Source organism: Aulonocara stuartgranti (assembly GCF_965226115.1).
Source record: "Aulonocara stuartgranti genome assembly, chromosome: 9".
NCBI lineage: Eukaryota > Metazoa > Chordata > Actinopteri > Cichliformes > Cichlidae > Aulonocara > Aulonocara stuartgranti.
In genome coordinates, this window is record NC_138960.1 from 11,431,585 (window position 1) to 11,719,942 (window position 288,358).

At 40.7% G+C, this 288,358-nt stretch overlaps 2 protein-coding genes and 1 long non-coding RNA gene across 10 annotated transcripts; all 3 read right to left on the bottom strand.

Annotated features, from left to right (window-relative positions):
• Positions 1 to 26,928: 26,928 nt before the first annotated feature.
• On the bottom strand, positions 26,929 to 152,391 carry ntng1a (netrin g1a). 7 transcript variants are annotated; one of them, XM_082547006.1, is made up of 8 exons: positions 149,494 to 150,431; positions 137,560 to 138,231; positions 91,427 to 92,070; positions 62,207 to 62,379; positions 47,578 to 47,604; positions 43,291 to 43,335; positions 42,248 to 42,304; positions 26,929 to 28,741 (listed from the first exon to the last, which is right to left on the bottom strand). In XM_082547006.1, the coding sequence occupies exons 2-8, from the start codon at positions 137,809 to 137,811 to the stop codon at positions 28,485 to 28,487; spliced, it is 1,455 nt and encodes a 484-aa protein (XP_082403132.1). In that variant the 5' UTR covers positions 137,812 to 138,231; positions 149,494 to 150,431; the 3' UTR covers positions 26,929 to 28,484. The 7 variants fall into 7 exon arrangements, with proteins under 7 accessions (XP_082403132.1, XP_082403131.1, XP_082403130.1 ...); XM_082547005.1 differs by having other exon boundaries at positions 42,248 to 42,307; XM_082547004.1 differs by lacking the exons at positions 42,248 to 42,304; positions 43,291 to 43,335; positions 149,494 to 150,431 and adding exons at positions 40,491 to 40,658; positions 152,035 to 152,391.
• A 6,649-nt stretch (positions 152,392 to 159,040) lies between these two features.
• prmt6 (protein arginine methyltransferase 6) lies at positions 159,041 to 162,751 on the bottom strand. Its single transcript, XM_082546415.1, has one exon. It carries the CDS (start codon positions 162,676 to 162,678, stop codon positions 161,623 to 161,625), a length of 1,056 nt encoding a protein of 351 aa, XP_082402541.1. The 5' UTR covers positions 162,679 to 162,751; the 3' UTR covers positions 159,041 to 161,622.
• Positions 162,752 to 236,970: 74,219 nt separating this feature from the next.
• Positions 236,971 to 257,896, bottom strand: LOC309714973. Of its 2 annotated transcripts, none has more exons than XR_014279111.1 (4): positions 257,287 to 257,896; positions 240,549 to 240,645; positions 238,622 to 238,701; positions 236,971 to 237,933 (listed from the first exon to the last, which is right to left on the bottom strand). It is a non-coding gene; the product is annotated as an uncharacterized lncRNA (long non-coding RNA). The 2 variants fall into 2 exon arrangements; XR_014279112.1 differs by having other exon boundaries at positions 240,521 to 240,645.
• Positions 257,897 to 288,358: the final 30,462 nt, after the last annotated feature.

The window sequence follows — 288,358 nt, forward strand, 5'->3', positions numbered from 1 at the left end:
ATGAATAAACGAGGACATGAAACATCCTGTGAACTTCACTATGGTCAGTTTCATCTTTGTTAACTCAGTCAGCCTGGAAGTGACTTTTTTCTTGAAATTAGGAGCTTAAATTGCACAGCTCCCATGCTGTCACTGACGCATTCTGTTGCTGTTTCCTCCACAGGACTTAAATAACCTGCAGCCAGTGGGGTGCTGTTTCTCACCAGCGTATTGGCTAATAAGTGTGAATGAATGTGGGGATAAACAGTGGGTCTTGTTGCTGTGATCATGCTGATAATTATGAGCCGACTTCTAAAGTCTCTACTTCTAAAAATAGTAATAAATGAATACAAAAAAGGTAAACACTACCAGTACTGTGACTGTGCAAAAACACGCAGTGAATAGTTGTATTGGTGTCAAAAACAACAAAAAAAATGTGTACAAAAGTTGTGTGTACAAGCCACAGACCATATGCTTGCTGTGGCTTCTATGTAAAAGTGATCTGAATCAGGTCTTGTTTATTTGGTTGTGCATATGTGGGTGCCCGTGTGTGGGCGGTGGTCTCTTTGGCCATCTGGTGCCTGGTTACCTGCCACTGCTGCTCGGTCTCCAAATGGATCAATAGTGGCGGGCTGTAACAGCCAGTGCCCTTGGCACTGCAGGGGTGGAGAGTGAAGCTGTACTAAATGCCCACCAGGTGGGCTTCGCCTTGGCTGGGCCAGTCTGGATCACGCCGGTCCACTTCCAGCTGAGGTTTAGACCACCAGTGTGACAGATGGCTGCATGACGTCACCCTTCTTCGCCACTCTGAAAGAATGTTAGGCCCAACTCTTGGACTGCTGTAGTCGTGCTTGATATGAGATTTTAACGATGAGCAAATATTTGTTTTATGTGCTGCAGGAAACAGGGTGGACTCATTTCTGTCAAAGATAAGACCCAAAGATGCCTGCTCAGTGGAAGTCCATCTTATCCTTTAGAGAGAAATGTTACTTCTCATTTATAATATTAATCCTTTTTGCTGTGTTAGGTTAACACAATGAGGACCAGCCATTCAAAACTCTGCTCAACTACCTGAACTGGTTTCACTTTAGCACTGCAGCCATTTTTCTTTTCTTTTCTTTTTTCAAATCCTTCATAAGAGCTGCCGTGTTTTGACTTCTTCGACTGCACTCCACATATCCCGCTCTATTTCTCACTCTGCCTCGCTCATGCTTTCTCTGGGTTTATTGCTGTCTTTTGGGGCCATGAGGGAGCCATCATCATTGCCAGACGGTATGGCTGCTGTGTATAAATATCAAGCAGCACTCTTTCCCCAATGTTTTCCTGGAGACTATCAGCACTGCATAAACATTGAGGTGCTGTCTACAGAACACACTCAGACAGCTCATCACCATAAAACCACACATACACCTGTCCATTCAGAAAAAAACAGAGCCACACAAACACACGCACGCTTGCTGGTTGGAGCCAGTACATTATTGTAGCCTCTAGCTTATTTTCTTACAAATGTTATGTATGCAGTGTTTTTTAAGGAAACATATGTCTGCTGTAGCCCTGCTTGCATGTTAACATGGCTCGGCATTGCTCAGAAACAAAAGCGATTGCATTTATTCCATCTGACACCTGCACGAAATACACTCATGCATACTGTAGTGCACTTTTCAGAGCCTCACTTCTCAGTCTTCGCTGTTATTCACACATGCAATCACAAACAATCTATAGCGCGTGTCCCCCAACGCACACGGCGGTGACAGATGGTAGCGAAAAACTGCCTTCAATAATAACCGCCGTTACAAAACGGTTAAAAATGTATCCTTTCGTCAGCTCAGAGACTCCCTCCAAAATGTATTCGCCACATTACACTTGCTGCATTTAACAGGTTCAGCTCTTTTCTTCTCCGAGCCTCCTTAGAGTCGTAGAGGTGTTTGTCCTTCCAGATCCACGTTCAAGGTCAACCTGAAAGCTTCCCGCGTAGCCGGGAGTGTGGATGTAAATGTACTGAAACACAAATACGAACCTGATAATAAGAATCTTAAGCTGATGCATGCCGTTATATTCTAATACATGTGTCATCACACTCAAGTATTTACAGTGTGATGACGCCCTTTAGTTCGTCCTCCAACATTTCTTTTTCATTGCAAGAAAAACAAGATGAAAACAAGAAAAGCCTGGGATGATTGTGTGTTTGTGCACATGCATCACACCTGTGACCTATTCATGCTGTCTGGAGGTTGCTGTAATACAGAGGCAGAAGGTTATATATGATTATATATAGTCGCCTTGAGGTGACTGCTGTCATTGTTGGTCTTGTGCTGTATAAACAAACCTGAACTCAGCTGAATATTGGCCTTCTGTATTATTACAGTTAAAGTTATACTAACTCATTCCAGTGTGTTACCATGGCTACATGACAGCAAATTACCACAGAAAAGCACAATGCTTTTAAAAATATATAAATGAAAAATAAATAATACATGCATGCACTATGCATTTGTGTAAAATGTACTCGTGCACATTCTTGCAGAATACAATCGTTCTTGCCTCAGATCAGAGCAGATTCAGATACAGTCGTGAAAAAGTTTGGAGACTCTCAGCAACAGTACCCTGACTATTGTCAGTGGTCAGAATGTGTAGACACTTCCTGCAAAAAGAAGACATTGATGCCATTGACCGGCCCTTACATTCTCAGACCTGAATCCAATTGCGAACCTCTGGGACATTGCATATAACTGCATTTGACATCCCCTAATAGCACCACAGACTGTCCAGCAGCTCACTAATGATCTGATCTAGATCTGAGAGGAGATTCCTTCATCTACTTCCCTACTGTTTCATGCTATTAGTAGTAATAAGGACACTAGCAAAAAAAAAGCAAAACTCGAGAAAAATCGGTCTGGTGGGATAAGTAGAATTCAATTCAATGTATTTATATAGCACCAAATCACGACAACAGTTGCCTCAAGGCACTTGCTACTGTACAGTAAAGACCCTACAATAATACAGAGAAAACCCCAACGATCAAATGACCTGCTGTGAGGAAGCACTTGGCAATAAAGGGAAGAAAAAACTTCTTTTTAGCAGGAAGAAACATCCAGCAGAATCAGGCTCAGGGAGGGGCGGCAATCTGTCAGTCAGAAACTTTATTGTCATTGTCATGAGAACAACGAAATTAAGAATGGTCCCCGATCATTGCATCATCCCTAGCAATATCAAAATATAAATAAAACAATAAAATTCAATAAATAAAATAGATAGAATACTTAAAATACTAATAAGATATAACAGTAAAACATTCACATACATTCCCACACACATGCTTCAGACCGTGCATAGAATAACACAAGAGTGGCGTGATGGACATTTTTTTGTAGTATTCAGATGTGTTATTGCAGTTGGATAACAGCTGTGTTTGAGTCTATTAGTCCTTGCTCTGATTGCCCTGTACCGTCTGCCTGAGGGCAACAGTTCGAACAGGGAGTGGCCAGGATGTGAGGTGTCTTTTATGATGTTTTGGGCCTTTTTAAAACAGTGGGCGTTGTGTAGAACTTCCAGTGTGGGGAGAGGGCAGCCAGTGATCTTTTGGGCGGTGTTAATGATCCCTTGGAGTGCTTTCCTCTGAGCCCCTGTGCAGCTAGTGTACCAGATGCATATGCAGTAAGTTAGAACACTCTCAATGGTGGCTCTGTAGAAGGACACCAGCAGTCTCTGTGTGATGTTATTCCTCCTGAGAATTCTCAGGAAGTACAGTCTCTGTTGGGCCTTTTTCAGCAGCTCGGAGGTGTTCACACTCCAGGAAAGGTTCTCCTCTATATTGACTCCCAGGAAGCGGAAGCTTGCCACCCTTTCTACACAGTCCCCATTTATGAATAGTGGTTGGATCTCTGCCTTTTTCCTTCTGAAATCTATTATGAGTTCTTTGGTTTTTGAAGTGTTGAGGAGGAGGTTATTGGCCTTACACCATGACGTCAGCTGCTCCACCTCGTCTCTGTACGTAGACTCGTCTCCCTTGGAAATGAGCCCCACCACTGTGGTGTCATCTGCAAATTTCACAAAGATGTTGCTGTGGTGGCGAGGAGTGCAGTCGTGTGTGTAGAGAGAGTAGAGCAGTGGACTGAGCACACAGCCCTGGGGTGAGCCAGTGCTGAGACTCAGGGCTGAGGATGTGTGATGGCCAACTCTGACTCTCTGTCTACGGCCCGAGAGGAAGCTATTGATCCACATGCAGGTGCTGTATGGAAGCCCCAGGTCTTGTAGCTTGGCCACCAGTTTGTGTGGAAGGATGGTGTTAAAAGCTGAGCAGTAATCCACGAAGAGCATCCGCACATAGCTACCATGCTCTTCCAGGTGAGTTAATGCAGCATGGAGTGCTGTGGCTACAGCGTCTTCCGTGGATCGGTTTGCTCTGTAGGCAAACTGGTGTGGATCCAGGCTGCGGGGCAGGGCTGCTGTGATGTGTCTGCGGACCAGCTTCTCAAAGCATTTCATTACCACTGGGGTGAGTGCCACCGGTCTGTAGTCATTCAGGCCGGTGATGTGGGGCTTCTTAGGCAAGGGGACTATGGTGGAGGACTTCAGGCAGAGTGGGACAGTCGCCTGTGCGAGGGATTTGTTGAAAATCCTGGTGAAGATCCCAGCCAGCTGTCCTGCACAATCCCTCAATATTCGACCTGGCACACCATCAGGACCCGCCGCCTTCCTCGGGTTAACAGCCTGCAGCATGCGCCTCACCTCGTGCTCTTCCAGGGTGAGGGTGGTGCTGCTATGGGTGGCGTGTTGCTGCTGTGGCTCCAATACCTCCGGTACCCTGGTCTCAAAGCGGGCAAAGAAGATATTCAGCTCCTCTGCCAGCTCCAGGTCACCGTCCGCAGCTCCGAGATTGATCTTATAGTTGGTTAGGTGCTGGATGCCTTGCCACACCTGCCGGCTGGTATTACTCTTCAAATGGTCCTCGATCCTCCTCCTATAGTCCCCCTTTGCCTCTCTGATGCCTCTCTTCAGGTTGGATCGGGCTGTGGTGTAGTAATCCCTGTTGCCAGACCTGAACGCAATGTTCCTCTCCTTCAGCAGCTGCCTGACCTCCCGGGTCATCCAGGGCTTTTGGTTGGGATAAGCCCGGATCCGTTTGACTGCTGTAACAGTGTCTATGCAGTGTTTTATATAGCAGAGGACACCGTCTGTGAACATTTCCAAGTCCTGATGTTCAAAGATATCCCAGTTAGTCCTGTCAAAACAGTCCTGCAGCTGCTGAGAGGCACCCTCTGGCCATATGGTAATATTCTTTGTGATGGTAAGAGCAGTTTTCTTGAGAGGGGCATATGCAGGGATTAGAAACAGTGACAAGTGGTCAGACTGACCCAGATGTGGCAAAGGTCTGGCCCTGTAGCCCATTTTGATGTTGGAATAAACTTTGTCCAGAATCTTGTCACCCCTAGTGGCACACTTGAGGTGCTGGTGGAATTTGGGGATTGCTTTTTTTAAGTCTGCGTGATTGAAGTCCCCTGCTACGATATGTACAGCGTCAGGGTAAGTGCTCTGTTTATTATTGATAAACAGAGCACTGGCTGGGGCTGAGGGCAAGAAGAGGGGATGGTCTGTGGTCACCACCTGCAAAACCATTCAGTTATGAGGCTTTATGTGGCCTGCTGTCACTTTATTTAACGCTGAAGCCGATAATATAATTTCACAATGGTTTATGCTTCCTAACTGGACTGAATGATATCCCTGAAGTTTCACTGATTGTGCTAAACTGTGATGATCAAGTCATGTTTTAATGGGTTTTTTGAGCAGTGGATTACATTTTCCTCGAGGCGAGCACATCCTGGATGAGCTGTAACACAGAGGACGTCAAGAAGTACAGTTTGGTGTCTTAAGAAGAAATTAGCTATAGAGAAATTAAATGTTTTTATGCCACGGTGTAAACGTGTAAATTTCACTATCAGAAATGGGTATTTTAGCATCTTTAAGGGTTGACTCAATTTGGAGGAAGCCTCTAGTGGCCATTTGTGTCCCTGCAGTTTTTGGAAGCGCTTTGCAACCTGACATCATTTCTTTCAATCATATAGTGCAACCTAACGTGTATGCAGAAAAATTGAGAATAAAATTGTAGTTTGGGTGGATTATATTCATGAAATTCCATTTTAATTATATATTTACAGTGACTGACTCATTTTTATTTGTACGTGATTTTAGAATTTTCTCATGCGATCACCTTTTGACCTTAGCACTTTCACTTACAACAATATAAGATCCCCTAAAACCGAAAACTTTCATATAATTTAGATGAGTAAGAACTTTATTTAAACTTTTATTAGGCTTTCAAAAGTTTTCAAAAATATCAAATAAAAATGTGGATTAAAGGGCAAATATAATTCAGTGCCTCATGCAGTGGCACTGACATAAAAAAAAACATGGGTGTCTTAGATTGGAATATTTACCTCACTACAAATGTGCTATTGCTTCAAGGCACCGCTGGGACACGCAGATACAGAATATATATGTGATGTTAGTTAACAGGCTAGAAAGGGTTGAAGCCGCCTCAGGGCGAATATAAGAGAAATATTAGGAACATTAATTTTAAAGTGTGTAAATGAACTCCAAGTAGCCTTTTATTTTCACTCCAGCGGATTTAAATTTTAAATCAGTGTTTTGACTCATGCACAAGTGCAAGTTCATCACAGCAGAGGTCTCCGGGAGATCCTGGAATTCTTCCGTCCCCTGTGATTTGTACCGGGAGGCTGGAGCTCACAATGATCCACTCCAATTTGGCAGAGGAGATGAGGGAAGGTCTCACTCTGCGTGGTAAGCTACTGTCTCGGTTACATTTCATTTGCCCCTGTCTTCCAACTGCATTAGCCCATCACGCCTTGTAATATTGAAGTGGGACTGGAAGGATTTTCCGGCAGCGTATAACTTGAGTTACAGGATCCTCACCGCTGTAATGAACGCTGCAGACGGGCAGTATGACATGCCATTTGCCTGACATCAATTATCTACATGACTATCACATTTCTAATTTGACATGTTAACCACTTGATTGCATTTACTCCACCGAGATGTTTGGTTCTGAGCAAGTGTGCTGTTTTAATGTGGGGACATTATGGCAGTATCATGAATAAATGTTCAGTTTTTTCCCCCTCCCTATGATTTAGATGCTGCAGAGACACAATTTACTGCTACACTTAGCTAATACCTTAATTCTGTAATGTACTTCTTCAATTACAGGGAAGAAGAAAGAGGATGAATTCAGCTATTTATAGTTGTGTTGTTTTTTTTTAATATGAAAAGCACAGAGCCCTGGAGGCCAAAACACTGTTAAAAACATGCTGGTTAACACTTGACACACAAACGCAGCACAAAGCCATCTGTTTCAAGTCACAGATATTTCAATCAACGCTTAAGAATAAGACGATGGGGAAAAAAAGTGATATGGGAGCAAAAAAGAAGTTTTCTGTACTTGAGATCCTCATACTGCAGCCGGTGCACCCAGTTCGATCTCTGATAACAAGAAGTCCCTGTTAGGGCTTTACTTTAGCAACGTTTCACATCTGTGCTGCTGCAAATAATGAAAGGACTCAAAAGCCAGGGAAGAAGGAGAAAAATCGTTTATTGAAAACAAATGTGGCTAATCAGCTAACATTAGAGAGCCGCTTTACATCAATCCATCAGATCATCTTATAACATCATACCAATCAAAGCCTACTTCTAGTGTCCGTTTAAACAGGAGTCGCTGTTGAGAAGAAGGGATTGGCTGCTGGGCTTGCACATGCAGCTCTTTGCTTTGCTAGACGTTCATGAATGCAGCGTCAATACTGCTAATAAAATATTAAAAAGACATATAAGCCCTTATTAAAGTTTTTAATTTGGTAAAACAGAAAAAAAAAACCTTTAAATATGCATCTTAGTTTTGTTTACGTGTATTTTGGCTTATATGACACAGCAGATAGTGAATATATTATAGCATATCTCTCTCAGATTGACTTCTCTTTTTATTGGCTCACTGTTATATCCAGAATTGAATTTAAAATTCTTCTTCTCACATACCAGGGCTTGAGTAATCAGACCACATTTCTTCTTAAACACCTCATAGTCACAGTTCCTATGGTTTAAAAGTAGAATTGGAGGCCGAGTCTTCAGCTTTTAGGCCCCTTTTCTGAGAAACAAGCTCCCAGTTTAGATTTAGGAGACAGACTACTTTTCTACTCATAAGATTAGCTCTAAAACTTTCCTTTTTGATAAAGTCTGTCGCTGGGGCTGGATCAGGTGACTCTGAATCCTCCCTCAGTTATGCTGCAATAGCTTTCTGGGAGGTGCTGCGCCCCCGCTACCCGGCCCTGGATAAGCGGAAGAAGATGGATGTATGGTGTTTATACACCACTCTGCATTTCATCATTAGTTATTATTAATCTCTGGCTCTCTCTCCCACAGTGTATTTTGTCTTGTCTCCCTCCCTTCACCCCCAGCTGGTTGTGACAGATGGCCGCCCTGGAACAGGAAAAAGAAAAACTCCCTCTTCCTGTCAAAAGGGAGTTTTTCCTTCACATTGTCGCCAAGGGCTTGCTCAGAAGGAATGTTGAATTGAACTATAGCATAAAGAAACATGAAAGTCTGAGGATCCTTGATGTTAGATGTAACTTTTAAATGCTCTTTGAGAATCAGTGAGGATGCGTCTTGTCTGACACGCGACTGTGGTTCAGGGTTGTTGATATGATGCACTTACACTTGGTAAGTATATATGTATGCAGACCCCTACCCCCACCTCCCCCACCCCCAAGCCCGTGTGGCAGAGGGATGATGGAGATGTGAGAGGCAGCGCTTCTATTTTGGGGTCTTTGAGTCTAGCTCACGCTTCGCTCTGCCTCTCTCCTTCCCCCCAAACCTCAACTGGCAATTGTGCCATTCACAGCGCACCCATTCCCCAGTGTCCCCTGAAGCACCTCCAGTTGTATTCAGCTCCCATTTGTCATTCCTGGGAATGTGGTGGCGTCAGCAGTTATGCCCCAACCTCAACTGACGGTACCACACCAACAGAACGGGAAAATTTCAGCCCCTGCCTAAGGTCACCCTACTCCCTTATTACAGTTTTATATCTTCAGAGTGATGGATAATGATGATGTTGTTGCCCTATTTCGTCTGCTGTGGTAACCAAGCTCACGCGTGAATTGCTCATTCAGTTGCATTTCATTTATGCGCTGGCTCACTGCTCACAGATGTGTTAGCTCCAGCGGTGCATTTAAAAGCAGACCCAAACTCTGCTTCATACCAATGTGGTTCTGCTAATTGTATGCAAATGTCAGGGCTACCGTCCGTGCATAATTTAAGACGTTTTGTGCACTACAGAGTTTTTAGCAGAAGACTTCTGAGTTAAAAAATAGTACAGGTGTAATTAATAACAAGCTGTTTTAGTGAGGCAGCTAAATGGACACCCTACTCATTCAGTTTCTTTCTTCTTGAACTGAGACATGCATTCATTTGTTACTATAAAAATAAAAATGTTGATTAGATTAGGGGTAGACACATTGTAGTATATAATGTGCTTTGATATTGTATGTGTTTATTGTACAAGCTCTGATTGTAACAGGGGTGCAAGAACAGGAGGAAAAGCCAGTTAAGAAAAAATAAAAACAACAACTGCAGCAAAAAATGAGTCCAGACTAGAACAAAGAAAACAAAGTGGCTTTAGTTTAAATTAGAAAAACTATCTTCCTAATTACAAATATATAATAAGCAAAGCACTTAAAGAAAACACAGTTTAAAAGATCTGACAGCAGGCACTGCTTTGTGTACCAACACGGAGCCTCATGCGGCAAACTAAAGAGCTGTGGGAAAAAAAAGCTTAATATCTCAACATTTAGATATTGTTGTTGTAAGCAGGGAGCAGAAAATGGAAAAGCAGCTCAGATGGTCTGTGATAGGCTGCGCGATCCCAGATTCACCTGCCAACTGCATGAGGTAGGAGGATGACCTATAACTAGTGCCCACAGAGCCTGAGCAAGCACAGAGGAACAGAGCAGGGCGATGAAGTCATTTTGGCCTGTTGTAGCCACACATGGTATACGCCGTTTGCTCACCATTTTCTTTCTTTTTTTTCACCCCCTATTTTTTGCCAAGCATTTGCCTCACTACACTAAATCCTCTTAAACACAACAGTGGGCGAGCGTGCCATCATTCATAACGCCCAGCCCTGATTCAGAGCGTTTCGAGCCCAAGCTGCCACATTTAGTTGAACTGTACGAAAACAGCCTTGAAGCTCACAAGTTTGGCTGCAGATTTGGATGATAATTCTCTTGGTCCATCACAATGAGAGGCCCAAATTAGCATCTAATAAACAACAATCCTCCATCCATCTTTTCTATTTATCCAGGTCAGGGTCACAGGCGGGCTGGAGCCTGTCATATGGTGGTATAACCTGGACAGGTCACCAGTCTGTTGCAGGCTAAGATGGAAATGCAGACAATCATGCCTAACTCATTATGATTAAAGGAGGAACCCAGAGTTCCTGGAGAGAATTCAGTTACTTTTTATTGTCTCTATATTGTGCTAGATCACAGCAACAGTTGCCTCAATACTTTAAATATGGTAAGGTAAAGACTCTACAGCATTACAGAGAAAACACCAGCAATCAGACAGCACCCTATGAGCAAGCACTTGGCGACATGGAGGAGGAAAAACTCCCTTTTAACAGGAAGAACCCTCCAGCATCACAGATAGGTGTCCATCTTCTGTGATGGGTTGGGGGTGAGGGGAGGGAAGTAAGACCAAAGACACGATGTGGGGAAGAGCGAGAGATTAATAATAACAAATAATTAAAATGCACACAATATCTGCACAGGCTATTTAAACCCAGGTACTTCTTGCTGTGAGGCAGCGGCACTAATCGGCTCACCACCCTAAGCAACAACCAGATATGTTAAAAATTCACACACGAGAAGACGTTTTCCTTAACTGATTAGATTCTGCACACAAACAGTTAGACGTGAGGATCTCTGAATAATGGATCACGGTGGCTACAGAGACAAGATGTTGAGGCCTCCAGTAACTTGTTGAGCAGCTAACGGTGGCCCTCATTTAAAAGGTTGACAGCTCTGCTCTCATCCCTCGCAGCTACAGCGTTCACCTACAGAAACACAAAGGCCCAGCAGCAGCAGCACACACTGTCGACAATCTAATAAATTAAACTCAATTAATTACCGTATTTAGCATAACTCTGGAGTTTAACAAAGGTCTTTGTGGTAGATGTATACATTATAACAATTGTTCATTTTGATGAGCAGGGATTATAAATGAGGCAATTAACGTGCTGTCAGATCGGAGGGGAAAGGGCCTCGCTGCTCATTCTCTGAATCCTTCATTTTTTTTGCATGTAAACTTCAGCCTAGAGTGCAGCGGCGCCAGGCTGTCAGATGGGGGGGCAAGGTGGGGCGAGGGGTCAGCCGGGCGCTGGAGTGACCGGGACAGCAGTGGACGGTTGACCCCATCAGCTGAGATGCTTCGTCCTTCCATCTTCTCATGTTAACCTGATTTAACTGAACGACGCGCACACACTCGCACACACACTCACACACACACTCGCACACACACTCGCACACACACACACGCGCGCGCGCATGCAGCCTGCCAGCGAGTTAGGTCCCCAGGCGAGAACTGGGGCTGCAGAGAGGGGGAACACATTAGCCTAATAAGGGCCATCTGGTGGCCATTCATTAACTTGACCATCCTTGAAGTCCCCGACCCAAAATGTCATTTTTCACTTTGCAGAGAAATCCGTTAGGTGACAAGAAAGAACTTGGGCCAAATTACCGGAGATGGAAAACGGTAAGACAGAGAGCAGAAAAAGAGGTGGGACTGAGGAAGAGCGGCGGAGCCAGCCAGAGTTTGTGGGTAAAAAGAGAGTGACGGGGAGTGGGAGCTCAAGTGAGGCCAGAAAGGGAGGTTAATTAGCAGATACTGTGTACACTGTGGACTCATCCAAAGCATAGCATTAGTGGCACAGTGAAACACTTTCACACCATTAGCCGACTCTTTATTTTTATACATCCATTCAACCGTGCGGGTCTGAGCGGTCGACTTTTTTCTATACAAAAACACAGCGAAATGTACCAGTGAAAATAACACCATGTGAGATCCTGTGAAAAACAGCTTCTGGTGGAAATGTGTCTTTTTGTGGAAGGATTAATGTAAAGACACTGTGACAGATGACTTTGTAGTGTATCTCAGACCTTGACTGACACTCATTTGCTATGATAAGTGATTTTTAAATGAGTGTACGCTCGCACTCGCGAGACGCAACGCCCTCGTGCAACGGGGGGTCTGCGCGGGTTTAATCAAGCTGTCTGAGTCGATGCCTGCGCGGAGAAGCGCCATTCATTCTCAAAGCAAAACATTCTGCAAGGTCATATGCAAATGCTCTTATTATTTCTCACATCTTAAAATGTTTTCAAGTGGTAACGTGAGTCATCTGTATCTTTTTTTTCTTTCCTTTTTAATCCACGGCGTTAGGCGGTCATTTCTTTTCTCTGCATTTCCCAGAGCAGATGCGTGTATTTATGTTCAAGGTTGTTGTTGGTCCTGCAGGTAATATTATGTTTGTAGTGGGACAGTTTCATTAGAGCACACCGAGAGCCTTATCGGAGTAAATTGTTACACATCTCTTCTCTGAGACCTTCCCAGCATGCAAGGACACACAATCTGTCTGTTCAAAATGTCCTTACTGAATCATAATCTCAACACAACTGATGTTTACAGTAACAAATGGTGGGGAGGATAACATTACCCATCCCCGCTCAGCGCTGCTGTCAATACTCTATTATTACATTGTTGTGTACTTGAATGGTTGCTTGAGAGTCAGCTCTTTCTCTTGGCGATCATTATCTAACATTTCTTTAGTTCATGTTCTCAGTAACAGTCGAGCCTTCGCCCTTTTCCTCTGTGCATGTGTAGTGCACTTGTGGCTCCTGTATGCCACACATGTATGTATGAGTTTTGCCGAGGTCTGTATGGACTAGAGTTGCTACGGGCATCAATTAGCTTGTTAACAAGATCAGAACCACAACTTTCTTGACAATATAAAAGCAAATCAAGAAAGTTATCACAATGTGTCAGTAAGGAGGCATCAATGTGTGGTATTGCCAAATACAAAGACAGTGGGAAAGTATGTAAAATTAATTTAAAGGTCTGCGACAGCCTGGCAGCCCATCCAGCCCGCCTCTCGCCCTGTGACAGCTGGGATACGCTGCAGCCCTCTGCACTGGATAAACAGAATAAAATGAATGCATAGTTTAAAGTTTTGGAAACTCCAGGACAGTGCGTTGTCAGAAACAAAGTAACACATTACTGTAATCACATTACATTTTCCAGTGATGTGGTAATGTAACACATTACTGTAATCACATTACATTTTCCAGTGATGTGGTAATGTAACACATTACTGTACTGAATTCAGTAACAGTGTCCAACAAACATGTTTTTCCCCACACGTCACACACTGATAATCAGCTGATTTCAGTTCCAGTTTGGGAGGAGGAAAATGGTGGAGCGATACAGATTTAGAGGAGGGACATATGGACGTTACTTTTATTTTATTTATTTTTTTATTTTTACTACACAAAAGGACAAGAGCACAATCAGGACAGAAACAGTTGCATTTCTCTGCTAACACAACTTCAGGTCTTTGAAAGCATCTGCACAGACAGCATGCTAACATAGTGAATTACTTTTAGGAAAAGTAATTTCTCTGTGAATTTCATATTCCCGTGGCAGCATGCTAGGTGCTTGCTCAGATTTGAAGTTTAATTTTTGACTATAGAAACAAGTTTTCGTCCCACACAGAGTGTTCAGCGTATGCTAATGTTTTTGTCACTTTTTAGGGACTCAAAGTCAAAGTAATGTCAGTACTTCCAAGCTTTAAACCAGGGGTGGGGAACTCCAGGCCTCAAGGGCCGGTGTCCTGCAAGGTTTTAGATCTCACTCTGGGTCAACACACCTGATTCAAATGCTTAGTTGGTTGCCAGGCCTCTGGAGAACTTCAAGACATTTTGAGACGGTAATTTAGGCATTTAAATCAGCTGTGTTGGATCAAGGACACATCTAAAACCTGCAGCACACCGGCCCTTGAGCCATGGAGTTCCCCCACCCCCGCTTTAAACGCTGCACGGTCGCACTCTCTCCCTCACTCCATATTATCCATTGTTGATCAACACACGTCTGTTGCTACCACGGACATCACATGCTTGTACGTCATTGTCATGAGACACTCTCACAACCAAAATCGCATTTAGTAACGTAGCAAGATAGCGTACTAACAGGAAAGGAACAGTAATCTAATTACATTTTTTGCAACAGTAATCCCTTACTTTACTTGTTACCAGAGATGGGCAGTAACACGTGACTTGTAACGTGATACTGCCCATCTCTGGTAATGTCCCCAGCACTAAATATGATAAACACAGCTAGTATGTTAGCAGTTTAAAGGTCTAGCAACCCATCCAGGGTGCAGCCCGTCTTGTGCCATATGACGACATGACATTGGTACCTGATTGGTGAGTAGTCGGGGTTAGTTGATTATATAGTAATAAGTAGGGGTGCAACGATACACAAAATTCACGGTTCGGTTCGGTTCGATACTTTGGTGTCACGGTTCGATATTTTTTCGATACAAAACAAAAATGTTCATGCCTTTTTAATTTGTCATTTATTAAAATTATAAATATATATTTTGACTCAAAAGTACAGTTTTTAAATTTAATGTTGCTGAAACAACAAACTAATAAAAATAAATAAATCTATCTGATCGAGAAATCACTCATCTTTGGAAAAGAGAGTTTATTACAGAGAAATGGCTCTTTCCAAAATAAAAGCTATACTATCCGCTTCTTCTGGGCTATATTCTCAGCAGCATATTAAACATATCAGGTCCCCATGAGGAGAATCATGTGCTAACGGCTGTCTAAATGACTCGGGTAAAGTTTGTAGCATGCGTGCTTGTTGTTTTTGTCTGCTTCCACTTGTCTTTGCACTAGGATGATGTCGGCGTAAATGTGCAGTCATATTCGTTGTGTTCCCACTAGTGCTTTCAGGTTAATCTCGTTGAAATGACGTTAACGCCACAACACGGCAAATCTCCGTTAATGAGCTACTGCGGATCGCCCCGTGCGTAGGGCTGGACGGCATCAACACATTAACGAGCTAACTGCGCTAATGCACTAGTTCCCACCAATGTAATTGAGCATTGAGTGGGACATCCGACATACTATTTTACTTTAGTCCATGACGCGCTTACCTTCAGGGTCATACGTCACATGAAAACCAAAATAGTTCCAAACGCCAGATCTCAATGAGGGTGGGGGAGGTTCAATTTGCAATTTGTTGCAAAGAGAGCTTAACTTCTGTCTCGCTAGCTTGCCCTGCGCTCAGTGAATCTGCGTTCGACTGCTCCGCCTAGGCTGCACTGTCGAGCGCAGATCCACTGAGCGCTCAACACAGACAGCATCGTCAGAAGGAAAGTTGATCAAATTAATTAAAAATTTTGTATTGTTCGATACATATGCGTACCAAACCGAAAGCACTGTATCGAACGGTTCAATATCGATACGAGTATCGTTGCACCCCTAGTAATAAGGTATAGTTTGACTAGTCAAACTATACCCATATATATATACAGAGATGGGCAGTAACGCGTTACTTGTAACGCGTTACTGTAATCCGATTACTTTTTTCAAGTAACGAGTAAAGTAAGGGATTACTATTGCAAAAACGGTAATTAGATTACCGTTACTTTCCCGTAGGAACGCTGCGTTACTGCGTTACTAAAACCGTGATTTTTTTGCGAGAATGTCTCACGACAGTGACGTAAGTGAGTGCGCTGTTAGTGACAACAGCTGTCTGCAGATCAACAATGGATCACATATCGATTGTGGGAGAGAGTATGAGCGTGCAGTGTTTAAAGCGTGGAAGTACTGACCTTACTTTAAGTTTGATTCCATAAAAAGTGACAAAAACATTAGTGTCCATTGTGCGTGGGAAGAAAACTTCTTTTTACAGCGAAAAAAAACCCCTAAACTTCCAACAAGCACCGAGTGCGCAACGACGTAATGGGAAACTCACAGAGAAAGTCGCGGATTCTTCAACTGACCGCGGCACACCTGCACCAGGGTAAACCTCCGCCTACCCCCAGTCCTGCTTTACAGGTGAAAATAGAGCAACAGGACCGTTGAGTCTTTGACTTTATTTATTTTCTGCTGTGTTTTACTTGCATCTATTTGAAAGAGTGAGTGTAAACACAAAAAATATTTTATTTTATGTGCTGGAATGTGCAGAAATTAAACTTTTGCTTGATGCATAAAGTTAAAAGATTAAAACTGATAAAACAAGTTAAAAAAAGAGACTTTTCCATTTGATTACATTTTGTATGATGGAGTATGTAGAAAAAAGTAGAATTGGGCTGAAAGATCTATCGCTTTATCACCTATTCAGATTGTAAATCGTGTTTTTAAAAAGTAACTAAGTAACTAAGTAATTAATTGCTTTTGAAAATAAGTAATCAGTAAAGCCCTCGGTATTTCTCGAGCTTCTTGTGTTCCTGATGTTGCTGTCATTCCGAACCGCTACATCGATCACTACGGCCGTCTTCCTCTGTTTGTCTACCACCAGTATGTCCGGTTGGTTAGCCACCACCATTTTGTCTGTATCTGGAAGTCCCACAGGATCTTAGCACCACCACCCTTGGGGGCAGCTTTTGGGCATGTTTTGTTTTTCAGCAGGGCACTAATGTCATACCAAACAGGGAAGACTTCAGTGCAAACTTGCCATGTGTGCCATTATTTCACTCATATGTTTGTGTCCTTGGGGATAGAAAACAGGAAAAAGGTATGTTCTGTTGCTTGCTAATGAAGCTCTTCCTAGGCAACAATCTCAGTTACTGAGTGCATTTGCTCATCAGTGAAACTTGACAAAGGAAAGATTCTCAGCTGGCTGGACACAACTTTTAGGTAACTGCAAGAAAAGGAAGCAAGTAAGATATTTTCCATGAACTTTAAATGAATTTTAAAGATCACAGTGTCCCTCTTATTCATGCTTCTCTGTCACCCGCCTAAACCTTTCAGTTTTCACCACCTACAACCTGCATTCATGGAAACATTTATCTCATATTTTTGCAGAAGTGTCCTGACTTTATTTTGAGCTGCACAGCCTAGTCCGTCATGTGAACACAGAGCAGATCCACTAAGGTTAGTGGGTTGCTCAAGGGCACTTTAATTCCAGTGGATGTGAAGCAGAGAGGGATGTTTTCATTTACTTTCCCTGGTTGTAGCAGCTGAGCTGCCAAATAACACACTGTACTATCCAAACCCTGGAGGTTGCCCAGCAGTCCAGTTGCCAGGCCAAGGGACCTTTAGCTATGTTTGTGTCTTTACCATCCAATAACCTGATTTTGTTTGTTTCATTGCCAGAACCTTTGCACGGATACTCCCGTCTGTAATGCTGGACCACAATACAGATGATTATGCCATCCTTATTAAAGCTGCAGGGATGCCGACGGTGGAGCAAACTGTATTTACAGCCTCAGAGATGCTATTTTGCTCTCCCAGTAAAAAGAGGATACAGAAATGTTGCCTAATGATGGCACAGATGACCATCTTGGCCCTTATTTATGGTTATCAAGCTCCATGAGGCAACAATCTCTCCCTCAGATCGTTACCTTTTTACTCCCATCTTCCACTACATGGTGTACCTGCAGGAACATCAAAGATAGCTGGAATTAGCCCGCCTCTTTGAAGGCGAACAATACTACAGTCATGTTAATTCTCCTACCCCTGTCTCTTCTCTTTAAAGTGAAAGAAACTTCAGATAGAAATATCAGGATCTGTCAAGCATGGCCTCATTTTTCTCAGGTGCCAGAGAGGAGATAACTGAGCAAGCATGAACTTACATAAGGCATGAAAACATCAAGCCATGGCTGACAATTTCATTCACAAATTGAAACAAACTAAGAAGCAAACAAACAACCCCCCCCACAAAAACAAATAGCCGGTTCCGACACTTCTTTCTTTTCCCCAGCCAATTTTCTCTTTCCCACTGTGGGATGTTAAAGCCAAAGCTGTGAGTCTCACATGTCTCAAAGTGTCTGCACATCAGGTGTCTTGCCATGAGCATGGCGCCGAATCAGTTCTATTTCTGATGAGACAGATGTCTCTGATCTTATTAGTGTGACACAGACAACACAGAACTCTGACATAACTGGCTTTAAGAGAAGACATGTGAATAATGCCGGTTGCACTGACAAATTACTGTCAAAACAAACCCACACTGAGTGACAGTAATATGACAAATGGCTTTTCACTTACATCTCTGATTCATTTACTTAGTTAGCTATTACACCCAACGATTCTTCTTCGTACGTATCGAGACAAAGATAAAAAAAATACAAACCGGCATGTGGGCTTTGTGACTTTCTGTTTGACCCCGCATTTGTTCAGTCTATCAGTATACATATATAGTGTTGATGCACTTGCGACCACTTGTTTATCCACGGCACACACTACATCTGTGGAAAACAGCCAGTGTGTACTCAGGTTGATACTATACACACTGCAGGGAAGAGCATGACACAGAAAACAAACACAATCTGTTACGTCAAATCTCCGCACTTCTGTATTCAGTCATGTGCTTTATTTTTGACTTTGACACGAGGATACAGCTTAGTGAAGTGGGATGTGAGACTTTGCGCTCAAAAGACCTTATGTAAGTATTTGTAGGGGAGTTGTACGACTCCTAAAAACATACAGTGATAATGACGCGTGCTTCTCTCAGTATGGCTGAAGAAATGTAATGTTTTTCAAAAAACATTCACAGGACAAACGTCTGTTTTATTTTATTTTTTTCTTTTATTGCAGTGGGTTGGGACAGTATTCACAGTGGTCACAACTGAAGAAAGAGTCAAGCTAAGAATCTAGGTGAAAAATAATAAAAATAACTGGGAATATCAAACTAACCTTCATATTTGCGGAAACATCGCTGCACTGGGCTATACCCTATTTTAGTTTGGCCCCTGGCAATACAGCTAGCTTAGCCTGCGTTTCATTGTGTTGCCCAAAACACAGTGAAACTTCAAAAGAGCTGCAGCTGCTGCCCAGAGTCAGTTGCTCCTTACACTACAGGAAACAACAATTAAGCACTAAAGTGATTTACAGCAATCCATAGTATTTTACTCCAAAGACAACGATAACAACAGAAAAGACAGTGAACTTGATCTCAAACAGTTTACAATCAGCACACTCTCCAAACATCAGAAAAAAGTCCCCATCCTTCATACCACACTTGGTACATCCCCCCAGGAACTGAGCTATAAAAGGAGTCCAAAATGGCCTGGACTGGTCTGGCACTTCCTGTGTCCAAACCAAAAAAAGGCTGTGGGTCCAACTGAAAAGCCGCTGTTTCCCAAGCTTCCTTTAACTTGACATGAATGGAAAATGTATTTAATTTAAGGAAATTTGTGAAAGAGATTTTTACAAGGTGAATTGTGACTGTGGGTATTTGCTGTATCGAAAACTCCATACCCCTGGATGCAGAAACGATACCAATAAATACTAAAACTACCATGACAGACATAATGATTGCAAGCTGAATCATGGTCAACTTTGATCGTTAAATCTTTTTTTTAAGTTTTTACAAAACCCAACACCTTAACAAGAAGCAGATTTTATCACAGCAGCCTAACCTTCACTGCTCAGCTGAGGATTTACTCTAACAAAGCCTGTTGTTGAAGATTCAAAGCATATCAGCAGGTTGTGTCATCAAATGAGACACTCATTAATGAATATTCACATGCGCTTTGTTGATTGTTTTCAATGACGCCTGGATATAATAGTTCTTTCCTCGTCTCTTCTCCTTTGATAAAGGATGGTCTTATTACAGCTGTCTCACTGATACACTATATGAAGAAAGATGCAAATATTCGTGACAGAATGGGTCGCTCTGAAGAGTTCCACGAGTTCCAGCACCAGGCTGTAACCGACTGTAATTGCTGCTTCAAGTCATTGTACTGAAAAGTGGAAGCGATCATTTAAAGTTAGAAAGCAAATTCACAGAGTGCAAAAAAAGTCACCAGTGACTCAAAATGTGCAGAGCAAACCTCCTCTGGCATTAACATCAGGACAGCACTGTGTGCCAGGAGCGTCATGGCACTGTTTTTAATGGCTGAGCACCTCCTGTAGTTGTAATGTGTAGTGGCCCAGTACTTTTGTCTGTATCCACGTACTTCTGAGTCACTTCACTTAGTTGTGAACCATCCTAAACAAGTGTGACTGTTCGACCGCACCCTAAGAGCAGTCACTACATCTCTACTAAGAGATAACAAGCACAGACAATGTATAGGTGTCTGCAGCACTGCCTACTCTACCTTTATTTCCATTCATGCCCAAGGTGCCGAAATGACATAAACAGCCTCAGTGTGCATAAAATAAAGTCCTTCTTGTGTCTTTTTTAATGTACAACTAATATGCAGAAAAAATTACACATTACTGTGATTTGGATTTTTGTGTCTCCTCTCATCATAATGTGTACGTGTACTTTAGAATTATTGGTTTCTAGAAATTGAACCGCATTTACCATAATACTCCAGTCTTCATTAATATTCATTTAAAATGAGCCCCAGGCATTCTGTGTTGCCCTCTGATTTTTTTTTAAATTTTTTTTTTTGCCTGTCCCGTTTGGCTCTTTTGCCATCAGAATTGTTGTCTAAAGGCAAAGAAAGATGCCCAACGGATTTACTTTACCAAACTGACCATCCCAGCCTTGCCGTAATGGTCCATTTGATTCACCTTTTATTGTTTATTTTATTTTCACTTACTGAATACGGGACAGACTTGACTGGGGGAAAGAAGGGGAGAAAGAAAGAGGGAAAGAGAAACAGCTGAGAAGAGGGACGGGGGAGAAGGGCAAAAAACAAAAACCAACAGAATGAGCAGAAAAAAAAAAGAAATAAAAAATGCATATATCGATCACCTGGATCACCTGCTGAAAAAGAAAAAAGAAAACAAGCAGAAGAGAACAAGAGTAATAGAATAAACAGCATCACAATGATATATGGGAATATAACAGTAAATACTAAATATTAAACATTATTGTGCAGCACATAAGATCAACAGAACACAGTGTGCTTTGAGGTAGGAGCCAAAAAGGGTGTAGTTTGTGGGTGTGATCACCCGTGTGTACACCTGTGAGCATGGACGCGCTTGTTTTTTTAAAAGGTTCCTTCATGTAATGATCTGCTAGAGGGTGTGGGGGGGCCACAGCCCCGTCCTCCAGGGCATGAAGCAGGTATGGAGGAGATCAAAACTCCAGACATCCAGAGGCCCCCAGAACACAAGAGACCAAGGAAGACCAACAGAGGGGCAGCTGCGCCACTGTCCCAGAAAGAGCTGAGGAGAGTCCCAGATGAGGGCTCACTCAGCAGCCGCGGAGCAGAAGCCAGGGGGAGTTGCAGTGACGTGCCCGTGAGCTCCGCCGGCAGCCAGCTGTGCCTGAGTGACCGAGCCCCAGGCCGAGAGGCCGGGGGCACCCCACCTCCGAAGTGGCCCGAGCGAGCCCCAGGCTCCAGGCCCCGATAAGCGGCCGCCAAGGAGTGAGCCGGTGTGCACCTGGACGCCCATCCCCGGACACAAAGAACCACCAACGCACCCTCTGATATTTGTATATGCACCCATAACATTAGCGAGGCATTTCCGGCAGATCCGGGTACATACAGACGATTATTCCTTAGGTGTATTGGAATTCCATTCATGGAATCCCAAGCTATATCTGGCTGTGGTTTCCATTTCCAGGTGCAACCATTCACAGTGCAGAAGAAGCCTGTCACTGCAACATCAAACCTGCTCTAACCATGTGATGGTGGCTTGTGTCACTTCCCCTTCACTCCAGACTCTCCCTGCCATTAGAGCCGTATTTGACATCCATCAACTGTGTTGAGCCACAATGGGAATTCACTCTTTACATTTCAAACACTTCCCCGCGAAAACACATCAGGGGTGTCAAGAATTTTAAAGTTGTGGGAAAAAGTATGAAAAAATAAAAAGTTCCAACCCCGATGGCTTTTCTCCATGCAAAATTCTCACTGCAAGTCGCAATCTCACTTCTCAGTGACTTTGTGTAACATGTGCTGTGTCCCTTTCACAATGAGGGGCCCAAACTAAATTAACTGAGTGGACTGACTGCATATAATTCACAAGACAATGAAGTGAATAACTTTCTTTTTTAGAAGTGCAAAGTGACTTAGTTGTGTTCCTATTGTAGCAAGGGATAAAAACCAGTAAAGCACAATACCACAGATACTAAGACTATACTAATTCAAAACCAGGCTTTTGGTACTGCTGGTTGCACTGGTTCAAAAATATCACTGAATGTGTCGTTCCTCAATCTCTGGCACTCTTCCACAGTGTGTCTTTGACCTGTCTTCCCCCAACTGGTTGTGGCAGATGGCTTCCACTTCCTAAGCTTGGTTTGGTCAGAGGTTTTTCCTGTTAAAAGGGAGTTTTTCCTTCACTGTCACCAAGGCGCTTGCTCAAAGGGGTAAGTTGACTGTTGGGGTTTTGCCTGTTTGTATCTGGGTCTTCAGCTTGCAATATAAAGCACGTCGAGACAACTCTCGTTATGATTTGGTGATATATCAATAAAATTGAATTGAATGGAATTATGACAGTAAAACATTTCCCCGAAGAAAAAAATGGACACAACACTAATACACTGCAGCTATTAAAAATCCTAGATGTGTAACACTTAATCACCAGAAGGGAGACATATTGCTGTGGTAACATCACCGTGGAAACTCTCAGGTGCCCTGGCCTCCAAAGGCATCTGTAGCTTTGAAAAATGGAGCCTTGAAAGTATTCATTAGTCAGCCAAGCAGTGAGATTACCCTGCTAATGCCAGTGTGATTCAGAAATAAATTAAAAAAAAAGATGTGGGACAAAGAAAAAAAAGTTTTCAGCTGTTCAAAAGAATTATTTCTAAAGGAAAATATGGGTATGGAAGACTTTCAGTCCCGTTCTGCAAAGGCCTCCAGCTGAGTAGCAGCTTAGTATCCATTAATGGTCTCACTGTGGAGAAAACCGGGCAATAGAAAAAAAGCAGCGGCCACTCAGCACCCACACTGTAGAAAAAAGAAACACTGATCAATAAGTGCTGCGTGCGGTTCGATAAGTGCATTGATCATCGCGCAAACAAACACATCACAACCATAGCGGGAATAATAGTGCTGGGGCAAAGTAAATTCTTTTCAGCCCGACCTAATGTGAGTGTACTTAGGCTTGTGTTCACTCGCCCTCCAAGCATCAGTCAATGAACATTTGAAGTACAGACACTGATGCTAAAATACACTGAAAAGAAACCAGTTTGACATGTGTGATGTTTCTGTTGATGCCTGCAGGTACTATTCTTTTATCTTAAACAATGTCACGATGCAGTGTTTTTTCTTTTACTGTTAGAAGTCTGCTAGCTAGAGAAACATGCACAGTGCAGTAGTCTCTATGATTATTGTCTAAATATGAATGAATACAAGGTTCTCAGACCTGAGCAACACTTTTTGCTCATTGTCTTGGCTCGGCCTTCAGCTTTGGTTTTGTTCAGTCTTACTGCTCTGCAGTTTGCAGCTTTGCATTTCTAAAAACTGACTGTAGGCTGTACTGCTTATCCAACTCCAAACAGCAGAGAAGTTAACAACTAGCTTTAAAACATTGCAAAGCTTTTAGGATTTAATGCATTTTCCTGAAGAATTGGGCCAAAATCCAAAGGAAAACAGCATTTTTTTCTGGCCACATGCTACTTTATGAATGGATGTTCAAAGCTACAAGCTATGGCTTGCTGCAGCTCGGGAGGACGAGCGGGTTATCTGCTAATTTGGAGGCTGGCAGTTTGATTCTTCGTTACTCCAGTTGCATGCCAAAGGAACCCCCAAGTTGCTCCCCGATGCATCCAATGGAGGGTGAATATGTGCAAATGTTAGATAAAAAAGTGCATGGGTGAATCAGACATGTTGTATAAAGCGCATTGAGTGCTCCAGTAGTGTAGAAAAGTGCTGTATAAGAACCAGTAAATTTATAATGTTTGCTGTATTGTTTTAAAAGGAGTAGTATGGTTGTACAGGAAATACAGTTAAATGCATAATTATCTGGACAATTTTCAGAGGTTTTAAAGAAAAGACAACATAGGATTTGATTTTCAAACTGATATATATTATGATGTAATCAATGCAACGGTGTGGTGTTTACTAAAACTCTCGGATGAGTTTGAAGCTTTGTGATTTACACCTCAAGGTCAAGGTCAGAGGTCAGAAGTCAAGTTTTCTGAAAATCGTGTGAATGCAATAACTTGAGGATGAAGTCACCTAGGATTTTCAAGTTGATACCAAAATCTCAGATTAGTTTAAAAGTCTGTGACATTGACTGCAAGGCCAGAAGTCAGAGTTCAAGTTTTCTGAAAATACATTTTTTTCAGAGGATCAAAGGTACTTGGACACACTTTCTGTAATTTCAAATATATATATAAATCGTTTTTAATACATTAAAATCTTTTGTTAGTTAGCTATTGAGATGCTCGGCCTGGGCTTTACTTCTACCTTCAGGTGCTGCTTGTGTGGGGCTCTCTCTGCATTTGGTTTTACTTTACTGGGTTGAGATCAGAGACTAAGGCACTGAAGAATATCTGATTTCTTTGAGTCTGCCTTGTTGCACCGAGACACCTTGCAAAGTCCTTGAAGTTTTGATTTGACACTCACCTTTTTATCTTCGAAAATGTGACAAAAAGGCTCGTCCCCTCTGAGCGTCGGTGGCCTGTGAGTGACACCAGTGGATGTTATATGACAGGAGAATTCTACCTAATTACAGCACTTTCAAAGACATCTATTGCCGTTGCAGCTGAAATGCCTTCGCTGAGTCACAGATTCCCCATAGATAAATTCCACGCTGTTTTTGCTACAGGGCAGAAATAAAAAAAATAACACACCCGTGGCCCCTTTAAACACGTTTTACCAGTCGTTTCCACAAAGCACGTTACAGGGGGAGATAATCCAGTGGTGGTAGATGGCTCGCTTCGAGGTATTTCGGCGATGCTTCATGGTTGGGTCAGGCAACAGCTGCTGGAGGTGAGATATCTAGGATGAAGTCCTCTCCCCAAACGACATCAACTCTATTTTAATTCTCCACGCAGCATGGTGCATTGACACCTGGGCTGAACACATGGTTAAAATTAGGGCCGCTGTAGGAGACCTTGACAAACAAGTGACTTTGACTGAATTCATCAGGGCATCCCTGGAGTCACAAAAGTGTTTTAGGAAAGTTGTATTAGTTTTAATTGTCCATATGGCCTTATTTCAGTTTTTCAGATTTCCCTAAAATGGTCTTCCTCATTGTCACATATTGTGCCAGCGTATTTTATGGTAGCGTCATTGTCTCTAATGTGTTAAACTGAGCTAGATTTGTCTGTGTCTGGAAGGAGCTCAGTGTTTTTAAAAATTCATGCTTTGGAAAAGTAAAATATCACAGCTTAAATAGTGTCTTTTTTATTATATTTTCACAAAGAAATCCCAGCACCCGAACGTAAAAGTTAAAAAAGGCATAAAAGGCTTCACTTTTTCATTTCACTAGATAAAACCACGTTTCGCAGAATAAAAGGTTGTGAATGGAATTTATTCTTGGGATTTGGATGTGAGTTGGTGGCTGTGAGCAAAATCGGAATCAATTAATCGGGCATATACGAGCCAACTTGCCAGGAAGCAAGTATCTGTTGTTTTTGTTATTGATGCATTAGCAGAACAATCAGTGGCCCTAAGTTCTTTTCCTCCCTTTGAGTTAAACTTGGAAAAGAAAAGGAAAGCAAAAAAAAAAAAAAAAAGCCGGAGCAATGGCTTGAATATTTTAGGTTATGGATGAACTGTCGAGTGTCTGACAAGACCCACTATATAAACTTTGAACACAGGCTCTCCGGGACACATCGATAGTTGTAAATATTTAATTTGGTGCCTCCGACAATGCATGCCCACTGAAACAAATCTTTACCAGATTGAATTCAAGATAAATAGCACGGAAATATCGCAAAAGCTGATACACAGACTTTTATGCTATCATTTTGTCAGGTTTGCCTCTTTGGGGCTTTCGCTTCACGTATCGCATATTAATTTATTTGAAGTGTCAGCAATTTTAAGAAGTAACAGAAGCTGCGTGCCCCTTTATACTGCGTGTGCAGTTCTAATTAAGATGGGAATGCATTCATGGACATCATAAACACATATTTCTAGTGGTTAAGTTTGACTTTATTTGTATATTACAAAAAGGCAGATTAGTGCGAGACTGTGAATGCATGGATTATAAAAGCAGCCATTATAAAGTACATGAAAGCTTTAAGTGAAAGGCATGATCTATTGTCATGATATCTTTTTGGATTATAAGGCATTTGTGCATGAATAGGTTCTAATCGAACAGCTGCTTTTGTGAAAAAGCAGAACTACACAATATTACTATGTATGCTATATGTACACATCCACACAAACATGTCTCTGTGCAGATTATTATACAGTTATTCTATGCAGGCTGTGCTCTCTTGCAGTCTGGACTGAAATGACTTTACTGCATTTTATTGAAATGTTAATGTAGTCTCAGTATGATTTTTCCAGCTATAATAGAAATTGTGTTTTCTAAAGACCTTCTTTTTAATATATACAGACATCATTTATAGCGAAAAAATAAGAAAACATGCATATTCCATTTGTCACTTTGATAAAGTCATTAAAGCTAAAATTGTTGTGTTTGTTTGCCGATATTTCTACAATGTGGTTAATTGTCATTATTTCAATTTCCAAACAGCTACTAAATTTGAATGGATGATTTCTGCAGCGATGCTCTTATGATGTGGAAAAAAACAGCGATCGCATCTTTTCTTTCTTAGCATGAACAAAAGATCAACACGGGCTTAATTTTTTAACCTTTTATTCATTTAAATTCTCAAGTGTTAAAGCAAGAACAAAACATTTATAATGTCCTTTGGTGGGATTTTATTACACTTTATTAATACTGTATATGTAAACTGATATTCTTTGATGCCAGCACGTTGCCAATACAAAGGAAAATCAACTGCACAACGAAAAGTAATAAACAGAAAAGGTGAAAAAGGAAGTGAAAATAAAAGAGAAAGAGAGAGAAAAAACAACCCAACTGCTTCTGCATTTGAATGACTTAAATAGATACAGGTTGCCTTTTTTTCAATCACAGTTCGGCAAAGATACAAAAGGACTACATGACTCTCTTTTTTTGTTGTTTTTTTGTTGTTTTGTTTGATCTGTCGAGAAAAGAACTTGCAAATACACTGATGGTTTTCTATGCACTTCTCGTCTGCTCAGGTGAATACTATCCCCTGACCATGACAGTAGGGAGAGTGGTGGCTCTAAGATAGAAAAAGAATCAGACAGCTTCACTGGAGTATCTTTTCGGAAGAGAGGAAAGGGGGACGAGGGATGGGACGGGGGATTCTTACATGTGCATCACTAACATTGGACAAAAGAATCTTTCAACCAACAAGGGTTTTACAGAGTAACGTTCACGAAAGCACAGGTCAGTGGCGGCGTCTGGGGGTGGAACTAGGATCGGAGGGAAGGGAGGGGGATGAACGAGAGGATGAGGCCGAGCTCGAAGGAGAGACAGAAAGATAGAGACAGAGAGGGATCAACGTGGGCAAGGTTTTGTGTCACAATGTGGCAGTCCGGACAGATTTCCTTCTATCCACAATGCACTGACAGCAAAGAATGCGTCCTGGGGTTTTTCACCTCTTTCTGTTTGTTATCACGCTGAAGTGTAACGGGTTTGTTTCTGAGGCCAGTCTTTGCCATTCAGCGGGGACAAGTTTGCTTTTTTTTGTTGTTGTTGTTTGTTTTTTTTTCTTCGGCATCAGTCCAGCCAACATTAACAACGCACAGAAGCATCCCAAAGGGGTCGGCGGCCACCGTCGGCTTGTGCGAGAGCTGATTGGTCGCAGCTGTTGTTGCCGTGGCAATATGAGAAGAAGTGAACGAGTCTGTCATCTTTAGTTATCTCCTCTCAAAATCGAAGGGGGCTCGTGTACTGTACCTGGTATGGCTTTTGGGGGGAGGGAGAGAGGTAGGGTAGGGGTCGGGGTGGGACTCACCATTCTCTGCTCATTTTACTTTTGTTAGGCAAACCCTCAGTTACTCATATTTCTAATAATATCTGTATTTTTTTTTAGAAGTATAGTTTTTCTTTTTAATTATTTCTATATATTCTTTGAAATTAAATGAAAAGCTTCTGCACTCATTTGACTGGCACATTCCCTTTATTGTCAGTGCGAGTGTCCATTGAGTCTGGAGGCGGAGAAGCTCAGAACATTACAGTCCAGAAAGCTCATGGTTGTTCTTTTTTAAATGGTTGTTGATTATCTGAAAGGGGAGGGGGATGAGCTTGGGTTAAGGTGGAGAAGGTGGGAAGTGTGCGACTCCCACCAGGTAATGGGTCACTTTAGAGCACAGCGGGCCGGCAGGAGACCCCTCTCAGCAGAACCGAGCCTAGCAGCAGGAGCAGCAGCAGCCTGGAGGTGGATGGAGGTGTCAGGTGAGCCTGGCCTGAATCTGGGCCCCCACAGCCTCCCAGCTCTGACTCGCAGCGGCGCTTCTCACACAGCAAACCCATATAGCCCGTTGGACAGCTGCAGCGGACGTTGCTGATACACGTCCCACCATTTTGGCAGCGCAGGAGTTCGTTGTCACACACCCGGGCTGCGGTGGAAGCAATGTAAAGACAGGAAAGATGTGTGAGAATTTAACACACAAACACGTGTTTGGGTGACACTTTACTTGAAGTGTGTTCTGGTGCATGAAGGAGATTCTCTTCTCATTAGCTCCCATTATCAAACATCACAGCAGAAGCTTTAAAGATGGCCAATTATGGAATCAAAGACTGACAAAAAGTGTTCTTCAAGTAAAGCGTTGCCACATTTTATTCCATTTTTGATGTCTATGAAATCTTAAATTTGAAAATATGCTTATTTATGGTCTTGATAGTTACAGTACAGTAAATATGGAGACAAGGCTTAGCCCAAAGACTGGGAATTGGGTTATACTGTCCTAATTGTGTAGTCTATAATTTCATGGGTGGTTATTTGCCCATAATCTATACACCAACACATGCTGCCATTAAATTACAGTAAAGTAAATGTAGTTAGATTCGGTAGCCTAAAACCATTAATCTTCCATGTAGCTAGCATGATCTACAACAGTGTACCTATATGAAACTGCATTCCTCATGAGGGGCTTGGTCTTTATAGCCTCACATATCTAACCCACATTTAAGTTCTTGTTTTATACGGGAACGCTGCCGTATTAAGCATTTTGAGAACCATGCTAGCTGCTGTGCTGGTGGCTACTGCACGGCTAAAACTCATCACTGTTCTTGACAACAAAAACAAGTCTAAAAGCAACCTAACAGAATTTACAATCAGTACACTGCTGAATTAATCACTAACTCATCAACATCCCCTCAAGTCTTTGCATAAGAGAAACTACTGACAATCTGTGCAACCAAATAGTTTTTAAGCTAACTGCGTACTAAATGAAGTAGGGCAACATAACTTCCCTTAATGAATTGTGGGTCGACTCAAGCAAAAGAGTCAGATTTCTTCCACTATGGCCACTCAGACACTAAACATCTCTCACAATGGCCTCCATCTACATTTGCATGTACCAAATCCTGACACTACATGACCCCACACTGGCAAAGCGTGTAGTTTTAGGGAAATGGCTTTTATAACAACTGAAATGCATAATAATTTTAAGTTGTAACATCACCCCTTAATAAGTAAGTTTCATGGGTGCTGGTGGGCAATGCTCTTTGTCTTTGAAACCTTTGAGCACATTCAGATTAGCTGGCACAGCCTGGTTTTGATCTATTTAATGTGCAGAGGCTTAGATCTCTTAATAAACTCAAGAAATCAAATAAGCATATTTTCCAACATGTTCAAGTATTGCTTCAACATTTGGCACATTTTGGATTGTAAAATGCATGAAATATAGATTATATGTCATATCTAATAATTAAATCTAGTAAAATTATAAAATTAAATTAAAGTATTAAATGAAATTGACTATTTTATATAGGAAAATAATTAAATGTGATGTAAAATTTGAACAAAACACGTTTGTAAGACAGCGAAAATGTTGTGTAATGTTGTTGCTTCGAGCTGTGGTAAAGATGTACTGTACACAGAGGCTGAGATTAATCTTAGGCGCTATACAAGTGCTATTAAACTCTAATGAATATATACACATGTAATTAAAAGGTGGTGAACACTGGCTTTATCTTTTAATCACCTCTTAAAGAGTATAATGCCACTCGAAATTTATTTCACAGTCTTTTTTCATCATTATTACTTAAATGACATTTCATATATTCCCCATCAGTTTAACTTTACAGCCTCTAATCTTTAAATAACACCAAATTTCAGATTTCAGGACATTTTTTCAGCATCTAAAAAGACGCGTCTATTTGTTTAATACCAAAACCTTATTCAAGCCCCATCAAATCAGCTACGTTACAGCACAGAAATCCACACTTTCCTCAAAGCCTGCGAGGCTTTCCCCAAACACCACTGACTTTAGACAAACTGAACGTCAGGTGAAAATTGGTGTATATTTAGAGCTGGGACACCGAGGCCACTCTATTCCCAGCGGAGGCAAGCTGTCAAACAAGCTGGAGGCAAACAAAGCTGCGCTGCACAAACTAATAAACCAACAGAGACAAATAAACACTGATAAACACAGGGGCCACTTCTGCCCATTTCAGTCCTTTATAGGAGTGGAAAACAATGCGGTGAGCAATCTATGAACTCTATGGGACATAAATATCACAAACAAATATAAGACCTCTCTCCTAATAATCAGGATTGGATGCATGCTGTCTCACAGGAATAGCCAAATAGAGCTTTGATGGGAGCCTTGTTAAGAAACATTGACTGTGCGAATCCTATTTGTGTTTCGTGGGAGAAAAGAGAGCTGCTGTTTGGCTCAGTAAGTTTCGCTCCAGGCCACAGCTCACCAATTACCATGCACAACTACATCCAAATAAGACATCTGAACTCTATCTTTGTTCCCCCTGTTTTGTTTTTTTCATCTGACATATCAATTGCATGACCACCTCAACCACTCAGGAGAAACTACAGTAATGAGTCAATATGAGACTGCAAAACAGACTCTATGGAAAGCCTTTGTTCACTTTGATTGCTCTCTGTGATGAGGCAGCGGCTAAACTTGGTAATTAGATTGTCTCCTCGAGATGACAAGGAAGAGCGATCAAATGTATTAATTAAAGAATCATGAGGCCTTGATATGATCAGTACACAGGAGAGACTCCTTTAATTAGACAATAACCTTTCGTCTCGTCTATCTTATCCTTCCTTGCTGTCACAATAGAATGATAACGTGAATTTCTAAGAATATTCAGACTGGCTTTTATTCAGAATGTGCTCTAAATTGATTAGAAAAATAATTGGAAAAAAGACGTCGGACACGGTTGTGAATGCCCACTTTTTTGGACTAAAAATCTCAAACTATCCTAGTCTGATAAGATATGATCACGTCTTTAAAAAGGCACATCTTTAAGGCCAAATCAGACTTGCTATTTGATATAAGCAACGTCGGATTTAGTCTATGTTCAGGAAAGTAATCCATACTTACAGACAACCACTTCCTAACTTGTTGATTAAAGCTTGGAACATTTTGAAGGTGAGATTCGATTAATTTGTCTAAATTTGAGGTAAAAACTACATTTTCAGCAATTTGATTGGTTGTTGATAGGTTAGGCTTCAGTCACACTGGACTTTAGACTAGTCAGTGACCCCCATTGGAAAAATGTGTATCCCTGCTCCAATCAACATGTTTGAAAACATACAGCGTTTACTTACTAAGACAAATAGTCTCTGATTTCACTGTTTCAATTCAGTGTAATTCAGTTGTATTTTTATAGCTTCAAATCACAACAGCAGTTACCTCAAGGTGCTTTATATTGTAAGGAAAAGACCCTATCACCATATAGAGAAAGCCCCCAAAATCAGATGATCGCCCATGAGCAAGGTGACAGTGGGAAGGAAACATTCCCAGGCTCAAGGATGGGAAGTCATCTGCAGCTGCCAGCTGGGGGTGAATGGAAAGGAGGACAGCAGAAAGACTGCTTAGCAAGAAGCTGGCAAGTGTTTGCAGACACCTTTCTCACTCATGTGTTAATAGACCTCTCTGCATTGAATTGTACTTGTTATTAATCTCTGGCTCTCTTCCACAGCTTGTCTTTATCCTGTCTCATGTCTTCCTTCTCTCACCCCAACCGGTTGCGGCAGATGGCCCCACCCCTTCCTGAGCCTGGTTCTTCTGGAGGTTTCTTCCTGTTAAAAGGGAGTTTTTCCTTCCCACTGTCGCCAAAGTGCTTGCTCATAGGGGGTCATGTGATTGGATTGTTGTTTTTTTCTCTGGATGCATTATTGTAGATTCTACCTTACAATATAAAGCGCTTTGAGGCGACTGTTGTTGTGATTGAAAAATTGAATCCAAAACTGAAAATATCATATAGAAGTGCAGCACTGTATACCTCTTTGTGACTGATTTGCGACAGCCAGCAACCTCCCTCACCAACAGGCTGACAAATACATATTGTTGCCTAGCAACCAGCTGGGTACAGAGGGGGAGGCCTGCCTGAATGGGGTTTTTTACAGCAACTACCACCAACCTCCAGCAACCACAGATTTCTCCATAGTGACTGGTGGTTGCTAAGTGTTTTTTTTCTTATTTTCAGAATAATCCCATTAAAATAATTTTAAGAATCTTTCTGTTCAAAGGAAATTTTAGTTCATTCTAAAGGAAATTTTAGGTCATGGCTATTCCCTGGAAGCAGAGTGACTCATCAGCTGAAGGGACTATAAAGACAAATAGATAGTGATGACTTAAAAAAAAACAAAAAAAGGAAAAAAGATCAATAAAATCATCAAGATATAAAAAAAATAATGACAAACAAGAACGATCACGTTCAGTGTTGTAAGATTGAAAACACAGCAGAAGTAGGAACTTCTTGTCCCGCACCTTTATCTGATTTCATTTTCTCACATTAACCATTTTGCATTACTGCACATAAACAGAGCCGGCGCAGGCAGTAAAAGACAAGATTTGTTGTGTTTGCTTTTGATATGAGTGATAATATTTAGAGAAGGGGCCGCTGAACTAGGTGCGCCTGTCTGGGAAAGTGATGTGTTTGACGAGAGATTTAAGTTTTAATTGCATTTTTTCCCCCGCTCTGCATGCAGACAGCGTCTCGTCAACGCACAGAACTCCTGCAGCAGCAGCGGGGATGCAGAAGAAGGTCGAGTTTTCCCATTTCAGCCATAGAATCACTCAGTGGTTTTGGACTGACATTATTCTGGGGGTTTCTCGTTCTCTTTCCTACTTTAGAGGACATTTTGTGAAGTGAAAGCACTGCTATGGGTGCTTTTGTGGCTCATTTGTTGTTGGGGCGATGAATCAAACTCCAGTGAAAAACTTCACATTTGTGTTACTGCCAGAGCAGCAGAGCCTGGAATTTTTTTCAGTGACCAAACAAACAAACAAACAAACAAACAAACAAACAAACAAACAAACAAACAAACAAACAAACAAACAAACAAACAAACAAACAAACAAACAAACAAACAAAACAAACAAACAAAACAAACAACCCAAAAAAGAAGAAGAAGAAGAAGAAAAATCAATCTCTAGGGGAAAAAATCTGTAGTCAGGAATATAGCAATACTATGCTATTCTTTTTCTCGATATGAGCATACTAATACAGCCTCTATGACATTTACAGCTAAAAGATCCCCCTTCTTTGGATGTTGCATTCTTTGAAATGCCACCAATACTTTGATCAATGTAGAAAAGTCAGTGCACAAGCAGTAAATTACAACCTCAATACAAAGGAACCTCTTTGCCTTTTATTTGTAGGCAAAAGATATTAAAGCAATCAAAGTATGTTTGTGCTGAAAACATTGAGATATTTGACCTTTTCGGAGACTGTCTTCAAATTCATGTGATGAGAATGTCTCTGAGCTGTTGTTTGAGTGATGTAGGAGAAATTTTATACCAAGTAGTTAAATCTTAAAGACCAAAAAATATTTACATGTTAAGACATTCTGGATTTTTTTGTGTTACTATTTTAATCAGGGAGAAGGTGTAGATGTAATTGAACTTCTTTTCAGACCCACATTACTATGCAAATCCCAGTGTTATACCTTTCATCGTGTCTGGAGCGGATCTTTAACTTTAGCAGCTTTTTAAGTGAAGTATTACTCAGACCTCTTGGATATAGAGTTTGAAGTTTTGAGAGCATACAAACACTTCAAACAGTAATGTTTGTGGATTTTCTGATCACTGCTTCATCTGACAAATACAAACTGATCTGCTCCGTGCTCACTCCCGCTGTGTGTGGCTTCCCATCTGTTTACCTTGGCGCCGCCTCTCTACGAAAAACATTCTTTCGCCGTTTTAAACATTTTCACGTTAATTGCTTTTTTCTGCTTTTGTACCACTCAGCGTTCTCGGTACATCATTAGGTTCGGGTTGTGCGCCTCACGTTGCAGGTCATGCTAGGACGCCTGTCTCTCACCTTTTGTTTGAAGCAGATTTTTTCATGCTGACAGTGCCTTTGCGCTGTACACACAGAATATATTAGTACAGTCACAAAAAACAGCGAATTTTAATGAATGTCTTTCTGTGTCGAGAACTACTAAAAAAAGCAAGTGACTCATTTTACACTGAATTTAAATCACAATGCAGCAGACTTTAAAGCATTCGTTTTCTTAAGTTGGACGCTAACAAACACAGTATAAGCAGCGGGGATGTCGCTAATTCGCTGTATACTCAATGGGAAACGCTTCTATCTGCTCGTGTTGTATTGATACAGTTCGCATAATGAAATCGTGAAACTTAGTGCATCTCAGAAAGTCGTGACGAGTGCTGTAAGTGGCTCCTTCGGTGAAGCCCTTTACTTTAACCAATCTCATCTCCGTCCACAGCACCACAGATAAAACAGAACATACTGAGCGCACATTGCCTGCCTTGCATGTTGAGTTTGCTGTTGTGAAAAAAGTGATACTTTTCCTTATATGGAATCGATTTTTCTCTGTGCTGTTTCAGTTACTCTAACATTATTGTAGGGTCTTTACTTTACAATATGAAGCACCTTGAGGTAACTGTTGTTGTAATGTGAATATTAAGCCATGTGTTTTAAACATGTTCACAATGATATACCTTCTTTTGTTTTTTCACAAAGTTTACACTGTTTATTTATTGGGTGTTTCCCAATAAATTCACTAATTGATAACACGAGATTACACTCTACTTATGCCGATGATCACTTAATATCCACATGAAGAAGCACAGGAATCAGCTTCAGGTCATAAATGTTTTTTTTCCCTGCACTTTAATGTTTTAGAATGATATATATTCAGAGATTGACACTTAAACTTTCTAAAATAGTGAAACTATAGTTTCTTATATTTTTCTCTCCAGTCAGTAAAACTCAGACATCAGCCAATCCTAGTCCAAATATTTCGGATACACGAGAATGATGTTGAAACCTGAAGCAAACAGTGGCAATGTAATTCACAGAATTAATATCTAGCGATCAAACTTGTCTAAAAAAGAAAGCTAGAATAAATTACACTACCAAAAATTAATTCTTTAAATTAAAATTTTCCCTTTTTTTGGCTTTTCTGTAGGATGTAATAAAAGTGTGGAGTCGCTGTTTAATCTCAAAATCACGTCCTCGTACTCTATTGAAGTGCCTCGTTTAGGACGCCTTTGTTAGTCGGGACAGAGATTAATGTTGAGCTGCAGGAGGCGGGCAAATAGATGTCACTGTCGTGTTGAAAAGGCCTATTAATCTGAGGTAACTTGATACAAAGATGGGTCGCGGTGGGTGAGCGCCAATTAGAAGCAATTATCACCTGTTCTGACAAAAAAAATTGACGCGAGCCTTTTTAAACCAGCGCTCTACTAGTCAGATAGATCCAAAGAGGCCTAGTAATGCGTGCCTGGAGCATAAACAGTGTTAGCAATGATGTTTTCAGTCTTTAAAGTTCTTTGTCAGAGAGTTAAAATCCATCATCCTGAAGTGTTTACTCTATTTTGTCTACCTCTTGCAGGTTTGTCACTGAGATTTGACTTGAAGGAAACTATGAAAAATTGGTGACATTTGAAAAAAAAAAAAAAACATAGGGCATGCACTGCAAAATGAGCAGGGGAAATATAAAGTGTAGACAGTAATAAATGGGCTGGAACTCAAAATGAGAAAATGTTGATGTTGGATGACATTGTCCTGTTGTGGACTGTGAAGGGTTGATGGCTACTCAAACAGATCACAGGCAGCCTGTCAAGCAGTCAATATTGACTCAGCTGTTGTGTTGCTGGTGTGCGACACGCCTGAATAACTGAGTTACCGAGCAGCATGCATCCCGTCATTCCACTGCTTTCTCTCTATTTGAGCCATAAACGGCGCCTGCTGATTCGACGCTGGTAATGCAGCCACAGCGAGTGTGAAATGCAGGTACAGGCTATGAAAGGAATGGCTTTGTATATATCGGGTTAGGTGGTGTTATGTGTTAGCTCTGTGTTTGTCAAGGCAGCTGGGCAGTCTTGCACGTGTGCAGTGTTTTTTTTTTTGTTTCTTTTTCTTCCAGCCAAAGCTTCAGGAATCACGCAGAGAGAAAAGACATCAGAGAGAGAATAGAAGAGAAAGACACAGCTGAGGGGGAGAACAGTCAGGAGCTGCACGGGGAGGGTTACGGTTCTACTTACATTTGCAGCCATTGTCCCACAAATAGCCGGGCAGACACTCCTGACACTTAGGCCCTGTAGTGCCCTCCTTACATATACAAAATCCTGTGCCATTACAGCGATCATTGACTGAGCCATAGGGATTACAATTACATTCTGGAAAAACAAAACACACATACACACACAGGCTGGAGAAAAAAAGGGTAGTGCTTTGACTTCCCAGCACAAGTCTAGGATTTTCACAGCGTGGTCTGCGGTCCTCGAGCTCTAGCTTGAGAAGGTGCTTGATTATTATAACTGGTAAAAGAATGGGAATAGATTTAAAGACTCATACAGGGAAAAATGCTACCATTTCAACTGTAATGGAGACAGAATGAGTGAGAATGAAGCTGGCTCTAGATACATGAACATTTTCTATTCATTACAACATACTTGTAATTAATATAGCATTAATTTGGCTGTTTTAAAGAACACAGCGTGCAATGAGCAGATATGCAAAGCACTATCAGTAGCTTTGATTTTTTCTTTTTAGATGGACAAAGTGAGCCTATCTGAACATGCTCTTCCAAAATCTGAGTCATTCAAACAGGTAGAGGTAGCAAAAGATGGCAAGAGAAGACAGGAAATGTGATGAGAAGGTAGAGATGGATAATGATATGAAACAAAGATAAAGACTGAATGTTCCAGAGGAATGAGAGAGTACATTGAAATGGGCATTGTAGTAATATGTTCTTTAATTCCCTCTAATTTTTAAATGGCTCTGTAGACTTATTGTTATCCTTTGATAAGAATTTGGCTTCATCTTTAATTGCCTATTACAAACAGAAGACAGCGGTGCTCTGGCTGCAATTTGAACATAAAGCGCTTCATGAAAGCAACACGCCCAGTCTCTAGTGCCTCACACTCAACTGACCTTCCCACTTTTCAGAGCACCTGGAACACTCTGCAGTCAAAGTGACACTTATTTTGACAGTCCCTGACCATCACATTGCACCTTCTGTGTCTGTGCTGGCTGCACGCGGCTGCGCCTGAGTGACATCCAAGGGTCAGGCAAGAGGAGAGAGGTTACAGCAAGTGACAAAGTGGGGGGTCAGCGAGAGAGAGGCAGGGTGACGGCGAGTTTGGCACGCAGTAACGCCTCGGCGACTTTTAATGCCTTGTGACAGGTTTCAGCTGCTGCTCCTGAGGCCATTTCATGTATATGACATATGCACTTGTGTGGCACCTCTGACTGGCGGTGTGACTTCGCTGCAACATTTCCCTCAGAACTCTTGTTGCTTGTCAGAATCCCCCCTCAGGACTCACAAATGCACCTGGCACTGAGCGCTGTGAATTCACACTACATGTGCTAGCTAAAAAATTCAACGGGGAACCGAGATACTGCCCTAGGAACCGTAGGAAACGCAATTTTTACACATAGACAAAGTAGATAATGCATTTTATGAATGCCTGCGTAAAAGTCATGAACAAAATAACAGGAACACCAAGTGGAAATGGCCTTTTACCTCAGACATAACCATAAAGGTGGCATTTGCTTCACCAGCAAGTATTTTGGCAATACTGAATACATTTGCTTGTAAGTTCCACCACCAATTTTATGTAGCCTACAGTACTGTGCGAAAGTCACAAGTCACCTCCAAATTTTTTTAATATTTTGCTAGGAAAATGGAGAATAGGTGCAGTGATTATTCAAACATGTAATCATACATGGGAATGAGTATATGGTATAACCATCTTTATTCTTCAACACAGCCTGAACTCTGTTCAGCAATAGTTCTCCAGACTTCCTGAAGGAAATTCAAAGCTCTTCTTTGGAAGTTTGCTAACTTCTATTTCCTTCTCTGTCAAGATGATCCCACGCTGCTTCAATAATGTTGACGTCCGGGGAGGCCAATCCATGACTGATAGCCTCCCACTGCGTGCTTTTTCTATCCAGGCATGCTGTCAGTGTGTTTGGGATCATTGTCATGCTGGAAATTCTTTCTTTCCAGATGCTATTGCATGATGGATCAAAATCTGCTGGAACTTTTCTGCAATTTTTTCAAGATCCCAAACACCACTGGCTGAAATGCAGCTCCAAACCACGACAGAGCTTCTACCATGTTCACAGATGGCTGTAGACATTCAATTTTGTACCACACTCCTGGCCTCCTTCATTCATATTGATGATGTCCAAAATTTTTAATTTGGATTCAAGACTGCATCCAACCTGTAGCCACTGATTTTCCGTCCAGTTCTTGTATAATTTGGCAGAACCTCAGCTCCCCCCTTATTATTTACCTTGCTTGATAATGACTTGTTGACAGCCACTTTTCCACTAAGACAAGTTGCGGGTTTGGTCATCAGCAGATCAACTAAAGAGCCAAATCTATCTCTCAGGTCCTGTGTCAGGTGTTTGCTGGAATTGTTTCTTATTTCCTAAGGACATGACTTTCAGATACTGTTCATCTGCTGCAAATAGTTTTTTGTAAGTTCTGCCGCTTCTTATATTGTCCTGCTTTCCTAAGATTTTATAAGGGTACACATGATGCACAGACATGCCAAGCTTTTAGCTAATAGCTCTTTGAGAATCTACCTGTTGGTGCAAAAATACTATTTGATATCTGTTAAATTATGTTGTCCTTGGCATTTTATTTTATTTTTTTGTAGATTCCACAACTGGCATCTACTAAGAAAGTGCCTAAAACACAATTTAAATTTGGTTCTTTCCCATTTGTCTGTAATGTTGGACACAACAGTGATTCATCCCGTAGGTTAGGTGCCTTTGAGTGATTCACATGTGTTAAGTGGCTTAACAAAAAAACACTCCTGTGTTTTGCTCACTATTGCTCAAGACCACTTTAAACATAAGAAAATCTGACTCCTGGGAAGCAAAATATTAAAAAATGAGGGGTCACTCAACACTTTGTGGTCTATATGTCATGTCATACAAGGTTTCGAAGGTTACCTTTGGACAAAGCAAGACTAAATGTTATCCTTAATCTATAATGTCCTAAGCTAAGGCAACATGCTTCTGTCTGTACCTTAATAATAAACATAAAGACATAACAGTGCTCTCAGTTTTCTTATCTAACTCAGCTATATCCTAACATTTGAACTGTTTCTCCTTAATGACAGAATTTGTACAGAAAATTGTGACAAGGCACAAACCTGCTAACGTTTCAGATGTAGCTGTTGTGACCATTTCACACTAACCAGTTTCTAATCACCATGCAGCTATTCAGGAGGACATTTATTCCTCAAATTATAGTTTTCTCACCTCGCCCACATGCTAAACCTTGAGAATAGGATCATTTTGGCTTCAATATACACCTTTCAAATAAAACCTAGCTAGCAGCAAGAGATTACAATAAAACACAATATATGAGAGCTAGTAGGTAAAAATAAAGGTATATTTAATAAATGGTAAACTGCTAATTTTAATATGATGCTAAAGACTCCCTTAAGCATCACCTGCTAACACCCAGGCTAACAAGGAGATTTATGAGCAACAACCTTGTGTGAAAGCAGAAGAAGCAAAAGAGGAAGATGACTGGACATGGAAACAGGAGAGTGTATGAGTGATGACGTGTTGGGGATGAAACTGACAATTTCTCTAATGAGGAGTCAGAGACAGGAGGTGAGGTGAAGAGAGTGTGAAAGCGTGGTGGTGGTGAAGGGGCCCGGATGGGGGACTGACCTATGCACACATTTTCATCGTCCAGTTCTGCTGAGGCATTGCGGTAGTAGCCCAGCTTGCATAGCTGGCAGTGCTGGCCCCTAGTGTTGTGCTTACAGCTCACGCAAATGACGGTGTTTAGCAGCTCGATATAGCTGCATCGGTTGGAGTGGCCGAAGCATTCGCAGTCTTGCAAAGAGAGAGCAAGTGTGAAGTGAGGAGAGGGGAGGAGGAGAGAAAAGAAGGAGAAAGAGACGCGGGCGAGAGCGTTGGAATTGTTGCTTTTGCAGCGAGTGCTACGGCGGTGGGGTTAGCAAGTCTGATGGAGGCTCCGTGGCATGCGAGGTTAAAAATGGAGATGGTTTGAGGAGAAGATGTTGGGGGGAATGACAGGTAAGGTTGGTCGTGATTAGTCTCGCATGGGCATGGCCAGAGTTAGAAAAAAACAGAAGTTTCACATAAAACACCACGGCGTTAGTAGAGAGGTCACATCACTTCAAGCACACCACAGCACGAGGCGACAAAGGCTCTGAAATGACAGCACAGAGACACGATCACATCAGGAGCACCGCGCAGCATGAGGCAGGTCAAACCATGAATGAAATGGATGTCTCAGCCGCTGAGAATGGCGTGTGAGGGAATTTAGAGGTTTTTGTGTAAGTCTTAATGTCAGCGGTTATCTGGTCTGAAGAGAGGATGAGATGAAACCTTTGTGTTTTCTTTTAAAACCCTTTGCAATGACTGATGTATTACTTATCTTTAAAACCCTTAATTCATCCAACAAACATTTCTTTAGTTGTTTTTTAGTCCGACCCAACTGAGTTTTCAACAAGCAATCAGCGAGGCAAGTGAGTGTGTGGTGAATTGCAGCTGGGTGGGAAAGTGACATTGCCTACTATGCAGTCATGCTTAATTAGATAAAGCTATATTGAGTCGAAGCTGCTACAATCCATGATACTCACTGGCAGTCCTGCCCTAAGGCTTGCAGGATGGGGCGTGTCCGGCCCCAGCTCTGTTCCAGTGAGGATCAGCCCGTCACTCCGAGTGACCACTGACACCATGTGTCACAGCACAGACAGATGTGACCCTTAAGCCACACTGGCAGCTGCTTGGACAGAATGCCCACTCACAGCTCCACGATAAAGTGGTTAGTGCAGGAGGCTTTTGTCCAAGGGATTTTGTTTATTAAGAATCTGTATTGAGGTCAGTTCTCTCTGTCCAGACACTAATAAACTCGGCACGTCTCGGAAACGAAGGTACAGCAAGTCCAGTTCACACTACCTTTCACCTAAATCAGCAAGTCTTATCCAAATGTAAGCTAAGGTCCTCTACGTTAGATGCCTCCCTCTTGCAGGCATACTCTCAGAAGACAAATAATCTCTCCTTTCTAGAAATAGGCTAAGGTTATAAATCATGCACGGCGCGCACAGGGAATAAAAAGTCTCAGGTACATGTTCCCCCCCAAAATAGTTGTAGCCTCAAACACCCACTTTATTTTCAGTGAAAAAAGAAATGATTCCAAGGGACTTTTATAGTGTTTAGAATACGATTCCATAGATGAATGAGTCGTCCAGTGAAAGCCATCAGTCTAGCTCTGAGCTGGAGATACGGATACAGAGTGCTCTAGCACTGGGGTAGTGTCACAAGGGTTGGGGAGGGTTGGCGGGGGGGGGGGGGGTAGCTCACAGGTTAGCAGAAACATCAGTTCATACAGGAAGAAGGCTTTGGGTGTCATCTGGGATTGGGTGGGGACAATGTGGGAATTCCAGAGCTCCTACCTCGCTTGCTGTTTGCAACGTGGACAGAAGGGGCAGTGGACAATGCAACTTGAGGAGCTACTAGACAAATTAAAAGAAACAAACAAACAAACAAACAAAAAAAACCCATGATATTGCAATTCAACATAACACATGTAATGCCAGAGAATTAAGGATACCAAGCATCACGCCTAATAAAAATATAACAATAAAAAAAAAGAAAAGAAAGGAAACATACGCAATAAAGATGAATGATGGCGTTGAGAAATAAGGAGTGACATTGCCAAGTGAAGCTGGCTGCGTGTAGCAGCATCTGTTACAAATGCCTTCGATTCAACAATTCAAATATTATGGACCCTCTTTTACGCTTCATTTCATTAACAAGTGCTTAGTATAATTCAAAACTGTCTGTGTATGTTTCCCCAGACAGAAACTATACCCTGACAAACTACTCTCCACCTCGGTGGAGGCCAGCCAAGAATTTTCACACTATAAATTTGTGCACAGCTGCGTGGGTAAGGAAACTGGCTAGCAGTGAACACATCAATCCCTCCATTCTTTTACGGCTATAAAGCAAACAGTGGGGAAAAGGAAATAATGGGCCCGGCCTCTGCCATTGTACCAGGTGACATAAGCCCTTGCCACATACATTGTGAGCGCTTGGCTGCAGTCATGGAAACACAGAGCTGAGCGGTTGTGCGCTAGTTGTGAGGTGGCTGAACACGGCATCTACATGATGGATTAAGCTAAGTTGAGCCCAACACTTTCAAAAAAAGACAAAAGTGAAACCTCTCCTGCTTTTCTATCTAATGAGCTAACACGGTGCTGAGAGCTGAGCACCTAACTGAAACAGTGTTAATGTATAAATCAGAGCTGCAGCAACCTCTTGAGCCTCCAGGGTGCGACAGGCTGACTTATAATGTTTTTGGGCTTTTCAAGAAGCCAGGAAAAAGGGAAGGATAGTTTGGGCTACCAAAGAGTCATTTTTGACAACTATACAAACACCTGAAGTAAATGAATCTGCAAAACAAAAACATAATTGTTGCATAATCTTAGATGCCTACCTTCTTTTCGGTTAGCGACACCTAGGGATGACACATTCGGCCGAACTGCGTGCAATTGAGAGAAATCAGGAGTTAATGATGTGTCCTCGTGGGATGCACTTTACAGATCATCTAAAGAGGGGAGACTATGTGGTAGTGGACACAGACAACTGGAGATATGAACATGTCCAGCATGACTCAGATCTGTAAATCAGGAAACAGCACGATGGGGCAGGGCTGACATGGACGGGCAGAGAATGCATCCAAAGAGCCATTAAAAGGACGTCGGAGAGACGTTGTATGTAATTTGTGTGACGTCCATTACCTTGCTGTGCAACTGTATGTTTATGGCAATGGCAATGATGAGTGGGAAAAAAAACTGAAGACAAAAGATCAAGAAAAAAACCCAAACTCAGTTAAACTTAGTATTTAGCTCATGATTTATGCAAGGGACTCTATGTATAGCAAATGAAGACGTTAGGGGGCATTTTGTTTAATTCATCACATTGACTGAGTAATCAATATCTAATTACAGTGTATTTCTGGTGGAGGAATAACAATGAATAAATAATGGCAGGTGTTGGGACTTGGAATGACGGACTGCTGTGGGTAGCATAACCTCATAATTACATACAAGTCAGTATTTCCGTGTCAGGGAAATACTTTGCGGTTGGAAATGGAGAGGACTCAAGCAAAGGGAGGAATACGGATAAGTTTCCTCATCGTGCCCCTTCATCTCTTCACTTGATCTTTCTGTCCTTTCGCTATTGACTCCATGAATCATGCAATCTTGGGTAATTAACATCCAGCGGTGTCTTGGCAAGAAGCCACTTACTCTAACTATGTGTGAATAGAGAATATGACTGCTGTTCACCAAGTGCAATCTTTTAAATAATGACTTTTTTCCCTTGTGAAATAATGGTTTCGAATCTTTTTTCTTTTTTTTTGTAAGTGGGCTGGATTTCAATAAAACATTAGTTTTGAGGTTTGTATGTCTTTACAGAGTGACAGTCGCTTTAAATACCCTCAGTGCTGATTTCAAAACTGCTCGAACAAAAGAAGAATTTGATTCTTCGTGGGGATTCTGGCATCGGTGACGACTTTGACGTCTCCGCTGGGTCTGAGTCACACGAGTCACAGAATGAAATGCTGTTTGAAAATGAGATATTAACAAATAAAGAGCTTTTAAAAAAAAGCTCTTTTTTGAAATCTACTTTGAAATACTTTGTTCGTGTGATAATCACTTAGCAGTGAAACCGTTTGGTCAAAACAGCTGCAAAAAAAAGGCTCTGCCAGGAACATTTGGAGGGGAAAAAAGGTGAGAACGCTGCACTGTCTAGATCTGTCGAACAGCTGATCTAATTGCTAAAGTATGATGATATTTAATCACAACCTGTTTCCAAAAAAAGTTGTGGTGCTGTGTGAAATGTGTTTCAACATAAAGCACAATCCTTGTCAAATCGTTTACCTGAAAACGGCACAAAGACATTAAAAAAAAATCCAGGTTTGATCATTTTAAATTTGCTGCCAGCATCAAGTAAAGAAGGCTGAGTAAACAAAAGCCTGGAACCTGTGTAGCATCAAAAATAAAACAAAGTAAGACAAAAATATTAAACAACTGTTGAAACATCTCCTAACTAATTGGTTATATTAGCATAAGGTCAGTAACACGACCGATTATCAAAAAGAGCAAGAAAGCCTCTCAGAGGTAGCGATGGAGAGGCGTCTGCTCCTCTGTGTATTACTGGGTGTGCAAACAGTTCAACAACGATTCTCTGTGCTAAATTTGAAAGGGATTTAATAATACACGGTACATAATATCATCAGTAGATTCAGAGAATATTGAGACATCTCTTTACATAATGAACAAGGCTGCGATCTTCTTGGGCCTTCGAACGGCACATTTGGTTCTGGAAATCACTGCATGAGCTCAGGAACACTCAGCAAACACAGTTCAAAGCTGCAAATACAAAAGAGCCACGCTAAAGGAGAAGACAACAAGAAGTAAAGAAAACTGCCCTTTTCTGAACCTGAGCTCATTTAAGATGAGCTGAGGTCAGGCATTTAATGTTATCTGTGCACAGTCCAAAATCCAGCCTTCATGCTGGTAAATGGCTGCTTTGGTGTACACTGGGTACTTTGCAAATTTATAAAGTAATGCTATAAATGTTAAACAATACATATAGGTTCTTAAGCAACAATGCTGGCATTTTTTTTTCTTTAGAGAAGGTTTTGCTCATTTCGTGAAGGTAATACAGCTGCAGAAAGTCTCAATGTATTGTCTTTGTACCACTTTCAGTGAAATACAGTTTCAAATCATAACAATAATTTTATTTTCATTTTACACATTTCCCAAACTTGCATTCTTTTGGAAACAGGGTTTCTGTGTTGGCAACTGACGGGATGTAATGCACATCTAGGTTCCATTAATTATTTTGTTATGGGGAATATTCAGGAGTGAAATGAGTGGTGACGGATTTTAATCAATGCCATACTTATAATGAAATGCAATCTTGCAGAGCCAGAATTGTTTTTTAAAATATTAATTTCACTTTAATGGTCTGCATTAGGCAATTCTGCCTGGCTTAATAAACTTGAAATAGAATTGAGGAAAGTCAATAAGGAATTCAATTACCTTCAAAAAACAACATAAAAAGTGCAGGGCTTTGTTTTTTCTCCCCCAAACAGTAGCTTTGTTTCCAATCCTTAAAAAAACAAACCTCAAGGACATCATAACCTTTTCCCCCCTTAGCCTGTTCTTACTTTATTAATAATGCGACTTAACGTTGGTTTGTGTTTGCGCTGAAAATGGCCTCATCCTCTTCAGTGTGCTTAAAAAATAAGACAGTCAGCATGTTTCATTTTTTTGTGTTTTGTTGGTTCTGTGGAAGGCTGCTGCAACAAGACAGCCACTCGTGAGAAATCTAAATCCCCGTGGGCCAATCTGGATGAGAAACGAAGACTTTGGTTTTTCAGAGTGTCCTTTCTACATCGCCCATCCTCCCTCCCCAAAACACACACACGTACACACACACGCACTTATCAGCATGCACACCCGCCCTGTAAAGGATTTGAGGACAGCCGTTGGACATGGTCTGGCCTGGCATTTTGGAAGGGACGGAGAGGATGGATGTGCAGCAGTGAATATGTACGTGTACACAGCATGTATGAAGAGCATGCCCACACACACTAAGCACTAATAATGCCGTGCATGAAGACGAAGCACAATTCGGAGGCAAGCAGTGGAAGACTGTAGTTGGGTTAGGGGGGGGGTGAAATTGGTCGTCTTGGCCACATGTCCATTTCTGACTCATGACGTCATAGCATCAGACTTTATAACAAGTGTTCACTTACTGAGTAAGCTACCACACTAAAGCCTGATTAATAACCACCCGGGAACAATCCCTACGTCGCTCGCAGCACGTTTTAGGAAACTTGCCCAGAAGTCGTCTTAGCCTTTAAATGATAAAAACAAGACAAGCATGCATGTGTCCTTTGGGGAACCTTGGGTTGGCTTGAGCACACAATTGGATATTAAATGAAAACAATTTACTACTGAGCTTAAAAAGAGCTCACAAATAATTGGAAATATTGAAAAATGCTGTTGATCTTAATTTAACAGGTAACTTCATCAGGAGGAAGCAATTTATTAATCGATCCACTGCCCCGGGAATAGAGGATACTCATGAAGAACAGGGCGATGGGGAAAAAAAAGAAAAAAGATTAAGGCGAACTGAGCCAGGCTGTGAATGCACTTTGACTTGTTCAATACAGTCCTATGTTTCCTGCATCACACAGCCTTCCAGGCAGCGGTAACTTGAGACATGGCACCTCTCTTCCTCCTCCTCCTCCTCCTGAGGGGCTACTGTTTGACGAAGATAATACCAGCCGAGGCGCTTGCGGCTTATATTAAAATGACCTCCTGTGACATTACACTGTCAGAGAGGTCTTGGCACTTTAATAAAGTCTAGATGCCATTTATTTATAATGCATGGGAGAGAAGGAGGGGGGAAAAAAAACAAATGACATTTGCCATGCAGAGCCAGGCAAGTATTATCTGGTCGAGTTGAATCAGGATAAAGTAAATTAATATGCCCACATTATGACAATATAGCCCCCAGCTATGGCTTATCCCTCCCCCTAACCAAAAAAAAAAGGTTAGTCGACAATTGCTGAGTGATTTTTCATAAGATTGGAATCAGAAATGAACACCTGGCAATGGGTTTAGGGGTGTACGGTGAAGAGTGGGACAGTAGGCAAAGCAAAGCATCAAGCAGTCATATTGTTTACTTGTAACTGTTTACTTACTAACTGGACCAATGTTACTAGGAATACCTGCAAGAGAGGAAGAGAAAACAACAATGAATATTAAGGCACATAACACAGACATTAGAAAAAGTTACTTTTGCCATCCGTCCTCACGGGGGACTGACTTCCAGCAGCAACATCCGTGATTCATGCTGCTGAACTCTACCCCTGAAACCACGACATCTAAAGCAATGCCAGCAGTGTGCACCGTGATTTAACGGCATTGCCCGTACCCGTTTATCCTTACGTCTGCTTGGTGTCTCGTGGTTTTCCTCTGTTATTTGTCTTTTGATGTCTTCTGCTGTTGGCAGTGTCAGATAAGGTCACTGCTGCCCTCTCCCACAGCTAAAGGTGCACACCCCTAAATGTCACAAAAATCACTGGAAAACTCATGTCAGGCTCATGACAGTCATGGGATACTTTTGTGATTAGTGAACAGTGCCTGTTTTCATGAGAATTAAGTTGTCAGCACGTATTCCAACACACGCAAATATCAAATGGCATCAACTCAGTCTCTGACACCAAAGGAGGACATATCTTATCCTGTTGCCTAACCGCCCATCCCTCCGCCGTGCAATCTCTTGAGCCAGGCGGCCGCTGAGCAGATAATACAGTCTGTCTCATGCCCACGGTGACCAGATCTCTCCCACACCAGGACACTGGCTGGCTGTGGATCTGAGCACGCTAAGACGTTCACAGGCTTCTTCCACCGAACCAGCCGCTATCATCTTGGTTTGGGTTTTAATTAGGACCTCAGGACCGAGTGACGCACATTTGTGGCCGCATCAGACAGCACGAAGCAAAGATGATGTCAGACAAAGTGCCGAGGACTCTGCCACGTTTCTCAGTTTGCATCGGTATTCCTCAAAGGCACGTGAATGCACCGGCTGTGTATTTTTGGTCAGCGTTTGTCTTCAGAGGAATTTGCTCTCAACTCTACTTTTTCTAATCATCCCTTTAAGGCGAGGCCCTCCCTCCCATTCGCTCTACCCCCTGCCCTCATTAAGGCAGTCTACCCACCAAAACAAACAACCTGCTCGCCATGAAAAGAGAAGCATGCTGTGCAAGAGTACCCATACTTCTTCTAAACAGTAGAAACAGAAATGAAATAAGAAGAGATCTCACTCTCCCTCCAGCTCACATCTCTCCTATCATTCACTCGCTATCACACCTGCTGCTGAAGAAGCTGAGAAGGCACATGTGCAGGATTTTTGGTGGGGTCTTTCATCTAATGGAGCCGTCACGAAATATCTCCAAGTACTCAGGGGAAACGAGGGTTTCCCGAGTGTGTGTGTTTGTGTTCGTGCACTTTGATCAAACTGCTGTCATTCAATCACTCTTCCTCTGATCTCTGCCTGCCGGTTGTATTTAGGAGCCAAAGCTATGACCTGCTTGATAACCGTGAAGTACAAAAGTCTATGCTGACACATGGAGACAGAGTGTAATGGGTGTCAGACCTCAAGGGGGTGGACAGATGCTAACCCTGAGACAGGAAGGATGAGGCAGAAACCATCAGGATCCCAGTCATTTTCATTGTCACACTCGGATTTGGGAAGTTGGGCTGGATATAATCATTTGCAAATGAAAGCTGCCACCTCACAAAACACAGTGCAACAGAAAAAAATAGTTTTTTTTGTTTTTGTTTTTGTTTTTCCTAAATACAGGCCAACAAGTATGAAAAAATTGTTGGGAGACGGGCATGCCAGAGGCAGTGCTTCATTAGTCTTCTTTTCACACAGGTCCTGGTTGATCGCTAATCAAAGCCACAGAGAGCAACAGATATGCTGCACATATGTTCATGATACCTAATGTGCAGTGCATGAACAGAGAGCATCACAATGAAGTTATCATATTTTTTTGTACATAGAGATATCCATTAAAATCCACTGCCCCTGTGAAATAAATGTGCATGTAATGAAACCGGATATTCACGAAGAATTTTAGGTCCTTAACTGAACTGTAAAAAAAAAAAAAAAAGGGGGGGGGGGGGGGGGCTGGTTAAGTAGCTGACAGAGCAATAATACACAAACGTTATCTGCATCTAGTGTGAAAGATTAGCAGGGGGACCCACTATGTTTAATGGAAAAGGATATAAATAAAGAAGCAGAGCTGGTGTGTGTGTGTGTGTGTGTGTGTGTGTGTGTGTGTGTGTGTGTGTGTGTGTGTGTGTGTGTGTGTGTGTGTGTGTGTGTGAGAGAGAGAGAGAGAGAGATCACTAGGTCTTGTTATTACTGTACAGACTTTCATTAGAGTGCACCACAGAAAGTTTACAATTTAAGTAGAGATATTCTTCATAACAGAGAAAATATTCACTATGAGCTCCACTGTACCAGCTACACAAATGCCAAACAGATCACAGCGGTCTAAAAGCCATGTGTTCATTATGCAGCGTGGTCTGTCCTCCACCCATCCTCAGGTTAAATGTATCTATAAAAACTGTATAAATCATGTTTCGTACAAAGACGTGGTTCACAGTGATCACTCATTTGACAAATTACACTTTGCCACTTCACTGGGCTCAAGGCCATAGAACTTTTTCTCTCAGGTCATAATCTCAGACACCAGTGGCCCGTCATTACAATTATTCAGTGCTTTAGGCACAGCCTGTGGGGTCCTAGCAGATCCATGGATCTGAAGTCAGGTCACTGAAATGATTTTTAACCGCCATCGTTTCCAATTCCCCTTCACCTGCCCGGCCTCGCCATTATGGGCCACTGGCTCCAATCTAATTTTGTCTTATCGCACAGGAAGAGCATTAGGAGCCGCATTTGTTGACTCCATTGATTTTTATGTGTTGCGCAGAGATCGCAGTTCTGAGCTGCTAGGCTGGTGAACATGATCTCCTCGGGCCGTGTGATTCACCGCACATTTGGGGTCAGCACATATGACGCATGTGCAGATCGGTGCATTACAATACAGTGCAGGCCGACTCATGTGGGGCATCAACCGATTTGCAACAAATCTCACTTCACAGTGTGGTTAGAAGTCTCATTGCTTGATGTTTACTCTATCGGATGGTTTCCAGCTATGCTGTCAAGCATCCAAGATCTCACTAATGGATTATCAGAAACCCATAATAAAATGTTCTCCCATGGATATTCAGCCTTTAAATCTTTGGCATGCATTCTGTTGCATCACTGAACTGGCTCGTCTGTCATTTATTCAGTGTGTCTGCACATGTGCAGAAAGGGCACTCATCTTAGGAAAATTTCTGCATGCTTTCTAGATTTTACTGTCAAGAGCGTTCGTTAGCATGGGGCTCAGCTGGTGTGTGCTTGCGCGTGTATGACCGTGCGTGTCGCTGTGTTGTTTCTGTCTGTATCACTTCTGTTCTGACCTTCAATGTGTCTCACCTGTTTGCTTTGGCAATACCTGGACTTCCCTGGAAAGGCGCTTATCAGCTGAATTTCCACCGCAGGCAAAGTTGGTAATTACTTTCCGAGGCTGCCATCGTTTTATAGCAATCCATCATCATCTAGAGCTCTTTGGCTATATAGAGCTCAGTGGTGGTGACAGGCATTGCTAACTGGTTAGCAGCGGAAAGACTGCCAAAACACAAGCATACAGCATGCAAGCTGATTGAATTCTTCAGGAGCAAAATTACGTCTTGCTCGGCTTCCCTGCTACGTCTTAAAGCCTTGAAGTCCCCAAGAGCCAAGATGGACAAAGCACAGTTAAGATTTCAGGGATGGAACGAGGTGTGCATCAGTGGCAGCACGAAAAGTGAGAAGGAGGGGGGGAAATCTGGAGATGGAAGAAACAAATATTTGAAAGAAAGATTACCGTCACAGCTGCACAGAGCCGAGATGTGGAAAAGACAGAGTAAACAAGCTTGGTCTCTGGGGTGGTTGGGGGTGTTGTGGGGGAGAAAAAGAAAGAGAGGGAGAAAGACAGAGTGAGCATGAAACAAAAGAAAGAGATGGAGCGAGCACAGGCAGAGGCAAGAAGAAGAAGGAGGAGAGAAAAAGGTAGCGGGGAAGATGGGCAGCAGGAGAAGCAGAATGACAGGATGCAAAACAACAGCCAATAAGTTTTATAGAGAACAAAGAAGGAGAATGGGGGTAAAATGAAAATTCAAATGAGTGGGTGTTATACATGAGAGCAAAGCTCCTGAATGAATGTGTGTAGATGCATAAACATATGACACTAATTGAAATCACAGTAGAGCTCAGAGATGATGAAAAACCCACATTTAAAACATTTATTGGACCTCACTTAAATTCAAAAGGAAATGACAGACCTTCCTTTTTATCGAGCCACGAAGCTAAACAAAAGAAGAAAACACTAAGCGCTAATTTTCTTTAAATGATATCTTTAACAAATGTACTGTGTGGATTGGTTAGTAAAGCAAAGTCTTACTACTGCAGTTGGTAAAACATCACACAGGATTCATTTTAATGCTTTTTGCAAAAGAACCATTTTTTAAGACGGGTGTTTATATCTGCCCAAATCTGCCCAAGTACAGTAATTGTAAGAAAGAGTGAGCTTTATTCCACGGTGGCACCATCAGTTCCTGAGGGATTTGGTCTTGCTGCTGAAACACATAAATCTCACAAAAGGAGGAAGATTGATCAGGCAACCTAAATATGTGTGTGCGCGTGTGTGTGTTTGTTCACATTCCTATGATCAGCTCCCTCAAGTTGGCACTCATTATAGAAAAACCACACAAGGAAAAAATTAACATGCTATGTGTAAGTCCAATGAAATAATACTTGATATTGTCACTGCCGGCTCCAGATATCACAGCGCTTCTCATCATGCTAATGTGGAACGTGGGAGAGGCAAGGTGTTCTGCGTGAGTGGGATGCTGAGGGTTGGGGGTGGATCTTCTCTTCCAGCTGGGGGTGGGGAATGAATCCTGCTGGAGAAATCCACTGCATGTTCGCGCCTTTCACTGCTTTGATCAAAGGGGATCCATAAACTCCGAGGCTGGCTTTAGCTAAATCTGAACAAGTGCCTCTTAATCCTTCTCTGATAAGCCAATCTATTCATTTTATCAAGATGCAGAATGAACAAATCGGGACTTAATTAATCTGAACGTTAGGCGTCGTTGGATGAAAATGACATTCTCTGAGTGCAAGGAAGTTGCAAAAGTTTAAAAGAAAAGAAGAAAAACTATCTATCATTTCCTCCTTAATACGGCCATTAAAATGTCTAGACACTCGCACCAAAGACTTTCAATTAGCAGTGTCAGTCAAACACATCACACGATGAAAAACCTGCACGCCGGCCCCTCGATAAACCAAAGCATACATGTGTGCCGTGCAACAGTGTGATCGTCATAAAAAGGTAATAGCTACAGGTGACTGGTAGGATATGTTATTATGGCTGCCATAACAGCTATCATCAAACTCAATGACTGAACTTTTACAAGGCTGTCACAGTGCAGCAGAGCCATGCTCCCCTCATAACTTCACTGCTTACATCCCCGTGCTGACACTGGTCACAACCTTCAAAAGCCTTTCTCTTTCCTGTCCCACCAGCTTGTCTTTCACTGGTGATGTTCATCGTTTCTTCCATCTGCATTCGATGAAGACAGAATACACCTATACATGCATGAGTGCATATACTGTAAGGAGATATGAAAGCAATTTGAAATGGATTTGAAGGCAGTGTGAGTAGTGACGCACAAGTACAAAGCTGGTCTTATTTTAAATCTTAAGGAAATTCATATTTGTTTGTGCGACTTCACAGACTACCCGCTTCCTATTGTTCTACTTCCCCATGCTGTCTGCAACAGCTCATTCACTGCTGAACATGTAGCAGCTAAGGATGTATGCTTTTATTTTTAAAAGTGGTTTAGTAATATCCTAAAACAGGTCAGCACTGCAGCCTATCCCAGCTCGTATGTTGTTTCTCTCCAAGTTAAAACTGAGATTAAAACATCTCTTTTTCCAAGCGTGACCTGACCAAGAGAGCAGAAAATATTTTTTTACAGATACAGACACAAACAATATAAGGAGACAAATACAAAACTCACAGCTGCCAGAACTTCCTTCCTGTTAAAAGGGAGTTTTTCCTTCCCACATTCACCATGTGCTTGCTCATAGAGGGTCGTGTTACTGTTGGGGCTTTAACTTAGAATAGAAAATTTGGCGCTATATAAATAAAAATGAATTGAACTGATTTGGAGTATAAATGAGTGTTTAGGTGTTAGTTTAGCTACTGAGAAGAAAATATTGATCACTAAACATATTAACTCAGTTTCTCTTAACTTTCTTTTCACACATGCACAGCTTTGTTTTAATCTAACCACATATATGGATATGTGAGCTTCATGTTAGTTACTTTTAAAAAGTCAGGTCAACAAGCAGTCTTACTAGGTTGGACCTACAGCATGCAGAGTGCACCCAGCCCCATTAGGGTAGACAGAAGGTGACTACTGCACATTTCTCTCATGTGTCTTTGTGAGTTGCTTAGCTCACCGAAAGGGACGGATGTACTGAAGAAATTGCTCAATTATGCATTTTTGCAAATGAGATCGCTCCTTCTCTCCCACTTTGTGCCTATGTGTGATGGGTGGGGACAGCTGTCTTTCTCACCGTGCAGCACACTTGCACACAGAGAAGCCGTGCTCTTAGCGACATCGGTAGAGTGAACTAAATGTTCAAAAGTGCGATTACACTTCGCTAAAGCTGACGTGCAAGAAGTGCTTTACACATATGGTAAAAGTCACATGTGCACCATGGATCTCTCCATCACTGCTGTGGGTGCGTCTGAATGAAGTGCTGAGGAGCATTAACTGAAAAGTGAGTTACATCAGAATAACAGACTGCTGCCACTTTAACAGACTGATGAAGTCAGGAATGTTACCTACAGATGACCCTGAAACCCTGAAAGTATTTTTTAAACAGAGCAAGGTATTTTCAACATAGAAGTTCTAAACATGCCAATTTCCTTTAGAGATCATAAATCATATCATAAAATTCGCACACAATAACAGAATAATAAAAAAAATTGACCAGGTTCGATGTTATTAGCCTACTGAAAACAGATCTTTTTGTAGACCGATAGCACAAACCAGTGCTGTGAAAACATGTGTTTTAACTTTGTAATGCTTGAAGCTGGTAAAACTGAGGGTTATCTTCCCATTTACATACAGTACAAAAACTTAAGCAGGGGTTTGAGCTGACACTGTCACTGAGAAAGCATTATGCCAATAACTAAAGTTGGGAATTGTAGTCTCAAAGAAGACAGTCACTGGGACCCTGCACGGGAATGAACTGCGAGGTTGCAGACCAAGAAAAACTTCACCTCTGCAGAAAAGTTGCCTTCAAGCCAGACTCAAGCAAGCTAATGACAACCTGCAGACAGATTATGCATACTGAGATGAAACCGTTTGGAGAAAGAAGGGAGAGGCATACAACCCAAAGAACAACATACCCACAGTGAAGCATGGTGGTGGGAGTATTTTGCTGTGGGGATGCTTCAGTATATCTGGAACTGGGAATCATCAAGACCGAAGAAATTACAAAAAAGAATATGTAAAGATTTTGAAAGGAAACCTCAAGCACTCAACAGCAAAATGGTTCTGTCTCATCACTTCCAATGCGACAGCGACCCAAAACATAGATCGGTCCTGGCAAAGTACTACCTTCAGAAGACCAAAGCAAACATTATTGACTGGCCTCCCAAAACCCTGACTTGAATCACAATGAAAATCTTTGGGGTGAACTGTAGGCCAAGATCCAAGCCAGAAGACCATCAAATCTGAGGGAGATTAAGAGATTTGCCAGAGAAGAAAGGGCTGAGGTTGCTCAGGAGACGTGTGTGAGACTTACCGAAGTCTGCAACAATGACTGCAGGCTGCTATCCAGCAAACAGGATACACAGTTTACTATTAACATCAGGGAGGCTAATAATTCTATCCATCTGTATTCCATGTGTGAAAAGAAGTTATCAGGTTTATGTGTTTCTTTCAAAAAAAATTCGAAAAACTTGTATTTTTGACTTCTCAAGTTTATCTTAGATGCATGTACTTTCTCACTGTTTCCCAATATTGTACATACTCTGTATCATACGTTCTCTAAATCAAGAGATCCAGTCTGTAAAGTGACAACAAAATGTGAAGAGTTTTGAAGAAGATGATGCTTCATGAGCATAGAACCATATCACCCCATGAGAGCACTTCGCTCTCACATGCACTAAAGCATATAGTTAGGGCTGGATCAGGTGACCCTGAATCCTCCCTTAGTTATGCTGCAATAGGTGTAGGCTGCTGGGCGATTGCCATGATGCATTGAGTTTTTCCTTTTCAGTCACCTTTCTCACTCACTATGTGTTAATAGACCTCTGCACTGAATCACACGCTCTCTTCCACAGCATGTGTTTATCCTGTCTTCCTTCTCAAACCCCAGCCAGTCTTGGCAGATGGCCCCGTCCCTTCCTGATCCTGGTTCTGCCGGAGGTTTCTTCCTGTTTAAAGAGAGCTTTTCCTTCCCACTGTTGCCAAAGTGCTTCCTCATAGGGGGGTCATGTGATTGTTGGGTTTTTCTCTGTATGTATTATTGTAGGCTCTACCTTACAATATAAAGCGCTCTGAGGCAACTGTTGTTGTGATTTGGCGCTGTATCATTTTTTTTATTGAACCGAATTGAAATTGAATGAATGGATCTTTGCATACTGACATCATACACATGCAGTACTTGAACTAACTCATTTCTTTAGCACACAAACTGCACAGAGAAACATGGGTTCTCTAAATCAAGTCATCCATTTGAAGTGCATACACAGATTCTGGGTTTAATATAACACAGAGGATATATTTTTACAATCTGAATTCAACTTTTCAGAGGCCACCAGTTTTCTGCCCCCTCCACCGCCAGCTTCTATTTCCCTCAGTGTCCTCAGCCCTACAGTGAAATGAACTGCCATGGTTAATTCTCCAACTGATCTCTCTCCTTCTGTCTCCACAGAGGAAGGAAGCAAGAATGAGTGAGGATGAGAGAAGCATGGGTGGGGTGGCTGGGTGGGTGGGTGTGTGTGAGGGGCTGAGGGGGTGAGAGACGCAGATGAAAAGAGCGAGAAAGACAGAGCCACCCCAGAAGGCTGAGTTAGCTGTGACAGAGAGCGATGCCCACTTCCCCTCCTTCTATCCTTGCCATTCCTTTTTTCATCACTTTCTAAATCCCGCTCTTCTTCTGCGCTCTCAACACAGAGCCATTGTAAGACGACATATCAACGACCCCCCAACCCCACCACCCACACACACACTGCACCCCTCCCCACACCCAGACTCCACACCCTCTCTGAATGATGATTCATCGAGCTCCTTATCGCATCAGACTACTTGATGGGCATAGTAAAAAGAAATTAAATCTTAATTAAATTTTCATCTTTGACAAATTTGTCTCTGCAGAGCTGCCATATGCTCGCTGGGTTTGGGGGAAAACATTGAGAGGGAAGGAGACTTTTGGAATTGGTGTTGAATGGGCTTGAAAATTACAAAACAGCACAAGGTGCATTTTTCTGTCAGCCTTGAGCATTTTCTTTTCTATTCAGGAGGGATAACCTTGCATTCCTATAGATTTTTCACAGCGTTATTACATTATGGATTTTTCTTCCTCCAAGACAAAGTATAATAACGCACTTTATACTCGGACTGTTTTTCATCACTTGCAGGGCAAAGGGAGCATGTGTGCGTGAGTGTGTCCTTGTGTAGTTATGAATGTGTGTATGTTTGTGTGCATGCAGGCCTGGATGATCACCTGTGTGTGTGTGAGTGTCACCTTTTTTAATAATGTGCTGTCAATCTGGGCTCTGGGAATGGGCATTTCACTAACCCTCCCTAAGTCTCATAACGTGGATCCTCTGGGAGGTAGAATAAGTCATCAGTGGCCGGCGGCCGGGAGCCCTCGAGCGCCGCAGAGAAAGGCAGAAATCACAGCGGATGCAATAAGGAGACAGGGTGGAATAAAAGTTGGGCTTTCATATTAATGCCACGGCACTCAAAGTTATAGCCCTGCTGCTCATCACTCTTTCTGGAAATGATGTAAGGGAGTAGTAGTGGCTGCTCTGGAGCCTGTGTTCACGAGGGGCAGTTGATACTCACTGTTTTTGTGCTAATTGTTTTGTTAAATACACTTACAGATCCATCGCCTATTTACACACTGAAGTCTGCTAACAGCAGAAAGTCTAAAGGTGAGACGCAGTACCCGGATCATCTCCCAGCCCCTCATTTCAATGACACTAAACTGCTGTATGAACAGAGTACTTCCCATATTGTGTGTGTACCCCAGGAAGAACACACATTCCTGCCTTTCAGTTTAGGAACAAAATAAACAGCGAGCAGTAAAAGTCTGGGGGGAAAGAGGCCATGAAATGATAATATATTCCATATTTCTCAAGCTCATAGACTGCTGTATTTCTCCTTCTTGGCAAGGGAAGTTTTACTGTAAATTCCAATATTACAAACATTTGCCTTCATGCAGTTGTATACTTCTTTCCCTGAGGTTTGCTCAGGGCTGCAAGTGAGATTCAACAAACTTTCTTAAACTCACATTTTTAAAATCAATTAATTATGATTAATGTGATGAAGGTGATGATGATCATTTGGCTGCTGGGGGGCAGCGGGAGCAAGCTGAGAACAAAGCATTTTCATTTCATCACCTTACACAGCAAGGAGAGCTTTCAAATGAAGTCATGACTCTGGCCACCTGGTGAACCCAGGACTAATTTTCACTCCTCATTGTTATTTTGTTCCCTTGTCTGCACTGTGGTTTTTTACCAACTGCCGAGGTTTGATGTCAGTTCACTAGTTGGTTCATCCACAAAACTGCATTTGAAAAGCAAAACAAAAAGTATTCAAAAGTGTAAAACAAAGAATTCCTTGTTGTCCTTGCATTAAGTCAGATATAAAACATGGGTCCACACCAGCAAATGTTCTTCAGGCTCTGTGAGAAGAAGATGTGATGTGACGTCATGCCAACGCATTAGACAAAAGGAGGTTGGCCCACATACTTCAGCTCGAGCAGGAGTAATTGCCTCTGTTCTACATTAGCATCGCAGCTGCAGCTTAACAACATTATTTATTAACTGTAATCCGTGTTGTTTATTAGTGGAAAGCTCGAGCCCACTTCAAAATATAACAATATGAGATTATGCAGTCTGGATGCACAATTTCCCCATTGGCGACATTTGTTAGCATTCTACTTTTTAATTGTGACATTCCTTTGTGTTTCCGAAAACACCTCGGGATCAAAAGTAGAGAAGCCTTCTGCTAAATGCGCATTTCAAAATCGCAGAGAGCCGCCCCAACCTTCGTCCCCCTGACCAACGCCTCCAGCGCTTCCGGTGGATAGCGAGGTTTTCCCAACCCGTTTGAGAGTCACAGTCTCTCCAGCGTATCCTCAGTCTGCTCAAAACATCTCACCTTTGAGACGCCCAGGAGGCATCCCTAGCGAGACGCATTAAAAGTAGCCAGTGGCTACCCCATTGGCTACTTTTAATGCAGAGCAGCAGCGGCTTTACTCTGAGCTCCCCATGAATGACTAAGCTCCTCATCCAATCTCCAAAAATTCCTACCTTACAATGGTGAAGAGGTCTGTATGCCTGAGTGATCCCAGGAGCTGTGCTGTCAGGTCCAACTGGGCCCTACAGTCCTGGTTAAAGGGCCAAACTAATGCGGTCCTACTGACCACTATGAACTCCTTGCATCTTTTGAGCAGGACTGAACAACACAATGCAGCCAAGATGTAATTTTTCAAAAGCATGAAAAAGTAAAGGAGCACACGTGTGTGTTGGTTTGTATTTAGCCTAACGTTACATAACTTTGTAAGCAGCCTGTTCTATTGCAACTTCTCGAAATTCCTGTTTAGTAGAAATAAAAGTTTATAACTAATAAAGTTGTAATGCAGTTTAGAATTTTAAGCAAAATAATCATGTGGTTGCTGAACCTCCCACAGATTTATATAATCAAGAAAAATCAATTTTGCCTGAAGGATGGAAAGAAGTATGAAAAAGGGCACACACTGTTAACGGGAAAACTACAGGCCCGTAAGTCTGACATCTACAGAGGCGATGCAAAACCTCATCAGTACCTTTATTGTTGACAATGCGCCACGTAGAATTTCATCAGCGAGCAGGTGCATTTAGTTTCTTAGGTACACCTGTTTACCTGACAGTAAATCTCTAATTAGCCAATCACATGGTAGCGATTGAGTGCAAGCAGACATGGTCAAATATCAAACTGAGCGTTGGGAATATTGAAGAAAGGTGATTTAAGTGTCTCTGAAAGTGACAGGTTTTTTACTTACCGCCCTGGGCTGGTTGCTAGTTTAGTTTCGTTCTTAAATTAAAGCAAAAAAAGTGATAGAAAACGAGTTTACACAAGAGCTACTAAACTAATCCAAGTGTCAAAGGGCTGTCACCTGTGGACAGGTTAAGAAAGGTTCACAGATACCAGATGATACCACAGTTAAACCTGTGATCCTCTTTTGGAACAACATAGAAGATTTAACATCCTTTAAATAAATTCCACTAATATTGTCCAGTAGTACTTAATAATATGGCCCACGACTAAGAGTGCTGTAATTACATGAAATTTCAATGTATTTTATTGGAAATTACATTGTAATTAATTTACGCGTGGATAGTTAAAGGTAGGCACACTAGAATAAGGAGATAATAAGAAATAATTGCACTGTTAATATTTTATTAGTAATTTTAGGTAGTGCATGAGTAGTTTTAAGTACTGGAACTTCAAGTTTTTTGGGGGGGTTGTTTTTTTGTTTTGTTTTGTTTTTGTTTTTGTTTTTTACAAAAAAGGAGACACAAATTACTCTATAAGTAATTTTAAGTGCTGCATAATTTGTTTGGAGTGACTTAACTTTGCTTAAACTTCCAGGTATTTTACAGGAAAGCAGACAATACTTCCCTCAACACTGCTTTTCAAAGTTATGCTTGGACAGTGATGATAAAAGACAACAAAGTTGACTCCATCATTTAAAGATCACACAGTCCTGCAAAGTCTGTTTGTTGTTGCTTTCTTTTTCTTGTAAGTTAGTAAGGGAAAACGGCCCTTATCACATTTATGTGGTAAAATACAAGTTAAATAATAGAGCACCATCATGCATAATGAATATTATATAAAGATGTATACATATTCAAAAAACATACTTGTTAAGTGTTGAGTGTGCTTGCAATATAAGCTGGAGAAATACTGTTTGTTTCTCTGCAAAATTACCAAGAAACTACACAGTACTTCAATTTACTTAAGCAGTAGTTAAACAGTATTATTTGTGTCTCCTGTGAAGCTGGCAGAATTATTGGAACAAGTCTGCCAGAGATCAGTAATATCTTCCCCACTCGCTGTCTGAGGAGGGTGCACAGTATCCTGCGGGACCAACATCACCCTGCGCGCCACCTTTTCCATCTGCTGCCCTCAGGGAGAAGGTACAGGTCTATACAGGCCAGAACATCCAGACTGGCCAACAGCCTGTATCCACAGGCTGTGAGGCTCCTGAACTCTCTGCCCCCCTCTCACGGACAATAACCATATCCAACTTCTTAATAGCAATGAACTGGTCTGCATTGGTGCATCATATCTTTATTCTCTTCCCCCTCCTGCCCCCCCCCCTCTTTCTTAAATAGATAACTATCATATCTGATATCATATCTCACAGTACAATAATATTGAATGGGTTGCATTGTTGTATTTTGTCATGTTTCTCAGGTCTTTGTCTGAATTTCTACGAACATTATTGCTAAGGATTGTCTTATTGCATTGGAGTCACACTGGGTTAAATATGTACACTTGGGTTTTAAGGGGTATTTATTATTTTCTTCTTTTTTTTGGGTTGTATGGAAGCCCCAAACGCAATTTCATTGTTCTTGACAATGACAATAAATAAATAAATACTTAAATACTTAAATACTCCTTTCCTGTAAAATACCTAAAGTTACACACTACTTATATTTACCTACAGTATAATTATTTCTTTGTTTCCTGTAAAAACCTGACTTATTATTCCCTTGTTCTAATGTACCTAGCTTTAAATATCTGTAGGTAACTAAAATTACATTGTAATTTCAAGTGTTAATTACAGGGGACTTACACTAGTTTGCTAAAGTGCTACCCACGTTTCTCTAAAAAAAGGGAGAAAAATGATTCTTTTTTTGCACAGGCTGCATCAGCGTATAACGAGCTTCCAGAGGACGTAGTGCAGGTTCTTTCACTTCACTCTAATTAGAGTGGTCGAGAAAAGGACATTTTCTAGAATACAGAGCTGTAGAAGAGAGAACAACATCCTATTTACACTGTGGTCTTTTAACTAGACTGCACTCTGGTCTGGAAACATTTGCTTCAACATAACATCACTAATCATACACACATCTTTTTTGCATGCTGTTAATTGCTTCACTTTGCTTTGAAACGCCACAGCTCAGCATCTCTGAATGCAACGACCGTCTGAACTCTCTAAAAGGACACACAGGATACTGATAATTAGGACTGGACTTTTATCACTTGTCGCTGTAGATGCATTTTTTTAAAAAACTAATTCAACAAATTTTCCATTATTTTGTTGAGATCTATAAGACCTCCTGAAAGTCCTACACTGCCATGTCATCCATCTTTTTAATTAGCCAACACGTCAGAGGTGTGCTTGTGTTCGAGTGTGCGTGTACTCACAGATATTTGCGGTGCCCTTGGGTATGGGCAGGTATGAGCCAGCACTCCACGCTCGCCCCTGGTAGTTCCTCTTACAGCGGCCGCAGTCGGGCCCAGTGGTGTTGTGTTCACACTCACAGCTCAACTTCTCTTTGTCATACACGCAGCTGTTGGCGTGAAGATTGCACTTGCACCTGTCAAAGCAGAGGAGGGGCAGGGTTGAAAGAGGACAGGCACGTCAACATGAGTGAATTTTCCGGTGCTGAATAGAGAACAGACGGCTTTTATTTTGTTGGACAATGCTGCTGAAGGGCAGCGTGTCCTTGAATAGCAGTGGCACTGGAACACAGGCAGAGCTGCTAAAACAGTCGCCTTCTCAACTTCAAGAACTGCTAGTTCAAAGAAGGCAGGCGACTGCACGAATGAATCCGGCATCATTATTTCCTCCGCTTTTTTTCTCCCCCTCTCCACTCGGGAAGGTAGCTCGGTTTTAATTGTCCCACTGGAGGATGCGTAATTGTTGTAAGGTCACAGCTGATGGACACGAGAAGATCGAGAGGGAGAGGGGGACAAAGAGGTGCAGGGAGGGCCGAGGAAAACAAGCTAAGTTAAATTGCGAAACAAGCACTTGGAGATTGAAGACGTCGAAAGGCTCACAGCTCCGAAAGATGACGAATACCGAGGAGTTAGCCAGAGGGCGGCGTGGAGCAACAGTATGACTACCTTCTCCATGACAAATTAATATGAGATGAGATCTCAGAAGCACATTTTCAGTTTGGAAAGAGGGACTCCCTCAAGGTGCACTAAATCCTCACTCACATCCTGCTCACTAGAACATCCATTTAACAATAAACTCTGCAGATTCATTTTCTGCTGTGCCTAGATGAGTATGGGGGGGGGGGGGGGGGGGGGGGGGGGGGGTGTATCTGTTAATTTTATTTATGAGCTTCAGTCAAGCACTTTGAATTTTTAGACCTTTGCTGCAGACAACAACATGACTGAATGTTTCCACATTTCTCAGAGATGAGCTGTGAAAATTTGGTGACAATGCATTCTAACATAGTCTGATTTAAACATGAAGTAGGAGTAGGAGAATATTCCCTGCCCACAAGTAGATTAAAGGATTAAAAAAAATCTTTTATACTCAATGGCTGTCTACATTTCTACTTTCAGGTTCCGCCAGTGTTATGTCGGTTGTTTTGTTATTTTGTCCATTTTCTTTATAGAATCACTACTTTTATTTTGACAGCTAATGCTGAAAAAGGTGGCGCGACACACTCCCCAAAATCATCACCGTCAAGCATAACCGTGTTGTTTTTAAAGAGTACCTGCCATGATCCCGAGCCACTGCCTGCACTGGCTGAAACAGGCATGACTCACCATAGATTAATGGTGTTGTATTTGTTTAGTTTGAGAGAGGAGGAAAAATGCTGAGAGTCAGGTAAAATGCCACTGTTCAAGCCTGTCTCAATCATTTTAAAGTGCAGTTTCATTCAGCATACTGGGAGTGCCTTACAAATGTCTTTTCTTTCTTCTTAAATCAAAGGAAATGTACACAAAAAGAAAGAAAATTTGTGTTTGGTCGATTATTCCTTTGTTGTAAGAACGCTTCTTGGTAATCAATCTTTTACTGTTGGAAAGCCTATTTATTGCTGTGAATGACCACAGCAGACCCGGTGACATCAACATGCTTTGCAGCATTCTTTATTAGCACACACGGTTGCTGTTCACAATGCACACAGTGCTGCAGCTCTCCCGCTGCTCAACATTACCACAACAACCCCAACCACAGGAGACAGTACAATATTTAAGTCGACGGGGCGTGATTGCAGATGCCGTACAGGTGCGTCCGCCTTCCCTGCACGGTACCGCAGGCCCTGCCCGACACAATTGCCCTTTACATGTTATCACATTTGTAAGGAAAATGCATTTGTGGGTTGAGCAACAGAGTTGAGTCGATGAGTTGTACCCATGAAAAACTTGCAAAATCTTCTCTGTCAATGCCAAACAACTTATTCTGATGTAGATGCTTGTTTGGTGTCATTTATTGGATGTCTGGATGATTGAAAGCTGATGAAACAGAGTGGCAGTTTAACAGCTTACTCATTTAATAAAGAGGGGCCTCAGTAACATGTGGAAGAACCACTAAATGCCCACAACAGCCTGGCGCCTCCTCTGCATGCTGGTCACACATTGCTGTGCGGTGGCCAGTGTTGGGAAGGTTACATTTAAAATGTATTCCATTACAGATTACAGAATATATGCCCCAAAATGTATTCTGTAACGTATTCCGTTACGTTACTCAATGACAGTAACGTATTCTGAATACTTTGGATTACTTAATATATTATCATGCTTTTTACAACAACGTGAATGTACTGTAACGATGGTTAAGTGTTATTGTACATGTTGGTTATCTTTGCACACTGTTGTTGTTCTTTTAAGATTCATGTTTGGTTGTGCTGCAGGAAGTAGGGAGGGTGGTGTGGAGGAAGGGGAGGGGGGACCTGGGTTCTGTGTTGTGTGGGTGCCAGGCTGAAGAGAGGTGTAGCACGAGGGCGCTCTCCCCTGAGTTAGCAACCCGCTTGCTTGTGCCGAATAAACGGACAAACTGAGACCCAACCGTCTGGTTCTTGAGAACGTTACATTGGTGTCAGAAGTGAAGGAAGAAAAAAGAACCCCAGAACGCCCGACACCCTGTTGCTGGCGACGCTTGCCGTTACGAGACGAGGATGTTGCCGGGCAAGATTAAGAAGGAGACGGAGGAGAGGGAGGTTCGTCCGCGCTCGCCCGCCCATGGAGTGAGGGAAACGGCGCTGCGGCTGTCTGCCGAGGCTGGATTTTCTCCAGGTTTGATTAGGCTCGGGAACTGTTTGCACAGCGGCCGCGATTCCGGCGGGAAGGAGTCGACCTCGCTTGGCGCGCCGTCACGTGATGTAAACAAACATGGCGGCGCCCAGCAAGCTGCAGCGAATATAAAAATGCCTAAGTTCAGCGGCAAGACGCCATGGGAAGTGTTTATCGCACAGTTCGAGCTGTTAGCTGTTGCAGCTGGCTGGTCTGAGGAACATAAAGCTCTCCAGTTGGCTTTGTGCCTGTGTGAGGATGCAGCTGCATGCCTGCTGCTGCTAACCGGGGAGCAGAGGGGAGATTATAATGCTCTGGTCGGAGCACTTCAGAGGCGCTTCGGGCAGTATAACCAACCAGTGCTGCTGAGGTCGGAGTTCCACAACAGACGCAGATTGCCAGGTGAGCCCCTCCGCATTTTGGCCCATGAAGTCGAGTGCCTTTGCCGGAGGGCGTATGACAGCATGCCACCATCAGTGCAGGCGGAGTTAGCTCGGGACCAGTTCCTGCAGGCCCTGAGCCCTAAAGAGCTCCGTATGCAAACTCAGCTTGCTCGTCCGGCCACACTCAGTGCAGCCCTAGAGCTAGCGTTGGAGAGGGAGATGCTTGCGGGATCCTCTGGGGGCGCTGATGACGCACACGTGGTGAGGGCTGTGTCAGCACCTGTGGAACAGACGGAGACGCCAGCGGGCCTGTGCAGTTTGGTGCAGGCGGCTTCGCTGCAGTCGCCTTCCCCTCGGGCTGGCCCACACCGCCGACCGCAGAGCTGCTGGGGATGTGGACAAGTCGGACACCTCATCAGGCAGTGCCCCAAGCTTGCAGCGGTTCAGGGAAACGCCCATGGGCCCGTGTAGGCGGGAGTACACGGGCCTGGGAGAACGACATCCCCACTCCACCGCCACCCCCACCTGGTGCGGCCATCGCTGTGGGCTGGACCCAGGTTGGCGGCTTTTGCCATGTTCCAGTGACGATTGCGGGGGTGTCCTGTACGGCCCTGCTGGACACGGGGTCCAATGCAACGCTGGTCCGACCCGATGTTGTCCCACCCGGAGCTGCTGTGCAACCGACTAATGTGCAACTTAAGACTGTGACCGGTGATCTGGCCCCAATGAGAGGGAGGGGAGTGTTCCAGTTCAAGGTGGGGGACCTCGGTGTGTCTTATGCTGCCTGGGTGGCTGACGTGCAGGACGCCTGCATCCTTGGGCTGGATTTTTTACGAGCCATTGGTGGTGTACTGGACTTAGGCAAAGGCTTCCTCGCACTCCCTGATGGGAAGAAGGTGCCGCTTATTCCCCCCCCGGTCTGCACAGCATCTGCCGCGGCGTCCACCTCCACCGCAGAGACCCCTGCAGACCCGCCAGCAGAACAGCGAGCGGAGGAGGAGGAGAGGCTCTCAGCAGTGAGGAGTATCTGGTCAAAGAACTGTGAGGGGCTGACTCCACAGCAGCAAGAGAGTCTATGGCAGGTACTAAAAGAGTTTAGTGACATTTTTGCCCTGAAAGAAAGTGATGTTGGCTTGACACACTTGGTAGAGCACGTCATTGAGACCGGGGATGCCCAGCCTATTAAAGTGCGCCCCCTCCGCCTGCCCCTGGCTCATCAGGAGGCTGCAGACAGAGAGTTGTGTGAAATGATGAAGGCGGGCATCATAGAGCCATCTGATAGCCCGTGGGCCTCCGCGGTGGTGATGGTGCCTAAGAAAAAAAGTCCTAGGATGCGTTTCTGTGTGGACTACAGACCACTCAACAAAGTGACGAAGAAGGACTCTTACCCCCTTCCCAGGATTGATGAGTCTCTCGACTTAGTAGCCGGGTCCTCCTGGTTCTCCACCCTGGACCTGCGGAGTGGCTACTGGCAGGTGCCACTGTCCCCGGAATCCAGACCGAAGACAGCCTTCTGCACTAACAGGGGACTATGGCAGTTCAAAGTCCTGAGCTTTGGTCTTTGCAATGCTCCTGCGACCTTCGAGAGGCTTATGGACAGTGTGCTGGCTGGCGTCCCACGGCAACGGTGTCTGGTTTACCTGGATGACCTTCTAGTGCACGGGAGCTCCTTTGATGCTGCCCTGGATGCCCTGAGACAAGTGTTGGAGAGGGTGGCAGCTGCAGGCCTGAAGCTGCACCCCGACAAGTGCCACTTCATGAGGAGGGAGGTGGAGTTTCTGGGCCACAAGCTGGATCGTGAGGGCATCAGCACGTTGGAGGAAAAAATTCACACCATTACCGAGTGGCCCACACCAGCAGACCAGAAACAGCTCAAAAGCTTCCTAGGGCTGGCGTCTTATTACAGGAGGTTTGTGAAGGGCTTTTCCTCCATAGCCGCACCACTCTTCCACCTGCTGCAGAAGGACCGTGACTTCATCTGGACCCGGGACTGTCAGCAGGCGTTCGACACCCTCCGCAGATCGCTGACAGAGTCTCCAGTCCTTGCCCCCCCAGCAGTGCCAAGGTCGCTGAGGTCAGCTGTGCTGGAAGCCTGCCATGGGAGCACTGGCTCCGGCCACTTTGGGGTCTCCAAGACTCTCCGCCGCCTCCGCCAGGGCTATTACTGGGGTCAACAGCGGAGGGACGTGGAGGACTTTTGCCGCAGCTGTGATGCATGTTCCTCACACAAAGGGCCACAGGACCAGTCCCGGGCTCAGCTTCAGCAGCAACCAGCAGGAGCCCCAATGGAGCGAGTAGCTGTGGACGTCATGGGCCCATTTCCTCGCACAGACAGAGGAAACCGCTATGTTCTTGTGGCCATGGACTATTTTACCAAGTGGCCGGAAGCATACGCCATCCCAGATCAGGAGGCTGAGACGGTCGCTGATGTATTAGTGGAGGGGATGTTCAGCCGCTTTGGAACAGCAGAGACCCTCCACAGTGACCAGGGGCGTAACTTTGAGTCCAAGGTATTTGCTGCCATGTGTGAACGCCTTGGGACTAAGAAAACCCGCACCACCCCACTTCACCCCCAAAGCGATGGGCTGGTGGAAAGGTTTAACAGGACGCTGGCCCAGCAGCTAGCCATCCTTACCTCAGAACACCAACGGGACTGGGATTACCATCTTCCCCTTACCCTCATGGCCTACAGGTCGGCAGTACAGGACTCCACCCAATGTACGCCTGCCCTGCTCATGTTAGGGAGAGAGCTGAGAACTCCTGCAGAGTTGGCTTTTGGGAAGCCCCCGGACGCGCCAGAAGCACCACCAGGCCGGGACTACGCAAGGAAGCTGCAGGACCGGCTGGATTCTGCACATTCCTACGCCCGGGAGCAGCTGGCGAAGGCAGGCCTGCGCCAAAAGAGGAATTATGACATCACCACTAAGGGGAGGCACTTCCGTGCTGGGGAGCTGGTGTGGGTCTACAGCCCAAAGAGAAAGAAGGGACGGTGTCCTAAACTGGATAGCAGCTGGGTGGGGCCTTGCAGCGTCCTAGAGCGAGTGGGGGAGGTTGTTTACAGGGTGCAGTTGCCTCCTAGGGGGAGGATAGTAGCGCTGCACAGAGACCGGATGGCCCCCTACAGAGGGCAGTCCCTCCCCTCCTTTCCAGAGGGACGTGTACAGAGCGTCCATGACCCTGCTCAGAGGGACCCCCGACCGGGGCTGCGTTCCCCTCCCTCGGACTCTCCACCCCAAAGCCCCGAAGCTCCGCGTCCACCTCAGGGGCTCAGGAGGTCAAGGAGGGAACGTAGGCTACCACCCCGCCTCAGAGACTGTGTCGTTCCCTCGGGGACGAGGAACTTATTGCTGGGGGGGCAGTGTAACGATGGTTAAGTGTTATTGTACATGTTGGTTATCTTTGCACACTGTTGTTGTTCTTTTAAGATTCATGTTTGGTTGTGCTGCAGGAAGTAGGGAGGGTGGTGTGGAGGAAGGGGAGGGGGGACCTGGGTTCTGTGTTGTGTGGGTGCCAGGCTGAAGAGAGGTGTAGCACGAGGGCGCTCTCCCCTGAGTTAGCAACCCGCTTGCTTGTGCCGAATAAACGGACAAACTGAGACCCAACCGTCTGGTTCTTGAGAACGTTACAGTACTATTGCTGTGATTTATTACTATTACTGAAGGTCCGCGACTCCGAACTGTAGTAAAGGGACCTCTGACTAATACGGCGGGGTCCCTGTCGGCTCGTAGTCGAAAAATAGCTTTACTTTGTTGTGTGGGTCAACTTTTCTTGCGAGAGACAGAGAGAGGCGTTGAAAGGCTGCTCCAACGGAACTTATTGTTTTCGGAGGAAAACACGAACACGGTGTACAGTCGAGTCTTAATAGCTTACTTACAACTGGGCTCGTCAGGCACTCTTCTTGGCTGCAGTGGTTATTATTATATTTACATGCTTCCAGCTCCCGTTTTTCCTCGATGACAACTCGTACCTTTCCACTCCCCTTTTTCTCCCTCCTCGCGCTCACAGACCCATAACGTGTATGGCAGTCCATTCTCCCTGCAACACGGACTACACTGCCCATGATGCTACATTCTTTAGAGCTATGCTTGTAGCATTCTGCCTGTTAGCTTAGCACAACAACAACAACAACAACAACAACGAAAAGGCGCTCTCTCACCCAGGAAACACACAGTTGCAGAGAGAGAGAGTCGCCCTGTAACCATGGCAACCGTAACGCTGCCGCCTGGAACAACAGAACGTAGCTGTCAAACAAAACCCAAACAGTCCTGACCCGTGACAATATGAAACAGGAAAGTACCGCAGTGTAATCCATTTATTTCAACAAAGTAACTGTATTCTGAAGACCACCTTTTTAAATGGTAACTGTAACGGAATACAGAAATATTTTGTATTTTAAATACATAACGGCGGTACATGTATTCCGTTACTCCCCAACACTGGTGGTGGCATTACATTCTTCAACCAGCATTTGTTGCAAGTGATGTGGTTGTGTTGGTCACACAATAAGCTGTTTGGCATTGGCAGAGAAGATCTAGCATGTTTTTTAATGGGTACCACTCATCGACTCAACTCTGCTGCTCAACATACTAAAACATTTTCCTTACAAATGTGGCAAAATTTAAGGGGAAATAAACTGGCCTTTTATCTGTTAGTGAGAAACGTCAGTACCAGCTGGCCTCTCTCACCCTGCCCATCCTGTTTTGCCACATCATGACTCATAAATAAACACAATAACTCCTAAAAGTTTTAAATCACACACTGTCTCTGACTCTGGAAATACACCAACCTGCTGTTCACACCCCTAAATGAAATGCTGCAGAGCTAATGAAGGTATTTAAGACAAACTGCCAAGAACCCCGCGTTTCACTTATAAATGTCACCAGCTGCAAATTATATCATTTACAGCTAATTACCATGAAGTCTGTAAATAATAAGCCAGCATTGTTATTTGGCTATTTTGTTTTTTTGGGTTTTTTTTGTGGCTAGCTCGCTTCACTTTTTAACACCATTCCAAGAACACGAGGAGCACACTGTGTGCTTTTGTAATTTAGCAACACTAGCGTAGTCACATTCATTTCAAATATTCCATGCATATCGTATCATTTTAAATCACACAAAAGTTCTGATGTGGGACATCTGTTGTTTTGAGCAAGTGGCACAGAAACTAAAAGGTGTGAAAAAGCTTTCTCGATAAGTAATGCTACGGCTTTTATTTCTCGTGATGTCAGGCATATTTTTAATAAGCCGCTGCTACCTTATGCTGGTTGTCTCATTTTCAGGTTACACTGTAGCAAAAGGCTGTGCATAATAATTATGCTGACACCTACAACTTTAGTGTTTCTAAGACAACAAAAGCTTATTTCATGGATCTCCCTATACTTTTTTTTAAACTACAAATGTGAAAGCTCATCCAAAATGGATATGATTAACTGGAAGCATTCAGATCTGACATGCATTACAACCACGTGAAATGAGTCTATTTATTTCCGCCTGATAAATGGGTGCACAATACTATTAATGCTATTAACCCAGGAGTCACCCCTACTGGTGTGCCTAATATAAACCTTCTCGACTTTACTTTCAATCCAGAGGAGTGGTGGCTTCATTCTGACCTTTTCTGGAAAAACTAAGCTCCTCATCATGTCTCCAAAATCATGACCACACAATGATGGAGGTGAAAGGACTATCGAGTCAGGAAAAAGTAAATAAGATATCCAGCTAACTCACCACGAGCAGTGATACCAAACTCCTCAATGCATTTAGAGCCCCAGTGGGGGATAAGCTGCATGAGGAACAGTGGGGGTCTATTGCTTTGTGGACTGGGAAACAATGGCTTGGTGTTGGCACGCTTTTCTTAGTTTTTGTGATATTTTCCTGAATTTTTACTCATGCAATGCATCTGTCAGAAAGCTTTCTGTTGTCTCGGTTCTGTGTTACAGATTAAAAAAGCGTTAAAAAAGAAATAAGAGCAGAAACTCTGTCATTTCACAGTCACCATGTGAGGCCCGTCTAAGAGTCCACTTTGAGCTTTGAGCTTGACTGGGAAATTCTTTTGTTACACTGGCTTAAACGTATCACAGCGTTACCCGGTCGACACTGAGACGTAGCAAAATTGATTGAGAAAAAGTGCCTCGAGTTGAGTTGACGTGCACGCGCAGCTAAAAATCAAGACAAGATCAGAATCGGGTCTCACGGAGTGTCGCTCAGCGCAGCTGCTCCCCACTCTGTTATAAAAATCTGATTTTTACAGTGCGTGTATGTGGAGTGGATAGGCAATGTGGTGTGAAATGACTTCACACAGAGCCCTTTGCGGTTTAACCTTCAGCTTCTTTTAACATCTGCAACATTTGAATCAGCGTCCAGAAGTGATAGTGCCGTCGGCATAATGATGGAGGCTGCCAGTGAGGCCCTGCGGGCCTCATACCCGGCAGTGCTGTTGTGCTTCCAATCAAGATCGGCTCCTGAATGCGAACACCAGGGGACTCTCCCTCACTGCTGCACTAGCAACAACATCTTCAGAGAAAGAGCCAAGTAAAATTGTATTTAACAGCAATTTAATAGCAAATATCCTCCAGGGTTTCCCACGAGTTCGATGTTGTGTCTTCGTTTCCTGTTGGCCCCGCTTTACTTTGAAAGCTCTGTGGCATGTTTTCTCCTACCTTATCATTCTCCTCATTTCTCTCTCCTCCCTCCACCTATTAGTCTGTCATTTTTTTACTTAGCTCCAGTCTCCCCCAATAATAAATATTCATGGACCTAAGGCATCTTTGTTTTTGTGTGGTGCTCTCAAAGTGATATTGCTCAAGGCATTATTGAGTGTACCAGCCACCTGTGAGCTAAAGGTCCTGATATGTATTCACGAAATAACCCATGAGGCTGTGAGCTCAAATTGCTGGACTGGCAAAAAAGAAGAAGAAAAAAAAACAGGATGGAAAAAAACTTTGAAGTTTTGATTCCATTTTGTCCAAGAGAAAGGAGCGAGCATATTCTATCTGAGCAGGGTTTAAAGTTTTCCTTGAAATGTTGGAAATAGAAGATACTGTTGGGCACAAATGTATTTTTTCCCCTTTATTCCGGTGCAGCAGAGCAGCCCGCTGAGACTTAACTTACCTGCAGCAGCTTGTCCATGACCTCTGCAGTAATGGGATTCTGATTGACACTGGGGGTGCCGACGACATATTGGAGCCTTTCCATTGATGACAGCAGCAACAACAAACATAAACAAGGCAACACAAAGCTGTTGTTTTCAGGAAAAACACCCTTATCCCTTCCATTGGTTCAGCCACTATCCGCGTAATTCCTTTTAGCCGAGTTCATTCCCAGCCATCGCTCCATTTTGCTCGTTTCGGCATCAAAGCCAAAAGTATCAGCCACTAATTAATAGTAATTATCCACAATCCAAGCAACAACATCCCTGATGCACAAAGCTGCTGATCCCAACAAATTGAGCAGACTAAACTCAACACGGCCCTTAAGTGGGTTAACTAAGTGAAGCAATTAAATTTCAATCAAACGGCCAGGTGTTTTCATACTCAAGCCAACTGGGTCAAATGCTCGGTTAATAAATGCTTCTTTTAGCGCGTCTGCATTCAGTGTCTGCTGTACATGAGCGACAACACACCAGGGGTCGTAGGGGGGCAGGCGATAGGGTGAGGGGCAGCTGGATCAGAGAACAGTACAGCTTAATGATGTGTGATCAGAATGGAATTGAAAAACAGGAATGGCTGGGAGAAAAGGTCTTGGGGTGTGTGCTTAAGTGTGATTGGTAAATTGTACAATATATTTGTCCCGCATGATCTCATCCCACACACACACACACACACACACACACACACACACACACACACACACACACACACACACACACACACACACACACACGTGCATCTATCGTAATATCCTGCATTGACATGTAAGCTTGCAGCTGCTGTCTGTAGTAAGTTAAAATGGATCAGCCTGCCTGCTAACGTGTTACCTGCTAATTGCCTCTTCTACCTCTTGCCCCCCTGTTCCCGGCCTGCGGTGCATTGTGGGAAGTGGAAGAAGTGAGATTTCAGCAACAGCTCTCCTGGGATGGACCTCAGCCCCCAACCTCCCCCCTAATTATATCCGCCTTCCCCATCGCTCCCTCTCTTCTCACTAGAAAGCAGACGGTTAGAGAAAAGTGCAGGCTGTGAGAAAAATCACGGCAGATTCACCGAACTCCTCGCCTCTTTCGGGTTTAACTTGCACGAGAGAATACATTTACACAGCCGATGAACGAGCAGACCTTACAGATCTGTTAAGTGAATACGTTCGCAGTTTAACCTTACAGGAGCGATGCTGAACATAAAATGCCTTCACACGTCGATTTGAATTCCTCAACACAATACCCAGCTTTAAACAACCCGAGTGCTTGTGACCTCCACGTTTCGATTTGGTGGAAATCTTTTTATTCTTATTTTCTAACATATTAAACATTTATTTCTGTTACCTTCTAGTCTGCTTTTAATTTATTCGCACAGCTGGCAGCAGGAGAGAGCAGGAGACAAAATATCAGTTTCAGAAAATGATGTGAGGCCAGAACGGGCAGTGCAAGCTACAGTCATAACAGCGAGTTGCACTGGCTGGCTGCGCGCCTTACGATAATAAATACTGGACAAGTGATACGCTTAAGGAGGCAATTAAGTCTTGAAGTGGCACACACAGTGGGGAGCCTGTGAACTTAAAATTTGCAGGACTTTTAATTATTTCAGTGCTTGTTTTGGTGAGTGGATGAGCAACTCTTGCTTTCTGTTGCATAATACTCTCAACATTATTCACTCTAAATATGAAAAAACAACAAGATCTTGCCAGACTAACATAACCTTGACAATAAATACTTCTTTAAACCACTCAATCTATTACAATCCATATGACGCCTAGAAAACTTTACAGTATATTTTACAATTGCTGTGCAAACGTGGTTCTCCTTTTGTCTCATCCACTGAAAATGCAGAAAAGTGTAAATGCGGAGCCTGCCTGCATCAATCAGCCCGAGTCATCCATCTATCGAATCCTCAGCATTACTAATGTATGGGGTTGGACATGCTATCCAAGCAGGAGTCAATCAAGAGGTCTTTACTGCCTGTGACACGCCAGGCCAGTTCAATAGAATCGACATGCTGGGCCTCAGTGATACTGCGCTCAGCTAAAGACTACTGGCTGTGGACCCAGCGACAGCAAACGCACCGCAGAGGCATGAGAAAGCTCCATCATAGGGAAGACACACAGTTTGAGGTGAGGCCAGGTGGAGAAGCGACATTAGCTGATCCTATCATTTCATTGGAGACATTGAAGCCCTGGACAGAAGTAACTCCCTAAAGACGCTGCAGCATTGATCAGTTTGGGTCCGCAGACTGCGAGGGGTGACTGCTTTTGTTTGTGTGTGTGTGTGTGTCAGAGAGAGAGAAAGAGAGAGACAGAGAGGAAGCAAGCATTTGTAACGATGATTTGTAGTGATATAGAGTCAATCTGCAACCATACAACTAAAAAAAAAGCATCAAAAAATAATAAAACACCCCACTTTTCCTTGTTTAGTCTTATCTCACTGCTTCCTACTAACATCACTATCCATTAAACTTTGGCAACACTCTTCTTTGTTATTTAATCCCGGTGTCTGGAGCAGACACTTCACACGGCTACACCCACTAGGGGCCATAATCTGAAACCAGGGTAAGACCCAAAGAGCAGGTGTAATTACAGAAAATGTTGACAGTTTTCCAGAGGGGTTAAGTCTTAGTACACTTTGCTCCTTATCTGGGGTGAGGGTCATTAGTAGCTCAGGTGGTTACTATGTTCGCTTCTTAAAAAAGAAAATCCCCTGAAAGACCTGTAGCGCAATCATCTACAGTGAGCGAAATGAGGGATCGCAGGGCTTCCCGAATGAGCCGGAAGTATAAGAACAAAGTGGGTGTGAGGAGGAGATAATTTGAGCCATACATCAAAATATAACTATCTGACTGACTCTGCTTTGTGATTGCAAATCTACACACAAGGACACTGTATTAGAAGGTATTTCTAGATAAAACTAAAAAAGAAATGAAAGTAGAAAGGGACATTTTTACAAACAACAGCTGAACAACACAAGCAAAATGCTATTAGGATCACTTTATGGGAGCTGTCCGTTCAGCACCACAGACACACAACCAATGACAACATGAGCTGAAATCTGTAATCCCTCTTTGGTCAGTGGAAATCATGCCAAAGTCGGACTCGAAAAAAATACTCAGAATATTCACAAAAATCTTGCACAATATTATTGTTATAACTATTAGTATTTATTTATTTATTTAGGATTTTTTTTTCTGATAATAATTAATTTACATGGAAAAAATGTGCAGAAATGTATAAAATTAGATCCAAAAGTAAAAAAACAACAACACCTTTTTTTTTGTCATTTTGCCTCTGTACATTGCACTTGGAATTGTGAGCTGTTTCTCTCCTTCTCCATACTTTATTCTTTCCATCATTCCCATCAACCAGGTTCATCTAGGTTTCATATGTCCAAAGAATCTTTCTCAGAGCTGTGGAGGCTCTTTTAGGTGTCGAACCTTGAGTGTAACCACTGGTCTCCACCTTGTTGTAAACCATCTGTACAGTATTTACATTCATGAAGAAATCGCTTGATACACCTACCACATGAAGGACGTTGATTGCATTGGTGTGGTCTGACCTTCTTTTTTATTTGGGAGGCATGGTGTGGCTAGTACACCTTCCCACTGTGTGCTGTCCACACTTCCATGTGTGTGCGTGCAGAGTTGGAAGTGGGGAAAGCAGCCACAAACCCCAGCACGGAACAGATTCGGCACCAGTGACAATAGATAGGGCATCTATTAAGCCAGACATGATTGAAAAAGCTAGAATGGAAGTGGGTTGCAAAGTGGCTTGTAGATGTGTTGACACTGTGGGCAGTCTAATGTAGCTTAAACAGCTATTGGTTTGCCAATGGTGTACTTGCTGGTGTGGGCTGGCACTGATATAAGAGACCTGCTGGGACTTGGACTACTTGAACTATCTATTAACTACAGTAGCAATCTTGGTTTTCTTTAATTCTGTTATATTTGAAATCTATAAATGGTTTTCACATTCAGATATCCAATCAACCAGTTCTTAAACACACACAATAAATACAGTATATGTTTATAACTTTAAACAGCATATTGCAAAGTGTTAATTATTATTCATTTCCAAATTATCTCAACTGCTCTAAAAGCGAAATCATTTACCAGAGATAAAAGAATATTTATGCTGCCATGGTGGTAATCAGCTGAGAAATAAAATATAAAATATGCTTTGTCTCTAACCCCCATCACCTAACATCACAGTCACCTTCAATCACAGCTGTTAGCCCAAACCATCACTCAGTCATTACCTTGCAAAAAGTTACAGTACCTTCCTAAAGAACTGAAATCTGGAACTTTCCATATGACACTTTTTCTTTGTTTGAATGCATTCTCCTCCTCCTTTGTTAGTTGCAGCTCTATTGTGCATTCCCATTCTGCTTGAAGGCTAAAGCACCATCAGATGGCAATACATAATGAGCACCTACATTCACTGGCCTCCGCAAAAGATAACTCGCTCAGAATGGCTTTTCATGTTTCAATGATCCCATTATCAGGCAGTTTTTATTCATCACTCCCTGTCGTCTTCAGATCAGAATCAAATATCTTGCTCGGGGAGGTTTTGGATCTTACCACAGAAATGCACACGCCGCTGTTGCTGTGTGTATTTATTTGCGATCGAGGTGATTTTGACAAACAGAAACAGTATGACGACGCTGTCAACAGTTCTCCCTCTGTTAGAAATGCTGTATCTGCTCCAGCTTGTGAGGGGGAAATACAGCCATATGGTGTTTTCTTCACTGACGAGGCTCTCTTCTCATGTCGCCTATGCCGATATGGCTAGCTCGGTGGGAGGTCTGACTGATAAAATGAAGCAAAACTCTTTTTGCTATTTCAGATTATGTACCACTGTAGAACTAATCATCACATTCTTTCAATGAGGTCATAATGAGCGTCTCAGTCGCCTTTAAGTTCTTAGTTTATTAGCATGTTTGTTGCAAAGTCTCACATTTGCTATTTTCAAGTCAGAAAGTCATTATAACAATAACTCTGAGAGACTATTTGGGACTGTCATGTAGCTGTAAGTAGGCGCTGTCTTACAATGATGTGTGGATACTGTTTAAAAGTGCTGCTTTGTGAGCCAACCCTACCAGACAAAACAGTATCTTAGTCCATCCACTTACACCCTGAAAAAAATGTTTTTTGAAATACTTTATTTTTTTAATGTCTTCTGGAAGGATTTTAAAATTCAATACATGCTGCCACTGCATGCATGCGGCATCCCTGCTGCTTGGCCAATCACGCACTAAACAACTCAGGTAACGCATCGAGTCGATATGAATGTATTTCCTAGAGATATGGGGATAAACTGAGATGGGGACGGGGATAAATGGAAACAGGGTGAATTTAATTCAGTGCCAATGAAATTAATTTTTGCAGAGTCGCTTGCAGATAGTGGGAGGAATGGCATAAAAAATAACCTCTAACACATTCACGTTAAAGCAACACAGTGAGTGTTATGAAGCACAAACGGTCAAGGGCTGTGGTTTTAAGTTTTAGACTTGATGGCCCAGCACAGGCCTTTATAACACATAAAATCTGGTCACATCAAATCTAAATTAATTTTTTAAACCATCTAACACAACTACATTTTCTGCACATGCCTGCATGATGATTTACAGTTAAACACAGAAGTGTATTTAAACTTGCCCTTTATTTTTTTCCGAATGTTTTTCCTGATGCAAGTGTCAATAACTGCCCTGTCAATAGCTTCAAAGCGGTTACTGAATCATCAGTGTGGTGGAGGTGGCTGCGAGTGAACGAGAGGTCAATGAGCAGATTAGTCATGAAACCCCGACAGGAGGGCCGATTATGAGGACGACTGCAGCCGAAGAAGAAGGGGAGGAGACATGGTGAAAAAGGCTCTCTCCATTAATGAAATGGGTCACCGCATGAATGTTGAATGCGCTCGGTGGACGGTGTGGAAGAGAAAAATGTCTCTGATATGCCTGGTTTCTGCACTAAGATCCCTTTTCTAGGAAAAAAAACCTGGCTTGAGGATAAGATGGTTTTATGAGAAATCAGATTGAAAAATGTCTGACTGCACACTCAATGACAGTGTCGAGATTTTAATGTAACGCCCGTAAACCCTTTGAGTTTATCATCTGTATGGGAGTATTTATATTTATTCATCAGGCTGGGATTAAAAAATGACTGCATTATCTCTCTTGATATGTGTGCGTGTGTGTATGTGTGCGAATTAGGTAAAATTCCCATTGAACTAGATTTGGATTTACGCAGAACAATAACGGAGAGCTATTGCCTGGCACATTTGCTCACACAAATGCACACGCATATGTATGAAAGACACACCTGGTCTTAATAGTAGAAATCCTGCAAGTGCTGCAATATAAAGAGTACACTATTTGTAAAGACATATATTTTTCAGTCAAAAAAAATCCGTTTTATATATACGCACGGAAATTAACACACGATCCATTTTGTATGACGTGTTAATGTCATCTTTCAAAGTAAAAAAATGAATGTGGCTGCATCCCTGAGAACGAGAAAAGGATTTGTCGAGGCGAGGTGCCTCCTGTCCTCTGTTCTGCTGATATAATCTTTCATGTCACTTGTCGCTTTGCTCCTCATATCTGTGGACTTGGTTGATTTCTCTGGCCTGTGATAAAAAGAACGGATTGGCTCGTGCACCTTCTGTGGGTTCAGTGTCAGTGAAACGGTGGCTTAGCTCTTGATTTTTTTGTGCAAGAAGCTTTGAGTGTACTTCATCCTGTAGTTGGACAGAACTGTGCTCTGCTATTAAATCCGTTGTTTCTACAATTTGTTTTGGTATGCATATAGTAAATATGAGCATCAGCTGTTTTTAGTAAGAAAGAGAATATGTTGATATACACTCACGGGACAATTCATTAAGTGCACCATGCTAAAAGGGGATGGACCCCCTTTTGCTTCATGGCAAACAGATTGAACAAAGTCCTGGAAACAATGAGAGATTTTGGTCCATACTGACTGAAATGAGCACAGAGGTTGCACTGATCATGTCTACATGACTAAATGAACTGACTTGCTGCCATGTGATTGGCTGGTAAGAAATTCATATTAATGAGTGGTCGGACACGTGTACCTAATGAAGTGGTCATTGTGCATATGTTCTAATTCTGACCACTGTGGAAGCTAAATAAGCTAAAAGCTGACTTGACTAAAATGAAATATAATTATCATAAGAAACTGTTTTGCAAAAGTAATGCACTCCCCATGACTGTTCAGAGGTTTGAATGATGTCCTTTGTAGTTTGTTTAAAACCTGAATTACATTTTATGCTTGTGTATTTTATGTATGTCACTACCAGCTGACCCGGGAAAGATTTTTTCATTATAGCAATCCGCTTCAAACATCAGCAATAATTTGAAAGCACTATCTCAAAAGCAAAGATTGAATTTTTTAAATTCTGCTTAAGCTGCAACAACTTCAGATGGGGAACAACAGAAGGCAAACACTTTGCTGTTTGTGTTATTAAAAAAATAAAATAAAAAAGGGGTCTTATGAAAGTCCAGTACAATAGGTTTAAGCTGGATTGTCTTTGGAAAGGGGCTATTCAGCAAACAGAGACTAAGCAGTCAAAATCCATCCTTCTTTCATCCAGTTATTTGTATGTGCAAGTGGTAGGCACTGAAGGGAGAAGACAGAGGAGGTTTGAAAGGGAGTGAAAAGAAGCTGTACTTGGTAAAAGACACTTTACACGTGGAAATGTTGTGGTCCCACCTGTGCTCCTGATGTCCCAGTGTTTCTGCGGTTTTACCTTTCACTGTGTTTCTTCTCGGTCGCCCGTTTGTCCGCTCTCTCACGGCCCCCCATTTCTCTCCTGCTCCCGACTCACCTGCACACCTGTGACTCATCTACCAGTCAGGCTCCTGCAGTACATATATCACAACTCCACACTCTATTTTCCACCCCATTGTTCAATCGTCCACGTGTTCCTAATGGCCAAACTGTGACTTTTGTTCAGTCTCGCCTCAGATTGTTTAAGCTATGCTGTGCTTACATGTGCTGTATGCCCAGTCTCCCAGTGTTCCCCGTGTCCTGTCTCAACCTGTGAGCTCTAGGCTTCCCCATACCACCCTCCTTTCATTCACAAACAAAACTGTATTAAAGTGTTTTCAAATTTTGCCCGAATGCTGCTTTTAACCCCAAAAGTGTACATACACACAATAGATACAGTTTTTCCTTTTTTCACTTTTCAAGGTCTTTGTAACTGATGTGATTTTTCTGGACTAAGGGATCCAGCAAAAAAAAAAAAAAAAAAAATATATATATATATATATAGAAAGAAAACCAGTAACTGCTTCAGTAAGGTGATATGGTGGTATTCAGGGTGGGGCATCTTACTAGCATGGTTTAAAGGAATGACAGCTGTAAATCATTAGAAAGATCACCTTTTTGGAGGACGACAAAGCCCCTGTCCTCAGGGCACTGAATGGTTTGATGAGTATGAAAATTATATGGATATGGCCTTCATACTCACCATCGGTCCCTGGGTGGACAGCTCAAACACTTGGTGCCTGCATAATGTAAAACCTTACTGCTCGGTGTGTTTATCAGAGTGTGTGGAGCCTGTGCCAGTGTTGATCCTTTTTTAAATCTAGTGTTTCATTGGAGGACTGTATTCGTGATTTGATCTCTTTGTTACTCAAATAGTAAATCTGGTGATCTGTGTTGTTGTTGAGTTTTTCCTCCCTGTGTGCTTTGACATTGGTCTGCAGTCTAATCCTCAGTCTGTCCTCTCCTGAGGGGTGTAGCATGAGCTTTAGTGAGAGATACTGAGTCTAAGAGTGTGCAGTGTTATAAAGGTGCCCCCTCATTTTTAATTTGTAATTTTTAAGTTGGATGGAAGAGTCATCTTTTCACTTCGCTGTCATCTTTATTTACAGCCCACTTCAAGTTCACCATTTAGGAAATTTGTATGAACCAAATCTATATAAACATATCTAGGTTTATCTAGGTAACTTATTAAGCTGTACATCAGCTCTAAAATTACAACAGCATAAAATGCATGTAGTGCATTGTCACTGGAATTTGCACTCAGCTGATTGTGTAAGAAATGTAAAAATGTCATCTTGCTTATTTCTAATCTGCTTTAAATACTTTTTTTTCACACTGCTGGTATTGCAGCTACATGGACACAGATTAGAAAATTGATCAGCTACATTTCTCTGCTATTTATCACTGAGAATACCTCGTCAATCAATAAAATTAATTCCACTTTGATCTCGTGACAACCTAAAGCGATTCCCGCGCCTCCTTCGTTACTCTGTGGGGCAGTGTCTGAGCTGAACATTGTGTCTAACCTTTAACATATCAGGACAAGGATACAGGGCTGTGTGCACCTGTCATGTTAGAAATGCACTGAAATAAATCTGTGAATATGAGTTAGGGTATTTATTTTTCTCCTTTTGAAGGCAGACTCTCAAGATTCGGTGGTCAGTTGAATCATTTTGTGCTGAAAGAAAAGACTCAAAAGATGTCAAATTCCCCCTTTTGCGTAAGTGTGCAGTGATCCTGCAGCAGAAAGCCCGAGTTCACAGGAAGTCAATAACCACTGTTATCTCAGAATTGGGGGTTTCGGTGGTTTTAGGTTACATCCTAAACGTCTTAAATAGGTGAATATGAATGGAATGAGCATGTAATGCTAAAGGTTTTATTCATGGGAAAAATGACTGCTTTGGTAGAGACAAGGTGTTTCATTAAATGCTGCGCTATAGTTCAGATAACATGACATTACTCTCATTAGAAAAATGTATTTTTTAATAATTACATTTACCTTGTAACTGTTATATTGTTACACTTGTTACATTGTAACTGACGTCTTTATTGTAAAGGCAGCAGCTTCCTTTGTCGCCTCCAGAGTTCTGTGACTTGCAGTAATCATCCATCCTTGCTCTCACTAACAGTAACTACAGGTGTCAACAAATCAACCAGGAATGAATTCCTTAAAAAAAACTGAAAATAAGTTAAAATAAAAAAGAATAAAAATGAAAAATGTACCAAGTGCCTTTTATAGCAGTTAATTAAGGCAGCCTTGATTGACGGGGTACATTACTGCTCACAACACTTTGGTCTCACCATCCAAGAATAATCTCCATTTTTGTCCACTGTCACAGAGAACACAGATGTGGTGACACTTTGCCACTAGCTGTATACAGATGACTTCACACAGCTGTGGCCTCTAAATACGATGCACTATGCTCTGCTGTTGCTGCCGCGATATGTTTTCTTCCTGTGGCCTGTGCACTGCCGAATCCTTCAAACTTGCTCTTTCCCTTCTCTGTTTTACCTTCACGGTTCATATGTGTAGTGTTTGGGCAAGTTTTTGCATTTGGGAATATCAGATTAATTGGATGGGAGGTAACTTTCTATATTAATAGTGCTCACAGGGGAACACACCAACGACAGCTGGCTTCAGACTGGTACATGTTAGGTACTGGACCGTCAATACTAAATGCTCCACTCAAGTAGTATTGCTTTCATTACTGACGTTAACAAGAGGTTTAAAAATGGAGATGTCACAGCATGAGCTGCAAGAGAAGAAGACGAGGAATCTGTTGAGTTTTTAAATACTTTACAGGGACAGGTGGCACTAATAAATCATACCAGGATTTAGTTTGTGCAGGCGTATGTGAGTGTTTGCCTGCTTGCCTCCACCTCTCTGCAGCTGCAGGTTGGTACCAAAGACTCAGATGCTCTTGTCCAAACAACCTTACATCTAGTATGCACAATTTTCAAAGCTCTTACAGCCTTCTGAAGCAGATTCTTCCAGCACAGTAAAGTTTCTGCTCCAACTGATAAAAATTTCTTTTGAGCTCCTCAACCTGGCAATGTCAAGCTGGGAGGGTGTCAGCTAGAGATGAACTAAAGGAGGAGGATCAAAGACACGGAGGTAAAGAAATGGCTAAGACATGAAGTCTGGAGCAACAGGTGATTTGGTGTTGATGGACGGAGGAAGCGAGAGACATAAAGAGGCAACGGCGGCTGTGTGGTAGCTAGCTGAGGGAACACAGATGCGAGATAATAATGTGAGCGAAAGAGGCTTTCTGAGATAAATGAAGGCCCATCAAAAGCATAGCATTTCCTCATGGCTGTCAACCAAGATGTCAATATCTATTTTCCTTTAAGCTATGAAGTGGATCTCAGTCCTCACACCAGAAGTAAACTCGTTGTACTGTAGAGCCATTTAAAGCAGGCTAAAGCTGGGCCAAATAGAAAAAACAAAAACGTCTCCAGAGTGGTGACTATGAACTATCGAGAAGAGGTATGAGTTCATCTGAAAACTTGGGGTCAGTAGGTCAATATTTTACTAGTTACTTTTCAGATTATTTCGACCCCTTAACTCTGTTAAAATAAACCACCTCATAAGTCATTACTTTTTTGTGCTGTCTCCTCCCTTCACCCTCAGCCAGTTGCATCTGGTTTTGTCAGGGGTTTCTTCCTGGTAAAAGGGAGTTTTTTCCTTCCCACTGTCACCAAGTGCTTGCTTAAAGGTCATCTGATTGTTGGGGTTTTCTCCATATTATTGTACCGTCTCTAACTTACATATAAAGCACCTTGAGGTGACTGTTGTTGTGATATGTTGTTTGATAAATCAAACCTAATTTAACTGAATTCTATTGAACTTTTCCTATAATGTGTTTATTCATCATATAAGGAATTCTCCAGTGTGTGGGATAAAAAAATCTGTGGCATGCTTGGTTTCCTAGCAACATGTATCTGTTATACACATTTTTATTATGTAGTGTGCCACAGCTAGGGAGGTGCGATTGGTAGATGAATATATAGGAGACTGCAGTTAGATAAAAAAATGAATAATTACTGCAGGGCTGAGTGGGTCATGGATGGATGTTGTGGGTCAGGGTGGGTCAGTGTGTGATGGAAGGTGTGGAGAACTGGCGTGTTGCTGGCTGTGTTGTTGGCACAGGAAGTGTAGCTGAACTGAACACAGAGTCCAGAGTGTGGTGAACAAATAAAGAGTGAAATCTGAAGCAGAGTAGCCAGATTTTACAGTATTTCAGGCGTGAGGAGCAGAGGAGGTGGAGGGCTGGAGACTGAGGCAGGGCAGTGTGGACGGTGGATGAGAGAGACTGCAGGTCTTCTACAATAATTAAATTATTACAATGTGTTGTGCTCTCTTGTATCGTTCTACCCATTGTTTATTAGTGTATTTTAAAATATATTTTACCTTTACAATGAACAATGAAAATATCTAAGTTATTTGTAGGACTAATAAAACCACTAATGCCTCATCTTTAATGCTTACTTTGTTAAATCTTTCTTTCAAAATGCCCCCAACTATTAAAGTTTTTTTTTCTGATAAAAAAATATTTTTCTCTCATGCCTTGATGAAGGTCAATAGGACATGTTTGTTGTTAACATGGTTGCAATAAATTGATGAACCTGAGATGTGTCAATTTTTTCTGAATGTGTTTTTTGTGTGCTATTTATTTACTTTTGTGTATTTAACAATAAAAATGAGACTTCTTCCAAAAACTCTTCTTCTTTGTTTCCTTTATTCTGCTTCTTTTTTATTTCAGATTAAATCGAAACACCTCAAATGTATCTTGTGAGTACAACACTGTATATGAAACAGTTAAACTGAGCCGCATCCCAAGCTGCTGCAAGAGTCTGCATTAATATGCTGCAGAATAGTTGAAAATAAAAATAATCAATAGCTTGGAATGAATGAGATGGGCCTATATGTGGAAATAATTTAAATTTAGACACCACAGTATCTTGTAAATGTAACTGAATTGGGTCTATGATTACACTATTTTCTCAGCTCTGGCCTTTGAGTGACAGCCACATCATACTTCCTTTGTCTCTCTTTGATGAGTCTCCCTCCACCGTCATGGACAGAGACATACTCGTACACTAGATATTTTGTCTTACAGCCTCATTACCTCTTGAAATGGCTCACTTAACACATCGTTCTCAACCAACAAAAGGCCGTTGGGTCATTTGATTGCAGCCATCAAACTAACATGTGGTGTGATTTTTTAACAGATGGTGCAAAGTTATCTGGTCCAGTCTCTTGGCCTGTCCTACAAACATGGCATTCTCCCACACAGTGACTAATGTAGAATGCTGGTAAAAAAAAAAATGGATGAAATGCAGAGCACAGCTAGATGTAAATAGATGCTCATGGCGGCAGAGAGTGAGGAAAAGAGACAGAGAGAGACTAAAGAGGGTAGACAAGTGAAATGACTTATTCAAGGGGGAAGTGGGCAGTAAGAAACATGAAATTAGCACAAATAGATTATCTGTCGACTACAGGCAGGCCTAAGAGCAAGCCAAGCACTGTGGAGGGAGAAGGAGCGAGAGAGAGAGCGAAAAAAAAAAAAGCAGATCGACTTCTTGTTTATTCCTGCCTCAGGGGAGTTTCGATGGAGCCATCACTCACCAAATTGCTGATCTGTAGTTGGAACAGCTGTATCCATAGCACACACGGACTGAACTATACTGCAATTATAATGCAGCAATAGTGCGACCTATGGTCTGTAGGAGAGATGAAGTGTTTAATCCCTTACAGATGGTGTGTTTCTGCATTCCACAGATGAAAAGCTTTCCTTTCATTGCCATTTTTTTGTAGTATTGTGGATTTGAGCCAAAAAGATAATACAGTAATGACACCGCTATAGCAGCGACAACTCACTCTAAGTAATGTACAATTATTGCAAAACGTGCAGCAATGCAGATTTACAGTGGTTTCAAAGCAATTCATCAAACACAAACAATGCCAAAAACACACACATATTCCTTTGGGTGGGTGGGAATGAAGACTAAATTGTGAAGGCATGATGACGTGATTATATTCTGTGGGCAGTGAGAATGGGCACAGTAATACGATTGCTACAGATCAATTTCATGCCAGTTTTGTTAAAAAAAAATCAATTTTCAGATATGATTTAATATAAGATCAGAAATGATTATAATCCAAATTTTCTTTATTTGGAGTGGAGTGTATTCTTTGCTTATTAATGTAAACTTAAGAATGAACAACCTATTTTTTTAACCCAGGTAAATGAAATGAGAAAATAGCACAAGTGTAAAGGACACAGTATACATTAGCCTAATGACTCATACACAGAGCTGAAATGAGACTGTGCTGTTATTTTACAAAGTTTGGATCTGTAATTAATGTCGGCAGACACCCAAAACAATAATATCAATATTGTGTTGAAGCTAAAAGTTGGATCATTGCATCACAAGAAATAATCTTTATCAAAAATATCTTCAGTAGACTTAGTTTATGCAGTATTTGTTTTGAATAGCACTATGTAAATTAGTATACTCACTTACTTATTCACTGATTGTTTACTTGTTACCTTTATTACATGGTGACAGTGTAAGATGGCAGGTGAATTTCAAACTGCAGCATGTATTTGATGTGGTCATGTGGTTTGTTCATCAACAGTACCGCACGGCTATCAGTTTGCTCGTTGTAGTGATTTATTCAAATTGAATGACTCACTGCAGTAAAATCTAACTATTTCCCAAATGCTGCTTAATTTTGGAGAGAGAAGAGAGAGAAGGATCTACTCCGGCTTCCTCCCACAGTCCAAAGACATGCAGTTAGTGGGGATAGGGTAATTGGTTACTCTAAATTGCCCATAGGTGTGAATGTGAGTGTGAATGGTTGCCTGTCTCTATGTATTAGCCCTGCGGCAGACTGGCGACCTGTCCAGGGTGTACTCTGCCTAATCGCCCTAAGACAGCTGGGATAGGCTATAGCCCCCTCGCAACTCTGACAAGGATAAGTGGAAGAGAATGGATGGATGGATGTTTAATTTTGGACACCGAAACCAAATGTTGGTTGTCCAAACTATTGGTCCGTCCCCTGAGCAATCCCACCCAATTCTTCCCAGGTGAATCTCTCAAGGTCTTTCAGAGTTGATGATCTTCTGGCGTGAAATCCTGGTCCTCAGTTCACTTCACAGAATTTCATTGTGATTTAAGTGAGGGCTCCGTGCAGGTCAGTCATGTTTGGTCTTTTGGAGGTAGTTCTTCACCAGGAATGATGTGTGTTTTGGTTCGCTGTAGTGTTGGGAGACTCAGGATGACCTGGATCCAGTGTTGTTGCTGACTGCTTGAGGTTTACTTTTAATATCTTCCCATATCCTTCTTCCTTTGGTGATTCCTTCCATCTTGACGAGATTCCCAGTTCCAGACGTCATGAAGCATAATACTCCCACCACCATGTTTTACGAGGCGGTGTTTTCTGGGTTGTATGCCTCTCCTGTGTCTCTCCAAACAGCATCTCTGTGGCTATAGAGTTTTAGTTTAGTCTCATCTATTCTAAGGATGCACTTCCCTCACCATACCTCTTTATAATTCTTGATAATACTTCAGTCCTGTTGATGACACTGTGACATCTGAAAAGCTGTAATAAATTTATATATCCATGTCCTGCTTTATGAGCATCAAAACTGATTTCTTTAGTTTTTAGCTTGATCCCTTCTTAAGTGACAACTCAAAGCCTAAGCCAATTTATTTATAGTGTGTAAATTAGAAGATAAACCTCACTTTTGGTGCGATTTTACAAGCTTTGAACAAGTTAAAGCAGGTCATTGCACAGGAGTGGTTTGTGCTATGGGTCACTGAAAAATATCAGATTTTCAGTAAGCTAATAATATTGACCCCGCGTTTTTTTTTTCCTTAATTAATTCTGAATAATGAATGATTTGTAAAGAAAACTAAACTAATATGTTTAAAAATTCAAGGTTCTACTGTTAAAAAATCCTTTTGTCCTTATTTTAACTGAACATATTCATCAATAAGTGTACAATGAAAATGATTTTTAGGTAATTCATAGTTTAGGGTCATATGTTAAATGGTTTAAAAAGTAAAAACAAATATATTAAAAATGTAAAAAAATCCAATGATCCATGATATTTCCATTTCTGCACATATATGCTCTGGAAATTGAATCACAACTTCCAGGCAGAGGGATAAATTGTTAAAACAAACTTTCTCTTCACTTATCAAATCATTTGCTTAACACAAGCAGGTTGGAAACAGGCTGGAAAAGTAGTTCATGATGGTTCTTAAATGATATTTTATGCACTGACAGTGGGAAAAAGGTTTGTAACAATCTGTTGCCAGATTGGGAGGTTATTTAAATCTCTGGCCTAAAAGGATTGTCCTGGTAGATTTTGGCAATTAAAAACCGTGACGGTGATTAAAAAGAGAAGTGCCAGAAATCCCACCTACAGTTCTTCCTATTAGCTGTATTTTTCTTGATTTGATAGTGGGAAGTGCTTTTGTGGGTATGTGATTGGCACACACACACAAACACACACAAATATATATAAAACTGTTTGATGTATACAGGCCTGAAACAGAAAAACCGATAGCCAGAAAGAGATCTTTTAGTAGCCTGAATCTTCTCCAGCTTTAATTACACTATATTGATCAGAAGCAGGAGGAAGGAAAAGGAAGGGGAGATCGAGTGAAGAGAGGGAGACAGTTGGTGAAACTGTCTCTCTGGCTACGGCTGTAGTTACTGTAAAGCTTGTAAAAAAAGGAGGGGGGCAGGGTGTTTGAGCAATTACTCCAAAGTCATACAGTAGATAATTAGAAAATTCCCCCTAACCCACCACAGTGTCTCTCTGCATACATCCATTTAGCTTAGCTGATACAATGAAACAGTGAGGGTGTCAAATTCATTTAAGTCACCAGCCAAAATGCATTGTTCACATCCATCTCGCAGCTTCATGCTTGGTTTGATTTGAAATTCTCAGCATTGATTTTTCGGTCCCTTGTGCCTTTGGTCTGTTTCTTTCTTGTAATCAGCTATAATAGAATGGTCATGCATGACACTCCTGGCTTCCCTGTACCAACTTTAGCTATATGTTAAAGATGCAAAGAGGACTGCTTCTGCAAAACTGCGCTTCTTCTCTCATTTTTAGGTTGACCTACTTTGGCAAAGAGCTTAGGTTCCTTCCTTTGTTTCTCGCACTGTTGTGGCAAGGGCAGAAAATCTGCAAACTCTCCTACTGTATTTTCCTCCACACCCACTCCTGCTTCTGATCCAGGCGGATGGTAGATGAGTCCAGCACAGTAAAATATGCCAGATTCAACCTCACTGCCCCAGCGAAAACTTTCCTGGCGCGTCTCACAGAACTGTATTCTGGGGGTTAAGGAGCTTATGTCTAGTATACGGCGCATGGAGAAAGGAGCTGAGCAGTGATTCGCCATGGGGGGGCGAGCAGAGTGAAGCCTCTCTGTGTAGAGTGTATCTCATTATGGCTGAACTGTGTGTTACCTTTGGTAAACAGTGGGGAATATTTCTTAGTCGAGCGTCACTCTAAAAGCAGCAGGCTGGTAAACGACCACGGCCCAACGGTGCCGCAATGCCATTGCTCAAATATACAGCCCCATAGCGATGTATGAGTTCGGTCATGATTAGTCAGATAGAATAAATAATCTGCTCTTATGACAGCCCTCTTCATTTCACCGTGTGTTAAATGGATGCCACGTCCAACTCTTTTGTGTTAGTAAATTCCCTCCAGTTATTTTTGCTGAATGACCTTCTCAATCACGAGAAAAGTCAAAAATTCAATTTCTGAGAGAAGCATTCATTATCATAGCCTTTGTGCTGAAGGGTACCTGCCCATTTACTGTGCATTAGAGCGATCCATAGTATATTTGTAGGCAATTTCAATAGCATATTAAGCAAATCAACAAATTAGAGAATCATAAGGCATTTGGCAATATAACGTGAATACTATCAGAGCCACACAAACATGCAATGCCACGAGTATGATGAGAATGACGCCATTTCTAAATTCCTATCAAGTGTTGATGCTCATATTCAGAACTTTTGATTTACTTTTCCCCAACAACTACACTGGCTCAAACAATTATTTGATGAGACTGAACAGGACACTGCTGATGTTTATATTTCTAGTCCTCTTTCCAAGTCTGTCTTGAGGCTGAGAAAAGCTGCAACACACGCACTGCTGTGTGCCAGCCCGACTTCAACACTTCCACATATTTCCTCTAATTGTTGTGACGTTCTGCACACTGTGCTTCTGTACAGCTGAGTCTCTCACATGTGAAGAGCAAAACATGAGTAATTAAATCTTCATTCCTCCACCCACACTACCGCATTCACGTCTGTTAAATTGAAAAACTACACGGTGTAAAACAGATCCACTTAAGTCGACGCCTCACTGACTCTTGTAGTATAGCGTCACGAAGCGGGGGAAGCTTTCGTTAACCTTTGCGCTAACACTACAGCGGAGTCTTGTTTTGATGTTATATGACCCTCCAGAGACTTTGTAAATCAAACACTAATTACAGCGTACAGTGACCTGATGGCTGAAATGTTACATCTGATGTGCTCCGTGGGCTAAAAGACAGCTGAGTGAATTCTGGTCTAAAGTAGAGTGCTTCAGCAAACTGTAAGCTGCTTGGTTAATTAAGACATGCTGACAACTGGTGAACTCTGCACAACATTATAGATCCACTGCCTAATTGGAAAGAATGGACAACAGTCAACACATTTTCTTCACTTCTTGGCAGCTGCACTGTAGTTGTAATAATGAATATAGAAAATATAGAAAAAAAATGAAACAGTCGATTCTAAAAGGATCCTTACAATGAATGAGTCAACTCATTGATAGATTAACCTATATGGGCACCTTTTTTGTTACGCCCCTGCTGGCCGATAACTGATTCACTGCCAATTTATATGAAAATTTGAACTGACTCACTTATCAAAGTTAAGACAAACACTGGACCTAGCTTTTAAAGTCCCTTGCAGTCTGAGGCTCATGGGTTGGAACCCCCTTTTCGTTTTTGGTAATCCAGCCTTGAGTCCATCAAACAGTATTTGTACAGATTATTTTATGTCTTACCTGCCCTGAACTTTGATGTCAGAAATGGCATAGAAGTATCTGGACAGGTTGTTCTCGTCCACCATCGTTGCTCCTGTGGCAGGCCGGAGCAGGCGGATTCTCAGATCAGTAATGGTAAAGAAGTCCCTCAGCTTCTTGGTCGTGTCTAGCTGGCCGTAAAGTGAGGCCATGTTGTGGAGCCGGGGTCCAGCAAACAGTGCAAATCGGTCCTTGATCTCAAAGCGTACAGTTTTGTCGTTCTTCCACACGTACCCTCGTGAGTAGTCCTCGGTGCAGATAATGTCCAGCAGGGTATGCTGAGTTAGGTCTTGTACCGTCTTGGGCTCCATGGTGAAGGCGTCCAAGCAATCAGTGGCGTAGAACTGGTAGGGCTGCCAGGTTTTTCCATAATCTAGTGATTTTTCTAGGACCATCTGTTCGGGTCGGCCTGACTCAAAGGTGAGGACAATGTCTTCAGTCAGCTCAATGGTTTTGTTCCAAGATAGAGTGATGTTGACCAGTAGGGGTTTTGGGTACTTCTTCCAGGAGGTGGACTGCCAGAAGGTTGTGGGGTTGCGGCCCTCAGTGTCGAACATCAGCCCTGGGGGGTGGGCGAGCTCTTCAGTGGTGGCGTCACATTCATTGTTACACATGTAAGGGTTTTCCTACATAAGGGGAACAGAGGAAACAAAGAGCAGAAGAGAAAGCAATAAAAATGTTGCTCACAACAACAACTAACAAGAACAAATCAGGCCATTGTCAAAGTTGATTATTCAGAAAACTTTATATAATAGTTGAATTGTAAATGTCATGCAACACCAAGATATTTGGCGATTTTTGAAGACATGAGCTATTCATGAAAGGCAAGCAGGAAAAGAGTGAGGTTGTCTCAGTAGTGGGCATACAATTAGAAGCAGTCAAAGACACACTGATTTGTGTTGCACATTTATCATTTAAGAGTCTGCCAACAACCTATTGCCAGGTGGAACAAAGAGGTGGCCACTAAAATTTGATCACTTGGCAAACCAAATTGTGAAGCTTGTGTAAATAATTAGGTGCATCAAGTAACTACTATTTTTCTCACTGAACCCTTACTATGGCCATTGTTCCCACACAAATATTTAAACATTAAAAAAACACATCCCTTTAATGACATTATGGGCAAAAACAAAAACTATAGCAAGGATTCTAGACTATTTTCCTCAAATAAGGATTTAAGTCCCTGAAGCATGCTTATCAGGGGTTAAAGCAACCCGATATCATGCAAAGTGTATAACAGGCACGCTGGTCCACCGTGTCCATCACGCTATGCCTCTACAAAACGTGAAATGTCCCGCTTGCAGAAGTTGCAGTAAGGTGCAGTAACAGCAGAGGGAAATATTTTAATTCAAGCCAACACGAAAATAATCAAAGGAAAGCATTTAAACAGACATTACATGTATATATATGTATATATTAGGGGTGCAACGATATTCGTATCGATATTGAACCGTTCGATACAGTGCTTTCGGTTCGGTATGCATATGTATCGAACAATACAACATTTGTAATTTATTTTATCAACTTTCCTTCTGACGATGCTGTCTGTGTGGAGCGCTCAGTGAATCTGTGTTCGACTACTCCGCCTAGGCTGCACTGTCGAGCGCAGATCCACTGAGCGCTCAACACAGACAGCATATTCAGAAGGAAGAGCGCAGGGCAAGCTAGCGAGACAGAAGTTAAGCTCTCCTTGCAACAGGCAAATTGAACCTCCCCCACCCTCATTCAGATGTGGCGTTTGGAACTATTTTGGTTTTCATGTGACGTATGACCCTGAAGGTAAGCGCGTCATGGACAAAAGTAAAACAGTATGTTGGATGTGCCACGCAATGCTCAATTACATGGGTGGGAACTAGTGTGTTAGCGCAGTTAGATCGTTAACGTGTTGGCCGTCTAGTCCCATGCACGGGGCGATCAGGGGTAGCTCGTTAATGGAGATTTGCCGTGTTGTGGCGTTAAGGTCATTTCAACGAGATTAACCTGAAAGCACTAGTGGGAACACAACGAATATGACTGCACATTTACGCCGACATCATCCTAGTGCAAAGACAAGTGGAAGCAGACAAAAACGACAAGCATGCTACAAACTTTACCCGAGTCATTTAGACAGCCGTTAGCACATGATTCTCCTTATGGGGACCTGATATGTTTAATATGCTGCTGAGAATATAGCCCAGAAGAAGCATATAGTATAGCTTTTATTTGGAAAGAGACATTTCTCTGTAATAAACTCTCTTTTCCAAAGATGAGTGATTCCTCAATCAGATACAGGGCTCGCAATATCGCTAGCCCGACGTCCTGGGGATAGCGATTTTTCCAGTCGGGCTACCAAAATCTATCTCTGCCCTGCCCTTCGGGCTATTGTAGGAAGGAAAAATATATGTCAATGCTTTTGCATTCTTTCGGAAATGTAGCTGGGTAATTATGTAATTGGCATCGGTGAGCCACTGTCAATATGTGACATATTGAAATCGCGTTTGAATTTGCGCTTGTTTTTTGCTTTCACTTTGCAATCGTGCGAACTGTGTATAGAGAGCGACAGCACTGATTGGTGAGTGATGATAATTTGCGCACCAATTCCTCTGACATCGTCTTATCAATCGTTAGCTTACTATGCAAACATGACAAGTGAAATCTCCCGCAGCAAGCTTAAACATGTAAGAGGATGCAGAGAATTGCTGAGCGTTATGTGAGTGCGTGTGTAAAAGCAGCAGGATTTATATTTCATTTCTTCTGAGCCAAATAAGACAGGTCAGGGTGAAGAAGTGACAGCCAAAGAAAAGCTTACCACAAAACGGAAAAGTTATGACAAATCAGACTATAAGGCAAAAAGAAAGTGCAGCTTTATGGTTTCATGGACAAAAGAATTTCTGTGGCTGCAATATGATGAGCTAAATAACCAGGGCTGCACATAAGTGGTGCGCAGGTGCGCATTCGCTGTCAAAATAAAAAACACGCACAAGGGTTAGGGTTAAATTTAAAAACTGTACTTTTGAGTTAAAATATATATTTATAATTTTAATAAATCACAAATTAAAAATTTATGAACATTTTTTTTTGTATCGAAAAAATATCGAACCGTGACACCAAAGTACCGAATCGAACCGTGAATTTTGTGTATCGTTGCACCCCTAGTATATATATATATATATATAAAAAACACCCAGCACGCCTCTGCGGGCGGTTTATCCTTCAAGCTCGGGTCCTCTACCAGAGGCCTGGGAGCTTGAGGGTCCTGCGCAGTATCTTAGCTGTTCCCAGGACTGCGCTCTTCTGGACAGAGATCTCCGATGTTATTCCCGGGATCTGCTGGAGCCACTCGCCTAGCTTGGGAGTCACCGCACCTAGTGCTCCGATTACCACGGGGACCACCATTACCTTCACCCTCCACATCCTCTCGAGCTCTTCTCTGAGCCCTTGGTATTTCTCCAGCTTCTCGTGTTCCTTCTTCCTGATATTGCTGTCATTCGGAACCGCTACATCGATCACTACGGCCGTCTTCTTCTGTTTGTCTACCACCACTATGTCCGGTTGGTTAGCCACCACCATTTTGTCTGTCTGTATCTGGAAGTCCCACAGGATCTTAGCTCGGTCATTCTCCACCACCCTTGGGGGCATCTCCCACTTTGACCTCGGGACTTCCAGGTTATACTCGGCACAGATGTTCCTGTACACTATGCCGGCCACTTGGTTATGGCGTTCCATGTATGCCTTGCCTGCTAGCATCTTGCACCCTGCTGTTATGTGCTGGATTGTCTCTGGGGCATCTTTACACAGCCTGCACCTGGGGTCTTGCCTGGTGTGATAGACCCCAGCCTCTATGGATCTTGTACTCAGAGCTTGTTCTTGTGCTGCCATGATTAGTGTCTCTGTGCTGTCTTTCAGTCCAGCTTTGTCCAGCCACTGGTAGGATTTCTGGATATCAGCCACCTCCTCTATCTGCCGGTGGTACATACCGTGCAGGGGCCTGTCCTTCCATGATGGTTCCTCGTCTCCCTCCTCTTTCTTGGGTTTCTGCTGCCTGAGGTATTCACTGAGCACTCGGTCAGTTGGGGCCATCTTCCCAATGTATTCTTGGATGTTTGTTGTCTCATCCTGGACTGTGGTGCTGACACTCACCAGTCCCCGGCCCCCTTCCTTCCGCTTAGCGTACAGCCTCAGGGTGCTGGACTTGGGGTGAAACCCTCCATGCATGGTAAGGAGCTTTCTTGTCTTTATGTCAGTGGCTTCTATCTCCTCCTTTGGCCAGCCTATTACCCCAGCAGGGTACCTGATCACGGGCAGGGCGTACGTGTTGATGGCCCGGATCTTGTTCTATATATATATATATATATATATATATATATATATATATATATATATATATATATATGCCTAGCTTAATCGTTTCCAGCAATTAAGGACCCTGCAATGTATTTCATACATTTTCTGCACTTCAGCTTCTTGGCTTTAAATATATTATCTCCTTCTGCCGGTAATGCAACTTCTGCATGGGTGTACATTTCAAATTTTGAATAGCCAAATGGACAAGTGACATGAACACGGTGGACTGGCGTGTCTATACACATCTGTACACAGTATGTTGTGATACTGGGTTGGTTAATGTGGACCAGAATTATCCAGAACAGCACCTTTGATTAATTGGTAACAAAATTTCATTAAGCTAGCTAACCTAGCTTAATACATAGTACTGTAAAGAGAGTTCATTTTTTGAGTGCTGCTGTCTGGCATTGTTTCCAGTTGATGTCATGGAGATACTTGCATAGTACTAAGTATGACAACCCATGCTTTTCTTTTGTTTTTGTTTTTTTTGTCACTGTGATTTCATGATTTCATGTCAATAAAGTTGTACTTGTGGAACTTTGTCCTTTAGCTGAGGGCTTTGGCTAACACTAGATCAGCAAGCATATCTGAGAAACATTTAAATTGGCAGGTAACTATAAATTTTTCAAACAACTCAACAAATACTTCTAAACACCAAATGTTTCTGTGCAGTCTGGACCACAGTGTGTCTGCAAACACTGTATTTCCCAGGGAGAAAACAAAATAACAATGTGTGATCAGTTCAGTCTAAGAGATGGAGAAAGACGTCAGTAAGAGAGGACAGGAGAGGAAGAAGAGATTATTTTCAAAGATAAAAACAGCACAGTGACATTTGATAAGTCAGACAGCGTCTATGATGTTTTGCAGAAGTTATATTTTTTTACATTCTGAAAAAACTTGAAAGATAAATTGAAGGGTCCTTGAGTACTCCTTGATGGAGGCTAAATTAATTCGTTTGCAGTACTGTGTAAGGTTTACAATGCTGGGTTGGAGTGGTGCAGAGCAGGCTGTGGTGTTCATGGTCAATGTTATGTTATATTGAAAGCAGCAGACATTTAAGTTTGATCTGATTGGGCTGCTTATATATGTCAGTTAATTCAATTAAATCTACAAGAAGCAGGAGACTTTAGAGCAGCAGCATCCAAGGTCAGCTGATCACATCCTGTATGCAAAGAAAACAAATCTACTTGGAGTTCACTATGCAAATTTGCATTTTTATTCCCTATGTGATTCTTTTCCCTGTGCTGCACCACCACATGGCTATAGCAGATCTTAGGATTCTCCCTGGCAAATGCCACTTTAACCCCTGCTTATATATGGCAGCCATGCCTGGATAAGCTAATGATAAGCTGGGCCATGAAAAATTATTCTTCAGTCTGTAGTGATATGTGGGGAAAATGATCTTGTTCTGTTTTTAACATATAATAGTTTATGTAAAGATAACAAAATTATATGATAAAAGAAATATCTCCTAAAAAGTGACTTTCTTTTCAGTTTCCTTTGGCCTTCATATTTGTCTGACTTTATTTTTCATTTTCTTTAAAAGATTCATTAAAATCTTGTGGGCAGTTGAATCACTTTTATCAACTTCATTCAAAAAAAAAAAAAAAAATTATGTACACATAACATATAATTTTCACATCAGAAATTTCTCTTGAGGTTTCCAGAGTTTCTTCACATTCTTTAAATTCATCAAGCTCCTTGCTTGAAAGAGGTCTCTCCAAAAACATTTGTCCGATTTACCACAAATCATTACCAGGCAATGTTCTCTCTCCTTGCTCCCTGGGGGCTCGATCTAGCTGTCAGGGGGAGGAGGCACTCTTCCAAGAGGACCTTTCAAGTGTTACAAGCTCCAATTTATCAGGACAAGATAATCCACTACTTGATTAGGTGGGAGATGTCACCCTGTGTGTGTGAGTGCGTGTGGAAGTGAGTGTGGCGATGTGGTGAGGAAACAGGGACAGGAGCGGGTCTCTGATGTAAGACAGTCTAATGAAGCGGCGAGGCAGAGATCGAGTAAGTTAGAGTGAGAAACAGCTCTATTCACCTAATAAGCTTTGCAAGTTTTTCCTCGTCCTCCAAGGCAAGGTGACAATGAAACAGGGCTCTGTCAGGCCTTCTGACTTTTGGAGGGACCCATTAATATCCTGTCTGGGCTATCCCCTACAGGCTTCTCCCAGTACTGGACAGCGGTGACAGAGGAAGGCAGGCTGGCAGTGGAAAATTCCACTTGGGTTTTATTATACCGACTTAATGGCGGAAGGTTAGGTGTGGCATTAACTGCAGCATCTGGTGCACCGTGCAGCCACAGACAGATGTGTAATAAGTCACATGTGACAGTTATGCATGATTAGGGGGTGGGGGAAGTCTCTAAAAACATACTTGGCATGCAGAATAGTTGTGTTTCTATGGCTTGTTGGGAATGTGTATTTATTGAGAGAGACCTAAAACTGAGCTCATATAAGATTCAAGAAGGAAGAAAATTTGGATTTATTGTTGTAGATTTTCCCGCTGTTTCTAACATAGCAACTAAACTATTTATGCTATTTCCTATTAAATTATGTTTTTAGTTATAATGAATGCTGCTGTTGACATCATACTATGCATTCTTACACTGAATCATTATCTACTTGCTTTCCTGCAGAATTTAGTTTTGTAATTAGCTCATTGTAGTAAATAGACTCCATCAGACGTGAATGTCATTCTGAACCGAATTCACCACATCAGTCAAGTAAAGACATATTATCAGCAGGATTTTGTACTGAATCTCATCCACGCTACGTCACTTTTTAAACCTTTCACATTGACATTACCTTATAGCCAATCCTTTCTCCTTTTTTCTAAGTGCTCACATAAATAATAATGAATTAATTTGAATTGAATCTATGTAGATATGAGGGTGAAGTGTTCAGCACGGTGGATCTCCAGACACTATGGTGGTCTGGACACTAGAAAAGACCTGAGCATAGACTTCTTGGATGGTCTGTTAGCAAAATTAAGTATGAAGCAAGCCATCATGACTAATCAGTGACTCAAGTCAACTTAGATGAATTGTGTGGCTCATTGCGACCACCCAGTAACAATGGTTATATTTGAGTGTTAGTGGAGATCAAACAGCTATAGAGACCAAAAATGCTGGTTGGCTGTGAATTTGTTCATTTCTGGCATCTGCTCAGTAATGAACTCTGGCTTTGGCACTTTTACATTGGAGTTTGAGGTTTTTGGGGGTGTTTTTCAGCCCCAAAGCTGCCAGTTGATCTTCCCTAGTGTACCAAAATGGCTAGAGCAGGATTTGGCTTTAATACGTCTGAAGAAGCAAATTTCTCATGAATGCCCATCAGCTTATAGTATGCCATGCTATACAAAGTTGAAAGGCACTTGTTTTGGGGTCACATCTGTGACTTACTTGCTTAGGCCAGTGGCTGAAGTAAACAGTCTTAGGATGTCTCTGTGGGAGCAACTATATCATCTCTGAGGTCAACCCTATTTATTCCTTTAAGTCTAAATAATGCTGATCCAATGATCAGCTATTACTGTAACATCCAAACACACACACACCCAGGCTACTCACACAAAGTGCCGGTACATCACAGTAATCAGACAAAGATGTATCCCTATCGATCCCTGTGGCCGTGCAGCTGAAAATCTGCTGCATGTAGCACCTTGCAGCCCTGACCAGTGGTCCTGCGATCCCCTGAACACGCAGGTTAAAAACCTTTCATTACTGTCTCCTCCGCTTCTCGCCTAACGACAAAATACTGCCTTTATGAAGATCAATAACCACACTGGTCTGCCAGAGAAGAGCAAGGAGATAAAATGCTGAGTATACGCCTTTATGAAGATCAATACTAGATTTCTGTGTTTTACTGTGGGGTAGTGCTAAGGCCTTTACTAGTGAATTAATGGTTTGGCACGCGTTTAACCATCTGACAGGACCCGGCACGACAACAGCAGCATTTTTGTAATTACAAAAGATGTTTCTATTAATCCCAGTGTGATGATAAGTGGCCAAGATGGGGGGCAGCCAGCGGAGATTACAAAGCCAGCGCTGAGATAGCAAGAGCGGAAAGGTCATGCCAAATTGGCACTAATAGAGATGCAGTCAACCCACCCAAAACACACTGGATTATTAGCACTGTGATGCAGTGATATAGTGTGAGAGAGCAGTGGTGTGCATGTGAGTGTGTTTGTGTTTGCAGGTGGGTGTTCATATACCACCAAGTATGTGGTTGTGGGTGGATAATATCAGGAAGCTGCTCTAAATTCCTTTGGTGTTGTCCCCATTATAGTCAAACTGTTCAGGCTAATTTAACCAACCGGCTAGAGGAATAAAAATCAGCAGTGCTGCAACACAGTGGGTAATGAATTAGACTCATCTCATTCAGCTGCACTCAACAGACCAGCGTTATTTGTAGCGTTTAGGTCACAGGGAAGTGTTTGCCTATTTGTTTACAGGCTAAAGGCTTTTAGATATGTTTAAGCAATTTGCCTGTTGTACTCACAGAAGTAACACAAGACACCATTTTGGCTTCAAATTACAGATCCTGGATCTTTTATTGTGACTCGGTAACTGCTACGATTTAGTGAACAATCATCAGGAATTTAAGCAGCTGCAGTTAAAACGTCCTATTAAACTTAACAAAACCAATTATCCTAGAAAAAATAAATATATTCTTACTTTTATGCAAATTCTCCATGTGTATCTATGCTGTACTATAGTGGAAAAAACAGCATGCTGTTATGATCTCCTGTTAGCATTTTCTCATCACCTGTACAACAAAGGGTCGCATTAACCTTATTTCAAAGGGATCTTTGACCCAAACAGTTGGATACGGAGGCTTCAGCGGATGCATGATGAGCAGACGGGCGAATTCATACACAAAAGAAGAGAAGAGCAGATAAGTTACTGAGGTTTAAAATAAGATATGACCATGCTGGCTGACAGCCTTGGCCTGGCCACACAGTAACCACTGATGGAGGATGGGACCTGAGGGAATATAAATTTACTAACTGCAGACAAGCCATCTTGATAGATGGGCTCACACCAATCAAACCAATCCGCTTGTGTGACAGATGTCTTGGACGTGGAACCCAGATAGCAAATTGAATTCACACTTCATCGATTCGTCTTTCTAACTCGCTCCCTTTTTCTTTTGCTTCCTGTTCTTTGTTTCATGTTCTAAGAAATCTCATTTCAGAGTGGGATCAGTGTTTAAATATAAGAGAAATAAATCAATTTTAATATGTGGCCTGATCTTTTTTTTCTTACTCTTTTAAGAGGAACTTACTGGAGCAGGACCTGTACTACTTCATTAGAAGTAGTACAGAAAAATAAAGCATATTAAATCGATGGGGGGACTTTTCATCAGGTGATCACTGCATATCAGTGTTATTAATCAGTGAATATCTTACAGTTTAGGCGGTACACCTCCAGTGACCTTGCTGATGAAATCACTCCACTCTGAAACCATGCTCTGGTGTGGATACTGTGTCACAGACTTCACGCATCATATCAGTGTAATATCCATGTGTAATTTAGTGTTATAGATGATGGCAGATATGGCAGACATCTATCTAACCAAAACACACGAGCAATCCTTCCTTGCGGGTTCTTGTAACAAACAACAGAGACAAAGACAGATGATGAGTGGCTGCAGTTTATCACTAAGCACACATCAATACCACATCTTCAGAACGCCTGTTTATTTCACTGACCCGCCCTCCAGCCTCTGCAGATTTGATCAAAGGAACCAAAAATGATTTGAAACATTTCTGGACATTAACCATCCATCTGTGGTTTGTATTAGAAAACAGGATATTATATAGCAACGGGATAGTCAAAAACAGTATTGGTGTGGTTGTACTGCCATTTTTCAAGGAATCTAAACATTGTTCTTCTGCATATTCTGCAAAAAATCATGCGGAAATGGAAAAGATGCACCATCATTCTGTATGTGGCAATAAATCTACAATAAAACAAGTAGAGTGGGGCATCAGTTTTACATGAATCAAGAAGCTCCTGTGATTTCTGTGTTAAATGTCTCTAACTTTGTACCATTTGTGGAAATCTTTTTTTTTTTGTTGACAGTGTAGAATTCCTCCCACCTCCGCTGCAGAAATCTATAATCCCTTCCTTATATATATATAAATCTATTTCTCTTCCATGTTTGTACCTCTCTCTCCTCAGCCAGGTGTGTGTATAAGTGTGTATGTGCATGTGTGTAGGATGTGGGGGTTGGGGGTTAAAGCTATCTCTGCTGCATTAATGAGACCTTGTGTTCCACAATAGATTTCTTCACCCCAACCCAGTGGCTTGATTGAAGCATTGCTCTCTCAATTTCAGTCTCTTTCGCTCGCTCTCTCTCGCTTTCTCTCGCTCTCTCTAGTCATGCCAACACCTTCAGTGGATCCCTCCTCTCCCTCTCCCCGTCTCCCATGGTGATGGGTGGTGCAGACAGAAAGAGGAGCTTAACCTGGACGTGGAATGAATATTGGATGCCAGTGTGACAGATTACAGTGGTAATAGACACCCTGGTCAAATCCTCACAAGGATTACAATCATATTTTCAAATGGCTCAGGGTCGGCCGGAGGTCGTCCAGCCTGGACTGTGGTCAACAACCCAGAGGGAGCCCTAAAATCCCACACTTACACATGCTGAGACAGGTTCCTCTGCCAATTGTGTGTGTAAAGCATGGTTTTGCATATAATGTTAGCTCTGATGTTAATATAAACACTTTTTACTAAACCAGTGCAGCTACTGGTCATTAATCATGCAAAACAAGGAAGATGAAGGCCTTAAACTCTGGAACAATTAAGGAAAATAAAATAATACATCATAAAGTTTTAGAATAATATATCAAAGCAATAATAGTCAATACACTTCTCGCTTATTTGCTCTTTTTGCTGAGACACTTTTTGGAGTTGGAGCTAGCCGCCGGTTAGCTAAGTTGACCGTAAAGACTGTCAAAATGTGTCTATATGAACCACTAACCTGTATGTGACTATCATATACAACCATCATATACCAGCATACTGAGCTTAGACTCAGCATGAAATGTGCTGAAGCCCTACACAAGCACTGACTGCAGACCACCAGCTCAAAGGGTCCGATAGATGAAATGTGCTGTTTTGTAGCACCACTGGGGGAAATCCAATAGTGATCCAAAAGGCAGTGAGCTGCACCATTCAGCCACCTTAAGCACCACAGCATGGGCCGTCCAGTCGACTGTGGAGGGGTTATGAGGTGAGACGATGTGTAAATGTTCTCCTGTTTCATTCATCGTGATCACTGGCAGCGATTTAGAAGATTCATGAGCCTTAAAACAATAGCGGGGAAAGCCTTCAGCATGCGGCCTCTGCACATTCAGAGGATATAAAAACAATTTTATATTCCATTATCTTTTATATGGCAATGCGGGCCCTACAGGGTGCCACTGCGATATGGTTTGGAGGACAGGACAACACCTCCTGCTTAAAAGATGTTATATTTGTGAGAGCGAGGTAAGTACACCCATTGAGAGCAAGAGCCAAGGAGTGTTTGATGGCTGTAGGTGTACCTTTAACAGAGACAGGTTAATGGCCCGCTACAGTATATTGGCATTGTATTCTGGCACATTTAACACCAAATTAAGAAAATTTATTCATGCAGCACATGAATGTATAGTTCACTGCTTCCTTCCTGTACAGTGAACATGCATTTGAGGAAATTAAGAAGTTGTGCAACATGCAAAAACCAGTTTGCATGTTGCAAAGACAGTTTGTCTCCAGTGCACACGAGGTTACCCCAGGAGTAGCCAACAGTTGCTCCAGCAGGAAACCACTTATGTAGAAGACTTTTAGAATAATTACATATCTGTGAGGTCTTTTCAAAGAGGACCCAGTGGTAACGGCTGTGTGCTGAAATGTAAAAAGAAAAAAGTATGCATCATTTCAAAGCCTAAGCCTTTTCCCCCCAAGTCTATAAAGTGTAATGGAGCATTAATAATGCACAAGTAACTTAACCAAAAATAAGTTTCAAACTTTTTCTGTTTAACTTCTGTCTGGAGCTGGTTAGATTTTATAGATTATATATTATTCCTGGCATATCAAAGTGTGGCTCATGGAGGGAAAACTCTATACAGTGCTGTAGATTTGGTTCTTTTGTAGTAAAAAACTACTAAAAAAATGTTTTGGATGACTGCATTGCTGCCTGCACCAAATCGCAAATGGAGGAAGGTTATTTTTCACTGTCATTCTCGTCTCTTCTTTCATTAAGATGACATTTCTGCAGTGAACTAATACACGAGGGTATAATCGATCCGCTGGCTGCTGCAGTGCTACATCTCTCAATCAAACTGTCTTGTCAGATAAAACGAAGACTTTGGAATTTTTCACGACACATTAGGACCAGAAACCTGTAGACATGATCACCCCTTAACTTCTAGCTGTGAAATCCCTCACGGCTTGACAACACGAAGCTGAGGCTACATCAAAAGCTGTCTACCCCACTCCATCGCCTGTCGCCATTCTTTCTCTCTTGCCATCTCTCAATCTACTGGTATTTTTAGTGTTATAATAGTGCTACACATCCTACATGGAGGCCCTCCAGAGAGACATGGATCACTGTCACCTTGACCAAGCTAAGAGTCTAAAGCCCAGCACAGGGAGCTGCCCTGGCTTCCTCCCCGTGGACACGAACCCTGCCTGACTGCAACAATAAGCCTACCTTACAAATTAATTCCAGATCATTTGCCAAAGGCGAATGAGTGGAAAACACAAAGGAATATTTGAGCTATATAGAAAGGCACTGACGTCAGTTACTATTGGTATGGCAAAGAAAAGCATGGGAATTTAGTTTTTGCATCAGCAAATTGTATCACAATGTGTGCTTTAAGTGCATTATTTTAAAGTACACAGAGCTTTTACAGCCATGGAGAAAGTTTAGTAGGATGTGCTACGACGTGATAAGATGAAGTAATTCTTTCATCTTATCGATAAATTGTAGCAGAATTTAGACAACAAACAGAGCACATATAGGTAAAATCCACTCAGAACCAGGAGGTTAAAGAGACGTAAAGCCTCACATCAGGGCCTCGTGTGCACAGTGCGGCCAATTCAATTAACTGACGCGCCACGACAGGAAATAAAAACCTCACGCAAGCTCTGATCTTCCTCCACCACTGCTGCTGTGGCGCTCCTGCTCAGTCCCCGGTCGAGGTGTGTTGCGTGGGTTGCAGCTTAATGCTGTTGCTTTGTTTGCCCATCCAGATTGCAGACTTTTAAATACATTTCAGACCAATGCTTTCTGCCTGCTCCCCTGCTGCTCTGTTAATATGCCCTCAGAGGAAGCTTAAAGGTACAGAAGCTGGTGGGTGACATTGCTGTTTGAAGCAAGTTTCCTGCTGGAGATAATCACTGTGTAATTTCGGAACAGTCCCTGCCAAGCCAGAACACTCACACAAGATTGTGTGAGCGTTTGGGGCTCTCAAGGTATCCTCTTTACGAGAGTTGACTTAATATTGTTAGAAAAAAATGTGACAACCGTAGCCGGTCCTTTTATGGAAGAGATTTCCTTTGCTGCTTTGTTAGCCTGTCATTCAGTTTTCTCTCAGTTTTATTGTGCTACATAGTGTTTTTGTCGCTACTCCCACGTTACTCTTTGACACTAAGTTGGTTGTGTCTGTAATTCTTAATTACTGTGTAATTACTAACCGGGAGGTGCTATTTACACAATATCATTGTAATCTACTGTAGTTCTTGTTTTCAGTTCACTTTCAGTACAATTCTCGATGTTTTTCGTTCATATATTTTACTTCTGTCCTTTAAGTTTTTTTCATGTAGACAATTTATGGTTTCATTTCCCTTTTTTAACATCAAATTAAGTGAAGCGTTACGCTTGTTTGGTTTCTCTTGCCTGTGTTGGGGGAACCCTCCTGTGTGTTTTTGTGTGGTTGCTTGGTTGATTGTAAGACCTGCAAAACGACCTGGTCAAGCCCTTTTGCCAGCAAAGTCGCACAATTATTAGCAATAAAATGGAGCAGAAAAAAGGTTACCAGAGCAATACGATCACAGTTGTGGTCAGAAGTTTACATACACTCATCATGGAGATGAATGTCACTGTAATTTGGGTCTTTTAATTAAATCTTTGTTCTTTTGTAAGGTGGGATGATTGCACAGGATACATCTTTAACAGCTACTTCACAAGTTAATCTTTTAATAAGTAGTGCTTAAGGTTCTATAATGTGTTTTAAATTGACAAGACTCAACTTATGAACTTCTCAGTCATGATCATGATCAACTGGTACATATAGGATTTGTCTGATAGCACGCATTGGATTGATCAGTACTTAAAAATTGAAAAAGTGCAATATCGCTTTAAGCTTCTGGAATGACCTTCCTGACCTCAACCCTGTTGAGAACTTGTGGTCTATGTTTAAAAGGCCGGTTTGTGATAAGATAACAAGAAATTTAAATAAACTTTGTCTGTTTTGTCAAGAAAAGTGGTCAAATACAGTATCCACCCAGAATCATGCCAGAATCTTGTTGATGGATATCAAAATGTGTGGTCGAAGTGCAAATCTGCTAAAAGACATTTAAGAAAACAATAGTGGGGTGTATATATACATATCTGAGCCATTAGAGAAAATTAACCAAATTCTTGCTTTTTAAAGCCATTAAAGAAGTTTGCTGTACAGTCATTCTTCAATAAAAAAATTCAAAGAAATGATTAAAAGCCCAAAATCACGGTGACATCACGCTGATAACAAGGTATGAAAACTTCTGACCACAGCGTGTGCGTGTGCTTTTTTCTCCCATTGAGTATAAATGTTGTAGAACAAATGTTTACTGTTCTATCATGTGATTAAAAATGACCAGGCTATTGTGTTTATATCGCTATATTTATTTTACCTTTATAGTTCATTCATGCTATCACTGATTTCTACCACTTTAGTCCAGCATAAAATATTTCCACAACTCCTAAATGAAAGGTCACGACACTGTGGCCAGTTGTGACCTTCATATGATGATGGATGCCTAATGGCTATAGGCCGATCTCTGACTTTTGCATCCAGCATCACTATTTATTTTCTTTCACTTATCCAGTAAAAATATGTCCACCTCGACTAGACAGACTGCTACAAACATACATTTGCAGTTACTAGATTATGAATTTGGAGCAGCCCATGTTTTCCTCTGGTGACATTTGAGTCAATGACCTTTGGAAAATTTTGTACCGACACAGATGTGTATGTCAGGATAACCTTTTTGATCTCTGCTTTGAAAATTTGTGTTTACTGTTTCACCGTATTTGTGCAAGGAAATATTTAAGCATAACATATACATACCATAGCACATTGGTATATATTTGGTGAGAGTATTTCCTTGTATTTTTCTTGTCACGGCGTGTGACTTGCTTCCAGATGTGGCAAATGGAGAGGTAGAATTTTAACGTGAAGTGTTTACATGATGTTACATACACATGCTTCTTAATGTTTCTGAGCTGACTCAACCAGTAATACAGAGTCGTGTGAACCTTACAGTAAGCTAAGCTAATTTATTAAAGAGTTACTGAGAATAAGTCATTTGTTGTAACGACCTGCCCCTTGGCTGTACCGACTAATTAACGAGGCTTTAACAAGGTTAAAATCATGGCTATCTGATAGATCATGATTGTTTACACAAAAGCTACCAACATATTTTAGCAAATCATTGGGCAGTTCATAATCGTCTCTAATGGAATTAATAGCTCACTGTTTAATGAGTGCAGATAAACTCTGATCCAAACACTGAGTGACACAAATCAGTAACTTCTAATCAATTACTGATTACTTACCCTGTAGTTGCTTTCCCTTTAACTTTAGGATCACGTCACCATTCACTACTGCGTCTGTGTCCAATCAAGTAAAGTAAACCATCAAAACCGCTATTTGCTCAGTAGCTCCTTTTAAGCATATTGATACTTTGCTATTGCTTACCATTAATAATGTCCTGGATGAGTAATTATTAGTTTCTGATAAATGACTCATTAACTGTTCGGCTGCTTCTGATTTATTTTACATTAATTTTCTATTAGCCAAGCAAGTCCCTGTGTCTGTAAGTGTAAGGTATTGTAAAGTCACATTGGTTATGGATAGAAATAAGTTATGATAATGTAAATGATATGAGTTATTAACATGTTAGCATTGTTTTTAGTCTATTAAGAGGTTTGGAGTCTTGTGTGGCATACAGAGGTTTTTCACTGACACACCTCGTGACGTTGGGTTAAAAGACTGTAAGAAAATCAGGGTTTGGAGTGTTTTCAATTAATTGATATTTGATTCCCCTGCAAATGGCTGCTCTGACCCTCAGACCAAAAACGAGATATTGGCTCTTGGATATATGCCAGAGTCCCCCCCCCCCCAGTTCTGTTTTGGAAGTGTTGAAAAAAAACCATTTTCTCCTTATAAAGCTCAAAAACACGAGCGGTGATGAAAACGAACACTGTCAGGGGAAATAGCTTCGCGTCTGGCTTGCTGCCATCGAAGAATAAGCAGAGCAGCGTATTGTCCGTCACATGATTTTTGCTCTGAAAGCTCTTACAGTCGTATAAGTGCCATCACATTTCACTTCTAGTGGAGGCTTTTCAATCAAGCTTCACCCCTCATTAGTGGCTCTACAGACAGCCACGAGAACGTCAAGAATCTATTCCCCTTAATGAGCACTTCTGTGACTCGGTCAGCAGCGGCCAGAGCAGGAGGTAAATTTAGATCCTTATAATTATCTCAAAAGTGGTCTGAGAATGTTCGAGATGTCAAAAATATTTCAATCAGTCATCATCTTACGGATTCACAAGATCTCTTTTCCATTTCTTTCTTTTTTTGCTCAGGCCTTTAGGGTCTCCTATTTTATTTATTTCTTAAAAGTCTGAGCTTTTAAAAGGATGATTAAAATCAATAGCGTGGTAAAGCTCAGCATTCCCAGCGCGGATATTTAACTGTGCAGAGCAGAGCGTAGTTGGGATGCAGCTCCAGGCCTGTGTGTCAGATCACTGAAGGTCTATTTAGTCATTCTACGGGGATACTTTCTTCTTTTTCTTTTCCCCCTTTATTCTCCTTTCTCAGTCTCTTACCCTTCCCGCCATTTTTTTTCTTACCGCAGAATCTCAGAAAATGATTGGCAGATGACTCTTGGGAAAAAGAACTTGGGCCTTTTCCTCTCTCACGGCTCACAGGATCACGACACTCAAACGCACTGACAGGCAAAGTGCGTACACACACACACATGCGCGCGCACACACACAAACGCGCTCTTTTTGAAGGCAAGTCACACAGAACATTGCAGAAAAAAGTAGTGACACACATAAGCACACAGTGGAATTGACTTGGCACTATTCCTATGATCTTTGACAGCTTAGGATATTTGCAAATATGAAAGAAAGTCTTACACTAGACTAAGAATTAATATTTCTGGACAAATCATTTTTATCCTTAATCACAAATTAGTGTGAGCAGTTGTAACCACTAAAAATGTCCGTGCCCCTTTGTAGTCAGCACTTTCAACTTTTGCCATGGGGCTGTTTTTGTAGATGTGGTCTCAGTAGTATGCTATCATGACAAATTCCTCTTTCACAACTATAGAAAACAGCTGTGAACTGTCAACAATAAAAAAGACAGCCACCAGAAACCCCATAAATAACAAATCAAACACCAAAACATGTAGTTGTCCATCATCATACATCATTAAAACAAAATTAAAAGAACCCTTCAGTACTACAAGCAGCAGTGCACCCATGCAAAAGGATCAAGTCTCTAGAAACTTTGCCATACAGAAGTATGGCTCCCTCATCACCATATGAGCTAATAAAAGGCAGCAGTCCATAAAATAAATACATTTAAAAAGTTGAAGGAGAAATGTGAAGGCGTGCAGCCAGCAACAATGAAACACGAGTGTATCCACTTAATTCCACGACCGCAACTTCAAGCACCCATCGCCATTGTAATCACAACCATCAAAAAGGAGTCAAGGGTGCTCTGCCTGCTGATTGTCTCTGAGCTCCTGATGAGCTGCCATTATAAAAGATGAGAGAGACGCTGCAGTGGGTGGAGGGTAGCAGGGTAAGAAAAAAAATCAGAAAAGGAAATCAAAAACTTGAGGGAAATACTACACTAATCAACTCCACTCTGCTGAAATTATAGATGAATTAAGCTCTCTACTAGTGATTAATTAAACCAAGAGATTCAAACTAATGAGACCATACAGAGATATGGGTGTGCTGCATGCATGCTTGTGTGTCTGTAACTGGTGGTGGCTGGGTGAGGGGGGGGGGGGGGGGGGGGGGTGGCCTGTTAAATTTTCTTGTGTACATTTCTGGTACCAAACACTGCAGAAGCACACAGGTTTCAGGCTGCAACCCACTTTGAAGAGGGATTAGCTGCAGTGGCTGATCTTGTGATCGCTGCACACAGGGTGTGCTCATTAAGTAGCCAAAAAACAGGCTTAGAAATATCTGAGAGAAAGGGATATCTGCAAGTAGTGTTTGGGCTTCAGGGAGGAGAAACTCTTTGTTTACACTCAGAGGACATTAAAATGTAAATCTGCTGTATTTTAACAAAAGATTCCTCATAAACGCAAATATTTACTGTTCATGTTGTCCCTAAAAAAGGAATAAGATTTGATTGAAGAGTAAATTATGTGGTTAGCAGAAGGGGCAATTTCATTTTTTTATGTGAATTGATGGGAAAGCTTTTATATTGATGGCATTTCTTGCATTACATGATAAAAATGTTAAATACTAAACGCACATTTGGGGTGTAATGCAATCCTTCTAGTGGTTAAGTAAATTTAGCAATTATGCATAAACTTATGCGACAGTATCTAACTTCAGCTCATTAGTTTCTCATTTGCTGTCAAGTCCTAGATTAAGGGAGGATAAGTAAATGGAAAAAAAAAAACACCTTTGCAAAACAGCTCAGGCTTAAACCCCCGCTGCCCATCAAATCAATGATCCATAATGACCTCCACAAAAGTCTGAGTGTTAAATTTAATGGTTTTTTTCTGATCTCTCGTCTAAAAAAATGTAAAAATCGGAAAAAAACTTTACCATCTGTAGGTGTTGATGTCCAAATAACGTATTCGTATTCATTTAAATATCAAAAAGTTAAAACTGAACATTGACAGGCGTTTTGCTTCTGCTTCTTCTGAGGTGCTTTTTTAAACTTAGCACAAGTGGAGTATAAGCAGCTTCTCCGCTAATGAGCTGCTTCTCTGATTGGCAGCGCTCTGTGGCAGCCCTACAGGGGAAGAGTCACACTAAGTTAGAGCTGATTGGTAGACTTCAGACAAGTCTACTGTCTGACAGATGCTAGAACAAAGTCAAAGTATGTGTATTTATTTAGTACGTGTGTGTGTCTGTCTGTGTGTGCATGTGTTTTAATATAATCCCTAACTCTGTGGGAATTGTGTAACAAACACCATTCAGATTTTCACTAACTGTCCTGGGAATCTGTCACCATCAGCTTTTAGTCCATTTCTTTAGCTCTTTTAAATACAGTAACTGCTAAATTCTTACAGTGTACAATCTGATCTGGGACATAGAATAAAGTAATCTCCCCCAGCTCTACCATTCCTTGTTTGTAAAGGTGTTAGAAGCAGGTTTTTGTAGACTGGGGTTGTAATATGAAAGAACAGTGCTGACTGCAGGCTCCCATGCCCTATTTTGGTCCTTGACTATTTATGAAATCCTACAGAAATGTAAGCAATCAAAACTGCATTTGTGCAACCACAGACAGATTTCAACGTATATTTTTAAATTCTGAGGATGCCCATTAAAGAAGATGCCGAGGAAATATTTGTGCTGGAGGAATATTTCTTTACTTGGGTTAGAAACACATATGTTGATGTTAAGAAGTTGGATTCCTACATGCACAATATGGCATTTTACCCAAAGCACCACACGTGTGCATTTGCAAGTGACTCATAAATTACTAGGCACAGCCACAAAGAGGGTCATTAATTAATGAAATCAAGCGTATGTGAATGACAGCCTCGAACCTCACATATAATTCATGTGCGCAATTACTTCTAGCATGGGCTTTGATTTATACATTTCTCCTGTGCGTCACAGTGTGTGTACACCAACAAACCCTGGTGGTGCACAGGTGTAATCACAGGTAACACAGAACACCCCAAACCCTTTCTCTCCAAACAAAATAAGCCCTCGATTAACTGCATAACTGAACACCTGTAGCTACAAGTAAAAGATCAAGAGGATCTGTAAATGACTTTCAAATTCTAATAAAGGTTCATTGTATTGTTCTGTCGAGTTAAGTCACACACGAATATTTTGCTATGCTTAATTAAAAAGCTAATTTGTATTTTATGAGCTACACTTGACAGATTGTGTGCCCGGTGTCTATGACTTGACTGTCACTAGAATGAAATCCCAATACAGTGATGATCTCCAGGTCTCAGCTACTGACCATATATTACCATCTGTGGTGTTCTATGTGTAAATGAGGCTGTCTGTGTAGAATAACATGGATGGTGAGATGAACAGGTGAGGTTTATTTTGATAAATACTACAAAACTATCAAATATAGGCGTGCTTCAATGCTGAAATCCTCTTGCTCATCATGGGGAGAAGTAGATTTTCAGAATCAATGTTCTACTTCAGCCCACAGGCTCTATGCTTCCTTATTTTTCTCTGTTCTCCAAAGAAGCCAGGATGGAGACAAATATATGTGGTCTTTGTGGGAACCGACTGCAAGGCATTGGGGGATTTTTCTCCTTTTGAGCAATAAGGGCTAACAAAGTCCTTTTCCTCTGTTTTTGCTGTTTACCTGTTTTAACAATAACTGTGCATTTCCAGCACACAGACAGCAAACTTTTGTAACACACCTCAGTGGTCTGCTATTTTCATTCAGGACAGTATCTATAAACACCGTGGTTGTTTAATTCCCATGCACTTAACGCACAACCACCGTTTCCCTTCTCAGTGTGCTTTTCCTGTTTATTCTCACCCTTGGATTCCTGTTCAGGTATTCTGCACTTCCCTCCACGTCCACACACACCCGGGGCACAAGTAAGATTTTATTTTATTTTTTGCTTGTGACTGACAACAATAATAATACACAGTGAAACTGGGGTGCAGTGTTTTCATCGCCAGCATCTCCTCGCTAAGCAGAAAAATATCCTGCTCTGACTCCTCTATGTGCCTCCTCCCTTTCCCTCCTCCACCACCTCTTCTTTTACCTCTCTCCTCTCTGAAAGTTGATTTCATCTGACGTGACAGAGTTGTGGAAGCCATGGGTGGAGGTGTTACAAATGCTCTGTCACAACGCTAAACATGGCAGGAAGCGAACGCCTCGACAGCTCTCGGATGCAACTTGGGAAACAAGCGACGATGCTCTGCCTTGCCACCGCCTGTTTGACTTCAGCCTTTATCTCTCATTTCAACTACACCGGCAAACTGCTCTGTGCCTACTCTCTTCGGCTGGCCTAGTTTTGTTACTGGCGAGGGAGAACATGCTGGCAGGGAAGAGGTGGCAATGAAAAAGGCAATGGATGCCGAAGGGAAAAATTCCTAGTTCAAATGATGCATACAAGAAGTAAACATAGTTTACTATTAGGCTGAACAGACTATTTGAATGTTTGAAACAATGTTTGTACTAAAACACCATCGACAATTAAGACACATTATCGGATGCAGTGTGCAGAGCAAAGCAAATAACAGCAGATTTTTTATGAGAGAGGGGGGATTGACAGTGTCAACACCACTCAACCTGGCATTTCTTTCAACATAAACAAGGTGTCAGTGGTGCAGTGCAAAACAGAAGATAATGTATATCACGAAGGAAGATCAAACTTCAAGCTTTCCTCTGACTCAACAGTATTGATGGGAATGAGCGCTGGCTGTAATTCAGCCTTCCCTATGGATTTAATCTCTTGGGCGCTGTCATCCCACTGCCTGGATGTGTGGGTTTGTAGATTTGGTGTACTGTGTGTACTCACATCAATAATGAGTCAGATTTGGTGATACTGATGATGATATGTAAGTTCCTATTATATCACATTATCATCAGCTGGGGCTAGTGTAAAACCTTTACACACATTTGTATGTGGACATATGATGTTAATGTCCATATGGTCATATATATATATATATATGGAGAAATCTTTTGGCTGGATTTACTAAACAGGGCAAATTAGCATGTGGGTACAATCTTGCTGATTACAGGTGACTAACAAATATTTTGCTGTTTTTTAAACAAAGGTGCAGTCAGTTCATTTCAATGTCACGAGTCCAACCTGCCAACAGTTATGCAATTTTGAGCAAGGTCACAGAGTAAGCGGTGGTGCCTCCAGAATTTTTTCATATGGGTGGCCATATGGGAACTACTGAAAATATTGGGGTGACACACCAACAGAACAAAAACAGAATTTTTTCTTTTATTGTGCTGTTGTCAAATATAGATTACTTGAAAAATATGTCAAAAAGAAAGAGAGAAAAGAATTATATGTCTAAATAATTCCCTGCTAGTTAATATCACTGAAAATAGGTACATATGAAAACCAAATACATTTTGAAATCCATAATAATCTGTTTTAAGCAGGAATAAATATCAAGTTTGTGTTTCAACTCGATGCCTTCCACAGTCTTGTGCTCACATCTATTTGGATTATTTCCAACATAGGACAGTCTTGTTGGGGGGAGGGCCAGAGGGCCAGTGCCCCCTCTGGCCCTCCCCTTGGTGGAATATCAAAGATGATATTCAGCTGTTGTTTTTTTAAGGTATGCTAACAGGATAGGCACAGTGTGAATTATAATTAGAAAAGCATAAAAATGTAGGCCATAGATGTATATGTTAAATGTAGTCCTGTGGCAGTGACAGACAGAGTAGTTATAATGAAAACAGGCTTCAGTAATTAACAGCCTCTGATCTACGTCTGACTGTGAACCATGCAGAGTCTGTAGCAGTCTTGTATTAAGACAACTATAATCCCTTTAAGGGGAAAAAACAGAAACAAAACATACATGCCTGATTGACAAAAGTTTATTTCTACACTCTGCGGCTGGTGGTGTTAACAGTGTGTGTGTGTGTGTGTGTCTGTGTGTGTGTGTGTGTGTGTGTGTGTGATCTAACATACTGCATGCAGCTGAATATGTGTAGGTCCACCAGTTGAAACCTGTTATGTGCTACAGCACAACTCATGGCATCACAATGAAACCCACATGCTCTGTCCATGGTCCTGAAACTATAACAGTCTAATTAGTTCAATATTTCACAGTTAATTTGAGTGTAATAGAATGTTATGAAGGAAAAAAATATGCACTCAACTATAAGAAAGCCTTTTTTTTCTTCTTTCAACCAGACAGTGACACTCTGCTCAAAGTAAGGGCCACAAAGGCATTTCTCTCCAGTGGAGAATCATCTGGCAGAGTTAGGCCTAAAGGTCTGATCACATATCAGACCTTTAGGCCTATCACATGTGATGCTCTGTTCTGATCCGCACAACCCTGCATGCAAGCTGACAGGTTGCTGCTTTGCAGTAGGATAATGTGACATATTTTTGGACAGTGTGTTTCACTATTCCCACAGGCACGCTAATAAAATCTCCTCAGTCAAACATGAACAAAGGTAACCTGTGGCCTTCAAACCTACAGGGGCAAACTGAACACTCAGTGAAATAATAATAATAATACTAATAAAAATAAAAAATGTTTCATTTCAATTTTCTTAGGGAAGTTTACACACATCAAAATACTTTGAGCATTTGGTGACATTTACATAGAAGCTTCCAAAGCCAACACCCAGACCTTCTCATTTTAGGCACGTTATCATTGCCAACAGGTTTTCAGTATTATGTAAACTCAGTGACTGTGGAGCACAAAATCAAATTTGTCTTGTAGCATTTGGATGAAGATACAAAATAACAAAAAACAAATCACTGACAGCTAGCAGAAATCTTGGTGTTTTCATATATTACTTAATCCACAAAAAGAAGCCACAGCACACGAGGCTACTTGCACTGACACGCACACTGAAAGCTGTTTCGTTTCACTGGCTCTGCACTGTGTTTCAGTGTGTGTGTCTGCCTGCAGTTCCAGACTGAAACCCTTGGAGAGAGTCTGTTGGCAGCTAGAATGAACGGCCAAGCCAAACCTCCTCCCAAATTTAACTTCTTAATAGGAACGTGGCAGCCAATCTATGTGAATTAATAAATCTCCCAAATATCAAGAAAGTCTTGAAAATTAGCCGTGGCACGTGGAAAGAAATGAAAACTGAACTGTTCATGTTCTGGCAGGGGACGTCAACGCATACTGTAGGATCTCCAAGTGGGCAACACAGTTTTCCATAGATCCAACTTTCTCCCAACAATGAAACCCTTTATTTACACTGAATGACCAAAGAATTATCAAATAAAAACATACAAATTTCAAGTCTGATATTTTTGGATTGTAAACTTTCAAAAACTCAAACACTTGGTGACGTTTTTACACTTTACAGGTTCATGAATTGGATGTTTTAAGTGTAAGAGTTTATTCTGATGCTTAACAGACTAGAAGATGGAAAACTATGCTGAGCTGTGCAGAAGCATAGAAAGCAGGCATGCAAAGGATGCTCTATAGAAGTGGTGTGCAGTCCATATATAATACACAGTCGGTGCCATTTACAAAAAGCTTAATGTGCAGTCTCCACACAGATCTATGTGTATGCTAAGTGCTGCCTTTTTTGTTGGATTTTTGTGTATTTTCAGATTAGAAACAAGCTTTTTTTAATAAACCAAAATCAAAGACAATTGGGAAACACACTTTTTTCATTTGCAGGACGTGTAATACACATTTATTGCCACAAAAATAAATCTAAAATCTAATCCTAAAATATGATCAGTTTAATGACAAGACATACAGTTAGCAATGCAGACAATGCATATGACAATACAAAATGTTGATAATTTTGTTCTTTCTTTTTGTTTTCCTCAGTGATGCTGACACAAGCTGGAGAGACCGGACAGATGGCCTGATTCTTAACCCTCGCTCTCCTGCGAGGGATGCTGAGTTATTCATCCAGATATTCAGATGTGGAGTAAAAAAAGAAAGACTTGTGGCTTTATTTTGTGAATTCTGTTACTAAAGGTTTGCAGTTTGTACATCACAGCCTTGATTCAGACATATGTGAGGCTGCATTAAATGAGCTGGAAGCATAGACTCCATTGTAAATCAGGTAAGGAAGAGAAAAAAATGTTTTGTAAAGCAGATGTTTGCAAGAAAAAAGAAAAAGATTAAAATTGTGAATAAAATCAAAAGAGTCTAACAGCTTTATTAAGGAAAGACGAACCAGTGAACAAAAACGACACAGTGAAAGAGAGCGATGAAGAGGAGCGCTACAGAGAAATCCTGGTGTTTTTACCCAAACCTGTAGCTCCTCACAGCAGGATCTCTCTACCAGGGGAGTAGGAAGGGTGTGATCAGCAGCCAGGCTGGCTGTCAATAATTCAGGGTAGTCTGCTCCTCACCTCAGCGTACTTCACACGAGCCAACTCACATCCAGATCTCAGCTTTAGATCTCTACCTTCAAGAGACTCTGTGAAATTGAGTACATCTATTTAGCCCTCAGCACAGGACCTCTGCACACATCCAAAACACAAGGCACAGGTCACGAACACTGGTTCATCTCCTGCAGGTATGGTCTATGGCTAATGGGAGAGTCCAGTGTTTACAGGTTGGTCTGCCTCAGCCCTCCACGTCTTTCAGCAGAATAAAATATTACTGTTTGTCTGTTTCAGAACATTAGCTGATAACTCCACAGGCTCCACTTACGCTGCGTTTTATGGCCAACAATGAGCCTAAATCACTGCCGTAATGCTGGTGTGATTTAACATAATGATTCTTTTGCTATTTTGCATGCAGCTGAGGTCTACAAGCGTTTTGATGCTTAACAGAAATTGATATGACACCCAGCAGCTATGCTGACAGCTCAACTAAGTCCAAATTACTGCATAGTTGTCTTCGCCTTTTTTTAAACTCTGAATGCAAAACCACACCTGTTAGTCATTTAAATGACTGCAAAGCTACAAATCAAACTTTCCTTTGTTAGATATTTCACTGAGCTGTCAAACGGTTCAAAAATATAACTTTATCTGGAGTGTTTTTTCAAAGTTTTTGTCCCCTGTACTCATCTAGCTTGTCCTGACTACTAAGTGGGCAGTGCTTATGCGGGAGATCAAGGCTTCATCATTTCTATAATGAAGAAGATTAAAGCACATATGGTAGAAGACAGTTTGCACCATATACAGTACAAAAGAAAGAGATTAAGCACTGTTCATACGCAGCAAATCCAAACCGAAATACTCAGAACTTTGTTAATGGTGGCAGTAAACTGCTGCAAATGTCAAATCAAACTGCCTGTCAATTTTCAGCAACGCGAACACAACTCGCGCCATGCCTGGCTGCATTCCCTCAGGGTGTACTTTTTTCTTTTTCAGCAGAGGAAAAACAAAGACCATTGTGAGAATATCCACTCGCTAATTTAAAAAGCGAACTAAACAGTGAACATGGCTGACTTGATGACAGCTGTCAGCACGACAAGAGGTATTATCAGGTGGGATTTAAATTGTTGTGCTGGAGGCAGCCAGGCGGTGTCCAGAAGGGATTTGTTTGGGGTGTTTAGTAGCTGTCACTCAAACCTATATCATACTTCTACTAGCCCTTCAAGTAAAAGTTTCTCTTCTGAATATTCATAAAAAAATTATTTTATCATCCATCAAAACTGCTAAAGAAAACACAAAAACCATGCTACAACAAAGTCAACACTGGATTGGTGAAAACTAGCCAAAAATAGAGTAAAGTTTAGTTTTCATGTGTACTGTAATTCTTTCAGGTAGCATTCATGGTGGTCACAGAGGGTTAACTAGATTTGTTATGTTAGTTTAACATGTTAAAGTGTAAAGGCGACAACTGGGATCCTCTACCCATAGCACCAAAAAGTGTTGTTTTTAAGTGGAACTAGCAGTTAGAAAGGTGTGCTGTAGCAACATTTGGACAAAGTGATGAAAAATAAAAACCACTAAGGAGTATGTGAGTAGCTGCGGGGCTGCTGCACACTGCTGGAGTAGCTTCAGTGTGCTGGCAGTGAGTCTAAGGCTCTCCTGGTTGAGACATCATGCCGCCAAAACAACATTCCCTTATTTGGTGTTTTGATGATGGTTGTGAAGAGCTCTGGAAACCCCAGCATATGGGTTACATCATTTTCACACTTCATAATTCAGCGACTCCTCAAGTCTTAAATATACAACATAAGACAGTCCCACTGTAGGGGTCAAGGGCTCAGATTTTTCCTTTAATAGAAAAAAATAAAAACATTTATAAATTTTTTCCTTTACGTTGTCACTGTTCCATTTTTAATCAGCATGTTCTGTGTTGGCTTTCTTCACAAAGTTGCAGTAGTACATTCTCAACCATTGGCTGCTGCTTAAGCTTCCCAAATATAAAAGACACATAAAAGTTAGCAACTCGGATGCAAGCATGGAACAAAACTATTTTTTCTGGAATCTTTCATATCATATTTAAAACAAAGCGCTCTGTGTTTAAATGTGTTTTTAATGTTTTCTCTTTACCTTCTTTCACCCTGAGTAGGTCTTATCAGCAAATTATTGCTCATTCACACAACAGTAAGAAAACAAGGTGATTGCACAGTTCACCTGGTGGGAGGCAACCTGTCTGCAAACAATTGCAGCTGGACTTAGAGTGACTGCAATCACTCTCACACAGATGAGTGAAGTTTGTAAATAACTCCTGTCTAATTTATAAATGCAGACAGACTGCCAACATGGAGTCAGATGGAGTTGGTCTGTGCAGAAGAGCGAAATTCATTTATGATACGCTTCTTTGTAACAGGATACTTGACTCAAATGGTTTTCAATTGATTATATCCTGCCTATATTCCCACATAAAGGCAAGGTCATTTTGCACTTCAATCGCCGTCGTGTAGCAACACACTTCAAAGCGTGTCAAAATGAAGATAGCAGCTGATTGCAGGTGGTCACAGCACAGGTCCCCATCTAGGGCTGAACGATTATGGAAAATAATCTAATTGCGATTTTTTGCCCCAATATTGCGATTGCGATGCGATATGCGATTATTTTTTAAGGTATTTGTCTTCTGTATTATTAAACAAAGACAAGCAATACATCATATAGTATGGCCAATACTATATTACATTAATTTTAAACTGTTCTTTCCTGGAAGACAGACCTCTGTTATGATGACATGAGGTGATGCATGAATTGATGACTGACATTTTTATTTAACTTCTTCAATCACAACAGTATATTTGAACATACACAATAGTTTATTTTTAGCTTACAAACATCTGAGCATAAAGTGCTGACAAGGAACCCTGGTGTAAACATTAAAATGAAAGTCAGTACAATGTGCAGATTGCAGAAATATACATTAAAAAAATCAGTGGCTTTACCACACTCAGTTTTTCGACATCTGTGAACTACTAGACAGTCATTCAATTAAAAAATAATATTAAATAAATAAAACTAATAAATAAAAAATACACACATCTTACTGATCTCTGCAGTCAGTAACATTACACATAAAGTGCAAACATAATAGCAATTGTATAAACACACACACAAACACGCCTTTAAAGTTTAAAGGCGTGAAATTGGACGGTCTAGTTCTGATTAGCGTCACCGCTGTCTCGGTGGAGTTTAATAAACTCGGCCGTCTGCTTCTTGCTATCTAAAATATAACCAGACACTGGTGTAAATTCTCGACTGTCTCATACTTCTGTTTAATAAGTTTTCTGTTTGACGTTTAGTCAGCTGTGTGAAAACCAAGGAGGAACCCACCCGGGGGATTAATAAAGTTTTATTTTATCTAATCTAATAACTTTAATCTCAGCCAAACCGATTTACTCACGAACAAACAAAACACTGAAAAAAGCCCAACAATAACATTTTTAGGTTGTCTAAGTGACTTATATATTACGTTTAACCCGAGCAGCGAAACTCCGCGGTGATCTGAAAATGATGTGCCGGGAGTTGTGCCGTTCTCGGCCGCATCAGTAACCCTCGAGCTCCCGGCTAGCTGTCGAGCTGGTGGGTAGCAGACGCCTCTGAAAACGTCGAAGCACTTTTGCAAATATGGGATATCTTGATAAACCGAGCAGATATTTGATGTTTACACAACTACTTTCTCGCCTGAAAATATGTTAAAAGTTTATTTTGTGACCCAGAAAGATTAGTATGAGTAATTTAAAAACTTAGTAGCGGCCGCCATTGCTGGAAACTGGAGTTTGGCTGGGCCGCGCTATGAATTCTGGGATATGGTAGTAATTTGGACAGCCTTCGGCGCGTCGCTGTGACGTAATCGGTCTACAAATGCGGCCTCAGGAGGATGCAGCCCATGAATTGTATAATATAATCGCAGTATAATCGCAGCCTTTGCGGTTAGAAAATTGCACTTGATCATGTCGCGATATTATCGCAAATGCGATATATCGTTCAGCCCTATCCCCATCTTCTATAAAAGTGAAGACAACAAAATAAGGATTTTGAAAGCTAAGGCAGACACAACTTCCCTCTCCATAGCCAGTGAAATGTACACCTTCAAATGCACAAATGAAGAGTAAATAGGTCCACAAAAAGGTCAAGATTTAGCCTTGATTAAGAGTCTGATCTTGTAGCAGTGCAAAGGCAAAGACACCAAAACGCAGACAAGACTGCACTAAATCACATAAAGGCAACATTTCCTGTTAACCAATCACCCCTTTTCTTCAATTAGACAGCTCCTCCTTTTCTCCAGCTATATCCAGATACACCCATTAATCCAGCTGGTAACCCTTAATATAGAAGAAGTCTATATTTAGCAAATGAAAGATTAGTCTAAAAATATTGGAATTAATTGCTGGATAATTTTGGTAAATGACTGGCATGACACTGCGTGCTCACTGACCCTGCTGCCTAACAATATAAGAACCTGAAAATTATCTCAGTTCTGCACACACGAAACAAGCTAAAAAGGCGGCCTAACAAGGGTAAGCACTGGTGAGCACCATCAACCATATGCCAGCTTCCACCTCCACTTCCCAGCAGGCACTCCCCTCTTGTTGCCGACCCGTTTGCTGACTGCTGCCAACATTTCACTGGCAGAAATCTTCTGCAAGGCATGCATCCAGTCAGCACAACAGTCTAACACCTTTACTTCAGGAGCCAGTCTCCCCCTTTTTTCCCCTCTCTGCACTGATCTAAAATAACAGATTAAACAGTATCTATCACACGGCCGAGCTGGAATGAAATAAGGTGCTTAGGTTTAAAGTACTTTCATAATTAAAACAATTAGACCTACCTATTACACGCTAATATCCCAAACCGCCATGTGAAGCTGTCCTCGATGCACAATGATTTAACAACCCTACCATTTCTTGCCATGGCAGGATTTAACTGCTTTTTTAACTGCTCTCAAGTGCTTTGTCATTGATAATGTATTTCAAATAGCTTCTTGCGCTGAACATATACAGTACATAAAGTCAATATGGCACTCTGCAAGAACTGTCACATTAGAAATAGAGCAGCCCTACAACTTCCAACAAAGAAGATTCAGAGGTGAAATCCAGTAGGCTGGCGCAGCGAGCAGCTTACCCTGTGTTCTTATCTCTTGGCAGAGCAAAGCCGAGTCGCTCAGTGCCACATGGCACCCGGATACACAGTGAGACGCAGCCACACACATCAACAAACACACAAACACACGTTGGCTTTTATGATCTATTCCCCCAAAGCACTTCCGCAGGTTCAAAAGCATCGCTAGCAATAAATCAGGAGCTTGAGCCAGGTTTTGCTTAGTTATATCATTAACATGAGGAGAAAAGCTGTAAATATGGATGTCTTGGTTTTTTGTTTCACCATCAGTTGTGCTTCTTCTTTGTGAGGATCATTTTGATACTTCCTCAACTTAATCATTATTCTATTTCTAGCTCAGACTTAAGACAATGAAGTACTATGATGGATTTAATTTCTCACGACAGCTGCTAAAATTTGGCAACAATAATGTTGCAGAAGAATTCTTGGGCAAAGCTCAAAATACAGGAACCCATACTCACGGCCAATCTTCCATACACTGCCTGATACCGATCCTGATTATAAATCAAATGTTTGCTGTTTAGGAAATTTGGCATCTAAAATCTAAAATGTAAGCAATATTCTCCTAAGGGTTAACGGCTATTAATACCTTGTCTCCAATAATCAAGCAAAAACTGCTTGGTCTTAAACTGGTTTGGGTTAGACTACTTAAGGATGATAAAATACCAACAACAGAATGTAAAATCCTGTATGGTTATCATGTAATATTTGCTAGTTATTGATAAGCACAAAGTCTGGTGGAATTACATGTATTTGCATGTATTTTTCCAGAAACCAAAAATACTGATAAAGTTTTTTTTAAAACTAAAAGATCAATACACTCTTTCAGTTTTTCATTATGGACCTGAATAGATGCACCACATTATCCACAAATTAATATAGTAGTTATAGTATTAGTAGTATATAGAAGAGAATTAAGTCACAACCACAAACCTCCAAATCGCATGGTGGCACCAGATCACAGGTACGGCCTGCAGAACATGCATGCCAGAGGGGCGAGTTAGGCTGCCCACCGTTTGGCAGTGCAAAATGTGAAAAGTAATTATTATTACTAAATATAAAATATCTGGATACATTTTTATAATCATACAATGTAAGTTGTTTACTTATAAAAATGTTACATTTGCTGTTTGTCAAAATTGCAAGATATCTCATGCTGTTCATCATCTGGTTTGTAAACAGGTTAAATTAAATGCTACTTTTCACACAGTTTATTACACCATAGATTTACTGGTCCAGCCTGTCTGAGATCAATTTGAGCTGTACGTCTCCCATGAGCTATGAGTTTCACAACTCTGCACAACACAAGAAGTCAAAGGTTCACCAATATCACTTTCCTCTGCTGCAAACTATTGTGGTGCAGCTCTAACTCAAGGCAATCCATCAAGGCAAACTAAAGTCACACAGCATTTCTGCAAGTGCATATTTACTGTTCACAAACATAATATAATAATAAACGGTAAAACTATATCTCATTTTGTGAGGTAAAATAAGGTTATAAAGTTCTTATTGTGCTAAATACGAGTTTCAACAGCAACACTTTTACCTCTTGTAGTGGCTGAAACTCTTCATCAGGCAGACAGATTAGAGGTAGTGGCTGAATAGGTTCCAACCTCAATTGCACACCAGAGGGAGTATTTAGAGGAGTGTGTAGGGTGGGCGGGGGTACATTAGGGGAGCTAATTAGGATTATTAGCACGGACGTATTTTATTCAGCTGGGACTAAAACAAATTGCTCAGTCGTTGCAGAGCTAAATTGAAAATGACTTCAGAATTACTGACAGCCAAAGTGCACACTCAATTTTTAGAAAAAGAGGGGGGAAAAGCCACAGTGTGAGACACAATGTTGCTACACGCCTGACATGGTGGGAATCGGTGACACTAGCGATGCCATGTGTTAGTCAAAGTGACTGTTATGAAGTCTAGTCAGCAGCTCTAACATGAAAAACAATGATCTTCCAATGAATAAAACATTTTGTGGGACTCCACTAGTGTCGCCCTTATTTAACTTAAACTGACCTCACAATTCATCCACCATCTGAAATGAGCTGTTGTAACTCTTCTCCCTTTCCAAGTCCAGTTTCTACTGACCGGTTTCCAGTTTTTAAGCTAAGCTAAGCTAACCTATGTAGAGCTGTGGAAGTTAAGCATACAGATATGGGAGGTTTCATTCTTATCTATCATGAAATGTAGAGTTTAATCAAAGTTGTCATTTGGCTCAAGCAGTTTATGAAGACATTGTTCAATTAAAATTCTCTAGGATCAGAAAAGGCAAATATGCATGTATGCTAACTCAGTGACGCTAGAGTTAGCATACAGTCAGCAATGCAGTAACGTAAGAAGGAAAACAGATCTTGTAACTACATAGAAAAAAAATATTAATGTACTGAAAACTAATTTGTAATTGTCTACTTCTCAGTATCTTTTTACTCTCTAAAGTGACAATGGTGATGGCAAGCCAGAAAGCCAGCTAATAATACAGGTAGAAGAAAACCCTTGATGAAATCCAAGGGAATTCAGGCAAGGAGGGGTACTGCAGTCATATCAAACACCAATGCGCCCCGCCACTGTGTTTGCAGCTTGGCGTATTGCCCTCGTGTTTACGGTGGGGGAATAATCTGAAGCGGCGCTGACTGTCATTGAAAGAGAGCCTTCAATGTGACAACAATGTGTGTCCCAGAGTAACAGTTAATGGCTGGCACCTCTAACTGAATCATTTCATTTAGAGCCTCTGATGTGCAGACAGAGGGGATGTAAAATGCATTTCCATGCCAGCCACTCAATCGCTCACTATCCTTGTGAACATAATGAACAGATTACCGTTTGCACCCTTGTCACATCATGCCTCTGTGACAAGTGTCTGACACCTTGAGGGAGATGCTTTGAATGCATGTCCTCGCAATGCAGATGGCAAGGCCTGAAAAAAAAAAAAAGTCAGGAAACTAGTTTGGTAGCCACAGGAAATAAAACAACTTGCTAATTAGAGGAGCAATGGACTGAGGCAGACGGTATTGCCTGAGTTTGAGATGGCTTGGGAGATGGATAGGGTGAAATACCAAGTGTCTATATCCCAGCACCCTTAGGCCAAAGTCCTAGAGACAGCGCAAGTCTACACCCAATTTACCACTTGCTCTCTCTGTCCTGACTCGGGTTAATAAAATGCTAACCATCTCAATATCCGTGACGACATTTTGCTAACTACGTCCCCTCTAGTTAAATTCAGCCTCTCTTGTCCTTTTCTCTCCCACAGAAATATACTCCTGCCTGGGCTTAATCAGGAGGATTGCTTATTAAGGAAAAGCTCTCGGGTACTTCCTAAATTGGGGAGAGAACAGTCTCGCCAGTGCGATAACTGCAGATTTATGTCAGAATTAGGTGTAAATAGCTGCACTGGTTATTCCCCTTCTTTAATTAAGCAAGCACATTTTCCAGGTCTTTGTCTTGTGCGCTGACCACTCCAGTTCCCTCTGCGGGGCAGATGCTAGCTTACAAAGCAACTCGGTCATGTGTAGGAGAGTGCACAGACAAGCCATTATAATGTGCTCCCAAAAGTTCAAATGGCTAAAAACTCCATGACAGCTCATATAGTTTCTTTTTTGGTATTTTTTTTATCATTCTTATATATGTGCTTTTATGGGTCTGATAAGAGAGTTCATAGCCCAGTCGTCACTTCATGTTTCTTACTTTGTTCTCTGTCGTGGTTTCGAACTAGTACTCCAGCCTGATTGAAACTACCAACGGGTAGTTATCCAAAATGATACATGGCGGTAACTGTCAAATTACTTTTCGGAGTCAGATCAAGCTGAGTGCACAAGAAAATAAGGTGAGTGGAATAACACTTTAAAAGACTGCCGACTCTGTACTTTGAAAACAATTCCATCCATTGCTGCTCATCTCTCTGAGTTCTATCTTTATGCTCCACTCTTAATATATGTTCCAACAACCTTTACACTTTCTCTTAGCTGCGACTGTGCTCACATCTGCCAGGGAGAAATATAACTGAGACGAGCACTGGAAAAATGCTCTTATGCAGTTCATGAGGGGGTACTCATCGTTCAGATTCCGCATTCAATTTCCATCACTGATAGTGTTGCTATTGATCTAGAGTTTGCCCTGTGCTCAGTGCGGGCCAGACATAACAGATTTTATGGTTTGGGATCTGTCACTCAATGTAATCCAGGGGTCTTTTTCAAAGCCTGTCCAGGGTGAAGTGCACCGACTCACATTTCCCTCGAACAAGGAGAATGACACTGTTGGCCTAAAAGCTGTCTGAGAAGAGAGAAGTGTTTCATAGGGCGAGTCTAAACAAGCAAGTAGAACTTTGAAAGTGCATAAAATATATCCCCCTTCTTTTTTCTGAGTTAAACAATAACGAATTCTCTTTAATGCATTTTGACTAGATGATGTTATATCAGCCCCTTGTGTTAGCAGATGACTCGGCTTCAATATGCTTTACAACTCCTTATTGCATGTGTTTATACTACAGCTACACTTTGCATGGTTTCTATCCCCATCCATCCATCCATCCATCCATCCATCCATCCATCCATCCATCCATCCATCCATTTCCTTCTTGTATCATAAGGAAATTATTGAGAGTTAAGTTTTCAGAATGAATGAGTGACCTGTATTATTTCAGATGTGCATCTCTTATATTACATTTCCATTAAAATAAACCGTGACACCAAATACAGGACATTGCACCTCAATTTCATTTTTGTGTTAACACAGCGAGAAAACGTTAATCCCCATCTTTTCACCAGTCATTAGTCCAATTAAGAATGAAACAGTGTGGTTTACTAAGGTGTGGTGACAGTATGCCCTCCATCAACTCCATCCACCTCCAAATGACTCTGAGACATGTCCTAATACACAGTAGTGCATTATAGAAAAGACATTACAAGCCAATAAAGGTTAAATAAACACCTACATAACTGAGGATATAACTTTTAGATTGTGCAACTAAACTACAATCAGTGTTGCTATGATGATGCTAATGGTGTTAGTGCAATGGTAGCATAGGAATTTGGCTGAGGGACAAAATTATGTTGCATATAGGTGGAAATTAATCATTTCTGACATGTTGCAGACATGTTGTGCTGCTTTTTTAAAACACATATCACTTTGCATTAGTATAGTATACAGCAGCATACATCCCAAAATAGATAGAAAAGCCTTCTGAAATAGTACAATGTGAACTGCAGTTCAAAATTTAGCAAAGTGTGTCTGTACGTACAGACACAAATAGAAGCAAAGTGGCACACACACATACACTAGTCACACAACACAAGGTATTCATTGTGCTGATAAGGGATGGGAGGCCCTGCTGCTTTGAAATGCTGAGTAGAGGAGGGAGAGCGTCTGCCACAACTGTAGGAAGATCTGACCCCCCACGACGGGTAAAAATGAGGGATGGGATCACTGGGACTGCTCTATTCAGAACACACCCCCTTATCTGCTGCAATTAACATTAAAACCCCCCCGAACACAGCTAAATGAAAACATGAGTGCCTCAAAATATGAATGCTACCATATGCCATGCTCGGGGCTCTGTAAACTTCTCTCTATCGGCCTGTGCTCGTGAATGCCATTTGTTATTCAGTTCCCAAAGAGGGAAGGGGGATATTTAGAAAATCAGTGTTCAACCAAGTGAGCTCCGAGGGGAAAGCCACACTAGAGGGTCAAAGAGTCATTTAAAGTCAACGGATCTCTGCAGAAGCCAACCACTGTATCTCCATATATATTCTCCAAGGAGGAAGAACAGGGACGGCTATAGGACAGGAGGGGGTGTGTGGGTGTTCCAGACCATAATTTTCCTCAACTGATGAACTGTGAAATGCAACAAAAGCCCCCATTACCACAAGAGGGATTTTGAGTCCATGGAGCTATAGGAGAGAAAAGAGGGTTAAAAAAAATGCCTTTGTTAAATAAAATACACGGAGAAAGAAAAGAAAAACGTTCCCGTGTAGCAGAAATCAGACTGTGAGGGCCAACATGGTTGGTATATATTATTTGTGAGGTCTCCGGTCCCTAGAGTATGGTGACCACTTAACTGTGAGAAAACGTGATATTTCTGGGTGACTTGTAGTCAATAGCAAGAACTTTTAAAGATATTCAGAGGCTAAATCTGAGCTATGAGAGATCATCCCTTCCTTGACTTATATTCAATAGCAATTTTCTCGGAATATATCATTTCAGTATCTGGAAACCAAAGCTGAACGAGAGGGAAATATAATGTTTTTGCTTCCCGGGATGAAACGTTAGCCCTTTTCCTATTGACTTTGTTTTATACATGTAAGAGAATATGTTCTGATTTGCTCTTTCACAGTCCAACATGTGAGTTCACATTTAAACAAATTAACGATCCTTCAGCTTCTCCGAGGTTCCTCGCCATAGTTTATGGTGAAGGAGGAAATGTTCTGCTTCAAATTTAAAATAAAAAAATCTACAGAAAACCCTGTGGGAGGCTGGAGCCGAGGGGGCCACCCGTCATCCTGTGATGGCAGTGTAAATGGTGAAGCAACACCGAACGCCTTGATGGAGCCCAGATTTACAAGTCATACACTCACACAGCACAACATCACAGAGCAACACCTGATGTTTTCTGCATACCAACTTTTCGCTAACTTCACTTTGCCAAACTTTTTTCCCCCCTCTCTGGGAGTAGACATTTCCTCCTCTTCACACTTTCAAAAAGTCCTCCCATTTCATTCATGTACAACCAAAAGAAACAAAAACAAAAATAAACAATGACACATTGTAATGATAGGAGGTGGTGTAATATGCCATTGCTCACATTGATCACTAAACCACACCCCCTCAAGTGTTGCTACATCTGCAAAGTTTTCCATTTTCCCATGACACATGCTCAGTTTGTAATAATATTTGCAGCTCTGCTACTTAAAATTCTTGGTAAACAAAACAAAGTCTTTCATTTATTGCGGGTGGCCGTTGTTATGCCTGCTGAAAGTAAAAATATTTTCCGCATACCATGAGGTGGTTTACAACGCAGTATCCAGCGGACTCATTAAAAGGAAAAAAAAATCATTATTTTCTGTCACATGAATTATTCTGCAGTAGTAGACGCTCATAGTAAACATCGCAAAAGTTTTTGAGTAATGGGTGCGTGTACGTGCAATCCAAACGCTCTGGCTTCTGTTTGCTCTAAATACTCAGTTTCAAATAGCTTTTCTTTTATACTCTTGGCTTTGATGATGTCAACAAGAGCAGATCTCCCTATTATGGTCATGTCATGCTCACAGCTCTGGCTGTGAGCTCAGGAGCCTTGCCCACCTGCTGTCCCCACCTTCTGTTCGTTAGAGGCAGCCAATCAGAAAAATGTGGGCTTAGAGGGAGGAGGAAGAAGCTTATTTTAGATGGAGGATGAACTGAGCAGCTGCACTGAGGGCCAGGATTATTTTCAAGTGTGAATCATGCAAAGCTCCTCTAGCAGAGCTCCAGATCAAAAATATGTTAGTAGAAATGAGGATAATAGGTCCCATTTAATATTTCCAAGTGAATGACTGTGAAACAATTTGAGAGTCTGATCAAAGACTGTATCCATAATCAAACCTGGTGCACCTTCCATTGTGTTTTAGTGTCTGCTAGAAAGTACATGAAAATATTCACAATGAAAGAATATATAATAACTATAATAACTTAAAACTAGGTTTGAAAACTCCAAAGATGTTTTTCCATAGCAACTCTGAATTTCTGCTATCAACAGTATCTCCCATTTCAAACATGTCAACTCAGTTTGCAGAACGGCTGGAAATGCACCTCTTCAGGGAATTACAGCATAATAAAATCAACGCTAATCCAATTGATTTGGAAATATTACAGAAGGTACTGTTTGTGTTGTATGTGCGGTTTCACTTGGCAACAAACTCAAACAAATGCATAGCACAACAAAGTAAGTGAATTTAGGCTCTGTATCCAGTGTGAATACAAGGTTCGCACTGCGGTTAACTGGTTACATCAGAAAATTAGCTGTTCTTATTCTTTTGCTAGCCTGCTGTTTCTTGACTCTAGTAATTGCTACTTACATGAGAGGAAACACACTTTGCTGTTGTGTCTTTGTGTCTGGATCCTTGATCATAGCACAAAGATGATGTGGCAACCATACACTCAAAACTCCATGAATTCATATCAGAAACTGAAATTTAAAACAAAAGTACTGCTATACAAGGCTGAGCCACAACATGCCCATAACAGGAAGTGGGATTTTCTGCCAACACCTGTTTAATGGACTTCTCTTGAGCCTGGTCTGGGCTGGCTGACAAGCCCATGTTCATATTGGTGCTCGAAGGCTCGGGAGAAGGAGCGCTTGGAAATAAGAAAATGATAAAAATTCAGCCGGTGCCCGACGCTCATGCAAAGTTTATAGCACAGGATGTGTCGGACAGAATATGATGAGATCCTCCCCTCACTGCGGTATCTGTAACCTTCACACTGGTCAGCTACAGTGTGGGTGTCTAACAGTTATCTGCTGTCTTAGACAATATTAGATCTATTCTCGCCGTGCCGGCAGTTGAATTCATCAAGCTACAAAATTAAAGATTGAAAGGTTCATATTTGGAGAACACGGGGGAAAAGTGTGCAGGCTGTAGGTTTCAACTCATTAAATATGAATGTTAACACTACATGACTGACATTATAGAAACCCATCTGTTAGTCTGTATAATAACTAAACAGTTCTGTTTACTTAATATCACCCTTTGTAAATAAGGAAGCAGCCAAAAGCAGCTTCTTCATTAGTAAATCCAATTTGTATTTTTCATTATTTATTTATTTATTTTTTAATTATTGTTGCCAGAGAGTCTGGACCGTGCAGCGATTTTGCACTCTGGTCACAGTGGCGGCTCAAATCCTTAAAAAAGGAAAACAAAATAATTTTCTCACAAAAATAAAATACAGTAAAATTTAAAATTTCCTGATTTCTCTGCATAATTGGAGAAATTAGCAATTTTGTCTTTTTCTATGCTCAGACAATGTGAAATCACACAAAGCAGAGATGCTGACAGTCCAAAAGCTTTAAGAAGGGAACAAAAAGTAGGGAACTAAACAAACAAATGTATTTAACACAGTAGTAGCTTGATGGTTTGTTTGAGTTATTCTGGGTTTGACAGTTTCAATATACAATGTATGAAATTATATATTCAAATAAATATGTGTTTTGTTAAACACATGTCTGCCAAAGAGTAATCAAGCTGTGTCATTAAAGTTACAGTGTTAAACAGTAGCCCGGTGTTGTTAAAATCAGTGTGCATGACATTATGTTGCTGATAGAATAATTCAGTTTTTTTTAAATAATGAATGACCTCATGTTATGAGTGTAAAATATTTTTATAGTAACTTTTGGAAGCCTGGCCCACTTGTTATGGAGGATATATCGAGTACATACTTACATACATAAGTATTACTTTACCTACTGATTATATAGAGAATTTCATCTATTTTTTTAGTTGCAGATAAAACAAAAAACTAAATTGAAAAAATATCGAATCTGGTGATTTTCAGTTTGCAATGCATCAGTTCATCATATTTCATTAAAGCAATAAATCTAAGCATCAAAATTGATGCAAATGGACTAATTAAAGCACAGTGTATTTAGCAGGCATGTCTGTGGGAATGTGGCTTCAGCTTGTAGCTTGTTGAAACAATAAAGTAAATTTTATGGCTCTTATGTGATGAAAACCGCTCTGCCCATAAAGGAGAGTGTTTGAAGTGTGTCACGTTAAGAAAAAAAATGAATACGCACTATACTGAGTACAACCTTCGCCTCAACTTGTTTGCTGAGGGTTGATTAGGCTAATTAAATCACAGAAAAGAGACAGAATTCCCTTGAGCGCAGATTAAAATCAGCTGTGAAAAATTCTGCTTAAACATCGCCTGCTGGGTAATTATACAAAAATAATAACTCTTTGTTTGCCACTCCAGATAGCTATCAGTAATCAAACAATGAAACAAAAAGCTATGCTGAAAGAATCTGTGGATTATCCACAGATTTTTTTTTACTCCTATTAGCTTGTTTTGGCAAAAAATTCAAAAAATGCAATAAATGTTTGCCCCTGTTTGGCAAAGATGAAAGACAATACATAAAGTGGATCACACTGATTTAGTCCTCCAGTGTTAAACAGTTCTACTGAATAGAAAATGTTTTTTGTTGTAACAATGTTCCTGATATCTGACCTTTTTTATACCAATCAGTGCATCTGAAATTCCATCTTTGTGCTTGTTTTTGCAATCTCACCTCACAAAAAAATCCAATATAAACTGTTTATGAGACAGACACAGACAACACTGTAGCCCTGTGAAAAAGCAGCTGTCTCTTTTCTCTCGATATCATCCTCCTCTAACCCTTGCATTGAGCGTTGCAGTATGAAATGAGACATATTGCTGCTGACAGCGCACTCGTTTTCTCAAGGAAATGTCAACGTGGAGCCCGTTGGCGGAGTGGGATGGTTGAGGCATGGGAGAGTTAAAACGCTTTGGCTGTCTCAAACCTTTAATCGGGATCAGCTTAGGAAGAGGGGAGATTTGTATACCTCTGAGTAAATCTATGGGGGCTCACAACAACCTTGCCTCCCATTCACTGGTTAATACATCTAGAAAACCTCATCTAAAAGGATGACCAAGATGCAACATCGAATAGCAGGTTATAATGGGAAAAAAAGAGTCGTTGTTACAGAAAAATGAAAAAAGATTTAAAAACAAACATCAATCCTGGCAAGGTTCAAGGAAAACATCTTAAATCTGTAGTAAAATCAAGCAAGAGATGCACGGTTCATCTCAGCCAGAGGTTAACTGGAATGTACCATCTTGTCTGGTAAGCACAGGGGTGCAGGTGCTCACAGTCTGCACACTGAAAAATAAAAAGGAACACTATGTCTGTGTTAGGGAGTAACATACCTTAATGACCAAATAATGGAACTATTACCAGTGGAAAAAACACTTTAGTAAATTAAAGTTGCAAATGAAAATGTTGACAATTACAAACAAGGCTACATCTAGATATTATTTTCTGTATAAAGACGTTATGTAGTATATAACTCATATTATATTTCTCATGTTGTTGCTTCCTTCTCTACTTGTGCATTCCAAAGCCTTCCTAGTACTGGCTATAAGCACAAACAAATACTCCTAAGCAGGTTTTGTTCAAGATAACAAATCAATAAGTATAAAAGCACCAACTACTGACCAATCAATTCTCTTGGAAATTGGCAGCGCCATTTGTAGAAGATGTTGCAACGCTCGGTGTTCGGATCATGAGGGTCTCTTAGGAGGGCAAGAGTGTTCAGAGAAGGTCTAAACCCTCTGGCTTTCCCTGATGAGCATCAATAAGAGAGCTATAGATTCTCAGCAGAGGGAATTGTCTTTTCATTGTTCTGTAGGTCTTTGTATAGCAATATAATCCTACAACAGAGACTGATTAAAGTACTAGTAAAGTCTTGTATTTTATGTCCTTGAGAGTAAGCCTACTAACCGGGTTGAATTATGTGTTTATATATGCTCTTTTTTTTACTGGGATTTAAACATGTACACAATAAGTCAAACTTTGATTAAAAAAAATAAATATATATCTTGCATATTTGCAGCTTAAGGGGGAAAAAATAAAATACGACATGCTATAAAAAGCTTGATATGGGTATGTTTGCAGGCTTAGAAATGGCAATGGTTAACAAAGTTCACATTTTAAAGCCTATATCAGTTTCTAATGAATTATCCAAATTAGTTACAACGCCATGTGTGGTATACTGTCCTCTGACACAGCATTACAGTCCTTTGATTGAGGCTGAAATGGGGTAAAAAGGCACACACTGCACCACCTCCTAACAATCCCCATAGCTTCCTCATTTAGATGTGATTGGCTATGAAATGTACTGGCCTGCAGGACTCAGGTTTCAGCATTCATCAGCACTTCCTGGTTGTAAATTGATGGGACCGAGAGAAGCATCCAGTACTTGCACGGGAATGCAGAAGGACATCAATGCATGCAAGAGCATGGTTTCCAAACACAGTTTAATTTATATATCCACACCTACTGAGTAGACTCATTTATGTTTAATGCCACGTGCATCAAAGAAGAACAAAACTGTGCGTTACGCTGAACGATCATTTTATAGCCCAAAAAGCTCTGCGGCGAGGTAAATGAAACGCTGATAATTCCCTTGAGTGCTCTTGACTGTGATGCGGCGGCTAGACATAGAGGAAACGCAGCTACTTCTCGGTTTAATCAACCTGTACTGGGAAACAAAGACGTGTCTAAATGCAACATAATTACTTCCATTGGTTTTATAAATATGCAGCTTTTTTATGTTTTTAAGGTTTTCCAAATACACAATCATCAAAGTTAATTGTTTTGCACAAGAACTGGCTTTTTTGGAGATTGCACATTAATTTTGTATGAGCTCAAAGGTGCCCTCGTGAACGCTGCACAAACCCGACCATCAGGCTGAGGCTGTGGGAGCCGTCCAGGCTTTTAAAGGCCAGTCTGAGTCTAACTGGAGGGGACCGTGAAAACTCATATGATGGCAGATTCATGTGCCGGAGTTCAGTGAATGCCAGCTTATTGCTAAGGAAAAGGTCACTGGGCTAGAAGGAGAATTAAAAAGTCTTTACTGGGGAGGGTGGTGTGTGTGATGTTGTCTTCCCTTATCTGTGACCCTGGGATGAAGGCCGCAACCCGAGATAACCACGCTCATATAAGCAGCACGCCCTCAAGCTACTGCATCTCTTTCCGTCTCGGTCTCCTCTCGTCAGGCTTCGGTGTCTGTTACCTTCAGCACTCCAGGAAGCAGACACAACGCTTTAAAATACACCCGCCTCTACGAGCGCAAAATCAATTACCAGAGAGATGGAATTCTCCGATAATGCAGCATAATGATAATTGCCCTGGATCTGCCGTGATTTGACTTATGATACAAACCACTATTGGCATTGTAGCAGCGTATTGGCAGCCAGAGTAGCTGAAATATCAATGATAATTGTTCCAATGTTGATTCGGAGCCACGTTACTGCCTGGGGTAAACATAAACCAATTGCACAGAATTGGACTCCATGGTAAGCAGCAGGGGTCATATTTCATTGATGTTTGTGTGATTTGCGATCAGCACAGTGCAGCAAGAGAGAGGAAATGGTTATGTGGGAGCCAACCGCTGCCTGTTTAATTGAAGCACTCCTATCACATCGACTGCCGGAGACACGAGGGCGACAGCGCGGCACAAACTCGCGCTAATTCAATAAGCAATAATCACACTGTTGTTAAGAGGCTGGCATTAATAATCACAAACTCCTTCTCAGTGAGTCTAGAAATAGAACATAGATCAAAAACGGATGGCTGCTCGTCCAGGATTCAGCCAGTTTATCCACAGCATAGCCGCGGCAGGCCGCACAGATACTACGACGCGCTTCAGACTCAGATGTGGATCGCTCGGAGGTCAGGGAGTCACCCGGAGGGGAAAGAAAAGCAGAGGGTGGCTGCATTTTGACAATGACCTCGCAGATATGGAATCCCATGCCCTCTAACTCACTTTTCCTTCAACCAACCTTGGAGTCAGCCAATCACAGGAGTCAGCATTTTTCAAAAGTGCCTCAGAGATGTCGGGCTGAATAATGTGTCCTATGAATAAAACACATTAGCTACAAAACATGCTGAATTATTCACATTTCAGAGCCTCCTTGCCTCCCTACACTCGAGATATTAGTTCTTCAGTCATCATATGCTTCGCACACGGTCCTCGGAGTCTCTGTCTCCCTCACGTTCACTCCTTCTCACTTCTCCGTTGATCATTCTCACTGCCTTTGTCATCTGTGTTTTGTTAATCCCTCTCTGTTTCTCTGTCTCTCCCCTCAGCTGACGTTCTGCTGATGGCGAGTGTCTATTTATACTCCCAAAGTTACTACTTTTCCTGGAACATCTCACTATTTATCTAAAGAGCTCTTGAAGCCGTTGAGGAGTACATTTGTTCTGAGAGAATCTTTGATGATTTGGTAACACACGGTGGCCCAAAATGGATTCATCATTCAGCGCTAATCTGAGGCGACCAGCTGTGAGCTTCAGAGCTAAAAGGACCTGAATTAAGGAGGAGGGTGTTTTGCTAATTAAATACTTGACCTAATATGCATCTTTTGCTCATTTCACTTTCAGCTCCATCAGGAATTTGTCATTTTCATGATTGCGATATAATTTGCAGAATCAACACCATCGCTGACACTTGAAAGGGTAAACCAATCAACCAGTCGCTGCTTTGAATTTTGCTTTTTTAAATCAGTCTGATCCCGCAAAACATCCCCATCATTTGCTGGGTAGTTCCTTGTTGAATTTGTTGTGATATTAAATGCTCGTTGGATAATTTTCTAAAATGTGTTTAATTATTTTATTTATTCCAACTCCACTTTAAAGTGTTTTTTGATCATAAAACTGAAAATAAATACAGTAAGAAATCCTGCTGATGCGTACAGTTTGGCCCTGCAGGTCACAGCATTAAAATGTTTATATATGAGAAAACATTTTCCTCACAGAAGAACATCTAACATCTTTTTTCAGAGCTTCCCAAAAAAATAACAAAAGAATAATAAGGAATGCTGTGTGACTGATTAATATGTCTGAACACTGCATGGGTAAAAACATTGTGCATATACCATCATGCACCACACTGTTATATTTTTAGTCCACCTGTGCACTATTTCACCCACCCAGAAACTGTTTGAATTTTTAAGCCACTCACTCATCCACAAACATGGGTGCAACAGCAAAGCTGTGCTGGGACGTCTCTTTACTCTGAAAGCAGAACGACTGAGGAAGCTGTATTTCTATATGAGGCTTTTGTGTGTGCAGAGAAAGAGGTGAGCGCTTGTGTTTTCATTGAAAAGTCACATTATACTGTGTTTTCTGCCTTGTCAACAGCACATCAGACAGTGTTTGCAGTGCACACCAAGAAGCAGCTCTCTAAACAGCAGAACATGACGTCAATGGGCACAAGCCTCTATTTCTTCAGCCACAGTAAGGTATCTGAGTCACACAGGCTTTTGAAAGTGTCTGTCATGGCTGTGGGGTTGAACAAGCCGAGAAGCAACTTGATACACAGGAACAGATAAGAAAGACGCCTTAGGTTGTCTTTTTTTCCCCTACTAGGTGTACAACTTAAAAAAAAAAAGTTTCACTTTTCAGCGTACTCACCAGGGCACAGTACGTCTCTGGAGGGTCTCCACAAGTGATGTTGGGAGGATCTAGAGTCACCTTTAGGTACTGGGTCATATCTGCTGCCTCGGGTTGGCAGGCCATGTAGTCCCAGGTTAAGCCTTCATCTGAATAAACCTGGGACTTGCACACATCGTAATGTCCCCATGCTGCAGCAGGGTAGTGCTGCATGGCTGCCTGGCAAACACCAGTCCACAGTGCCTGCAGCGTCAGCGCAAAGTGGAAACGCATGACTGGCCCTTTCTCAGCTCCTTGTTAAGGAGCCGTATCTCCTTCTGAAGGGTGTACAAACAAGGGATCGCTCTTCGACTTCCACTTACTAAACTTCACTCAAGAAGAGTGAGGAGGCATGCCAAACTCCCTTTCGGTGGAGCACGGGTTGCTTTACAAGTGTTTTTCAGTACAATTTCTGTCTCTTTCAGGTTTTCGAGGGGCGGTGGATGATTTGAGGGATGGTGAGGCTACCAGCCCATTGAGAAGATAAGACAGGACTGAGGGAGGGAGGAGGATGGTGGAGGAGAGAAGGAAGAGGAAGAGGGGGGAGGCAAGACGGAGATAGCCCTCTGACACGCTGATAGGAAGATGAGTGACGGGTCTCCTCAGCTTGCCTGGCTGTCAATCATGGTACTCGTCCTGCGTGACGATCTGGCACTGCAGAGAAACAGGAGAAGGAGAAGAAGAGGCAGGGTGAATATATATTTGACAGTGAGAGAACATTAGCTGGGGCCACGTCATGAGTAAAAGGTGTACGTGTGAAAAGAAAGTTGGATGGGTGCGAGAAAAAGGTGCCGTGCTGGTGTTGGTTGTCGATCAAAACACAGAAAATCAGTAAGCGAGGCCACCGGGGTAAACTGGATCCTGCTGCTTTCACGCCAAACCCTCATCACACTCAGCGGTATTAAGCCTACAGTGTTACAGCTTTCCCACAACCACACTCACCTTACACCTCAGTCAACTCAAACACCATACAATGCATGGGAAAAAAGGACAAATAGCATGCAGAACATAACAAAATTTCATGTGTTGTTCATTCATGGAAACCATTCACCTCAGTGCTGCTTTAATCATAAATACTGGACAGTACTCTAAATGGCTGCTTAATGGTTTAAGCTAAATGCAAATTTCAGCTTCTCTTTTTGGTTAGCGCCACTTTGTATCAGTGCTTTATGGGATAATACAGCAAAAAATCAAGTTACAGCAGGGAAAATGTGCAAAAACCTCACATCTATAAAACACAGACATGCGTGTGCACTTTTGTATTGGTGCATATACATGTGCAAACACACCAAAGTTCATATGAAAACAAAAATACCAATAAGTACCAATCGGTTCAGTGTATTGATGCTAAATTTGATCTTACAGATAAAACATTTTGTCCGAGGTATCAAGGACTTGTACTGTGTCAGCTGCACAGGGGGATGGAAAAAATGATATTGTACAGTTGAAATCAATTGTGTAGTGAAAAACCCTGAAGTAGTTCAAAAATAAAAGTTGGCAACATCGGGAGTATTATGATACTTTAACAGCTATCATGAGCACTGGAGTCGATGATCCAACAGGGAGTCATGGGAGGCTTTTATGTCCGTGTTGTCATTAATAATATATAAATATTGTTTTTTTCCAGTTCAAGTTTAAGTTCTTGATTAAATGTACTCAAACAGAGATTGATTGATTTTTTTTTTCACTTGCAGGCAATGGTAAGACACATTTTGACTCCCTGATAAAGCTGATGTAACATTTGTAGAAACTGTGAAGGGTGTGAAGGACACAGAGAATAAAGAGGTAATATTATTTATTATCTACCTGATTAATGAAAATCCATTAAAGAAAAAACAAAGAGCCCCATCAAATGCTCCATTAAATGCTCCACTATCTTCACCTGGGAGAGCTCTCCTAGTTGTTACAATCGAGCATAGCATCCGGGGGTCCATAAAAAGCTAGCTCGTCCGGCCCACCATCCATCACTATTCAAAGGTTAGTGTAATGTGTGAAGTACGTGGGAACATTTTCTTGACAATAGCTGGCTGCACTGCACAAACGAATGAGAATTAAAAATCCACTGAAAAAAGGTAAAAGTGACCTTGACCTTGAGCACAATTTGGATGAAGACCCATTGTGTGTAACTTTGATTAAATTCTGATTGGAGCAGCAATTCTTTCAAATTATGGAGAGATGGGCAGACGACAGACATCTCACCACCCTGTAAGCTCATCTGACTGATGCAGCAGAGTTAGAGGTAAAACGGTACGCTTTCTAGCTAGTGCTAAGTCTAAGTATACAACTGTATATGTAAGACTTCTGGGTAATTTGTACGCAGAACATTGCACTCTCTGTTACTACGTTTTTTGTTTGTGGAAGTTTGTTAGCAGATATACCAACTTGTGACCGATCATTAGAAGCCTCCGCAATACAAAAACACTATAGGAAGTTAAAATGTTCTCAGTAAAGGTGCAGCCCCTGTGTGTGTGATCCAATAATTCCAAACATCCTATGGCAAGAATAAAGAGACAAAACTGTTTTCAACATTACAGGTTAGTAATTAATGATGACTGGATAATGAGTCATGGAGCTCCAAAATACTGTATTCATGACATATCACACTTAATCAAGACAACATCCTCAGCCAGGTAGTAGAGGCTTTGACCCAGAAACAGGGTTGCTAAATCTTTATGTAACAAGTGCACAGATGAAAAGATGAGATGAAGAGATACTCATGAGATTTGTGAGAATGAATCAAAGCAGTGAAATCAAGACAATGAGCGGAAAGACAGTGAAATACTCATGTGTACTCCAAATTCCTTTCTATGGGTTTGTCTATGCAACCAGAATATTACAAATAAATGTAACAGTTATCTGATCCATACTGATATAAACCAAGTGATTAAAGCTGCCTTAAATGAAGGACGGAGTGAACCGTACTCCACAAAAATGAAGTGGCCACTTTTGAGATTGTCCCACATTTCAGCATTACTAGTTCATGACTGTTCACAAGTTTTAAAGGAGTCTCGCAGATGGTGGATTGTCCATTGCAGGAGCCACAGTCCTATATCACATACAGTGATTTACTTCATAGCGTCTATAGGATCCATTTATAACTGCCAACCATTGTGGGCTATGGCCTCGTTTTTTCTTCTGTCTTCAGCCTTCTCTTATTTATTTTTTTCCACATACGCTTTTTATTCCAGTTTTTGTGAATTTAGGTTTCTTTTTTACTTATTTAAAACATCTTTGAAGTAAAGATGTCTCCGACCCACATTTATCTTTATATTTCAAAAAGCAAGCCAGATGACCAAGGTCGTAGGTTATGTGAACATTTCCTGCTTCCTGCCTTCAAGCAGCAGCCCAACTGAGAGTGATTGATGGAGAGCAGACTTGGAGACTGAAGGCTCCTTCTCTGGTCTCTGTTGTGCTGCTTTTTTGCAGTATGTGTGCAGCAACAAAACACAGTTTGTAGTCATGCCTGATCACTTTCACCTAACAGACACTAAATTAGGTCTAAGCGATCTCTGATGTTCACTGATGGTGTAGTATTGTTTTAATTGCTAACTTTAATTGCAATTAATTGCAATTAACACAGCCATGTTTAATAAACCCTAAGGGCAATACTATGGGTAAAATTGGATCATGTTATCATACTACAGACACACACACACACACACACATATAGATACACATATATATTTATTTATTTATTTAAGGAGAAGTTGAATAAAAACTAAAGCTCAGAATTATCAAAATGTGCTAAGAAGCAGCTGAGCACAAGCTGTGACAGGATTATAAAAGGAAGTGTAGTGTGAGAGTGTGAGAAAGTCAGTATGTGGAAAGAAATAATACACTTCTATAGAAGCTGAAGTCACATTTAATGGTCTACCTGAAGCCTAAAGATGTGTTCAAATGAGTAGATGAGCATAAGCATAATAGAGACGGAGATGAATGCCCAGATGAAGGGAGTCCACTAAGGACAATGTAAAGACATATTTAGTTCTATTTCACATGCAAATGTAGCAATAAGGCTATTTTTATTTGCCTCTTAAAATGTAAATTGGATGCATTGTACCAAAGTAGGGTAGATATGTGATGCTTCTGTGTTTCACACTGTGGCATTTGGAGTCATTTCAATCTGACTGAATGTAAATCATAATTTTTAGAAACAGTCAAGGTCAGGGGCAAAGACTCAGTAGCATATAAATACACTGTGCAAAGCAGCAGAGGCACAAAGTGGGAAAACATCCATTAATAATGTTGGAAGCCAGATGATATAAGCAGAAATGCAAGGTACCTAAAAACAGGGCAAGATAAGATGAAAAAAATAACTCCAATTGATCACTAAAGCACATATCCCGAGCTTTAGCATTCATTCTAAAAAAAAAAAAAAAAATCCATTCAAGAATCCAAGAATTAGTGGAAAGAATTTAATTTTGCAGGTAAAATAAGCGAGAAATACAATGTGAAATATAGAGTAAAGTATTGCAGGTCAGTGGGCAGAGGAGGGAGGAAGAGATTTGGGGGCAGGGGGGGGGGGCAGAACTGAAGCACCTTAAATGTAAAATGTAAGAATGTCAATGGGGGAGATGTCAGCAGGTGAGGAAGCAGCCAATTATCCAGACGAACTCTTGGCACAGAGCTCCCTGTTCCCATTAAGAGACATAATATTACCGTGTTAAGAAGGAGACTAAAGAGATGGCTGGAAAGTGTCCGTGTGTGTAATAGCGTGTGTGTAATAGCGTGTGTGTAATAGCGTGTGCGCACGCCTCACGTGCAACCTCTGGATAAAAAGTGGTTCGAGTCATGGGTAATGAGACAACAAGCACGGGCGAGGGCTTCGATAACAAGCAATAGAGATCACAAAAGCTGGGTCATTATTACTCCACTAGCCTGGACACAGCAGCCCCTTCCTCTCATTACTCCCTGCTTATAACCCTCTGTCGCTCCAAGCAGACGAGGTGAGAGCGAGAAAAGGAGAGCAGATGGAAGAAGTGTGGATGTGCATCTTAAGTGAGAAAATGGTTTATTTTAGGGCAGGCTGCTTCCTCCAACCATCGATCAAGGTCTAAGGACATCAGAGGAGGTGCGCTCTGAGGAAGCCTGAAAATTCTTCCACGTATAGGAATATATACTGCATCGTATGCACACGGCAAGTAACAGTGGGAGGTCGCTGAATATGAGAGAGGAGCGGACGTAGAAAAAAAAAGTATTATTTTAAAACTCTTTAAAAAATAGCTTTTCTCTTTCAACAGAACTGCATATTGCTCAATTGCCTAGTCATTCAGAAATATGGGATTTAACTACTTTTTAAAAATGTTATTACACTGATGTATTAAGTTGTAATGTACGTTAAAAAAACAATCAAGTCATTAGAAAAAGTTTAAATACGTCACAAGACCTGTCCCAGTTGATGAAAAAATATATTCAGTATGATAAAGAAAAGCCCCACAGCATTTCTTCTGTTAGACGTGGAAACACAAACAGATATGTTATAAATGAGGCTATAACTAATAAAAGTTTGGATCTCACATCTTTATCCTGTTAACAAATGTCTGAAACAATGATCATTTTTAAGGTTTTCAGTCATTAATCGTTACTTTTTATTTTCAGTCACAAAAAATACAGTCATGGAAATATAAATTCCTATGATCTCATATTGGGAAGAAAGAGTTGCTTTAATTTTTTATTGATTTAATTATGATATTTCTAATTATTAGAGTATTATAAAACCTTTAAATGCAGCTTCATGGAAAAATGGTAAGAACTACAGCTCCATGTCTGTGGGTGCCCCTCAGGTTGCTATGGTATTTATGGGTATGCCTATTTTTATATTATTATCTTTGACATGTATTTTATGTCTATTCTGTGTCATAAAAACAAATATCATATTTTCTATTCAAAAATGTCAAGTGGATGCTGATGTTTACCAAAATAAGATAAAAAAAATCTCCACAGTCTGCGATGGGAGTTTACAAACAAAAAATCAACTGAAAAGATAAAAAGGGAAAGATTACAACCAAAAAAATGGAATAACAGGCACTTCAGGTAAGTTTGGACAAGTACTGAAAATAAACCAGTGCACACTGGCTGTAGGGATACAAAGCTACCAACAGAGCACCTTCACACGCTGTAGATGTGCGACACCAAATATGTGCATCATGTTCTTTTCTAGGCTTGAGAGGCAATGCTGAATTCACAGAGTGAATTGGTTTTGGAGTTTTAAACATTTAAACAATCGCACTAATTAGCTTTACCTCCAGATCCTTGACTCTGGCATTGTTGTGACTGAAGGCAAATCGGATTTGTTTCTCAGATCAGGTCTTAAGGGCAGACTGCTGACTTTCGTATTTGCCAGTGATCGGATCAGATTTGCGTATCCAGACAGTACCAGAACCAATCTGCATGAGCTGCTGCGGTAACAACACAAGTGTCAGTAACTGCATTGCTCCACTTGTGACGCAGCTTTCTAAGAAGCCTTCCCTAACAAAGTAGCAGCATATAATTTGCTTTGGCATCTGTTATTCTCCATGTTGCTCTCTATAGCGCTCTGCAAGTGGCAGCATGAATTACACTCAAACTTACATTTCTCATAATTTTTTTTATTTTTTTCCACAATTCCTAAAATCAATCCAAATAAAATTAAATCTCGATATGGCGAGAAACAGATTTGGGCTGACAAGTCTGACAGTTACGTAGTTGCACATACTTGTATCGCACATTTCTTTTTTTCGTCTAGATTTGTGTCACATTATCATTTTAAACACATTATTAGCTGATCGGAATACAATTCTACGCAAACCCAAACTCCATCTACATCTCTCATTATTTCTTTCTGCTCTGGAAAACCTTTTTTTAGAATGTATTGTCCTTTCATCGTTCTGGTCATTAAGAGCATACATTTTTAAAACTTTAATCATAGGAAGCCATATTTCCACGAGTGCTTTTGCTTTTTTAAAGTTAAGAAACCCTGCCACTGTAGCCTCGCACTTTTCATCAGTGTGAAAGAATTGATCAAATTCCAGCATCAACATAAATGGGTTAAACCGAGTTGAAATGAGCATAAAGAAACTTTCAAAAGGTAAAAATATAAACAGCACACACACACACGCACGCACTGTGAAATATACTGAAGGCCAAACATCCTAGTAAAGCAGTGACAAATGGAGCACGTTTTGAATAGCAGTAAGCTTAAAAACATGAACATTAGATTGAGAAATTGAATTATTAAGATTTTTACACATACAGCCATACATTATTTTGCTTCTGCTCTGTTTTGTTAAGTTAAAATAACTGTTTCTTTGTTTCTTCAGCAGGGACGTTGTTTCGATATGACTGTATGTGCAAAAGACCTACTGTGTGGGTCGGAGTGGAGTTGCCATTTAGACTGAAGGTAGACTTTTTAGTGAACATGAGGGGTTTAGGGCAGACCGTGCAAAATAATAAGTCTCAAAAATCTTACATAAGGATTTAAAGAAGTTTTCATTTTCTGAAAAGCAGATTTGTACGGGAGAATGACGCAAAGACCCCAGTAGACTGGAGAGCACAAGTCTGGGAGCTGAACAGATCTTAATTTGCATGCTGAAGAAAAACCCTTTATGACTGTGCAGTTAGTCAAGAAGGTACTCCAGCATGTGTGTGCACAGGTTGCAGTGTCAACAATCAAGAGAAGACTTCTTGCAGATGCTCAGAGGACCTGCTGCAAGATGCAAAACCACGGTAAGCCTCAAAAGCAGAAAGGCCACCTGCAGCTCACATAAACATCCAAAAAGAAAGTTTTGGAGCACAAGCGTATGAAATGAGGGAGCAAGTTTTGTCTAAACGTAGAAAGAAGAAAGACAGGAAAACTAAAAAAATAAGCAGCTCCACCCAGAGCATCAAACATGGAAGTTGCAGCTATTTTGTCTTAAAATGCTTCCGGTGGAACTGATTGTTTCACACATGACACGATGCAGAGGTGCACAAATTCAACTGATGGGTTAAACCTAACTGGAAAATTTGTCATCATCCAGCAAGACTGTTTTCCTAAACAACCAAAGAACATTTTAGAGTAAAGACGAGGTATTTCCTCCACTGGCTGAGAGCAGACACCCCACAGAACCCACGAGCTCAAGGAGATTACAGTGAAGCCCGGAGAGAGCATCAAGCATCTGCTGCTATCTGCGAGACAAAGACTTCAGGCCATCATTTACTGCAAAAGTTTTCACCAAAATGTTATATGTGAGGATTTGCTTTGTCCAAATGAATCCCTGCGCTGTGTCTCCACTCAGTTGTTTCCATAATGACACAAACCCGATGAAATTAAACATATTTAAGGTGTTGGTGCTTTAATGCACAGTTACTATATGTCAACCTGAATGGGTTGAACACAGAGCCTGGAGAACAACAGATGCTTACTACCGGATTGTAAAGAAAAATTACTTCAAGACGTTAAAGCAGTGATTTTAAGGTGGGGCAGAGGAAATAAAAAGCAGCTTTAACTTCTATTAAAGGTCTTTACAGAAGTGTGAGTGTGATTAAAAAAAAATCTTAGAAACAAAAAGTGTTAGTCACTCCGGGGAAAATAGCAATGTATTCAAGAGCCTTGTTCAGGCAGTGTCATAAACCACATACAGTAGAGCAGTTCCTCACAGCCTGTCTGAAACATCAGGGGACTGTAGACATCAACCCGCCAGGCTGCAACCTGCAAGCTTTTATATTTAGACACATGAATCTTTCACAAGGCCCCGTAGAACTGGTATGGGGTTGTTCGGTTGGTGAGGTCACCACCCATCAAAAGCAGCCTTTTCACCCAACTGAACACCTCTCTCTGGGGCTGAGAAACGGCCCTCTGCGTCCTCTTCCATTTCATCCCAGAGGAGCACACGAGCACTGACTGTTTATCCTCATCACAAGGAAAAAGTTACGTGCATGTCCCCAGAGCTGCACTTCACTACTAGTGGGAGTAACTTGTAAACCATGCACATTGTCAAATAAACTAATGAAAGGACGACTCCTTATCAGTTTGTAGTTCTTCCTTTTTTCTCACTCTAGCCCTAAATGTGTACGTCTGAATCTAAATCCAGTGCTTTTGTCCCACTTTAATTCCCCATTCTTCCACTTTCTAATTTCTGTTTATATTGAAAATTCATTTCTGTTGACCAGTGGTTTGTGTGGGTTCAGCATTTTCTCCTGCGATTGACTGCCAACATTCTCCACTGCTTCGGACAGCATTTCTTTTATTTTTTTTAGTCCGCCTGTGAACAAAAGAGGCCATTTTGTCACCCAACCAAAAAGAACTATCAGGTCATAATCGCTTCCAAACCATCTACAATGGCCCACAGGGGGCAGTACTTACACACCTGCCACATTATAAAGCAATTTGATGAGTAATAATGTCCCAAAATGTAAAAAGTGTCCACTTTAGCTCTAAAGGGTGCACTCAGGACAAGGTGCGGTGGAAAAATTACGAGCTTACAGCTGATATTTGAGCTATTTTCCTGCCTTTCATTTTTAATTTCACACATTTTATGCACTTTCAAGGGCAATTTCTGACCCTGCTTCTGTCCTGTCGCTACCTGCTTTCATCTTTTCTGACTCCACCTGTTTCATATTCCCTACCAGTGCCTTACTATAAGAGAAACAAGAACGCAGGAGTGAGAAGGGGAGAAAGACAGGATGGCAGACAGTCGGAAACAGATGAAAGATAGATAAAGATAGAAGCTGGCTAGGCTTCAGGAAAGAAAAAACCCTCCTGCCTGCTCTCTGCGCGCCGCTCACCAGATTTCTCTGCCTGCTTTTTTTCAGAATCCCTAATCTTGCCTGTTAACAACCTGCCAATAGGGCCGCTGTCCTCATGAATAAACATACGGAGAGTGGAGCATGGCCCTGAAAACATGACAACCAGCGCTCATGTGAGCACGCCTATAATGCGAGTGAGCTTGCCTGCGACTCAGTCCATCACTTAGCACTTTTTTTCCACTTCTGAAAATGTCGCCACCTTCAATTGGCAGGCTTATGATCTTTTAATAATGATGACAGGTAGCAAATGGGTGGAGTGCTGAAAGCTATGAAGAGACTGTGTGGTGGAGATGAGTGGGCTGACTCACAAGAGCTCAGAGTTAAAGCTCCGCTGCGGGGTTAGACAAATAATTTGCCTGTTTTTGTTAACTGGGCTTGCACTGGCCCTTGTTTTCCTCTCCTGGTGTGATAAATGTCTGACGGAACCAGATGCAATAAAAGAACAGAGCCACGAGTTCTGTCAACCTGATGTTCATTCGTTAAGAATTTCAGTTGCTCTTCTCCGAGAAGCTTTCCCACCCTCAGGATAAAAAAAGTGAAAAATAGACAAGATAATAGGCAGTGAAAACTGGATAGTGCTGGCTATCAAAAAGCCATGCTGGAACTCTAAGGTAATCATTCCTTAAACAGGATGTGGCTGCAGTCTGTCTTTGAATCAAGCATCTACTGGAGCCAGACAGGTCAGGCCTCTGAAGGCGCACAAATCCCTGACGGCCAAAGAAGACGTGCTTCACTTGCCTCCACCAGCTGTATCCGCCACCGTCCTCCATCACTCCCTCTTTCCATCCACCCCCACCCCTTCCTCTGAGCTGCTCAAGCTGCCTTGTGTGCTCTGTGTGTGCGGGAGCAGCACTTTTGACAGGGTGACTGTGGCGATGCTGACCCAAGTCGAGCTGAACGCCCTCGGGCGTCAGTTACTCCAGCTGCACATATAGAGCAGCGCGTGGGGCACCCGATGAGACAGTGAGACAAGATCACTCCTACTTGCTCCCTCCCTCCCTCCTCCTTTTCTCTGCTTCCCCTCGCCACCGAGCATGCTTCTCTTTGCGACACAGGAACACCTTATGCATTATTAAAGACACTTTTCCTAAAAAGGCTGCTAGCACATTATTCTGCAACCACAGTGACATGTCTCGATGCTCAAAATGTCCACTTTAGCTCTGAAGAATGTGCTCACCCAGGTAGCTCTCTCAAGCTGACAGTATTGTGAAAAGGTTGGAATAGTCACACAGTTTAAAGCGACAGACGCTTGGAGCACACAAATGATGGCTCAGTGTTACCTACGAGTTTTTGATAGCATTAGATATAAATGACAAAGCACATAAAGCACAAAGTGACTTCAAATCTGATATCAGTCACTCATTTATGCCAAAAACAAGTGTAGCTGATGCTGTGTATGAAGTGTAAACTAAATCCAGAAACCCTCCAATGCACACTGTGATCCTCCAGTCAGAATTTGGATGGAGCCTGAACCAAAGAGCGCTCATGTTTAATGATAATGGTTAAAGGCATCTGCTTAAAACAGCAAGGGTTTTTTTTAGACTAATTCAAGGTGAAGCCATTCTAGTCTTGAAGATTATAACTATTATTTAAAAAAAAATAGCATAACTGTACTGCCACATACTGCTTTGTGACAGACCTGGTGTCACTCATTGGGCTAGGAAGCATCTTTAAATCACACCAGGAGCTACCAAATGTGCAAAAGTGACCAACACCTAAACCAAATATACCAAAAAAGCTTCTAAATGCAAGAGACAACACAAGGATGCATTAAAGGTGGAGTAACTGCTTGCAGCGTGACACTAATATAATTATACATGGCAGTGAAGCAAGGACGTTGTAATAAGTTCCACAAGGGGGCGCCTCTAAAAAATGACCTGAGGAAATTGTGTCATGTTTTTGGATGAATTCAAGGGCACCTTATTTCTACATGTTAACACGTCTTCTTTGCTTTAAACTTTGTCAAGCTGTCCAGAAACCAAAGCCCAACAGCTGCCTGCCCCATCCTTAGCTGTTTATTGCTGGAGATAAATGCATATAAACCAGACTCACCAACTTCCAGCAATGTTAGAATTTATTAACCGGAGTGTAAAAATTATTCCTCAACGCACAAAAGAAAAAGTAAACTTCACAAGCAAATGGAAAACTCACATTTCTTTGAGTGCCTCTCTGGGAGTCCCGCTGCTCTTTAACGCCGCTCAACAAGTTCAGAGCAGCAGAATGAACATGAACGAAGAATGAAGCTCTTTAAGACGCGCTCCTTAACGGGAACGTGATGAGTACGCACGTCAGTCTCCGAGGAATCGCTGCGCGCACCATCTCTCGCTCTTGTTTCAATCAAGAGGAGGATTTTCCTGCCACTTCAAAACAAATGACTGATCACCGTCCTGAGGGCTCGGTCAGCACCGCGCCTGCTGGAAACGCGGGGGATCTCTGAGCAAGACTCCGGTGCCAAAGTGTCCATCATCCTCTTTTCTGGTGTCATTCCATCACGGTGTCAAACCTGAAGCACAATGATGTCCACGGAAAAGGGAACCCCCCACCCCATCCCATACACACAAACGCACACACACGCAGTACCGCGAAAGAAACTTTGACCTGCTGGCGCGCTTTCCTCCTCTCTGTGATCTGCTTCCTATATTTCCAAAGACTGCTGAGAGCGGATCTCTGCGCGGATCCCGTCCCCACTCTCCCCTTTCTCTCCTTCTCCCTGGCTATGAATAGGTTTCAGCCACTCAACAGGGACATGAATCACAGACAATTAGTCTCGGCTGCTGAGAATATCCGCTCGCATCAACGCATCTTCTCCTGGCCGTTTCCCCAGCAAGGCGCAGCACCAACCGCACAGACGGAGATGACGGGGAAGATAATGCGTTCCGAGGCTCTATTAGATGAGACGCACACTCAGCGTGTTTCCCCCCCACACACACGCATACCTATGGTTTTTCTCCACACCCCTCCAGCCCTTCTCCACTTCGACATACTCCTCCACCCCCCACCCACACCCCTTCTTCACAGACATCAACACGCACAATCCTCTTTCGGGACCCGTTAGAAACTCAGAAGGGAGGGGGATTGTCTGTAGTTGAACCTTGTTTGGTTGAGTTCACACGAGTCGGCTGATCGAGTTAAATTATCCAACAAATGTGGGCGTGAATATAGTCTCAAAGGAATGATTGCATCCGGGCAAAATAGAGGGGGGATCATACTCTTGGTGATTACTACTTAACAGCCATCCGAGCATGTGAGAGGAAAAAAATAGAAGAAAAAAACAATATTTGTGCTTTTGATTTCACATGCAAAGCCATTGTGAAGTGTGAACGTGTTGAAATGCCAGGATCTTATTTATAATTAGATTTATTAGCTATAGTTCTAGTAAAGCGAATTTAATGTGTGTTGTAACTATTCAAAATGGTGCGTAATTGCTCCAAAATCCCTCTGACGCAAATAAAAACAGTGGTACCATACGTTCACTGGTCCCGCCTCGTTAAACGGGCTGTTTTAATTCCAAATACGTGTAAATTGGGACAGATTAGCATAATATAACCAAGACTGAAAAAAAAATGGAAATGAACAAATAAGGGCGAAGGCTCCACTGAAAGTGTCTATTTTAAAATTTTAAAACTCAGTTACTGTGGGTGAATACGTCCGTGGGATTACTTAGATATAAATAATACAAAAATCTGTTTATCAGAGTTTAACATTCGAAGTTTAACACCTGTGGGTGAAGAAGCAACGTTGTTTATATTAATTTAAGGATCTCATAACCTACTTTTTAAAAAAAATTATAATAATAATAATTATTATTTAGTTAGCGCCCAGTGTGTTCTGTATTATCACCCCTTAACACAAGGAGCAAGAGAAGACGGGATGTTAAGGAGTCAGGTCATGACAGGTCATGACGCAGGTTAACCTCACAGTAGCTTGACAGCCTTACAGTTGAACGAGTGTCTACAGTCTATCTAGTCTCTAAAGGCCAAGACAGGCCCCTACCCGAAACCAACCTGTGTTAAGGCTGGTGATGTTCAAGGATGTGGTTAAAAGGAAAGAACAGACACACAGACTTCATAGAAAACGTTCGTTGGGCTTTTTTCTTCTTTTTTAAAATATCGATCAAAGAGCCTGAGAGAAAAAAAAAAGTATTTGATGACAAGTGTCTGCCAAGCGTTATTGTAATTTTTAGTTTGACTTTAAAGTGGGAATATCGGCACGCAGCAGTGCTGATTCGTTTCGAGTTAGACGTGGAAATGCTTCCTGCTTTGGTTCTGTGCACCTACAGCGCATCCACGTGTCCTTTAAACAACGTATACAAGTGATTTGGAGCAAGATTTTAAGATAAATCTTTCTGTTCAAAGAAAGTGTGAAACAGCACTTTCTTAGTAGGACAGCGGCATTCAGGCTACACCTGATCTCATACTGGATGTACCACAGAAAAGGTACCGCTTTTTATTAGAGCATCTCTCCGCACGGGAGAGTGTGGTGCCGAATGAAAGCACAGCAAAGAGAACCTGAAAGGTAAAAAAAAAAAAAATAGCATGTGATCTCAAAATAGTCGCCTTACTTTCTCTTATCACGACGCACCTTTTGGTTGCCCACTTGGCGCGCGTCGTAGCGAAGCTTCAAAAGTTTATGCGCCCCTCCATCCAGCTGGACATCAATTAAAGAAATAAATCGGCTGCCTGAGCCTCTCACCTTGGGCTTCGGTGGTTCATTCCGTCGGTAGCAGCCGGTAATGTAGCCTGTTGCAGACAAATAAATCCGCTTTAAAACGGGACATCTTAGCACGGCGCGAGAACGGCACACTCCGCGACCCGCTTGTCTCTGCCGCTCCCGGGGAATGGAGAGGAGCTCCCTGCACCGACGCAACGTCACTTAGACCTGGACACACAGGTGGAGATTTTTCCAGGAGAAAATCCCACAAAGTAATTGTATCTTTAAATCGTTTGGTTATTAAAAAAAAGAAAAAGAAAGAAAGAAAGATTTAAAAAAAAAAAAAGGAGAGACACAGAGATACCTCGAGTGGCCCCTTAAAAAAAGAAAGAAAAAAAAAGAAGATCCTCGGAGACGGCAGAGTGGCCAGACCCACTGCTCTCAGACACAATGAGGTGGTGAGGCTTTGACAACTGGCTTTCACCTGAAGTTTAATTCTACTGAGTGCAACCATGAACAGAAATATACATATTCTTTAATTTTTAATTTTCTTTTTAATTTTTTTTTTTTTTTTTTACAATTATATGGCTTTAAGTAGGAAATGCACTGTCTAAATATGTGACAGCATTAAAACTTTGGAAACAGGAGCATCGCTACTGAGTGGGAAAAGAAAAAAGCTCTATGGAAAAACGGCTGGCAGTAATTCTGTTAGTCTTCATTTCGAGCAGCTGCTTCCAGAGAGGTGTTTTGTTTGCTTAAAGTCACGTTGTTAAAAGTCAAAGGTGTACCGTCTGAGTAGACAAACATGTAAAACTTATGCTGCTATGCAAAGAGCTGGAACAATGGATTATATAAGCTGTGAATGACAACATATTGCAACACTAGAGGGGTTAAGCAAGTCAATAAACTGATAAATCAAACAGAAGCATGCCGTGAAACAACTCTTGCCTGATTTGTTTTTTTTTACTTTTCATATTGGAGAATATTGCATTATTTGCTCACTTGTCTTGCATCTTTAGCAGTTACAGCTGAGGGAGTGGGCTTCCAAGGCAGCATATGAGTCAGAAACAGAGTTTTCAAGGCTAGAAATCTCAACAATAAGCCAGTTGAGTCACTAAGTTGAGGAAGGAAATTTAGGGAATCTCATTTTAATCACTATTATTCAAGTTTTAATCACCTTTTAGTGATGACAGGGAGTCATAGCTTGCGATGTAAAGCATCTATGTGTCTCTTTGGAGGTGAGACAGTGAGTAAGTGTCAGGACCAACACAGGGCTCACGTCACCAGGTGGGATGCGTTTGGAAAAGACTGAATCAGGTCAGCCTCACCACTATTATGCACCTGCTCCATTCGGACTTTGTGTCAAACGTTTATCGTGCTCCTTTCAGTCGGGCACTAACCCTCCGCTCCAATCTGCTGCCTGCAGACCTCTGCTGCTTATCCAATCCTGCACGGTGTCCTAAACCCATAACCCAACTCACCCAAATTGAAATATCATATTAAGTTATAAAACAATACCTGAGAAGAATTACAGAAAAGCATAATCCAAAAAGTGCATGATTGAAAACGGATTAGTGGGGAACAAGAGGGGGAGGAGGATGTGGCCACACAGTTTGGTGGATTTGTACTTTGCTCACAGGCAAAGAGCCGCCTGCCTCGGGCTGATTGTGAATCAGGGCCATCCCGTTCAGATTTACGTGCCCCTGCGAGTGATTTGGGATTTACTTTCTTAACAGGCGCCATCCAGATCTGTCCTTGTTGTGCGGTGTGTGTCCGTCCATGAAGTCATGCCTCAGTGCCTACAGCTGGATGCTTTTCTGATAGGCAGTCGCTTTCTCTGCTGAGATTTGCAGCTCAGGGGCAGAATAAATACTGTTTCTCATTTAAATAAGTCTACGGTTTTATTACTGTTGAGGAAAAAAATATGTGGACGTGGAACAGCACAGTTATTTTGGGGTTTAGCAGTAGGCACATGGGTCAACGACCCCAAAAAAATGTGGCAGGGGATCAATCACATTACCAACTACAGAAGCAATAACCAGGCAACATCTAGGACTGATGCCTCACTGGCTGAGGATCTAAACCGTTTCTTCGCCCGCTTTGAGACGACCAAGCCCTCAGCTGCCACACCACTTCCACCCGCCCCCAGCACTGGCACACTAACACTTAGGGAGCACCAAGTGAGGTGTGTTCTAAGGTCAGTGAATCCCAGGAAGGCGGCAGGTCCTGATGGAATACATGGAAAGGTTCTCAGAGCATGTGCTGACGAACTGACCGGAGTCTTCACTAAAATCTTCAACCTTTCCTTGTCATCAAACACCGTCCCGCCCTGCCTCAAAACCTCCACCATCATCCCCATCGCCAAGAAGACAGCTGTGGCCAGCCCAAATGACTACAGGCCTGTTGCACTTACGCCTGTAGTGATGAAGTGCTTTGAGAGACTGGTCTGTCAGCACATCAGGGCCGGTCTGCCAATTTGCCTACAGGACAAATCGTTCCACCGAGGACGCTATCACCATAGCGCTCCACACTGCGCTGAGTCACCTGGAGCACCGAGGAAGCTATGTGAGAATGCTCTTTCTGGACTTCAGCTCAGCATTCAATCATATCATCCCGGAGATCCTGGTCCAGAAACTGTCTCACCTGGGACTCTCCACCCCCATCTGCCTCTGGATCAAGGACTTCCTGACAAATAGACCACAGTCTGTCAGACTCGGCCCCCACCGGTCCAGCACCATCACACTCAGCACCGGGTCTCCACAAGGATGTGTTTTGAGTCCCCTCCTGTTTACGCTCTACACATCCGACTGCTCCCCTACCCATCTCTCAAACACCATCATAAAGTTCGCGGATGACACCACAGTGGTTGGACTCATCTCAAGGGGGGATGAGTCGGACTACAGAGATGAGGTCAACAGACTGACTGAGTGGTGTTCAGTTAACAACCTCCAACTGAACACCACGAAAACTAAAGAACTTATCTTGGACTTCAGGAAGTGCAGAGCAGACCCGGCCCCACTTTACATTCACGGGAGCTGTGTGGAGAGGGTACACTCCATGAGGTTTCTGGGCGTGCAGATATCTGATGACCTCTCCTGGACTGCAAATACTACAGCGGTGGTTAAAAAGGCCCAGCAGCGTCTCCACTTTCTGAGAGTGCTCAGGAGGAACAACCTGGAGGAGAGGCTGCTGGTGACATTTTACAGAGCCACCATAGAGAGCATCCTAACGTACGGCATAACAACATGGTATGCAGGGTGCTCAGCTGCAGACAGGAAAGTACTGCAGAGGGTCATCAACACAGCCCAGAAGATCACTGGCTGCTCTCTGCCCAGCCTGGAGGTCACTGCAAACTCTCGGTACCTCAGCAGAGCTGGCAATATCATCAAGGACCACTCTCACCCCAGCAACCAACTGTTTGAACTATTACCGTCAGGCCGACGGTACAGGTCACATAAAACCAGGACAAACAGATTCAGGGATAGCTTCTTTCCCAGAGCTATCACCGTAGTAAATAAGCACAAAAACAATTGAACCTATTCCATACCGTCACTGTCATTATATTATGCTGCTATTCATACTGTCATTATATTAATGCTGCTATCCTGTATATATTGTACATACTATTGTTTGAGTACTTACGATTGTTTTTTTTTGTACTTTTTATATTTTACATTTATATTTATTATTGAAACTTGCACCAAGGGAGTGGCACTCCAATTTCGTTGTACTCTGTACAATGACAATAAAGGCTATTCTATTCTATTCTATTCTATTCTATTCTATTCTATTCTATTCAGTTCCTGTTGCTAATGATAATGATGACAAATGGTCTGGCCTGCTGGGCCCCAGAGAAATGAAGTCCACCACTCTGAGGGCTCTTGCACCAAATTAGCTTTCGTCAATACCATGCTCCCAATTTGTCCTCACAGGATATGCTGACAGAAATATTGGTTACAGTAACCGACTGTGGGAATTGAATCCCATTGGCTTATTCACGGTGTCATTAGCATATCAGGATGAATGAGCAGCTACAATAAGATATCGTGTGCCACCAGAATCCAGCTCTGAAATACACAGTCAGTGATTTTCCACTTTTTATAGGATTAAATGTAGGATCCACGCTGAACTATAAAGAGTGTTTTGATATGCATGTTAATCTGATCATTAAAAACATCAACAGGGAAAAATTACTTTCTTCCAACACTGACAATTATCTCGAATCAAACCAGATTACTTTACGCAGATTTACATTTTTCTATTTAAGTTTCAAAATGCATAATTCATACTTGTTGATCTCTCAGAGTCGCAGTGAAATGTTGAATATGGAGGTGAGCTATTGCCTAGCTTAAGATCCATCACATTTCGAATAGTATTTTATAAAGTGTGAACTGGTTTTACAGATTTCCATTGCGGGTTCTGGTGAAAAGCCTTTTTTTATCAAAGTTATTCTGTACGGTTAGGTTAGGTTTCTTTCTTCAGCTGGATTGCTGTTAATACAGATGTCAAACAAAATATATTAATTTTCAGGGTAATAAGAGCATTGTAAACTGAGCTGAGTGGCTCAGATGTGAGGAACTGTACACTGTGTTCTTTCTACAGGCTGACAACTCAAGGACAAAGCCACCATATCACCATAATAACATGTAACATGAAAACCCGTTATATATAATGGGTTCATATATATATATATATATATATATATATATATATATATATAGCCTACTATGCTCTCTTCTACCTCTATATATTTTAAACTTACAATCTAGCAGGGTAGTTTTGCATGATTCACTGTTCAAAAATGTAATAATGCATCATGTGTTGGACCTTAGTGGAACCTCAGTTTATTGCCTCTCCCTTTAAGGTTACAGCTCCAAATAGGTCCATTTTTGTGCGATTGGCTGCCCCTCACAAACAGCTGGTCCGAGGGCCTGCTGAGCTCGCAACCACAACTCTGTACCTGAGGACCATCGTAAAGGATATCCTCTCTGTATGACATCAGAAAGAGGCAAAGATAGAAAAAAACAACAACTTTAGAACTTGAATTTTTAAAGCAGTCTGAAGCCTGAGATTTTGGCACTGTTAGACAGTAGAAAGGCATAATAGTTCCACTTATACAAGATGGTATACTGCATGAGTGCTCTGCATCATGAATCAATTCATGACATGTCCTCAACGGTAGTGGCTACTGGAGTCTATTAAAAAGTATTACTAGTTTAGAGGTGTTTAAATCATCAAATATTTCCAGAATTCCCTTTTTGATGATGCACTATATATGTTTTTAACTAATATCATACATTTGTTGCACTAATTACAGAGTATAAGTCTAATTGTACGTCCTTTCCCCGTCTCTTTCTACCCTCACCCCCAAACTATAGAGACATTTGAAAACTGTATATTCATAGTCTGTAGGAACACAGTTGGCTTTGACATTAATACACTGAGGGTTTCTTTGCAAACTGTAGACACAGTCAGGAAAGATTCAATAAAGGACCATTTGCTGACAACAGTCAGAGTTTGTTAAAAGGCAGATAGAGGAAACACAATTTTCATCTAATTTTATGGAGAGATGAAATCAAAAATAGACTTGCAAGTTTCAGTGTCGGCGGCATCATAGCACGACACAGGACAGCTCTTTGGCATGAACTGGGAGAGTTTTGGCAACAGAGGAAAGAAGGAACTGAAGCTGCTGGAGAATGCCAAAAAGCTCAGACTGGGTGTTAGAACACGACCTGGGGCATAGAGGCCGGCCAAATCAGCTTTGGAAAAGCTACAAAACAAGAATGAGGATATCTTGCTTGAATCATACAGAAAGATTAGCCGTGATAAATTGTTGTTGATCACAGATGTTTTCTGTCCAACTTAAAGAGGCTCGAGCCAATCCAATTGCAGGGTTGGGAGAAAATCCCAAAATTTCTAATCTGTGTGCCAAACTATTAAATTTGGCTTCTAATAGAGCCAGTGAGTTAATAAAATATATTTCTGGTCTTTTTTGAATCCATATGTAAAAGGCTGTGAGCGTTCTTACAGTTTTGTGTTGGGACATTTTGTTTAAAGCAGTACATTTCAATATTATGACCTCACTGTTTGAACTCTGCACAGTGATTCAACATGGTTTAAGTCTTTTAGATTAAAATAAAGACAGAATTTTTATACTGTGAAATTTTATTATTACAAGAAATAAATCTGTACTAGATTCCTGCATTTTCATTTGCTCATCTTTACAGTGAATAACTGTATCCTGCATTTTAGTAGTACTGATGATTTTGCTACAAAAGTAAACATTTTCATTTCAACACAAATAATTTTGAATACACAGTAATATAATGCTATACGCTAATAACATCACATTTATAGTTAGATAAAATTAAATCTAAAGATGGCTTCATGTTGTGATTCCAGTTCAGCAAGTCCCACTCTGTCCTGTCTCCGTCTCACTCGCCAGACCTCCAGTGAACAATGAGTCTTGAAATCTGTTAGATTAAGCACATTGTCTATTGATTGGCTCCTAAATTGCTGTGCGATGCAACCCAAATAATCCCATTTCGAGTTTCAACACTTGTTTCTAATGGTTTCCAAATCATTTCAGGCAGGAATGGATCACAATTAGTTTAGCATTTAGCAGCCGAGAGTGGCCGTGCATGCAAGAGTGCGATTCTGGGCTTAACGGCGGCTGCCTGCGCTGCATTTGACATTTCTATTCTCTGGACACCCTCCTTTGTTCTGCCTCAGGGCTTTTTTTTCAGCTACCTGTGGAAGTCAAGAAGAGAGTGAGTCTCTGTGGGTGTGCATTAGGACAGGTGCAAAAGAAGAATTAAATTTGTGTGGAAAGTGTATGGACACAAATGTAGTTTTTGTGCTGCAAAACGACTCACAAAGACCCACCCAGCTCGCTACCTGTGGTAGAACACAGCCCGTCACAGTGGAAACCCCATCTGACATTTGACTACAATGACCTGATGTGGTCATAACTAAGCCCGCATTTTCTGAAACCAATTTAAGTATAAAATATTACATTTTATACTTAAAATTCTATAAATTAACAGAATCAGATTAGGCTGAATTTTAATTTAAAGAGACTATACAAGACAACAAAGTGTACAAACTTGAGATAGTATCCATCCATCCATCTTCTTGAACAATTCTTTTAAAAATTGCACCACTGCCCATCGCATTTCACCGTGTTTTGTTTCTGATTGCAAACAACCCTTTTGTGACCCTTTTATAGCAGTAATATAAAAGTTTGCCAGTAAAGCAAATGACTGATAAAAGAGCTTAACCAGGTTTGGCCCAGCTCCTATCCACAGACATCAATTTACAACTACAGTATAAAAACTATTTCTTTTCCTGGTTCTGCTTGTAAAGCACATTTGGCAGTAAATACAAATATTAATTCTAATTCTGGATATCTATTTATTAAAGTGCCGTTGCACACTTCATCTTTAGACTTTAACTGACGCGGCTTGTTTTTATAAAGCTCGTACATCTAACTGACCATAAGCTCAGTATGTTACCTTAGTTACATTTCAAGCTGCTCATATCAGTAACTGGATATTATAAATGATGTTTCTGCATCTGCTTCTCCTTTTGTAAAACACACTAAGCAGTCGATTGGAGAAATGATTGAATGTCAGTAAGATGTCAGACAGAAGATTTTTCCATTGTTATAAAACTGCATATAAGTTTGGCCCAAAATGGGTTGCAAAGAAGAACTGCATATAGCAATATATACAAGATATTAAAATATAAATACAAAAGGACAGCAGGTATTTAGCTACAGCGATTCGGCCTTTTCACTTCTTTTTGAATTGATACACAATGGGATTGATTTGCAGACACTACAGCTCATGATTAATTTTACATACGCTCATTAGACAATGGGTAATGTTTGTATTGATGATGCAGAAACACATGAATGCCAGGTGATAATAGGGCCTGAAAGAACAATCATCAGTGAACACTGTCAGGAATCTGTATTTAACTGTTGCATCAGAGAGGCTGCATGCTCTTACTCCACAAGCTTTGGCTTTAAGTCTTTACAAAAGGTTTAATCAACACATTGTCTCTGATTCAAAGCACCTACAGAAACAGCAGCTCGCCTTTCCAATAATGAGTAGGTGTCATTCCTGCTCCTTGGGCACAGAACCTCTGCCTGTGTCCACTGGTGTCTGGCATGGAGCAGTCTGCATTCATTTGGGAACTTTGGGATATGGATGCAACATGTCCCAGCATCTCCTGTAGAGTTCTGATCGGATGGGGATACGGGAGGTTTAAAAGTCAAGCCAATGCTTTGGGGTCTTTGTCGTGTCTCGCGAGGAGGTATTTTTTCTCTTTAGCACAGCAGCGGGGCACTTTGTTCTGCTGAAGGGAGCTACCCCATTCTGGAGTGTCGTTGCTAAGAACTGCCGTTGTTCAGCAGTGTTAAGGTGAGTGGTGTGTGTCGTGATTGAATGCAATAAAGTTTAATAAAAAAGTGCAATAAAAAGGACTGAGACCCACAAATTAAGAACAAATGAATCTTTTCTCTAAATCTGATTCTGGCCCACTAATCAAAGTTTTGCATTATACCTGAAAACAAGCACTGCAAACTCCGACATAAACAGATGACTTTTTTCTTTCTTCAGTCAATAAATAAGTTACCTTTTGAAACTCCTGCCTGGTAAAGTTTATAAAACTATCATTTCAAACTGTTCAAAAACAGGTATACTGGCAAGATATCTTGTGCTTTTTTATGTAGAATGCTTTAGTAGAATTATAAGTTTTTATTAGGCTGGTGTTTTCTATCAACAGATGACAGTGCAGCCTAGTTTTAAACCAAAATAATGAGCCAATTTGGTACTTCATTAAAAAGTAACTGAACAGCAGCCAAAGTCATGTAGGATGCAGCCTCCTGCCTGACTGCAGCTAGTCCAAGTCAATATATTGGTCTGATGCTCATTTGAATGCAGAATTTTGATGAGATTCCACACAATATAAATGGCCGAGTTTATCAGAATATCAGATGCCTGCAGCATGGTGTTGAATTTAACATTTTATAAACCTGCCTCAGAGCGACTGATTACAAGCAGCTACAAATTCACCTCAAACTCTTCTTTTAGCCAGACTTTCTGAAGGTTTCTTCCTAGTACACACTGATGTATCAAAACTTTTAAATCATCTTAAACATATTGATAAACAACTAATTTTTGAAGGTGTTTTCTACTAAGACAAGAAAAACAAGACATTTGAAGATGTGGGCATAAACAGGCTGTTTTCCTTTTGTATTTCAGGGGCTATTTCATGAATGATTCAATCAATTAATGAATTGTAAAAGAACTAATCAAACATACAAAATTAAAACCCAAACACTAAATAAAGAAAATGTGCTTTTACTTTTTAGACATGCACATGCACAAAAAGGTTAAATTCCTTGGCCAATCTTTATTCTGTGTCTTAATCTGCAGCTGTCCATTCATTTGCTGGGGAGGCCTACTGTGATATTATATTTTTGCCAATATATTATAAAGTGACACCACTGCCTCATTTTCCCAGGAATTTTAAGATCCATGGATAACCATGACACAATAAGAGGACTCGGGCATACAGGTGTGACACATGGTGAATGAAGTGCATTTTGGTGTTGATGGCACGCTATGGCTGAGCCTCAGAGCTCCAATCAGGGATGGAAAAAGTCTTGGACTGTCGCTTCTGCTCTCCTATAGAGTAGTCCACGTGGATACATATATGCCTGGCGTTTTCCTCTGAGGGATACATTCTAACTTCTCCAGTAATCGGTGTGTCCTGCACCACTTCCACCGGAGCGTCCAGGTACAGCACCGCTTGCTTCCAGTGTGTCTCTGGTTTGCACGGAGACGTGGAGAGAACGAGGGGAGCCGTGCTATCCGGGCACGGGAAAGTCACCGTGAAATAAACACAGAATGCGTTCACTGCCGACGAGCCGAACGACTCGCACCTGAACTGGCCCTTCACGGACCGCAGCTCCTCCGGGGTGACCGAGTGCAGGTCGAGCTCGGCGAAGCGGGCCGGGTGGGAGAGTACATCCTCGCAGGTCACAGAGCTAACAGTGATGTCTGAGTTCATGATACATTTCCGGGCGAAGCCGGACATGCAGGACATGTCCACTCCATACTGGTCTTTGACTGTGTACCAGAAGTGCAGGCGGTCCTCCACCACCGGGTCAATAACAGGTGTGATGTAGAGTTCGGCTTTGCTCGGCAGAATGATGCCGCCCGGCTTCAGCCACTTGTCGCGTGCATAGAGGACCGAGTTGAGCATGGACTCGTGCAGAAGGGCATAACCCATCCACTCGCTCACTATCACGTCCACGGTCTCCGGCAGGTCCACCGTCTCCACTGTTCCTCGAATGACTTCAATTCTGTCCTCCATGTTGTTGTGTTTGACTGTTATCTGGGCTTGCTCCGCTATTGAGCAGGCCTCCACGGCGTACACCTTTTTAGCTCCAGCCTGAGCACAGAAGATGCTCAAAACGCCGGTTCCTGCCCCGACGTCCAGAACAACTTTACCCCGAACTGACTCACTGTTCTTCAGTATCGCCGTCCGGTACGTGTTGGTTCGGACGTGGTCTGCTATCATTTCCTCGTGGATAGTCACATCGGAATAGCTGTCAAAATAAAGCCTATCCTGTCGGATTTCGTCCAGTTTTCTCTTTTTAACAACACGCGACATCTTCTCTGCCGTGTTGTGCTGTAGCCTAGCCGTGTTTTGTCTCGCTATTTCCGCCTTAAACAATCTGGGACTTGTAGTTTCGCCTGGCACGTCACAACGAAGGGCTCAAGCAAATCAGACTACAATTCCCACAAGCAAACCTCGGCCATGCCGTGTTGCCTTCGCTGTCAGGTGAAAGGTGGTACACGTGAGCTTCTAAAAACTAAAGTGTCGGAGAGAGAAACAGCGCCTTCTGCACTGTCATATCTGCACGCGTTAGTGATATTTCCATGGCACTGACTAGTATAATAATTATGAGGGTTATCAACATTTTAACCATGTGCAACATACAATTAACTGCTTCATTTTGACTGTATGATTATTTCTGGAGAAAATGTTAGTTTTTCCTTTCTTATAAAGGACAAGATAAAGACATAAGGAATAACTCCAGTCCAGGTGATACCTGACAGTGGATACTTATATAGATGTTGCAGTTTTTTGATAAAACTATTTACTGTGTCAGTTAAAACGTTACTGTTTGGATTATGAAAATGCTTCGATACAGTAAAAGTAACAGTAGTATGACTGTAATACTACATTTCAAATGAAAAAAAAAATGCTGCTGATTTCAGTACAACTAATAGTTTAGTTAGATGTATTTGCAGGAGGAGGACGGAGCACTACTGGATGATTTTGTGGAGCGGTCTGGAAGAACTCCTCTGTTTCTTAAAACCAGAGAGATGTTGATCGAGTTGAGAAGGAAGAGGACGGCTACATGCTGAGCTAGGATGTTGATGTGGTGGTGGAGTACAAATACCTGGTTGTCTGCACAGCAGGCTGAACTGAGAGATCAACATACAAGAAGAGGATGGGCAGATTCTCTTTTTTACTAAAGAATATGGAATACTTCAGTGTGTTTGCAGTTAAATGTTAAACGTTTTCTAGTGGTCATTTGTGAGTGCAGTGTGCTTTGCTGGGTCTGCTGGGGGAGCAGCAGTGTGTTGTGACACCAACAGACTGAATAAAATGAAGGCTGGCTCTGTGATTGGCTGCAGACGGGACACATGTGAAGTTTTGGTGAAGAGAAAGTCACTGAACAAACTGTTAAGCATCATGAATAATCCTGACCACCCTCTATACCACTTACCGGACAGGTAGTGGAGCACCTTCTCAAAAAGACTGATTCAGCTCAGCTGTACAAGAACAGAAAGAGGAAATCTTTCATACCAAATACTATATTTTGCTAAACTATTATGTATCTAGTAGAAAGGCCTCTGCCACATATTATTATTATTATTTCATCATCATTTCAACAGCTGTGACAAAAGAGCCTCCTAAATATGGGATGATAAAGTATTTATCATCTCATCACCATCATCATCACATAAATCATGTGACAAATGACTAGCATTATTCAACACATCATTTGACCGTGCTGTATCAATCTGGACTCTCATGTTCCTGAAACAAAAGTGTAAAATTCTTATAATTTATTTTACACTTTGTCAAATTAAGGGTAGCTTTATTTTGGTACCATCATCATCATGGTGCCTCGGTCAGGATTACAGCAGATAAGTCCTCCTCAGTCTGTTCAGAAATCCTACAAAGGGGTTTGCTTGATGGCAAGCCCCCTTATGATACAGTGGTTTCAGTTAGTATAAGCCACCACATGTTTTCAGTCATAACATAGATGGTTGTTTGTAATTATTAATTACAAGCATTTCTGTTCAGGAAGCTGAAGTCATGTGAAGCCTAGCAATAACCTAATAATTTGGGCTTACCGATACACAAACTACTTTTATGTGTATCAGGCTGTGTAGCTTTAAGGTTAGAGAGACCATATAAACACAGTACGCCGCAAGACGTCTAAGAAGCATGATAACATTCTTTAGGTAGCTTCTTCTCGTCATATTGCCTTTGCAGGGTTTTACAATCAAAGCAATAAATTGCTGGCAGCATTTCACTGTTTATAATTAGTACAGAGCCTAATCTTCTATAGCACATCTACAGTGTCTGCAGAATACAGCGTGGCCATTACCACTTCAGAGCCTTCCCCAAAGTTATGGCAGGCAGAGTATACCTGCTTTTGGCTGAGCTCTTCTCTCTTCTAGACAGTCCTGTGGGACCCTCTCCACTCTGTTTCAGAGATCTTTGGCAAAAAGATGCTGGACAAATGAGCAGGAGCTGTATCCCATTTCACAAAGATGAAAAGCAAGAGAAGGAAGCTGTGGTTTGTGCACAGCAAGATGTCGGGTAGTTTGTTGTTTTCAAGACAGCACATTGTAATGCAGGAATGGGGAAATAATAGCATCGCAACATAAGAAAAAAATACATTATATGGGAATTTGTGTGTGCATGCGTGTGGGTAGATCGGTGGGTGTTTGTGCGTGCAGGCACATTTAAAAGCTTCTTCTAAATTTATATCCAGTGCTGTTTTTAAAGCACAGATGCTCATGGGGAAATGTGTGCATTTAATTATTCAATCTTTTCAAAAGTATATGAAGAATAAATCAAGGAAAGGATTCTACATTAAATTATATGTTTGCAGCTTATATCAAGGGGAAGTAAGACCCATCTTTGGAGTAAACACTGATTTTATATTCAGAGCTGCAGTTCGTCTTCGTGGGTGCCTTTATGATAAATCACAAACAAAATTAACACTAAATATTTACTTGTAGTGTAAGCCTTAACTAATCCAACTATAGAGGCTGGCCTCCCACATCTGACTGGTCAGATTCAAAGTTGGACGAGGCGCAAAGGAGGAATGGCAGTAAACAATAGGATAGATTACTGGACTGTGAAATACAGACTGAAGCATTCAGACTGTGATTCTACATACTTGGCAGGCAAGTTTGCATGCGTTGTCGCCGGTAGACAGAACAGACAGACAAGCAGCTGCTGGATGTGTTCTGCTCTCAAGCTTTAGGTAGAAGCACTGCCAGGTCCAGACACAGCCAACACCTAGCGCCCAAGGAAATGGCTACCGTGGTTTACCTTTATCCTTAAAGTAAGTGTCTATATTGTGCAGGATGTATTCAGGCCCACAGAAGTTTGTTGCCGTCTCAGTATTTGGGTCACAAATGGTAAGGTCGTACTGTGACTGTGTTAGAGCCACCTTGTAAGATCATACACTGTGAGAAACCACATTAATATGTCTTTTTTTTTCCCATCCACTTTCTGTATTAAGAATATATATGCTTTTTCCATTTCTTTTGCCTACTGCTCTGCTTACTAGTATGTATGTTTTGGGCCTGCAAAAGCATTTAGTTTTAATGAGAAAAAAATAAATACATTTTGATTTACATTTTTTAAACAATCAAATGACACCATATTAAGTAAAGGTAAATCTGGTTAGGAGTCATTTGTATCGGCCAACAAATTGTTTTAATTACAAGCAGGCTTGTTATGTCTTTCATCTATGGTGTGATCATATCCACGGAAGAAAAATCAAAAACTTGAACTGATTTAACTTCTTCCTCACCCTTTAAAGTTATCTCTGGACCTCTACACTGAGATGATTTTTAGATTCTTCCATGCAAGTCCCACTCCATCCCCTTGTGTTGGTGCCTTCTTGATGCATGCTAGATCACCTCCATTGTGTCAAAACAGGGAAAATTGAACGTGAATGTTGGGGAAGCAGACCAAGTTGGAAAAGACAAATCTGGGAAGTAGGGTGGGTGGTGAGCAACAATTATGTTGGTATGCCTGCTGCCTTTTGAATGTGCTGTGTGCAAGCATGCATTTGCACACTGGCATGAGCAGCAGTTTGGCTATTTCTGTTGAATGTTCTCCCTCAGATGCCACAGAGCATTACACTGTAAAACTGACAGTCTGAACTTTACATTCCCAGTGCAAAGACCTTGTGAATGTACAAAGAAATGACCAGCATGCTCCTGGTTGCTTGGTGACAATGTGTAATATAATGCCACCTCCATTATTATTAATACTAGCAAACACCAGGACTGTGGCGCTTTTTCAGCTTCTTTATCCTGTATTTAGTGGTGATATGATAAAAATTCCTTCACTGATACGAATTTTGGTGACTGCGAAGTTATGTACGCACAATGTGGGATGAGCATGACAAGTGAAATAAATACTAATGGAAAATGTAACATCGCATTCACAGGAAGATGAGAAATATGAAAATCAGAAGAATTCAGATTTATAATAAATCTTCTTTCAAAACAGATAAATGTTAATAATCATGGAGCCTTCAGCTCCACATACAACTGTGTATGGGGAGCAATAAAAGGAGATCCACTAAGACTGAGAGGAGGAGAGAAACTAGTATTACTGTAAAAAACATCAATATTCAACAACCTATGACTTTCATGCTGAACTGACAGGAATGAAGAGTTCAGATAATGTATAGGCTATATTAAGAAATACAAATTTGCAAACACATAGACATACACAGGCCAGTCCTACCAGTGGCTGGATGAAGCTGGAGTGGAGGGTGAAGGCAACAGTGTTCCCAGTGCTAATCAGAGCACTGGGGGAGTGGCTGCAGCCTAGGAATATCATCAGAGATCTCTGTCCAGAAGAGCACAGTCCTAGGAACAACAGAGATATTGTGCAGCACCCTCCCAGGCCTCTCTTGAAGGATAAAGATATTAGAGATTAGCCCAAGAACAGTGTGTCGAGAGCTTCATGGAATGGATTTCCACGGCCAAGCAGCTGCATCTGAGCCTTACATCACCAAGCACAATGCAAAGCATCAGAGGCAGTGGTTTAAAGTACTCTAGCTGAAGCTGTCACTCAAGTTCATATGAGTGTGAAGGTAGACGAGCAAATACTTATGGCAACATAGTGAATAAAGATGAAACTGACTGTTTCTGAATAACGTTTGATCTGATACAATTTCTGATAAAGTTATGAAGCACAATTACGGTATGCTGAGTTAAGCATTTTCAGTAGATCTTTATTTCAGAATTTTTCAAAATTTGAAATTTTCAAAGGCTAAAATACCTGGGGTAGCAGCTCAGGAAGTAAAACAGGTCTGTTAATTGGAAGGTTGGTGGTTCAATCCCTGGCTGACCCAGTCTGCATCACAAAGTATCCGTGGGCAAATGGGTGAATGAGACGTGTATAAAGCGCTTTTAATGGTCAAGTAGAATAGATGCGCTATATAAGATTCAGTTTATGTATTAATTTTATTTTTTTCATATTATAATGAAAAAGGTCCAGCAAAATGCATTATTACATGAGAACAGCAAAATAAATCCTTTGTAATGTCACTGATTTACATTTTGACAGTAGAATGAAAGTCATGATTTTACAAACCTTGGATTATGTCCACTGTAGACACCTTAAAAAAATATTGCTTCCCATTAAAGCAATTACAAATTAAATAGCCAAGATGCAACAGTCTGGGTTGATAAATGAAACCAAATAATTACAACAGCAGACCGTTCAGAAAGTCTGTGCATTTTACTCTTCATATATTAGCTAGCAAGCTGGATCACTCTATTACAAACCCTTCACTCTTACCTTAATTCAAACCCAAGTCAAATCTTCTAAATCAAGGCTATTTGTGTCTAACACTGGCAGTCAGTCAAGACGTCAGTCACTCTGTGCAATACAGCCAAACGGTCCATGAATGCAGCTTGATAACGAAGCTTGCTAGCATTAGCTGATGAATTAGCAATTTAGCTTTTCATGCAGAAATCTTAATGTCTGGCTCCAAAAACCTGATGCTTCAAAACAAAACCTCACCAATGTTGTATCTCTTCACTGGCTGTAATACACTGTTCATTTGCATTTGACCATTTATGAGTTATACACTTGAAAAACAACTCAAATATGGACACACACTTTCACAGATGCATGTAAACCTTATACTACTGATCAGTTTTAAACTCTAACTATAAAACCATTCTGCCTAGCATTCACTTCTTTTCTCAAATGAGTGCAGCATCCTAAAAACACACATATTTGCAGAGACATGCAACATTATCCTCTTAATTAAACTGGGCCAAGTCCTGTTTGCACACCTAGTCCCACATACAACTGACTGAGCAGGTGTAAGAAAAGGCAGAGCATTTATATTGTATGCACTCTTTGTGACTTAAACATTTTCAGAAAATCCAGGGAGGAGATGCTGGGAAAGACCGAGTTGGTCAAGCATGGTGGTGCCAATGGCAGATCACTTTGGACAATGAGGGGTGTCGTGGAAAAATCAATAACTGGCTTTCTGTCTCCCCTGTTCTTCTCCTTCCTCAGGCTTCAGCTGTGTGTTGTTGTGTGTGGAGAATCACAGAATTCATTGCATGTGTATGAGTGTGTGTCACTTCAGTTTATAGACAGAATGTTTTTACATCAAGAAAAAGCAAACTACCATTTTGCTTTTTAATGAAATTCAAATAAACAATTAGTAAAAGAGTAAGTGAACATATAAATAAAGAAGGATGGAGAGATAAAAGGCGAGGCTCAGTGTGGGCTCTTTGTACTGGAAGCTCATCAGCAGCTGTTCTTTTTCTCGACCAGCTGCTGTCAGCATGCACGGCCTCGTGGGAGTTGCCTGCATCCTGTCACTATTACAGGACCTGTCAGCTTCTGCAGTAAACACACACGTGCAATGAAACAACATGCCACATCCAGGTATGTACACACTCATACACAGAAAGCATAACAAAGCTGCTTTAAAACTATCCCACAGTAAACTTGTACACATGAACACTGAATATATACAAGCATCCACACACAGCCATCAGTTGTGGTGTCATGATCACAGATTTTAGAGGAAGGCAGACTGCTGAGCAACAAATACTAAGGTGCAATGGCTTCATATTGATTGTTCCCAGGAATCAATACCAAGCTACTTTGATATCTCACTCTCAGAGAAAGAGCCCCACCATCTGTAAATGCTGGTGTGTCATAACACATCTCTTCTTCAACTCTTTATTCACCCGTTTCTTACAGCAAACATAATTCATCTCACCCAAAAGACTGTTTCACGCATGAATCCTTCTGGATGCCTTTTCCAAGTGTGTGTTATCTAGTTCCATGCTTTGACATCTCCCTATACGGACACAGTGCGCCAGTACTTATCAGTGGAAAAGTTATAACAGTGGCTAGAGCAAAATTTCCACCCCAGGCATTTTCATTCCTCGTGTTTGTACAGTCCACAAATCATCACACGTACACACACGATTCCCCAGCTTGCCTCCTTTCTATACCTCCAACCAATCACTTTGCAGGACCTCGGCCTGTCAACACAGAACACCGGTAATCAACTCATTAATTACGTCCGTGTTTTGTGGAGACTCACTTCCTTTGTGCCACACTGGTATCAGTTACATTACACTGCAATTATATTGAATTACTAAGCACAATCTGCATGCGACAGCTGTTATGGCTAAATTATGCTGACTCCAAGACAAACCCTCTGTGCAATTTGGAAAATGGAAATATTGTCTGTTTGTTAATGGGGGTTATTTGATAAGAAAATGAGGAAGCACTGCATTAGTCCTGTTAGTACTCTTCAAAACATTCAGAGATTATACCACTTAAAAATATGATTTTTTTTTCAATAGTCTACATTAAAAAACTGTGCTGATAGTCAATAGTTCAAGAGTTTGACATTTAGGAAAATGCACTGAAACACTTTGGATGTGTTGGATGTATTATGACTATTAATATATGAAATATAACACAGATCACATGTATGTGTGTTGAATCTACACACACCGGGGGAAAAAGACAAAACTTAGACTAAATGTTACATTTTTATATACCAATAAGACTTACTGACATATCAGTGTCTGGCAAGATAACAGAAAGAACTAAACATCAACATAAAATGTTATGTTTGACAATAAATCAAGAAAATGAATACTTCTATGGATAAATTACAGTAAGAGAGTTAAAAGTCTTAATTTCCTTACATGGATACACAGAGTAGGTGGCTGATAATAATGTAAAAACAATGGAAACAGCCAAGTTAGATATATCACCTGCTTCCAGTCTTTATAATAATCTATCATTTGATAGCCAGCTTCACTTTTTCTTTTCAAATTTTTAATCATGTTCATTTTCTATTTTTTGTTTTTAATTTTCTGTAATTTTTTTCATTTAAATTTGTTTTTACATATTTATTCTTCTGTGCAGCTCATTGGTTCATTGTGGTTGTTTTTAAAGTGTTTTACACATTAGGCTGGTATGGTATGCTAACAGTATTACTTCCCAATCTGTGAGTAGATTGGGAGGTAATCTATAGTTTTATAGTCTAGTACTATAAATAGTGCTTGAAAAGCAATATCTTAGAAGCAATTGTGGAATTTTTCATGATTTATCTGCTTTTTCCAGGTTTTAAGACAACTACAGCAACTACCGTGATGCTGCAGTCACTCGTTATAATTGTAAAGATTCTCAATAACTCGTGCATTTAAACAAAGTACAGACAAAAATTTTCACCTGATGGTGTCACGAGAATTATCAGGGAAAATCTGTATGGTTCAGTCATGAAAGCCTGTCATGGCAATTATGCCTCCTTTAAGGACAATAATCAACTGAAGTAAGTTTATAAATTCAGTAGTAACAACAAAAATCTCTGCTCATACAAATCTCCTGAGTCATCACTTTTACAACTTTTTCATTTGAAGTGAATTATAATCCGATATGAGGCCAAAAATAGACAAATGAGACTCTGGTGGGACTAATGCATTCACACAGGTTTGTGGTTAAATGTGGGGCCATTGCTAAACTGCAACTAGTGTTCTGTGAACAGCAGGGTTACCCGATAACCTTGCCTTACACATGAGACGTGGAGTTTGATGTTATACTGCCACAGTAACATCAGGACCAGCACTATAAATCACCACTGATCCCAAACCATATACAAACCACGAAAAATCAATTCAGCCTTCACTCCTTTGCCAAGAAGCCTATAATTCACTTGTGATGCAAAACAAGCACGCGAGGCAAAGGGTAGAGGAAGAGTTGAGAATACTGTTAACTACATGCAAATGCATGCTGCGTTTGCCATGATAGGATCAACCCACTTGGGAAGAGCGGATGACATACTGCATAATGCTAGCTGCTTTCACATGATTACACATGATATGAAAAATTTCAAGTTGTAAAGGCCCTTTGTTGTCACAGTGGTGAGAGCAGATGAAAACACCCAATAGTGTCAAACTCCCAGGGGGATTAACAGTTATGGTTATTAAGAGATTTTTACCAGTAACTCCATTAGAGAAATAGTTTGACAAATTATGAACGCCTTCTTTTAGCTGCCTCACTGATTTTGATGAGACAATGTGAGTGCAGAAAACACAAAGCCTCCGTTAACAATTTGAAAGAGTGAGGTATATCAGCAAAGCCGAGCTCTGTGCAGTGACATCTTGGATTGTCGTTGCAGTGATAAAAGAACATTACATTACTTTTAAGTATATCCAGACCAGCTTTTCCCCCTTGATTGTGTTTATATGCTAAACTAAGCTGGCTGCTGCCTGCAGTACACACACCATACTGGTATCACGCATCTGCAAAAAAGCAACTAGGCATAGTTTACAAAACACCAACTATTACTTTTATGACCTACTCTAGATGTACTTTGCAACAAAGTACTGTAGAGTGTATCTCCAGTTTAGATTTATTTAATTCCTCCATCATTTACTATGTGTGTGGAAAAAAACCCATAACATGGATTTTGGGGATTCTACTCACGCACCACGAGCACATTAATAACTTGACTTACTGAAATGAAAGAATAAAGCTGATTGATAGTAATAAAGACGCATTTGGATGTGTCATGGGGGATTTCCAAAAAAAACCCAACCCAGCCCTGGAATGAGAGTGTTTGTGTTTGGAAAATGTGCCTTCTTCATTTAGTCTTTGATGGAGCCATACCTGCTGTGTTGTGCTGTCAGGTCTAGTTCTTCTCATGCATTTTGAGCCAGGTTTAAGTCATTCACTGGGAAAGAATTAATTTGAAAGCGCCGTCATCTGCAATGATTAGTCCCATTACTTGTTTTCTGCCTCCGAGGCTACGCATGTCTTGTCTTTTGCAGTTAAAGTATGATATCCCAAACACCCAAGAAAATGCTAAAGACACAGAGCAAGATCTGAAATGTTCCAACACTTCGAACTTTAAACACCTCAAAGTTGAAACATTGCTGTATTTGTACATGCAAGGTCAAAGTAAGTCAGCCAGCTGTGTTCTCAACTTCATTTGTGTGCATTTTCCCTTCAATAAATAGACCGAGAGGAAGGCCTGTACTTCTAAGGTGATAAGATCCTCCCAGCTTGTTCTTCACGCTGACCTTGGGTGCCGCAAAGTAAAAATCAATGCTTTTTTTTCCCAGAAGGACAGAAGGCAGTATTCACTTTCTGGTAAGGTACTGTGCATCTTCCATGCAAGACCAAACAGTGGACGAGAGAACCTGTTAGTCAGTGCAAGAGTGTGGAGTGTTTATTTAAACAGGCAGATGCACACACACATGTATGCACACACACACACGGTAGTATAGGTATTAAGCGATAAGGTAAGACTATAAGTCACCAATAGCGGCGTATTAGGTTTACATTATATCAAATCAGCCTCCAGAAGCCACTCACACATATGAAATTCCTTTCATAGCACACTTTTAAAGCTGCTAAAATTGATATTCTTATAATACTAATGATCATATGATCAAATATGCATGGTATTAAATTGACTAATGATTTTAATTAAATGATAAACATTTCTCTGCAAGCAGGAGTAAAAAAATGTGCTTTCATCTTTCTTTTTTATGCAGTATCATGACAGAAGGAGCTGTATCAACCGCACTGGAGAGCTACACAGATACTTCTAAAAGGAAACTTTCGTTGTGTTGTTATTCTTGTTGTGATTAATAATACAGTAACTGATAAATGCTGAATGTTCTGTTTTTGTCATGATCCTCTCAAAAGTTCTAGAAAAATGCATCACTTGACCTGCTATAGCCGTCCTAAATCAGGACGTGACACACCGTCTGTACGCTCACCGTAAATGACTCTGGTACCTCAAATATAATTCCGTTGACCATCTGTATGCTTTCAGGAAGCAAAGCATTAAACTATACTCCCATCCCAGCAGTGTATTTGTCTCTGTTGTGCCTTTTGTATTGTGCGGTAATCGGTAATCACAAAGTGGTACTGTTAGTGGACACAAGTGTGTTATATGCAGCTTGATGACTGACGCATGAACGATACAAAAAAGACTCGGGAACACTATTTGAGGAATTCAGCCTTCACTGCAAAAATAGTTTTTCCATTAAAATGCTGTGAAAAATGTAAAATCCACCTTTGCGTTTAGAGATACAATCATTTCTGGAGAGAGGTAAGAGGTACAGGTGCTTCACTCTTCTCTGACTGTATACTGTCAGGGGCATGCTGACTGGGGACAGATAGCCAAAGATTTAGCTGTACCGTATTGCTTTCCTCCAACCAAATCGGAAAATCCATTCAAGCACATTAGCACTACTGCTAATTGCTGGGCTGTGTGTGTCTAATTGCACACATTGATCTGTTCGCAACCTCCCTCAGTTGAAATGGAATTGTGAAATTAAAGACCTTAAGTGGACAGAAAGCACTGTGCGCCACATTCAGACATATGATTCAGATATTTTGGATAAAAGTGTTTGTTATGAGTATGTTTTGTGCATGTACAGTGGTGGATTGGAGCAGCTGCGTTCAGGCTTCTTTAGCTGAGAATGACACGTCTAAGACTTTATTATGCCCGCACAAAACACTGCACAGCAAACATAATAAGTAATGCAATATGTAAGTGGTATTTTGAACATCCTGTTCTGTAACCTTGCTGAAATAAAGTAGAAGCCACTGTCCACAAGCCCAAAATAACCTGGAACAAATCAGTTAATTCAGCATGACTGATCCCCTTTTTACATTTGCTTTTCAAATTCAGCACAAAGTGTTTGGAAATGTATGGTAAATGTTGCTATATCACTGCACTGCCTAAACAAGTCCAGTCAGCTCGGTGAATGTCCCGTCAGTGAGTGTGTCCAGTGACACCAAAACTACAAATTTAATCAGCATGTGAGAAGTCAGTCATCATATTTGATTTTAGCAGATAGTTTGACTACAGGACACATTTCAACCTCAAGCATGAAGCTGAAATAGAGAGTAAAAGCGTACATTTAAAAAACAAACCCCTTTAAAGGAATAAAAACTCAACAAAAATGAACAATACACAAGAAATACAATTTATGAATGAAAATGCAAAACCACCACAGCATCACTCTGCTGAATCAAACAGTATTATCAAATGAGAGTCAAATCATTTTGGAAGTTACACCAGCAGCATTGCTGCATTGCTGCACATTGGCACTCATAAGCTTTATCGTTAGACAAAGATGACCCACAGTAAAATGTACAGTCTTGCCTTAGGTTCTGTAGATGTCCCTTTTAAGCTAATCATGGCAACTGTGTAGGCCCCAAGGGAAACAATATATATATATATATATATATATATATATATATATATATATATATATATATATATATATAGGAGCAGTTGTCAGCCACCTCCTGTACATGGATGACATCAAGCTGTATGCCAAGAGTGAACGAGACATCGATTCACTGATCCACACTACCAGGCTATACAGCAATGACATTGGAATGTCGTTCGGACTGGAGAAGTGTAGTCGGATGGTAAAAAAGAGAGGGAAGGTAGTCAGAACTGAGGGGATTGAACTACCAGAAGGCAACATTGCAGACATAGAGGACAGTTACAAGTACCTGGGGATCCCGCAGGCAAATGGGAACCATGAAGAGGCCGCTAGAAAGGCTGCAACCACCAAGTACCTGCAGAGGGTCAGGCAAGTCCTGAGGAGTCAGCTGAATGGTAAGAACAAGATCCGGGCCATCAACACGTACCCGTGATCAGGTACCCTGCTGGGGTAATAGGCTGGCCAAAGGAGGAGATAGAAGCCACTGACATAAAGACAAGAAAGCTCCTTACCATGCATGGAGGGTTTCACCCCAAGTCCAGCACCCTGAGGCTGTACGCTAAGCGGAAGGAAGGGGGCCGGGGACTGGTGAGTGTCAGCACCACAGTCCAGGATGAGACAAGGAACATCCAAGAATACATTGGGAAGATGGCCCCAACTGACCGAGTGCTCAGTGAATACCTCAGGCAGCAGAAACCCAAGAAAGAGGAGGGAGACGAGGAACCATCATGGAAGGACAGGCCCCTGCACGGTATATTACCACCGGCAGATAGAGGAGGTGGCTGATGTCCAGAAATCCTACCAGTGGCTGGACAAAGCTGGACTGAAAGACAGCACAGAGGCACTAATCGTGGCAGCACAAGAACAAGCTCTGAGTACAAGATCCATAGAGGCTGGGGTCTATCACACCAGGCAAGACCCCAGGTGCAGGCTGTGTAAAGATGCCCCAGAGACAATCCAGCACATAACAGCAGGGTGCAAGATGCTAGCAGGCAAGGCATACATGGAACGCCATAACCAAGTGGCCGGCATAGTGTACAGGAACATCTGTGCCGAGTATAACCTGGAAGTCCCGAGGTCAAAATGGGAGATGCCCCCAAGGGTGGTGGAGAATGACCGAGCTAAGATCCTGTGGGACTTCCAGATACAGACGGACAAAATGGTGGTGGCTAACCAACCGGACATAGTGGTGGTAGACAAACAGAAGCAGACGGCCGTCGTGATCGATGTAGCGGTTCCGAATGACAGCAATATCAGGAAGAAGGAACACGAGAAGCTGGAGAAATACCAAGGGCTCAGAGAAGAGCTCGAGAGGATGTGGAGGGTGAAGGTAACGGTGGTCCCCGTGGTAATCGGAGCACTAGGTGCGGTGACTCCCAAGCTAGGCGAGTGGCTCCAGCAGATCCCGGGAATAACATCGGAGATCTCTGTCCAGAAGAGCGCAGTCCTGGGAACAGCTAAGATACTGCGCAGGACCCTCAAGCTCCCAGGCCTCTGGTAGAGGACCCGAGCTTGAAGGATAAACCGCCCGCAGGGGCGTGCTGGGTGTTTTTTATATACACATATATGTAGATATATATATATGTAGATATATATAGATATAGGTATTTGTTTTTACCTTGCACTTCCACTGAGCCATACCTCATCATTGTGGTCTGTGCTCATCCCCAAACAATGACATCATATATCTAAAGCAATGCTCTGTCCAAGTACCTCTATTCTCTATTCTGACCTCTAATTGGGGAGGTAGTATGTGCCAGAGGGAGCGTTCCACTGCATTCCTAAATGGCTACACTGGGCCACTGAACAGGACATTTAGTTAAAGTTGGTCATTCTCCATCCCTTGAGAGCCAGTAAAGAGTTTGCCACATTGCCTGGAAGAAAAGTGCAAAGACATACAATGTGCTGTAGATGACAGGTTTCTGCTGTGGGATCCCCAGATAGGAGTCAAGTTGGCAGGTCACACAGCATGGAACTAAGTAATGCCCCACTGTATCTGGCTAATAAGCTGTAAATAACCATCTGAGTCTCACTCTGCTCTTTTTTTTTTTATCTGTATTCTTTCTAATATAACAAGAACACATTCAGTTGGATCAAGCTTTTTTTAAAGGCACTGGGAAACGGTTCCCTCTGGAGTATCCCTTGTTTTCCAGCATTACCTTGGCAAAACATGGATGCAATTTACAGACAGGACTCGAACACACTCCCTATGAACCTTTGTTTTATGCAAGACATCAATGTGAACTCATGCTGGCATTTTCTTTTCAAAAACATTGTAATTGGATTTTTTTCCATCTTCCTGCCTTGCCTGTGATGCAAGTCCATATAGAATATTTTCATTCAATTATTTCATTCAATATGTGGGGAAAAAAAGAGGCTTTAATAACAGGGAACGCATTGTGTTTTCAATGTTATTGTCCTGAAACGGGTACAAGGAAAGCCAAACCAAAAAATATTAAGAATTAAAAGGGAAAAAAAAGTGTTAATCAGTGATAATGGCCTTCTTTGTCAGTCTCACTAGTATGGTAGAGGGACTGTAGCCTGTTATAAGTGCAAAGTGTTTGTTGAAAACAGAAATGTGAAGCATTTCCTAAATTAAACACCACAGGCTAAAGCTTTTGTTGTCTTCACTATGTTTTTAAGATAATTATTGTGCACTGTAGAGTGGGGATAGGAGCCAATGGTGTTTGATTTAAAATGCTCACACCATATGCAAACATCTACCGGCCTGGGTCATTAAAAGCAGTTTAGTAGCTGGTAACTTAACCCTAACTTTTCGGGACTCATGGCTAAAAAACTTTCTAGTTTTGATATTCATATTCAGCAGTTATGGATCTGGACAAACAAGCTGCATCATGATCACGCTAGACGGGGTTGTGTGAGTTGCAGAAGGTGTAGCTGCATTTATCTTATGGGAGTTATTCTGGGAATGAAATGTCACATACAGACATCACACAGTGGCTCCGGAAAAGGAAAGACTTTTATCCCTGTCAAAAATGGGACATTTATTTTCCTTTAGTTGAGAAGTTGATTCTCTTTGGGCTTCTCCTTTGAATATTCACCATAAAATGCCTTACCCTAGTGTATCACTGTAACCTTTGTGCTATTAATTCTTGTGTTATTCTCTTTACAGATGAAAAGGATAGCAAAAGTTAATAATTCTCATAAACACTTATTTGATTTCAGTGTCATTTGTCTTTTGTTTTCCAGTTTGCATGCTCTCACTGGGTGATTTTTTAGCATGCACAGGTTGAACGAAAGGCAGAGATATAGAAATAAAACAGTTTTTTAATTGTTTATTGTACTTTTTCTTCCTTACCACAACAGATTTCATCAAAGTTTACAACTGACATCGGCATGTGACTCCTGATTTTCCTGTTATCTTTGCTCTGCCGGACACTGGAACCACTGGTTGTGTTTGACTAATTGTGATACTATAACATTAAAGTAGCCTAATACTGTAATGCAGCCAAAAACCCAACTATGTTTTTCATAGGAGAACATGATGTGTCAATATGTCTATCCATTTAAACATGGTCAGATAAATACTGCTAGACCATTAAGGGAAACAGTGTCCAGTAGGGACTAAGACTCCATGCTCTTTGGTTTAAGTGTGCAACAAGAAGTGGACAAATCTCTGCACCAGCATCTAGAAGTTTTGGGGTGGACGCTAAGATTATGTGGTCACAAGTAGAACGAGTTTGTGTCATGGTCCGGAGTCTGCGACTCCGTGTTTATGTTTAGTCTATTAGTATTCTGTGGTTTTGGTTACCTTGGGTGTTTGTATTCTTCTGTTTGTGTTCCTATGTTCTGTGTCCCCCAGTCTGTGTTTAGTTGGTGTGTTATGTCATTGCGTGTATGTGTTTCCTGTTTTATTGTGAAGGTCTGCGTCTTATGTGAGTGTTTCAGTTTGCCTCCCTAGTCTCGTCACGATAATCACTCCCAGCTGTGTTCCCCACCTGCGTGTAATCTCCCTGTGTTCTCTGGGTGTATTTAAGTTGTGTCTTCTGTCATGGTAGTTGCTGGTTCGTCTGTGTTATTTCCCTTCCACCCTTCTGTGTTGATTCTCTGGTCATTCTCCCTGCATGTCACGTTCGTATTCCGGTTAGTGTTTTATTTCGTTTTCCCAGTTTAGAGTTTTCACCGTTCTGTTCCTCGCCACCCTGTCTGTTGTACCTTTTAGTTGCCAATAAACTCACCCTCCACTTCAGCAGCCTGCAGTTTGGATCCATTATTATTCACACGGCTTGCCCCGGCAAACCGTGACAGTTTGTGGCATTTAAAGATGCAAAATTATTTGATAATATTATCACAGCAGCCGCTTATTATGGGAAATTAGAAGAAAATAGTTCCCCCAAAATTGCAGTTTTCTTTCACTATATAGAGCATTTTGGGCTTCCTTTAGCACAGGGTTAACTTTACAGTCACCAATGTGATGGTTTCATTTGCTCACACTGTGCAGGATGACTTCAGTATGAATTCGAATAAAAAAAACAACAACTAGCTGATAAATGCAGAGGGCATTTAGCAATGATCATATATTTTGACATTTCCCTCTACAAATGGTAAAGGCTAAAAACAAAAATATGAAGGAGGTAAGAGTTCAAGAGATACAATTATAATATAGGAAAAACAGGAAAAGGGAAGGCAGCACCAGTGAATAATTGGTCCCAGCTAATTAACTCACAAAACAGTACACAGGGTGGAAACAGGGACCTTAGAAATCACAAGCTGGAGGGTGATCGCCTGCATTAGTGAGGAGGGAGGGCCTAAAGCTAAAGACTATGGAGCTCAGACCATAAACAAAAAACACAGAGGGTAAGCATAGTGGCTCATCATGATCCTGGAAGGAATAACAAGTGGAAGTTATCATTTGAATTCTTTTTAGGAAAAACAATTTCATGATTTGGGGCTGCTTTACTTCCACAACACATCTTTTTCAGACTAGTGGAAAGAAAATGTCATGTCAGTACACATTCAAGTGTTATTTATTTGATTAAATAACATCTATTATGGCATTTAATGAGATGTCACATCATTTGAATATTTACACATTTAAAAAACCTACAACAAAAAATAATTTGTTGTTGTTAAATGTTAATAACAAACATGCGCCATTTCATGGTCGTATTTATTTGTTAAAACCTTTATTTGTCTGTTTTCTGAGATTTTACAAAGAGGTTTGTACATAACTCAAAGCCTGCTTCATCCAAAACAGCCAAAAACTTTCACTCCAATATATCAACTGAATGAAACGAGAATTTTAGATCTGTTGTCATCCAATATTCAGAGCTGTATTCAAATTACAGATAATGACTCATTTCCATATTTAAAACTTGTAGCACAAAAATGATATTTATAATATAAGTCATCAACTGCAAATTTCATGATAATAATATCTTTAGATTTTTGTGATGGAATCCTCTCAGTTTTTAATGAGAAAAGCTCAAATTTTCACCTCAAATACACCAGAAAATACAAACAATGTTACATCCAAACCTCAACAAATACTTTATATCACATTAGTAAGTTGCATTATTGTAAAAACTTTACATTTTCAAAGAAAATCAATGTACAATTTTGAGGAACTCAATATTGTTAATAAATTTTAGTTCAAATTACAATTTTTCCATTCACAAAAAGACACTCTGTTTCCACAAGTTGCAGATAAAGATTTTTTTGCAGATTTTAGATCAGCTCTTTATTTATTATGTGTTATTTCAACCCCCCTGCAGTGTGCGACAAGTGCAAACACAATGGGCGCCTTCATCAGTAAAGCGTCCCTTGTTACCTGACATAATGAAACCTCACTAAAAACCGAATGAAGTGCTCATCTAATGAATCGTGAAACTGAAAAGACCCAGCGGCACCTACAATAGGAACAAATATACCAGACGTGACCTTTTCAACCCCTCACATATATATTTCCCCTCTGTATATTTTTTCTACAATACCATAGACAAGACCTTTAAGATGAGATTGCACAGGATTGTCTGCAAATTGAATGCTATCGCTATTAAAAGATGTTCAAAATGATCCAATCTCAAAAAGTGCCAGACTCATACTTTGCATTCTCTTCACTGTGTAGAAAGTATGAAGGATCACAGGCTCCGCAGAATTTCCTGCAGCGCTTGACAGTGATGTGTGAAATGGAACAAAAGAGTAGTTACATTTTCTTTAAGTTCCCCGCTGTTTTGTTGTCTACTTCTAAATGTAAACCAAAGCCTGTATTAATCATTTTAATCCTTTTTATTGTCATGGCCTAATTACACTTCTTAATTAGCAATTAAGCACCTCCTCCTCCTGTACTACACAACACATCTGTTCAAGGGTCTCTGCTTTTCTTCAAGGTGACTAATTTAATTTCCCTGATTTGACTGACCTTTGCCAGAGTTGTTTTGATGGAAATGATTTCCTGTCCCTTTGCTTCGGTTGCTGCAGCAAACAGAGCAAGTGTAACAGTCTGGTTTATGTTCCTGGCTCTCGGATTAAATGTGAAGTGAGCTGTAAAGAGATCCTTGTGTGGGACTGAGGGTCAATATGCAGAAACAAGTGAAGCTAAATAGCTTTTGAGACAATACATTAAACTGCCGCAAATTGCTTGTGTCAATGGGTTTGGTAATTGTGTGAAATTTTACAGAGATAATAAAAACTTTAAGAGATGTATTAAAAGGGTAATTCTTGATTTTGTTTGAAAAAAGTGTGACAGAAAAAATTAGAAACCAGCGTCAGGCACAACTAAAGTATATTTAAGAATTATGGATATCTAAATTCTTCAGTGTGTGGCTTCAAAATGAGAAGTCAAGCAATTACACACTGAAATAAAAATTAGACCGATGTCCTGCATGCATTGTGCACTTCATCTAACCTCATCTTACCTATACAGTCTGTCAGTACTGTTGAATGTAAGCAGTATACAGATAACCAGCACCACCCTTATTTCAGATTGTTAATGAAAAGGAGTTACGGAGTCAGAAAGCTATAACCAGTAACCAAGAAGTGGCTGCAAAGTAGTCCCATGGGGCAAATGTTGGGGTCAAAGTTTTTGCCACATACAAGCTAAAACAATTTTTCTTTTGATAATTTCTTGGGATCTTTGTTTAATGTTATCATACTCAGCTTCTGGGTGCACTGACATCAGGTCGACAAATAATTTTAGCCAAAGAGGAACTCCATTCTGTCTGCAGACACATTTGAAGTACTTCTTCTATTTTCTAGAAAAAAAAGCTCTGTGCTATCAGATTTCTTCCCACTTTTGACAGCCATAAATAGCTGCTATGGCATGCAGTCAGCATGGTCATTGCAAACACAATGGGCTACTGGGCACTGCACATGGACAGGAGTGCTTCCATCCATTCAGAGCACAATTAGCCACGACTTTATTGTGTCCCTGCTCCTTCACTTTGTGAAGTGAAGCGTGCCATTTGCCATTGTGTTGCCACAATTCAGAAACGCACGACAACAAACCGCTGGTTTTTTGATCTTTCAGGTAAACTTCCCGTACTCCATCGACTCCACTCCTCCCCAGACAGCTTTATTCAACTTTTCATTCATGTTTACACCGATGTTTTCCTGCAATAAACTCACTCCCAGCATGATTTCAGAGCCAAACCTCTCTTTGAGGGAGACTTCTGTTACATGTTAGACAACTCTATCTCTGCAGGGATCCTTTTCATGAAGCTATCAGACACTTATAATAATCTGAGCCCACGAGAGGCAAAAACAAGCACTTTTATGAAGATAATTTCCTTGTGGGATTACATTGCAGCCATTCCACAGTTGCTATTTGAAGATCAGCTTTTTTGGTATTTTGAGCCTTTATTTGATACATACCCTCATGGTATGCTCCCTAATCAGTTGGCTATTGAATCAACCAGGGGTTATGTGATCTCACTAAGTAGTAGGCCATTTCAAACCCTTTGTTCCCATTTTGTGTAACCTCATAATTATATAAAGCATACGATGATACTTCTGTAACTTGGTACTGGAGTAAGTGAGCAGTCACTCACAAAGGCAATATTAAATTCCTGAAAGCTGTTATTTATTTATTTTTCACAGGAATCTTGCGAATGCAAAAGAGGCTTATTAACAAAGAAAAATGGCAGCTTACAGTTCTTTGTTGCACTTTCCTTTGCATTCAGTAAGATTCCTTCGGGCCTTGTTTAAGTGTACTACCCAAGGGAAGGGGGTCTTTAACAAAAGGTCTGTTTGTGACAATGGTCTGCATGGCAAGCAAGCTTATTTTTTTGCATTCAGAAAGGATTGGGATTTTAATGTCTGACAGCCTTCATATAAAACTCTAAACTATATCCATATGTACTTCTATCTGCCTTTTTTACTGATCTGAATCCACAACAGATAATAGTGACAGATGTTACTATTTGCTGGGCTTTAGCTCATTGGTGCCAAGTTGCTTCAGTTTTATATTTTCCCTCATGCGCTGCATAGCATCATGAGTCTGTAAATGTAGTATGTCCCATATATTGTAATGGTACGTTGTCATTGACATCTTTAAGGATTTAAGACAGAATAATACAATCTGCTCCAAGTGAACCAACATTACTTTAACTAAAATGGAAATAGATGGAAGTAAAGACTGTTGACATAATGGAAACACTAGTATTAAATTGCAAATCCAGCAAATCCTCTGGAAGTATGATTGCAGAGTTTTAAATGGTACTTCTATGCATGTCAAAAGCTAAATTATCTTTCGCTGTGTATTACAGCTAATGGGCCATTTGTTTTGACAGTATAGTTTATTTGGATAATTATTTGGGCCAGTTATTTTGTGTATGATTTGTGCAGAGGAGAGGTAAGTTTTAAAACAGTTTGCATTTTTTTAATCTACACAAATGTAACTAATTACAGTTATTCACAACCAGCTTGGTTGAGCTGTCAAACTATTTAATTGGGGGAAAGCCATTGTTTACTGTCTGGAATATGACTTGGTCTAAATCCATGCCGGATGAGACAGTTATGTCTCATGGTAAAATGTTGGATGTCTCATTATTGTAATATGCACTGTCTCCTAATATTTTCTTCCAGTGTCGTATTCTTTTTAAGATCAGGTACTCCATCCCTGTAGGCTTTAAATGTAGGCGTAACAGTTATCTGCTGACGTGAATTTAGTCTCCATAAAGATTGAAACTTTAAACTTGAATCGTGTGAAAATTCAATGCGAAGAACAGAAGATTTGCTTTTTTACTATACCTGCAAAAAGCTGTAGGAATTTAAATAACTTTTATTTGTCTTGTTCAGTTTTGATCAGTTTTTTACACTGTCAACTCTCTGAACTTTCGCAGCTTAGTCAACTATAAATGCAAAATGGAAATACTCTAATTCTGAGTGACATTATGTAACTCTGAGCATAACTCCACCCAATGATGAGTTAATTACTTTGATCTAAATGTTTAGAGAAATTAAGAACATCAGTGAAAGTGATAGAATGAAAACTGAGCACCCGGACTACCTACCACAGGGACATGTGAGACATCCAAGTGTCTAGTCATGCATGGACATTGGAGTTCTTGATTGCATGGCTTTATCCGTAGTCCTAAGTGGAAAGTTCTAGTAAGATTTGTTGCCACACTAAATGCATAAATCCTTTACAAGGGAGAGGTTTACCACACAGGCCAGTGTTACAGCTGCACCTATAATATTAAAGCTTGTGTATCTATCTGCCTTTAAACTGCCAGTAGCATATTCTCTTAGCAGGACAAAACCTGTGAGTGACAGCTAAGTACATTATATTTTATGACCGGGCAGTGGAAACAGGGAGCGATAGGGCTCTAATCGGGGACAGGCAGTGGCATTCTTTTACATGGCGAGGAGCTGAGTCAATACAGGGATGCGCTGATAGCCATAATCTTTAATGGGGGGCATTTATTTCCAAGCTCCACTGGCCACAGCTGCAACAGTTGTTCATCTGGATAGTGATAAAGAGGCAGCAGCAAGGGGCGGTGAACCAATTTTAGAGGGTCGACACGGGTTAGGAAAGGCAAACTGAAAACAATATCTTTGCTCCTGTTATACAGGTCTGCAGACCATTAGGTCACTGTGCATGAAAGGACCAGCAAGTCTCAGGACACTACTTGCCTGGAGACTCAACATATCAGACTGCTTACCAGCATATTTAAAAATCTGATGCAGTTGCTGTTGCTTGTTTCATTGATGTACAGAAGAATACCTCCAGCGTTCTGGGGGGTGGCCTTTAGCAAAAGTAAAAAGTTTCCCAACAACACGAAATGGAAATGGGCCGTAAAAGTTGAGTGAATAGAAGCACAGTTGCTGATAAACCTGAATACTTCAAATGCTCTCTCCACACGGAGATATCTAATGTATCTAATGTGTCCCACTCATGAGATGCATAGCACCAGGTAATTTCCTTGCAGGATTTGCAGTCCTTGCTTCTACGCATCCAGCCTATCTCTGCATGCAATTAGGTGAGCTACCGCTTGATTTCTTCCATCTCCCTTAATGTTAGTTGCAGCGCCTTTAACAGTGCCGCTGCACTCTTATTGCCCTGACTCAAGTAATAAAGGGCTTTCTGATACTTTCAGCTGACTTAAATGTAGATTTACTATTTTATTTATCGCCCCCCATCACGAGATTGGTTTTGCTTGAGGCTATTATCACTGTGCGTGAACACCGATATAAAACGTTGAGGCTATCCTTCACTCAAATAAACTAGTTTAAGATTTACCACACAGCCTGATAATTTAAAGCGTAACAGAGCTGTTATTTGAAAGCCCGCATTTATTGTTTGTAGCTGCATATTACATTTCACAGAACACTGGCTCTCTTAACTCAGCTGTCATCTGCAGGAACTTTGACATCTAATTTAAAATCTTGTGATTTCACTTTAGCTGCGCTGTTTCTGCTGCTTTTTTCAGAACCACCTAGCACACCTACTTGTCAAGGTGAGTGAGGTTCTTCCCAAAGAGTTGCGCTCAAGTCCCTGGGAGTGTCAGTCGGCAGCTTATTAAAGCACTGTCAGACTGGAGGTTTCAGCCAGAGAGCTCATACCATTATGAGTTGCCCATGGCCCTGTGAATGGCTTAACCCAGTTGCCACAGAACGCCAGGTGATTTAATAAGACCTGAAGAAAGTGAGTGTTTATGGATAATCCTCCCTCGCTCACATGCATCAGTAGCTTCTCTGTATTTTTTTATGCTCTTAGCCTTCATTCGCTCAGCTGTTAGAGGGGTGGACTTCTGTTGGAAGAGTCAGTCTAGTGGCAACAGAAAAAGGGGCTTTAGTATGGATTTTTTCTCCTATCAGTGAGGCGTTGAAGCTAATATATTTATTTCATCAGTGGTTCTTGAGAAGCGAATACACTCAAAACACTTTAAATGGAAGGATATGTATGTGATGGCTTAGTGCTGTACACGGGAAAAAAATAAACATAAAATAAATACTGGATATCAGTCGGTGATCATCAAATATGACGAAGGTGAGTTTCTGATTTTCCTCAGCAGCTCCAGGGTTGTCAATAGTAAACATGTCCCTGTCTGTCCCCTGGGGGATTGCTGAGATAACAGGCCAAAGATTTCAGCCACAGCATGAACTGCAGCATCCCACTGGGCTGGGTCACATATGACCTCTCCGATGCTCTCCATCACAGTTCAAAAAACGTACATCTCTAAAATGTGACAGCATATTTATGCTCATGACCTGATAGCTGCAGTATGTGTTGTGATTTCCTCAGCAAGGTCTGGAACAATACTCTCTGCTTCAAGACTTCAAGATTTCAATGCTATGCTGTGAGGAGACAGATCATTGCAGGCACCTTTCATCCTCAACAAGGACTTTTAATTCTGTATAATATGATACAATAAAATTCCTTCACCTCTGGCATTTTTTAAAGTGTGGATTTTTTCTTCTTCTGCATTTATTGTACATTGCAGTGTAGAAATGAAATCGCCACAAAGAGCTAAAGCATCTTCACACTTGCAGAATGTACTTGGGAACAGTCAAGAAAGTAATCATTTTGTTTAAAAAAAAAAGTTTAAATCTTGGAAGCCAAGTGCCTCAGACGGGGAACATGAAGAATCAGCGTCCGAGGCACTTAAAGCTGCTATTATGATCTGATTCTGCTGGGTCCAGCAAGCCGGCGGGCTTTGGGACTCAGTCAGGCTTTTGGCCTATGATCAGAGTTTTCCCTTAAGGGGCAGAGGAAGATAGATTTTAGTACTGAAAATGGGTAGAACTGTCCATTAAGGAACAACCAAAGAAGAATTTAATTAGTTTCAGTGGAGAATTTGACTGTCACATCTTGGTCTACATGCTGTCTTAGAGGCTTTTTAAGAATGCCAAGAATAGAAATCAGGGAGGGAGAGTCCTTGAAAGCAACTGCCAGTTTTTTGGCTAACAAATAACAACTAACTGTTTTACAAAAGCTTCAGTTTAAAGAGTTTCTGGTGTTTGAACTCCAGTTTCCCTCATAAAGCTGTAACCACGTGCACAGATTGGTGATTGAACAGGGAATTCTACAAACATTAGAGAATGATGTGGAATTTAAGCCGAGGTGTAGCTTAACATGAGCACACTTCAAATATTGAAATCCCATGGGTGTAGTCGACGCATCCAAACAAAGTGACTTATAGTGAATTGTCAACAGAAACACTTGCAGTGATCAAAGCTCTGACCTCGTGGCTAAATGACAGCTTCGGTAAATGCAAGTTCACTTTGCCAACCAATTTGACTGAAATTATACAAAAAAGCCTGTGGGCCTGAGTGTGACTGTGAATATAAATCAAGAACATGCTTACATGAAGTCAGTCTCATGCTGCTGAATAGTAGCAGGCTGTTTATGTGTCCCTTATTAAATTGACATGGTGTGTGGACATAGGCAGGTGCTGCCAGCGGGACGAGCGTGTATAAATAGGGAAGAGAAGTCATTCAGAATGGCAAAAAGGTCTCAGGAACATGACTTGGCATCACATTAAATTCTCCTGTTAGGAATCTCCATCTAATAATACATTGCAAACCAGAAGTATCTTGAAGTGGGTTTGTGTCTGAATACTTATTTGTCTCGTTTCACTCCTCCTAACATCATCAGTACTTTTCCCACTTGTTTTGCAACTGATTTTGTAAAGGCATGTATATTACAGACAATATTGCCAGTACTCCTAAAAGCAAACTGCTTCCTTGATTTTAATTATATATAAAAAAAAAATATATATATATAAAACATGGACATTCTCAAATAACACAATATCAGATACAATTCTACTCGCACCCCAGTAAAAAAAAGTTAGATATACCACTTTAAAGATAGTGGGACTCTTTAAAATCAGCATGACCAGCCTCACTCCATCCTTCTTTACCCATGTATATATACAGTGTATGTACAACTTGCAGTCTTAATAATTAAAACGCTGTCTAAAATACATCTTAAGACTAATTGCAGCAGAGGAGTAAAAATTCAGGAACTTGCCAGTACCGGATGTTTCGCTGTCTTTCCCTTCAAACGATAATGGGTTTTCCTAAAAGCAGACCCTTTATCAGTCAGATGCAGACGGGGTGAACAGAGAGATGGCAAGGCACAAGGTGAAAAAGGCCAGAAACCTACACATTTTTGTTTTAGAACTGAACCTAAATAGGGCCGATATTCTGCTTAAACACCCTATGGTTCATTTTTTTTAAAACTAAACACTATTTACAAAATGTAATGTGGGTCTACTCGAGACACAATGTTTCAATATGCTAAAGGTGGCAATCCAGCTGCCTTGGCCTGAAAAGAATATAAGTTGAATTACATCTGGCCGGCTAGTTTAGTCATTTCCTCATTGTTTTTTCTTTGTATTTGTGTTGATAGTGCAAAAAGCGAAACGAATCCCTTTTGAATTACTATAAAGTCTGGTTTATGCTGTTAATTCACTCCTATTTTCTGTATATGTGATATGGATGACTCGGGAAGAGAAATTACAGAAAGGTTTTATTTTCATCAGCTGCTTGTTTTTCACACTTCATATTCAGAGCAGAGGGTTGTCAGCACAAATCTGCTCCTGTACAGTTTGTCAAAGGATATCAATCATAAGCCTGATCTTTAATATCTATAAATAAATTGTTTCAAATGTAGGAACTGTCACTGTTCCTGATCATGGCAACCCCGATTCCTCAGAGGACCCCCTACATTACAAATCCCAGCATATCGCCTGGATATAACCAAGATAAGACTATAACAAGGCAACAAGTGTGTATGTTAACATAAGCACTGACATACTAGGGCAGGAGTTTTAGACCTTTTCCACTGACAAGTAGTTTTACAAAATAAATGTCAGTAAGAGCAACCCAGTCTTTACATATTCTATCAAAAAGAAAAAGAAAAGAAAATTCAGAATCTAATTTACTGGTTCAACTCATGTTCATTCATATGATGTTAATGTCAGAAAAAGCTAGACCCAAACAGAGCACAGCGTTTGAGGGTGCTTCGATACTTTTCATCAAATTTCAGAAATTCTTATGAAGTTATGCATTTTAAATTTTGCCTGGGTATTGAATCTGCACATTGTTTCTGAGCATTATAAAGTTTACGTCCTCAGGAGTGTCACTGTCACCTGCTCTGACAATAATAATGGATTGCATTTATATAGCGCTTTTGAGACCCTCAAAGCGCTTTACAATTCCACTATTCATTCACACAGTGGCGGAGGCAAGCTACAGTTGTAGCCACAGCTGCCCTGGGGCAGACTGACAGAAGTGAGGCTGCCATATCGCACCATCGGCCCCTCTGGCCAACACCAGTAGGCGGCAGGTGAAGTGTCTTGCCCAAGGACACAACGACCGAGACTGTCCGAGCCGGGGCTCGAACCGGCAACCTTTCAATCATAAGACGAACTGCCAACTCTTGAGCAACGATCGCCTGCTCTGACAACTCTCTATTGTCGAATGCAGCGGGCAACATGGCATCCTAACAATACAACATAAAACTGTCACTACATGCTGTTCTTTCCAGAAACCACTTCTTCAGCTCTGATAGTTCCTGCTTTTTATTTGCTCACCTCTCATGTGTGGTCACTACAGTTCTGGGTGCAGGATCATCAATAAACTAGATTAACGTGCCGCAAACATCACTGCACTTCATCAGCACCGTGACTAAAGAAAATAAACTTGACAGCAGAGTAGCTCATTTTTCTGACACCTGATTGGCAAATAATGTTTAGGTGTTCGAGGTGGTTGAACTGTCCTTCTTGATTAGGCTGTAATCACAACAGACTGACAGAGTGAAGCTGTGTCGGTTTATGTTTGTATCATGTATGCACAGTTTGTAATCTTTGGACCTTAAAAACATGTGGTAAATTACTACTATGCCAATCCTTTGAAGAAATAAGATCACAGACTGTCCATTTATAGTATACCACTACTAACAGCAGCTGTTTCCCAGCAGGGAATGTAAATGAATATACACAGACACATTTGCCAATAAATTAAGGATAAACATGTCACTCGCCACCTCCACAGAGCAATCTCGTCTAAGGAAACATGCTGCTTCTGTAGTCATGTTTTCGAGGCTTTCCACGGCCTATATTTGACAGCTGTGACAGACCTGTCATATAAACAACTCTATATGATATAGTGGAACCAATGTGTTTTATAGCCAGTGGGTGATTACTTCAGTCTTATTAAGGACAGGTAAATGATTTCTTCTTTTCATTTCTCATAGAATGTGCAGTCAAGAAGCAGGAGGGCTTTAATCTGCACTAATTAGCTGTCATCCGCATTCATCTCAACAAGTCATTGTAGGGCTTAATATACTTAATAAGATTCAAGCTAAAGGTGAGTGAAATGTAAAGGAACTATGATCCTAGCAGAGTGAATTGAACATTGATTTGAGCACATTTAAAAGCATAAAGTGACCAGTTGCAATACTCCAACTTCTTCATGTGTCTCTAGTACATACTTTACAACGCATCTGCTCAGAGACACAGAGGAGTATCAAAGCTGTAAGGCGACAGGTTCAGAATGTTTTACAGTCACCTGTATGCCATTGAAAACACAGAATCAATCATAACAACTGAACTTATGAGCAAGGTTTCAAACAAAACAGCTGAATGCAACCTTTGCTACACATTGTCTTGTTTTTCCACGGATTAGAAAGCGCTCACAGTTAAGCACCCGATTCATTTTATGCTGAATTGTCAAAGTGAACCAAAGGGCAAAGGGAGCAACGGGAAACATGTTCATTTTGTAAAACCACATGTGAGCGCTGTGGGCACCAGCAGCCCCATTACAAGCTCATGTGAAGTATATTAAATCTGGTTAGAGGGTATTCTAAAGCAACTATAAAAGACACATAATTACTGTTCTGCTCTTGCAGACGTCCTCCAACAAATCTCATAAAACACTTTCCATTTAAACCATGTGATTTATGAACCTGTTGATTTTTCCCCTTTCTTTTCTGAAGCAAATTCATTGCAAATGTTTGAAGCTTTGTTATTTTGCTTTGCACTTCAGCACTGGCACTTCATGTTCTATTAATGAAAGCATGTCACCTCATGCTTTCATAGTTCCTGACTTGATGATGTTACATCCTCAAATGAAAAAAAAAAAAGTCTAGCATCCTTGGCAGCTGAGGTTTACAAGCAAAAGTAAAACTGGTCATGAACTGGTTGTGAACTGAATTCCTGTTGTGTCGGTCAACAACAAGTGGCAGAAAAATGAACATTTCTGAAGATAAAAAATGCAGACCTTTTCTCAATGCGGAGCCGCTTTCAAGTACAGGCTAAAAATGCAAGACTATAAAAAAGAAACGCTGCATTTTTAAAGGCAACACACTCAACAACTAAAGCTGTATGCTCTAAAGTGACATTTTTTTTCTATAGTATTTTCATGCCTGCAAGTAATCAAGTGCATTCCAACATGTAAGGAAAGAGCTTTGGCTCTGACTGCAAAGAAGGTCGTCGCTATCTCCCCTTTCTGTGTATAAGCCACATAAATCATGTATGCACACACCCAGTTGAGCCCTGGCTCACCTGCACTGCACCCTAACACCAACCCCCCATGCAGCGGCCGAGATAAACACAGGCACAGATGAACTCTCCAGGTTATCCTCCTGATTCCCTTGGGTACACGTCAAGGAGATTAAACCATCAATGAATATGCAAACAGGGTCCAGGGAAAAGCGACAGGAATGTAGGAATGTACAGATAGCGAAGACTCGGCTAATATTTCAGCCCATAATGATGTCATCCCCATTGTTGATCACTTAACAAGTAGTTGCTGTTTATCTTTCCATTGAGGTCACATGCAATGGAACAGAAAGTGCAACACTGTTTGAATGGATTGTGGGGGAAAAAATCAAGACAAAGGATAGAGCAACCACTTAGAATAACTAACAAGTGAGTCTTTTAACTCTTCATTTAAAAGCCTCACAACTGTGATTGGACTGGTGCGGGTTAGGAGAGCTGGCAGGATAGACTACACAAACGAGTGCAGTGACGCCTAAGTACACCACTTCCAGTCTATACAGAGCCAAGGCATTGATCAAGATCATGTCTGAATGAAGTGAAGGGAAGGCGACAGAGGTATCGCCTTTCTTCTCCAGAGTTAGACATAGACTCTAGACTCGTTGCTGTCTGTAGCTGCAAGGTCCTAACAGCAAGGGGGCTGGCTAATGGTAAAGATCCTACCCACAGTTCCCTTCATCTGCTGCATGAAAACACCAAACACCACATGCTTCAGCAGCTGAACTCTACTGTATACTTTAATAGTATCAGGAAATTCTGATGCAGTGACTTTATGCAGCTCTTAAGTGGCATTAAGAATTGTAAACAGTAAACACTAAGGCTGAAAAACACAGCTACATTTCTCGTGAAAAATAATGTTTGTTTGCCTTTAATACTCCAAACCTACAGAAGGACATCTGCTGAAGTGATCACAGTTTCTTTGGCCTTGTGTATTAACCCTCTACACCCTGCTAATGCCTACCAAACATATGTGACCTGTCGCTAAGATAGATTCCCTCCATGATTAATCTGCACCCCTTGTCTTCTGGATTAGGAATCCAAAGGCCGTAGCGCTAACCATTATCCCCGGGCCATGTTCTAATATTGGACACTGAAAAATAGTTTTACTCAAATATTCTGCCTTTCTGTCTATTTCCCTTTATCTCTTGTACATAGACATATGCATACATCTACTGCATCTCTGTAAGGATATTGAGACCTAATCATAACTGCAAACTAACTCAGAATATCTTATAGCAGTATTCTGGAAATCTAGTTATAATACTATACTGTACTGCTAGCAAATCTACTATAAAAATAAGTTTAAACCCTGATATTATTTGATTTTTACACTAGCCTTTTAAAGAGACAAGTTGATAGACGATAATGATGGAAAAGAAAAATATGCTCTTTAGTCATGGTGCTTAGTAATCTATTGTAGATATCCTGTATTATCAGAAGGGTATTCAATAAGATTTAACCACGTTTAGCTCAAAGATGTCTCAGATTAGTCTGACAAATATCAGTTTTGCTTCATAATTGGCATTTATTCATAGATATGTAAAATATGGAGGTTATTGAGAGGAAAATGGAGAATGCTGCCCTAATGCCTAATGCTTTTCTGATGCTTTTCTGTTCCATTGGGGATATTTAGAAAATCTATAAGGTTCAATAATTGTTGTGAGTTTTGCCATTTTTGTGTGAAGAACTGTGAAGAACTGTTGTGATGTGAACAGTTCTTCACCTATACTCCTGGTCAATGGTGAATGATGTTTTCAACTATGTTAGCAACTCTGAATTTAATGAACATCATATTAGCAAGCTAACGTGCTAGCAATGATAAGGCTAAAGCTGGTGTTTTGGCCAAGCAGCGATAGCACGTTTACTGTCCGCTCCAATCCAGGGATGGCCACAGCACTACACTCAGTCTGTGGACCACTGCTGCTTATACTGTTGTTGTTCAGTCAGCTGCAGAGAAAAGTGACATTCTAACACACCAAGAGCTGAAGTCAAACCGAGTGCTAAAACAATGAAAAATGTTCACTGCAATGACTCTCTGTGGTCTTCATGCCGTGTTTTTTTTTTGTTTTTTTTTTATCTCTGAAGTTTTTTTCGTGGTTCTTCTGTTCTGGTGAACTCCAACTGTCATTTGACAGTTGCTTAGATCATCCACTTCCACCCCAGACACACAGGTCCACAGTCCAAGCTTCTGACTGTGCATCGGTGTGTCTGGAGTGGGTGAATACCCCTCTCCGTCCTCTTAACGAACGGAATTCTGTACGTGGAAAGACACAATTGCAGGATTTTAAAACCAGCTTAACACGCTGATGTTTATAAAGTATATTGTTTTCTCTGTTAACTTGTATTTAGGTTAGCATATTAGCAGGCTAGACTTATTAAATAGGGGTATGCACAAGATCACTGAGGTGAAAGGGAATGTCATTATATTTTGGTTTTTGTCATAAACCAAAGCGATGGAGAATTTTTACCAAGGGCATTAGCAGTCATTAGAAATTACCTTCTAAAATATGTATGTTTGCACCATATTTAATCACCTTCCATTACATCTCGACATTTTATTCTACACCAATCAGTCAACCAGCTCGCGCTTGTGCAGGTTTAGTTGGGGCATCTACTCAGTTATAAAAATTTGTCATCTGGGAACCACAAATGTCTTTGTGTTAATATACCTCATGATAAACATTCCATATGGTCAGTATTATTTTGAAAACAGGAAAGTCATTAGGGTTTATTTATTCATAGGGTCATAAATGTTACACACATACAATTGTAAATATTAAAATTGCTGAGCTTTGCAAGTGCTAGAGCCACTGACCAATTCCATTATATTGTTGCAAAAGATGTGACAGTGATTACAATGTTTTTGTTATACATCAATTTAGCATTCTAGTCACAGTGGATATGACTTTACTGAAGTTGCAAAATACATTTTTATGCATTTGTTATTTTTTAGTTTCTTCTACTACTACTACTACTCAAGTGGCACACTGTAACTTTTGTAATCCTCTATGGTGTCTGCAAAAAATACTAGTTGTGGTTATTTGTTCGGCCTCTTGTCTTGCCTGAAAATGGAGACCCAGAAATGGAGAGAAAGTCAGAAGAGACTTCTGTCATTGTATCCGCTGGGTCCACCACCCTTCATCGACATTATATTGAAATATCAAAGGTGAGGCAGATCTGCACCGACATATTGTAAAGAGCACTGAAGTGAGTGGAGGAACGAGGGGAAGAGCAAGAGGAAGCAGAAAACTGTGGGGTATAGACAGACAAAGCAAAGGAGGCAAGGGACCTGATGCTAAAATAGAAGTGTGTGTAGGTGACTGAAAGGCAGTGGCTGGCAAAGTCATAGTACAACAGGCAATCATAATTTCTAAGCCACTAGTGAGAGAAGCTGGAGAGCAGGACAAGTGGAAGGAAATCTTATTGACACAGGGCTGAGGCAAAGAATGTTGGGAACATATGTGCTGAGAGAGGCTGCGAACTCAAGAAAGGATGTTAAAAACACCAGCAAACTATAAAGGCCCCAAACATGGTCAATAGTTACTTTGGGACTGGATACACCATTGACCACCACTGTCTTGATTCATGCTCAATCATCCACCTAAGGAAATCCAAAAAAGTTGATTCTGTTCATCTGGATGTAGTGTTTTCAGTGGGCGCCGACTCCTTGCAACTTCAAAAGATTTCCAATTTGGGGACTAATTGCAAGTGGTTGCAATAACTTGTTTTGATGGCAAGGTCACCTGGTGGGAGGCAACACATCCAAAGGGTCATGTGCTGACTGACTGCAAATACTCTCAGACACATTGGCGAAGATGTACCATCTAATTTATAAAACAAGACAGATTATTAGAACTTTGCGATGATTAGTGCAACTCATCTGTGATGCATCACTTTCGGAGACTTAACTCAGCTATATTCCTATATAAACCCAAGGCTGGTTAATGCCTTTAATTTGCAGTTAAATGGCCGTCGTGTGGTATCTTCAAATCTATAATTTCAAATCTGTGATGTCCTGGCTGGACACTGAATGTAACCCAGAATTAGTAAATTGGTATATTTAGTATGCAAACAGAAGTATAGATTATTTGTAATTGAGTTTCATAATATGTGCTACAGTCATTTAGTTTTACCGTGATACCTCCAAAATATAAACGTGATGTTTCCTGTCATCATAAGAATCCTTGTGATGAAGCATCCAAACTGAATATGACTGAGGTTGTTTGAACCAAGATTTAACCTCTTTACAGTTGTATTCAAAATCACCCCCAAAGCCAATTTTTTGCAAATAACCTATAAACTCTTCATAGCCATGTATATCCAAAGAAGACAAATGACAACGACACCTCCCTTGAATGATAAACACATTCATGATTAGGCAGATACATCTCTAATTTTGTGTCAATATAGTCACATAAGAAAACAACTTTGAGTTCTTTTATGTAACAACAGCTATTTCTACAGTTATTTATGGAAACTACAGTTTGTTTTAATTCAAATTATTTTAAGACTTTAGTTTTTTAATATAAATTAAATAACTTTAAATAGCTTTGAGTGACCGGTGTGTGGTTCTTTTGTCTTGTTAAAAGTGTTTGTCCAGAATAACACCCTAAGGACTCAGCTCTTCAGTCTTACAGGTGTGTATGTGTTATATTTTAAGCTTCTTTAAGTTAGCTAAATTTGTCATCCTATTTAACCTCCTAAGACCCGAACTCTTCCACGGCATGCATTTTTAATTTCTCTTTGATATTTGGGCTGATTGGGGCCCGATGAATGTAAAAACAAAGAATTACCAGATTTTTTTTTTACATTGTTTTTGTTTGTAAGACAAATAAGAGCCACATATGAGGATATTCGTTTAAAATTTTGATAGAACAGTAGCAGTATAATGTCCTCGTAAGTGGATATCAGGCCCTTGTAGAGCATAATTGAGTATTTTGGGCTAAATAACCCAAAACGTGATGTCCACATATGTGGACGCCAGGTCCTAGGAGGTTAATGACCTTTGCTAATCACACTAATCAGTCATTGTTGGGCTCAAGACAATCCAAATATAATGCTTTTTAAAAATACTTAAAATACTTTCTAAATGTGCCATAAACATATCTGGAGAAGCACACACTATCACATCTCAGCTGTTATGAAGGCATGAGGTCTCCTCTGCTACTATATTGCCCTTTAGAACTGTAACATTATTGCTTCTAATTGTGCTAACACCGCAGTGTTCTGACATTCAAGAGCAACATTATTACCCCATCGTCAGAATCTAGCTGCATCATGTTACATAAAAAATGAGGGTTTACAGATAAGTCAGCTTTAAATTTCCTGAGAATACAGTTTAGAATATACAGAGCTGATGATACATCTATGAAGCAGCTTTCAACAGATTCCAGTATTCTTTAAGACTGCTGTTGTACAAGAGGTTCATTTTGTCAGACTTCACATTCACCATAGCAGCTTTCCTCATATTACCAAGATTTGTGGTGTCGGATGTTTTGTAGTTTATTTTAAAAACTGCATCTGGTCATTACTATTAAAAGTAACTTAGTAAATATTTAATGATTTTCTAGTGCTATTGGCATAGTATATATAATATGGTTAAAGGTAGGGCAATGCCAGTCAGTTAGTTACACCGTCAAACTGAAATATTTCAACATTTGTTGGATAGATTATAACAAAAGGTAATCTCAGTATTCCAATCTATAATTACTGTGTACTTTTTATTAAGTGCTAAAAAGAAATTATTAGGGTTGTGGTAAATATTTTGTCAGTGCTGGCTTTTATTTCGAATGATCATTATAAAATGCTATCTTACATAGGCATTAAACAGAGGAAGAAATATGCCAGAGCATAGCAGCTATTAATGCTGTCATTTAATAGAAAAATTTAGAAACTTTGCAGAACTACATTTCTTCTATAATATGCTTAATAAAGTAGAAAAAAATGGAATACAATCTTAAAAATCTTAGGCCAATAAATCCTAAATAGGTTCAATAGAGTTTGTGACTATGTCACATTTAGACACTGAGCTCATGATAAATGTAAAGCAGAGCTGGTCAAACGGCTATTTGAGCACCTGAAGTTGGTCTTGATCTGTCCAGCAGCTTGGCTCATACAGTAGCATGCAAACTGTGGCCGCTCAGCATAATAAGCACAGTTAACAATGAATCTACAGAGTAGCTGAGGTGAATAATTGGAACGGAGGCTTTTTGTGTGTATATGTAGAACTGTATATATATCTGAAAGATGGTCCTTTTGAAATGTTCTTTTATTAAGAGCATGCAAAACTAATTTCAAGTATTCATATCTTAGTGCTTTAAGTTTCTTTTTTCTACAAATTTTTATAAACAAATAGAGCTAAAATGAAGCTGACTGAGCAGTTCAGAATGTAAGATGTGTGGTGTAACTCAAGCTTATGAGGTGTATTTAATTATACAAAAATATTACTGGATAATTATTGAGGCAGGCACAGATCATTCATAATTTAGAGAGTGCAAATGAACTTTTATTGATTATGGCTGTATACATGTCGGACGTATTAGTTAATCAATATCTTAATACTGTTGTGGATAGTAGTTTAAAATGTGGCTAATTAAGTTCATTAAATGTGACTAGCTAATTAGCTTTCTGAGAGAAGTTCAGGGTGGGTTTGAGAGAAATATCACTTCTTTTTGGTTTAATTGCTTTTTGAAAACTTGGGCTACCTGACCATGATGTAGTCACAAGTTAGCCCTTGAAATACTGTCAGTATTATTGAAGGTTTGTTTTTCCAGTGTTGCCATGGAAGAATTTGTCTCTGTGATGTGGCATAAACACTGAATGTTCCACCTTCAGTACTTGAATACACTAGAATGAATATATATATATATATATATATATATATATATATATATATATATATATATATATATATATATATATATATATATATATATATATATATATATATATATATATACTGGCTGAAGAAGCTGACTGCACTCCACGAGCGTCTGGCAGCACAAATGAACCAGCTGCTAGTTAACGAGAGACACCCGGAATGGCTAACTGAAGGCCGGACGGTCCTGATCCCCAAGGACCCCAAGAAGGGACCGGTCCCCTCCAACTACCGTCCAATAACCTGCCTCAGTACTACATGGAAGCTCCTGTCAGGCATCATATCGGCTAAGATGAACAGGCACATGGGTCAATACATGAGCGGGACACAGAAAGGAATTGGCAAGAATACCAGAGGCGCAAAACACCAGCTACTGGTAGACAGAACAATCAGCCGAGACTGCAAGACCAGACTGACCAACCTGTGCACTGCCTGGATTGATTACAAGAAGGCCTATGACTCAATGCCCCACAGCTGGATACTGGAATGCCTAGAATTGTACAAGATCAATGGGACCCTAAGAGCCTTCATCAGGAACTCAATGGGGATGTGGCGTACAACACTAGAGGCCAACTCCAAGCCCATAGCACAAGTCACCATCAAGTGCGGGATCTACCAAGGAGATGCTCTGTCCCCACTGCTGTTCTGCATAGGCCTGAACCCCCTCAGTGAGATCATTAACAAGACTGGCTACGGATACCGACTACGGAACGGAGCAGTTGTCAGCCACCTCCTGTACATGGATGACATCAAGCTGTATGCCAAGAGTGAACGAGACATCGATTCACTGATCCACACTACCAGGCTATACAGCAATGACATTGGAATGTTGTTCGGACTGCTGTAACCGTTTTTAATCAATATTTTATTTGAGTTTCCCAAGTTTAGATTATAAATTATTTTAGTATTGTAATTTAATAATTGTTTGTTCTTTAGATTCTTCTTCTAATCCTGCCCCTACTGCAACTGCCCTTCTTAACAAGGAGCGAGAGAAACGGACTTTTCTTAAGGAGGAACTGGAGCGCGACACCCTGATGGACCACTGGGACGCTTATTTAAGGACATACAAAAAATATTTCCAGTTTGAACCAGTCTGGCATGAACTTTTTTTGGAGTGGGTGACTGTTTGGTGTTTTAAAAAACACATTTAATGTTACATGTGTTACTCTTACAATACATTGCCATTTTTGACAGTAGTTAAATGTTATTTCAAGCACTGATTGTAATTTAGGTCTAAGTGTTATAAATGGTGACATTATACATTTAAGACTCACTTTTGGCAATTATAAATGTTTATTAGTGATTAATAAATGTTGACATGTTTTAAACTTTACGACAAAGCTATCTTTTGTCATTTATAAATGTTTATTAGTGATTAATAAATGGTGTTATGCTTTACACTTTACAATAAGGCTCCCATTTGGCATTTATAAATGTTTATTAGTCCTTAATAAATGTTGACATGTTTTAAACTTTACAACAAAACTCTCTTTTGTCATTTATAATGTTTAGTAGTCATTAATAAATGGTGTTATGCTTTACACTTTACAATAAGGCTCCCATTTGGCATTTATAAATGTTTATTAGTCCTTAATAAATGTTGACATGTTTTAAACTTTACAACAAAACTCTCTTTTGTCATTTATAATGTTTAGTAGTCATTAATAAATGGTGTTATGCTTTACACTTTACAATAAGGCTCCCATTTGGCATTTATAAATGTTTATTAGTCCTTAATAAATGTTGACATGTTTTAAACTTTACAACAAAACTCTCTTTTGTCATTTATGTTTAGTAGTCATTAATAAATGGTGTTATGCTTTACACTTTACAATAAGGCTCCCATTTGGCATTTATAAATATTTATTATTCATTAATAAATGGTTTTATGCTTTACACTTTACAACAAAGCTCCGATTGATAGTTGTGGATATTTATTATGCATTTCTGAAGTACAATTTTATATGATAAAAAATATGTTTACAAATGCTGATTGTGCTTACAGGATAGTAACTTAGTCTGAAATGTTTAATATAGCAACTCTAGATGAAATATATAGGTGAACACATTTGGCTCACTATTTGGCAAGAAACCGGTCAGTTTTTTTCCTCTTTCTCACCCTTAACTAATGCATAATAAACCATTAATAATGGTTTATAAAGCATTTACAAATTAATTAATAATATAGCTATAAACTATTTATTAGCATCTATAAGGGGAGCCTTATTGTAAAGTGGTACCTTTTTTTTTTTTTACTTTCCCCCTTTTCTTGCTGTTCCCCTTTGTTGGCACCTCAGAACAGCAGTAACATGGCTTTACTTCTGCAGCTTAAATAACACAAGCCAAATCATCATGGCTCAGACGGATTGTAAATAGTCGAGGGGGCGATAAATTTGTCACCGCTTGGACGGAGATAGGGCACATTACCTTCAGAGGAAGCATATTTCACCTTTCCCTGGGGCTGATGAAATGCGGAGCACAGGGGCAACACAGCATCTGTAAGTGAAGCTTTCTTTATGGCCTGATTAAGTCATCTGATGCTAGCTATATCCAGCTGTACAGCTTTATTTCACCTCCCACTGTGGCACTATTGTAATCATCCAGGAGGACTACAGAGGTAAAACACCATCGGAATAGCTCTTGTAATATGATGAGGACTCTCATTTCCCTTCTAGTTTTATGTCAGCTATTGTAATGTCTTATAAATTAATACTGCTTAGTAAGAGCATTTTCTCTGATTGTGTAAATGCTTAGCACTGCTGTGATTGCAGATTTGTAAATGTGTACAATGTTTAATTTATCTTTACTGGGGAACCATACAGTATCCTTAATTAAAAATGTGACATTGAAGTGGAATTATATGGATGATAAAATGCTGTGCTGCTTTTTTTCTTTTAAGCAGAACTGCAGAAATTCTGACCCACTCTGACACATGAATGAAGTTTCATCTTTTGGCAAAGCTTTTCTGGCAAACAAAAGTTATGTTAGTGCTTTTCAATGAACTGCAATTTTTTTTTCCCCTTGAGGCTTAATAAAAGTGTCAAGTGCATTTTCTGCCTTAGAAGTCGTGGGGAGCTTAATATTTTAGTATTTCAAAAACTGCATGCACTTGTTGATTTCACTAAAATATCTGCATTTGGATTAAAACCAGAATGGGGTGTTACTTATGGCAGACGTTCTGAAACCTGTTGCTTCTCCTCGTGCATGCGAACAAATTAAAATGCCAAAAAAATATGCATTTGCTGTTATTCATTCATACTTCCAAAGCTACATGTAGACCCTTAAATAAAACCCTTGAAATAATTACCTTTGAAGTTGTACGCTCAGAGTAAGCAGAAATTTAAATGATTACAGAGTTATCTGCAACCATTTATTATAGTGCTCAGATTAGCAGGCATCATATTACTATAATGCACCTTCCTTTTATGAAACGTTAAAAATCAATAGTTTTTGAATGATACTGTGAGAGATATCGGGTTCTCCCACTGTACTCTACACAGTGTATGTGACCAAATCCGAGTGCACTTTACGTGCCACAGGGTTTTGCGAAAGAAATGTCTCTTTTAGAGAGAGAAGGTGTGTATGTGTGTGTAGGTGTGCACACATGTGTGTCCAAGCAGCATTAGCCAGCCAGTAGCACTTTGGGCTTCAGTCTCTGTGTCCAGACTCACAGGCTCCGGACAAGAAGGGGCCAGAGGGTGTATGATGCAAAAATACCAGCAAAGTATTTAGAGAGCATGCACTGTTAACCCTTTACTCAATGGTAATAATACAGCATGTGAAACACAGAACTGTCAAGGTTTAAATAAAAATACAGCCTATGTATTCCCTGATTTAACTCTTAGGATAAAGTCGCTAGGAGCCAATGCAGTTGACGTTGCAATAAACATCACAGTCATCTATTTTCTCTCTCTATAGACATCCATAGCCAGTGTCCCTATTATACTAAGAATGTATGAAGAATGCAAGTTATTACAGTGACATACACTTAAAGCTTGCTGTCTACATCATCTATGACATGCTTTAATAATCTGTAACAGCTCTAGATAGCAGACCTGCAAAAAAAGCAGCACAGGCCATCACCACAAAACAGTTATTAAGCTATTTTGACTGTTTCTAAGGTGATGCTAACTGCTTAAGGGCTGGTTTTGCTAGTGGCTAGGTCCGCAGCACAGAGACTAGCCCAAAGTAGACATTGGGAAACAAAGCAATGCATTTTAAGGTATGGTCTTTAATATGTAAGAAAGGTTCAGGAACAGTGAGGGATTATTAAAACGAAGCCGTAGAAAATGATTCAAACTGGAGAACAGGACAAGTAGTTGTAAGACTGTTTTAAAGGGGGAATCACTTGACACAGACACCATAGCTTCTGATGCTAACATGTGCTATTTATACGTTCAGACACTCTTCCTGCTGTGTGACAATTATCTTTGCAACAGGTGATCGCTGTAACTTCAGCGCGTCTAAATCTTGCTCAGTTGTGATCTCATAGATGAAAAGCAAGTCTGTAATGAAGTGTGCAAACCTGGGATGACCCAACCATCATCTGGAGGTTTCAGTGGTAGTCACAGCTGGGTCAACAACTATAACCCAGAAACCAAACAGCAGTCTTTGCTGTGGAACAGCCAACAGTCTCAAAGTCCAAAGAAGGGAAATCATTTTTGGACTGTAATTATCTTTAACACCAAATTTTCCAAAGCGAATTAGACTTCCAAGCAGTTTTCCATGTGTTGGCAGTCTGCTATGCTATTAATTCCACTTTCAAAGAATATCTCTATTTCCTTTCTTTTCTTTTTTTGGCATTGTCAAAAATGGAAAATTGTACTTTATATTTATTGATGTAGTTAGTGTTTGTGTACCAGACTGACTTATATTTAAAAGCATTACCAAATATTGAATCTGTCTAGGGATGTTCAGATGGTAGGGTTATGTACTCATTTTAAGAACATAAACACTGCAACAATGTTTCCTAACTACATCACATCAAAAAGGGTTACACAGAAAAATATTGTTCAAATACATATTTTTTTTTCACACAATTGATTTTACTTGATGTGCCCGGACATGTTTGTTTCCACATGTGCAGCTACCACCAAACTTTCTAAGGCCAATAATATTTCTGGATCAGAAATCTATTTATGTTCAAAAAGGTGAAGCATCGCTTGTACATTTTGGCAGGAGAGAACAGATGGTGAGGCAGAGCCATCTGACAGACCTGTTTGTGTTTTTCAAATCAGGAAATTCTATATAGCATGTCCCTTAATCATTTTATAACCGCCCCCTCTCTGTTTTCATCTGTTTTTGTCTCTCTCTTTTTCTCTCTACATTCTCGCTCTCTCCCCTCACTTTCCAGCCTTGCTTATTATCATCTCAGTATGTGCCAGACTTTATCTAATCCTCGTGCCTCTCTTCTCTTTCCTTGTTTTAGCCCTCAATTAGCGGTGCTGTTTTCTCATGACACCTCAAATATGGAGGAAGAGAAGTTGGTTTTATATGCAATAACTGAGTGTATTTTACCCTGAACCACAACACGCTTTACGCCATTTTGTGGGGGTTTAACAGGGTAAGAGTCCAAGAGAATGTTTTAGAAAGATCCATCATGTTGCAGGCAAGTATTATCAGACGGTATCGTCGCTGTCCGGAAACACTATGTGTTTCGTATCCACGAGTTGAGAAATTTCTCCACACTGTTATGGTGGAGTCGATCCATAATCCTGCTTCTCGTGATTACTTTTATTCTTAAAAATATGAAGTGACAATGGACAGAAAAATCTCCTTAATCACCTCTCAATATTGGTGGGCTAATTGCTTTGCCAGTTTCCTGATTAGGTGAAGCAATTCTTGCCAGCAAATTTATCAGCTATTGCAATGAAGTGATAAAAGATATCAAAGACCGGTGCTATACTGTGTGTGATGGCAAATTAGTACCCTGCTGGTTGCCAATTTTCTGCTTTCAGGAACTTTTATAGTCGTGTGAATGTTATTAAACCACTGTTTGGTAGGTATTCTTGTAAAATTCCCAATAATAGAAGAATATTTGTCTTAAATGTTTCAGGTCTCCAGTAAATATTGTTTTGATGTACCACGTGAAAATACAATCTACTTTATTAAAAGTCATGTTACAAGCTTGATAAACAAAAATCAGAAAAACTGACAGAGACTGCAACGATAACATGAAGTCATGTGACTCAATATGATTCATATAGCAATTCAGAAATCATAATCTGAATTTCTTTTCTCAAATGTCCTTCATCTGCTGACAACAGCTTCTCCTGTACTTTCTCCAGACAATTTAACTTGACAAGAGGTAGAGAAATAGCAAGTTGAAGCATAATCAAACAGAAAAAGAAATGTAAGCATCATGTTTTCAAGCGACAATATTAGGAAAATAAGAATAATGCTCTCAAGGTGGTGTACGTTCAAAGTTGTGGAAGTTTCAACACACCAGAGGAATCTTTGATATGATGGATGTTAAATATTGTGCCTAGTAAATTCATGGCCAATAAAAAAGTGAAGGGATTAAAATAGCTTTATTGATTCTTAAGTTATTATTTTATATTGTAGCTATGCTCAAGATTTGCCTTTGGTAACTGTCAGTCCTGTTGATGATCTGAGTGCATGAAGTCACAAGTTTTTGTGAGTTTTGTCAGTTTAAGCACAACAAAACAAAACTGCATCTATTATGGACGTGACATCTGACAAAGCCAGCCAAATCATGTGGGGGGACAAATAACAGATGTGTGAAAAATATTGTTTTTTCTTAAATCACATTTTTCGTGAACTACCCTTTCAGAGGAAAGCAATAACAGAAGCACTAGGAGCTCCAGATTTGTATGCTTAGCAATGCTTATTTCTCGCAGATGCAATGCCGTATTAATGTCTTTGGCCTATGTTGCCATATCACAGTGAGCAGGAAATCTTTCCCTATTGCCTCTCCCCTGGTGGCCTGGTTGGCGGTTTAATTTTGTTGAAGTCTTGGCAGATTACCGCTACCTCGGTGCTGCTGTCATGGAGAATGCGGCCCAGGCAGGCAGTGAGCGGGAAGCCGGCACATTGATAAGGACAGCTGTTCTTGGGAGATTTCCCCGGGGAGAACAGTGAGACAGGGCCAGCAAAGACACGTTGGACGTCAGGTGAAAACACCAGGACCACCCTCATTGCAGCATACCGGCTGGTATTCAAGTCCTGCTTATTATCTGATAGGCAGCTTACAAGGTGGGAGACCATCAACTTTAGATGGTGGAATCAAGGGGCTTAAGGCTTGTATTCTGATTGGATTCACTGGCCCAGATGCAAAAAGATCAGAAAGCAGATTGATGAAAGAAAAAAAAGCACTTCCTCCACACAGTGGTTTTATTACAGGAACTATTTGAAGAAATTGTTCCCATTTCTCAGCAGCTTCTGAACTTCAAAAGGAAGGCAACAGGAACAACAGAACAAAAAGTTATTGACAACAATAAGCCTTTAGGATCAGCTTTACATGAGAAAACACATGTTTTAATGGGCTCATCAGGGAACGGTTTGTTCTTCAAATAAGGTGGTAAAAACTGCATATATTTCACCAGGTTTGCTATTGAAAAAACTCCCTGAGGCACAGTGAATAGCTCCCACCATTTATCTTAAATTCTCATTCCATCTAAGTCCCTTTTTGTTTATTCAGGACAAAGACCTTAAAACAAAATGGAATTTCAATAAAACAGTGAGAAAGCCACTGTCCAGATGTTTGGTTTTTACAGCCAGGCAGCAACACAAACTTTCATTTGAGAGCCCTGCCGTTACTTTCTCCCAGGATCCCAATAGGTTACCTTTAAAGAAGTGTAGCGAGGAGTGACTTTGATGAGAAATGCTTTCCTGTCTAGGTGGGTGCTCAGAGGCAGTAGAATCACAATTGAATGTTTGTGTGCATGCACATAGAATATGTCAGTCTGAGGATGCACATTTCTAAACAGGCTGTCATTGAAAGATCGGTTCTGTCGTGAATGCTAACCATCTGCTTCGTTTTCTGATGTTTGAATAGGAGTGCGTGGGAATGCTGATGAAAACCTTTCACTCATTATCACAGTATATGAAGGTTCACAGTACATGAATATGTACTGTGAACCTTCATATACTGTGATAATGACACGTGTGTGTTGTAACTGGTTGGTACTTAAAAAGAACAAATAGATAATTGCAGAGCAGCTGCTCTGTTTACTGGAGTAGTGACACACTCCTGAGCTTCCTCTCTGGCTTGGCTTGTCAAGCCCCCATTTAACTGACTGAAAAAAATGTTTGGTCCATGACTATTGCTCAGTAAATCTGCATTTGTGTGACATGAAGGAAAGTCACAAGACAGGTGTAATCAGTTTAAGCCGATTTGATTTGAGCTTTGTGTAACAAATAGGATACCTGCATTCTGCTAATGAAAGATCAGCATCCTTTATGAATGAGCCATTATCATCAGACCATTTTAGAATCATTTGCGATGATCTTATGATTCAGTTTTATATACCAGGGCCCAGGTAAACTTTACAATTCCATTTAAAATGGGTCTGTCAACCAATGTTACTAATACTGATTATAAAATGAAACATATAATAAAATTGTTACCAAGTGCAGAAATTAATCATTAATTCTAGAGAAGAAAAGCATGTCTGTTGTCTACCAAGTGGGACAGAATGCACAAGAAGTTGTTAGACACTAGAGAAAAGCTGCTAGAGGGGTTAATGGAGCATCACCTGCTAGAAGTCTCAAAGCACCCACTTGTGTCAAAGTCAGAACAGCTGTTTGACATAGGACTAGGTGCAGCGCTCTCTGCTTCAGACTTTATATATACTGCTGGCAGTGCAAGGAGAAAGAAAGAGAAGTTTACGATTTAGTCGACCATAACTGAAGAACATGTCATCAAGTATCAGCTCAGCAACTAAAGGCAAATATAGAGGAAATATTAGTTTATATTCCAATTTCCAATGGTTGGATTCTGCCTGGGTCTTTTTGAATGAATACTGGAACATTATATTTGCCCAGTTTTCACAACCCTAATATGAAATAGCAAGCAATCTCCTTTTAGTTTCCCCCTTTTCAGAATCAAAGTTGTTTTGTATGATCAACCCCTGATCTGTCTTTCAGCATTTTCACATAATAATACTGATTACCTGTGGTAATAAATAGGTTATAACAGACACTCTATATGTAGGAGGAAACAGAGACATTATCTGGATGAAGAACAGAAATGGCAAATAAAGAATCCCGAACTCACAATAGCAAAGATGGAGATAGAAAGTGCAATATCAAAAATTTGGTTGCCACCATGTTGCTTTTTTGAAGTCATTAATCACCTGGGTGGAGCGCTAATTTATTAAATGGCTAAGTTGGTTAACAAGCCTGATTGTTCATAAACTGTATAGCCGCAATGTAGAGCTATACATATCAGCTAATTAATGCTAAGAAACTAACAGTAAACTAGACTATAACTCCACAAAACTTAAGCAAAAACTTCTGGGATGTTCTGCCATAATACTGACCATATAATTCTTTAAAAAATACTCAAAAAGCCATGTCATATGCAAGCAGTGATTGGAACTACAATTTTGGCCACTTCCTGTTTGGGACAAGCTATATAGATATAAATAATTTTGTTTACAGAAACAATAAAAATCTTAACACCCTTTTGTAATTCAGTTCAGTTCAGTCCTTGGTAGGTGATTACATATTAACCCTGCCTCGGGATCCAAGCTCCTACTGTGTTAATTAAGGCTGTGGACTTTTTTAAGTGTTGTATTGGGTTTTATTTAATGTAAACAGCTCTCAAAATACTCTGGGGTTATTATCAGCCTTTGTAGCTTTTTATTAGCATTGTTAATGTGCAGGACATTGTTAAGCTTTAGGACGCATCAGAAATAAACCACTCTGAGGTTAACTAAGATTTTTTTGAGGAAAAAATGTAATACTCATCCTCCATCCTGCTGTGCCAGTGTTTTGTATTATCCTAGCCATAGCTCTGTAGCTAGCCACCAGGTACCACACCATTATATGCCATCTAGCCCAACTTCACTAACGTTACAAACACTGATGCTGTTTTCTGTCTTTATTTATGCCCAAAGTGATAGTAGAACTGTTCCAGCTTTTTAGAATTCCCTCAGTCAGAACATGGTGTATCATCTCTACATGGAAACTAGAAAGCTAACTTCATAAATCCTCTTTTTCATGAATGAATAGGTGTTAAATGTTATTGTAACACCTGGGAGAGCAGCCACACACACTGAGTTTGGAAACTGAAGAATAGCTTGACGTGGAAATGGCCAATGATGTCAGAGTTATCATTACAACAACTGTCGCCTCAAGGTGCTAGAACAAAGACCCCTATAATAATAAAGAGAAAACATCAACAATTAGATGAACCCTTATGATCAAGCACTTGGTAAAAGTGTGAAGAAAAACAGGAACAGGAAGAAACCTCTGAACCAAGCTCTGAAGGGGAAAGAGAAGAGAGCAGAGAGAAACTGGACAAAAGACACAGTTTAAAGAGTTTATGACCGAAGAAAAAGCACTGAGTGTGTATCATGGGAAGCTCCCACCAGTCTAGGGCTGAACTGAACTAAGCATTGTTTCAGGGTCACCTGATCCATCCCTGACTGGGGAAGTTGTAAGCCTAATCTTAAAAGTAGAGAGGGTTTCTGTTTCCAAAAGCCAAACTGGGAGCTGGTTCCACAGAAGATGGGACTGAAGGCTCTGCTTCCCATTCTACTCTTACAAGCTCTACAAACCTGTGGTAGCCAAACTGAACAAACCGTCTTCACAAACCCTTAACTTGAAGTACCATGACACCATATTTCTAAAATGTTTAAGGCCAGGAACAATTACCTCAATTCGTCTACATTTAGAAGCCTGAAATTAGAGGTCATCCAGGCCTTTGTGTCTTTAAGACACGCCTGTAGTTTAAGTAGTAGATTTGTGTCACCTGGCTTAGAACTGTAGTTCTGTTTTCATGAACAAATTAAAGTCTGTTAGAGAGATGTGATTCAAAGCACAGTTTCTTTATTACCTACATGTATGTTCTAATCTCTGTAGTGAAATATTGCGGTCAACAATAACAAGTGCTATACTGAGGTCTAAATAAAAGGCACATATTATCTTATCTTAGAAGGATACTTTAAATGATTAAAAAAACCCAAATAACTTCCCTGAAGTTAAAGACCAAATTGCTGGAGCTCGTGATTTAAATAGAGCCAATAAGAACAGAATTCAGCCCGTAACACCTGAGATTCATCCATAGCTCATGCTGATGAGCGGTCATCCACCAGCAGCAAACCAACTTGCAGGAATAATCATCCTGCTGGCTTTCTTACAGTGATGAATGACTGCTCATTAGTGTCAGCCACCCTCTGAAAGGTTGGGCTGACATGATGAGTCTTTTACATGCAGAAGAAGCTTTCTGACAGGCTGAACATTATATTTCTGGATCTTAGTTGATGGTCTTATCTAAAGCATTTATAAACTAGTTGAATGTGCTTCTCCTGTCATGTCATTTGCTCAGGGGTTCCCAAACTTTCACATATGACTGTATGTAAGTAGGTGAGGTTGTGCTCTATGTATCTTAATTGATATGGCTGTAATTTCTAATCCTGTAGCTTCTGAGGTCATTACAGCTGATTTGTGATGTTTTTATCCTTCCAGCCTTAAATCAGGCAAGCTTGTTTGGTATTCATGTAGGTATTCCATGGACAGTCTATTGAGTAATCAGATTTTATCATACTCTGTACTGTAAAAAGGAAATAACAGTGTGTTGTTTCCATTTTTCATGTTAGTTAGTATGTCTCCCCTTTAGGATTTGATTTTCACACTATTCTCCCTTGGGCTGACATGAAAGACCATTATCATAGCCTTATGTGACAGCATTTGCAAAATCCATTCAGCTGAGAGCCAAGTCTGTACTGTGGTCTGAATGGATCAAAACCCCAGGTTGTGTCTAGTGGTGCAAGTTTGATGTATTGCCAGCAGTGCAGAGTCCTTTTTATATCCCATGTCTAGTATTGGTGTGATGCATCACTATCACAGACTCAGTTCCTTTGGCAACTGCCCGCCGGTGTTTCGGCGCCCACACATCACAACAGCATGATCACTTCCATGGCAATACTGTGCAAACAGCTCAGCATGTTCTGTCATCTCCAGTAAACACGCCTTCATGTACACATTCTTTATGCCAAAACACCTTTGAAGGTCACAAAATAAAGCATGATATTGAGAGTGAAAGCACTGCCACACAATATTTTGTACTAGCACAGAATAAAGATGTAAAGGTGGTTCAAAATCAAGCTCGTGGCTATGTTTGACATACTTTGTCCTTGTACAATTAATGGTGGAGAATTGTATCCACATTGATAAAATATTTGACCTGCGTGCCAAAAAATTCTGTATGACTATCTGAATATCTATTACCGGTATCATATAAAGTGTAGTTACAGTGCAAGTAAGCTTGGCCTGCAGGTAACCAAAGAACACATTCGAAACATTGTTTGTCTAAAAGCCATTTGCTTTCCAACATTAGTAAATAAATATTGAATCATCTTTCAATGCTGGTATATTACACGCATGTTACAGAGGTTATTTTAGTCCTCCCCATTTGACACTGATCTGGGGCGTTTTTCCAAGAGCACAGGAGAGAATGGAGACATTAATGGGTGCTGTAATTGCACGGCAAGGCCAAAATAGAAAGTTGAGTGAAAAAAGATAAAATCAGAAAAAAAGTAAAGTGCTGCTGTAAAAGATACTTAAGGAGAACCTGAATACATTTCAGCACAAAATGTGGGATAAATTGCAGCCTTGACAATCTATCCATGGCAATTTATCCACAGCAGCATTTTGAGAAGAATAGTTCTGTGCTGTTGTTCGATTACACATCTGCAATTTTGCCATCACTTACTCCAATGTCTTTATGGTGACAATGAGCACTTCAGTTTTTTTCCCCTTTTTTTCTCTTTAAGCCAGGAGTAATATTAGCCCCAGAAGTGTTATGTACACTGATTGGTGATTAACAGGTTGGCTGTAGCTCAGGCGGTAGAGCAGGTCATCTACTGATCGGAAGGTTGGTGGTTCGATTCCTGGCTTCCCCTAGTCTGCATGCCAAATATCCTTGGGCAAGATATTGACCGATGCATTCATCGGAGTATGAATGTGTGTGAATGCTACTTAGAACAATGTGCACAAGTTGTGTAAAGCGCTTTGAGTGCTCAGAAGAGTATAAAAGCACTATATAAGAACCAGTCCATTTACCATAACCAAAGTCAAAGATCACAAACTTGCAAATCCTTCAGTTGTGTGTGAAGATCCAATAGCTTCAGAATCAGAGATGGGCAGTAACGCGTTACTGTAATCCGATTACTTTTTTTGAGTAAAGTAAGGGATTACTATTGCAAAAACGGTAATTAGATTACCGTTACTTTCCCGTAGGAACGCTGCATTACTGCGTTACTAAAATCGTGATTTTTTTGCGAGAATGTCTCATGACAGTGACGTAAGCGAGTGCGATGTTCGTGACAACAGCTGTCTGCAGATCAACAGTGGATCATATATCGAGTGCGGAGAGAGTATGAGCGTGCAGCGTTTAAAGCGTGGCAGTACTGACCTTACTTTAAGTTTGATTCCGTAAAAAGTGACAAAAACATTAGCGTCCATTAGCATTGTGCGTGGGAAGAAAACTTTTCTTTTACAGCAAAAAAACCCCCCTAAACTTCCAAGCAAGCACCGAGTGCGCTACGACGTAATGGGAAATTCACAGAGAAACTTGCGGATTCTTCCACTGACCGCAGCGGCACACCTGCACCAGGGAAAACCTCCGCCTACGCCACTCCTGTTTTACAGGTGAAACTAGAGCAAAAGGACCGCTAGTCTGACTTTATTTATTTTCTGCTGTGTTTTACTTGCATCTATTTGAAAGAGTGAGTGTAAACACAAAAAAAAATATTTTATGTGCTGGAATGTGTAGAAAATAGTTTTAAGTATTAAACAAATTTCTTCCAGTCAGAGAATGTTGCATATAATTAAATGTTTGCTTGATGCATAAAGTTAAAAGACTAAAACTAATAAAACAAGTTTTAAAAACAGACTTTTCCATTTGATTACATTTTGTATGATGGATTATGCAGAAAAAGTAGAATTGGGCTGAAAGAGCTATTTATCACCTATTCAGGTTGTAAATTGTGTTTTTAAAAAGTAACTAAGTAACTAAGTAATTAATTACTTTTGAAAATAAGTAATCAGTAAAGTAACGGGATTACTTTTTTGGGAAGTAATCAGTAATTAGTTACTGATTACTTTTTTCAAGTAACTTGACCAACACTGTTCAGAATACAACGAGGCAGTAAGCTACACTACACCATAATTGTGCATTTTTACTCATAAGTCTATGACAAAGAGAGTAAAACCATGACTGGTGACTATACCCTGACTTTTCATTATCTGCTGTAATAAGATGAGATGTTTTTGTTTTTATGAACATTTTTTTGTTTGTTTGTTTTGTTTTGGGCACTATGGGTATGCTAACTGTGTTTCCTAGTTGTTAGCAACAGCATACTGACCCAGTGGGACTGAATATTAAACATCATCATCTGCCAGCTCCCTACCACAAAGCTTGTGTGATAACAGATTGCATTGATGTGAGAATACTGCAGGTGTGAACTCACAGTGAGTGATGGGTTGTCCTGTGTCCTGCCTCCTGCGCGCTCTCCTAGACGCCGCCCGTGCCAAAATCAGACAGATCGTTTCCAGTAGCGAGGACGCCTTTGAAGGGGACCATCCCCTGCTCTGCACTTGTGAGAAAGGGCAGTTTAAGAAAATCTGATTCTCCTCAAGTCTTGTCAGTTATTTAACTTTGTCATGTAGTGAAAAGTAATTTTAACAAAATATCTTCCTTTCTTTTCTCTTGGATCTGTCTGTCAAAGAATTAAATGACCTTAGCCTGTTTACTGATGCAGTAAAGAGCAAAAGAGTTTTACATTTTGAAGACTTTTTTTTAAATGCCAATCAAAATACACAATCTTACTTTTTAACAGTATCCAGTGTTAAATAGTTATAGTTTCCCTTCAGCAATGAGTTGAAGGGAGAATATAAAGCTGCACTGCTTATGTTGACCTGTTAAGTAAAGATGGTAACATGTATCATATCAGTCAGTAAAGGCAAATGAGGTCTATTGGCGCTCCATTAACCTATTTAAAGTAGTTTGCTTTGGATTTTGTGGACATCAAAGAGACTGGCTTTGAGAGACAGCTTCAAAGCCATCGCCCCTCCATAATGGGCATGGTCATTGTCTGAGAAAAATCATGATGCTGGCTATCTTTCAGATGTTAGAATTAAATTAGATTAGTCAAATGCAAATGGTTAACTGGTGTAACACAGCCAACCGCTAACTACAGAGAGTGAAATTCTAATAATTTTGGTTCTCTCTCCAGAAATGTACACCTTCACTGTAAATTTGAATGTATGCAATGAAAACCGAAATAGAAAACTGCATAAGAGAGCCCAGAGCAGAGGTGTCCAACTCCACGCCTCAAGGGCCAGTGTCCTCCAGGTTTTAGATATCACCCTGGGTCAACACACCTGAATCAAATGATCAGTTCATCATCAGGCCTCTGGTGAACTTCAAGACATACTGAGGAGGTAATCTAGCCATTTAAATCAGCTGTGTTGGATCAAGGACACATCTAAAACCTGCAGGACACCAGCCCCTGAGGCCTGGAGTTGGACACCCCTGGCCCAGAGTAATATTTACTTACTTTGCTTATTTGCTTTCCTTACTGGATTCCTAACTATAGCCTGAGCCGATATGAATGAACAACAATTCAGTTCAACGGTTACATAGATTTTATATTTGGAGATATCTAATCAGTGAGGGGTGTCTAGCATATTGGCGTGGTACTGAAACACTCACATGTTGCAGTTACACCATGAAAGGCAGTAGAACAACATCGGGTTAACATTGTACAGGAACATTTCAGAGCCTATAAGTGATTTACAAGGAGTGGATCAGAAGAAGCAAAGCCCAACCATCAGATCAGAGGCACATCCCACCCGCAGATTGGACTGCTAATGATAATAATTTGAATGGCCCTCGGTGACAAATTATCTGCCCTTATTGGATGGGTAAGTCCTGATGCACCTTAAATATACACTGGCTCTTATCAAGAAAAAAATAATCTACTGTTGGTGTGAAGAGCTCATCTGCCCGCTTTTCTCCTCACTCACTTTTTTTTACAGTATTACTGTGGTTTCTTGTTATTTGTTTAAAAACATCTGTGAATAAGAGTGAAATTTTTTTTGTTATAATCTTGAAAATTCTATTTTCAAATAACAAATTCATATTTGTAACACTGTAATACTATCATGCTATTTTTTACCTATATTCATATTGCATGTGAAATTGGACAAAGAAAAACAGAGTTGAAAGCCACACATCAGAGCTGGTGCAGTGCAGTCGGTAACAAGCCTCATGACGATATTGTTAAATCACTCCAGCAGCTGAAAATAAATCAGTCTTATCCAGCTGTATGTAGTGAGTTGGTTCATTCACTGAGAAAACACCAGCTTGCTACTATTAATGTGCAACAAAGCTTACAAACGCTGCACACTCACAGATCTTGTCAGGTATAGAGCACAATGTAGAGGCCTCATTTTAACAATTCCCCTTGAATTAGATTTCACTCTTGACTTAATCTCTTTATTCGTGTGGAGAGGCTTTTTTTTGTCAAGGAGGTTGTGCATGATGTGGCTTAATCCTTCTGCCTGCATGGGCACAGACAGGCCTTTGATCAGCTCCTGTTTGATGAGAGATATCGACAGACCTCATCTGACACAGCGGACAGCAACCCTCCCTGCCCCCTCCTCCTGCACTTGTTGAGGTTGATGAGATTAAAAGGGGAGAAGATGGAAGCGTCAAATGTCGGGAAACATGGTAGTGGAAAAAAAAAATTGCGGTGGCACCAGCAACTGGCTGGACCTTGACTTGATTTATGAGCGTACTCTATTTCTTTTTATTTCTGTCTCTCCATCTCTCTCTCTTTCTGGGTGTTCCCCTTCACTCGCTTCCTATCTCATTGTGCATACACATGAGCAACACAAAATCAGAAATATGAGAGCACACATGCAAACAGGGAAAAATGCACACTCCACAGCCTGCCATCCTTTTGCAGAAGGTTAATAATGATCTCCTGTGTGACTTTCTGAGAGGTCACAATGGACTCTGAACAAAATAAGAGTTTGGCTTGTACATGAAGGCTTTTTCCCTATAGTTCAGTGTCCCCTTCGTGGCTGTGTGACATTTAGAAACACTAATAATGTGCTAATGATGCAGTATTTTCACAGAGCTGCCCCATGTCACCAGGTACTGCAGCTTTCTCTTGTTTGCCCTCTGAAAGAGTCAAACACTTAATTAATGTCTAATTTAACCTGAGACAAAAGGTGACAGAGGATGTGCTCATTTGATTTGATATACAGCGCGTTCCTCTTGTCACTATGGTGCCAAACGACTGACTGAAGAAGCAACTAAATGGTACATCCATTTTACTGAGAAATCCTGACTTCATTGCCAGTGAAAGATAATGATTATCATTCCGACTTTTACATGCTTGGGTTTTGAGTTAGCCTACTGAAAATGTTTACCCTATATATTTTATATTTAGATTCTCAGAAGAGTATGTATCTTCAAATTACAGACAGTTAAAAGGCAAATGAAGGAACACATGAGCAAATACTGAAAACCACACTGGAGTCAAAGCACCAGCTGCTGGTTTATAGAGCAATCCCACAACTATTTAAGACTAGACAGTACAACCTGTCCACTGTAGGAATTCACTAGAAGAAAGGCTATAATTCTGTGGCACATACACTATAGTACATGGTGGTGTACAAGGCCTCAAAAGAACGTTATACAGAAATCAACACTCAAAGTCAACAACAAGGCCACTGTGCATGTTACCGTTAAGCAACATATGCCAAAGTGATGGAGTATCCATCTGTTTGTTCTCTCTGTGTAAAGCTCATGCCTTTATGTTTTTCAGTCATTGTTCCTCACTTCCTGTTTCGGTTTGGTACTCATTTGTCTTTATTTATTTCAGCTGTGCTTCATGTCCGCCAGCTTTGTCCACTTCCCTTCATTATTTTGTGTGTGTGGGGGTATTTATAGACCCTCTTAGGCCTGTTAGCTTTGTTAGCTTATCTTGTGTGTTTCCAGCCTGTTTCTACAAACTCAGTGCATTTGATTTACTTTCCTTCTGATGGATTTGTGTTTTATATCAGCTTGAATTAAATGTATGTTAACTTAACTTTTACTCCTTTTTGGAGGCCTTGTATTTAGATTAGATTAGATAAAACTTTATTAATCCCTCGGGCAGGTTCCTCCGGGAAATTCTGTAAAGAAAAAAAGCTTCACATGCACTGCGAGCAGGGTTTGAACCTGCGCGGGGAAACCCTATTGGATTTCAAGCCCAACACCTTAACCACTCGGCCATCACAGCAGAGCACTGGCTTGTTACAAAATTTTAAAAAAAGCAGGAAATTGCCAGTTGCAGCCCTTTTATGACGTGTAATACAAGACAGAATCAGTCTGAGTGTGATGAACAACGACAGTACATTTAATTATAAATAAAAACTAAAAAAAGGATTTTTTGTGCCAAAAATTAATATTTTCACCGTGTGCCGTTGTAATCATTAGAAGTGCTTCTCTTTGAGTCTGATGCACAGAACACACATTGTGGCAAAAGTGAGAGAGGCTGATGTGTTGTCAGAGCAAAATGCCCTCTGCTGAGAAAATAACCCTGCTTGAACCTCTCCTCACACACAGGAATGAAAGTGTAGTTGAAAGCTATTTTTTCCCAATTTGCTTCTGTTTAAGCAGATTGTCAACTGCTGAATACCAAAGCCTGGCTGCCCCTGACATTATTCATAGAGCAGTGGACCAGACTCACAGACTGCAGGAATTAGAAAATACTGAAAGAAATTCTATACAAAGAGCACTTCAGCCACGATCTACAAGGGCTGAAGGCCCTGGCTGTTTTTTTTTGTCCTCTTTCTCTTTAAGCCAGGAGTAATATTATGGGTGCAATTTAATATCTGAGAGGAGGGAGGGATCTGGATTTTCATAATCTTATGATAAGGAAAGGGATTAAGAATAAAGAAGGGATTAATTCGCTTGATCTGCCAATATGGTGGACCAACAATTCCCCCCCGATCCCGCCCCAGGAAGTGATATGTTCTCCCCTTGTACAAACCTAAGTATAACCCAGTTACTATTCTCTGAAGAAACTTAATTTGGACACATCAGATTTTCATAACTGGACCTTGTAACCTGGTAATATTCCAATACAATATTCACATAAGATATACTGTGGTCATGTGATACAGAACAGTTTACAAAACACAAGTACAGTAAGTTAGTATTAATCAGTGAACTGAGTGACACACTATTTATGTGGATATGTAATTATGTGTAAGTACAACCCAGTGATCCATCACAGCAGTTAGTGATATGGGATTTTTACCATAACGGCAGAAAACCTGAATGCAAGATCATAAGTAAGCTGTGTGTAGAAGTGCAAACAGCCACATGTAATTATCTCGTTTTGAACATAAATTTTTATCTAATCAGCTAGGCACAGCTGGTCTTGTCATGTGTTTCTCTACCTGCAGGCCTCTCTTGGACTGAAGCTGTCATCACATGCAGATTTTATGGCATATTTCTTCTCCTCTGCAGCTTTTGTGAGGTTTCTGTGAATTTAGCAGAACATGAACCAGTCATCCTCCTGCGGCAGGTTCTGGTTGAAGTGCCTCTCAAGCTTACAGTAGATCTCCCAGAGAGCAGAGCAATAACTTTGGGAATAATTACAACTAATAATAGTGCCATTGATGGGACGAGAACGTCAGAGAAGAATATGAATGGCAACAAAGGCCGCTACAACAATAACAACCTGACTGGCTTATATTCATGCTCCTGCCAGTACAGCCCAGTTTCTCAGCAATTTGTGATATAGTCCCAAACTTCAATCTTTTGATTTGTGTTGCTGGATGCAATATTTCATCAGTCTACTCTCATATATAAGTTGCAGATTAAAAAGCATAGAAGTCGGCATAAGGGGATTGGAGAGGTAGCGAAAGAGTACTTTATTGACACAAACCCAAGTGTGAGTTATGTATGTCACAGTTTTTCACATATATGTTATTCATTATAAATATGTCGCTTGGTTAAATGTGCACATTAAAAACCAATGGGTGCATTACTTTCAATTCATGTTGATAAACAGGAAAAAATAAACTACATTATGAACCGCCATTAGACTGGGACTGAAAAGATGTAAGTGAGATAGGTAGATCGCTTACTACTGATCAGAGATGGCAGCTAATGTCGTGATGAATTATTAAATTGGCAAAATTGGCAATCAATCATAGATAACAAGTCAGAAATGACTAAATGACTTATTTTTAAGATGCAGAGTTTAGTGAAACTGCAAGATAGAACATGTAAGGATATTATTGCAGTGCAATATTCAATACTAACCAAAACTTCATGCTTTATTGTCATGGTCCTGGGTCTTTTGACCCAGCGTTTTAAGTTTGAGTTTATTTTGTTCATTAGGTTATCTAAGTTCATTTGGTTATTAGACTCCTTGTGTTTTCTTCCCCTGTATTTAAGCTTCCCCTCACCCTTCGTGTTTCATGCTGCGTGTCTTATGTTATCAAGTTTGTATTATTATGCCTAAGTGTTTCTAGTTATTATTTTCCCCTCGTGTTTCCAACCATGTTAAATCTCCCCTGCTCTTCATGCGTTTCATGACTGTGTCTTACGTTGTCAAGTTCGGGTTGTCATGTCTATGTCTCATTATGTTTCCTGTTTTATTGTGAAGAGGTCTGGTGTTCTGTGTTCATCATGTTCAGTTTTACTCTCCCACTGTGACGTCATTATGTTCATGTGTGCCAGCTGTTTCCTCATGTGTCTCCACTTCCCCTAATCACCTCCTGTGTATTTAAGTCCTCTGTTTTCAGTGTGTGATTGTCAGGTCGTCTGTTGTCCACGCCATGTTTCCTATGCCATGCTTCCAAGTTTCTTGTCTAGGTTTTTCTTATTGTTTGTTTAGATTTCCCAGTTTAGGTTTGTGTTAATTTTGCTTCAGTTTGCCTTGCCCTTTGTTTGTACCTTTTTACCAGCCATATTAAACGGCTCGCTTTTTGTTAACATTCAAGTTTTGTTCCCTGTTCCTTGGAGTCTGCATTTTGGGTCCTTTTTCAATTCATACAGTCTGCCCTCGCCAGACTGTGACATTTATAAGTTTGTTTGCAGAAGATGAGATGCCAAAACTATTTATTTGCACGTATCACAGAGACATGTCTCAGTGGCTCAGAATGCCTGACCGAGTCCCAGTCAGAAGGCCTGAACGCACGCTTCAAGTTGTTTATACTCACCATCATATTTTCAGAAAATGTCAGGGAACTTCAGGGAGCATCAATGCCTGTGAGAGTAAAGCGACAGTTGTTTGTGTTCATATGGATCACGCCCTCCTAATAACACCTCATTGTTTAGCTTCTCTGTGTAGGCCATTGTGCTGCTGATCTTCTCAGTGGTCAGTTTTGTGCCATCCAGCCTCTTCTACTCATTCTGATGACATCTTCTCCTGGCATCCACATAAATCAACAGTCCTATCTGCAACTATCACAACCACATTAGCCAAAAAATAAGACATGCTTTTTTTCAATTCAGTGCAATTTCCAGTAAACTGCATGTGCAAACCATAGTGAGCCAAGATTACATGATTCACGTCAGTTTTGCAGTGTTGCTACCATTACATTAAGGCCAGCCAGAAACATACCTGTGTCCATGCCTTTCAGTTATTACACTCACATTTTGCATCTTTAGTAAATGTCAACAGTAGTCTTTTTTAACCCCTAAAGATGCTTTAGTGCTGGCGCAGACAGTCAGGAAATCTGGTCCCAAGTCACAAAGCAGTGTTTTCTACAATATGTATAAACCATTCTGTACAGGGAGACAATCTTCTTAAAGCCTGGTACTTTATGAGCTTTATAATGGGCACTGATCTCGATCTGCAGTGGGGAGGGAAGATGAAGGTGATTAGAAGTTGATGCTCCCTCAGGCTTGGGATTATGGTAAATATACTGCCTGTCTTTGGGGATCATTAAAAAGAGCTTCCTCATCCCCTCCAAGTGACTGCTTATGTTACTGGACCCTTGGAGAAATAGCAAAACCAGTCACCACTGCTATCCAGTTTGAGGGAAATGGAGTGTATGGTGCATCAAAGTGCTGTTTTTAAATATCTATAAATGCTTGAGGCCGTATAAAATATGGGGAATTCATTGATATTTCATAGAAAAGCAGATATTTATTGTAAGGTTTATTTATCCAAATATTCCTTAAATAAAATAGATAAGTTATAATCCATCTGCAACTAAATATGGCTCGTTAAAAAATGAGTCATCATAAACCATTCCTACATGTGAAGAAGCTTGTGTTTACTTAGTCAGTCTGCTGGCAGAGAGACTTTAAGCCTCTCCGTTCAAAATCAACATGTTAAAGTCCTCTGAGATATACAGGGTCAATAAGCGGACTCCTGCACTTACTGCAGCGGCAGTGAAGCTCCGTCACCCAGCACCACGGTTTGCCCTTTGGGAGGTCCAGGCGGAGGCTGTGCCAGCCTTCAAGTTTTTACATACTTCTCACCTTCAAGAGAGAAACTGCTGGAAAGGGTCTGACATGAGACAAAAAAAAGAAATATATATATATATATGATGTGTCATCAGTAAACTCTTCTCACCAAGCCCTTTTGATGACATGCAGGAAGGTAAATATAAGACCAATTAAACTTTAATGAGCAGAAAACTCATATTCAGATGTCACTGATAAATATTCTGAAATATCTCATTGACAATTTGCTCCTTCAGTTGCTAATATCAAGCTTTTCATGGTGACATTTTTTGTGCAGCACAGAAGCTTGCTGGTTTTAAAAATTTAACTAAAAGACTGTTGTTGGCAAATTTTAACATTTGCTAGTTTCACTAACACCAGCTTTATACGGTGCTTAAAATTAAATTGATAATTATTCTGTATATAATAATAATAATTCTCCAATAAGAACATCTTACTTCTTGTTAGTTCTGAGGGTTAACTCAGTACTATGGTGCATCTGGAAGAAGACAAACGTCACCCTCGTCACCAAAATCCACCTGTACTGCACACTGGTATTGCCCATTCTTCTCTAAGGATCTGAGACCTGGGTCATCCTCAAGTACCACCTCAACAAGCTCGAGGTCTTCCAAATGCCCTTTTTGTGTCAGATTGTCCGAGTGTCCCTCTGTGACAGTCTCAGCAACGGCGTGATACCTTGTCAATGTTACCAGCAGCCCTCGATGAAAGAGCTGACTCAGAAGCTGCAATGGTTTGGCGACATCTGCCGCATGAGCAACCATCGCCTGCCATATTGCCTTCTGCTGCAGCACCCAAGAAGACTTTGATCAACCAAATTGAAGGTGATCTTAAACAACGATATCTAACCCTTGAGCAAGCAAAGGTCAAGGCAAAAGATCGCAAGGCCTGGAAATGCATTCTTATTCTCTTGTTCACCAAGATGGAAACCCCACGGCACCCACAGAGACGTATTGGCTTCGTGGACGACCTCCCCTGCCAACCGCCAGCTATGGAAAAAAGAAGAAGAAGAAAGAACTCAGTACTAAAGTAATGAAAGTAGTAAAGTAATGTGTGAGCTGTACTATTTAAATAGGGAACATCACATGGACTTCTGTGAAAAAATATTGGCCGCCTTGTTCTTGTTTTTTTTTTTTACATATTTGTCACACTTACGTGTTTTAGATCAACAAACTAATTTTGATATTGGACAAAGAGATCCACAGAAAATACAAAATGCAGTTTTTAATGGGGATTTTGTTTTTTAAAAGAAAAAAGCAATCCAAACCCATCTGACTCTAATGACAATTAGCACTGACAACTCATCCAGGAGGTCCAAAACAACATCTAAATAACTTTTGGGAAGGTTTAAGTCCCAATATACCTGCCATGAAGCTAACACAGCATTTCATGCAACAGTTAAACATGGTGGTGGCAGTGTAATGATCTGGGTCTACAGCAGGACCTGGACAACTTGCCGTAATCAATAGAACCTTGAACTTTGCACTGTGCCAGAAAATCCTAAAGGACAATGTCTGTCCATCAGCTGGTGCCCTGAAGCTCGAGCACACTTTGGTTATGAAACAGGAACATGATTCAAAGCACAGCAGCAAGTCCATCTCTGGATGGCTAAAAACAAAAGATAGTCTGGACTTGATATGACCTTAAACGGGTCATTCAGTCTCGAAAACCTTCTAGTATGGCTGAGTTAAAATAATACTATGAAGAAAAGTGGGCCAAAATTTCTTCCACAGCAATATGAAAGACTCCTTGGTAATTATTGCATCATCCTTGTTTGTATTTGATGATCTGAAACATGTGTGACAAATATACAAAAATAAATTAATTACTGTTTCAGTGTTTTCTCAAATACTAAATAAATTATTTATAATCTGTATAATGTTTATTTGTTCTTTAGTCATCACCTTGGATTGAACTCTTGATATTTATTTTTCACAGGAAAACCTTAGAAGTATTTTAGCTCGTCAGAAGCTTTAGAACCTGGACTTTCAGCTGGAACACTTTGTATCTTTGCGTTTATGCAAATGAGTCTATAAGAGTTTCGTAAAACCAAGGGTGCTTCTTTTTTCCATCCCATATAGAAGGGGTTACAGTGTTGTATCTAAGTTTTCTAGCTGAAACTTTTCAGCGCTGCTGCACCCATTTCTGTTCTGGCTTGGTACAGAACAAGGCAAAAATAATCTTGAGAACATATGGGAAGATTATGGGCAGATGCAGGTGTAAACAGAACAGATACGCCCAGTCGCAAAGCTTGCCTTACATAACAGCACCCGTACACTTGTGTATGTATGCCACGCTCTGCATGTCCTTCTCACAAACACAGAGAGAGCTGAAAGGAGAAGATGAGAGATCCATCTATCTTTTAACAGATGTGATGAATATCAGTGCATGACCCACGCTCCTTCCTTGATACATCACTGCAGTGTGCTTGTCATCTTTGTTTTTCGCTTATTATTCTCGGAGAGAGAATCCACAGATTTGCCTCAGGTGCATTTTTCATTCTCCATTTCATTATTTGCTCAGATTAATACGAGCAATGGTATCAGCGGTGGCGTGGTCGGCTAAGCTGTGTCTAATAGGCTAGAGTCTAGACATACCCATACCAATTATCCACTGTAAATAGAATCCACGCTTTGGCTCAAGGCTTTGTTTATTCAATTCTATTCACTTCATATCCGCATGATTATAATTAACCCTTGTGTGGTGTTCGTATTTTTGTTACTCAGCCAGTGTTCATGGGTCTGGTGGACCCGCTAGAGTTTTGGCTTTCCAAATTAACACTATCAAACAACTTTATGTTAAATTACTCAACAGATGTTTACTTCATCCCAATTACAAGACATATGAACAGCAAACATGGTTAATTTTTTCCCTTTACCTTTGTTAGATCACATTTATGAATTAATGTGCTTCTCGTTTTTCTTTTATATAAAATGTTATAAATAAATCAGTTATAATCAAGTGGAGTGAGTGGAAAGACACAACACATTTACACGTGAAAAAATAATTAATTGTTTAATTTTTCTTTTGAAAAAAACTGAACACGGGTCTCACAGACCCGAACACCATACAAGGGTTAAAGAAAATAAACACCTGCTTAGAAGGTAAAGGCTCAGAAATGTGCCGTCATTAGTGCAACCCCATGTAGGTGTGCACTAGTATATCAACTGTGGTAAATGTAAAGGTATACTTATGGAGCCATTATGTTGATATACAGTGAAAAGCAGCATCTTAATCACAAAAGTATGTTTAGTCATTTCAATACTGTATCCTTGGAAGTGCTCTGGTTTCATAAGCACATGTCTTAAGACGGATATTCAACAATAAAATCATTTTTATGCTTTTTGCAGGACATTATCTCTTAATGTCCTGCCAAAGATCTGGAGCATTGCTACACCTTTGGAACCACTGGCCTGATGCATGATCCAAATTAAACCAAGTTTTAACTGTCAGGGAGATGGAATTGGTTGACTGGTAAGTTAACCAAAATCATCACTGCGCCACCAATGTGCATGACAGTTGGTATGAGATGTTTACAGGATACAGTAAAATACAATTGTTACTGCTTTTTGTGGATTTAGACACAAATAGCTAATTTCCAACCCCCCTAGTACAAAAGACATAATTCAAAACTAACTAGTTTAGTTTGCTTTTCTTACATCTTTCTCACTGTTGCACATTGACTTTTTTTCTCTCCCTGGGAAATACAGAAACGGTATATTCCTCTTACAGACACATTTTGTGACAAACTGGACAGAAGTATTTTGCGTGTTTAGTGATTATTTGTTCAGCTTTTTTGAAAAGGTTCATTTGAAATGACCTACCACTTAAAAAATGTATGTATAAATATGTTTGCTCTTCTTCGACAGGTAGCTAGGTGCTGCAGTAATGCAACCACAACTTTCTGTCTGCACCATGAACACATCACAGGAATAAGAAAGAAATTGTTTAGGTGGCTGTGGGATGTCATTATTTCCTTATTACTGAGCAAATAACTCCGTGCCATCACTGGAAGCAGCACCAGGCTGCAGCATATGAAAAAATTGGCCTATTCAAAAGAAATAACCTGCCTATCAGATTTAATCACTCATTAACTGAAGGTGCTGGAAACCATTTGAGGTTTGTGTTGATATGCAGTTTGTTTTTTTTGCCAAACCTGGTGCTGTTTCCAGTGATGACATCAAGCTATTGGACAAACATCTCTGTTTTGGTCTTGTCTGCCCAAAGGACATGGTTGCAGAAGTCTTGTGGTTTGTTGCAAGATGCAACTTCACAAAACTAAACCAAGCTGTCATGTTCTTTTTATAGAGAAGAGGCCTTCTCCTGACAAACATTCCACACAAGCCATATTTGTTCAGTAATTTGTGTAATTGCCCTGTCATGAACTTTTAACATTTAACATGCTAAGCATGGCACGGCTGCTTTGTTCAGAAGACGAATTTGTTCAGAAGACGAATTTGTTCGGACATCCTTTTCTGGGAAGAACGTTGTATGGTGCTAACACACACCCAAATACTCTAAAACCGCAGAACCTGGCTGGTACTTACAATCCTAATTCCTCATAAACAGTAAGAGTGTAAAACAGTCCGGATTTACATGATTGTAGCTCTAGTATATGCATTTTATGTATTCTATAGTACAGGTTATGAAAAATGTAATTGGAAATCAATAAGATCTAGACACTGAAATAAGTCCAATACAGTATATTTTTTATTCATGATCAAAAATCATAGAATTAGAGTTCAACAACAAAATAACAACAAAAATGCTTCTTTGAGGGAATGTGTCACCTGTGAAATAAGTTTATCTTAACCCAGTCCATTCTCTTTTTAAGTAAAAGGTAATGAAAATACAACTCAAAGATAAAAGTAGCCAAATAAAATAGCCTTTTGTAGGATTTGAAGTTTAGTCTCTTGAGCTTTATTCTCTAAGTACCTGGATTAAACAGTCAGGTATTTATACCACTGCCAACCTTCTTCCCTCCTAATGAGAACTTTATTGCTCCATTAAACTGGAAGCACTGTAAAAACAACACAGGTCAATAGATACAATATTGTTACAATTTCACAAACTACTGTCAAACTGGGTAACAGGAGTTGTTCATATGAATGCACACACAGGTACCCACACACTCACATAACACGTATTCATGAAAACATGTCAGTGGATTATGTTTTCAGGCCAAACCGTGAGATAATTTTTGCAATAGTGCTCTGAGAGGTTATTTTTGCCTTTTAACGTTAAGTATGAGGAGGACATTTTTTCATCAAGCAGCTTTAGTGATCAAAAAAAGCTCTAAAATAGGATTTTTTGATGCTTTGTTTTAAGTTTCACTAGTAAAACACAATTAAAACAATACTTAATGTTAAAAAAGAACAAATAAATTAACCTTAATTTGATGTCCAGTCATTATCTTAGGTCAACCCTCTGGCAGTGCTGATTGTTTGATGAGAGGACTAGTTTTCTAATAGACTGATTTAAGAAAATTAATCATACCTTAGTCAGTTACAACTTAAGATCCCAAAATATTAATTATGAGACGGTACACAGCTGTCAGAATCCAAAAATTAGTTACAGACTTTTTAAGAAATGGGCTTACAAAGACAATGCAGCTGTGAGTGACAGACATACCTTCACCTTGTCATGTCGTCATGCTCGCCCACTGGTGTAACAAGACATTTGCTTACCACGCAAAAAAGAAAGAAGTCGGAAGTACTCAGCCACCAACTTGAAGTCATCACTGGCGCAGCGGTACATCGCAAGTGACACAAAGTCAGAACTTAAAATCTCAGTATAGACAGGGCTAAATCTTTCATGAATTTATCATGTCTTATTCATTACAACTCTCTATCTACCGTTTTTTTTAACGGATCTGCAACTGACGCGAGAGGTCCTTGGTGTGTGACCTTGTGGATGGAGGTAAAGTTTGAAAGTGCAGAGCTTACTCACCGGTGCTGTTGACTGGATTTTCCTACAACACGCCACACTAGCCTTCCATTAACACTTAAACCCCCACGGATCGCCATTTGGCGTTTTCTACCTTTAAAACCCGGAGAGCAGCCAAATGGCTTTTAGCTAGGCTTTAGCTTCAGCCAAGTGGAAGCTAAATTGGCTAGTCATTCATATGTAAATTGGGTCGTTATCTGGGAATTCTGGAGGGAGGGGAGTGGGGGTGTGTGATTGAGGGCGTGGGGGAGCTGCTAAAAGCTGTGCACTTCCTTTTGTGTTTCATCTTGATGCATTCTCAATCATCCAGGGAAATAAATCTCCAAAAGTCACCAACTTGGAGTGTTTCAGTTTGCCATCTTAGGGAGAAATCAACACACATGGGTGTATGTCCTTTGTTGCTGAGATTTATTGATAAAAACAGTACAAAAAACCAACCATTTGTACACATATTTACAAATGGCCTGCTGAGTGGTGCATGGAGCATGTTCATTGGTTCATGGACCTCCCTGAACTAATGGCATTTATTGCAATTGTCATCTTGCGGGGGATTAACAGGGTTCCATCTCTAAATGACTGCTGGTGGGCAAACCTGGGAAACCCACAGATAATTGGAACTATGGCACGAATCATGTTATAAAACACGGCGACTGGCCAGCGCCGTGTTCCTCTGCGGACAGTGTACTCCCGAACCATCTGGTCCATCACATCCACGCCACACTTTGTTTTGTTGTAAAGGGAGACAGTGTTTGGCTTCCTTTTGGTGGTGTTATCAGTCTGAACCACGCTGTGCATGCTGCTAAGAATATAGACTGTCTTCTTCCGTTTGGCCGCATACGCCGTCAGCGTGGCAGCAGAGGTTGAAAACACCTAAGAAATAAGATAAATTGTTATTTCCATAGCCCTTTTACACACAATGAAACACATAAACATATCCAGCGTGATCACAAAGGCACACGTGACTGTCACAGAACACTAAATATTTCTTCACCAGTGTTTTTCAGAATGCAAACAAATGCTTTAAATTCCTCCTTTGAAAACGTCTGAGTGAAGCACTGCCGCATTGAGAGCTGCACCCTGCGTGGGCCTTTCACTTATTCTCACTCTCTCTTTGCTACCCAGTCTTTCATTATCTATGTGAAAATGTCAAATCCCTCAGCTCTGCAGGAGGAATTTATGCCACACATGGCACCGGCTCATCAAGAATCATGACCCACGCTAAATTGTTAACCTAATTTTAGGTTCACGTTTCTGGCCATACAGGTCATTTCCACATTCTAAATAGGAAGATAAAGTAAACATTATAAACAGTGCTATCTTATTGTTATTTTGTTCTTCAGAGTTTTGCACCCTATTTCAGCTGCTGGAATCATAAACCAGGCAGGGGCAAACTTGACCTTTGGTTCTGAAATTGGAGAAGTTAGTCTATGACTACAAAGGGACCTAATTCCTCTTATTCCCTTTAATAGAGTCTGAGAGACAAAAAGTGACAAAGCCAGCTGAGCACAGACTAGAGCAAGACAAAGTTTTCTAAAGTACTGTCCTTTTCAAAGAGTCTGCTTTTACTAATATACATAAAACACATGTATTGTTAAAGAGAGCAGTATGAAAAAAAGAGACAGTGACAGTGTAATATGATGAAGACCTGTGTTATATGTCTAAATAAACTGTGGACTCAATTTAATAAACTATCAGCTCTGATCATTTTCTAATTGTGGATGTTGGTTTACGTGCCAGCAGTGCATGCACAATGCTTTTGACTTGCAGTAATTCACTTCTTCTAAGCAGTAGTTTCTTCTGTACTTAAAAATAAAATACATCACTCAGCTCAGTAAGAGTCAGTGTAATGTAGTTGTCATTTACAGTCGCACTGTCCTCGCCTCCTCAGCTCTCTGTTTCACCAATTCCTCTATTGTACGTCTATTCCAGAAATCCCACTGTGTGCACACCAGTGCTGGTCAAATTACTTGAAAAAAGTAATCAGTAACTAATTACTGATTACTTATTTTCAAAAGTAATTAATTACTTAGTTACATTTTAAAAACACAATTTACAACCTGAATAGGTGATAAATAGATCTTTCAGCCCAATTCTACTTTTTCTGCATAATCCATCATACAAAATGTAATCAAATGGAAAAGTCTCTTTTTAAAACTTGTTTTATTAGTTTTAATCTTTTAACTTTATGCATCAAGCAAACATTTAATTATATGCAACATTCTCTGACTGGAAGAAATTTGTTTAATATTTAAACCTATTTTCTACACATTCCAGCACATAAAATATTTTTTTTGTGTGTGTTTACACTCACTCTTTTAAAGATGCAAGTAAAACACAGCAGAAAATAAATAAAATCAAAGACTAGCGGTCCTTTTGCTCTATTTTCACCTGTAAAGCAGGAGTGGGGTAGGCGGAGGTTTTCCCTGGTGCAGGTGTGCCGCGGCGGTCAGTTGAAGAATCCACGATTTTCTCTGTGAATTTCCCATTGCGTGGTAGCGCACTCGGTGCTTGCTTCGAAGTTTAGGGGGTTTTTTTCGCTGTAAAAAGAAGTTTTCTTCCCACGCACAACGGACACTAATGCTTTTGTCACTTGTTATGGAATCAAGCTCAAAATAAGGTCAGTACTGCCACGCTTTAAACGCTGCACGCTCATACTCTCTCCGCACTCGATATATTATCCATTGTTGATCTGCAGACAGCTGTTGTCACGAACGTCGCACTTGCTTACGTCACTGTCATGAGACATTCTCGCAAAAAAATCACGGTTTCAGTAACGCAGTAACGCAGCGTTCCTACGGGAAAGTAACAGTAATCTAATTACCATTTTTGCAATAGTAATCCCTTACTTTACTCGTTACTTGAAAAAAGTAATCGGATTACAGTAACGCGTTACTGCCCATCTCTGGTGCACACACAGAGCAGAGTTAAAAAGAGAAAGGCAAAGTGAGCACTACTGACATTGTCGAGACCTAGTTACATTACTGTAATTACATCAAATTGGTCTTAATCTGTCCAAAGCCAAAGATGGATAGAGGTCTCCCCCAAACTTCTAACAGGTCAAAAGATCTGTGTTTTTAAATGTACCAAACCAGAGAAAGGACAACAGAGGAGACTGCCATTGTCTGTACCCTAGACTTTGCCACTGTGTCAAGCATCTCCCTGTATAATCAGAGTAAACAATGTGATGCAATACAACATCCTTGCAGCAACTCCTGACACTTAACTGCAATTTCGCTGCTCAGGGCAGTTCACTCGTGCATGTGACAGAAATACACTCGTTGAATCACTGAAGAGATTCGTTCTTCAGAGGTGTAGTGGTCAAATTGTCCCTGTCATTAACTGCAGACACAAAGACACTAAATACACATCCCAAAAGAAACTCTTCTTAATGTTTAGAAATGATTGGAAAAGAACTCAAACGGTTGTCTGTCTTTTGTCGTGGTTATTTTTGGCATGCTCCCAGGCTTTCTCCAGACCTCTCTCATTCCAGTGTGTTCATTCTGTTAAAGCTTCTGGCATATGGCATCATTTGATTTCAGTGTTGTAACACTATGATGTGTCATGGCAATAATGGCTTTTCAAGTTGTCACACCTGTAAACGATCACATGGTGTTACATATAAACTGCAACCTGCAGGGTATATTTTTCTTTTAATTCATAAATAGTATTTCATGGAACTGAACATCTTAAAAGCTCATTTATGATTTTTGACAGTATGTTTTTTGAGATATATATGCTAAAGTTCTAATGAGTAAGTGTGCACTTTGTTTGTGTTCTGTGCAGTAGTAGGTGGTAGTAAGTCCTTGTGTGGTTTCACATGCTTAAGATTTGTGGGACATAAACTCCATCCAAAATGTCTGGCACTAATTTGAGAAATTAGGGTTATATTCCTGAAGATCTCTTCAGTTCTTGGGGGAAACCAGGGCTGAATTTCAGGAATGTTTAGGAATACCTTTTCATATGGGTGCTGCTGGGAGCAATACTGCTTTGCTTTAATCAAATATTTTAAATACGCTACTCACCACACACCCAAGTAATGATTAGGTATAGCCTGTGGAATTTGCCTACACCTTCTCAGTGAGTCCAAAACACTGAAAGAAATCCAGTTCCATCAAAATAGTCCCTTGTCAGTTTCAGGAGCTTTCTGAGCCAACACATATGGAGCACACTGGAGACTGCTAGCAGGCATTACTGAAGCACTCTTCAGGTGCCTCTGATTGTATATAGTCCGACACATTACAGGTCATTAGGACGACCAGGAAGATGTTCAACAGGTGGCAGCTCAGAATTAGGCAACTTCTGACACTTACCATATGACACCTTTGAGCTTACTATGGTATCTTTATCAGTCTGGGAATCACGACTCACTACTTTGGTCAAGCAAAGACCTTTCAGCTTGGAGCGTGCTTGCTGCTTAAGTTTTAATTTCAATGCCTAGCAACAAGGTAGCAAGGTTGGTAGCAGAAGAAACAAAGTTTAGCCTTGGGTCTTGAACCCACGACACTCCCAACCTTCGTAACTGTTGCGCTGCTAGCTCTTCAAGGTAGAGTATGGTGAGAGGGGAGGTCATATTTTGCTGCATTTATGATGTAAGACCAGCATACTGAGTATAGCGAATCATACATTAAACAGTCTATACAAACTTACACCTATTCTTAACTACATAAAACATTACTGGCAGTTTTAGATTGCTAACAGATGCAGATACACTGCTTGGTCACGTTCTTTGGTGCTTTGGTACTCACTAGGAAATTAGTGAGTACCAAATCTCAGAAAAAGAAGTGTTCAATAACAGCTGATTCTCACATTTGTTTCTATTACTGGTTTCTTAGGTATTAATATTTTAGCAGTAAAGGACACTTTTGTTATTTCCAAAAACTGAAGAACCAACTTCACATTACTGGTCAGTAAACTAAAATTAACTAACTGGTTTGCTTCACATCATGCACTAATTTCTCATTGGTATTTCTCCTGATCCTTGTGGTCTCTTTATATTTTTGACATATTTAGAGTCTAAACTTCTGTTTGCATCTTTCTGAATGCTGATATTTTTAAACTTGTGCAAACTTTATTGCAAAAAAGACTTTTTTTTAAAATAAAAAAATTTGTTTTTGCTTCATTGCTTCAGTTTTATTGCTTCATTGTCATACGAGTTCTATCCTGCAAGCTGTAGCCAGCATCAATTTTATAATGTGAAGAGTTACTTAACCTGTTAAGCCCCCAGCGGTTTCTGAACTTCCTGCTCGAAAATGAAATGCCCAAAATAAATGGAGTATTTCTCGAGTATTTGTGTGCAATTACAAACTCTGTGTATAAATCTTGGTATTAAGATAAAGCTAACACTTGTGAGATTTCATCAGAGGTGTAAATAGTACTTTAAATGTTACTATGTCAAAGTTACTGTGACTCAAACATAGAAAAAATTAGAATTTTTATTTTCTTCGCCTAATTTTTAAAAGTATTTTATAGCATATAATGCCTTTGAAAATGCACACATTTAAATCCAGAAAACCATGTAACTGCTCTTTTAACTGTTTGATGTGTCTACTTTGTTTGGTGGTTGTAGAAATGGTTTATATGAGATTTTAGCTGAGATTCAGACGTTTCTCTGGATACTACACGTCAGGATTTATATTTCTGACCCCGTGTTATATTTAAACATGATTTCCTCCCTTTTGTGCCCATCTTTGGGTGTGTGGATGCTTAAGAGGTTGACCCTTCACATTAAGACAGATTTTTCTTTTTTAATTTAACCAAACCATAATTTTCCTTCTACTGCTCCTGACACAAAAGCAAACCACAGTCTCCTGGATCCCAGACTTTTGTTTTCATAAAAGAGGGCTGTTATCTTCCATGTCCAATATTGCAGTAGCACAAGTGTCAAAGCAGTGACACCTTGGTCACTTCGCTGAGACGCTAGCTGTATTGGACAGAACTAAAAAAATTGACACCCTCGGATAAAAACATGTTTGTTTTTTTTCCTGTGCGTGATCTTCTCCCTGGATGTAGTCTCTGCTTGTGATCCCACACGACCTGCAGCTGGCACACCTGTTGGTTATTATTTCGACATCTCTTGCGGTAAAACAACCCCAGGGTTTCCACCAGTCTTCTCCACATCATTCACTCACCTAAAGTGGTGGCTAGCAGCTTTCAGGACAATCTTCATATTAACTTGGTCTGAACCTGCTTGTGTTATTGTTTTGTTTTCTTTCTGCATCATGCGGTAGCCAGCTTGCTTCGTTCACCACACACCAACATGTTGAGCCACACATCATTCCAAGTACCTGCTTGCCCATTCTTCAACATCTTCTGATTCATTCACTCACAGCTCACTCATTATGAGCTGCTTCCCTCCTGTTCAAGCCTACTACAGTGGCACCACCTCCTACATCCACCTTGAGCCCATCCATCACTTCAAATGATGCTAGTTTTGCAATCAATCTTTTAAATTGTCCCCCATGTCAGCGTGCAGCGTAGACGTCCAGTCATTCTTGTGCAAAAAATGTAAAAATCTGGTGGAGAGAAGGAAAAATGTTGGGAACACAGTCAAATTACTTCTGGCTTTGATGTATGTATGTGCTAACATAACGTTATAATTAGAAGTTAATCAGTGTTTTAATAATAACATTATATTTTTCACTAAAAAGAGGCTAGCTGTTGATGTTTGACGATTGTTGTCTCTTTTTTAAGTTCAAAAGATTTTTTCAGCAGCGTGTCAAGGTGTCTAACAAGACACTGTTTACCTGCCTTAAACCATGTTGCCTCTTTACTGCCTATCACAGCTGACAGAATTAAGAAATTAGTCGTCTTAGTAAAAAGAAAAAAATCTTATAGTAACTCCTTTAAACCCTGATGAAATATATCTGCTATTGCTCAGTATGGAATCCTGGTTATAGACGATAAATTGGAAATTTTATTTTTCAACATCATTATTATGCTGTTTAGTTCACTGCACTTACGCCTTGTAGATAAAAGTGTTGTCATCCAGGAAGACATTGCAATTAGTGGAGAAATGTGTCATGGGAAGAAAGTGGTAACTCAGAAACATCATGATAATGATGATCAGAGTTATACCAGCATACTAAAGAGGAAGTGCATAGTCCCATGCCACATTTGTGGCAATAACATACTGACTCAATTAATTACCATAAATCATTCGCATTTGCTATGCTGTTTCTCTTTTCCTCCTGTCACAGTTAGTTATTGACTTTTTAATGTTTGTTTTTATGAAACAAATGGAAAGCTACTACAGTGTTTAGTGCTTGTCCATATCTCAAACTCTGAGCAAAGGCCACTGGCTCAATGGCTTGTGTCTTTTGTTTGGGCCTCTAATAGATGTCAACATTTTCAATAAAAACTATTTGGTGATGCTAATGACATATGCAAGAATAGAGACACTCAAATGCATCACACTGTCTGCATGCTGTGCTTGGCACCAAACTACTATATGGTTACATTATGTTGATGAAAGGAGGGAAACATGCTTATAATTCTCTGACTATACCATTCAGTAATTCAGCTAATGAGCCACAGAACAGTGTGCCCTTTAGTGAAGCTCCACATAAAAGAAAACTCCCGCAAAAAATGAATATGCACATGACCTTTATTATTATATTCTTTTAGATTTCGTCACGTAAAAAGTGAGGTGAATCTCAGTTCAGTTTAGCTATATTTGTAAAAAAAACGATTTGCCATGTGGACATTTGCGTATGTAATGTTCATAATTTTTCTCTGCCTTATCGTCAGTGGACCTATTCATGGATTAGTTGTTGCGTTGCACAGACCTCTTTTTCATGTTCACTTGTGTTGGTGTTTAAGAATATATATAATTTAGCAGTCATTTTCCCATATAGTTTGACCTTTATGAATTATGTTTCATGTAGACGATGGACATGGTCTTCCCATTAAGTTGGACTCCGGCCTAAGGCTGGACTGTAGCCTTGAATTTTCACACAGTCTAGTGACATTGTGCTGCTATCTACAGCACGTGTGTACCCTACGGCCTTCATGAGTGACATTCTATTGCATTTCACAAGAGTAAAATATGCCAATGTATTTGTCAGCATGTCTGTGTTTGGCCTTTTGAATAAGTCCCCTTTGTAGATACATATTTCCTAAGGATACGAGTGCTTTCATAGTCAATCAGCAATGCCCTCACTACAACAGTGTGATAGTATTCATATGGCCATGTCCACAGTTAGTAATGGAATCAAACTAAATTAAAGTCTCAGATGAAAACAGATTTAACTCCAGTTATTTTAGATATAGAATGAAATGTGTGTTTGTGTGTGTGTGTGTGTGTGTGTGTGTGTGTGTGTGTGTGTGTGTGTGAGAGAGAGAGAGAGAGAGAGAGAGAGAGAGAGAGAATAATATGGAAATATTTGTTTGTTTGGTTATGTTTTTTACTACATAATTATTATAATAGTTGGCAGTTTTGCATACAATATTTGGGAACTATTTGAAGGGCATCAGTGTGTGGGAACAGCAGCTCCAAAAAGACACTTTCTGAATTGAGAAACTCATATTTCTGTTGAATTTATGAATGCCAGAGTAATCTACTGCCCTCACAGATGGGCTGAGATTGCACAATACTTTAAGCTGAAAACACTACAGGCTGACGGTTCATCAACAAAGTAGGAAGTCCTCAAACTAAGTTTGCCACTCACGGTTCAGCTAGTGTCATGGTAATCAGTTTTGTATTCTGGTGAGTGAAATATGATGTATGAGCATCTGCTTTCCAAATGAGTTTACACTGAAGTCAGGGCCTGATATCTCTGGGCAAAGATAATTATTTCTTGTTCTGTCTTTTAAGCTGTGAGATGGAAGAAGGTGCAGCAGAGGTGGGAGAGCCAGATGGATATTACGCTGACTTTTGAGGAATGGAAGGCAAACAAAAGGGTAACTGGGGATGAAAGCAAACTCAATCTTCCATTCCCGAGCTCCCCCCCCCCCCCCCCTATATCTGCCATGGCTTTCCTGTGTACTGTCCTAAAGACAGCAGGCTGGTAAACTGAGAGGTGAAGAACAGACACTCCAGTGACATTTTTACTTACACGTGTAGTATGGCATCACGTGCAAGTTGCAAAATAGCCGTACAAAAGATGGGCAACGGATAAAGAGAGGGAGAGTCAGAAAAGTGACGTTTGTAGCACTGCTACTCTATTTATCCTTCCAAATATAGACAGCTTTGTCGAGGATGTTTGTCTGAGGCCATTCAAATGCCTGAATTGTTGTTATTCTTAAAATTGAGCTTTATTGATGTCAATTAACTCAAGTAGATGTGAGAGGGAGAAGATATACCATGTTAAAATGTCCAACTTTACAACAGAAACAAACGTGTTAACAGAACACATTTAATTTTCAAAGCCATTTCTTCCTTTAACATTTCTTTTATTAATCAGCCTTTATATAATTATACATTGATTAGATGTTTTTTTATTAAGTAATAGTTCTTTTGACTGAGCTAACTGTGATACATACACTCATTGGATAACAACTTGGTAACCACAAGTCATTTGGTGAGCCCAGGAGCATAGTGTGCCACATCGACAAAATCTTGCTCATCTTTTATTGAATATGACCAAAAATGAGTGACTGAGTCTATAAACTCACCAGGAAAGTGTTTAAGTCAAGTCAAGGGTCAAGTCAGAGAGACATTTTTCACAGATGTCTATAGGACCAGACTTTTTGCAGACATAGAAAAAGACTTTGTCTTATTTTTGTATATATTTCTCATGTTTGCTATTTATTCCTACTGTCTACTATTTATATTTTATTCTGGCACAGCTGGTGTGGAGCTCCTAGAATTTCGTTGTACATGTGCAATGACCATAAAGTGCAATTCTATTGTATTCTGTTTTATTCTATAACTATCAGCCATGGTTGTAATTAAAAATAACTGTTAAATGTTTAAGGCCCTTTAGGTGCCAGCTTCACTTTTCAGATTAAGAAATCACATCAATGTTTTATACTGTCTGTGCTGAAAACTCCACCCTCCCATCTAAACAAAACATAATGTTCTTATGTAAGCCATATATACTTTATGGCACAAGGTTGCTTTCCATGACTGGAATGGAGGCCAAGTGTAAATAGAAAGGTTATCAAAACTGTTTCACAAAGTTCATGTAAATGAAATAGCTTAGACATCATATACATGAACTCTTCACAGACAGAGAAGTAAGAAAACAGCATAAATCTAATGTACTTTTGTTTACCTGATAGGTTTTATAGGACTGAGCAAGGCACATTTTTGTGAAATGTTTGATGTTAAGAGACAGCAAGACTTTCAAAGTTGTCTGTCTGGTCAAACTCTGTAACCAGGCAACACGGGTCTTGTGAGGGAGGTAACCAAGAACTAAGAGTCTTGTTTCTCTGCAGAGATGAAAAAAGACTTTAACAAAAACAAGCATCAATGCAGAAATTCATCAATCAGGCCTTCATTGTTCTGTGAACAGATAAAAAAAAGAACATACATATGGCAGTTCTTTGGTCGTTTTGCTGTTGGAAGTAAAATATTGTTTCAGTGGCAGGGGCCTTGAAAAAAAGTCAAGTATAATTTTGTCTTAAATAAAAGAGTATTCCAAAGTACACCTTATCTCAGCTTTAACAAAAACAGTTAATTTAGTATTTTCGAAAGCATCGGACAAAAGTATTGCAGCCTCCAGAGTAAGTCTGCCACTATCTCATGCACAGCCCATGTTTTATTGATCATGTGGTGGTACGCTTTGTGACAAATGCCCTGTGTGAGTTCTCTGGATACAGAAAGACTTCAGTGCTCAGTTGACTGTTTAATATTGCATTGTGATCAACCGTTTTTCAGCCACCATGATTCAAGGGACCAGCCACAATTCTGGTTAAGTTGTGAATTAATCTATTCTGCTGCCCTCAGACATGAATGCAAAATCCCATCAGTATGTGAAGTCAACTTTGTATCCATTTTCCTATTGTGGTTGTGAGAGGTCCATATGTCAAAACAACACTGCTTTCTGAAATTGGTAACACATTACAATTTTCATCATTATTAAATTGCTAACTGAATTCAGCTTTAGCAGATAATTACATTACTGTTAGGAAACATCCATCCATCCATCTTCATCCGCTTTGTCCGGGGCCGGGTCGCGGGGGCAGCAGCCTAAGCAACTGTTAGGAAACAATGGAATGATAATGTTATTTACCAATGTTTAGTCATTTAGCTTTGTTGATACATTATAACAAATAGAACTCCTACCCACTGGGTAACCTTAAATTAGTAAGTTCTTCAGTGGCACGCAATGTCAAGTTAAGTCAAGTTAAGTTTATTTATATAACAGGTTTAAAACAACCTCCATTGACCAACATGCTGTACAAGTTATACAAAATATACACTATATAATATCCATCCATCGATTCGGGTCCGCTTATCCTTTTCAGGGTCGCTGGAGCCTATCCCAGCCGTCATAGAGCGAGAGATGGGGTACACCCTGGACAGGTCGCCAGTCTGTCGCAGGGCCAACACACAGAGACAGACAACCACTTACACTCACATTCACTCGCTCATTCACACCTATGGGCAATTTGGATTAACCAATTAACCTATCCCCACTAAGTGCATGTCTTTGGACAGTGGGAGGAAGCCGGAGTACCCGGAGACAACACGCAAACACGGGGAGAACATACAAACTCCACACAGAAAGACCCCGGCCTGATGTTGGAATTGAACTCAGGACCTTCTTGCTGTGCGGCAACAGTGCTAACCACCGTGCCACCGTGCTGCCCACTATATAATACAAAACTTAAATTAATAATAAATATACACTAAAAATTAAATAAAACAAGTAAATAGGACAGTGATTTCGTAATAAAAACACAGGGTATTCTGCTCAACTACACACGAAAACACACAAGAACAACTAGTTTTTGAAAACTGTTTTGAAATGATTGCAAAACTGGGCAGCTCCTATGTGAAAAGTTGCTCCAAAGATTAGAAGCTGCCACTGAAAAGGCTCTATCGACTGTGCTTTTAAACCTGGATATCAGAATCTCCATTATCAGCTGTTTCATAGATCTCTGAAAAAATGTTTTGTTAAGTAAGGTGACACCAAACCACTGAGACTGTTAAAAGCGGACAATAAAATTTTAAAGAGAATCCTGAAATGGACTAGAAGGCAGTGTAAGGAGGCCAGTTTACTTGTAATGTGATTGCACCATTTCTTTTGCGTCTAAAGGCGAGCTGCTGCATTTTGAATATCTTGCAGGTGATGAAGTAAGGACTGATCAGAGTCAGAGTTACAACAGTCTATATAAGTTGAAAACAAACACTATTGTGACGGTGATGTACACTGTTTTGCTGGTATATATGTATCGATCTATCAATCGTTTGTTGTAAGATTCAGTTAATTATTTTTTTAAAAGTGAGACATTTTAAATGAGAATAAGAAAGAAAAGTATTTCTTTGTGCCCCCCTTTACCTGTTAATGCCCTACCTGCCCCCCTGGCAAAACTTTGCTAGATCCGCCCCTGCACAGTTACCAGCTGTCAGCTACGTAGAAAAAGGATCCTGGTTTTATTTGTCTCTCAGAAACAGTTCATAACTTCCCTTCAACTCATTCATGTCACCTAAAAGGTAAACCTATTTCTCCATCACCTGTTCAGTTCTGATGATCCAGTAAGGACATCTCCTGGTTTCATCTTCATGTTTCCCTCTCACCAGATAACCAAACCATATCATGACCAGCAGCTTTTACAGCTGTGGCTCCAGCAAACATCAGCTGATACTAGAAAGTAATATTAAAAAAATTCTAACAACAGCTGATCAAGCTTGAACGTGCTGCTGCTGTTTAATGCGACATCCGCTGGTTTCCTCTTTCTGGCGCAAAGTAGGCGATAAATAAACAAGAGAGAAAAGCCGATCAGCTGATCATTGATCAGTTTCATGATTGAAGTAGAAACAGGAGAGGGAGGGGGAGAGAATTATTTATACCTTTTTTTCATCCAAATAAAAGTCTCACTTTTTGTTAGCATCCATCAGCTCTGTGCGTCTGCTTTTGGGTGCACACTCTCCTCACTCCCCGCCGTCTGCCTCTCTAGACGTGACAGAAGTATAACCTAAAAACAAACAAACAAACATTGTTATTGTAATGTGTAGGCAGTATTTTCATTGAGTCAAATGGCAATTGATAACAATGTAATTCAAGCAATTACTAATAAATTGCCTTCAAAATATACATTATTTGATTCTATTCAGAAACAGTTTTATCAATCCTGAAAAACTGTGTCGTGTCCTGTGATGAAATGGGGTTTGACTTAGGTGAGTTATGGTCATATTTCTTCTCTGCTAAGTTAATCTCTCTCGGCGGATGAGAGGATAGTCAGGGCAGAAACATTTTAATTTGGAGATGGTACAGTAGCAACATTGTTTTAATGTTTTCAGGGCTTTACAGGAAAATCTTCCTCTAAGCTTCAGCCACAAAACAAAGCTATTCCTTTGATTTTGAATTACAGTAAAAGCCTTCTTCCTGTATCCCACTTTGAAGACGATTACATTTTGTCATCCTGATCAGACATGTCACCCATTCACATTATTTAAAGGTACCTCGGACAACCCTGGAGGTCTTTCAAGGTCACATTTCACTTATTCTGTATGTATCTGAATATTTGGCATCAAAGGCCATAAGCTGTATATTTGGAACTATTTGACTGGTGACCTTTTTGTGTAATATTCGCACATCAAACTGATGTCAGTGAAGTCATGTCAAAGGGTTTGGGTTTTTTTCCAAAGCTACATACTATTAATACTACTTTTCTCTGACTTTTCTAGTAGCTCTCTCCTTATCCGACCTTCTATAATTAGATCAAGCCCTTATTGTGAACCATAGGTACACAGTGGCCCACATGTTACTCCGACCAATCAGCCCCAAACGTCCAATATAATCTTCCCACCTTTGATCATGATTTCCTCCTAATCCGGTTGAAGGTGTTAGGTGAAGACAGCCAGCGGCAATATGTCTGCTCAAGGTAGGATACCCGCATCTTCTTGTGAAGAAACAGCGTTAATTGCCTCTATTCATACACGAAAACTAACCTAAGTGACCAAAGTGAAAGTTACATCTCTCGTTGGATGAATCAGCACCACAGATGATCAAGTTCCTATTGATGTAGGCTGGGAGGCACAGCTGGAGAGGCGGTGGGAGGTCAGGCTGCATCATTTCTATTCAAACTTCATTATAACTGATTAAAGTGACTTTGCAACACTGCATCATCTGGCCACATTAGATGACTGGATTAGCAGAAGGGATATTTTTACTCATTAGAGTTTTACACAGACTGTGCTTATAATCCTCACAGCATCCATTTGACACATGAAAACACACAGACTTAAATGCACACACATCCAAACCACTGTCAACTGCCATCGCATACAAAGTTCTAACCATTTGTTCTCTATTGGTTAAACTAATAACAGTAACATAATAAAAACCAGCATTGGAGTTTTATTGTGAAGCACTTTGATGTACACTAGTCTTTTAAATGTGCTATGGAAATAAACGTTGACTTGACTTGACTAATGACAGTAACATGAGAAATCATTTAAAATACTTTGTGAAACTGTTACAAAACCTTAACCCTACAGGACTGATATGATCTCTAAGGATAAATGAGCAGATAAACAGATGGAAAAAAAAAATAAATAAATAAATAAATAAATATATATATATATATATATATATATATATATATATATATATATATATATATATATATATATATATATATATATATCTGCCCTCATGATTGTGTTATGTACTTGTACTTGTTCTATTTTTTCCTCTGATCCTGATCTTTTCCACTTGCTGTTCCACATGCTGTATGAGTGTAAAACATGTGCCCTCAAACTCCCTGCTGTCAGTTAGCCTTGTTTCTGGCTTCTTCTCAGCTGTTGCCTTTGAGACTCCACGCAAACAAGTTGGCCCCTACTAATACAACGTCTTACACAAGTATCAGTCCCAACCATATCTGACTTTTAGAGTAGCATATATTTTCAAAAACATCCAGTTTAAGAGCAAAATGGAGATAGAGATCAGCTCACAACTGTTGCCGTAAGTTTTACACACTTTAGAACACCTACTGACTCTGTTTTAAACACCCGTCTGTTCAAAAACCTCAGAAAAAAGTACGAACTGCTGACATGGCTGATTGTAGCAGGCTATTGAATTCTCCACGAAGCTAGAGAAGGTGTTCTACATGTCCACTATGTAAACCTTCGACTTGCATTGGCTGACATAAACTAGAAAGCAATGACTCTCACCTGGTGTCACAATCACATGCATGTAAGGCTAATTTTATTCAGGCTGCCCTATTAGAAAGAAATGGCAGTTTTGTGTGTGTGTGTCAAAGTTTGCTAATCTCTGAATAATAGATTGGATTTTATTTTATGGATACTAAATCAAGAAATCAATCTTCATAAGAATACTGAGGCTCAACATATCAAAACTAATAATGCACTAATAATGAACAGCTGTACTTTTAACATACTAATTGAAAACACTGAATTTAGTAAACCGTGAAAGTTTTGGAGGTAACATCCTCATATTATTCCTAAAGCCACTGAGGAGTCATTTTATACCATTCCCGTCTAAAAAACTCTTTAATACAGGGTTCTTGATTGATTAGCCCTCTTGTGGTTATCCCATAGCAACTAAACTCATTTTAGCTGACTAAAGACTGCAAGGTTTCCAGTCCCTGAGATAGCAAATAACCCGTAAACCATCATCCTCCCTCCACACACAGCTGAAATTATCTTTTGGAATTGGTGTGTGGTATCTTTTCTTTCCTTCAAATTGAGAATTTCTGTCATGGAGTTTCTGCTTGTACCTCATATGGCCATGGAATATTGGGAGAATATTTTGGTGAGATTAGTGAGTTTTTTTCATGGTATCATCAAGTTTTTATTCAATGCTTTTCTTAGAGTGGGCTCAAAAAAACAAACAAACAAAAGAAAAGAAAAACGAGGTTATCGAGCTCTGCAATTATATTACCATTCACCTTGAGCTCTTTTTCAGCTCTTTTAGTTCTGCACAATTTCTCCTATGGAGACGGCCAAAAGTAATGTATTATCCCCATTTTTGTTATCATGAACTAATGAATAGTCAGCTATGAATGACTAATAAATTACAGCTTGGGAAAGCTCTAGTCTAAAGCCTTCATAAAGGCCTTAAATGGGACCACACTGACCTCTGGTCTCCGAGGACATTTTAGCACTCTTTTTCCAGGTGAAAAGCTTTTTATACTACCGAATTTTACTCAGCTCATCAGGAAGAGACAGATTCTAGACTAGTCTAGTCTTGAATTTCAATATGCTGAATGACTATGTTTTATTATTTTTTGTATTTAGATATACCCTAAATTTACATGCAACAACTGACTTCAGTTCAGTAAGTTTTAGTAGCACAGAGGACATTTGCGTCTTCCAGCCTGAATTTTAAATGTTTATTCATTTACTCAATGCGTTCAATAAAGACTTGAAAAGTACAACTGTTTGTGTGTTTTCACTTTAATCAAATCGTGTTTGCTTGTAGTTGTGACTTCGATGGAGATCCGACATAATTCAATGAGTAGTCAGCACAGATTTCAGAGACTTCTTGTATCTGAATAATGTGAAATTTAGGAAGTTAGTGTTTCTCTGTCCACCTGCCTTTACTGCTTTTCAAAACGCCAGTGAGTCATTGTCAGAAATCAACATATATTATTGTCAGTTGCTCTCACGGCTAATGAGTAATTAACACTAATGATAGCAATCAGACTTAGCACAATTCTGGCATCAAGATCTCCATAATAATCACTTGTCTTGACCTTATTGCTATTTCTGGTGCAGCAAGCCACTGGCAACTTTTCCCCAAGAGCACAATATATGGTATAACATTTGATTAAAAAATACATTAAGAGTTTATTTAAGTCAATTTTTACACATATATTATCTCCCTGGGCTGCAAGGTAACTGGACAATATAACATATTCATAATTATGCCAATTATTTGTAATACTTTGATGCATAATGTTTGAAAATAATTGCTACTGTTTGAAAATTGTCTTACAAAGCAATCTGTTGCACTCAATGACCACCTGCAATCTAAAACCCATGGACACCAAATGCTGTATTTCCTCCCTTGAGATGCTCTGCTAGGTCTGTACTGTAGTGTTTGTGTTTGTTTGTGGGTCTCTCTGTCTTCAGTTTTGTGTTACAGTGAGTTAACTAAAAGCATGGTCTAAACTGAAAAGCAGGAGACTGATATTGCTAATATTCAGTTTCATTGTCTAGAGAAATTCTTTGGTTGCTCTTATATTATGCTTTATGTCAGTATCGATTTGCACTGTGTATCGCCATCTAATCTTTTTTGTAGTATTTGGCTTAATTTGAGAAGAGAGTGTAGTCCTGTACACTTCAGAATTCATTGTGCTATTTGTATTAGCAGTCACATCATCAATAAACACTAGTGCCCTGATCCCATTGGCAGCCGTGCATGCCAATGCCATAGCGCTGTCTCCATGTCTGGCAGATGATGCGGTATGCTTCAGATAATGAGCCGTTCCTTTCCTTTTCCATATTTTTCTCCTCCAGTCATTCTAGTACAAGTTAATCTTGGTTTGAACTGTCCAAGATTATGTATTTATTTATTTGGATGTCTTCTAACAAAGTCTAATCTGGCCTTGCTGCTCTTGAGTACAACCTGCATTTACAGTCAAGGCATCTCCTGAGACTTTGACAATGATAACGTCTTCAAGAGCAATGAGTAATGTTTGGGCGTGGTGAACCTGTGAGCAGTTTGGCAAGGAAATAGATGCCGCTTTATGGAGGGAATTGTGATGCTCTGGAACCCGAAGGCATGGATATGAAGCTGGAAACTGTTGCAATGTCGAATGACAAGAAGGGCAGGTTGGAGTTTTGATGCAATGAACAGAAGCTTGCTACGAGGCTATTTAAAATCGCTTCTTGGGAGATGCTGATAAGTTCTGCGATGCTGGGGTTTAGATCTCGAACGTCGTGGCTGAAAATGAAGGAAAGGGGTTTGGAGCTGCCTCTGCGTGGGGAACCAAGGCTCTGAATGTCTGGAGGGAGAGATGAGACAGGAAGTCGGCAATGGAATTGAAGTGGCCTGGAATGTGTTCCGCTCTGAATAGGAACTGATGGGTGACTGATACTGATGTTGATAATGTCGACTACAGCGAAGTTGTCGGACCAAATGAGGATAGATTTTTTTTGACCATTCGTGGCCCCACAGTAAGGCTGCGATGAGTACCGGGTAAATTTCGTAAACAGCTGATGAAGGCAGGAACTGATCGTGGATATATTTACGGAACTCGGGTGGCCAAGCTGAAGAGAACCACCCTCGGCCATAATAGCCCCCAAAGCCGGCAGAAGGGGCGGCATCTGTGAAGAGCTGAACACCATCGGGGTGGGACAGCCGATCATTGTAGAAGAAGGTGATGCCGTTCCAGTTGGCGAGCAGAAGTTGCCAGAGACGCAGTTCGGCCCTGGAAGAGCTGTCCAGCGTGATGGAGTCGAGGAGTGACGGTTTAGATGCAGCGAGTGAAAGCAAGTGAGAGATGAAGGAGCGGCCTTGAGGGATGATGCGTAGAGCGAAGTTTAAGTGTCCCAACAGGGAGAGCAGCTGTCATTTAGAGCAAGTGGGAGCAAGGAGAAAGCTTTGGAGGAGAAGGGTGATGTGATTGAGCTTTTCGGTGGGCAGGGAGGCCTGGAAACGTTCACTGTCGAGGGTTATCCCGAGGAACTCCAGGGATGTCGAAGGTCCCTCTGTTTTCTCTTCCGACAAAGGAAGGCCAAGTTCGGAGAAGACTAACCTCAGAGTGGATAACCCGTGAGCTGGTGGTGACGTGTGAGGGGAGATGAATAGGAAGTGTTCGAGGAGGTGAACCAAAAAAGGCAGCATATGGTTGTTAGAGAGGATCCAACATAGAGCTTCGGAGAGTGAATCAAACAGCTTGGGGCTGCTTTTGCAACCGAAGGTCAGTCTGACGGCGAAATAGTAGGTATCCCTCCACTTGACTCCGAACAGGTGCCAGAAGTCAGGGTGAATCGGCAAGACCTTGAAGGCCCTTGTGATGTCAGCTTTAGAGAGCCATGCGCCTCTGCCGGCGAGTTTAATGAGAGAGATGGCATGGTTCACTGTTGAGTACTTGAGAGAGTAGTCGTCGCTGGGAATGAGGCTATTTATGCTTGGAATCTGACTGCTATGGGAAGCAGAAAGATCGATGATTATGCGATTTTTTCCTGAATATTTCCTGGTGGCGATGCCCAGAGGGTTGATGCAAAAGAGAGGGAAGGGAGGTTCGGGGAAGGGTCCGATCATGAAACCCTCCCTGACTTCCTTGGCGAGCAGGCTGTCGACGGTTTCTGGGTCTTTGAGTGCTGACTGCAGGTTATTGCAAGTGCAAGAAACCAAAGGCTGGGCGATGATCCCTGGGTGGAAGCCCTCCGAGAAACCTTTTATTAAGAAGTTGACGAAGTCTGGGTTAGGGTGATTTTGTAAGGCGACTTTTAGTGCTGGAATGTGGATGGGTGTGGAGGCTGACGGAGCTAGCCATGGCTTGGTGGGGTTGTGGGGGCATGCGGGGCGGGAATGGTTACCGCCGCAAAAGGAGCAGCAGTGAAGAGAGCGGCGTTGAGACAAGGAACAGCTGGAGTCGTTGAAGTTATTGCAAATGGTACGGCCTCCAAGGTGCTTGATGGGCCTGCCCCGCCTGTCTGAATCGTGAGGCAAAGGCATGCTGGGGGTGAAGATTGTGGGTTTAGAAGGTTCTGGTACGGGATCTGGGGTCAAGCGGGAGGGAACGGAAGGACGGCACAAGGGCTGTGAATCTTTTGGGCTGGGACTATGCAGGCGGAAGCGGGATGTGGCGGGGCGCCGCACAACTTGCAGGAGATGGAAGAACGGGCAGTGAAGATGTGGCAGTAGATTTCCTGATCGAGACTGCCCCAGAAGGTGTCTTGGTTAAATTGCTGAAGGCGAGCAGCTGCCTGAGAAGCTCTCTGTATAACGAGAAGGCTAGAGCAATCTCGACCGGGGTGAGCTCTTTCAACTGAGAAGGGGCTGCACCATGTATAATAATGGGACCATCGTGGCCATCTAGCACCCTAGGAAGAGCAGGTTGCGTGGGAGGAGGAAGAATGAGCTGGCGAAGGTTAGCAGATACAGGAGAAGGCTTTGGGGCCAGTGGGTTGGGAGGAGGAATTGCTGTGGCCATCGAAAACTGGGTGGTGTTAGCTTGGAGAAATGGAGCCTGGGCGAAAAGGCTAGGCCAGGTGCAGCTCTGAACTTCACCGATGGGAGAAGGAAAAGCTGCTGGGTAGGAGGTAGGAGCAGTCGGACGGCTGGTTGTAGGAATGTTAGCTGAAATACAGTGGGAAGTAGCGGAGGTGAGAGGACCTGGCAACGCTGTGCAGGTGTTAGCTGTGGCATTTAAAAGAGGAGGAATGAGTGGCTGAGAACCCAGCATCCCGGTGCTGACGTTACTTGTGGTGTTTAGCAGAGGAGGAAAAGGTGGCTGAAAACTTGGCATCCCGGTGCCGAGGTTGGTGGCAGAGTTTAGCAATGGAGGAATGTGTGGCTGAGGGCCTGGCAACTCGGTGCTGAGAGGGTTTGTTGGGGCAAGCTGCGAAGGGGGGGATAGGGGCACGCAGAACTGGCAACCCTAGACGAGTGTCACGCTGAGTGGGAGGAGCAGCTGAGGAGGGAGCATGCAGAGTGGTGGCGAGCTGCGGCTGTAGCTGGCTGGGTGAGGCTGAAAGGAGCGAGGAAGCGTTGTTAATGGAAGCGCTAGCTTCGTTTGTGTCCGGAAGAGAATTAACTGCGTTCGGTGAATGACTATGAAGTTAAGAAGAAACTGAATAATGTAGCCTTGCTATCGGATCGACGAAAGTGAATGCCCCTCTCTTTCAGGGCTCGTTGGAGACGGGCGACAGTAAAGTCGGTGATATTCGTGGGCAAAGAAGCTTCGGGAGACCTCACCAGAGCGTGGGAACGGCGGCGCGACGGGGAATTCATGGTGATGAGCCGAAGGGTGAGTAGGAATCAAGCTCCTAGAATTTGTGAGGTGTCTGACGACGAGGAGTGTTCGCATGAAAATGAGAACAGCGGGTATTGGAGAAGGGGAGCTTTTATAGGCTGAGGCCAGAGGGGGCATGAAGGGGGAGTGGTCCCACTCCTGAAATTCAGATGATATCTCCACTTAACTGTTAATCATACATGTTGTGGCTGATTCCCCTGCTTATTTCATTAAAATATTTTTATCTCACTTTTAATTTAAGGAGTGATTTTGGATTAGGTTTTCTATGTGTTCCACCAAAATAGTTCTGGAATACTACATCAACCTTGTGTATGCTAACATTGCAGGTTATTTAATAAAAACATTTTAACTGTCATAAAACCAGAATCTGTGATAAAACTAACATTTGGCCACTGTAACAGTCCCATAAATATGGAACTGGTTTTGACCACTGGTAGGACCAGTTTTTGCATATTTAAATTTTGTCACTGGATTTAAATCATAGCTAAGGATTTAGATTAAGATATATCCCATAGAGGTAGTAATCTATTACCACATAACAGGCAAAAACCTCATTCTCAACTATTACCGCCACTTAAGCCAGACAGTCTGGGACAGCAACCTCAGCATGGCAAGCTTGAGAAGGGGATCATCACAGTGTGCACCATGTTTGTAATACTTTTCTCCCTTGCCATAAACATGGTGGTAAAGGCTGCTGAGGTTGAGTGTAGAGGATCCTTTACCAGGACCCAGTGGTGACAACAACATGTGTCCCAGGACGTAGGTGGATTCTGAAGGGCCTCAAGGAGCTAATTACCTGGGCCTGCATGAGCTTCAAACCATTAAAGTCAAGATTTCTGGTGCTAAAGAAAGGCAAAACCTCCCACAAGTTCTGCTTCACACTTGGTAGCGTGCATCCAATCATAGAAAAACTGGTAAAGAGCCACGGGAAGGTACTCAACTGCAATCTGAGGGACACATCATCCATCTGAGTCACTAACCAAGATCTGGAAACCTGGCTAACTCTATTCAATAAATCAGGCCTACCTAGTAGGTTTAAGGCCTGGCTGTACCAAAATGCTATCCTCCTGAGAATTCTATGGCCTCTTTTAGTCTACAAGATCTCTACAGTTGTGGGCTTCAAGAGAAGAGTGAGCAGGTTTCTGGGACTGCCATAGAGCCTAACTAACATTGCCTTGTATGGATAGTGCAACAAAGTGAAGCTTCCCCTCAGCAGCCCGAATGAAGAGTTCAGGATGGCCCTGACAAGGGAGGTACTAAAGTACCAGGAATCTTCTGACTAAAAACTGTTCCAGGCAGACATCAAAGTCAGGACAGGCTATATGTGGAAGGCAGCAGAGGCTGTGATGCTGCGGAGTCATGGCTGATGCACCAAATCTTAATGGGAGTGGTAGCTCAAGGAAGAGCAGGTATTGGCACAAGTACATCACCTTGCTACAACAAGACACAAGGGGGTTTCCAGGTGTGTGCACCAGTGGAAAATGAGCAAATCAGCAGGGCAGTTGCAATGCGAAAGCAGGGAGCCTGGGCAAGATGGGAGCAAGCAGTGGAAGACAAGGTCTCATAGACTGCACTGTGGAAGGCTGTGCCCCAGCGCATCAAATCCTTTATCCAGGCTGTCTACGATGTTCTACCAAGGCCATTCAATTTGTTCTGCTGGGGGAAAGTGGAGTCAGGAGCTTGCCAGCTGTGCTCAGAGACAGGGACTCTTGATCACATCCTCAGCTGCTGTTTGAAAGCCCCGGGTGTGGGATGCTACCACTGGCACCATGACCAATCTTGAAGGCGAACGCAAACACAATGTGTAGTGGCATTAGCCACTCCAATTGCCTCCACCCAGAGAAGAAGACCATTGCCTTTGTCAGGGCTGATGGAAAAACTTGGCAGCAGCATTCCTTCCAGCCTGCTAGCAATGGCACAAGACTGGTAACTGAAAGTTAACCTGAAGACCATTAGCAGAAAAACGTTAAGGCCAGACATGGTACTGAGTTCAGCATTTAGAACTCATGAACTCATTTAGAACTCAGTGATGAGTACTGTTAAGTACTGTTAAAGATGGGGATTTTGAAATTCATCATTAAACAAGGGAAAACAAGGGAAACACAAGCAGATTCATTACCATTAAGATGTAAAAAAAACAAAAATGAAATCACACGTAATTTAAAACTGAAGAATTTCAAAATGAAATATCCTGTCAGTTTAAAATATTTACATGAAATATTAGTACTACTTTTTATTAAAACCACTACGTTAGGTTATTTAATTGTTCTTAATTATTGCTAAATATACAATGTATTGTTCATTACCAAAAAAAGCATTACAATCCACAATCCAGTCAAGTTTAATTGTAATTAAAGTTCAACCTTTGGATAGACAAGACTGCAAGTCACATTAATGGCTCAAAAAAGTGTCTTGCTGTGTCTGCCTAGAGGTTGTCTTTGTCCTGGTCTCACTGCATCTCATTTCGACCTCTGTCAGAATGTTTTATCACTCTCTCATCATTCATCATGGCCACCTTTAAATTCTCTTCTCTCCTCATTATGTTTCACAAAGGACTATTAAAACACAGAAATAGTGATGCAACATTTCTACGATCTTTCTCAAGGACTTTTTACCAGTCCTTACTTCCTCCTTATTCCACTTCCCAGTGCCACAGAAGTACCACAGCCTTCTATCAAGGTACACACACACGCACACACAGACACACATGCACATCACTAGACAAAGCCCCACACATGGCTGCTTGAATAAAGTGTGAAACAATATTCAGAGCTTTCTCCATTACTTTATTTTAGGTGCACACTCCCAGAACAGTTCCACTGGTGCGCTGGGTCAACCTCTTTTACTCAGCTAGCCATCCTGTGACATTTCCCTGCCTTACTAATGAGACAGGCTTGGCGAGGAAGGCCTGTGCTGACACCAGCAACCTGGCAGAGTTTGGCCCCTGGGGCCTTTCACTGGGTCTTTATTCCCATTTATCCCTGTGAAATATTCTGCTGCTGTTTTATTACATAAAACTAAAAGTCCTCACTGCTCTCACTGCAGGTTACTGGAAGAATGATTAAAAATCAACACAAAAATCAGCAATAAAGATCTGTTGGAGACCTACAAAATGAATAATTTAGTAAAACCTTAGGTCTTTTTAAAAAAAATCAACATGTCTCTATTGATTTTATGTTAGTTGAAGACTGAATACATTTTACTAGTATAACGCCTCTTAGCTCTGAAAACTTAGTGAGTGTTAGCAGTTTTCATATTTCTAAATAGGAGTTGACTTTAGCAACTAAGACAATCTGTGGATGAGCTGAGAGTGTTGAGAGGGTTGTTATTGTGGTATAAAGACTTGGGTGTTTGATGTCGACTGTAGCTACACTTCACCTCCACGGGCATCACTAAACAACAAATGGACATACATTGATGAAATTTAAGATAATTTTGAATAATATATACTTCCTCTCTGTTCTGTTTGGTTACAATGCAAAATACTACCGAGTGGATGTATATCATGCAAGAATCTTTTCTCTGGTGATAATTAGACAGCTCAGAATGTCTTGACTCTTATATTGTGTGTGAAGTATAATTAGAAATCTTTGTGTGGTTCTGCCTTTCACCCACTGGATGGTGAAGACATTTTCTTTTATAATTTATATTTCTGGCACAACTCAGAAAATCTGTACTGAAGGAAATGCAGAGACCTTAAAAACATCTGCATTTGGTGCATTGTATCCTGACATGGAATAAAACCCTTGTAGCTCCATGCCCTCCTGGGTTTTAATTGCACCTTAGAACACATATGCATCAACACTACAATGAGCGGGTGGAGGGAGGTTTGGAGTCTTCTCCCACCCCCATTCTCTGCGGCCTGCTGGAGCGGGAGGGCTAGTAGGAGGAGTTGGCCGTCCGACTGCGGTCTGGGGTGTGGGGCCTCCCTGCTGCTGCGGAGTCGGGGTGGTCTGCCTCTCCCCACCGCAGGGAAAAGGGTAACACCACCTGGGTCTGGGTGCAATTCCCCCCTCCAGGGGCAAGGGTACCTAGACCCGGTTTGTAGAGTACGCTTGGGGAGTGTGATTGTGTGTACAGCGTCTCTTTATGTCTGTCTCCACGTTGGTTGAGTGTGGAGTGAGTGCATATGAGAGCATGAGGGTGGGAATGGATGTTTGTGTCTGTGTGTGCCTGTATGTCTGTGTCTATATGTCAGGTTGGGTATCAGACGCCACCTCTCTGGGGACACCTCAGGCCCTCCAAGGTTTGGAGGCCTATCTCCACCCACCACCACTTCCCCTGCCGGTGGCGGACTCCCTCAGGTGTCGGTGTGTTGGTGGTTCTTTGTATCTGGGGGTGGGCGTCCGGGTACACACCGGCTCACTCCTTGGCGGCCGCTTGTCGGGGCCTGGGGCCTGGGGCTCGCTCGGGCCCCTTTGGAGGTGGGGTGCCCCCGGCCTCTCGGCCTGGGGCTCGGTCACTCAGGCGCAGCTGGGGGCCGGCGGAGCTCACGGGCGCGTCACTGCAACTCCCCCTGACTTCTGCTCCGCGGCTGCTGGGCGAGCCCTCATCTGGGACTCTCCTCAGCTCTTACTGGAACAGTGGCGCGGCTGCCCCTCTGTTGGTCTTCCTTGGTCTCTTGTGTTCTGGGGGCCTCTGGATGTCTGGAGTTTTGATCTCCTCCATACCCGCTTCACACCCTGGAGGACAGGGCTGTGGCCCCCCCACACTCCCTAGCAGATCATTACATGGAGAAACCTTTGGAATGCAAGCATGCTGATCCACACAGGTATGCACACATGGGTATTCACAGACGCGGACTAAAGCTTTCTTGGCTGCTACCTCAAAGCACACTGTGCGCTGTCTATCTTGCGTGCTGCACAATATCGTTTATTATTTAGTAAATATTGATATCTATGGCTAGCTAGTTTATTGTGATGGTGCTTTGTTTTCTCTATTATTATGTTGCTCTTTGTTGTTTGCTGTCTCCTCTGTTTGTTTTTTTTGTTTGTTTGTTTTTTTTTTCTCCATACAGGTGACCCAGGAGTTCTTTTTTTTTTTTTTCTCTCTCTCTCTTCCCCCCCCTTCTCACCGTCTCTTCTCCCCTTTGGTTTTCTTTCTTTCTCTCCCCCTCTTTCTCTCATTCATTCCCCCTGTCCTATTTATTTAAAAAAAAAAAAAAAAAAAAATGACAAAGGATGAACTGAAGCTCTGCCATCACGTAATGTCGCATACTGCTGTTTCTGATGTCATTTAAAAAAGAAGGAAAAAAAAAAAAAAAAGGAATAAAACCCTTGTGTTAATAAACAGGATATTCACCATGACCTTGTTATCAGTATCTGAAACCAGGTTGGCATGTCTGCTCCTGATTCTTTGCTTTATTTAGGACATTTTGTGAAGTCTAAAAGCATTTCTGCACCTGGTGTTCTGACATTGCCTGCTCAGGGCAATACATTTTCCCTGGACACAGTGCAGCCACAGGGAGCCATTTAGAGATTTCTGGTCTCTCTCTTTCACCTACGTGTGCTGATAGCAACCTGTGTGACTAACATATTTTAACCCTCAATGTTCTCCTGTAACAGTGAGAGTTGCCAGACTTGTTGTGACTCTAATAGAAAGACCGGTAGGTAGGTTTTGACCTCTACCATGCAGTCAGGCCATTCTACCACTTCGGAGGGGGCATGTTCACCGAAAGAAAAGAAAACAGCCCATGGCACTCAAGCAGCAGGATACTTTGGAGTTGAAGCTGTGGATATAAAGGCCACAATTGATTTTTCTCCAGTCTTTCTGTAATTTTCAATTCTCATCTTACTTCATAGCTTTGTTGTGGATCTTTTTAAAGTGCAATGGCCCGTTCTCCTACCATTGTTAATATTTTCAGAAGCAGGTGTGTATGTGTTTAGTCAGTGGATGCAGGTGGTGATGGAGGGCTGGTAGTCTGGTTTCATAAGTGTTTCACCTGTAATTTATTTATTTTTTTATTTTATTTATTTTTTTATTTTTTTATTTTTTGCCTGTCCCGTTTGGCTCTTTTGCCATCAGAATTATTGTCTAAAGGCAAAGAAAAATGCCCAACGGATTTACTTTACCAAATTGACCATCCCACCCTTGCCGTAATGGTCATTTGATTCACCTTTTATTGTTTATTTTATTTTTTATTTTCACTTGCTAGATACGGGACAGACTTGAATGAGGAAAAGAAAAGGGAGAAAGAAAGAGGAAAAAAACTGCAGAGAAGGGCAAAAAACAAAAACCAACAAAATAAGCAGACAAAAATACATATATCAATCACCTGGATCACCTGTTGAGAAAGAAAAAAGAAAACAAGCATTTAACAAGGGATAAACAACATCATGATGATCTATGGGAATATAACAGTAAATACTAAGTGTTAAACATTATTGTGCAGCACGTAAGATCGACAGCGCACAGTGTGCTTTGAGGTAGGAGCCAAAAAGGGTGAAGTTTGTGTGTGTGAGCACCCGTGTGTGAGCATGAACGCGCTTATATTTAAAAGGTTCCTTCATGTAATGATCTGCTAGGTGTGAGGAGCCACAGCCCCGTCCTCCAGGGCATGAAGCGGGTATGGAGGAGATCAAAACTCCAGACATCCAGAGGCCCCCAGAACTCAAGAGACCAAGGAAGACCAACAGAGGGGCAGCCGCGCCACTGTCCCAGAAAGAGCTGAGGAGAGTCTCAGATGAAGGGTCACTCAGCAGCCGCGGAGCAGAAGCCGGGGGGGGGGGGTTGCAGTGTTGTGCCCGTGAGCTCAGCCGGCAGCCAGCTGTGCCAGAGTGACCGTAATTAATTCACCTGCAATTAAGACACTGCAGCTCAGAGAAAGTACACTGAGCTATCTTTGAATATTAATCACCATGGTATTTTTCCTCAGAAACGGTATTGCTTATCTGTGCATAGCTGATTGTGAGTCAGCGTATGATATCTACAAAAAAACCTTTCTTTTTAAAAACTTAATCTGTCCACCATCCAGGTTTTTGTTTGTGTAGGCAGATTGTTAAAAGCAGATTTTGAGGTTCTGGGAAAAAAAAAACTCTGGGAATTGGTCTTCGGCCCTACTCTCCTTCAATCTCTTATTGTTGTCTACCACTGGACTGCTTTCACCATTTGTAGTTGTTATTTTAAAGTCCATCATTGCAGGTCATGGACATCAAGCTTCTTGAAACCCAATGAGAGGATCACTGTTGTGAGAACTGGGTCGTCAGCTTGACCCATTAGACTCCATAGTTTCCAAGCCCAAAAATGGTTTTTAGGTTTTTTCTGTTAATATTCACAAGGTCTGAATTGTGAATCTTGGCACCATGTGCACGCACAGCAAACTGAAAACACCTGCCCTAGCAAGATTTACCACCCAGTGACTTTTCCCACTTCTACAAAATGAAATTTGAGGTGAAGAGCTATTGTTTTGACATAATGTTGGAAATTGAGCATGCACCTAGGCACAAGGACAATGGAGGCAGAAAAGGACTTGCAGATGTTAAAACTTCAAATTACAATTAAACTACATATCTTACAAAGTTCATTTATACCCAGTGCTAACATTATAATGCCGCATTTGCTTTGGACTTTGGATGTTTTTTCAGCTCGTTGTCTGTCGAGGCCTTGAACCTGACCGTTTGCAGATGATTAGCTTTTTTTTTTAATTAAGCCACGTAACTAAGAAAGACTCAAATGTAAAAACAGCACCTAAATAAAGGGATGGATGAGTGTTATGTGTACACATAACAGACACCTTAACAAAGACCTAATTTTAAATAGTCTTTAACCCTTTAAGACCTACCATAGAAGCAAGTCCGGCAGAGCTTACTTTATATTTTTACATGCTGTAGTGCCATTTTTGGGAGCATTTCAAGTTGCTATACATCAATACAACTGTTATAGCCCATATTTTAATAATATGTATGCATTAAGTCCATAGTAACTACATGAATTGCAAAAAAAGTGCAATAAACTACAAAAAAATTTAAAATTAAGATGTTTATCCCTCAAAACTTTAATACAAAAAAGTTCCAAAAAATAGTTTACAACAACAGGAAATTTAATTTGAGTGTCTTCATAGTTTTATTTTAGAGATACACCAATTTTTATATACTGCAGGAAAAACGAAAAACAATCCTATGATGCAAATTTGCAAAGACAACAGCACGTGCATCAAAAAAAACAATTTAAAGCAGTGCAATTCAAGTTCTAAGCATCCCAGAAACTATTCAGAAAAGCATAAAGGAGGAGGAATGGGAGGAATGCTGACCCACATCCACCCATCCACATTAAGGGGACGGCTGTGGAGCGTGTGAGCAGCTTCAAGTTCCTGGGAGTCCACATCTCCGAGGATCTCATCTGGACGACCAACTGCTCCAAGCTGGTCAAGAAGGCTCACCAGCGCCTCTTCTTCTTGAGGACTCTGAGGAAGAACCACCTGTCCTCAGACATCCTGGTGAACTTCTATCGCTGCACCATCGAGAGCATCCTGACCAACTGTATAACAGTCTGGTACAGGAACTGCTCTGCCTCGGACCGGAAGGCGTTGCAGAGGGTCGTGAAAACTGCCCAGCCTGACCTGACCTAAATTACTGGATCGGATATCGGAGAAAAATAAAAAATGTAATCCGATCCATTAAATATCACGAAAGCACCTCACAAAACTTGCAACACGCCGTAACTCACCTCAGAACGTTAGCACGTCGGAGCAGTATGCATCACGTGATAGAGCGGCTGTGGCATGCGGGACCTGTCGGTGGTCTGGATAGCATTTGGAGCTTCGCTAGCAACCTGGCATTTCATCTCCGACAAAGTTATCCCCGAGAGAAGTAAAGCAAGTGTGTAAGTCCATCTCTGAATGTTTGTAAAGCATTCCCACGTTAAGCTTAACAAGCGACTGCCTCTCGCTCTCCGCCTGCTACTTCAATCGTGAAACTGCTTAATGATCAGCTGATCGGCTTTTCTGTCGCGACTCCGTCTCTCTTCTTTGTTTTTGGCCCACTTTGCACCAGAAAGAGGAAACCAGCGGCTGAACAACAGCAGAACGTTTAAGCTTGATAAGCTGTTGTTAGAATTTATTTAATATTTTTTTCTACTCGAGGATCTTTTTCTACGTAGCTGACGGCTGGTAACTGTGCAGGGGCGGATCTAGCAAAGTTTAGCCAGGGGGGCCGATAGGGCATTAACAGGGAAAAGGGGGCACAAAGACATACTTTTCTTTCTTATTCTCATTTAAAATGTCTAGCTTTTAATAAATAATTATCTGACACCCAAAGTTTTAATTTGATGTAAAAGGAATAGAAGTCAATTACTGTATATAGTGACTATTAAGTCTAATATATATACCCTAGTAAGTATAACGCGGTTAAAGGACCAGGGCGCCTGACTGCAGCCTCATAGACAATGAGCTATCAGAATAAGATTCGACTATGGAGCCTGAGGGTGTGAATAAAACACAGGAAACAAAAGTAGAGCTCAAATATATATATATATTATGTTTGTTATGAGAAGTGTATAGACGGATGTACAAAAGAAATAAAAACATATGCATATATATCAAAAACAAAAATAATGTTGACAATACAAAAGGAGGTGGGATGAGGTGTAGTCCAGTATGTGATTTAGTTTAGTTCCATGGACCTGTGATAGGTCATGTGTCAACAATTTGTGATTCAGTCCATAGGTTCACAATTCCTACCGCAACGTAGCGGTGGTCGGGTGGCTCGCCATCTCGCGCTGATCAGGGCTGATCGCGGGAGAACAAAAAAAACCTGACCGTTGAGTCGAGTGTGAGGTAGTGTAAAGATGAATGAATCGGCCGGGTTATTGCACGCTGTCAACTGGCCTGTAGTGCAAAATTTGTCGATATCTGACAAGTACGCCAACCACAGGGACAACAGCAGCCAGAGGAGCAGGGACATGCAGCTGATTGACCCGGAACTTATACAGGATTCATTCCCGCCACAATAAAGGGACTGGCGGAAGTGTGGTCAGAAGTTACCGTGGTTACACTCTCCCCCCCTAATCTCATGGACGTCCTCGTACATGGACTAGGCTGGCAGCGAATGACTGGTTGGCTGAGGTGTGAAGGCATCGTCTCCTCTTCTTCATCATCTTGAAGAGCGAAGGAGAAGACAGAACTTAACCCATGCAGGAAGGTCTGAACGCTCTTTAACAGAGGCTTACCAGGCTTGATGTATTGCAGCCGATCAGGAGGATTCCTGGTGCGGGTTGAATGCCTCAAAGGTGGTTCTGCCTCAGGACTGAGAGGCTCTGATTCAGTAGGTGAGTGTTGTGACAAGTTACTTCTGGATGCTTCCGAATCAGAAGACAGACTTTCTTCATCGTGAGAAGTTTCGACAAGATCAACTGGCTCAAAGCCAGCTTCCACGGTTCCGCTAGCAATAACTTGTTCCTCTTCAGCAGGTACAGGTTCCTCTGAGAGGATAGCATTCTCTTCCTCTGTAGCCAATACTACAGGGACATCGGGCTGGTTGATAAGCGGCACAGGTTGCGGAGTATTGGGTAAGTCGATGGTTGTTGTGAAGGTGACAGGTTCAGCAGAGAAGGGAACAGGTAGGTATGAGATTAGTTCCTCTTCGTCATTGTTATCAGCATCATCAGCACGTACAGGAGACACGAGTAAGACAGGCATTTTCCTCTTCTGCTTAGTAAGCATTTCCTTTTCAGGTGGTAAATACCCACAGGGCAGTAGGAGGTCCCGATGTAAAGTTCTCAGGGGCTTGTCTTGGCCTTCGGGTCGAACTGTATACACAGGAAGAGTGCCGGCTTTCTTCACTACAATGTACACAGATGACTCCCATTTATCTGCAAGCTTGTGTTTGCCTCTTAGCCGCACGTTCCTCACAAGAACTCTGTCTCCAACATTCAGCTGTGATGCAGTGACATTTTTATCAAATCTGTTTTTGTTACGTTTCATCACCTTTTCTGAGTTTTCGATGGCCAGCTTGTAACTTTCTTCTAGGTGGGACTTTAGTTTGTCCACATATTGTGTGTGGGATGTTGATCCTTCTTTGGCAAGGGGTAGTCCAAAGGCCAAGTCCACCGGTAAGCGAGGTTGGCGGCCAAACATAAGCTCATATGGTGAAAAACCTGTAACATCGTTTCTTGTGCAATTGTATGCATGCACCAGGGGTTTTACAAAATCTTTCCAATGGGATTTCTGTTGAGCTGTGAGTGTTCCTAGCATATCCAGTAATGTTCGGTTAAACCGTTCAACAGGATTGCCTCTTGGATGGTATGGAGTGGTTCTTATTTTGTGGATCCCAGCCATTTCACAAAGCTCTCGGATGATTCTGGATTCAAAGTCAGGGCCTTGGTCACTGTGCAAATGTTCTGGGATACCATAATGCACAAGAAAGTTGTCCCATAAACATTTGGCAACAGTCCTGGCTTTCTGGTTTGGTGTTGGCACAGCAATGGCATATTTTGTGAAATGGTCAGTTATGACAAGTATGTCTTTGACTCCACGATCTGGTTCCACAGAGAGAAAATCCATGCACACCAGTTCCATGGGATGAGAGGTTTTGATATTGACCAGAGGTGCGGCTCGTTCAGATGGGGATTTGCGTCTCACGCATCTTTCGCACTGTCTTATTTTATTGACCACATCACTTGTCATCTTAGGCCAATAAAACCGGGAACGGACCAAGTCCAGCGTTCTGTCAATTCCCATGTGACCCATTTGATCATGTAGGTGGTTAAGTACAACTGGTCGATATTCCTCAGGTAGCACTAGCTGGTATGCGAAGTCACTTCCCACTTGTCTCTTCCTGACGAGAAGGGTGTTATGGAGCTCCAGTTTATTTACTTCTCGCAGTAATAGAGGTAGATCGGGAAGTTCTTCCCTCAGGAATGGCGGTGGTGACTCGCCTCGTTCAACCTGAGCTATGACATGCCGGATGACAGGGTCAAGGCGTTGTTTGGCTGCAAGGTCAGCTGTTGAGATTTGGGGGAGTACCATGGAGGTGAACTGGATGTCGTCCGTGAAACTGTCAGGCAGACTGTTGACATTGACAGACATGGATAACACCAGAGCAAGATCAGGATCCATGCTTGAACTGTACATCAGATGACGGTCACAAACTGCTTTGATGGTATGCTGGTCAATAGAGACATAATCTGGTTCATTGAGATGTTGCCATGCAAATCTCCAGATTCGCTCACGTTCTTTCTGTGACAGAGGATCATCAGACAGTTCACCATGAGGTCGGCGAGACAAACCATCAGCATCCGAGTTCTGCTTTCCTGCTCTGTAGATTAATTTGAAGGTGAAAGTGGACAAAGCTGAAAGCCATCTGTAACCGGTAGCGTCAAGTTTTGCTGATGATAAAAGGTATGTTAATGGGTTGCTGTCTGTCACAACTGTAAACTGAGCACCATAAAGGTAGTCGTGGAATTTTTCAGTCACCGCCCACTTCAAAGCAAGAAACTCCAATTTGTGGGCGGGATACTTTGACTCACTCCGGGAAAGACCTCTGCTGGCATATGCTACAGCTCTGTTTTTTCCATCCTGCTCTTGATACAGCACCGCACCAAGACCTGTGGCACTGGCATCAGTGTGGAGTGTGTATGGTTTCTGGGGATCAGCAAATGCCAGAACTGGGGCAGAAGTGAGTTTGTCAATAATGGACTCAAAAGCTTGTTGACACATTTGCGTCCATCGTCCTCCAAATGGCTCTTTGGGGTTGAGGTAATTCTCTGGCTTTACAGTTCGTCTCAGTTTCCTCTGGGAAGGTGGATAACCAGCAGTGAGTTCATGTAACAGCTTGACAATGGCCGAATATCCCTGGACAAAACGTCTGTAGTACCCAGCAAAACCAAGGAAAGATCTTAATTCCTTCAAGTTTTTTGGCACTGGCCAAGAAGTGAGTGTGGAAATCTTGTCCATATCAGTTTCAACACCAGCCTGGGACACTACATGGCCCAGATACTTCACCGATGTCTGGAAGAACATGCATTTCTCAAGTGAAAGCTTCAAGCCAAAATCTTTGAGTCTGGTGAGAACTTTCATCAGGCGAGCTTCATGTTCCTCAAGAGTTGGTGCAAAGACAATGAGATCGTCAATGAAAACCAAGACTTCTTTTAGATTTAATTCTCCCATGCATTTTTCCATCAGCCGTTGGAAAGTGCTTGGTGCGTTGGTAATCCCTTGTGGCATCCGATTAAATTCCCAAAATCCTACTGGGCAGACAAAGGCAGTCTTTGCCTTATCCTTCTCCTCCATTTCGATTTGGTAGTAACCCGACTTGAGGTCTAGCACCGTGAACCACTTTGATCCTGCAAGTGCGGAGAAGGTGTCTTCCAGTTTAGGCAGAGCATAAGCATCTTTGATTGTTTGCAGATTGAGTTTGCGGTAGTCAATACAAAGACGTATACTGCCGTTCTTTTTGCGTGCAACCACAATTGGAGAGGCAAATGGTGAGTCAGATTCTCTGATAACGCCAGAGTCAAGAAGTTCTTGCAGGTGCTTCCTGACAGCATCAAGATCTTGAGGGTGAATTGGTCGTGGTCTTTGCTTGAAAGGAGTTGGATCGGACAATTTGATTTGGTGTTTAACTTTGTTGGTCCTGCCGAAATCCAGATCGTGTTTGGCAAATACTTCAGGAATAGTGTTGAGTTTTTGAACAATGCGTTCTTTCCAGTCTGGAGTTAAGGGGGAATCTCCAAAGTTGTATGGTGGTTGAGATGGAGGTAACGACTCTATAGACTGTTCTGAATACTGGGTGGGTTGCTCTTTGGAAATGACCATCTTGAACTGTTCCAAAAGCGGAGTCAAGTACACTTAGTATGACTGAAGGCAATGTGTTGGGACTTAGACCTTTAACCAAATCAGCACCAGGTGACAACAGGCTCTCTATAATACGCCTGGCGACGTATAGAGCTGACAAACTGGGGTCGGCAAGCAGTAGATCAATTTGGGAACGCCATGATTCAAAATCTGCTTCACTACTTGGCTTAGGAATCCTTCCTGAAAAAGCACGGAGACGTAGTGAAGTTGTGGTGCTTATGTCTGGGTTTCGGACCACATGCTCAACAACAACCCTTTGTATTTGTGGTGGGTTGAGATCAGGGGCTGTGAGTGATACTCTTGGAGTTGGTCCAGTCTGGCTTTGACGAGGTCGTGCCCCCTGCTGGTCAGTGGAAACCTGTCTGGCAGGAGGTGAAGACAATTGCTGCCGCTCCAGTTCCCTTTCTTCTTCCTCTGCACCAATGTCCTCATCTACTCCATTTTCCTCATCATATTCAACTTTTCCATCATCACCTGCTCCTGCTTCATGCAAATGTTGACCAATCTGCCTCATTACTGTCTTCAAGACATCTTCAAACCGGTGCCCGCTGCGTTCAGCAATATGCTTGAGCTCTTTGAGGTAATTGGGAGGGGGACTGCTGCTGTCCTCCGTGGCGGCGTACTCACAGGCCAAAGCTGTGACGCGGAAAACAAGGTCGGCAACACTTTTAGAACAGTGGGTGTATGGCAGAAACGGCTCTAGAGTTGTAAAAGCAGTGGTATCTACAAACTCAGCGATCAGGTTTTTGAAGAAAGTACTTGCGGGATCATTTACGTAAAAATGACGGCTAAGATTTCCATAAGTACGCAAGTAGTCAAGAATTTCATTATCAGATTTTGTGTTAGACACACCGGAGATCATCACAGACTGTGATATATTTATGCCAGAAAGTGCAACTGAATCCATTTTTGATTTTATGTTCAGCAAAAGCGAAGTAATTAAGTAAAGAAAATTGTACGTAAGACCCCAAAATATTCACACACAAAGGCTCCTGGCTGGCTCGCCACTTATAACGCGGTTAAAGGACCAGGGCGCCTGACTGCAGCCTCATAGACAATGAGCTATCAGAATAAGATTCGACTATGGAGCCTGAGGGTGTGAATAAAACACAGGAAACAAAAAGTAGAGCTCAAATATATATATATATTATGTTTGTTATGAGAAGTGTATAGACGGATGTACAAAAGAAATAAAAACATATGCATATATATCAAAAACAAAAATAATGTTGACAATACAAAACAGCTTAGTAGGTTCCAAAAGGAGGTGGGATGAGGTGTAGTCCAGTATGTGATTTAGTTTAGTTCCATGGACCTGTGATAGGTCATGTGTCAACAATTTGTGATTCAGTCCATAGGTTCACAATTCCTACCGCAACGTAGCGGTGGTCGGGTGGCTCGCCATCTCGCGCTGATCAGGGCTGATCGCGGGAGAACAAAAAAAACCTGACCGTTGAGTCGAGTGTGAGGTAGTGTAAAGATGAATGAATCGGCCGGGTTATTGCACGCTGTCAACTGGCCTGTAGTGCAAAATTTGTCGATATCTGACAAGTACGCCAACCACAGGGACAACAGCAGCCAGAGGAGCAGGGACATGCAGCTGATTGACCCGGAACTTATACAGGATTCATTCCCGCCACAATAAAGGGACTGGCGGAAGTGGGGTCAGAAGTTACCGTGGTTACATAAGCTATAGTACTTTTTCCTTTGGGAAGGTACCATCTGTGCAGTCTGCAATTTTGTTGAAGAAAGATGTTGAATCTATTTAATATTTCTTGAAAAATAATTGATTTCTGTGCATTTTTTTTCACACTGCATCAAATTAAGGTTGATTACGTCGATTAAGCATCATGAGGTGGAGCGTGAGGGGTGGTTCCCTATTTTTTATTTATTTATTTTTGTTGTTGCTGGGAGTTGGAACCCTATTAGTTAGGTTGCTTAATATTTACGCTAAGTACTCTTTAAAATACCAGAATAGGGAGGATGGTGTAGGTTTAAGTTTATTAGATTGATCAGTATTGCTGAACTATAAAATATTTTTTTTGTATACAGGTATAACAGAATAGCTTTAGTGTAGTTGTTGTTTTAAACTTGAGTATGAACTTGCAGACTTGCAAAATGCAGCAAGATATTTTAAAAAACAGTTTTGTTGATTAAAAAACACTATATCGGATTCATATCGGTATCGGCAGATATCCAAATTTATGATATCGGTATCGGTATCGGACATAAAAAAGTGGTATCGTGCCATCTCTAATTATAACATACCATAATAGACCCATTTCTGTAATATACTCACATATCTATATTATTGCCAATATATATTGTAATATATCTATATCACTAAAGCACTTCTGGATGGATGCAAACTGCATTTCGTTGCCCTGTACCTGTGCATGTGCAATGACAATAAAGTTGAATTCTATTCTATTTTATTCTATTCTATAAAGTCAAACATGACTTATAAAAACACCAGTATAGGCTTTTAAGGCCTACAAGTAAAAGACTACATTTTCCGCGTCACTTCCGGTTTCAGGCAGGAAATGGCGGATATGCGATAGTTCGCGCTGACGTCTGTTTCAATGTGGGAAGTGTTACAAACAGCTGATCAGATCGGCAAAGCCTGTTTCTGGAATATTATGTTTTTGTTCCTGCAAGCACTTTTTATGCAATTTTTGGAAAGCTTTATGTGGAGGAAACTGTGACCTAGGACAAGCTGATGGTATAAGATGTAAGTACAACTCCTCCGGTTTCTTATGCAAAAAAAATTATTGCGCTAGCTTACGTGGTTCCGGTTCTACAGGGATTTAAAAATAGTTGCCCGCTCTGACCGGCTTTAAAGGGTTAAGCACTTTGTTACTATTAACCTGTTGGAAAATATAATTTGTTCCAATTCCTTGAATTTCATTCTGATAATTGAAGGACAAGAGGCCAATGGAGAGGCCTAAAATATCTATAGCATATAAACGATATCTCAAAAACATTTCTTAAAGAAATAAGAAAAATTCCAGCAAAGACCCATCACAGCATCTGCGAGACACATCTGGCCCTTCAGCTGATCCATCTACTGTTCAACAAAGCTTCATCAGAACTGTGTCAGTAGAAGGGTGGCCATCAAGAGCCATTCTTAATGATTTGAGACGTAGAGAAAAAGTGGAGGAATGCCAGATTTCACAAGAACCGGACTGAAAATGAGTGGCTGCAGGTGTTATGGAACGATGGAGCTACATTTTACATTTTTGATTCAAATAATCATTAATCTGTATGGAGGAGATCAAGAGAGAGGTAATATAGTACAACAGTGAGTGTCTACAGCCATTTGTAAAACACTCACATAGTTTGGAGCAGTGTTGCCAACTCCTCAGTAAGGAAAATCGCTATTGGTTGTCCTAAAAGTCGCTAGAAGTCGCTAAATGATGTCATTGCCTAATTTGCATAATTGGTCATGCTAATCTAATTGTAACCTACCTTGTTGGAGAGAGAAATAACATCGTGGAAGAGACATAAAGTGAGTAACAAACATCCTAAATGCATTTAGAGTTTATTTAGAACTACAAATTAAATTTATTTTAGCAATTATTGTTTTTTTTTAATGTCACAATTCCAACCCTGCTCCTTTACCCGGGCTTGGACCGGCAAAAGTGACCCGAAATAGGCACTCTGGTGGAGTTACTTTGTGTGTGTGTTTATAAGTAGTTTTAAACCTTGTGATCCACAAAACAGCATAAGAGTAAAAGAAGAACTGACAGCGTTACAGCGCTGTAACGCAGACATCCAACATTAAAGCTGTGTTGGACACGGACAGGGATGTCTAGCGAGACATATAAGGGGATGCTGTAAACATGATCAGCTTGAAACTAACTGGGGCAGAAGCGAAAAGAAGTGACAGAGTCAAAAGTGACACCAGATTATGTGCATACACAAAAGACTTAGATATGCTGTATCTTGCTTGTAAATAAACAAAAAACCCATAACTTGAAGTCATTGATTTTAGCAAGATCCCTTCCTATTTAATGCAGAAAATCTTTACTTATTGTTTTGCCTCTTGACATTGTTCCATCATCTGATCACGGGGTATAATGACACACAACTCTTCTCACTATCATTAAAAAAATCAGGCTTCAATAAGCAATGACAAAATGCGACAGAAGATTCATTTTATAACAGAACTGATGGCACTTTAACACCGTGTTATGTAACACAAGGTGATCCATTGTGCACCTTTTCAGTACAGCAGGGTTTATAAACACTTAATTGAGTAATACAGATTGAGTGTGCCCCAGCTTGTCCTCACCACCAAAATACACCTGTCATCACCAGAGGCACAGCCCGGTGTTATAAAGCTAACACACACTGATAAGTAAGCTTGCGCTTTAAAACTTTTCGGCTACACTGAAAAATTCAACACAGTTTTTTAAGATTGTCAGATGCTTCATGTCATGGCTGGAACTATTTCTGCATATAAATACAATAAAACCACAAACAATCTTACATACCATGTCTACCAAATATTTAAATTTTTTTCGGTTGATAGAATAGAAAATTACTATATTGTAATGTAATGTAATCTAATGTAAGCGTCCCGTTAATGTTGGTGGCGTCAGTTACACAATGGACCCGGAGCCAGCACAACAGAACCAGCAGCGCACGGGCAGGAATGCATTTCTTACTTGGAAATTCTGACACCACTTCACATTTAAAGAAGAAAGGGATGGGCGAAATCTGACCATGCAATGCAAACTTTGTTTGCCAGCAACCAAGCTGCTCTCAGCTTCAATAGACTCCACCTCCAACCTAAAGAAACATCTGGAAGTAAGTTCTTTTAAAAAAAAACTAATGTCAGCCTACTGCAACTACCTTGTTTTAGTTGTGGTAGCTACCTGGGTTATGTGCCACTTCAGTATCTTCGATGTACTATTACTGTGTGATTTGTGAGATTTATTACTTTTAATAAAGGCTACTCGTGACTGAGCTAACATTGTTAGCTGACGTTAGCTGAGGTTAGTTCATAGACTGCCGACTGTTAGACTTGATGATAGCATTAACAACCTGCTAGCTGCAAATAATCATGCACAGTCAAAAAGAAAACATATGGTTTTCTAAATGAGATAACTGCTAAAAGTGCAGCCTTACCTAATGTCCACCCTACTGTTACTCATTTTATATTAAGATTTTAAAATCTAGTTGGTATTGGTATGGCGAGTAACCTTCATTAATATTATTAAATCACACAGCAATAGTGCATTCATGTAGTTGTAAATGCATGGTAATACATTAAGTACATTTTGGGGCATGTATTCTGTAATCTGTAATGGAAAACATTTTAAAATGTAACCTTCCCAACACTGTACAGAGTGAATTAAAATTCTAATTTCTCCATGTCGTAGCTATGGCCAGAGCTGCTTTTTGGAGAAAATGACTCCAGCTGTCTGCACCAGTAAGAGGCTGACAAACAGATGTTCTTTATAATTTAAGAGCATCTTTCCAACAAACCCAATTATGAAATGCTCACTGATCGCTACCTGTTTTCTGTCTCTGCCTCTGGCTTCTATTAGCATTTAGACTCCTCCAAGTGGGGACACATGATGTGCATTAGAGTCCAGTATCCACATTCTGATTGTGGAGTATCCCACCTCTCTGCAATAATAAGAATATGTGAAATGGATACTGTTGCTCAACAAAAGTGTTCAAAAGGCTGCTTTTCCCAGTTCTTGTGTTTTGGCCAGTATATACTGTAATCTGTGATTGAGAATGATGCTAACAGCGGAAAAATCGACAGACAAGATGTAACCAATTCAGAGTCTTCCAATTACTCCATCTAAAAATATCCACAGCTATTTAAAAAAATCTAAAGAAATAACTTATTGGTTATATCAAACCTCCACCCGTGGCTCATTTTCTTTCTCCCCAGTCAGCTTTCTTTAATCATCTTCAATCATCTACATGCATGTATATGGCAGATGTTCAATTATTTAATAGCTTGTGGGAATGGATGACAATTTAGCCAATAAATTCTCTTTGATTAATACAAATGATGGTTATAAATGACTATTAACTGCAGGTTTCACTGAAGGAGGAACTACTCTAAATCTTACAGTAGTTTAAATGCCAATAACTATTGCATAAAACAATTATTTCTAAAATTACAACTGAACCATCACACCTGAACTTTTACATATTACTGTTGTATTAAACAGCCAGTATTACAATCTGTACATCCTTACTGTTAAACTATAAGTAGCACACACAGTGATCTCTGAATTTCTTTTGGTTGTTTTTTTGCTCTTTCAGTTTGTAAAAGCCTGACGTAAGTGTCACAGGCATCCTATCATCTATATTTCCACTAAATGAACAACAATGGGGATGAGTTGAGTTGGATAGTCATCGTGACAGTGTTCCGTTTGGATAAGAGTGACCCCGAGGCCAAATCATTTTCCACTATGAGGCCTGTGTTTTGCTTGCATGATAAATACTTCATGCACTATATCATGCAAAGTCTTCTCTACTCTGGCAGACAATGAGAGGAGGACCTTTCCGCGGCATGAAAGCTCCAGTCAGCAACGTCATAATTGCTTTTCTTACGGCAAATTTGCTTTTACTTTCTCTCAGTTAATGAAATTAAACCAGAACATTCCTCCCACAATCAGCAGTGCAGTAGACCTAAATGTCAGTGGCTGCTGGATTTCTTCATTCAATTTGAGCAAACACCCAGGAGAGAGAGGGTATATGGCATGAATTGATTGACAGAGTTCCATTACAAGGGCTTATCAGACCCCTGTCTGCAATTATCCAGGTTCAGTATGGTGGCGGAATTTGATTTGTGCCGGGATTATAGTCACAAAGATGTGCACAGAAAGGGGTACTGCTCCACATTGTGACTCTTCTATAATTTGCATTAGCATGTTCCCCCCTACTAACACTCGGCATTTACAGAGCCTTGAGGTGACTGTGCTATATAGCTTATTGTCTTATTGATTTTTCAGTTGGTGTTTTTGTTTGTTTTTGTGTTTTAAGTAGATTTTAATATTTAAATCTAATCATTTCATTGGCTGTAGCCTTTGACCAATGTTGTGCAAGGCAAAAACGGCAATAGCTACTTTATTAGCTGGTGACTTTTACACCAACGCTCTACGCTTGTACAACCCACTCTGTATCGTCACATGAACTGCTACTTGTTACTTTTGTAAAATCACCACTGACAGTTGATGGAATACCAAGAAGGGGGAAATATGGGGTTACATGTTGCAACACGGATATCCTTTTACCGTACCATGCTGGGATCCAGTGAGTAGACTGCACGTCTATGTGCTTGATTTTACACACCTATGATAATGGGCCTGAAAACACCTGAATTCAAAGATGAAGACGTGCAGCCCAATACCTCTCTATGTAATTAGATTTCTTTTTGATTTATTTATTTTTTTTAATAAAAGCAACATGTTGATGAATCAAATTGCAGTAAGATGAGCTACTGATGTTTGCCCATCTCTCTCTGGAATTTTAATATTCTTAATTAATAGAGTCAAAAGACTATTTTCTTGCACAGTGTAGTAAAATGAAGCAAACACATTGTGAAGTTCACACAGAAGAAGCAGAATAGAAGCTCTTTATTCCTTTTCCAACTTCACGTGTCTCGATGTGGTTTTCTTTTCTTTTTTTTCTCGCCCTGTTTTCTTGCAGCCTGTGCATTTTTCGGCAACATGTCCTGCGGTCAGCACAATTACAACAGACTGAGGCCAGTGGATGCTTGATAGGCTGGGGAAATAAATGCTTTCAGTCACAGATGCAACCAATTGTTGAAGGACAGCCGTTCCTCACAATTCACTCAGAGGGAGCAGCATGTGGTCAGATTGGTCCATTGTGAAAAAAAGGCGAAGAAATGCGGCATCATAAAGTTTTCAGCATAAATGTGATCTATAATTATCATTCCAAAATAAGAAGAGCTAGAAGAGCTTTGTTTGTTATTTTGTGTATGCTTTTTCTTCCCTCAGGCTTTGTTCCTTGAAGTTCTTTGTTTTTCTTTTGCATTTTCTAGGTTTTTCTGACTTTGGTCATTACATATTAACTAATGATATGTGATATGTGGCTGTTTTACTCAGGCAGTAAACAGTGATGCAAAGAGCTTTCAAATGTAACTAAAAAAACAAACAAGAAAATCCTAAAAGCTGAATTGAAATATTTTCTGTTGTCAGACTTGAATACTGATATATGAAATTGTATTGCTGACAGTAACAATCATGTGAAAATACTACAAAATCCTACAGTGGATGGATAGTAAAGGAGCCGAGGTGTCAGCTATCAGAAACTGAAAATCAGCCGCAACAGGTCTCATGAAGTGATCCATAGAGAGGTGGCTGTTGGTCTTGTCAAAACTGATGGAATTATGAATGCAGAAGTATCATCAGATTTTCATCAACACTGTCGGTCATGGATTGGCCTCCCCAGAGCCCGAACTTCAACATTACTGCTGCAGTGTGGGATCATCTTGACAGAGAGCAGAACAAAAAGAAATCAACGTCCAAAGAAGAGCTTTAAATGTCCTTCATGTCCTCCTAACTTCCCAGAACGATCAGTGTAACCAACCGTCAAAAATAAAAAAAAGAAACTGAGGAAATGTGAACTTTCTGCACTTTATTATTTCTATTATTTTGCTTTTGTGTCTCTTGGGTTATTCATTTATTTATTTGTCTTGAATTGTTTGCAAGTCCACATTTTTGGTGTATTTTTATTAACGGGAAAATGTAACCCTGTGGAGCAGGAAGAGGTGTGCTGAAATCGTTTGTTTAGGGCAGCGCAGGACACCAGAGCAGTACAAAATCTGACTCTTAACATAACACACTGCGTAAAAAATAAGTTATTTCGTTAAGTAAAAGAAAGAACTCACACAGCAATCTTAGTACAAACACCCAGATTCTCTGGACACGCACACCTGCAAATTCATACACAATGCTTTATTCAAGTGAAGGCGCTCCATTATATCTTTATTCATAAACGTGCATGCACAATCACATCACCACATTAAGACACACATTCACTGAAGCAAAACACTCAGCGGCTATGTACTTGCGCATGCAGTCCCAACATGCTGAGGAGATGATATAATGGCAACACGCTCATCGTAAGACACATAGACACCACGCGCACAGCACAAAGATCATCTCTAGAGGCCTCTAAACAGAGAGGAAGCAAGAAGGAATATAAAATGTAAATTTTCGCCTTGCTAGATAAAAATGCAGCCAGCACAGACAAAATGTATTTCCATAATGACTCTGGCTTGGCGTGCATATGGGGCGTTAGCTTCCCCTCGGCAGGCACTGCATGTGAAATGAGCTGCTGCTCCGGCTGCCTCTTTCATGAACTCTCGGGGGTTTGTCTGTCCACTAGCTCTTGCTGTTCTGACATTAAACCCAAAAGCTCCGAGCCAGACAGGTGGGCAACTTTATTCAACATTCGTGGCGCCTGTCTGTCCAGATTTCAAGTTGACTGGGTGAGGTGTGTCGTATGCTACACCTGTTTTACATGTAAAATATTTGTGGGTGGAATGAGAGCACATGATCCATTTATGTTAATAGTGATTTGATGCTATTTGAGTCTTCAGAAATATTTAAATGATGGTGACTAGCATGAAAAGTTTGTCCTCTTATTCTCTGGTTATAGAAAGTTTGGTTTTGGGAGAGTTTAGGGCTGATTTCAAATCAGATGTCTATTTTCTGTGATGCTTAATTTAGCAAATATGCTAAGATGTAGCGTAGTATTTCCTTACTTTAACAGAATTCTGTTTATTCTTAAGTGTCCATGCTCATCTTCTCTCTTGGCTCTATTATTATTATTTTACAGATACAACATGCAGTGTGAGCTCAATCCCCAAATAACCCTCATAGGTGTTCTCAGTGTTACGAGTGATGAAGGAAAGTTCTGCTGTTTGTTGCAGTAATTAGTAGTTTCAGTCGCAAATGTAAATAAATTAATTAGCATGCTTGATTTAAATATTCTCCTTCTTATATTTTGTGAAAACAAGGAGCTCCCAAAAATACACACACTTCAGGGTCAGTTGCAAAACTCTGACCTCTCACACACCATCATGTCAATGCTTGCTCTCTTTGTAAATACTTAGAGTTGTTTTTTTACCTGGGCACAATGCCTTCAAAAATCTAGCACTACATTTTCTAATCTATAGAGATTTTTTCTGACATTTCTCAGGCATCACATACACAGGTGTCACTATGCTTATGATGAATAGTTGGGTTTTTTTGCTTTTTTAAAAAGATCTTTGTATTCAGTGTTTTGTTTTTAACAACTTATAGCTGCATGAGTTCAAGGTTTATTCATTTTTATTTGTTTATTTTGATCTTTATTTACAGTGCAATATTAAAACTGGAGGTAAATTGAGATGGGGCGGATCTCATGACTACAAGAGAAATGCTGCTTTTTAATTCATGCTTTATTGGAAAAGTCAATAGTGTTGCTCTGCTCATCAATAAAGTCATTTCCACCAGGGCAGCAGCTTTCGTTACACAGAATGGTGAATAATTATATGAGGTTGATAATATTGACAAGACGGTTGTGCTGCAGATGATGCAGAAATGAGAAAAGTGAAAGGTATTGCTTAATAACTGACAAAAATAGTTTGGATTATCATTATGTTTTTAATATTCCCTTCAAAATGCAAATACATAGTATTATTATTGAATTGTCTTTATTTTTGAAATGCTAGTTTTGCATCTTTCTTTTTTGGCGTATCTTAATTGATTCTGAGTTTGTTGCCCCTTAAACATGTTGTGTGTTTTATGGCCTTTGCAGCGACTTAACCATTTGCGCTTTGCAGTGAAACACATGGGAAATAAACAGCTCAGCAGAGCTTAGCACGAAGGTGCAAAATTTGGCTTGGGAGATAGAAGATGGGGAAAAAAAGGCTTCTTCAAATAAACCCCGCTAATGAGCTGGTGAGAGATTTACATAGCCTGATGACTAAGGATCCTGGGTAATTACCCGTGTGCAACTTCAAGGTAGAAGCTGTGATGAGTGTAGGTCTGGTGACAATCCCAGCCAATCAATTGCTGCCTTGGGAGGTCAACAGGAACAGCACCTCCCCCGGTTTAACATCAGTTTATCTGTTGACTTTTGCAGTACAGCTCGAGCTCACCCGTGGCTTTATGAATAATTTCTTCATCTCTCAAGAGGACAGGAGCATTAATGCAGATGCAGACACACCTGAACTAATCCAGGATTTCAATGTGTTAAAAGCCTCAGAATGGGACATTTTTTCCCTACAAAGCGGTGGTGTATTGTTTATGACAACAGTGAAAACAAGTATTTCGTGGAAACCTTGGGTCTAAATAGAAAATGCAATCAAGCAGCAAGTTAAAGCTGAAGATGAGTTTGCATCTCAGCTAAACAATCTATTTTGTAAGATTTCTCTGAAAATAAAGGATGGGGGAAACAATGAAAATCAGCAACAATGAGAAATATGTAATGTTTCCTGAAAGCAGGATTTCACTTCAGGGGCTAAACATGCACTCAACTTCTAAACCTGCATGTTTTCCATGACATTACTAAAGCCATTCAAGGACTTGACTTCATTTTGAGTGAAAGCATGTCAGATTTGATTGATTGGAATGATATAATGCTTGCCTTGGGTACGACATGACCGTCATGGAAATAGGTTGACAGCTGGAGCAGATACTTTATCAGACTTATACAAACGGATTTATCTGTGGCGCCTTGCCCGCAATGGTATTAAAATACGTATCGAAGCTTTGAAAGAACCCAAGTGTCAGAGTGGAGGAATTTGCATTGTCTTTAACTATGACAGTGGTGGCAGGGAAATTAAGGTTCTGAAGTAGCTTGACGCACACGTTGCCTGGAGAAGTGCGTGCAAGGATTTTCTTGAGTTCAATTTAAGGCCAAAACTTAAAGTTGCAAGACGTCCTCAGCTATGTGATCATGCCTTGAAAGCAAAGGCAGATGATAAGTACTGTTCAAATGAATATTAATGCAATTTAGAACGAATGCTTAAAAGGTACTTCTCCCTAATTACTCACTGTATCAATAACTATCACAGAATACCTGTAAACTACTTAACTGCTTCTCAAGAGAAGAAGAATTTAAGGACATTAATCAAGGATGAATTCCAAGATTCACAAACAGATGTTTCCTCTTATTTACAGTATCAGTCCACAGTCTACAGCTTTTTGAGTCAAAACAAAGCTTTCACTTAGATATGTGCCTCGTACTCTGCTCACCTGACTGATTTCAATATAGATTTCTTAACAATACAAGCTGTTGAGACGGTCTTACATAAGGAAGCCAGGAAGATTTATGCTTGGTTAAAAGTACACAAAAATCCCATATTTTCCACCATGCTTACTGACATTCACTGAAACATGGCAAACAATGGCTCTAATGGCAACCTGTGGTCATTCAAAATCTCCTCTTGCACTAGATCAAATAAGAGCACGCACACAGCACTCAGAGCACTTTGAATAGTATTAGTGGTGACAGTTCTTGCCACAGAGGTAACAATTATTCTGGTTGTTCAACAGTCAATCTCTGTATAACACCACTTTTCATTCTTCGGGGGGTGGGGGGCTGCATGCTGGGCCTGTGAATCAGCCTTAAATTTGTAAATGATACTGCTATCAAGGGCTGTTTATTTTGAAGTGATTAATAAAAGGGAAGTAGTGCACCATAGGCAGATCCATTCACATGCTGGGAGACACAGCTCAGCATAAACACCAAATATTGCATTCAGCCAGCACTCCTTATCTTTCTCGAAAATAAAACATAAACACAGGCTCAGTATCACATCCTCCACCCAGCATGAGACTGCTCTGTTTTGACTCTTGCCTTCCAGTGGTGATAAAAGACCCCCATGTGATTACAATTTCACTGGTGAAAGCCTTCAATAATTCATGGTTACGCATTCGTACAACGAGTGGTGCTCTATGTCTCCACTTGTTTCCCCACAATCCCGACATCATCTACCTTCTTTCCTTCCTCCCATCCTCTGTCTGTCATGTCTACAGAACATCCATCCGTGCTCTGACCTCTGCTGTAAATCTCCACGCCCAATGCTGACACCAGGCGGTGTAGGCAGGTCACTGGGTGATGAGATCGAAATAAAACAACAGCTTTTATAGCTCTGGAGGAAGAAGTGGTAAAGCTTAGAAAGCGTTACACTTGATTGGAGTAAGTCACATTTACTGACCGCTGATCTCCCACTCCATTAGTTGCAGCACATAAATGCCATTAATCCACGGCATCTCCACCCAAGCTGCCTGAAAGTGGACAAATACAACAAACTGACTCTAGTAGACATGGGAGGAAGTTCAATATGGATAAATATAAACTGACTTACATTTTAAACTAGCTTAGTTATTATGGCTTAGATGCTGTGGCGCTGCTGCACCACAAACACACATCCACCACAGTGTGAGGTTAACCTCATTTCAATAGAGAGCCACTGTGATGCTGAACACAATAGTTCAGCGTGAAGCCTTCTGAAAATTAAGGCCTTTTCACAGCCCTCACAAGCAGTGACCTGGAAGGCTGGTATACAACGCATAAATGAAGTCATGGATATATAGTGCGTGACAAAACTCAGACAACCAAACAGATAGCAAGTCATCTATCAAATGTGCCAAATGCAAGATAAATGCCTGTGCAAGAGCCTGCCAAATACACATGATGAATCTGCATGGCATTAGCAGGAAGTATGCTTCGAACATATGCCAGACTCCAGACCAAGACTTCTTCAGTGAATGCAGCAGGAAAGTGAAACACATAGCTCTGATCTCTGCTGGGGCCACAACAAGATGAGTCTAATCTTGGTCAAGCCGAGCAGTAAGAAGGCTTTGCAAGCTAAGAAATAACAATCTACACGTGACAACAATAGGGCTTTGTAACACTTTACTTGAAATGATTTTATAATATTATATATTTATCAGACATACATGATGCAAACGAGAGTCAGAACACATCAGAAATGCCCTTAACTGTGTCTAAATATAATGCTAGAAAATACACACATGCACACATGCACAAAAACATTGCCTTAATATAACTGGAATTCAGAGTCTGCCTGCAGAACTGATCCCCAACAGGTCTTTAAAAACAGTAAGAAGGAAATGGAAGATGAAATGAAAGAAAGCTAAAGCCTGACTATACCAAAAATGTCTCTTCTTCTTGGTGCTGAATTCATGCAGCAATAAGAATGCAGCATTGTCACGATGGGCTTTTCAGGAAGTGGACATATTCTCGACTCAGCAGCGCTGAAGGCTGTGTCCTTGACAAGTACACTTAATTAAAGTCACAATCAGCTGTTGACTGCTTCCCCTGCCTCATCAATAAAGCAATTGAACCTGCATGCTGGGGCACCTGTCTCTTCACGTTAACTCCTCTCCTCCAAGCTGGATTGTCGGCTCATTTTCCTCTGAAAAACCTGAGCTTTATTAACATTACAGTCCCCTAAAAGGTAGGACCATTTCATTAAACTGGCCTGATTCTGTATTTCCAGTATTATAGGGGTATAAGAATTGCATGTTTTAAAACAAAGAGCGATGGTATTCAAATTACAACTTGTCTGCTCAGCATGTTGTCCCAGCCAGTAGAATCCATGTCTTATTGATGGCATGAATGCATTACTGCTAACACCTTAAATTACAGTTTATTAATACCACGTATTGACATTTTTTGGCAAAGCACAAAAAGTTTTTCATTTGCACATCTTCTCTCTCTGTCAGTCTCACTCAGATCAACAGCCTTCTGATGTTGATCTAGGTGTCATTCATCAAACTCCATGAGCACATATAATGGCGCAATTATATAAACAATGATTGGCAGCCTAAATAACATCATATTTGTGAAGAACCTTTCAAAAGGGTGTATATTTGCATAAGCGACACGGATTAATGCGATAGTCAAGCAGCTGCTCTCACCGGGAGGCCCGAACGATAACAACTTTCAGTGATTTGGTGTAATCAGGAAAACTTTCTGTTTTGAGGTTAAATTTGAGAGAATCTGAAAAGTGGAGAGAGCTGGTGAGCGGAAGGTGAACTCAGTCAGAAGAGACACGGATACAAATTCACACCCATTAAATTAGAAAATAAAACTATTCGAGTTGTTAGCAAACTGTATGTACTTCTAAATCCAGACACAAATCTAAACACACTACGAAATCTTAATGCATCTCAAATTTGAGGTTTTCAATCACTTAGATGACAGATGGGGCCTGTACTGAACTGCTAAATAGTTAAAACTGGTCGATTGGAGACAGAGACCTTTAGTAACAGTTGACAGAAAAAAGCAATAGCAAACACTCCAGCTGGACTTTTTTCCAGCTCCCTAGAGAACCACACACAACAGAAAGGTAAACTTAAATAGATTTTTACCTCTGCTGTATTTTTCCACCAGACATTAGACACAGCTGGGTGAAAATGTTTTTGAGGCAAAAAGTATCGATATGACTGAGTCAAAAATGCACAACCTGATTCAATTAAAATGTGAGGATAAAAGAAACATTAAAACTTAATTTGGGGCTGTGTTTAGTATATCATTATAGATGGTTCACAGTTTAAAAGTTATTTTCATTTGATGAAACTGACTTAAATTGAATTTCTTTACTTTTTTTTACTGGCGGGAAGTTGGATATTTTGACTTTTGGTTGTCAGGCCTTAAAAGCGTCGTATATCTCTGCGTGTTTGTGTGCTCAGTGCACCTTACATCACACCCTTTGAAAGACCCTTCGACTGAAACCTCAGCCATTCTCCCTACAACAGTATTAGCCCTGTAAAATGTCTGACACATTTCTATTTGACAGTTTCTTCCTTTCTTTTGGCATTTCTAATTTGAACCAACTGAAGCAGGTGTCACTCTCCACCAATCCAGACTCTCAGCCTGGCTTTTCATTACAGGGTCCTGGATTGCACTAGGGTGTGAGATAAATTGGTTATGTCTAAAGTCAAATTATATCCAGGTCTTTGCAATTCAATTCACTTATCGAAAAGAGGAGGGGGAAAAGCTGCTAAAAAGGAATGTTCCAAGTTGCTGCTTTCGTTAAAAGATGGATTCACAAAGAGTGAAACTCATGCCAGATTGCCTGCCAATTTCTGGTCTAGACATGAGCGAAGAGTTCTTTCACTGCCATTCATGTAATGCTTGACGGCAAAAGGAATGGTTTCAAAAAAGAACAGCCACATATTTTTCAGCAATTATTTGAAAACTACAAGGCTGCTTTTGAATACTTCAGACGGATATAGACTGTTGTCTAAATGTGTTTTCCATTTGTGTCATTCAAAGTGTTTGAAATTAGGCTAAATACCTGTCTCTCTCCTCAGCGTGATTATATCACACTGGAGTTCCATTTTATGCACATTTGTGTGTTTATTTAATGACCCAGATTGGATTTTAATAAGAATTTAATATTAACCTTGTAAACTTAGAAATGGCTGTTAATTTGTCAATTGGTCAACTGGAAAAGGATATTCCAGGTATCCAGCAGGCTTAGTGTATTAAAAATGCTTTAACTGCTTAAATACTGGATTGAAAGTTGTGGTGAATAAAGACTTTTTTCACATTTTTACAAGGTGGTTTACATCTAGAGATTAAAAACTGAAAGGGGATAAAGAAAGAGTTGCGGATCAGACCTCCCCGATCCTTACTGTGCATGTGCAAAGTCAGACCGTACAGATCAGGTCAGGTCGCATGTGCAGATGTTCTCTTCTTCTTCTGTTTCGTTCAATGGCAGTTTACTCCCCAGCGTCATTACAAATCGTGTTTGTGTATGAGTGTTAAATTTAGAAGAACGTAATTCGTTATTTTATTACCCCAGCCCAAAAAAATTCAATTATTCTCAGAATACAACATGCTGGAGGCATTGTGGACATGCAACAGCAAATCATTTTCACATTTTTTGGGAATGTCCCCGTGTGGTTCCATTTTGGAAGGAAATACATAAGGTCATGGAAACAATCTTTCAAAAGAAAATACAATTTCATTTTGCATTATTGTACCTAGGCAACTTAGAGAGTCTTAATCTATGCAAACCGGATAAATATTTGTTCAGTGTGCTGTCGGTAGCTTGCAAAAAGGCCATAACTCGCCTTTGGATTAAAGAGGATATTCCTACCATAGATGAATGGATTGATGTGATATATAATATTTTTGTTATGGAAAGAATAACTTTTAGGCTAAAATGCCAGGCGGACGCATTTGATGAATATTGGTTGAAATGGTTGAAATATGTACAAAATGGGAGGCCCGATTTTGTATAATGTCATTGTATTTCTTGGTTTGTTTGTTTTTGTGTTTTGTTTGGTCTTGTTTTGGTCCGTTTGTCTCTTATGTTGTTGTTCGATTTGGTTTTGCTTTCCCCCTCACGGTGATTAAATTGAATTTGTTGTATATGTTGTATAAATAAGAAAACTAATTTAAAAAAAAAGGATTTATTGGAATTGTTATGATGATGTCAGCTATCACCATCAATTGTCAGCAAACACTTAAAAACATATTACAAGCTTTTATTTTTATAGACAATAGGTTTGTATACGGAAGTAACCATTGTTTAAATGTCCCGGGCAGTTGAGAAGGAGGCAGAGCTGTCGAGAGATGCTAGGTGGATGCTAACTGTGTCATTCAAATATATTAACTGTCACAATGTTGGCAAAGAGAGGAAGTGAAGTAAGATTCGCGCATGCGTGGCACGGATCGGGCAGCGACAGTTATTGCACTGATGATTGTTGATTGGAAAATTTTTACACATCGCCCAACCTTAGGAGGGTATGGGGTTTTTCTTTCAGCAGCCCAGGGACACGGTCAGATTACGGCTAGTCATAGATGCAATTTTATTCCAGAACGTCATTCTGTGAATATTCGTGAATCTAATGCAAAATTCCATCCCTGGGAAATCACTTGGAAAAGTTAGATATCTTTTAAACAATGTCTGCCCAATATTATGTTACTGTGTCCAGAACTGGATCTGTATTATTGGTGTACTTGTGTTGGATAGAAACTAATCCTGTTGGTGCAACAAATTAAAGCAGTGAAACTGCATGGAGCAGGGAAAAGGAATTGGGAATCCTCGATAAGGGACTCTGTATTAGCCTGCAAGCAACCAGTGTGACAATGATAAATACAAGCAATCTGTAATTGTCTTGAGTGCCAAATATCAAATACAAAGGTACCATGCACACCAGTAGAAATGCTGTCAAACAGAACACGTGCTAGTGTTTTTTTAAAGATGGAAACCTTTTACTGCTGCTGGAACATTTAGTGATAATATTATCCTGTACTACATGGCTGATGTTTTACTTTAACAGCTGCAAGGGGCGTTCCACTTATGTGTGCCTATCAATCATGGAAGTGACTCTCTCTACGGCACAAGTGATAGCAAGGCTGACACTGAACTCTTATGCCACCAGTTCATGACTCATGACCCGCTCAAACTCATGGCCTTGAATGAGCTGTGGAGCTCAACGGTCCCTAAAAGGATTCAGTAAATGATGAACTCATGCCTGGGGGTTATGAAGGACACAATGATAGTTTTAGTGGTGAAACTGGACCAGAATAGAACTGGGGAGCTTTCTGCACAGCTAACCCTAAGCTGTCATCTATTGTCAGTGCCAGGGTAGCTTATTGACAAGCCCATTGATTTCCTGATTAATGGACCTCTCCGCCATCTGCATTTACTGCTTCCGACATCATTTTAATGTGAGCATGATCAATACCTCCATCAACATTGAGAATATCCCGCCGTCAAGCTGCGGGGGATTTGTCTGGGCATATGTTCCCGTCAGACTGATCATGGTGAGGTCCGATAGGGCATACAGTATGGGTGAAACAAAAGTCGAGTTAAATGTGAATGAGGCACATAATATTTACGAAATAACTGTGAGTATGACAGTGCATACTCAGTTTCATGTTCATAATAAAGACAAACACTTGTGAGGGATACCATGCAAGCAGTTCCACCTTAGTGGCGTGAGTTGTTTCCAGTTTAACCTGATGTTGTACACGCAATGAAATGCAAGTGTTATGAGATATAGAGAAGGTGTCAAAAGAAGCAAATCTCTATTGTAAAAGGAGATTTAATTAGATAATTTCCTCCTCTTATAAAACCCTTCTTTTAAGTTGTTGCTTACACGGATATATTACCTTATAAGCAGGCTGTTTGTGATTTGGGATTTAAGGCAATGCCCTGGGCCAGATTTACAAGGCTTGGTCAAGGCAGTAGTAATTACCTCGTTAGTCAGAGTCCACTTTTACTCACTTCTAAACACTTCATAATATTTCTGTAGAGATATAGAGCACATTTCATTGTGTCAATGTGTTGCACAAAAAAAATTGAACTATTTTTGAAACCAGGCTTTTCATTGTTTTTGACCAAAGGTGAAAAGACGTCATTAACACAAGCAGCATGCTGAAAAAGGCAAAGGAAGAAGAAGAAATTGTGATAATAATAATAATAATAAAAACCCTCGTGGATCCTTGGACTTTATTGAGACCTGAAGGGTTTCCATCAATATTTTATGGCCAGCAGGAGCAGATCATATATTGAGAATTGCAGCTAACTTCCATTAAAGTAGGACAAACCAGAATATTCTACACTTGATAATGCTTCCTGGTGGCTGTGGTCAACCTGCTCTTCCCTCAAACTCCATAACCTGAACTCCAGTAAGCTATCAAAAAGACAAAGGCTTCTTCTGGATGACCACCGCTAACATTCAGTAACTAGTGAGAAAAAACAACACACCAACAAACTTATTTTATGACTCCCATCATTTCAGCTTCGGAAAACTTCATATGGCATTTTAAACCTCTATCATAAATATTAAAAATGTTTCTCACTGGCTCATAGCAAAAAGATTACTGTACTGACCTTCAATACTGGCTAAACTGCTTTTGGACTGCTCTAAAGTTATGAGATTCTCTCAAGGATCGTGTTTATATTGTGTGGTGCACATTCTAGTATAAATATCTGAATAAAAAAGATGTCACTGCCAGCAAAGTTTGATATGTGGTGGTAATTTAAATACATTTCATCAAACAATAATAATAGTTTAGTCGTACCTGCAATATATACTACTCTAAGGCATGGACTTAAATGTCACATTAGTTTTGCCATCTGATATAAGCCATATCTAAAGGTCTTACCATATGTTTCTTAGGAAACTCTGGCAATATTGTGTTGTACACATTAAACACATCACAACAACCTAAAATTATGTACAGCTAACAAGAGTGTAGTGTGAGTTCTGTGAAACTGCACTGACTCATGGCCTAAAGGCTAATTTTTGCATGTTAAAGTGCTCCAGTGATAATCACAATACGTTCACCTTTTTCACACTCTTGTTTTAGCTTTACAGTAGAAACCTTTTTTAGCTATCATTTTTGTCCCATCGATGGTATTAAAAAAATCACGATAAGTAATAATTGCACCAGAGTTCGGTGATTTTTTTGATTATGCCTTCCAATCAGTGCCATTTTACCCCAATTCAAGTGCAATAGGGAAGGAACACACACAATTACATTCACATAAACAACAACACACTGAAGTTTCATGGGAAATATTGAGCTTCTGTTTTAGCATACACCTAACATTTTTAGACACTGAAGTTTCCTTCAAAGCATTTTCTCAACCCGAGCCACACATTTTCTTTACAGACTTGTGATATAAATGCAATAACATAAACTTTACATTTTAATTGTTAGGTTTTCACTGGTTGAATGACCTGTTTTTTTTTTCTATTCACATCAAACAGTGTACATTTAAAATTATATCTTGAAGAGAGATCTATATTTTGTGTACACAGATGCTTATCATAGTGCCATAGATCACAAACAACATGCTAGCTTGCAATAACCCAGCAAACCCAGAGCCAGGCCACTGGGTGAAAAATGCAAGAGTGAAGAGTTTGAATGTACAGATGAATGATCCTGACGATTGCCCAGGACTGTAATAAAACACTATGTCAACTCTAATGTTGTTACCATTTCATTGGTCTGCCATAAGAGGTGGTCTTTGACTTGTCTGAGTGCTTACATTAAAAAAAAAGAAATATCTGGATTCTGGTTTTAGTTTGTTCCTAAATTAAAACCAACAAGTTAAAGAAACTGAGAGCAAAGGAGGTTGTGTTACAAACCAACCTTTATTATTCTAATTTAATATGTTATTTCCATGGAAACAACAGTGTTCAAACATAGTAGGACTGAATAGGTGCAGTGTGTATCTGTCATGGTCGGCTGTGTGGCAGGCAGGCAGGAGTGGTGGACCCAAAATGCAGGATTCTCAGGACACGAGGTTTAGACAGAAAATGCAGCTTTATTGCTGGAGCAGAACATCAAGATAAAATAAAACTCACAAAAGCAAACAAAACTCTAAACAGAGATGCAGGAGGACTGGAAATCCTAAACACGCAGCAAGTGAGGGTGAACAGACGTTAACGATGCGACACCGAGTAGGGGAAGACACAGACACTAAATACAAGAGGTGAACGGAGCAAAGAGGAAACAGCTGGGAGACACGGCTGACGTTGATTACACTGGCGAGACAGGGAGAGCACAAAGCTGAACGCACTGACAAAGGACACAGACCTACAAAATAAGACAGGAAGCACACGCCAGACAGAGACAGACTCGTAAACAGGCATAATGACGTCATGGACAAACAGAGGGACATACGGGCAGAGAAGACCAAGCACAGGCAACCTAAACCAAACATAAGGGCAAGATAACAACCTAAACCAGACATAATCATCATCGTCATCAACATCATCATCAGATAACTAAAGAATCAGAATATAATTGTAATCAAAACAGTATCACCAGAGAATAACCAATCCATAATGCAAAAATAAACCAAAACATAAGAAACTCAAAAATGCTGGGTCGACCCGACCCAGGACCGTGACAGTATCACTGAGAGTACACTTAGAGCACTGCTGTAGAAAAATAAGGCATTGTTTTAGTTATTGTTCCTAAGCTAACGCTAATATTTGAATCATTTGTAAATTCCTATTTTTATGCTAGATACAAATAATACTCCTGTAATTTTTATGTGCTTCTCTGTGTGTTGTGGTGCCTTTGTGTGTGCCGTAGTTGTCTCAAAGTTATTACCCTGTCATACATTTAAGCACCATCATCCATCAGGATAAAATTTCTAGACAGTTTCCAGGCTAATTCAAATTGTCCAATGATTTATGTGATTAAAGTGACAAATCACAACTGACAGCGAGCACATAAATACAGCAAATTTATATGTAATTTTCTAATTTCCCCCCCAAGTTATTTGTTTTGTGGTAATTCTCTGGGTTGTGTTGATGCAAAAATCCTGCACAGCACATGTTTCAGTGCACAATGCCACACAGAGATCAGTATCGTTCTGTCAAACTGTTTGCTTTCTGTCAGGCTCTGATTTGATGCAATAGGGCTTTTTCGGTCTCCCCGGAGATTCGATATAATCCCAAACTTCATTCAATTCCAAATATCAGTTGTTAAAGGCATCGAGGAATTTCACTTTTTGTCAGTTTAAATCCTACTTCTTTTCTGCACTTAATCCCAAGTGTGCTTGTGGTTCTAACCTTTCATATTGATTTTAAGCCAAATAGCTGAAAAGGTCTTTATGGAAGCTGCGTACGATGGGAAGCCAACTTGGTTCCCATTCGTAGAAAGCTTCTGAAGCACAGAGATGCTCCCTTGAAGCAGCCATGGTTGCTGAGCTGAGCATTCGTAAAGCCTTGCGCCCGAGGCCGTTCCTCTGAACAGCTCTCATCTCTGGCTTCCACAGAGAGGGGCCTGATGGAAAGCTTCATGGTGACAACTGTGGAGGAGTGGCAGAGAGAAAGAAAGTCTCACCCACCAAGACGTCTTCTTCCATTCTTAAATTGACTACTGAATTTACCACATCAAGTGGAAATGGCTGGATTTCACATACAATATGTAAAAACGGAAATATTACATTCAATAAAGTCATAATAGTGTCTTAAAATCTTTAAGGGATTGACGTGCTTGCTCCAAGTATTTTATTTTAATTAGATTAAAATAGGATTATCAACATCTTTTTTCACGTGACACCTGGCCTTATAATTTATTTGTTAGTTTTTTGTAATCATTTTGTCTTCTAAAGTTAATGGATATATAACAAATGAGATAAAACAATCACAGTGCTCAATTCCATTGATTCTGAATTTAGTTCTACAAAAAAACATAATAGCAGGCACACGTATAAAATTAGGTAAATAACATAATATAACATAAGATAAAATAATATACAATGGTTCAAAGAAATAAACATTGAAAACTATTGCCAGTAATAAGGAGAGAAAATATTTAAAAGAAGGACGATTAAACAGCAATATTAGTTAACATTACTAATTCAATGTCATCCTTGATTGTCAGTCATATTGGACTCTTCTGATCATTTATTTTGTCCATTAATCTTTTCAGTTATCTAGATATGACTTTTCTCACCAGCATTTTCTATGTGGCAGTCTATTTAGATGCCAGTTTCTTTCTACTGTCTTATTTAGATAGAAAGGAGCACTGACTCCTCTCCAAACTTCCTCCAGAGGTTTAAGCTTCTTACCACACCTCTGAGAGTAAGCACAACCACTATATAGAGGAAGCTCAAATCTCTACTCTAAGCCCACAGCCATTCGTGAGGACTGGATAATGGCTCGACTACTAAAACAAAAGCGCTGCCTTCTGGCTTAGCTTCCTTCTACCCGAAACAGTCCTATACACCATTCACATTACTAATGAGTCTGCACCAGTCCACCTGTCCATCTGCTTTACCCTCACTTATGAACAAGTCCTCAAGATACTTGAACTTCATAAGGAAAATGACTCCCGGTCAGTTTTGGAGTTATTGACCATCAACACTCTTTCAACTCTATGTCTGTTTAGGCTATAAATTTTAGGCTGTTAATTTAAGTAGAATGAGCATTCCTCTCATTTCGTAAAGACACTCCCAACACCTATTGAACAGGTTCTGGCTGCGCCAAATCAAACTAAGACAAAACAAATGTATCATTTGTAATGTTAAATCAATGGGAAATAACTTACAAGGAGGACAAAACCAAGACAGTGTCTCAAACTATAGACAGGGCATCACATGGCATTGCTTCTAGCGCTAGATCAAGACACAGGGCTCCTTCAAGACCTGGCACTCTCAGAGTGCACCATCATCTCACCCTTTCATGCCAGAGTTCCAAGATGCGTATTGTGCCATTTGAATGCCTTCAAGCTGTCTGCAATCCAATTTCCTACTTTGTATTCCCAATGGAATCCAGATTGGAAGAGAATGGATACGTGCCAAATTATCGGTAAGTTTTACTGTGAGGCCTTTAAAAGCCCAGTCTTTACCTCTTAACAAGTATTTGGTACTGGTTGCCTGACTCTTAGAAATCCAAATATTGTACAAAATGTAGGTGATATACTGAACTGTCAATTCAACAGAAAGAAAATGATGAATATATCTAGCGTCATGTGGCCTTCTTTTCACAGAGTGGGTGGGGCGAGACCCCTCCTGGCTAATACCATTGTAACCCTGTTATTGTAACCTCCTCTTGGAGTAACTTCTTCCGCCTTTAGAGAATGCTTAGCTCTGTACATCCACACCAAACTTCCTCTTCAGCCTTGAATGGAACCATTCACAACCAGAACTACTGCTGCACCCTCATCATTGCCTCAGCCATTACCCCACAAGTGAGCAATAATAATAATAATAATAATAATAATAATAATAATAATAATAATAATAATAATGATGATGATGATGATGATGATGATGATAATAATAATGATACATCCAGCCATTCTGTCCTTATCACTGTTGCAGGAGGACTGAAGCTTCTAAAGGGTGGGAGGTACACCCTGAACAGGTCTCCAATCTGACACAGGACTAACAAAGAGAAACAGACAACCATTCACATCTAATGGAAATTTCAAATTACCAAAAAGACAAAAAAACGAAACAAAAGCAAAACAAAACAAAAAAGTAGCCACATAAGTTACAATAACCATGCAAAATCAGGTGATATAATTGTTAAAATAAAATGAACAAAATGACAGCTGTTGCAACAAGCTAGTATTTCTTAAATTGCTGTCAGTAAATGGGCATGTTCTTTCAACTCTCCTTGAATGTGCATCAAGAGAGGTGTCCTGTATAGTGTTATACTGATCCTACCTTAATATCTCACTGACTGAATACTTAAGTTGAGTTTTTAATAATATTGCACAAGAGATTTTGAATAATTGTGAGACTAATAACTTTTAAAGTTGCAACATACTTTTCAAGTGTATATTAAAACTTTTGCAATTCATGTTTTTTGCAATTCAAACCTCTGAAATGGGTGTTTGTCCTTCAGCATTTCTGCTGATACACTGAAGCACAGTAGAAGGGAAAAAGAGAGTAAACCATAGACTATATAAGGTAAATGAAGACACCATGACATCAACATTTGGTTTGGATTTGTAGCCGGTATCATATTTGGATGCGACGGTAAAGGCGCTGAGTGATAGTTGTAACCCTATCATTTCTTTAAAACATACATAGTGCCAGGATAATCCACCAATAAAATCAAAGCTTTGTTTATAGCAACAGTGTGGCTAACCAAGCTTTTCAAAGAGCTTGGTTAGCCACACTACTGTGGTGCTATTCTATCACTACAAGCAGTGCTCGCCATGCTTTCTCACCACTGCAACATCCTGAATCACACCATGGCCAACAGCACAAGCTATTATACTACCGTGAACAGTATGTGTAAATTTTTTCCTCTCAGTAGTCTGACAGTTACGTCTCACAGTCTGCCCAATTTGTTAGCATCAGGCACTTCTTCATTTTCAGGTTTCACACATTTATTTTCTGGTTTGTGCACTGTCTGCAGCATATTTATATTACGACATCCCATTTACAAAGTTGAGTTAATATGAGCTGCATAAAGAATGACAATT

Bases quoted from the DNA above. Each gene is read 5' to 3' on its own strand.
- prmt6 (XM_082546415.1), bottom strand. From the start codon at position 162,678: ATGTCGCGTGTTGTTAAAAAGAGAAAACTGGACGAAATCCGACAGGAT.
- ntng1a (XM_082547004.1), bottom strand. From the start codon at position 137,811: ATGCGTTTCCACTTTGCGCTGACGCTGCAGGCACTGTGGACTGGTGTT. The intron at 92,071-137,559 runs GTGAGTACGCTG...CCCCTTATGTAG, and splicing joins CAGAGACGTACTGTGCCCTG to GAAAACCCTTACATGTGTAA. The intron at 62,380-91,426 runs GTAAGACATAAA...CTGCTTTGACAG, and splicing joins GACATCAAAGTTCAGGGCAG to GTGCAAGTGCAATCTTCACG.